This window comes from Salminus brasiliensis, chromosome 8 (genome assembly GCF_030463535.1).
Source record: "Salminus brasiliensis chromosome 8, fSalBra1.hap2, whole genome shotgun sequence".
In the NCBI taxonomy this organism is placed as follows: Eukaryota; Metazoa; Chordata; class Actinopteri; order Characiformes; family Bryconidae; genus Salminus; species Salminus brasiliensis.
Genome location: NC_132885.1, coordinates 18,650,470 through 18,878,628, shown reverse-complemented (window position 1 = coordinate 18,878,628; position 228,159 = coordinate 18,650,470). Strand labels below are relative to the sequence as shown.

General features: G+C 41.3%; 4 protein-coding genes across 18 annotated transcripts; 3 read left to right on the top strand and 1 right to left on the bottom strand.

The window, feature by feature from the left end:
- Positions 1-17,573: 17,573 nt before the first annotated feature.
- vwa8 (von Willebrand factor A domain containing 8) lies at positions 17,574-99,775 on the bottom strand. Of its 2 annotated transcripts, none has more exons than XM_072685966.1 (45): positions 99,433-99,775; positions 96,837-96,914; positions 95,273-95,403; positions 95,004-95,114; positions 91,820-91,987; positions 91,463-91,627; positions 91,319-91,368; positions 91,018-91,126; positions 90,796-90,900; positions 89,678-89,809; positions 89,221-89,355; positions 88,856-88,933; positions 83,818-83,978; positions 83,615-83,728; positions 78,419-78,587; positions 77,999-78,076; positions 77,606-77,721; positions 76,692-76,795; positions 76,201-76,307; positions 73,896-73,967; positions 72,809-72,885; positions 70,894-70,969; positions 69,508-69,643; positions 69,301-69,420; positions 68,302-68,507; positions 65,631-65,782; positions 63,883-63,991; positions 63,470-63,608; positions 62,814-63,001; positions 60,580-60,702; positions 60,303-60,367; positions 60,093-60,218; positions 59,853-59,962; positions 57,242-57,396; positions 55,725-55,917; positions 55,556-55,637; positions 55,066-55,270; positions 35,084-35,192; positions 34,815-34,971; positions 30,433-30,541; positions 25,621-25,746; positions 23,344-23,502; positions 20,489-20,587; positions 18,907-19,145; positions 17,574-18,022 (listed from the first exon to the last, which is right to left on the bottom strand). In XM_072685966.1, exons 1-45 carry the CDS (start codon positions 99,569-99,571, stop codon positions 17,914-17,916), a joined length of 5,691 nt encoding a protein of 1,896 aa, XP_072542067.1. In that variant the 5' UTR covers positions 99,572-99,775; the 3' UTR covers positions 17,574-17,913. The 2 variants fall into 2 exon arrangements, with proteins under 2 accessions (XP_072542067.1, XP_072542068.1); XM_072685967.1 differs by having other exon boundaries at positions 69,508-69,628.
- Positions 99,776-101,316: 1,541 nt separating this feature from the next.
- On the top strand, positions 101,317-167,856 carry dgkh (diacylglycerol kinase, eta). Of its 11 annotated transcripts, XM_072685956.1 has the most exons (31): positions 101,317-101,521; positions 102,993-103,136; positions 118,191-118,301; positions 119,260-119,406; positions 122,231-122,311; positions 132,999-133,103; positions 134,130-134,262; positions 139,989-140,095; positions 140,214-140,339; positions 140,879-140,981; positions 145,016-145,178; positions 145,425-145,533; positions 147,275-147,414; positions 149,272-149,353; positions 149,524-149,615; positions 149,714-149,813; positions 151,450-151,750; positions 153,123-153,254; positions 154,376-154,510; positions 154,665-154,782; positions 154,869-154,979; positions 155,083-155,179; positions 155,518-155,625; positions 157,385-157,498; positions 158,327-158,461; positions 158,559-158,834; positions 160,462-160,554; positions 160,759-160,878; positions 161,020-161,125; positions 162,550-162,680; positions 164,503-167,856. In XM_072685956.1, exons 1-31 carry the CDS (start codon positions 101,474-101,476, stop codon positions 164,587-164,589), a joined length of 3,855 nt encoding a protein of 1,284 aa, XP_072542057.1. In that variant the 5' UTR covers positions 101,317-101,473; the 3' UTR covers positions 164,590-167,856. The 11 variants fall into 11 exon arrangements, with proteins under 11 accessions (XP_072542057.1, XP_072542055.1, XP_072542061.1 ...); XM_072685954.1 differs by lacking the exon at positions 101,317-101,521 and having other exon boundaries at positions 102,242-103,136; XM_072685955.1 differs by lacking the exon at positions 101,317-101,521 and having other exon boundaries at positions 102,244-103,136; positions 158,559-158,825.
- Positions 167,857-170,871: 3,015 nt separating this feature from the next.
- On the top strand, positions 170,872-192,855 carry akap11 (A kinase (PRKA) anchor protein 11). Of its 4 annotated transcripts, XM_072685951.1 has the most exons (13): positions 170,887-170,974; positions 174,056-174,107; positions 175,056-175,150; positions 175,828-175,938; positions 176,441-176,494; positions 177,305-177,436; positions 177,834-178,071; positions 181,801-186,106; positions 186,546-186,701; positions 187,865-187,951; positions 188,890-188,984; positions 189,300-189,481; positions 190,871-192,855. In XM_072685951.1, the coding sequence occupies exons 3-13, from the start codon at positions 175,091-175,093 to the stop codon at positions 191,036-191,038; spliced, it is 5,589 nt and encodes a 1,862-aa protein (XP_072542052.1). In that variant the 5' UTR covers positions 170,887-170,974; positions 174,056-174,107; positions 175,056-175,090; the 3' UTR covers positions 191,039-192,855. The 4 variants fall into 4 exon arrangements, with proteins under 4 accessions (XP_072542053.1, XP_072542054.1, XP_072542051.1 ...); XM_072685952.1 differs by lacking the exon at positions 174,056-174,107 and having other exon boundaries at positions 170,872-170,974; positions 187,868-187,951; XM_072685953.1 differs by lacking the exon at positions 174,056-174,107 and having other exon boundaries at positions 170,872-170,974; positions 188,890-188,936.
- Positions 192,856-203,876: 11,021 nt separating this feature from the next.
- tnfsf11 (TNF superfamily member 11) lies at positions 203,877-209,912 on the top strand. Its single transcript, XM_072685141.1, has 4 exons — positions 203,877-204,082; positions 205,893-205,922; positions 207,865-207,991; positions 208,080-209,912. The coding sequence occupies exons 1-4, from the start codon at positions 203,897-203,899 to the stop codon at positions 208,499-208,501; spliced, it is 765 nt and encodes a 254-aa protein (XP_072541242.1). The 5' UTR covers positions 203,877-203,896; the 3' UTR covers positions 208,502-209,912.
- Positions 209,913-228,159: the final 18,247 nt, after the last annotated feature.

The window sequence follows — 228,159 nt, the reverse complement described above, 5'->3', positions numbered from 1 at the left end:
CTGAGTAGACTGATAAATCAATGTGCTGATGAGTTCTTTATCTCAGTGTTTCAGCAGTACAGTAGTATTTACATTGAGACCTAAATATTTAAATGTTAAGACTCACTGAATTACAATGATTAACTAAAAAAAAGGAAAAATGAGAATCCAGTCAGAGGGACCACATGCCTAGAAAAGTTTCCTTAATAAATGATTGAATAGGAAAGATTTTATGGATGGAGTAATTAGAATGCTTTCTTATGCATATAACACATACACAGTTACAGCCATGTGTGTAAGGGAGAGAGGAAAAAGAACATTTGAAATATAAGAAAGTTAAAACTAAATCAATGCGACTGAAGCGTGTGCTGCCCTTTGTTCGTCTAGCAAGTACAACAGAGAAGGCACAAGAGTAAACATGGGATCTTAAGAAGAAGTAAATCTTCAAGATAACAATCTAGACTGGACTGAAGGTGGTCATGCTCTTAATTACCAACAGAGTCCACCCTGTTTGTGATCCTGATAATGATCCTGATAAGAATCCACTGTCTAGGTTGTGGATTTGCATCAAGGACAATGGTAAAACTGAATGCACAGCATTCAGAACGACTGCTGCTGTGCTGATAATGCGAGAGAAAGAGCTCCACAGTGAAAGGGAATGACAAGGAGAGTGGGGCAGAGACTGTGAACTCAGCCCTGACCATAATCCACAGTGCTAAACAATTTGTCCTCATTCACTCCTCAATGCATCTCTCAGCACAGCTCACTTATCTGCTTGCAGCAGGCCAGTGTTTGCCAGCAGAGGAAAGAAAGACCACTTTCAGAGTTCATGAATGAGAATGAGGCAGGGGTCTGCCAGTGACACAGAGGGGCTCATTTTAGCAGGCCTTGAGAACAGTCATGAAAGACGAGCTGTCTTCTGCAAATGCCTTTTAAATTGAGTACAATTCCATCCTACATGGAGCAAAAAATAGCTGCTCATTAATTATCATAAATCACACTGAACAGCCCTTTAGAAGGTTAAATAATATTACAAACCCATGCCTTGTCTTCAGTGATCAAAGCACGATGCAGAAGTGAACAGAGAGGTACTTAATGCTTCTTATTTCCTGGCAGGTATCTGGAGAAAGTGAATCTGATGAGTTTTAAACTGTATTACACCATTATGTGAGATTTTTACTTCAGCTTATGGTATGATTGATTATCTTGCCCCTGTAACTTAACTTAGTAACTTAAAAGGAGGAGGAGAAATTATCTTAAAGTTAACGTAATGTAATCAGAGTTTATTTCCTGTCATTTTAGAACATTTCTAATAAACCAATAAGCTGCAAGAGGCCTTGCCTTACTGTCAACATCACAGTAACACACAGCCTTAAGTGTCTCAAGGGCTTCTATTCTCCTCTGGTCAAAAGCACTTAATAAAATAATATTAATTAAAAGTCACAGTACCATCCCACAGGACTGCTGTTATATGCTCAGGTGTGAGGCTATAGTAACAGTAGTGGTGGCAAGAGTGAAAGAGTGAAAGTAATGATGATGGTTAATGGTAATAATAATGATAATAATAATAATGATGGTAATAAAATCACAGATTTTAGAAGATAATAGCTAGAGTTCATGTAAACTTCAATGCAGTTGGTAATGGGGGGTGGACAACTAGTCCAAGACAGGTAGCAACCTTAAAACCTTAAAAGCAACCTTGAAACACCTTGAACTGATAAAAAAAGAAAAAAGGTTCTTTAAACCTTAAACTCAACATGTGGTTCCTCTAGGGAATCGCTCAAAGAACCCTTTGTTGCATTTTAAGAGCATTTTAAAAAGGCCTTGGTGCTTTTTATTATCATTCATGAAATGATTACACAAGTTCCTTTTTAAAATGGTGTAAAAATGATATAAATGAGAGATATGAGAACATAAGAAAAAAATATACTTGACTTCGCCATGACTACCATAAATCATGAGGGGGTCGAATGGACCTTGAACAATCCACACCGGTTTCCAGATGGTGATCAAAATTACTATGTGCAATTATTTCCTCAGAGGCTCAAAAACAAAAAAGAATGACCACTAAGTACTCCCTTACACCTCCCCGTCTGCCCCAAGCCCTCTTCCCTTCAGGCCGGGTCAGGGATGTGGGCGGGTGACTGCTTAATTTGGCATCACAGCCCTCTTATTTAGTTTAGCTAGGTTTAAATGACTTTCCCCTGCACCTGGAGGCTAAGGGCTGAGAAGGTATCTGTTTACCTTGGCCACACCTTCCCTGGGGCAGATGGGGGTTCTCTGTAAACCAATTAGACACTTCTGGTGTTACCACCAGCAACTTTCTATTTCATTTAATCAAAAATGGAGCAGCGTAATCGAGAGAAAAGCATTTCACACTGCAGATCATCATCATGTGCCTTTTGTGAACTGCTCTCAGGTCCACTGGTCTGTTAATTGTAGTTCGCAACCCACTCCACTAGCAGGATTAATGGGGGGCTGGGTGGGGTGCTTAGCTGAAGTGGTCAGCTACAGCAGTGCTCCACACAGCCTCAGGGTTGAGTTCAGCCCAAGCCCTCTTAATTATTTTCTGTCAATACCTACTCATCAGAGCAACCAGCGCAAGTGACCTGCACAAGCTCGCTCAGCATGAGCCGTAGCTGCCAACAAACGTTTAAAGCTCTGCGTGGCTCACACACTCATCACATAGTTGTGGCTTACCAATCTGTAATGGATGCTACACAAATGCCAGCTCCATTTACCTATTAGCTGAAATGGCAGACGCAATAAGTATTGATTTATTTACTTTTCATTTGACGTTTTCTTTTAAAGAGGTTTCACTGAATAGCATAAACAGAGAGCCAGGCGAACTCCAACCTTAAAGTCTACTTTATTATCATTCCTTCTCACCACAGGAGTGTTGAGCAAGAAATGAAATATACAGCCATCCGGCAGATCTGTTTAGGAGTCTGACTGCCTGGGGGAAGGAACTATTCATGAGTCTGGAGTTTTGGGGCCAATATCGATCACAGATCTCCTTTCAGTACGATCGGGCAATACCAATCGAGGGCAGGGACAGATGCTAAAAACATTATCACTTTGGACATGATTCTTTTATCTTTTGGACAGTTACTTTTGTACTTTTCTTGTACTGCTGGCTTTAGGATAATTGGAGAAATATTGACAAATTGCATTTTTTGGCAAAATAACGCCCAATACTGATTAATATCGATACATAGACAACTGATTTTTTCATCTCTGGCTTTGAGGGCCTGGCCCAAATGCTCTGCTGTCTACATCCACATGGGAGAGATGTAAACAGTCCATGTAAAGAGTGAGCGAGACCCTTCTAGATGCTGCTGGCCTTTCTTATTCACCTTGTGGTATAGATATCTTTGAAAGCAGGAAAACCTGACCCAGTAATGCGCTTCCCCTCCTACTGCTGGAACAGTCTGGAACAGACAGAACAGTTTCCATACCAGACAGTGATGCTAGAGGTCAAAATGCTCTCTATGATGGTCTAGGACACGTCTTCTTCAGTCTCCTCAAAAAGAAGAGCAGCTGGTGAGCCTTCTTCCCTGAGGAGGGGGTGTTTAGAGATCAGGAGAGGTTGAGGGCAGAGGGCCCAGTACACAACCCTGGGGGACTCTGGTGTTCAGGGTGATGAAGCATGAGCCTCTGTTTTGAATCCTGTCTTTTTCAGAAAGTCTAGAATCAAGTTTCATAGTGACAAGCCTGGTCCAAGTTGAAGCTCTGGGTGAGGTGATTCCTCCTCCTGTGGTCAATGGCAGATTGAATACCCTGACAAGTGTCAAGGGTCACTGCTTGTGAAATGTTCTTTTCTAATGTGGCCTTAAATTTCCACCATGGAGTTTGCTCACTTCTTCCTGGATTTGCTTACTCAACCTCAGCCCGAGGCAAGAGCCCTAAGGGGCTTCATCATCTGCAGGTCAGTAACGTTGGTGTGAAATTACCCTCTCTAATTGTAGTCTATATCCACGGAGCAACAATATGCAAAGTGATAGCTGCTCTCAAACAAAAGAGACTGCTCTTTACATCTCAAGAGCCATATGTAGGCTGAATATATGGGTTACACTTAAGCCAGCACATTTACATGCAATAAAACCTTCAAAAAGATTTTGGCAATGATTCTTCTATTGCGTTTACATGGACTTCTCATCTGATATTGAGAAAACCCCACCTGAACACATAAATAATCAGATTGCTGTTTACCTACATGACATATGGATCTTTAAAGTTAGATTAACCCTTTACTGCATGAATTCCAAAAACGTCAGGAAAGAATATCACAATCAAAATTATTGGTGCAGAGAGGGCTGCAGGATTATTGAATTTTGTTGCCATAGGGCAACGATATGCAACAATGGAACTGCAATCTGCAATGCAAACAAAGAGAGTAAACCAGTGTTATAGAATACAACAAGATATATTAATAACTATTCAGACAAAATCAATGTGTAGAAAGTTACATATAACAGCTATAGAAAAATAAACTTAGCACAAAAAGTGAAAAGGAAATTTGTGTTTGGTAGGTTTATCTTTGTTGTAACAATGCTCCTTGGCAATAAATCTTATGTGGTTGGAAAGGCGGTTCATTTTATTTTTGAATGGTGCCACATTTGTAAGGAACATGCATACATGCCTGTTTGTGCTGGTGTCGGCAACCTGAACGTTATGTTAAGCGATGAGTCCAGATTCTGCCTACGGCAACTGGATCATAGGGTCAAAGTATGGAGAAGATGCAGAGAATGCTATGCTGATTGGTGGAGGAACATGCAGAACCATTTATGCATGTGTTTTTAGATTATATCAAAATGTTAATGTAATTATAGAATCAAATCAACTTAAATCAACTTGATTATAAAAAAGCAGTGTCCAGTGTATCGAATAGCAGCTGCCGTTATGCTATATCATCATTATATAAAAAATCCCATGCAAAGTTTTTATATATTTTTTTAAATGTAATTCGTGCTTAAACTTTAGGATAATTGTTTGATGTGAGCATTTGAATAACCTGGAAACACCTGAAAACAATGAATAACTGTTTTATTAATATCCTTGTAAAAACTCCCACTGATTAAAACAGAGAGAGCAGACAGCTGAGGTGAGTCTCTGGCTCAGTGACAGAGGAATGTCTTCTGAAGGCTCTGACGTCTCTACTATAAAGAGATCTTCATCTTCAGGCATCTGCCAGGTGTTGAAACCACGTCTGTGTTCAATGTCGTTACCTGTGGAACAGATGTATTACGTAGGACTGGAACCAAAAGACCAAAGGGGTTTGGGTTAGCATCCTGTGATCCGTAAACACTGCTCGGTGCACTGAGACGACTGTGAATCATGTGACATGCAGCTTAAGATGCTACATTTAGCGGTGTTGTTTTTGGGATGGGAGCTGCAGTCATCATTTTAAGATGATATATCAGGGAGTGTATCATCACATGATGCTGTGATCTGCGGAACATGACCTTTAGGCATTCGTTCCAGTCCAGATTTCACGTGGGCCCAGTGGTTGTGGTCGAGCTCCAAATGGTTCTCCAAAATGCTTTAGGGTTACTCTCAGAAGACATGGCTTAAAAGCCTTGTGGAAACATGTACCACTGAAGTCGCTGAGAAGCTTAGAAGTCTAGAAAAACAGAGATGCAGAACTGAGCCAAGTTTTAAGCTCCTATCACATTACCTATAATGCTAACAGCAGTAAATCAGCCCATACATTTCCCCCCCTCCAGGATGGTTTACATGCCAACAATTCCAAGTCATGCTCTGTACCAACAACTATACGAAATGTCTGTACAAATACATGCAAATATATGGTTAAAGGGAAATTCCAATGCTTTTTTGTACCCCTAGTTCCCATCACCACTTCTATGCAGAAACCAGAGTCTGATAGTTTCTATTCATTTAACACCAAACCACTCTAAATGATTAGTTTACATGTCATAGGCTGAAAAATGCAGGTCTTGTGCCCTCATGTGGCATTTCCTAATCTCTCTGATCATTAAAATGTGGAGTTCTGCACAGCATCAAACTACTTAATCATACTGTCATTTATAATCTGACAGTAACACTCACACATCAGACGCAGAGCAGGCGGGGAATGTTCTAGACTGCAGGTATATGCGTAATTACGTCTAACCAACAGACCCACACAGTGTATTCAGACCTGTTACAGCTATTGCAGTATGCAAAACACACACACACACATACGCATGAAAGGCTTCTTTTCACCACTCTCTCCAGCGCTGCTAGTGATAAACGGAAAAAGTGTGTCTGCCCTCAGTTTCCAGCCAAGCAGCTCAGCAAAAAGATTCATGGACTATTAAGCAAAAGTAGTCATGTCATATAGGCCATCGCAGGGGCAATGCATATGGTACCTATTAATGAAACCAGGGCAGTCCGCTTCAGCAGAAAGAGGAGAAGAGAGAAAAGCTTTAGAGGTAATATATATGCAACACTTTGGAAATATGTGTGTGCACACACATTTGGATAGCTGGCGTGCCTACAAACACACAACCTCTGAAAGAAGACAAATCTGTCAGTTTGTTGCGAGCTGCCAAAAAACAGAGCATTCAACATGTCGTTCACATTTGGCTCGGCTTCCTAAGGTCACAAGCCATTTTATTAGAATTCTACTGCTCATCTGAGGAGCTCCACCCACTACCTTTGCGAAGGTGAAGGAGTTTCTAAAGGCAGACGTAGGTTAAAACATTCTAGGTAACGGGACAGTAAGAGAGACAGAGAGATGTGTGTGTGTGTTTATGTGTGTGTGTACGATGTGGGAGACTGAGCGAGTGAGCAAGCAAGAGATGTGAACTCAAGGTGGAGTAAATCTTAGCTAGCTAGTGCAAATAGAGACAAATGAGAACTAAGCTGAAGGTAAAGTTTAAGAATTTGTGTAGCCAGGGAGAGGAGTAAGAGGGAAGAGCATTGGCCAATTATCATTTAAAGAAACAGGCCCTCAAACGGACGGTTCTGAACATGGGTTGATTAGATGTTACAGGTATTTTATTAAGACCACAGGGAACTGTGTTAACGTGCGGAAAAAATGCTGTTGAATATGTTGAACATTAAAGCATGGCGAGTCTAGTGTTTCATCAGTTTCTAATGTTGAGAGAATTGCAGTAAAATGAAACAGAAACACAGGGAGTGTGTGAGTGTGAGATGTTTGAGATGATGGAAAGATACGCATTAACCATATCTACCACAAACCTACTACAAAAGCCTTCTCTGCCATTTCAGGTGAACCCTAAAATGCCAGTTCTTTCAAAATTTCAAAATGATCCGCCTTTCAAGAGCAGGATGATAATTTGTATAAAAATAATCTAAATAATACTGGAAAAGAATGAAAAGGTTTATGGCTCAAGATCAACACAACTAGAATGTCAATACATTACAGCACCATAATGTCTGTATATCAAGTTTTGTCTACTGCAATAATTATGTTTGCATATAACTGGCTAATAGAAAGCTTTTATAGATCAATTTTTGATGCATGCAATTCTTAATGTGGACGACTGTCCCTGAAGAACATGTGTATGTGAACCCTTGGCGGCTCCCACTCCCACTGAAATGAAGGAAGGGGCAGTGATGATTCATTTGCATTGGCCAGCAGAATCCTGCAGTGAAAGGCTGGAATGCAGCTGTGGACAGAGCCTGGGACTCCGGGCTGGGAAAGTGAGAGGAGCTCTATGACTAAGCCAGCTGGATGCAGGGGTGTGAGAAGACACACACACACACACACACACACACACACACACACACACACATGTGCGCTCCTGTTTTTATACAATGTAAGAACATGTGCACATTTGTCCAAAAGTTTGCTCATACGATATTTCCTCCAACATCAAGGGAGTTTGTCCCAACTGTGTGGCAGTAACAGTCTCTACACCTGCGGGAAGGCTTTACGTTGCTGTGAGGAACATTAGTGAGGTCAGGTACTGGTGTTGAATGATTAGTTCTGGATCATAATCACCACTCCAACTCATGGTAAAGATATTAAAAGCTCTATCACACACAGAATGTAGTTCCACAGTTCAAACCTTTAGGCCATCATCTGGCATTTGGCAAGCTGACTATTCTGTTAGTAATCCATTTGTATGTAGATTAAACAAGCTGTGTGCATGCAGCTGAACAGCTGTGTCAGTAATTGACACATGTTAAGTGGTGAATTCACAAACTAGAAGGTATGCCCCCTAGGCACACAGTCTTACAGTCTCCTCACCAAGACATTTGGGTTTGAGATCACAGTCTCATTTTAAGATAATAATTTCAGCATTTTGTCTCTAATATTTACACCTAGATGTGGTATAAATCTCAGACTCAGACAAATCGGACTATGTGACTGACAGCAGTGCCTTGTTAGCCAGGTGTGCCATGTTAGATTTGCTGTTTAAACATATATAAGTTCTTGGTTTAAGCCCAAGTGTTGCCTGTGAAGACTGCACAACATTCCAGTATTCCAGTAAAAATACAGTGATGAGCCACAAAAGCTGTGTAGCAAAGTTCTAGAGACTGATGAGACCAACACTAACCTGTCCCAAAGTGATGGAAAGGCCAATCATGACATCAACATGAGCCCGAAGGTACAAGCTCACTGCACAAGCATGGTGGAGGTAGTGTCATGCCTTGGGCATGCATAGCTGTTTCTGGAACAGGCTCACTAAATCTCACTTATAATGTAACAGAATGACAGAAGCACCAGTTTGGTGATGTCAGTGGCTTTCCAGCTTAATGAAATTAATGTAAGTGAGGGATATGCATCCAATTTTAAAGCATTACCTTAATTGTGTGAGTATATACACATTAAAATCTAATAATAAATGTTTAAACCGAACTTAACTTGGTAACCAATAAAGTATTGTTCCTAAGTTTTTGGGTTACTCCCTGTTTTTCTCTAAACAGGATGCTACTTAGATCATTTATAAACAACAAACAAACAAACAAACACAAAACAAAGATATTTACAGTATTTACAGTACACATATTTAGTTATTTATCTGACAAGCACCAAACAAGTTAGAAGACATCCAATCCAGATTTATTGCTTTCTTTTAGTTTAAAAAACGTGCCAGTGCCTGTGACTAACTAGCCTGTTAGCTAGCTAGCAAACATTTACATTCATCAGAGGGCGTAGCTCTGCACTTCACGCCTATATATCAATTTTTCTACTGATAAAATATTTAAATGTCTGAGACAATGTGGCACTTGCCAACGAAGAACAGATGTCATCAAGACAAAGACAAATAAGTAAATGGCAAATGTTAACTTAGCTAGGGGTTAAGCTAGCGAGCTTTTTTAAGATGACCCCTGGTTTTCCTGTTTTTTTTTTAACAAAGTCAGGATAACTGTTGTATGTCATGTGACTGTCCTGTACAGAACTGTACAGAACTGAACACGCATTGCACACACACTAAACTAATCCGTGTCTCCTCAGTACTGAGCCAAAGATGTCACACCCAGACTGGAAGAGTCCAGCGTTTATAAAAATGCACCACATGGACTCTAAATGAAAGCAGAAGGATAATCATTAGTGAAATTAGAAAGTGATGCCAAAATTCCCCAAATTCTGGAAGAGTTCAATCCCACAGTGCCAATTGTAGTGCACACCAGTGAATAGGCTGATGCAACAGCTAGAGCGAGAATTTGGAAACACAAAACAAGTCATTCCAAGACATCTGGACTCGGTATCACTGCAAGGCCTCATGCTAGACACTACATGAGTGTGTAAGCCAGCAGCAGCAGCAGCAGGGACAGATCTGTTCAGAGTGTGAAACTGAGAATCTGTCACTAGCACAGTTTCCCCCTCAGCCCCTCTCCTCTGTGCTGTGGCAGCCTGGGAAACACTTAACCCCGTCACTGGTGAAGCTTCTGGACTCCACAAGAGGTGGAAATCACTAGAGGCCCTATATGATATTATCACAATGCAGGAGGAAATATACACGAAATGTACAAACATATTCCATTCATCGTTTCATCAAAAATCAAAGGTGTTTAAAAAAAAAGATTAAAACAAAGAAGTTTATTCTGTCTTTGTTGGAACTGTACAGTCCAGGGAAGGCTTTCTACTAGTTTTTAGAGCACTGCTGTGAGGATTTGATTGCATTCAGCAACGCGACCAATAATGAGGTCAGGATGTTAGTCAATCACCACTCCACCTCATTCTCAACTCCAGAGAACACAATTCCACTGCTCCACAGCTCAATGCTGGGGCTTTATACCCCTTCAGCTCATTGAGGGGTCTGTGGCTAACTACCTATATATGACCAGATTATTAGCAAACATGTACAAACACAATATTTTTACAGTACACATATATAGTTTTTTTTTTTACCTAACATTAAGTTGGAAGTCTATAATTAAAATATTTCTTGCTTTAAAATCATGCCAGTGTGCAGTTATAACTTGCCTGTTACAGAGACGTAACTAGACACTGTCTAAACACTGTCTATATATGTCTATTTAATTGATAAAATATTAACATTTCTAAGACATGGTGGAACGGGCCAAAGGTATAAATTTAGCAACATAAAATTTCAGCCAAAATTGTAAAAGCCAAAAAGCTAGTTAGCCTTTCAGCTAACTTTACAGCTAGTTTTAGAATATTAATCTTTAGGTAATATTTCTGAATAATTACATGCAACACTGGTCTATTATTGCAAGTCTGATGGGTCTGAGCTGTGGGGTAAACAGTAAATACTGTGGAGAGCTCAAACAGAAAGATCTACAAAAGAATATCCAGTAAAAAGACAGGTATTTGTTTACAGTCTACCTAACACACATCTACCTGACATCTACTTCTGGTTTCTGCTCCTATGCACTGAGAACACACACGTTTACTTGTGGTCCTCCTGTATTTAGATTTAGCAGATGTGCCCCTCCAATAGTAAGTGAAAGTACATTTTAGGTTCATCCCAGGGATTCTTACTAGTATAGCAATAGCGTTCCTTCCAGTTTCAGCACTGACCGACGTCTCGTAAGATTCATAATCTTACTGATCTACCAATGGGATACAAATATGAATAATTACATAATAAACCTGCTTGGGTGGGCCTCCCAAAAACAACATACTCCTGCATTTCACCAGTTATGACCAAACTCAGAGAATGAGAGAATGCGTGTCGGTGCACTAGTTCATCCTGTTATGATTTAATCAGTATTTACCATGTGCTGATCTTTTGTCCCAGATGACTTTGTTTTTAATCTGATGATCAGACGTCACTTACTGATTGGTTGGGACTGTTAAGATTACAGGTCTTTTTAACGACAGTGATTCAGCATAAAGCTAAACCCAATCTCCAGTCTGCTCTCAGCTAATGTTCATAACTGTGACAATTCATAACAAATACATGATTTAGAAACTGCTCTCTATTAAAATGGACAAACATATGTGCAGTATATGTCAAGTCTGAGACCAGGGACACGTAGAGTCAAGTCACAACCAAGACTTAGTAGTAGCTGAGTCCATGATTATGACAAGGTATAGGAAACACCAAGACACAGCCAATACCACATTAACATTATTTAATATTGTCTAAATTAGAGAAGACACAGCAGTCATAAATATCCTGTTTCTGCTCATCTGTACAGAGAATATACTCTTGTGTTTTCTCCCATTAGCAGTTGCTGAGAGTAGTAGTTAAGTAAATGCAATGTTAACATTAGAGCGGTAATGTACTTGCAGATCCTTCCCATAAGTATGTGTGTTCAGATGTAGTTTGTGCAGGCAGAGTAGGTTGACTCATTGGTAAAGCTCTACAGCTGCTTTAGGGCAGATTAATTAGCGAGTAATGACAGCTCTAGATACAAGCTCCTCCCAGTGGGATCACAACACCACACACAGCGACGTAATGCTGTGCTGCTGCCGCATTCCACTCCCACAACCACCTGGTTCCTCAACATGTTATTGTAAGAGTCAATGCAAAATAATAATAATAAAATATAAACCCTGCACTACACATGACTGCGGATGACTATAATATCCTATTAGCTGATGCATCTAAAGTATCACACTTAGTAGACTTAGTAGATTTTAAAAGGTGATTAGAAATCTTGGTTAATCTGCAACTTATTAACATGAAGAACTCTGCAGAGGTGTGCAAGTTTCACCTTGGTGGTTTAATCAGTAATCTGCTGCATTCAGGTTGACGCACACCTCACAGGTTTGGGAACATTGGGAACACTTTGTCAGGTTGCAGTAACTTAACCAGGTCTGCTCTATATTTGGGGGGGTGTTAGGATGATTCTAAGGGCCTGCGTCTGACAGCGGCCCTAAAAAAAAGCATTAATTGATTTTGGCAGAACTGTTAGAGTTGTGGTGCTCAGTGTAATATTTTTGAATGGTGCCAAAAATCCCTGGCAGCGAACCCTACATACAGGACAACATACAGGAAAGAGAAAACAACGTTGGGTTTGACCACAAATAAAAATGCTTAAAAACCAAACATCAACCACTACACATTAAATTCTAGTTAGCTATGTTTCTACAGGTTTTATTTATCTACATTTTTGTAACTGAGTGTCTTGCTATCCCTTTCTGCTGTGACACTGAGAATTTCCCCACTGTGGGACTAATAAAGGATTATCTTATCTTATCTTAGGTTTCTATTTTCCCATTAATATTTATATTTAAAAAAATGTGACAGTTTATCAATGTAATCCACATGTGTCTGTCTATGTATATCTATTTAAGATTCATTTTAAGTCCCAAAGTTCACAGAGATAGAGGTGAGGCCTAGGTGTCTTGGTTTGAACGGTAGGTTTGTGTGTTATTTGGATGCAGCTTCTCTAGAAACCTCAGTGCCTACTCTCAGGCCCATCAGTAAACCAGTGTTCACAGGTAGGACTATATGAAGGGCCTGTGACTGACAGGGGCCCTAAAAATTTATTGAGAATTTGAACAGAATTGTTAGTTGTGGATCCCAGGGGCCCCAAATCCCTGCCTACATGTATACCCTGTCATGTTCCTAATCTTACAGTTACCATGTTTCCAAACAGAACATTGCCAAACAGCCTATCTTTATATAGAAACACAGAGTGCAAGCTAAGGTCACATTCTTCCAAGCGTTAGAGACTGGTGATGAGTTTGACTGTACAGTAACAACAGATCATTACATAACAGTCACGATAGAGTCACATTCTCCCAGTGTTAGACCGAATGACTGTGGATCATGTGGATCAATCTCTCATTACTGAGGAAAAGAGAAGCCGGGGAGAAAACACAGCCCCCAATCAAACAGCCCACAAACACAGGTCATCTATATGTTGTCAGAGGAAGCGGCTTTGTAATTGTGTCAATGGTTGGGTTCCTCTGGTAAAATGACAGAACCGCAGCATGGTATTACCTGTGCTTATAGGCATTAAAGCAGTACTCTTAGTCATTTGTAGCCTCCGCACAGGTACTTGGGCAACTGTAACGAGGCCCTGACACATACGAGAGGAAATCTCTGCAGGCTGCTGCTTGAACAAAGGCATCAAGTACCTGCTGGAAGCAGAGAGAATACACAGTTGTGAGCTTGTGAAAATAAACATTTGCTCTTGGTTGTCATGTCCTAGAAGTCTAGACAATTGAAGTTGCTCGACATAGAGCACAGAGGTGTATAAATAGCATTAACAGGTGTGCTGAAAGAGAATTAGTCACCTGTAGTCATGCAGTCATGACACAACAGAGTCCAAACACATCAGTCAATGGATCAGAAGCATGCAACGCAACTCTGGAAAAAACTACACAGAAACGGACACTGTCCTACCATATACCGTATTTTTTAACAGGGTCAACAAAATACATGTGGACTTATCTGGACAGTGAGCGTGTTTTTGTAAAAGTAATATGTAACATTACAGTAAATACATAGACAGTGGAAATTGCAAGATGTAGGTGCTCTGATTTCTTTTTATAGCCTTTGTCTGCTTTGTTGGCATCCATTAGCTTCATTTTTAGACCCTCAGCCAGGTGTGCCAAGGAGCTCATCATTGCTGAGGTAGAGCACAACGATAGTGGAGTCAGAGAATTATTAAGTAACTAAAATATCCTAATGACAACTAAAACATCCTAATGACAATTACTGACCTGCCTAACCAGTCCTATGGACTCAGCTCAGACCTTACACATTAACTATGGGTATGTTTTTGATAAGGTTGTGATGTTGTGTTCCTTTAACTTTAAAGATTCTCAAAATGTGTAATTTGATCATTAGTGCTCAAATGTTGCATTAAACTGTATCTGAGATTCGAAGAACAAAGGTTTGCTTGCTGTCTTCTTTGTATGCTCCAGCCACTGTATGGATCTGTTCAGGTCCACCAGCAGCTCATCTGATTTACTTTAATGAAGGACTGATCAGAGAAACAGAAAATGTGTAGTACATTACACTCAATAAGAGTTTTTGAGCAAGACTTCTAACACTACATTCTTTTACTTGTGTTACATAATGCAGATGTAAGTCACTCTGGATAAGAGCGTCAGCCATACACTGTACATCTGAAAGTAAAGAAGTGCATAATGAATAGTAACTGTGAATACTGGACTTCCTCAAAGGGAGGATCACAAATGAATAAGCTAACACAAACAAACTCTCCGTTTACTGTTTTATACAATACATATATTGCCTGGTTTTGTATTTATTCTAACATCATTCCTAAAAAAATGCTTACTGACTAAATACAGTGCCTTTAAAAAGTATTCACCCCTTTGAATGTTTGTCTCTTTTGTGGCTTCGATAACTGAAAGCATGGTCAGTATAATTGGGCTTTTTGACAAGAATGTCTAATTCTTTGTAAATTCTTGCATGTTTACTCAGTTTGTGAGGACGACCTGCTCTAGGCGCATTTACACGTCACAAGAATTGTTCTTGCGGAGTAAAATGCTGACACTTAGCCACGATTATCAGGACTGACCTTGACTGGCAAACTTGAGTTGAGTAAATAATTAGCAGCAAACCCTGTATTTCACCTCTATGGCAAGCAACCACTCAAGTCCTTCAGAGCAGGCCAAATGTGTGCTGTCAGCGATACAGTTGAAGCCAATTATAAAAGGCAATTATATAGCAAACGCTAGCTCAGGATAAAGCGCACTAAATTCCGCTTATCTGGACAAATGATCAACCCTTTTTCCAGACACCATACACTGCAGTGGCTTAACACTGGGATGGCAAAACCATGAAGCCTTGGGAGGACAGGGAGATGAAAGAGGGAAGAAAGTGAAGAAATAAAGGGTGTATATTTTCAGATCCTGGCCTCAGAGCGAATGGAGAAGTGTGCATTAACAGTGCACTATGTAATTATAATCCTAACCATCCTGGAGGTAGATGTAATGGAATAGTCTTTGGGCAGGACAGTTAAAGGCAGTAGACAGTCCTAGTGATCCTTCATTTTGTTCCTAAGCGGATGGAAAAAGTGACCCAAAAGAGGCAAAACTGCCTGCCTCCTCCACTAGCAGTGAAAAGGCTCATGCTACTGCAGGCACAGTGAAGAGAAAAAGGTATAGAATACAGTTCTAGCCATGTTTTCCTTTTAAATCCCAGAGGTCACGTAAATACAACAGTGTTTATTGTGAAGCTTTATTTGATCTTTTTCTGAAATTCTCAGTCGACAGTTGATTTAAGATCTAGGAACAGACCATTTGACAATCACAGGAAATGACAGAGTACGTAAACACATCACACATTGATTAAATAATCTCCAAACACGTCTAATGTATATTAGACATTATAACGCATTTCACTGCTGTGTACAGTTAAATCAATAGATGCCGTTACAGCTATTAACAACGCTCATCTCAGTACAACGACTAACGGCTTGGCAAGTGCAGTGGCTACTCCACAGATGTTTTTAGGCTCCTGCAGACTGCAGCTAATATACACACACAAGCTTTCACACATACTAACAAACATTTCCCTCTTTCTCTTTGGGGTTTTGCCCTTAAATGCACTGTAGAGCTGCTCCATTCAACACAACCCAGTGTTTTGTGTGAAAACACACGTGACCAACAGCCAAATCCAAGAGGGCCGGCTCTGTCCTGGGGTGCTTCTTAGACCCAGTGCAGGTGGTGGGAGACAGGAGGATGACAACCAAGCTGGCATCCATGCGGAAGAACAGCTCCCACCCCATGCATGAGACTCTGGCAGCACTGGGCAGCTCCTTTAGCGACAGGCTGCTTCACCCCAAGTGTGTGAAGGAGCGGTATCGCAGGTCCTTCCTTCCTGCTGCCGTCAGACTGCACAACCAACACTGCTCCCAACGGACCACATACACACACACTTAACTACACACACATGTTCATGTTCAGGGAATACTATGTGCAATATCCCATCCCCATGTGCAATTAAGAGTCTTTTACTGTAAATAATATTGTTTATTGCTTTTTTAATTCTTATTTATATTGTGTGTATATAGTGTAAATTATTTATCCAAATTTTTTGTAACTGAGTGTCCTGCTATCCCTTTCTGCTGCTACACTGTGAATTTCCCCACTGCGGGACTAATAAAGGATTATCTTATCTTATCTTATCTTATCTTATCTTCCCTCCATCACACACACACACTCCCTGTTTCTACCACCTGCTGTCTCTCCACAGAGGCTAGTCGGCCAGCACCTATAAATTACAATTCCACTTTCTCCCCAGCAACACCCAGTCGCTGGGGCGCAACCGGAGCCTGGGGTTTGAAATCCTGTGGCCCTCCTGGAGAAGAAGTGTGGGGAGGCCAGGCTGGGGCGTCAGAACGTCCAGTGGTACAGGAAGGAAAAGGGCCGCTCTGTTGACATACACGGAACACAGGAAAACACACACACGCATCCCGAAAGAGCTGAGGATGGGAAGGAGGGGACTGCAGGACCTACGCAAGCGGCAGTGAAGGAGCACATGCAGTCATGTGGGGAATGCAGAGGGTCAGGGTGGCAACATTCCAATCAGCGCTGCTACTGCCGCCTGCTAAAGCCAACAGGTCAAAGGAGACAGGAAGTGGAGTAAAATTAAACCTCACTCAAGTTCATTTAACAACAACAAAAAAAAAAACAGGACATGCAGAAGGCTATAATCCAGAGAGGTAAAAATACCCTCAGCTTTGTCTGCCAAAACAACACACTTTATCTGGCTACTAATGTGAGCTGCTGTTTTTCCCTTTAAAGCAAGCTGCTTCCAATCTCGCTCCGATGCCAGGCAAGCATTCATGGCGGGCTGAAAGTGTTGGCCTTGGCAGATATCAGCCTTTTGCTGTCAGTCACTTTCTCTTGGTGTGAAAGTTGATGCTAGAGCGAAGCTTGCGTGTTGGTGCTGGGGGTGGCTAAAGAACGTGGTGTAAAATTGCACTTGAGGTTCTTGTTTCTCCAGATGAGGAGAGCTTTATGGGACAGAGGGGTGGGATGTTTTCTGCCTTCCTCAGCCTCTCCCTCACAGGATGTGTCCACTCTGCAATCACGAGGTGAGAAGAGAATCCTGGGAAAGCCCAGATAAACACCAGGCCTTGCGCAACACTGCTCTCATTTAACAGGGTGCAGAGGTTACAGTCGGACATGCTGTGTGTCAAATTTACATTCATAACAATTAGAAGAATTAAAACCATTCAAATTAAATTTATGTACAGTAAATGAACAGCAACAACAGTAAACACATCTCCAGTTTTAATGTCATTAAATTATTTAACCCTTGGATAGTGGGTTCAGCGCACATCATGTCATAGTTACTAATACATTTATAGTGTTGCTGGACAAAAAAACCCTAAAGTTAGCAGAAGTAAAAGGCTACAGTTTACGAAATGCCAGTTCAGATTAAAAATGTGTCCTGATACAACACATGCAAGCACTTCACAGTGCCTCCTCTGCAGATACCAAAGTTGTGTGGGAGGACTTGGAACCTGTAGCGCTGGAGAGACCTTGAAGTCAGGACAGGAGCACACCCACCCAGGTCCAGAGTGGAGTACGGGTGGCACTTCAGCTTGTGCTGCTCAAGCATTGGACAGCATGGTGGAGGTGAAGATCTGTTGTAGGATTTGAGGGATCTGCTTGGTGTCCATGGCGACGAAAGAACGTCCTGCCGGCAGGGTTCTCTGGAGCCTGGGTGTCGGACATAGAGAAAAGACCCCCCCAAGACCCCAAACCAACCCCCCAGAAAAAAAACATTACCAATGCAAATGTGCTTTCGCTTGCAATCAAAGTGAGCTCCTACTCCTCAATGGGTTGACAATGGCTGTCATTCACACAGGCTCTTTTGTAAGAGGCAGGGGCTTGGGAAAAAGCCTGTTGGGGGGGGGAAGGGGGCTGAAAGTGGAGTGACGCCCTACTCCTTTCACCCTCCTGTCCTCTTTTTTCTATTTCACTGACCATTCATTACTGTCATTCTGTCCCTTGAGAAGGACACATGTTCTGAAAGGCCTGCCCTTTACATCATGGTGGGCCTCAAATGAGAGGAGTCAGTGCGGGCCCAGATTAAGGCCATGCGGAATGTGCTCTGGCCACCGCAGTGGCATCACACTCGTGTCGGCATATTCCTCCCATGTGCTTTTGCTGCCATGCAAAACAAAAGAAAGCCATTTACACGAGTCTATAAGCTACACTCTTTCATTGGGCCGGTAAGCCTTAGGAGCATTTTAACCACACAGACCACAACAAAGTGATAAAATGCCTGCAGAAAAGGACTTTATAATTACATTACAAAGCACTCTTTTATTGTTCTTAAAAGATCAGTCCTTGGACTGTAATTACCAATATAATTCAACATTTGTATTTTTACACCCAAGGCCATGTCACTGCTTGGCTCTGTCCTGGTACGACACACTCAGCCTTAATTTAGGCTTAAAATGTAGTCAAGCACACTTGACAGTAAGTGTTATCATTGACTAATGATGATTAATTATGGGTTATATAAAAAAAATACTAAAACATATTTTCAGTGCATGTGTGAGTGTTGCTGTGTGTGGGAGAATGGGCTATGATCTCACCTCTCTGCCTGATCTCCAAGAGAGCCGATGAAGATTGCGAAGGCGTGGACCTGTGGGTTGCTGGTGAGTGTGCGGGCAAAGCGGTCAGGGCTGATGCCGTAGCGCTCCAGGTTAGCATCACTAAGCACAATCACAAAGTGCTCATCTGCCTCCTCACGTGCCAGCTCCTTCACAGCATGCTCCGTGCCCTCTAGTGTGTAATCCCCACTCATACAGAACTGAGAGTGAGCGTGCATGGTCTGGGGACAAGACAGAGACAGAAAGTGACAAGCTTTTCTTAATTTTATTTCCAATTAATATTAATTTCTGCAATTCTGCAAATTCTTTGAAAATGTGCTATAACATGAGCTGACTTATTTACAATTAATAAAAAAAAACTATATATATATATATATCTAAAAATACATACAGCGTACAACCATTTGACCATGATTGTATATGGTACACAATATACCAACATACATTTTAAAACTATACACTAAAAGCTGTTTCTATCATTATGTGAAGTATTTTGGGAGCAAAAAGTAAGTGCTAGGCTAATTGCAATGCAACTGAATTGCAAATGGCAATCAACTGAAATGCAATTTAAATGTGTCTGTTTAGGAAAAACACAAATGTTTAAAGCTTGCAAAAGACTGCATGTTTGATCTGAAGTTTGTTACAGACATTAACACACACAACAGCTTGTATGTAACAGTTTACCATTGTCTGTTTCAGTAATGAGTCCTGACATGAAGCTATCGCCACTGTTTTCCATTTTTAACATCTGACTGAATCTCGGACTACCGCTCATATTCACAGTCAGTGATATATGTAGGGTTTCCAGAAGGATAAGAGTTCCTTTTGTTGGATAAAATTGATCACCAACACCCCTTTAAACACTGAATGTGACTAGCCAACTGACTCTGTCAGTTCCTGATGTTGGTGGTAAATCTGACGCTTTAGGCTTTAAATTCTACCAGGGAATTCCAAACCCATGAGAGAGTTTTTTTTAGAGTGATTTAGATGTATCTACATAGAAAGACTACAAAAAATATATAAACTTCCACAATACTCACATATTAAAATAGTTATACATACTGTATATCTGCAAATATATTTATAAAATAATATAAAAAATATATTATATCAAAATTGAGAATGTTTGCAAATTTCGAGTGACATGTCTGCACAAACAGTTTCTCTGAACTACAACAGAGACAACTGTACTATTTAAGTCATTCAGAGCAGAACTGCACAGCATCGGTGATGTCACCAAAACAGTCGGCTTGCACTGCCAGGTGTGTTTATGAAGTGTGGATTACTCACGCTGTACTTAGTCTCCATCAGACCATATTAAAGCCCTGACTGAAGAACAGAACAGGTTGTGACTGTGGACTGCAGAGTATTTGGGGGCGTTTCGCTATATGTGAATAAGGCATCATTGCAGGGTCATCTGTTATGATTTGAAACATGTCTGTCTGCATTCACCCTGATGATCAGAAGAATGGCTTCATCCAAAAAGGGTTTGTCAGGAAGTAGATTTCCAAACAAAGGGAGAGAACATGAGGGAACGCACGCAGTGCACGGGCAGGCTACATACCTTTAAAACTTTTAGCCTCTGCTTGTTGTTCTTGGGCACTTTGTCACATTTCACCAGTTCTATATCAAAGCCATCTCCGGAGTGGCCAACAATGTCATACTATAGGGGAAAGAAAAACAGGAAAGGGGGAAGAGGTGATCTTTGTGTACAAGGGAAGAACACACACATACAAACAACTACAAGTTCCATCCTGAGAATGACAACTATATAGAGACGTTTACTTTATGTTTAAGCCCTTTTCCACTTTTTGTTTAAAGAACTGTTAAATACAGCATGCTGACATGGAGGATACAGAAAAAGAAGCAGAAGTTACACAAATATGTGATTACTTAACAGATCTTAAACTGAAGAATGAACCAGTAGAAGTTATTTTTGCCATTTTCTTTTTTAAAACACACCCACAGTATTTCATAACCAGTTTCATAAGGATATTTTGTGTTAGATAACGTAGAAGTGTCAGCTCTGCCGGCACAGCTTCTACTTCACTGAAATTCATGGGCAACATTATTCCAATATTTAAAGGCAGAAAAGATGCAACTAATGTTTTCTATCTTCATTTCTGCTCATTTCTACATCAAATCTGACATAGTGTCAAAATTCCAGCATGAACAGACTAACAGAAATCAACTGAATTCAATAAGAAGGGGAGATTCTGTATAATGTGAAATAAACAATAAATTAAATTGGAATCTTTATTTTTTTTTTATTCATTGGATGCATGAGGGGAACATGAGAGAAAATGTAGAATAGCAGGATAAAGTCAAAAATCCAGACATTTGCATAAACCGAACTGTGACCTGTGAGGTGTCTAGAGCATCTGCATGTTATGTATTTGTGTGTCTGTCTATGGTTTTGTGTAAAACTGACTAATGGACGCTCAGAAACTCAGAGCCTCACAGTCGTTTATAAACTATTTTATTCATACATTCCACTGCTTCGGTAAGACTCTTCGGTAAGCTAAGACTCTGCTTAACTCCAAGCACTAAAACAATTTGTCCACATGGGTGAAGCTATGATGCTAAGCAACTTCTAGAACCAGACTTAATTTTTCAGGTTTAGGGACAAGTCCTCATAAAACATTTTCAAATAACATTTTTAAATATTATCTTCTATGCAAGTGCCTTTAAAGGTAAAAAGGTAAAAAGGTAAAGGTGCACGTATTTGTCATTGTACAGTGTGCACTGTACAGCGAAATGGGTCCTCCGCATTTAACCCATCTGTGGTAGTGAACACACACTCACACACACACCAGTGAGCTAGGGGCAGTGAGTACACACACACACCCAGAGCGGTGGGCAGCCAACTCCAGCGCCCGGGGAGCAGAGAGGGTAAAGGGCCTTGCTCAAGGGCCCAACAGTGGCAGCTTGCCAAGCCCGGGAATCGAACCCACAACCCTGTTATCGATATCCTGGCGCTCTAACCGCTGAGCCACCACTGCCCCACAAAGGCTCTTCACATTGTGTCATAATGTTGAGATGAATGGACCAATAGAAATGAAATAGAAATTCTTTTATTATAATATTGACGTTTTTTTCCTCTTCCTGTAAAATTGTCATTTTAGAGATACACATTTTTTGCATGACAGCAATCATATTCAAAAGCAAGTTCTTAAACTGAAGGTTTCTGAGGATGAAACAAATGACATTAGCTATTTACTATCTAACATGTCAGTGTGAACATTGCCTGCCTGCCAGATAAGAAATATAACACGTAAGAGCTCCCCTGCTCTCCTGCGGGTAACTTATGAGACATCTTCACAGGTATGCGAAGTGGGTCAAAGAGTAAGTGTCAGCTGACATATGTCTGCATGAGCGGCACCCGTGTCAGTGGAAAACACAAGCAGATGAGCTTTATATAATGTGTCTTACATAAGTGGCACTGAAAGACAGATACATGAAAGGGCAGCTGGATGCATATATAAGACAGTAAGGGCATGCATGGGGCCGTAATGTCTGGTACACCCCCCCGACACACACAAGCACAGAGAGCATGGATACTGCCGTCTCATATATCTATCTTCCCTTTGCCTCATTTGTCTAAGTCCCAGTTAACCTCGACTCCTGTTGAATTAGATCTTCTGTAAGCGCAGTAACGGAACATGTCTCTGTGCTGATGTGCATTTATTCACAGTGACATAATACTGTCCTCTGAGACCCCCGCCAGACCTTCCACATTACTACTCCTACTGACTCGCAAAGATGGAAATAAAAGGAGAGACAACAGATCGGCTTTGTGCTGCTGTCGCTACACAGGGGAGCAGCTTCCAGTAACACTGTGATTCACTGCCTCCTGCACACTGGCCAACAGCTGGACACGCTTCAGAGAGAGAGAGAAAAAGAGAGAGAAAGAGAGAGAGAGAGAGAGAGAGAAAGAAAGAAAACAAAAAGTGAGAGAGCGGGACAGAGGGAGGGGAGAGACAGAGCAAGGAAGGCAGGAACAGAGAGAGAGAGAGAGAGAGAGAGAGAGAGAGAGAGACAAACCACTGAAGCTTGACCCCAAATATCTGTTGCCATAGACACAGCGCTGACTAAAACGTGGGTCAGTTTCTGAGGCTATGTTCAGCTCCATCGGTTCTGTTACCATAGCAACCTCCATCACAATGTGTCAGCTGCTGGGGATAGCCCCATTAGGCAGCAGCGCAAGGCCAGCACACTTAGAGGAAGTAAACACAGCCGCTGTTTCCTTGGTGCGTTGGCATGGAAACAGTGTACTGGAAATAAGAAAACAACTTTCACTTCTGACAATTTCCTACTTTTGTAACTGCACTGAATGAGTGGGTGCTACATATTACAGTCACTTCATACACTGTCTTTTCATTATGCGTGTCCAGCTCTTCCAAAAATAACTCAACCCACCTTAAACTTGTGCTCGTAGCTCTCCAGAGCCTCCATCACCATGCACACGGCTTCCATTGAGCGCTCCAGCCTCCCATCCACTCCGTTAAAGCGGTACATGCTGCCCGACACGTCGGCTAGCAGACGCAAACGCTTGGGCTTCTGCTGAGGAGTGCCCAACTACAGACAGAGGACACACTGCAGTTAACACACAGCACACAGTCAATGAAAACAAAACACTCTTATTTTAGTAGAGCTTAGCAGAGTTAGCTCAGGCTCCTCTTCTGAAAGGCATAATACGCCATGAGGTTTCTAATAGATTTTACAGGAGTCACTTTCATAATCCATTAGGGCACCTTTTTAATTCCTTATCCAGTTCATTTATAAAACAGACGCTGCGGGCACAGTGGAGCATCTGAGTGTTTTAAGATGTCTGAGATTTAACTGTCGTGCAAAGTAAATGTCAACAAAGGGAAGTAAAAGAATCTGACATATCTGAGGAAACACAGACAAAAGCAGTAAAACTTAAGCACAGAACAGTTAACATAAACATTCCTGAGAGGCTGGCACAATCCCCACCTTAACCATAAACACAACAGCTAGCCAACCATTTTACTTCATCAAGTTGTTTTAGTCACATTTCCGTTAAAAGTCTTAGATTTGTTATTTCTTCTTTTCTCTCTGCGTATTTTAGCTCATACACCCAGCCTATTTCAGTCCAATGTTTCCACTGAGTTTTGTTTTGAATCCCAATTTAATTCAATAAGCTTCACTGACATGAACTTATTGTCAATGTCACGCAAACACTTCATACCTGCAAAATCACGACTTTACAGCAGAAGGAAAAAAATACCTTTCAATGAAAGCCAAAGTAAAAAGAGTTTATTTTAAGTCATTTTGGGTTTCTTTTTTTTACTGGCCCATTCATCATGAACATTTAACACAATAAACAACAATAAAAAAACACTGCTAGAGTCAGAGCGACCATATGTTAGGTAGTGTATTGCTGAAGTAAAAAACGAATATCTGTTTGCGTCACAATAGAAATTTAGGAAGTTAGAGATTGGTCTTCAGAAGAGCAAAAGGGCCTGTCCCTAAATTTTACTCAAGATTTTGAGACCCTGGGGTCTGCATTCATGTGGTTTATGATACATTTTTAAGTGTGCAGTTTTCCTTAAATAAGCAAAATTACAAAGTAATTCCCCCCTTGATGGTATACTGCACTATAGCGGTATCGGGCTAAGCGTGTATCTCACAGGTCAATGCATTGATAATGTTCTAGCACACAGTTTTGGAAATGTCAAAGAAGTACAGTAAGATTGCAAGAATGTTGCAACGGTCTGTTACATAAAAAAACATCTATCTGCAACAGCAGCCTCAACAAGCACTTACACACTTTTGATCAAATCAAAAATGTGTCGCATTAAGTAAAAAAACACAAACTGCAAATGTGGACTTTGAGACAGGCTCTAAAGTTATGCACCAAATTTTACAGCACTTTAAAACAGTTCATGACCAAGAGTGGATTCCCATGATCTCTCGAGCAAATTAAAGACTAGAAAGTTTCTCAAATCAAACTTTTATTAAGTCACGTGAAACCATGCATGATGGTTACATTATCCAAAAAAAATGACTTCCATAAACATTCTGTGAGCTAACACAGCACTGCTCTCTCCCACTAGTCTTTGCTGTGTTTTAATATGTCGCAAAATGTAACAGAATGTGAATACAGTATAGTCCTGCTCAATAAATACATCTGGAGTAGGTTTTGCTGAGCCTGACATTTTTTTATGTTTTATTTTAGACTTAAAAACACATGTGCTTCAACAGAAAACCCATGAAATATGATGAACATACACATGTAAACCTAGCTTGTGACAAATGCTACTCTGTCACATGCAAAATACCGGCTAATAACGGCTTTTACAGTATCTACTGAATTTGCTTGCCAAGAAGTGAAATGGGTCAGTTCGACCTTAGAGAGTGAATGGGATAGAGAGATAACAGTGTTTACTTTGTGTGTAGACCTCTGTGGGTGTGACGTAAACCATTCACTGTCTAACTTGATATATGAGTCATAATCAAAGCAGTGAGGAGAGTGCCCTGGAGACCAAAGTGATGGCTAAAGTGTGAATGTCAGCACATATATGAATGACGGCATGCTTAGAAGCAATGATGAATGTGTAAAGCCTTTGAAATTTCAATCAGTGGGAACTACTTTGTCTGAATGAAGCTCCCATGGGCTCCACTGCTCTCAGAGCTACCAAAAAGACAATGCCCCACCCCATTGTTTCTCACCTCTGGCTCCAGTTCTCCTCTGCGCTTATAAATGGCTTTCTCTCCAGTCAGGCCATCAATGATCTTGGCATCATCCAGCTCCCCCAGTGCTTGGTTCTTCAGCCACTGCCTCTCCTTCCCTTTAGCCTGTGAGAGAAACAGTAGAGCCATATCTCACATGATCATGTTAGAATGTCTTCTGAAAGGACTGTACATTGGATGTTAAAACACTGCTGTGGACAACTAAGGATTTGATTGTATTCAGTAAAAAAGCATCAGTTGAGGTCAAGTATGGGTATTAGATGATCAGTTCGGGATTACCCAATGGTACTCCATCACTCCAGAAAAGTTAGAACTAGGGTAGAACTGAGGTCCACAGCCCAAGATTGGGAGCTTTATACCCATGTTAGCTGATGCTTGGTGACCTACTTGTTGTCCCATTTTATTGGCAATAAAAGAATACCTTTCTATTGAGATGAGTGTAAACAAGCTGAATTTGCTTATTAGGAATGGTGCTGGGATACTTTTGGAACATGTAGAGTAGTCAAAAAACAGGCTAAATAGGTCCTCTGCATAGCCCAGCAATGTAGTATAAATGCCACTCTAAAGCATCAGGATTAACAGATGTGATAACAGCCTCAACAGCTCATTAACCTCCGCAGCCACAGACAATGAGCAGAACATCAACAAACACCTAGGAAGGCATTTCCACATGTGCTTCCCATTTAGATCATGATCCCTCTGGAGCTCCCTGACCTCCATCATCCTACGCACTGTCCTCGTGCGTCACCCCGCCATTCACTCGTAGATAACACAGAACAAAGAGTTACAGACACAATGATGTGGCGATTCTGGTGAGCCGGGGGTATATTATCAGCAAGCGGTTGTAATTCTCCACAGACATTTACTACACTACAAAGCTCCCCTGAATAGATGAGATCATCAGGGCTATTCTAGGTTGTTTCTCACAGCTAGGAAAATACCTAGAGGATCATCAATGGAACAATATGATGAGGTTGAAAGTTTAGACTCTGATCCAGGTGCAAAAAAAGTATTACCCTACGCAGTGCCGTTATACAATGTATATTACTGTACAATGTTAGTTAATATTGCTTTAATGCCTTTTCACATTAGTGATATTTTAAAAAGCTAAGATACAAACTCAACATGCAAATAAACTTTTATTATTTACCTTTTTTTATTTATTAACTATTTATTTGTAAAAAAAAAAAAAAAAAAAGACCAAGAAATTACCTAATATGAATTTAATTGAAAAAGGCATATGGACATTTAAGGAACTGCAGGCCTTGCTTGCCTTAGATAAGGCCAGCTGTCATAATGCCACATTACAAAGAGACAGGGAAAAAGAGGGACCCATGAAAGAGCTGCAATCTAACTATCACTGCTAACCAAATGAAGATAAAGACTAAGGGCATGTAAACAACTCAAAATCCGAACCAAAGTCTGAGCCAAGGTTCATGGTTTTCTTACACTGTACATTTACATTTACGGCATTTAGCAGACGCTCTTATCCAGAGCGACATACAAGGTTATTCATATTACAGAGGTGGGCCAATGTAGTGTTAGGAGTCTCGCCCAAGGACTCTTATTGGTGTAGCCCAGCATAGTCACCCAGACCGGGAATCGAACCCTGGTCTCCCACATGGTGTTGTAACTCAGTGGCAGGTAGTGGTGTTATCTGTTGTGCCACACCAACCACGGTCCAGTCACACATTCGGTCCAGTTAGTTTCAGTTTCTCACTGCAATTCAGTGAGCGCAGACCTTCGCTATGTTCTGTCACCATCACTTACATGGGCTGCACCTCCCTATACATTGATTGATTTGTAGAAGGGCGTGCATCTGATGTTGCCCCTCTACAACGTGATTCGGTTAGTTGCCTTTTCAGGTGTTGTGCCAAATTCTGACTCCCTGCTAGAATCCGACTCCCTTAGAGTGCACATGTTTCAAGCAGCAGAATGACTGTAACAGATTACCCTCAGATTCCTTATTTCTGATGATTAACAAGTGTAAATCTATAGTTATAGTAGATTACAGGAATCACAACAGTAATATGGACTGGTGTGACGTGTGTGCATGCAAAGGAGAGTTAGATTTCAGCACAAATCTTGGTCCTTTGGGCCAGACCGCGGTCTGCAGAACTTTTCACTACTACCTTTCCTGCTATTTTGGTTTGGACCAAACTGGGTAGGTGTGAAAACACCCATCATTCACATTTGCCAAAAAATATCGAAGCTTTTGGAAATGGTGTTCTGTGTCTCGATGAGTCTGAGGTAGAACTTTTATGCAAAGCTAACACAATAAGAACATCATAGCAACAATCAAACGTGCGGTTTGGGGATGCTTTGCTGCTTCAAAGTGTCTTGCAAAAACTGATGGAACAACGAATTCTGTTTTCTACCAGAAAATCCTGCAGGAGAATGTGCGGTCTGTCATCCAAGTTGCTTTGCCCAGTAAATAAGACAATGACTCACAGGGAAACAAAAAAAGATTTTGGAACGGCCTAATTTTGGAGTTCTGTCTTAAACCCCATTGAGATAATGTGGTTGCACATTAAATGGGTTAAAAGTCCCCCAATGTGCCTGGATTAAAGCAATTATGCAAGGAAGAGTGGGTCTGTTAGGAGTGTTATAGGTGTTATTTGTCCTTTAATAAAATTATATTTAAAGCTGTTTTGTGTGTTCCTCATGCTCCTCTTGTCTTTTAATACATCTAGCATGAAGATAAAGGAGGTTGATGGAGAGGTGGCCATTTTTTTATTTTTCATTTATTGCATAAGACAGCGCTAGGGTACTAGCTTTCAGGAGCTCTGTGACTTACTTTTCTGAACATTCTCATTAGAAATGGAGAAGGAAGGAGAAATAACACATGGCCTACATGTGGCCCTATAAAAGGTCTTAGCTGGCTGTTATACACCATGTCGACATAAAACAGTGTTAACTTCAGGAGTGTGTTGCTCATTAACATGCAGTGTCATTTTTTGAGAGTGTATTTTAAGAAGGATGCTCCCACATAACTAAATATGAGATGTATGAGCTGTCTGTATGGCGTGGGAGAATGACGGGTGGAAAAACATATGCCAACTTGTGCACTGATTACAGAGCAACAGCACGCAAGCAAACATGCAGTTTGGTTCTCCTGCTTTACAGTTTTCCAGGCATTCCTCCGAACGCAGTGCAGTTTTGTGTTTTTTTCCCCTCGTCAGTCCTTTGCAAAATCAAAAGGCTCTCTCACATACCACACTGACACTCAGGTGTGTACATGTGTACCACAGTCTTAACAAACTGATTAAAGCAATGGTTCTATATAAACTGTGATGATGTTTTTTTTTTATAGAATATTAAAAAAAGAAAAACAACATACAGCACCAGAAAGAGTTCCAGTGTTGTTAAATACCCCCTTTTTGGGATTATGGACACCTTTAGAGAGAGAAGTTGGTCTGTTGCATTGGGGTAGCATGTAGCATACTGCTTAAAAATAACCTTGGTCAGACATTCAAAGTCATAAAGTGATAAAGTGAAGTAATGAAGTGGGATAAATCAAATATACAGTACTGTGCAAAGGTGTATGGTCCCTTAAGCTCCTTATCAGGACAGTAAGTGTTTATTTGCTCATTAAAACACTAATATTAAAATAAATACAATTAACATTAATACAAAGTAGAAGGTTCATCTCCGGGTCCATTCATACATGTTTATAACTATCATCCAACACCCAACAATAATGTAAAATCAGGTAAGCTGGTGATGCAATTGAACAAATCCGTTTAATTAATGTGTTTAGGTGCCTAAAACCTGCCTAAAAACATGCCTAAAAACAGCACTTTCTAAATCCTTTCTAAAGGTAACAGTAGTGCATACAGTGACAGAAACCACATATGCTATTTAAGTCTCTTTGAGGCAAGCCTTTCATCATTTAGGCATGCAGGCAATTCAATGATGCTGATTGGTGGCTACACTGTTTAAAGTATAAGTTCTAAAGTAAGGAACTTTTGGAGGTTCTTCAATTTGAAACGGTGGAAGAACCCTTTTAAGGTGCTTTGAGGTTTTTAGAAAAAATTGGTTCCCAAGTTCACTTTTAACAGTGCCCATTGGCATTGTGGCTTCAGTGCAAACGTCAAACAAACAGTACACTGGAATAGACCTGGGTAGAGAACAGTAAATGAATGCAGACAGGTGAGGTGTAGTCTTGGAAATAGAGGGTAACTCCAAAAATGTAGGACTGCCCTGTCTGGACAAGATGGACTGGCACTGAGCGGTGCCAAAATGCCCCGACTAGACCACACATACACAGTACAGCTGCCAACTCTTTATCACAGTTATGTGTAGTTACGTGAAATTAGATATCACTCTTCCAAAGAGGAGGAGACCATATTGAAAGAGGTCATGAATGTGCATGTGTGTGTATGGGAAAGTGGAAGAAAGGGAGGGGAAAAACAGGGGGAGTGTGTGGTGAGGTGGGAATCCCTGTCACAGTGTTTTCTCATAAACATGTCTAGAGTTGGAGCATAGTTTGTGTGTGAAGCTGCCAGAGAGGAACCTGAGCCGGCTGCCTCTGACTGCACAGGGGAACCCCAGGAGTAATCATGAATGATGGCCAAGAAGCTGCTCTCTTTCTGCTTCAGCACACCATTGTGGCCCACACTACCGGACGTCCACTTCAGGAGGTCACTAAGGGCAGCAACACTACCCCTTGGGTTTACCCGGGTCAGAGGTATATTGTTGTATGATAACTCCTTGTAGGTGAGGTCTTACTTAGACAATAAAGCCCGTTCTGATTCTGATTCTTTGTGGAGGCAGATATGCAGTGCTTACCTGTAAGCTGTCCAGAATGATGCGAAGGGACTGGACCTGGCGGCGGACCGATTTAGAGAAGTGCTCGTAGGTCGCAGCATCATACTCACTCATCTCTATCTCCTTCAGCCTGAAACACATAACATTGGCCATGAACTGCAGATGGTTTCCACCAACATCATTAGACTCAAGAACTACATTAAGAGCATTTTAGAAGATCACAAGTATTCTGTATTAAAGGGTACAATGGGCCCAGTATTTCAAATGGATAAGTTTGATCACAGGAGGCTCTGTAATGTAATTTGTAAGAGATCTGATTGTCTGATTAATTTTAGAAATGTTCTGCATTCAGTAAGCCCAACAAAGTAACCAGGGCAGTGAAGAATGAAACACAAAACTCACAAACAGTGTAAAGTAGGCATGTAAAAAAATCTTTTGGAAAAATCTTTTGACTGTCATGTATCTTACCATTTTAATGTCACATACAGTTTCACACGCAGCAGTTTCCTGCTGGTCCAGATGATCAAATCAGCAACCTTCTTGGGCCCATGCCCGCTTTCCTAACCTTTAGGCCTTGGCTGGCTGCCCCATTCATTCACCTCTACACTCATCTCTTATGTTGTTTTTTTGTGCCAGACCGATGGGCTGGGTTGTTGTTTGTTTGTTTTTCTGAGTCTAATTCAAACAGGACTACTTTTACTGTACTTTCCTCAAGAATTATGGCTTGTCAGACATGCATAGACATTGTAGATTCATACTGGATTACATTTGTGGATCTTGTCAGTAGTGGCCGCTTAAATTACAGTACCACACCAGTTAGAACTAATCCTTGAATAAAGGTTGTGAACTATTTCCCATACAGGTTCAAACATCTCCACAGTGCACAGTGAATGCTGCTGCTCTATAGCGGATGTCAGGTGACACTGCATGAATATAGCCTCTTAAGGCAACACAGCCATCCATCAGTGAGAACAATAGGGAGCACTTAAGAGTGGGAGGCTCCCAATAAGCACTTGTGTGTGTGTGTGTGACATGCCCCGACGGCCCTGCTGGCAGCACACCCACCACGCTGCTCCGCCCACCGTCATCCTGGATCAGTGCTTCACTGGGGGTGTGAGCCGTGGGTGTTTGGAGCTGGGCCAGGCCCCGATGGCTGCATTGTTTGACTGACAGCTCTGTGTGTATCTCTCAGCAGGCGTGAGCGGCTGTCCAGGTGAGGCACGCTGCAGTTGAAGCCAGTAATCCGCACAGGCTCATGCTAATCCCACAGCACTCTGATCCTGGGAGAGTAGGGCTACAAGGGCAATTCAGTGTGTGTCTCAGAGGGGGAGGGGTGCACCCGAGAACTCTTTGGAGCTCTTTGGAGTCATGGAGGGGAGGCAGAGCGTAATGTATGTAGACCGCAGTGCATATGAGTGTGTATGATCTCAGGTGTGCACTCGGGTTCTTCCAGGCGTGAGATCACAGGAGGGTCTGTCTGATCTTGTCACACTGCTACACACTGTTTCGTGTCAAAAGAAATGACCCACCTTCATCTCCCGCAGCCATCTGGAGCAGATGCGCAAAGAAAGCCCACCCGCAACTTTGACAGCCACTGTGGGTCAGGGTTAGGGACTGATAACCTTCCTGGCATGAAACAGTAGCAACCTCCATGCTTTCGCTGTGAACACACCTTTTAATCGACGTTCTGTCTTTCTATCTGTCCCTCGCTCTCTCTCACTCATACAAACACATTTAGAGTTGTGCATGGCTGTGGGTTTCCTGACTGGCCTCAGAAGCTCACATTCTTTGTGTAGTGTTATTGGAGAAGGGACAGGCCACGCTGCTATTTTCTCCTAAATTCCAGGCCTGTCCACAGACCGGAGAGAAGAGGCCTGTGTGTGAGAGTCCGACAGAGGGGGGGAAAAATGGCAAAGAGAACGATAGAAAGAAAGATTGGGAGAGAGAGTAGGGTGAGGTAGAAGTAGAGAGAGAAAGGGATAGGGTAGAGGTTGGGTACAGAAAAAGAAAAGAGAGAGAGAGAGAGAGAGAGAAAGACAAAGTCAGGAAGAGACAGAAGAGAAAACAAAGAGCTAGAGAGAGAAACAAATAAATCGTTGCTGTCACACAAAATCCTCGTATCTCCAATTTTCAATATAATAGTCTGGACCATTTGAAATGCTGCAATATGGCATGAAGATTTTTTTACCTTGATTTCCATTAAAAGATTAGAAGGGTTTTAACTTTTTTTGGCATTTGGAGAAACAAGATTTTTGTGTGACAACAATGGCGCAGTTTGGTGAGGTAGAGGTAGAGAAAGAAAGGGATGGGGTAGCGGTTGAGGTACAGAAAGAGAAAAGAGTGTGTGTTGTGTGTAAATGTGTGACACAATGGGAGAAAGAAAGAAAAATAGAGAAACATGCATACAGTAGATTTATGGAAGGATAGAAATAGAGATAGACAGAGACAGAAAGGAGGCAGAGAAGTGTGTCTATGTTGCACCATGATCCTGGAAGAACGTTATTTCGTTTCACTGTGTACTCTGTATGTAGTTGAAATGACAATAAAAACCCACTTGACTTGACTTGACTTGACTTGAGAAGGTAGCTTCCTTAATCTGAAGGCCACCTTTAGAAATAGGAGGAGAGAAAGGCTAAGGAAGGCTCAGCAGGTCATCAGTGCTCTCCCTTAGAGGCTGGTTCATTCAGTGTGCCTGTTGCTGGTTTCTGCAATTCTATGCGTTGCCGATAAACACAAAAGCTAGATAACAGCCCACTTCCTGTGAAAACTCCCCATCACACCACACTTTAACTGAGATTTGGTCACTGAGAACGTGACAAGAAACACAAAGAACTACAGAAACCATAGCTTTCACACAATGCAGACTCAGGAGTAGGACATCACATAAGAGGACTCAAAACAGCAAACGCATGAAGGTGCAGCCATGACATCAGCCAAATTGAGAAACAGAACATTAAAACATGTGTTACTGTTTTTAGCAGCTTTTCAGATGTTCCAGGAGCAAGCAACAATTGCATTCCATCAGTTTGAAATAATAGGATTATATGGATTATATTTAGGGCTGTGATAATCATAATCATCATGCCTACCTACCGAGGTGCACTATTGGTAGGGTGGAAACACGCCCACCCTAGTTTAGCAATGTCAAGTTCAAATGATGGGGAAAGAAAGCAAAACTGAATGACCCAGTATGCAAAAACACCCCTAAGACTGACTAATCACTCGATTTGTGTGCTCAGATATGAGGTTTTATCTTCTAAACGTGTGTTTTGAGCCTCGGTTAGCTGGTACACTGTCTGTACAGTGGTGTTTACCTTGTTAGCTAGCTAACTTCCCTAAACCTACGGGTCCAAACACAACATAACACAACACATTACGCCTTTCTGTCACTTCAACACCAGTCACTCAAGTTTTTATAGTCCATATCCGTGTGAATTAGGCAAAAGCAGCTGCACTGGGCTGTCTGATGCTTGATGGAAATGTTGTCGAGCTAGCTCAGTGCTAAGTGAACTGACTTAGCAAGTTGGCTACAGAACCAACCTCAGGGGAAAAAAAAAATAATTTCCTTTCAACAGAAGTCACTGAATCTGAGTCATTCTCATCTAAACGCTTATAAGTGGTCTTTCAGTCAGCCAAACTTGAGCATTTCCTATGGTGCACAGAACGTTATCATATACCGTGTTAATATTTCAGTATGACAGTATGAAAAACATGGATTCCACCCAACCCTAATTTCATTACCAGCTGACTACACGAAGGACCTGTTGCACTTACAGATTGATTGTTTATGGGCCTCTAATGCTACCACCTATTAATACCTGAGATTTTATTTTTAGTTGAACCTGTTTCGCTGAAACATCAGGTGTAAAGGCTGTGGTCTTGTGTGAAGTTGTTTTGCATGTGAAGCTTGGGTGTGGACACAACAAGCATGAAGGAGCTAAAGGGCTCAAACAGAAGCTTCCTTCATGACCAGGCCCTCTCACACTGCTCTGTGTGGCTCTCTTGCTCTTTTTCAGCCTCATGAATCGCAGCATTCACGGTGTGCATATTTGGGATAGCTGGCTCTGGTGGAGCATTCTGTGGGTTCTGAGGCAGTCAGTTGGAAAGTCTTCTGCAGTCTCACATTCGGATGAGCCCTTCTCCTGTGTTATTATGTACATGCACACATTATATATATATATAACACACCCAAACACACATACTGTATGTTCTCATGCTAATCAGAAACATTACTAACTAAAGACTGGACACACTTTAACAGGTCTCAACTTCATGTGTGGTTCAAAACCGAGACACGTGGACGTGAGGCAAGGTTATATTTAGCATTTTAGTAAAGGTTCTCTGAGTGTCTTATGACTGGAAGAGAAGTGGTAGATGATTTGTGTGGGGAGGAGTAAGTGTACCTCTCTTTGAAGGCTTTCTCTCCCATCTCTCGAGCAGCCCTCTTCACTTCATCCGGTACAGCGTCTTTCTCTGCCTGGGAGACCTGGTACACTTTGTGGCCAGCGTCCAGACGGTAGGGGCCTCCTTTCCCCCCAAGCCCTGCTGTGTCTCTGCCCCCTAGAGTGCAATATAGATGCTAAATGACTTCACAATTAACCTCAGAAGTTGTAATTGTTAAAGACCTGAAGCCCAATACCATGGTAACTCCAAGACTGGAACTGGAACTTACCTGTGCCTCCTGCCCACTGATTACCCCCTACATGGGGTGCATTGTTGGGGTCAACCTTGCCATGCTTTGGGGAGCTGACATCTAGACCACTGTCTCGCTGAATGGTGATCTGACAACAAGACAAAACACAAGAATGTATGCTCTCATAAATATGCACCCTTTATTCTTTATTTAGCCTCTACATTACCACTGGTTCTCAGAATCTGCTTGGATGGAATCATAAATACTGTCAAACTGGCACACTGGCTTGTTTGTTCACTTATTGCTTTCTTTCATGCAAAGCATTGCAAGATACTAATATTCTCTATAATACCATTTAAGGACATCCTTTTAGACCTCAGACCAACTTCTTACTCAATCTATCCGCTCCATGTAAATGGCGACGCTGTTAAAGTAACTGCTGTATCATTTAAGGGGATGAAAGATAAATAAGATGGCACAAGCTTAGCTAAGCTAGTAGTAATATCTATTTATTCTGGATGCATCATTTGGGATATTTCTGGAAGCATCAGCAGATTATTAATAACACACACATACTAATCATGTCTGAGTTGGAGCTTCATTTTGGACAAAAAAGTAGTTAATTAGCTGAAAATATTCTATATTTTATAAGCTATAACTAAGCACAATGTTTATCTATTGTATATATTGTAATCGATTGTAATTCGTGACATAACCATAGAAAACCATTAATTATCATGATATTAGTTATCAGCCAAAGACTGACATATATTGTTCAGTACAAAGCTATCAGAATCTTGCCAGTTGTTGACACTGGTTATTCACATTGTCATGTTTACGCATTTACTGCAGTGGTTCTTATCAATCCAATGGGAAACAAACTTTGCAGGTAAAGCAGTTGCAAGTAAACAATATATTCTCTGTAAGCCATTATTTACAATTTAGTTTCAAGCAGTTCTGTTTTTGTTGTAGTACCATTAACGGTCACCTTCCCCTACACACTCAAAAACAACATTCTGCGTTTGACGGTTTTGCATGGAACTGAAACAGTTCCTTCCTGAAGGCAGTTTTTTAGCAGCTTTAGTGACGAAACCTGTCAGACTCTCTGGAGACTTCATAACAAATGGCCCAAACAAGAGTTAACCACAGAGTAAAGGCAAATGATCTCGCAGTGCTTTGTGCACACGTTCCCTCTGTATGCCTGCCTGTGTGAGTTCTAAGCACACATGGAGAGCCTCCATGCTTCAGGAAACCCCTCATCTCCACTCAGTCCTGACCTGGAACGAAGAAGTTTTCTGTATGAGGCCAATTTTCCTCATGCAGAACCATTCTCTCTATCCTCTCTGATCTCCCTTTACACAGACCATTAAAAGCATCAGCCACTGGGCGGCTCTTTGAAGCACACACGCACACGTCTAAAAGACTGGGACTTTCTCATGACCTTCACACGCTCCTCTACAGTGCATGCTGGGTAAAAAAAAAAAGAAAAAAAGAAAAAAGCACTGCTATAGCATAGCATGAATGGCTTAATTCTGGGACGCATATCTGCCCCCAGCCAATTTAAGGGGTCCCCAATCAGAGAACAAAGGCCATCAGTGCTACAGCATGTGCTTTTTCATGAGATTAAGATAGTAATCACTACTACTACACAACTCTCACGCAAGGTTCTATCAGGGCTGACAGCCTGATATCACTGAGTCACATGTAAGCTGTGTACAGTGCCTAAACACAAACATGACTAGGCCATGAAGCCATATAAAGTCATGACAAGGAATGTAGTAAACAGCAGACACAAACTGTCCAGACCATTTTTTTTTTGTTTTGCTGAGTCATATTGAGAAGGACACTTATAACAGTCCTGTGCAATCTAACAGGAACAGTTGTCTCAAGGCCCACCCGGTTTGTCTCGATGACCGATATCAGATGTGCTGAGCTGTGCAGAGTGGACTGCTTTCACACACCATCAACACACTTTCACATGAACTCTCCACAGCCCCTGACTCCCCTCCAAACACTCACCTCTATCAAACCCTCCGCCTGAATTAGTGGTACCTTCTATACAGTACCAAAAAGGTTTCTGACTTGCCATAGTAGTTGGATCCACATTGAAACATAAAGGGTACTCAACTACGGTAATAAAGACATTTAACCATCCAAATAGTCATTTAAGCATTCACATTGGTTCTCTGAGTTGTCCTTAGGGGTGTTGCGATATACTCAGGTCCCAATCCGATTTGATTCACTAAACTAGGTTCACAATTCAATATCAAAATATGATCAGTGATGATTGTTTACAAAGCATTGTTACTTCCCTAGTTGTCATTCTTCACATTCTTAAAAGAAACTGACATATTATTCAGCATTTTTTATATAACACACATTACCTAATATAAAACTACACTTTGTCAGTTATATAAAAGTAAAAGTTTTAAGCAAATTAAATACATGGATTTCTGAACGGATCTTCATACTCACTGACTTGCAGATTGCTATAAATATGTCGCAAAAGCCTGTACACAAACAGTTGATGTTACACCCCACAATAAACGTACTAGCCACATCTGAGGGTCACAAAAGGAAACTGTGAGCTATTGCTCTGTTGGCCAACTATAAATGTCAATCACATGACCAAATCAACATAAATATAGTTATATATAAATTATATATATAACTATATATTAGTTATATATAGTTATATATAAAGTTAATTCATATTTTTGACTAGTCTGGTTTACAGAGCTGGGATCTACTGTTACTTAATAACTTATAATGATGGCTTTATTCTACACAGACGCTGTGTAAGACTCTTCAAGCCCTCTGGTCCTTCTGAGGAGAAAGATGTGTGTGGATTATTGCTCTGTAGGTCAGCTGGTTGTGTGTTAATCATATATGTCTAAAACACAAAGACAAAAAAATCACACAATAAACATACAAAAACATTCAAATCAATATTTCTATACTAGTCTGAATTATATATGATTTGCAACAAATCTGCTTGCAACAAATAGATTTACCTTATATCTGATCTTTATATCTGAAATGTGAGCCGCTGTACAGGACACAGTAGAAAGAAGGGTTAAATGTGCCGTATATCAGCATCTTGGTCAACCAGCTCATTTTAATTCATAGCTCTTTCACTGAATCACACCGGAGGCAAAGAAGTTCTTAAGGACAGCTTAAATCAAAGCAGATCTTCAACTGGATCTCCTATGAGTGCCGTGTCTGAGAGCTGTGTGTATGGCCGCTGCTTCAGGGTTGTGTGGATTGGACACAGGTGTGGCCGCAGACAGATCAGATGGCCACTATGCAGTACTGGAGCTGCTATGCAAAGGGCATGAGAGGTCTCTTCTAGAGCTTGCAGTCTGCTTACACTGCAGCACGCAGGGGCTGCAGCAGGACACACACATAGTGGTCACTCCCTTTTTTTTCAGCACACCTGTGGCCTTACTGGTGGTCCCCAGACTGAATGTCATGGCTGTATTGGATTTGATTGATCCTCAAAATGGCAAATTTATTGGATGCTCAATAACTGCACAAATTTTGCCATTCCCATTTGTCCACTCATCATAAAACTCCTCCAAAGATGTTTTATGAGGTTTACAACAGCAGAACACCAAGTCAGGTTCCGCTTCTTTCAGCCAAGAACAGAAAACTGAGGCTGCAGTGGTCACAGACTAACCAAAAGTGGACAGCTGAGCAATGGAAAAATGTAGCCTGGTCTGATGATTCTAAGTTTGGTGGATCATCAAGCTGCATGAAGGTGCTTGTGAAAAGTCTCCATGAACTGCATTACATAATCATACCACATGACATCTTCCAACATCTTGTGGAATCCATGCCATGAAGGATTAAAGCGGTTTTAAGAGCAAAGGGAGACCCTACACAGTTTTTACCAATGCCGTTATCCACAAAAAGCCGTCTTTTACAGCTAAGTTGTCTTAAATGAAGACTATCCGCAACATATTATTTGAAACATCTGAATTTCCTTCATACATGTGTGTATGTGTCTTTGTAACAGGCTGCACACAGATGCTCAGGACAGGCTTAAAGATTACCAGTTCTCTCGCTGATCAGATGGACAGAAGTGCCTCGACAGCAAGACGATTCTTAAGACGCATGACAGATAGAACCTCTACTGATGCCGACTGTTTACTGTGCTGTGAGTTTCCTCATAATAAAGCCAAGCACACCGCTTCATTCAGATTCTGTTGCTGCACTTCTACATCCTTTTGTCTAGAGGTCGAGCTGCAGAAGGACAGTAAGGTTGTGAGGGGACACACATGCTTCTTATTTCCCTAGAGGATCAGGGAGAGATGGCTTCAGGAGGAGGTGGTGTGAGATGTGTGCATGTGTGTTTGTGACGTGGCGTTGAATCAGCCAGGATTTCACCCTATAAATATTAAGTCGCTTTATCTCTCTCTATCTCCAACACATGGATGAGTAATCACACACTAACTGCATTAACTAGACCAAGGAGTCACCTTCAGAACAGATTTGTTTAGACTGCAGTATTATTGTTTTATATTTAGTGTAGATGTCAGCTAATTGTTATCATCTATAAAAGAAAATCATTATATATTCATATCAGAATAATATGACGAGTCCTGGAATAAACTTGGCCTGGGATGTTACAGGTACCCTGTGACAGGGTTTGCTGCATGGATAAATAAGTGAACACATCAGACAGTTGCAGTTGAGTGTAAAATGATTGTCATGGACAATGGATGTGATTTGACTGATGTCCAAAAGGCTGCAATAATAGGGTACCGGGCAAGGGCAGGGGTAGCATCTAGGTAACTTTGTTGGTTATTCTAGAGCTGCTGTAGTGAAGGTGTACAGAGAATTAACTTCTTGCACACTGAGTGCCTCTCAACAGAATCGTGGTGCCCCACCGGCCATTGATGGTGGAGGGGAAGGAGGACTCCATAATGAAAACCTTCCAACCAACTAATACAGTCCATGCCACAACATCTTGCTAGTGTCATTCAAGCCCAGGGTGGTTACTCCCATTATTAGGGAGGTGTCATAATATTCTGATATGACAGTGCATAGATGCTAGGACTGTCAAAATACAATAAATACATAAATAAATAAGTATGTTCTTTAATCAATCCAATGTAGGAAATAGTAATTCTAAAAAAAGTCCAGTTAGTCCTATGTGCATGGCTACCAAATGGACAGAACCATACATTCAGGTTTAACTAGGTATTTAAATGGACTATTTTTTGGACTTTCAATCAAACATCTGAAAGCTTGTTAGTAACTCAGCTACACTGAATTAAGTTTCTTTTAAATAATAACAGACAAAATAAGCTTTCTGCTTCAGAGAGAGACCTTCTCCTCACAAGCCAGTCCTCAAATGCAGAGCTCTGCAGCACAGTAAGCTAAAAATCACTTAATGTTTCTACACACTTAAGCTACTGGTTTAATACAGAAAGGCACACTCCAGCCAGTCGCCTCAGCACCGCTACAGCCTGCAGGCAGATGATCAAAACATTTTCTTTGCCACAACCTTTTTAAACAACTGTCTTGCGTCTACAGGCTAACAACTGTACAGTCACATACAGGGGAAAGCACTTTACACAAGCAGGTAGCAACTTAGGGCCCCCTTAAGCCCTAAGGGTTTCATAAGAATACAGATTGTTGATGTGCTGTATGTGTTGATGCTAAATATCCTGTTATGAAATATGTATGCATTTTAAAAATAGCCCTTATTGAGCAGTATCCTAGCGTGAAGAGGTTACATTTGCTACGTTTTTCTGGCTATTAATGTTAGCACTAAATGTCCGAAACCTATAATAATATTTCTTATGATTACATTCCTGATAATGATGCTAATGCTATGCTATTGATGAAGATGACAAAAATGACCAGACTACCCAAACGCAAGCGAGCTTCTAAGCAACACCACTCATTTTTCAAAACTCTTCAAGCTAAAAGCAGAATCTTGCATTGTGTAATAATGCACATTTATTAAACAACTATCTCACGTTGGCTTTTGTCTTCGTCAATCCTAAATGAGATCAGTACATATAAATAAGATGACAGAACAGTTTCCAATAACTAGAATGCAATACTTACCTGTGGACAATGAATAAATGATCCAGTTTCTCATTGCCTCTCACATGAAACATGAAATGTGAACTGATTTTTCAAAGTTCATGGTTATTGGTGCTGGTACAGACCACAATATTAAGTATTAATTACTGGTTACTGTATTGAATCAGCAATGCCATTAGTGCAACACTTCATAGAACAGAAACATTTCACATTTTCACAAAGTTGTGATGGACAGTGGAAGTGTAGGAGATATCAGCACTGGATGTGTGGTTGCATGAATCATCAACTAACATCACACTTTTGCTATCTGTCTACACACTCGCAGAGGAGGCAGTGGGTGAAAATTAGCCAGGTGTGTCTAACCACAACAACTGTCAAGAGCTGCTGCTGTTGAGATGCAGTTGGATGAGTGCTCAAAGATAAAGCCTGGCTCTCCAGCAGTGCCTCAAGGCAGGGAGAGAAAGAGAGAGTGAGAGAGAGAAGAGAAAGAGAGAACAAAGAAAGAGAGAGAGAGAGAAAGAGATGGTGAAAAAATCCCTCGCAGGCTTAGATTAGGACTGGACAAACACAGAGACATACCAGCATTCTAAGCAGCCTAAAATAAGTCTCTCTCGGTCTCTTACTCCCTTTCTCTCTCTCTCTCTCTCTCTCTCTCTCTCACATCCCTTTGTCTTTATCACACTATTATGATTTACATTTACATTTACAGCATTTAGCAGACGCTCTTATCCAGAGCGACTTACAAAGTGCTTTGCTATTTACCCAAGAAAAGCCTTAGCTAGTTAGAATAGACTAATAATACAAAAGATACCTCCAAGCTTAGACATTACTAAACACAATACAATAAGGCGACCATAGAACTATTCGTCCAAGTACTCTCTGAAGAGGTGGGTCTTCAGTCTGCGTTTGATCACAGCATGACATACCACATTGGACCAACACACACAAATCATTGCTATCACACACAAACCTTGTATCTCCAAAATGGACACTTTCCAGGAGAAGCAAAGAAATCTCTTTTCACTTTATTTATTTATTTATTCCACATAATTGTGGAGCATTTCTATTGGTCCATTCATCATGATATTATGATTAAGAACAACTGTCAATTATGTCAAATAGTGAAAAACGGCAAAAATGGACTGGAAGATTTGGTATCACTTTACCTTTACTTTACTTCACCTGACATTCAACTAACATCTATTGAATGTAACCCTACACCTAAGTCTAACTATACCCTTGAATCAAACCTTGCATCCTAAACCTAACTCTATAGGACCTAAACCTAAAGGATTTAGGACTACACAAGTAAAGTGTAACTTAAGGTTTTTGGTGTGACAATGGCGATATATAAGAAACCGGGTCATTTCATTCTCACAAACCCTCATAATGTCAAATAAGGAGTGTGCAACCATTTTTATATATCCTTTAAGCAGGTCACCCTGACAAATGCCAACAAGAGACATCTAAAAGTGGGCCATTATTCTAAATTAAGCTCTTCATCCCACTTAATGTACATTTTCAGAGCGCTCGCAGTCAGTAATGAGTTACAGCATTCATAATGGCAATAAAGAAAGGAACAGACGTACGCATGTGCGCACACACACTCACACATGTTCCATACTATAAAATCTTTATGATGAATGTAATTTCTTCTACAGTCTATTTGCCTCATTAAAGTTTCCCTTAAGCCACTCAGTTTCTCGCTCAGTTAAAACAGCATCCTGCTGCCGGCCTGATCAAAAACATCATCTGGAGAAAATAAGGAGAGGCACAGAGGATACCTGGAGGGCTTGAGGTTTTTTTTTTAACTGCGGATTCCACAAGCACTTCATTATCACAGCCAAATTAGCTTTAAGTATTGAGGTTTTAACTAGGAAGGCAGCATGTTCTGGTCTGCTGCCTGAGGTGGCTTCAGTGCTGCATCAGAGACGGCTCTATTGGGGGTTTGTTTCAATATCCAGTATCAGTAGAGCAGCTGAGAGCTGAGGCCTCGCTGTGTTTGCTGACACAGAGACGCCTGACTGCACTCAGATGTAAAGATGTGAAGAACACACAGCAGTAAAATATGAGTTCTCAGAATTTCCTGATTCTCACACAGCACCTCTAAATCAGCAGGGGACCAAGTTCAGCAGCTTCTGATCTAAGGGCACACAGTCCGTCAAACGTTTTGGGACACCCTGGCATGTTTAATTAAAGTGATGTTGAATTTTTGCTGTTACTTTCTCAGTTTAGTGAGAAAAATGCCTGCCTGTGTTCCCTTTTCTTTAGTTTTCTTTTCCAGACTATGCTTTCAGCAACAAATATACTATATAGTACTGAAAAAAGAGTTTGTTAACTTTTAACATAAGTGAAACTCGTTCATTGGTACTCCAAAAGAAAAGAATCATAATGTAAAGAATCATGACAGCTTTTCCTGCAGTTTTGCAAAGAAAAATGGCAAGAATAGAATACCTACTCATCAAAGATATACATGTTGAAAAGTTAAGTGTCCCCAAACCTTTGAAGGGCAGTGTGCATATTCTACAAACTTCAGTGGAAGCTGAAAAAACCCTCCTAAATCTTTCCAAGCACTTTTGTATTACTCCTTCAACCTTCAATAGAATACATTTGGTCCACAAAGTATCTCCTGAGAGTGACCTGCAAGCTGCAGCAGGGCCATACAGTCCAGCAGGCACAGCAGCAGCCTGGGCCGGAATCTGAGGAATGCCTTCCTTGGAGCCTGCTTCTCCATAAGGAAGACTAGTGGCATGGTCATTGGGAGGCCAAGACGTCCAGCACGGAACCCACACACAGAGCAGCACAATACAGATGGACCAGCCACTGACCACAGGAGGCCCACAGGGGCCCTTAATTATATCATGGCTAAGTTTTCCCTTTCCCTTATCCATTTACTCACTAATGCCACAGGCGAGGCTCGCATTACACAACAGTGACAGCCAACAGCCCTGCAATAACAAACACTGGGAACATTATTTTTAGATGATGCTCCACCATAGCCTATCCGGCCTGAAGATTTAAAGATTAGATTTGTAACATAATAAAGAACAGCTTGACAGAAACACTTCAACTGAGTGTCATGAAAATGTCTAGCTGTGATTCATTTACCAACTGGCATGAAACCCACATGCCATCAAATCATCACTTTAACACTGATGGAAAGAATATTGTGGAAGTCTGGCTTTACTAATATTCTGCCTCTGAATACAGTGTTAAAAACATATGCAGCACTTACTAAGGACACCTGCGAAGCTATCCAAGCCATCTACACGAGTAAAGCATTCATGCCTCTAAGGACAGACTTCAAAACTCTGATTGAGCAGGGAGAAAAGTAAAGATCACTTTAGTGATTTTAACATGAAAATTCTGCATTATAAGCATTGTACTTGCTTTATAGTGCATTATAAGACTACTGGTGTAGAATTATTTACTTCATTGAGGTTAACAACTATGCAAGTCAGGTCCAGAAATCCATTATAATTAGAGGCTCGTCTAAATAAACACTGCTTATCATTTGTGCTCAGCTGAGTCTATAATGGCACTTGGACCCAGAGGATTGCCACTTGCGGTGACATAGTGCATAGAAATCAAAATCTCATCAAAATCTTTAAACACCTAAATATTTGCCTGGTTGTTTTGGTTGAAAACAATAATCATTTACGCACATGTATCCTTTTCACCCACCATCAGATATCCACTAAAGACAGAAAAATGTGACTAACCAACAGAAAATATAACTGACGTTCCTGCAAACAAAACTTAACCCACACACAGTATTCAACATCATACGACACACTCCAGGCTTTCAGCTCTTTAGTAGGTTCTGCAACATCAAGGATATAGCCGTCATTTTATTTCATTAAAATTTGCCTCACAATTATTTAGGAATATCGGATCATAAAACAAATACTAAGAATCGACACTATATGCCCAAATGTTTGTGGACACCCGTTCCAAGTAATGCATGTAGCTAATTAGTTGCACCATTGCTGACACAGATATGCAAATGCACACATTAGTCCCCATTTGCACCATGCCTAATGCCAGGCATAGGACACAGGGGCATAAAGCCCCCAGCTATTGGTTCCGTAAAGACCCATACGTTCTGTGGGTTCCGTGTCATGTAAGAGGAAACTCAGTTGTTGGCCTGCACCAAGCATAGGTTAATGGAACCAAAAATGGTTCTTCTATGGCATTGTTCAAAGACCCATTTGAACCCCCAGCTGTTTAAGACTGTACCTAGCACTTCTCTTTTGCTGGCGCTCGTAACACTCGGATAAAAGGAGCCCTAGATTCTGGGTTAAGCGCAGTTAGAAGTAAACATGTGGGGGCCAGGGTGATGATGACACTGACCATTTCACAGACTAGAGAGCATTAGGACAGTGGTCACCCTAGCATTGGCATGCGTCTGCGTCAAGCACCCGGAGCCCCATGACTCCGGCTCCTCTTACACACCCGCACTTACACAAACAGACACACACACACACCTGCTCCCTACATGGAGAACGTCTATAGAGTACACAGCCTAATCTGAGGCACTGATCTGCCGGCAGCAGACGGAATGTCCTAGAGGTTAAAGGGAAACTGTTGCCACCTACACACCCCCTACTCCATTTCTTAAAGACGGTTTGATAATCATCTACAAAGTCCCCATGTAACCACAAACGCCATTAGCTGTCTTTTCTCCTCGCCTACGTCCCTGTCTGATGTCATAATGTGTGACATGTTTGGCTGAGGTACAGTACTGTGGACAAACTTTACTCACCTGTGACAATTAGAATTCAAAGCTGCTTATCTGGGCAGTAAGTATTCATTTACGTGGTAAAACACGAATATTAGAATAAATACAATTAATATTCATTCAGAAAGGAGTGGTTTTACGTTACTATGGGAACTAAAACATCACCCAAAGCTCTCTTCATAGGAGTTGAGTACTGTTTATGGTTATCAGCCAATGACTGGTTTGGTAAGATAAAAAAATCAGGTGAGCTGATGATGGAATTAAACAAATCCATGTGCTGGCTGGGGGCGTCCAGGAGAAATCTGAATCCAAGCTTTCTTCTTTTAACTAGGTCACAAGATCTCAGTTACTTTCTTTAAAATAAGACATTTCTTTTTCCTTTATTCGCTGTATTTATGTTTACTTGCATCTGTTTTAACATGAGATGGTTTTTACAAGTGAAACACTCTTGTTGCAGAGATAAATGGTAAAAAAAAAATGGTGCTTAGGTGCCCTATAAACCTCTGCACAGCACTACAGCTCAATTAAAAATGAAGAAAAAAGCTCCTGATATTAAATAGCATTCAACATATCATTGTTTACTAAGCATGTAATATTCAATACAATGCAAGGTGAAATGCAAACTACCACAAATGACAAATCATCATGTAATAATCATATATGAATAGTTCATATTTGCCCCTCATCCAAATAGAAAAGTCAAGCTTGACAGAATAATTCTTTAAAATCTGTTTATCTAATTTTCCATTTTTTTGTGCTCCCCCCTAGCTCTAGCAGTGCTCCCAACACTAGAAGGGTATGCCCTAAACGCGTCTCCTTCGCTACATGCAAAGCCAGGTACCGCCGCTTTTCAAATTGCTGCCAATGCCACATTGCCCGGCCGTGGACAAGCTTGTAAGCCAACAGCGCTTAAAAGTGGTGAGGAGAGAGTCACCATGTAGAGAGCACAGCCAATTGTGCCCTTTTAGACTGCAGCCGCTGATGGCAAAGCGACATGGCTCGGGATTTGAACTCGCAACCCCCGGGCCAACAGAGTTAAGTTACAGCTGTGGTTGGCAACAGCAATCACTGTAATAAGTTGATAGAATCGGTCATTCTGTCCGATTCTAAACATTCACTTACGCTTGTACACAGAATAATATTTACGGAGGTATTATTTTTTGTGAGCATTTAGGCCTTTGCAACATCTTCATCAATTCTTGACACTAAAGCAAGTCATAATAAAGAGTCATAATGGCAGGCTTAAACCTGTCTATACAGATTACAAATCATTGCGTAATCATACTTGAATATTTTAACCAAACAACAGTAATAACTCTCAGCAAAGCCAGGATATGGCACTGGATTAAGTACATTCACAAGTGCTTTCATAATCGCTGCAGTCATTATAAGCCTACTCTTCTTGCTTCACACAGCATTTATCAGTTATCTGATACCATCATGACTGTGTCTCCACTTTAAGGCTGACTGCTGGTCAAAGGTGAGTCAGTGTCCACTCACTTCCCTTCAGACACTTACACACAGAGTCTCAGCTTACACCTGAATGACTGACTTTCTGACTCTCTCTTTCTCTGGTTGCTGATTTTAAACTGTAGGAAAGTATGTGTGAAAGCTCTGTCTCACAGCAGAACATATATGGCTGGTCTAGCGAGAGGCAAAAACGTCAGAGCCTGAATAGCAGGAATATGCATACCCCACAAGGCTCCCCTGAGGCCAAACACCTCCTCACTACTGTGTTTGGAAGCTATGGCTTGTACACAGCGATGTTAGTCCATTCCACAGGCGATAAAGACCTCTATTACATGCCTATGAAATTTCCAATAACTGAGAAGTCTCAGTCATTACTCATCTACTTGTTTATCCTTGCCTAAATTACTGTAAACAGAGGTGTACGTTTGTAACCTCACAACAAACATCTGATTATTATTCAACATATCATTGAACCTCTTTGCTTGATTAGCTCGCAGGAACTGGGTCTCATTCACCAACATCTTTCTAAAATTTAAGAAGTAAGTCCATACAAACAAACAAGTCCATATAAAAAGTCTAGTTTTTAAACCTCAGAATTGTTCATAGCTATGCTCTATTGCTGCTTTGCTATCAGCAGCCACAGTCAGAGATAGGGCAATTGCCCTTCCTTTATCAGTAATGCGTTGATGGCACTTCCTCCCCACATCACTCCTGGTGTGATGTCAGGTCGGAGACTGGGAGCCGTGCTTTTCACTGAGCATGCTGGCTACCTATCGATGCTACATCAGCGGCAGTTCTAAAAGAGGTGGTGGCTGGCTTCACATGTATCTTCACCCTTGTAGTGTTGGGGGCAGTTCTAGCGATAGGGGAGTTCACATGACTAGAGATGGTAATTGGCCTTCCAAATTGGGTAATAAAAGGGGTAAAAAAAAAAAAAAGAAAGAAAAAAAAGAAAAAAGTTATTTAAAAAAAGCTATGCTCTCAAAATGATGTAGCGAATGTCAGAATCTTTGTGAAAGAAGTGGGTTACTTCTTATAAACATTTGGTGAATAAAGCTCACTGTAAATAAAATGTAATGCATATTTTACTGAAAATTAATATAAACAATTTACCACCATATTCCAACATTTGTTCAAGTAGTTGAGTTGTTCTTTTTACTAAATACTAAAAGGGTCAAACGGAACAGTTTTCTTCAAAAAAACTCCAACCATTGCATCAACTGCCTCAAAGAACAATATGAGTGTAGAAACAAAGGCAGACATTCCACAGGCCTGACATCAGTGTGCGTGTGGGGGTGTGCGCTCTAATAACGTGGCTTTAATTAGAGAGAGGAGTGAAGCTCTCTCCATAGATAGTGGAGAGAGAGGGGACTGATGGACCTCTATGAGCTCATTATGGAATCCTTCATGGAATCAGGTCGACTGGGCAGATTACGACCTCTTCCCAAAAAGGCCCATTACTACTAATTATAGAAGTATTGATTACATTTGTAATTATTTGGATGAATATTTGAATAATCAGACTCAAAATAACTAAACTGAACAATAACATCAAAGTATAGCTTTTAAAATATCCTGAAAAAATTGATAAAAGTAAAATTCTAAAAAGAGTCAATCAGGATCTTTTTCCTGATATAAGATACAGCCATCAACAGACCCATCAGTGCTAAATTATCAATTGAGTCACTCTGTCTCACAGTGGGACTATACAAGGTGAGGAAATGCTGAAAATAGACTAAACTATTGCTCCATACGTCAAGCCTGGACAGGCAGCCACATATTCTTCACCTGACAAACAGTGCTACAGTTAATCAAACAGTCTTATACTACAAATGAGATGGATGTCTTCTTAATTTTCTCCCCAATTTAGTCATTTCCAATCCCTACCGATGACTTGTCCTACAACACAATGCAATCAGTGCTGGGAGAGTGAAGGCAAGTACATGTTCTTCCAAAACACATGAAGCCAGCCAACTGTTACTTCTCGAACTGTGGCTGACACAACATCCCTGGACAGCTGAACATGCTTGAAGAAGAACTGACCGTCTCCTGATGAGGTGGTCAAAGCTGATGAGGGAGACAGCAATACCACTCCATAGGCCTTTCCTAGCCTTTTCAAATGCTTCATTTTGGTAAGCTGTGCCTTCTTTTAAATGAATCAGATGTTCGAATTTGCCTATGCTTATGGAATACAGCCAGAACACTGAACCTAATGTATGCAAGCTCATTCCCCACCATAGAAACTATCTTAAAGTGTGTGTGGGCGTCACTAAGAGCCACAGCATTGCTGGCGTTTCTCATTAGCTATCCACCATGCAGTGTTTGAACGCATGACGGCGGCCACATCAGCGAGTGTGGGGCTGATTCACTCTGTCTCGGGGCCATCTCATAAATCCACACCAGGCGGGTCCAGCCAGGGAGAATGGAGGGAGATTTACAGGCTCATTAATCCGAGAAGGCCCCAGACAGAGAGAAGAGAAGGGGAAAACTCCTCCGGTTGCTGGAATGCCCTGCTGCAGTCTCCAACAGTGGTGCCATTCACAAGAATGCCATAGTGGAACAGAGTGTGAAAATATGGGGAGTCGTGTAGTGGGTGAAAGTGAGCGAGACAGAGACAGAAAGTCGAGAGACGGGAAATAAAAACCGGACACGTGACATCAGTGGAGGGGGGCAGCGCGGGGAGATCAGTTTTAGAGCTGAGGAATGAAGCCATGGTGGCAGAGATCCCAGCCAGAGCCCGAGAGAGTCGCTCTCTCTTTGCTGGAGTCCACTGCAGGAATGTCTCCATCACTCTCTCCAGTAACTCCTTTAACAGAGAGATCTGAGGAGCACGGGCCAGAACGGCAACATGCAAGAGTTATTCCAATGCTGAGAGATTTCCAGAGCTGATAGAGGAACGATATCTGGAGAGAAGAACCCCAGCAGATGTTCACAGTGTGAGGAACACCTTTAATGTAATATCAGCAGTAAATGCCAGGGTGAAAATGAACACTGGTTGATAGCTTTGTTAACCTGCAATGCTAATAAAGATTCCTAAATTGTTCTTGGCTTCTAGGATCTAGGAAACATTTAATTGGCTATAGAACCTGTACAGTATGTTGAGGTGGTTTTAAAAGGGTCTTCATACACAAAATGGCCCATCCAGAAAAACTTGAGGTTCTTTAGATGTTAACAGTGAGCCAATTGTGGCTTTTCTAGTGTTTCTCTTTATTTTTAAGAGAGTATTTTCATTTTGCAGTGGTTCATAGTCAATATTACCATCAAACCAGCATGAATGGTCAGAACAGGCATTTCCCATAAGTATGCGCTGAGGCCATACACTGTGAGACCATGCCCCTTATGTACTGGTCTTTGTCTACCTCTTCATTCACTTCGAACTGATTGTAAAACATTGCAAACCCAGGCTCAGATTGACCCCTTGATTGTGTGTACGTTTCATCTACAGAAACTGACTGCAGTTCAACTGAACCACCAGCATGAAAACCCATACAGAATTGATAACTCTGTTATTCCACATCCTTTTTTGCAACATTTTGGAATCGGATGGCTTGGACCCCCCCACTGCCTACTTAACCACAATCACTCAGCCAACATCTGACAGACAGCAGTGAGCTCAAACACACAGCGACACTGAAGCCCAGCAAAACAGGCCGAAGCCAAGAGCAAACGCTGTGAGGCAGAGGCCCATCTTCGGAGTGTGTTGAGGTCAACACCGTTTCTCTAATCCAGGATGTCCAGCTCCTCCAATCCCACTGTGGGCCACTCAAACGGTGTAGCTGAGCACACCCACAGAGTTCAGTCCAGCTGGCCCAACATAGCCAGCACTGTGTGTGAGCGTGTGTGTGTAGACGGGGGAGGGAAGGATTAGGCACAGTGTGGGGGGCTTTGTGGAAGTTCCTTAGACCCTGGAAGTTTCAACCTACATTGCTTAAGCTGTTGCATCTGTGGCGCATAGTCAATTATTTGCATTTATATGTATGGCATTTAGCAGCTGAGCTTCACCAGAAGTGCATGGCTGCCCTCTCAGTGTGAATACACTGGCAAACAGTAAGAAACAGTACCCAGCTAGATACATACACAACACTATACCTGAATAAAAGAGACAGCAATGTATGCATGTAAGTGCAAGATCAGTGGTCAATGAGGTGCTCTGGAAAGAGATGGGCCTTGTAGTCAGCGTATGAAGACAGCAAGCAAATGTTCGGACACCCAGGGGAAATTCTTGCCTTGGCATCTTGGTCTAGATGCTTGGCTTAAAGGGAGGCGGGTCAAGTCAAGTCATTCTTGGATCTTGGTTTGAGGTTTGACCACTGCCATCAGGTAAGGAGTGGTTGCTTCTTGTGTGGCACTGTTGGCCAGCATCAGAGTTTTGAAGCCAGTGATGAGAATGCAGTAAAAGAGCTGGACATTCTGAATGCTGGAGAAGCAGCGCTGACCTTAACACACATGGTTGAAGGAAAATTAATGATGCACGCTCTGGATCAACTTCAGATTGCAAGGGTCTGATGGCATGCCTAGGAAAACCAGCCAGAAGGGGGTAGGAAGCAGTCACCCCTTGAGGTGACAAGGGACTAAATGACCCCCTGGGTGGTTCTAACTCTCCAGCTTGCGGTGTGAGTCGAGAATGATGACAACTATGGCAAGGCTATGTGTTTCTGCAGCTGGAGTGACCAGGGAGTTCTGGAAAGAGATGGTAACACAGTGAGGACCTGATCATCACAGACAATGACGCCTCTGTATTTATACATGTGTTGTCTGTATAAATACAGACAACACATTGACTTGCATCACACTTATAACACAGGGCAACGGGCAGATCCTAAAGTATGAATCTTCTAAATCTTCTAAGTCCATATAATAAAAATGCCACAGAAAAATTAGGTTTAAAAGAAGCCAGTGGTGTTCCTTTAGCATATCCTCAGTTTAGAGGCATGAAGATCCAGTCTCAGGCCTCCTGATGAACCCTGATCTCAAAAAAAGGGAATGTGACAGGGCTGTCAAATTTAGCAGTTTTCTCCGTCGCGCTGTCTTACACAACCTGTGTGAACACACACAAAACATACCATACATCTGCGCTACCTACACAACATAACCTTGCTATTATGCCAAGAGAACAGTGCTCAAAGATGTTTGCTCAACAGCAGTGAGGGCAGTGAGATCTGGGCAAATATTTAATGGAAGAAGGAAAAAAAAGGTGAGTTGAGCTGCTGTCTGCTTGCAAAATGCTATCAAAGGAGACCCCTGTGCTTGGGCTCCTGAGATGATGTGAGAGAACGTGAAGCTCAAGAGCAAGGGTGTGTATAACAACCTAGACGAACTCAGCCCTCAGACAATGAAATTCATATCTGTTGGCAGGTATGTGCCCCGGTACATGGCACTCGATTGACTGTAAGAGTGCTCTACACTTGATGCTGCCCCTTCTAAGCATCAGATGAATGTAATCTTCAGTAATGCTCCTCTGGTCCTCGCTGGCATTAAGACTTTCAGATGAGATACATTTCACTCTGTAAACAGGCTGCAGTTAATTGACCAGGGCGCTCCACTGTATGTCCTTGACTTTGCTCTTCTAATACATGGAACAACCCAATTACAACAGACCAGCCATTATCTCAGAATCACACAGGCCAGCACTGGAGCACTGCCATGAAAAGCCACATATCTGGCAGCTTCAGGAGGGAATGCAGTAGGGACGTTTTAGCCATGAAACCATCCTGACAAGCCTTTTCTCACATAGCAAAGCAATGTGTGCTAATGTTACATAAAGACAATGAATAAATGAGGGAATTATAAACTAGTGCAGAGAATAATACCTTTAAAAGTTTCAATTAGTTCAAACAATATGGATACTCTGTCTGGAAGTGGTTAAGAGCTGCTGGAGAAGAAAGGGCTAAACAGCATTAAATGCAAATGTGAAAAGATCACAGCAAACAAGACATTTAAATCCTGTGCTTTAAATCAGCGGCCATCAGTTCTGGTTCTGGAGGCTCAGAGTCCAGCACGGTTCAGTGACTTCTCAGCTCAAACATAACTAATTCAACTCATCTGTTACCAGGATTTGGTGTGTCTAAGCATGAAAATCACCAGACAGATTTAAACCAGCCCTGATCAAAAAAGACATCAAACTAAAGAAATAAAGAAAGAGCAGATGTATATTTGCATTTTAAATATACTGTTGTGGTCACAGATTGCCAGTATTGCAACTTTACAGGGAAAAAAACTTTTAATGGAAGATTCTGGGCTATTTTTCACTATTTCCCTATTTTTCCATTCATCATGAACTTGTGAATCACGGCTTCTAAGTTCAGCCATGCCACTCCACTGCTGCATTCTCTTCACTGGCTTCCTGTAGCTGCCGACCGCATCAGATTCAAAACCCTGACTCTGGCCTGCAAAGCCAAGAAAGGACCAGCCCCTCCATACATGATGGCAATGGTCAAAAGCCGATCCGCACCAAGAGCCCTTCAAGTTTCAAGGTCGGCTCGGCTTGACCCGCCATCCCTTTAGATCCACGAAAAACAAGCGTCCAGGCTTTTTTCTGTCCTGGCACCAAAGTGGTGGAACGAACTTCTCCTGGGTGTCCAAACAGCAGAGTCGCTCGCTGTCTTCAAACACTGACTGAAAAATCCTTGGGCGAATAGTAGAGTATTATGGTCTCCATACTGACTTGTGTTTAGTAGTATCTAATCTTAGAGGTATCTTTGAATTTGAACAAACTAGCTAAGCTTTTATTCTTGAGTAAATAGCAAAGCATTTTTATAAGTCACTCTGGATAAATGCTAAATGCCGTAAATGTAAATATAAGGAACAACTGCCAGTTTTATAATATATCAAAAATTTAAAAATTGCAAAAATAGAGGGGAAAATGGGGAAAATTTTTATTTTTTGCATGACAACTATTTATTTATAACTATATATATAAAAACTGACTGCTGTAGAGGAAAACAAAACACACTGTTCTAGTAATTACAGTCTTCCAAAAAACACATTTTTAAAGCAAGACTGCCACCACATGGCATACTGATGTACTGCAGTGGCGTGAATGAGGAGTACAAATGTGCTTCAGCATTATAGTTTTTAGTTTAGTGATGAAAGCAAATTCTCATCTCATAAGTAACCATGTGAAAACATTATTGATGACATTTTGGCACACACACAGACAGATATTAGATATATTTTGAATATGAGATGTATCAATAACTGCACATTGGCATGCACCCCTCATCATAAGGTTAAAGGTTAAACATGTCCTTAATATTTCAAGTAAGATTCCTTTTTACTTCTTAGTTTCAAATAACAAAAAAGGTAAAGGACCCAAAGCAAAAGTTTGAGCACCCTGCATAGTCAGTACGAAGTAACACCCACTCTGGCAGGTATTACAGCCTGGGGGATTTTCACTCATTCTTCCTTGCAAAAGGCTTCTAGTTCTGTAAGATGCTTGGGTCGTCTTGTTTTTTTGTTTTTTTTTGGTACGTCCATATATTTTTGATTATGTTTAGGTCCATTTTGCATGGTGCTCCCTTTCCTTTTTTTAACTCTAAAATGATTGTTTAAAAATCTAAAAGAATGTGTCATCTTTAACTTAATACCTTTTGGAGATCAATTCATCTTCTACTCACATAAGTATGAGTATGAGAAATTAGTAAGAGAAAACAATTTTGAACAGAGGTGCCCAAACTTATGCATGCCACTGTATCTATGAAAGCATTTATATGTAAAGAAAATCATTCAACTTCATAACTGATCTTCTTACCTGCACAGGTCGACCGTCCTCAGAGCCGATCATGTTCCTCCATTCCAGCAGAGAGCGCTGCAATGTATCTGATCCTGTCTCCCACAGTCTCACATAGCCACCCATGTCTACAGTCACTACCCCACCTGTGCTCAGGGGTGCTAACAGCACATCAGTGTCTGACACCTTAGAGATCCATGCAGTGTAGGGAGAGTTAGATGAAGCCCTAAAAATGTGAAGATATTAAGAAAATTCCATTCATTGTCAGACAATTTTCTGCACAGCAAGGGAATCTTAAAATTCTAATTTGCAGTTTTATCAGGCCATTTTAGGGTCAATTCTACAACTAATAATATTTAAAATGTTAAATACTTAAAATGTCTTACGCTCTTAATCCATCTTTTCAGATGAACAGATGGTGGAGCTGCAGCCTTATGAGCTGTAGTCTAAGGAACTCCCCCACACACACACGGGGAGAAAAAAACAACAAAAAAAAAACACTGGCGTTTACCTCGGTACTGGAATATACTTGAGCTTTTTGGAGTTCAGGTCAGCCACTTCCAGGTAGGCAGCAGTCATAGGTGGAGTGACATCTGTGAAGCAATATCAGCTAATATGAAAGTTTCTAGTAAGTATACACAGCCAATACATGCTGATCTACTGACATTGTATTCTCTTACCTTTTGGGTAAATTTCAGCTAGAGGAACTTGTGTCGGGGGTAGTGCTCGTATCACCTGATTGGCTTCTACCAGAGTGACACAGTTGACCCTCTTTGCAGGCCCTGTTCGACGGCTTGACCCAAAAAACATGTCAGGACCTCTGCCCTCTGTAAGAGGTGAAGTCCTCTTAAAGCTGTAAACCTCATTTGGAGACTTAAAGAAAAGAATGAACAATAACATAAATCAGAAATGTGTGTGTGAATTGGTAAAGGCCTGTGTCATGAGCTGAACTCTTCAGGGCCGAGTTCCCCAAGTTTCTCACTTGACCATTTACATGTCTGTGCTAAGGTGTTTTTGGGACATCTAGTCCTAAACTAGTTATGTATGGCAATGGTGTGGTTACTAATATATGGATATATCTAATCAGTCATTCTAATCAGTCTTTTACTTTAGGACATCAGGTGAGATGCTGGTGGAACTGAACAAATCCATACAGTGGCTGGACTTCACAGAGAAAATCACCAATCAAACCTGTGTTCTTCTGACTGTATTATTCTATACATATGACATATAACATGTAACTAATAATATACATATAATTACTGACAACAAGTAATTCTGAAAATGTTTTATGCTTATTTGCATTTATTACATTCATTTGTATATTTAATTTTTTTACTTTTTTTTTTTACTTTTTATTGAAGGATGTTTTGTCGAGTTTTATAATTTATGAATTGTTAAGATTCATTTGTGTTCATGGTTGACAGCCTCTTTTCACAAATCACTTTTGTTTAGATGCAGATGTGTTTATGTATTTAAATTGGAAAGCTCATCTGGTTCATATAACATATTAATAATAACAAGAAGCCTGAGAATAATACAAATATTTGTATTATTCATATAGTGACAAATACAATCATGAATCACAGAAAAACAATAACATGGAAGTAACTGAACTTTTCTGGGACTGCTACAACTAGCCTAGCACTTACTGTAATGTTTGCACACGCTTACGGATTGCATATTGGGCTGGAAACAAGATTTATGCTTTCATTTGTAGCAGATGTGCAGATGCATTGTATAAAAATGCTATTAATATATATGAATATTATTCATTTATGAATCATGCTCACATACTTAAAATAGGTTGGTAAAAAAACAGTGTTGTGCCCCACCCTCCTTTACTGTATGTTGTTGACATAGTTATAAACAATCAGTAGTAGTACAACGGCAGATACCCTATATTTATTTACATTTTTTGGCATAATGATAATGTCAACATGAATGGACCAACAGAAATGCTCCAAAATTACTTGAGACATCTCTACACATTGACAATTGTTTTGTTCTCCTGTCAAGTTGCCAATTAGGCTCTAATTGATGTAAATTACAAAATATATATTAAACATTTTGCTCATTAAGATAATGACAGGTAATGTTTATACCATCCCCTCCCTAGTTGCAAATTTAGGACTACTGGGGGAACATGTCCACAGGGACAAAGATCAGTGATTGGCATGTTTTGACAGTTACTTACCAAGAGGTCTGGGAAGCCCACTATGACATTGGCGTAGGTGCTGGTGTCACAGACGAGGCGGTTAGGCGAGACAACCTTCTGTCCCAGAGCTCTGCTTAGGTTCTCATTGGGCAGCTGCTCTCTGGACACGTCCTGAGGGGCAGCAGGCTCCATCCCTTAGACACAACAAAGAATCTCAAGTAAATCATCAACACTGAGCATTAGCCGCCACAGGCGTGCCCATAACTCTGCTGCCTGACGTAAAGGCCTCCAGAGAGTTTGAAGTATTCCTCTGTTCTGCAGCTGTTGACTGATGACATCTAACCACTTTCCTCTTAATGGGCTGTAATTTGGCCGCTTTTCATGACAGCCTGTCAGACTCTAGATTAAGACCTGTCTGGTGATGACTGAAGAAAAGTTTGATGTCATCAAGAATGTGCTCGTTTTTCAAAGCAAAGGTCAAGCCCTGTGCTGCTCTGAGGGTCTGTGCACTGCACTAAGCAAAGACATTAGTCTTTCTCTATGACACCGACATTCGTCATCATAACTGCTACTGCACTGTAATTAGGCATGTGAGGCAATGATACTTATTAAGCCATATAAAGTGATGCACAGGACTGTAGAGCGAGCTGCAGTCTTTCAGCCAAGGGCCGACTGACAAGTAGCTGTTCACCAGAGGACACAACTATCGAGATATTCATCTTCTACAAACAACATTCCAGGAGGAGATAAACAACAGGCCAGCAATTTATTTCACCTGCTATTTCAGACCTTAAAAATAAACAGAGGTTATTTTCCATTAAATGGGGCATAAAGCCTTCAAATCACTGCCATCATTCTTCAGGCCACAAAGTTAATGCCTTGCTGAGACCAATCCTATAATAGGACCAATCCTATCATAATAAGGCAATGGATGAGCGTCACACTACACAGAAACAGACAGATTGCTGTATAAAATCATTCATTAAGTGAGAAGAATGAAGACAGATGTGTGTAAGCATGAGTCTAAAAGACTTGAAGTGTCCCTGTACTTTAGCCAAACATGCACACAAGCAAACAATTCACACATTTCAACCCTAGTCACAATGATTGCATCTAATTTAGTAGCCAAGCCAATTAAGGATATTCCTGCAGAGTCCTGGCTGACTCCTGAGATGTAAGCAGATGTGGAGTAGACGTCATTGCCGGATGAAAAGAGATGGGCCTAGATGGTTGGTTGTGTTTACAAGTGTAAATGACCTAGTGTGGCTTTGAGAGTGGCCTTGAATTAGAGGACATGTGAATTCCCCAAACTGATTGTGCCACCTTTAGCATCGACCAAACACTTAATATGACTGGAAAACACATCAAACATGTCTTTCATAGCGCTGTGGAGGAATTATGCCTCACACTTCTTTGCAGAAGGGCTGTAATTCAGCATCAATTTAGAGCTTTCTACAAACTGTCTGTTTAAAGTCCTGACATCTCACAGAGGTCTAGTTAGGAATTTGACCAGGTCACTTAACTGTGTTGTTTTTTAATCACAGGTGGACTTGCCTGACTGTTGTCTTGCTGCATAGCCCAACTAAATTTGAGCTTTGGATCAAGAACCAATTACTGGACATCTCCTGAAGAATTCATGTTTCCATCAGCATCCCCACACTATTACACTACCAACAACATGTTTGACTGTTGGTATGCCGCTGTTATTGAGCCTTTACAATGATTTAGGATGGACAGGCCCAGGCCACACAGATGACTTTTATCAGGTTTTTTTTTAGTTTTTTGGGTTTTTTTTTTCTAACTGTGCATTAAAATTAGCTGATTTGTTTAATGTTTAATTAGTTACAGATGCTGTGTTTACTACTTCTCAGTTCACTAGTTCACTATTGTTTTTTTTGTCAGTTTTTATTCTTGTTGTTCTGTGCTATCTAGTGTCGACCAGAGGAGGATGGGTTCCAGTCTTGAGTTGAGGTGACACAACGATACAAAACATGTATCGCATTGTACAGACATCAGTTTTTGATGAGGTTTTGAAAAGCAAACCTCTTCACGGGTTCCCTTTGGTTAAAATCTTGTAATTTGTGACCCATGTCATTGATCAGTGATTTAGTGTGCAAACCACGATGACTAAAAGATTCCTAATTCCAAGACAACAGGTTGTGTAGTGCGAAGAGTACAGCAATCTGACAACTCATGTAGTGTGTACATCGTTAAATCCAGATAATTACATCAACAGTATATTAGTAAGGTCTCTATGACACTTATCTGAAACAGTGCCTCTAAAATAAATCAATAACAACTCCTGCCATAACTGTCAAATAAATGGAATTTGTCATAATATTCCTCTGACACATTCAGTCACCTTAAACATACTGCATTTGTTTAACAAGCTCTAAAATTGTATTCATAAATCTTGGCTATTATTAATAATATTTACTTCCTGGCAGAAAGCTTGACACCACTGCCAGCAGAAAAGCTGTAGAACACTCATCCTCCCCTGTCTCTTTGCTAGAACATTGCGAACACACTCTAACTGCTCTGAGCCTCAAACACTCTGAACATCTGAACAAGTACCCTGACAGTGCTAGTGGCCTAAGGAGCTGACACACGAGTTTCACTAATATGATGCATTTCCAGAGAGCTGCTCTACCTGAACTGGTGCCAAAGCCAGTGCTGACCCCCTCTTCACTGATGGCGTGCAGCTGACACACACCTGACTCCTCTGCACCCATTTGCATGGGCTTGGTCAACAGGAACTTCCTGCACATATAGAAGGATAAACACATTTGCTGCGAGAGTAAATGAATGGCATTAACTGAGTGAACGCAAACACTCAATGCTACACTTTACTTGCATGCTATTGTCATGCAGAGGGATGGAGAGGAAGCACCTGTCAGTTTTGCTTTCAATAAGCAGCCAGCGGTCCTCGGCCACCAGGAACACAGACTTAAGGTTGATAGGGAGAGAAATGGTGTGGACTTGACCCTCTAGCACATCCAGAACGTCCAGCTGATTCCTGTCAATGCAAGGTAGAGAATATGTCACTAAGCCAGGCCCACAGCAGTGGATGTGAAACAGAGGGGTGGAGCAAAGAGCTTACCCATCAGCCTTGTAGAAGAGAAGCCAGTTCTTGTGTGCAAACTCCCGGCACATCTTGTATCCTGTCTGTAGAAGTTAACCAAAATGTTTTAGGCATCAACAGTATGATTATTATGAATAACGTCATGCTTTTCTCAATAACATACTTTCTTGCTAATCCTTCCTCATCCATCGCAAGCAATGACTAATCCCGCACTAATCACCAAAACCATTACACTTTTCCCAATCCTAAACTCTGCCAACCGGCCATGACCTGGCATGGTGTTGCAGCCTCTCACCTGACTGTCCTTGCTGTTCCACCAGTTGGAGCCTTTGCGCACAGGTTCATCCTCTTTACCAGGAGATAGGACCAGTCTTCTTACTGCTCCTGTTACCAGGTCCAAGTGCAGTACTGTATTACTCTACAGAAAAGGTACAGCAAATGTATGTAAAACAATGTCTGTCTGTCAGAGGTGTAACTGCAAAAACATTTGATCACACTACATCACTATAATTATAGACAATGGGGCCTAGGGGCATTCCAAAAACTTTAGAGCAGGTAGTACATGGTGATTTTGAGGTCTATTTAGAATAGTTATCCTTTTGTAGAAGCTATCCTCTTTTCAGTTTTCATGACATGCAGTTGCTAGTAATGCACTCATTACTTGGTCCAAGTTTAGCACAGAAGTGTAACAAGCATTCAAGAGATGAATGACCATCAAGAAGCATGACCAGTGGGCTATACAGTTATAGGTCAGTGTACAAGAAGTATAGTATTTTGGGGCTCTGAAAAACAATGGTGAGAGTAGCACCGGAGGCTGGAAGGGGAACATGAGGATAACAGGGCCAGAGAAGGTTAGAACGGCACACTCCAGATTTATGAGAGAAAATTGAGTAAGTAGGTCTTATCGCTCTAACGAGCTTCATATCTAACTACAGAGCAGAAGCACAGGCCTGTGGTATTCTTACAGGCAGCCAGGCCTTTGTAACTTTTAACTTCTTGCAGATGAAACTTGCGATCTGGACGCTGTTGCTGGTCGAGATGAAGATACGGCACAACCGCTTGGCTAGGCCAACCTTCATTCATGACGCATCTGCTTAATCTTCAATTTACTTTTATGGGAAAGGCAAGTGAGGCAGCTTAGGCCTTGCCTCCCTGCATTCGGGCCCTAATGGGTTCCTTATGGCCTGCTTGACATACAGTGCACACTGTCTGAGCTAAGAATAGCAGGCTTGCGTCAGGGCTAGATAAATGGCGGATTTGGCAAAGGAGAGCTGTCAGAACTACAGGCCGAACTGTTCCATTCAGGCTTTGTTTTTGCTCCGCTGGGAGAGCCACAACCCCTGGATGACCCCCTCGTGATGTCTGGAATCCCATATTTTTGGGCAAAAGTTATAAGTAGCCCATCTCTCTCTCTCTTCTCTCTCTCTCTTCTGCAGACATACTTTTTTTTGCAAATATGTATTTTTAGAGGTCCCCCTTTCCCTATGTTAATACGCAGCAGCTGCGAATGAGAATGTAAATCAGATTTTATTTGTTTCCTTTGTGCTCTTCAGCTCTGGGGTATTATTAGGCATGTAAAAGTGCAGTGAGGCTCTATTGAACACCTGCAAGGGATATGAGATCATTTTACAAAAGGAGTAAACAAAAAGAAAATGACAATGACTCAATTCAACTAGTCAAATAGTAAAGCATTGGTACAATGTCTAGTCATTTATCTAGTCTAATCATCTAGTCATCAAATATTAATTAATACTACCTTATACACTGTATGGAGAAAAGTATTGGGACACTTGCACGTTTATTGTTTCTTCTAAAATCAAGCCTATTAAAAAGAGTTTATCCTGTTCTCATTGAAGTAACTGTCTCTACTGTCCAGGGAAGGCTTTCTACTAGATTTTGGAGCTGTGAGGATTTGCATCCAGCGACGAGAGTGTTAGTGAGGTTAGGATGTTGGATGATCACCACCTCACCTCATGCCAAAAGTACTGGATGGAGCACCATCATTCCAGAGGGCTCAGTTCCACTACTGCACAGCTCAATGCTGGGGGTGGGGCTTTATTCCCCTCTAGTACACGCCTGGTTTTAGACACGGTGCCAACAGGTTCATGTACTCTACAGGGACTAGACAAGCTCTGTGTACGTATGCATTTGTACATCTGTGTCAGCAATGGGTGAAACTGTAGCTGAATGGTCTCCACAAATATATGGGCATATAGTGTATAGCTAAACAGACCATTATAGGACCAATAAAACTGGGTTTTGGTTTATAACATAACACAAGGATTGACACAACCTCTACAGTTCTGTTTAACTCTCCTTCAAATTTAAAGAAGTCCTGATGAAGGAACACATACACTGATCATCTGCTGGCCTCACACAGAGGTAACAGCAGAGGCATAATAACAGGCACATTCATTCTGCAGGAGAAGAGCTATAAATGGGGCAGTGTTGCCAGCTGGTGGAATTATTTCTGTAATGTTTACGTTATATGTGTATATGTGTTCTGTGGAAGGACCCATGCACACAGACCTGTTCCTCATGAAGAACCACCTGGCCCTGGAGCGGGCTGCCCAGTGCAGCCACAGTGATGAATGGCTGCCACACTCCACTGATGGTGCGAGGGAAGACATCATACAGCTCAATGCAGTGCACCGTGTCTGTTTTCTCGCGCATGGAATACAGCGTCACTGGGTTACAGGTGGCCACGTAAATCAGATCTGCAACCCAAAACAAGAGGTTAACAGCCTGGACATTCTGGTCCATTAAGATAGAACTGCATGCCACCCCCCTGCTCTATAGAGTTCACTGCATGGATGGGTTAAAGGCGATTTTTACTTTTTTTACTAATGTAATCTAACAGCTGTTCTTGACATTGTCAAAATTTCATGATGAATTAACCAATAGAAATACTCCTTCACATTGTCTTCCATTAAAACTTGGAAAGGTGCCAAGCTTTTTGTGTGACAATGAAAACAATAATCATAATCAAATTTAATTATTGTAAAATTTACACCACTAGCAGGCAAAGACATTTAAAGACGTTTAAAACATTGTTTTAAGATTAACTGTTTTAAATTATTTTGGCCAACAAATCAATTTTCAATTGAATTGAATTCAATCAAAAATTGTTCCACTGAATTCACTTTTTTTGTTTGTTTGTATTTTAAAATGTCTCTTTCACCTACCGCCAGCAGTGGTGATGTCACAGATGATGTTGACCTCGTTCATGGGGATTTGCCAGTGGGCGTGCTCCTCCGTGAAGCTCATAGCTCTGGCCTCGTGTCTCTCCAGTGGGAAACCCTGCACTCGTAAAAACACCGGGCCCTGGAGAGCACGGAGCATCACTGTCACATTAACTCAGTTCTCAACCTTGCTCCTGGATTGCCCCTGCTCTGAGTGTTTTCCTGCTCTGACAGATCCACTCAGCCTAACTCAGACAGGCTTTGTTCCTCAGCTGATGGCTTGGAACAAGTGTGTTAAAGCAGGAAAAACACCAAAATGTGTATTGCAGGGATATTCCAGGTCCAGAGCTGGGAGCTAGAGCACTACATGATAACTGGACTGCATAGCTGGGTGTATGTGTATATGTGAGAGATACCTTGATATCTATACGATGTGACTCAGTAGGACATAGCAGCTTTCGGCGTACATTGCCACCCTGGTTGATGGTCCAATAGCCAGACATTTTACAATCAGGCATTGGCAACCTTGAAGAGGAAGAATATGACTTCAGCAGACAGTTGGAAGCTCAGCAGTTGAAAGCTGTTTATTCTTTAGAGGCATATTTGCAGGCTAGCTGTCCCATGAACTCCTGTTTAAACAAGAGTGTCCCCACCTTTTTCCCAACCCCATAGTTAACTAAAGCATGCTTCAGTCACTACTGCTGCTATCCAGCGACTAGCAGAGGATGGGTGTAAATAAAACAGTCCGTTAATGAAAGGGGTGCAGAAGTACCCAATAGCACAATGGCTTCAGTTTAATGAGGTGTTTTTCATTTCCTATCCTCCGTGCAAGGAGACAGCACTCAACAAGCTGTTTCTGGGCTCCCGCTCGGCTGATTCTGTCTGCACATCTGTTCACATGCTACTCGCTTTTCCCCAGAAAGCATTACACTGCCATGCTTGAGTTCATGCAGATGGGATGGAATGCCATTCCCATCAGACCCAAATAATGAAGGTCATAAATTATAATACTAAACTTGATCATTTGTTGAAGAACATCTTTTAACCATTTATCTTCCACCAAAGACAAAAAACGATTTCACCTTTAAGAAAGAAAATACTTGTTTCTTCACTATTTTGGTAAAGATGTCTAAGGAATTATTTGAGTTTGCTAAATTCCCAAATTAAAAAAATCAAAATAAGACAAGAATGAGACAGAAGAAACAAATATTCTCCTTTATTAAAAGCAAAATATGTACACTAAGAAGCAAGTCATGACTGAAATGATCTCAGTTTTGAGGGGGAAATGCATTATTAGTCATGTCAATGGTGAGGTAATTCATTTCATAGATATTGTTATTCAGAGGTACAGAAAATGCAGATGATTGACAGAACGTTTATATTTGCGGTTGCTAATATTTTGTCATGAATGTGTCAAACATAAGGTCAAAAGTCCATTTTAAAACGTATTAACTCACTTATGAGCCTTTCAAGTAGCTTATGATCAAGATCAGATAACACATTATACAATATATGGACAAAAGTATTGGGACACCTGCTCATCCATCACTTCTTCCGATAACAAGGGTATTTAAGGAGGAGTTTATCCTGCTTTTGTCGATGTAACTATCTCTACTGTCCAGGGAAGTTTTTCTAATAGACTTTAAAGCACTGCTGTGGGGGTTTGATTGCACCCAGCGAAAAGCGTTTTAGTGAGGTCAGAATGTTGGATGATCACCACCCACCTTGCCTCTGCCCTGGGGGGATTTATACCCATCCAGCCCACGTCTGCCATTCGGCATGGTGCCAATAGATTAATGTTAATCTGCTCCAGAGAGTCCTATTCAATTGGCAGTTCTTCTCTACTGTGAATTTCCACATCTATGTCAGCAATGGGTACAACTTAGTACAAGGTACAAGTAGTTGAATGCATTCATTATAAAGGCGTGTCCACAAACATTTGGACATATAGTGTATTTCAGTACTTCTTTTGTGTACCAGACAGCAGTAAGCTGAACTGTTTTTCAAGTATGAGTGTCGGGCACTGAAGAGCACATGATAGCTCCTAAGTAGAGTTATCAACTGCAGAACACAAGTTGCTAATGGAAGGTAGTGTGCTGCACATGGCTGTGGCTTTCAGTGAGGACCTGTTCACAGCAAATTAAGGAGAAGCGGAGGCTCTTACTCCTTGGCCAGGTGAACGCTGGTGGGTTTTGCTCCGATGGGAATGCCATGCTTGTGCAGAGCTGCAATAAGAACCTCCCTCGTGTCCTTGTTGTAAGAGTCAAAGTCAAACACGTTCCTCACCACATTAGCCAGGCCCTCTTCTGGAAATTTCTACAAAGAAACACAAGAAGAGCACAGTTAACACATTCAAAATGTGTCAAATTTATTATTAAACACTTTCTCTGACACATTATTTTTTCTTTTCAACTTGGTTAAAGAAAAAGCCCAACCTTAAAGCTCTCAGACACCAGTGTTTGCATAATCATATATAATCAGAGACTGACTTAAGACAATATAAAGGGAATTTAAACATTCTCAGGAGTTGTGTGTCGGGTCCAGGAGCCTAATGAGGGAACCCCCGGTGAGACAGAGCTGAGGAAGAGGAGCTGCTGCTGTCAATACTGCCTCTGTTCACTCAAAAGCTGATTTATGTCCCTCTCTGTTACCATGGTGACAGACTCAACTTGTTCACACACAAACTATTATCAATTCTCGCCTAGAAAATAATTGCCCAAATACATCATTAAACTTAAAATAGGCCACACACTATAGGCAGGCATGTAACGCCGTGCTGGACGCTGATAAATGTTTTGGCTCATCCCCAAAAGGTCATCCTCAACACCCACGATCAATCGATCTCCACTGAATACGTGACACACGACTTAAGCATGTAATCAACATGTTTGCAGGGAATCTATAGGAGAGATTACTGCAACTCAGGCAAAGAAAATCTATACACTTTCAATTGGCAGAACCCATGCAGCCGAATCACTAATTCCAATCTCAGTAAAGAAGGCTAGATGTGCTACTAGAGATTTAACTGGCTCAGTGATAGGAGATGGAAAACTGTTGGACATTTTTTACAAGGCACTGCAGGAGGTTTTCTGCGTTCCTTTGCTTGCAGTTACCAGCTAGTATGCACTGCACCAGATCGATAAGTGGCGAGACTCTTTTTCAGGGTCTTACACTTATTGATCTTGGGTTAAGTGACCTGTGCTGAGCTATCATAAGGCTCTGAGAAGAAGCAGCAACATGGTGAGAAACCATCATAGCTGCTCAAATCTAGAGTGCAACAGATTTCAGCAGATAAACACACAGTCTCGGTCCTCAAACACAATATGATTCATATGGAAAGTTAAGTCTTAATGCATACCACTCAAGTAAGGTGTGAGGAGATGATGATAAGCTCTGTATGCATAAGTGAATGGCATTAGATCGGTCAAAACACTTCACTTCAGATCCCCTCTGCATGTTGGACAAATCTCAACATATCTTGTGCCTATGGTTTGTTACTTCTTAAAGGAAAACATTCATACTCTATTCTACACCCTATAGACAAAAACACCTGCTCATTAAGTGTTTCTTCTGAAATCAATGGTTTATCTTGTTTTTTTGGTTAACTGTAGCTACAGTCCAGGGAAGCCAGATTTTCGGACAGATTTTGGAGCATTGGAATCGCTTGCATTCAGCGACAAGAGCATTAGTGAGGACAGGATGTTCAATGATCGCCATCCCACCCTGATATCTTCCAGTCAATCATTCCAGAGGACACAGTTCCACTGCTCTACGAATCAATCCTTGGGCGGGCTTTATAACCCTCTAGCCCACCCTGGCATGGTGCCAATCTGTTCAAGTTTATCTGATCCAGAGGGTCTTATTCTATTGGCAATACCTCTCTACAGGGATCAGACAAGCTGTGTGTGCACATTTGCTCATCTGTGACAGCAATGGGTGCAACTTAAAATAGATACCAGATTGTTGCACTATGCCTTTTAAATACCCTTTATTCACAAATGTATGTGTGTGAGCATATTTACAGGTAAAGATGTGTGTGGAAATGAGTCGCTTGTCCAGTCATAAGTAAACATGAAAACAACAACAATAAAACCTTGATATACATGATTTAGAACAGGGACTGGTTTAACTGCCTATCTCTGTCACCCTGGAAGCTAGAAGGAGGAGAAGTGGTGTGTGTGTTTTAATCCCAGATCCAGGAGGCCCGGAATGGCAGCGTGGCCTCTATGTGTCAGCTCAGTGAGTGAGTGGGCTGGATGAGGAGTCACAGCCTGGAGTTCTCCACAGCATCATCTCCCTCTAGCCGCTTCCAGCAGCCTGGTGCTCTGCTCTCACACAAACACACACGCCCTCTCACCCCTCATACATAATACATCAACCCATTCATTTTTAAATGGAGACACCCACAGCGTCTGCAAACTACTTAAAGTAGGAAACCCCCAGCTGCCAGAGTTGAGTTCAACCTAAGATCATTACAAAACTTATGAAGTCAATCTTAAAATGGTACTTTGGTTAAAAATTTGTTTTTTTTGTTTAGTTTTTTTACACCAATTGTAGTCAATTAGCCCCCTCATGTGTGGCTACAACATTAGTTTTTTTAGTATTGTACTGGAACTGGAATTATCTATAATTATCTAACACATGCTTGCATATGTGGTTTAGCAGCAATGCAGAAGCCTGTCCTCAGTACAGTTGTAGTTCAATGAAAAACGGTGGCAAGTAACTATTTGGTTATCAACTACAGTCCTGGGAAAAACTGTCTAAATTATTATTTTTTTTCTTGAACTACTGATTTAGACAGAAAGTGTATGTTGTTTATAGTAATCAATGTGTACCTGTAAATGTCTGACGATGTTGACCACCTCACGAGTAGAGTAAGGGTAGGTGATGGTCCCCTGATCTGCCATGGCACGCAGCTCTCCGAAAGCTGCCACCAGTTTTTGAAGCACAGCATCGGGAACGTCAGGCCCATACTGCTTCAGCATTGCAAACTCTGCTTGAGGTTTGGGGTTGTCCACTGCATGACAACTGAAGATGTCCCCTGGCACAAACCCAACATAAAAAAATATATTTTAGAGAACATACAGGCATTATTTAAATGAGCAGCTATTGGCTACTTTAAGCCTGGTCCAGAGTCGACTTCTGTTTTAGGCGCTGTATTTTAAAATGTACTTGTCTTTCAGACATAGGTATGTAAAATGTAATTGTGTAGTTTTCAATTACTGCTAGGATCAATACAGTTGTCTAATAATACTATTGCCAATATAATAGAACTCCCTGGAGCAGAGAAACATGAATCTATGCCAGGTGTGGGTGAGTGGGGTATAAAGCCCACCAGCATTGAGCTGTGGAGCTGTGGAACTGCGTTCTCTGAAACAATGGTGTTCCATTCAATTTTTTTGGGATGAGTTGGGGAGTTGAACATCCCAAGCTCATTAATGCTCTTGTCGCTAAATGCAATCAAATCCTCACAGCAGTGCTTCAAAATCTAGTAAAAAGCCTTCCCTGGACAGTACAGACAGTTACTTCAACAAAAGCAGGACAAACTGAGCAGGAGTTACAAGATTTGTATACTAATTGGTACTGATATTCATTGTTAACGTACCAAAGATTGGATCATGGAGCAAAAAAATGGATCAGGGTTTGCCTAAATTATATATTTTATCTGATTACATCTGATTAGAGTTATCAAGGAATATGCTTCACAACAGTGCAAGTCAGGTCTTTGAGGAGCAAGATATATAGGTATAGTTTATAAATAATGAATACAAAATAAATAATGGCATCATCAGACAGTAAAATTGACAGTAAAATGACAGTTTAAGATATCTCACCAAGAGCTCCGAAGAAGTCATTTCCTAAGAATGGAAAGCCTGGTCGATTAGCTAAAACGAGCATGCGAAAGTCTGGATGCATGGCTATCGTGTTAGGTCTTCCAGCTGCTTCCAAAGTGTCTGCAGAGGAAAGAAAGAATTATTTATTTCCTATTTAATAAAATAAAAATAGATATTGCAAAAAAACTCTGCTTCCTATTTTATCACCTGAAACAATTCTTCTGCCATCAGCCAGGATCATCTCCCCACTCTCTACCAGAGTCTTCAGGATGCAGGTGACGTTCGTGGGGGCTTTATCGGCCTCATCTATTACCAAGATATGTCCCATCTTAACAGCTTTCACCTTCACACCAGCACAAAAGGACAAGCACATATAAAAGATTTGAATTTTCACAGCACTAACACTCCATTACGACATCCCGGCTTGGTGGCTATATTTCAGCTATTAATCTCTAGCGAAGAACAATGTCCCATATTTCACTCTAAAGCCACATCAAGTTGACAGTAATGGCAGAGAACACACAGAAACTAGGGCAGTTTAAAAGTAGAAGGATAGTTCTAAAAAAGGGCTTATAATGTGCTTATCATGCGTGGGATGCTCAGACAAGACCCTACTTACATAAACCCAATTTGTTCTGAGGCTCATTCAGGTGATGTTTAGCACCTTTCACACTCAGCTTCTTTCATTTATGCCTTTTATACAACATTGAAATAATTCAGTGTATTAGGGCTACTTCAAAGCTGACTCTATTAATATACAGTGAGCTGCCTTGGGTGCTAATTGAGGGGCCAAACTCACAGCCACATGCTTCTTTTCATGTTCCTCAACCCTGTATTGAGCAGAGGCATCATTAAAACCCATTTGAAAAGGACACCCACAGCCTCAGTTCACAAACAGTACATCTAAATGCCACCATCTCACACTAACAAGACAGCACTTAGAGCATGGGAACTAGCAGGCTGGTGCATTAGAACACACTGTCCACCGGCTCACTCATGAATCTTTTAACACCATTTCCCTCTGCTGGATTAGAGAATCCATGAAGGGGGGGCTGGCAACATGTTTGCACATGCTCAAGCTTTGGCAAAGACCAACTGGTAATAATGTCACTAGATTTTTTTAAAAAACTCATCTGTGACAAAACGTGCAGGGGATGAACAGGTCAATAAAAGATCTTCAAGATGGGTCGCTGCTGTAGCTCCAAAGTGTGCAACACTGCAAAAAACGCCCTGGATCTCAAAGACTGAATATGGATGTAAATTCTTAAATAATAGTTGTTTAAGAAAAGTTTTGACAGAGTTTGTAATTCTGCGTTGGACTGAGGTTTTGACATAGCTTGCTTGACAGTCCTCTGGTTGGCAGCAGCTGCTGCTACAGAGGAACACTGAGCAAAGATAGGCGTCAAATAGGGATGTCCCGAAGAAATGGTGCTTTGGATTGAAGCCATACAACAGTTGATGTTTAGTTCTTTAAAGGACCTTGTTTTTTTTTTGGTAAAATTACATTTTAGGTATATTTCTTTAGTGCGCTCTCATTTGTCTTGGCTTCAGCAGACAATAGTGACAACAGTGTTAGAACATGACCACACTGACCAAAGGGGAGTCCTCATACACGATGATCCCATCCCTCACAGATGGCTGAAGAGTCAGCGTCTGAACCGTGGTGTCTCTGTAGAAGTCGAGAGTAGAGAGTTAGGCACCACACAATATGCATAGTACCTGCAACTCTACAGTATTGATCCTAGAGACGAGTAACAGGAATGACACAGCCAATAAATTCTCCTCAGGGATGTGAAGTTGCAAAGCCCCCCCACCCCATGCTCTCATTATAATTATAAAACAAAGTGACCCAAATCCTTAATGGACACAGAGCGCTCTCGTCTCTGTAGGTTTCAGATGTGAAGCATATCTCAGCAGACTTACAGGCAGGGAGAATCCCTGAAGTGATTACTTTGGTCTAATATTAGAGTCCTGTAGTAGCTAACCAGGCCATAAGAACATGATTGACTTTCAAATAACTTTGAGAAGACTGCTTAATTAATTAATTCATTTAAAACAGCTATTCAGAAATAAGAGAAATAAGATTAGCAGAGAGTGAAAATGGTTGAGAAATGAGAAAGGGAGTATTTTTCGCCTATCCTACAGCACACAGCTGGGCCACACCGAGAAACCATCTGCTAAATTCAGACCGCTGCAGCCGGCCCAACATAATCCACTTACGCTGAAAATCTAATTTGGTAGATTTTTGAGACATTTATATCTTAAAGGAATAGTTCAACAGGATGCATGCAGTTTGGGGATCGCAACGTCAGTGAAATATCGTCAAGACAGGACGCTGCTTTATCTCTGCTCCAAAGTGCTGAACACTGCACGAAAGCTCTGGATCTCAACGTCTGAATACGGACGCAAAGCTTTGGCAAAAAAAGTTGCCATTTACTTCACAGCTTCTGAGTTGGATGGAAGCTTTGACATCGCTTGACAGTCAACTGATGGCAGCAACTGCTGCAACAGAGGTCCACTGAGGGATGTCAAATAGGAATGTCCCAATCAAGTTTTTTTGGCCCTGACCTGTCAACCAATTCTGATCCAATCTATAAATAATTAAGCCCCACAACATAGGGAAGAAGTGCTGTTAAAGTAACACTAGTAGAACACAAGTTCAGTTTCTTCTACTCCTGTAAAGTAAAGCTTCAATTCAAAATCTAATTCATAACGTGACATTCTGTTCTTCTGCTCAGTAAACTACTCACACCTTGTCTGCTATGGTAAGAAGGCTTTGCCAATGTCTGACTCCCACATACATGCTGTTTTTCTGTCTATTAATACAAGTTCTTCAAAGGCAACAGTGTAGCTTAAGAGCTACGAGTCTCTCTGTCCCTCAGACAGGTGTCCTAATTTATGAGGGACAAAAATAATTCACTCTGCCATTGGAAAGAGGAACCTTCTTTCAGGCCAGCTCTGAGCAAGAGCGCGTGAGAAGACTCACAGGCTAATGGAAAAACCTCTTTTGATTAATCATAATAACCTGACGTTGTACCCTAGCTCAAAGGCTTAGGAACAGATGGACGTATGCTATTGAGGAACTTTACTTTACCTGCATGATAGAAATGTGAATGTCATATGACTAAGTTGGCACTACAGGTCAAAGGTTTTAGAACACTACATCCAGAACATCCAGGGACCTCAATTTGTACTAAGCTACAATTTGTTTCTGTTACTATAAGCCATTAAAGTCTCCTGGAAACTGAAGAGGTCTGGTACAGGAAGATTTCTGACAGGCTCAAATCAAATTGACACCTTGTAGCAAAGCTCAACACTGGATTAAGTTTCAACAGTGAAGAGAAGACTTTGAGCTGCAGGTTTGAAAGGGGAGCGGCAATACCAGTAGACTACTGGAAAATTGACCGTGTGTACAGCCGATGTCACTCATATGTAAATATGGGCCATCCTTTATTTAGGAATTTTTGGACATTTTTTGGACACATATTTGGAAACGTGTGAATTTTACCTGTGAAGCTGCAAGTATTCTCTGGGTCTGTTCAATAGATGAAGGAATCTGTCAACAATTTTGTTTTTCCCCACACCCTGTTAACAAATGAGAGAAGACTCTGTTACACATGTGCAGTACTGTGACCCTTTCATTCACTTTACAGTGGAGCTCTAAATTTAATGGTTGAAATATGTACACATTTTTCTACGCTATCTATTTCAAACATTTGTTATATGTATCTGCAGAACAAAACCCACTCCAACAATCAAACGTCTGCATTTCAAACGTATCAGACTTTTTATAAAGCGCGTCAGTCTATGTGGCATGTCCGCTGTGAGCACGCCTACTCCTTCCATCCTGAGTCTCTGTGCTCCCTCAAGGGACGGGGGAGTTAACTATAGCAGGGAGTGGGCGAATGTCCAGTCACTGTGGGGCATGTCGAGTTCCAGCACACGCAGTCTTTATTCTTCTGCTCTACACTTAACAACTACAACACTGTCTCATGACTCAAGGTCATTCTGGCCCGTGCCTGTGAGGTCAAACTCAAAAAAGAAAACGGCAGTAGTACAGAGAGCCCATGCTAAAGTTGTAGAGGTCACAGAACTGGTAAGGAAGGTATGGGATGGGAGAGCACTGGAGGAGCCCTGACATATTTGGCACCCCAGGCTAAAATGTGTCAAGAGTTTAACAAGTGCTACAAAGATGCCCAGGCTGAAAAACTAACAAAAAATAAAGAACACAGTCCTAAACTCATGAACGTGTGACAGTCATGCAAGTCACTGCAGAGCAGTGTTTAATACAGTAACCTTTAAATTCACTGCACAAGTAACTTTTGTTTACTTAATACAATTATGGCTACAATGATTATGATCACTTCTGGTTAACATAAATCCTATTTGTCTTTTAAATGGTGAGGGAACATTAAAATACATCAGCCATTATGTATGTGACAGAATGTAGAAAAAGGAAAAGAGAGAAAGGAGACAAGCAGAACCAATAAAGAAGTTTTTTTTTAAAGTGGCAGGCCCACATTAAAGGTGTAAAAGGACAGCACTGGCCTCAATGGGACAAAGGGCCACTTCGTGTTCAGTGATCTCTTATTTACCTGGTTGCCCACAAGTAGTAGATGTTCCCCCAAAAGGAAGTCCTTTAGCATGTCCTCCATAACTGCCATGTGCTGTAGAGAGACACAAAAACACAAAATAAAAACATTTGAAAAGCCACCGCCTTTCAATATCTAGATCAGCGATTGGCAACTCAAGGGAGGGCCCAGCACAGTTAGCTAATATCCTTGCTCTTACACACCAACCAATCCTGGAAATGAACCGATGACCAGACCAGAGTCGCCCACCCCAGTTCAGATATTTTAACCTATTTTTTTCTCAGTCACAGCCGATTCACATCTCCCTTAATACCTGAAGAGTAGAGTGCACTTCATTTATTCATTTCTGGATAAAATAACTGGGCCGGCCAATCGCGTCATTTCTCTTCAGACTGGGTGTTTAAAGATAAACAAGTGAAGAGGAGTAAATGGACAGAAAGAGGACACGGTCACAGCAAGCTGCACAAAGTGCAGTTTGTTTTTCAGATTATATTAGAGCATAGCATGCTTCCAATGAACCTACAAACTACTCCAAGTACAACACTGCTAGAAGAGTGTAAACATGTGGACAAAGCAGCCTGCTATATCTAAGAGCTGCGTCCTCGTTTATGCCTCAGTGGCGCGCTCTACTTCTTTCCTGGGTATGCTCGAAAGACAAAAAGCAGGTCATTCGGAAGTGGGACAGGGAGGAACTTTTTCTCCTCCGCCTCATCTGCCTTTTTCTCGTCCTCTAACGGCACAGCAGGGGAGAGGTGTCAGAGAGGGAGGTGTATCTGGGTCATCCTTCGCTCCTTTTCCTCATGAGGACAGAAACATCTCGATGCGGCTGCTGAAGCAGCCTGGCTGGCACACTCTTCAGGGTGGCATTATCAAAGAGCGAAAGCAGACATACTACACACAATGCCAAATTCCAGCCTGTATATAAACCAGGGGGTGGTCTTGTATAATTTAGCACAGACTTATTTTAATACAGTCTGATGGCAAGAGTAGCCTAGACTTTACTGAACGTCAAATGCTGGATGAGTAAGTTTTATGAATGAATGATCCTGTCAGGGCTTCACCGTTATATCATTAAGTTTGATAGATCATCTGCTTGTACCTCTTTATTATCAGTCACAAAGGGTGGTTTTACCCTAAGGAACACCTAACATATTGGTTGTTGAGATCCCACCCAGTTATCAGTATCTGAGAAATTAAAGGTGAGCAAAATAAAAACAGTTAGAAGGTCACTGCCAAGACTGTATGGATCAGAGGAGGGCCAAAGCAGTGCAGATAAAGCACTGGAACTTAACAAACATCAGAAAATGGAGTGATAGGGTTTTTGCTCACATGCCAGTCTGTCATAGTAATACATAGTGTTAACTGCAATCATAGTTAAAGTATTATTATTATTATTATTATTTAATATAGACTTGAAAAAGAACATAGAATGTATAATGAAGTTTGACAATACACAAACCTATAACATAGAAATAGAAAATATATAAGTATATTGGCTAATATTATCAATGATCATATTGCGATGCTGTGGCATCACCAGGGATCAAGCCAGCGACCTTCTAATGATGGGGCCAGCACTTGCCCCATCACTTAGATGGCTGCACCTCTTGGGAGCTCCTTGGTCCAGAATTTTAGACTATTAAAAGAGAACCATGACACTTATGAACTGAATGCCTTAAAAGTGTGTACATGTCCATTTTTAGTAAAATATGACATAAATACAAGGTTTTCTCTTGGGTAACATCTTGCTGAAGCTGGAACAACTGAACATAACATTCCTCTCAGACAGCAAGCATATTTTGTTGCATCACAAATGGCAAGTACACCAAACTGAGGTTTACATATCCTAACAGTCAGGGTTCTCTTTTAAATCTATGCTGGTTAAAAGATTCAGATAGGTAATGCCCTGCAATAGACAGAGGACGCACTGTAAAAACACAGTGGGAGCAATCAGCTGTCTAAAAGAACTTAAAGATAATCAGAGGGAGCGGCAGAAATCCTCCCTCACTAGATTAAGACGCAATTCTTCAAATTACATCATAATCATGAGTAGTCCTACTTTTTCTAAAGTGACCATGCATGTAGGTGCAATCGCTCAGCAGCAGAATGAACAGAGGCGTTTTTTGACTTGATTGCAGCACTGCAGCGTCAATCATGGCAACCAGTTAATCATTTCAGCACTTGGATTTTAATAGCATATAATAATGAGAAGAGCCCTCGCTCAGTCTGGGGCCTGCTGCTTGAGCTGCTGAGCTGAAGCAGAAGAGGATAATGCTGTGTGCTGGTAATGGCCTGCTGATGAGCTCACCTGAGCGTTTTCATAAAAGAGCACATCGGGCACCTTCATCTTCTCATCAGGATTATACACAGGAGCAGAGACCTTGCCTATGGTGAGAACTCCATCTCGTACTATGCCTGGTGTGAAAGAAGATAAAGATAGATCGAGTGATAGAGGTGGAAGAGGGGAAGGAAGGTAGAGAGAGAGAGTGTGAGAAATAGCACAATGGGGTAAGAGAGGGGAAAAAAAAGACTGGCCATTCAGCCACTGCGATGACCTTTCAGATAGGCACTTTGAAATGTAGCCTCTTTTCGACACACACACACACACAAAAAATCTATTTCCACCATCTATTCTTCTCAGACAGCACAGCACAGCTATAATCGAATATCCTGAACCAATTTCTTGTAGACGGAATGAAAAAAGGGGGCTACAAGGTTGCGAGCAACACTAAAATTGGTCACACTAAAAAGTGACCCATGTTCATCTGCCCATTGTGTGCAATGTGTACTGCAACTCACAGGTGTGGTCTTGTTTTGGCTCTGCTGCTGGGCCAGCCTGCTCCTGTATTGAACAATCAGCCAGGTTTTTATGTAGAGAAGAGCGAGCCAGGCTGGGGAGGAATCTACACAACAGACAAGCTTCAGCCTATGGAAGTGCTCACCAGTTCCAATTAGTACAGTGTCTCTTCAAAATTCAATTAGAATTAACTAATGGTCTGCTCTATACAGTATTGAATGTATTGACTCTACATTACAAATCTGAAATGACCAATCTCTGTATGAATTTTCTGTTCTTTAGTCACAACTTAACTGATATTCGAAGGGATCAATCCTACATTTTCGTTTGTATTATTTTTAATACTTAATCTTTTACAGGTTTGTTGTTGTTGTTGTTGTGTCTTTAAGATTGATCCTGTATATTTAAATAACTGATTAGGAGTGAAGGAGTCATTAAGAAACTACCCGAAAAAAGGTAGATTTTACCAATTAACCAGGCACTGTATTTTGGGTACTTATTAAATACTTTACTAAAAAATTATTTATTAAATGATAAAAAATCTATATTAACAATGGTGAGAATCTTATAAAAGTATACAATCAGCATTGGAATTTAACTACTTTTTTTTAATATTCTTTACAACATTCACAATGCTGTACAATGCTACTTATTATTTTGGAGTAACCTACACATCTGTATTTAATGTAAAATACGAGTTTATTCCAAGTAACTTTGAGTATTTCTATTGGTCTATTCATCCAGAATTATTTACACAGGATACAGAAGCAGCTACAGGGTTCAAACGATGGAGAAAACTCAAAATCTTCATTGTAAAAATTGTATTATGTTATTAAATACATTTCATCTCAAGTTTTAAATTGTAATCCTGTGTATATGGCAGTGTCTGAGAGTGGGTGAGATGTATGTAAGTAACCTGGACAGGCAGGCTTTGTTTACAGCATGAGCAACGTTTTCTTCAGGATATTGAGACAAACGTCGACAGATTCTCAGCAGTTGCCTGGTGGACAATGAGGACGCCAAAGACTGAGCCTAGACAGAACACACAAAGAGAGACAGAGACACACACACACACACGCGCACACACAGTTTTCTATTACAGTGAGCCATTTTACCAACCAAACAAAAACAAGCATTACAAAACAAGCATTATGCACCATGTATGATTAATCGTTCACCCACTACACTTCCTAAACATGAACGCTAACCTTATTTCTACAGCAGTAAATGGCATGAAGTTGTGCTGTGTAAGAGGTCACAGTAAATTCTTAATAACGTTACAGGAAGACACACTGTGTTTGATACCTACTGTCGGGTCGATGGTTTTTCTTAGACTGTGGGTGAGATGTAGCAACTGCTCCACTGCTTCTGTAGGAACATTTGGAGTCTGCAGGAAATACAGCAAGCACAGGTCAGTGTATGAGTGTGTGCATGTAGCAGATGAAAGCTTAGGCAAGGGGGCAACGCAAGGTCAAGCCAATCCTCTCCTGTCAACACTGACAAACCCTGAAGGTCATCTACACAGCCCTTTATTTACTTCTTGCAATATCACACAGCTGAATGGTTGAGTGAAGAGACCAGAGAGAAAGAAAAAGGAGAGCCAGAGTGAGAGTAAAAATATAGTAACCATCAGAAAATAACATGCCTTTGGAGCTCTCCTCTGTATTCAAACACAAAACAACACTCGTCATTACACTGAACAGGAAAGCCAGGGTTGTTATGGACTGACCATGCCGTGGATGACCGCAGCCTCTTCAGCCTTGGTGAGAGGTTTGATGGTGTGGAAAAAAAACATGGTGAGAAGCTCAGGGCCTAGCCACTGCTGAGAGCTGCTGCCTGACACTGGGGGCTCAGCCAGTGCAATCACCCGAAATGATGGATGGATGGGGAAGATTGACCTGGGAAGAGAGAAAAGCTTTGTGAAGTAATTGTGTGAGTTTAAACTCTCCTTAGTTTTGCACTGGATCTACATAGGTAATGCAGTTCAGTGTGTCCAGTCCTGGGGACCCGCAACTCTGCAGACCCCCTCTACCCCAACACACCTGGTCCAGCTCATCTGTTAACTGTCTTTCCGCAATAACAGATGTGCAGGTGGCACACGTACAGGTATTAATTCAGTCGCGGCAATTCTCAAGCTTTGTCGCCTCAACTACAAGGTGTTAGACCAGCGTAACTATAAGCAGCTGAAGGGTGATGTCCACGTGGGCCCACGGAAAACTCGGCCAGTTCACTGATCTGTCACACGCAATTGGATATGACCATGTCAAGCTGGACCATCTTTGTCACAGTTGAGTGTGTACAGCTGACAATAGCTCCTGGTGGCATTTCCACCTAATCACACTGGACAGCTCCAGCTATTTATACACAATAGACAATCTTGCATGAAATCCATAGAAACACCTACTGACAGAAAGGGAGGGTGGGCTGATAAGAGGGCGAGACACAAAACTCTTCACTATTATACCAACCTCATCCGATCAACCACCTCCTGTTGCCTAGCAACACCATACTAGCCCTCATCCCTGCTTGCAAAAAGACTGGTCCTGACTGTATTTCCTTACTTCACCACACACACAGCTGTGGAAACACCAGCACACGGACACAACATGAACACTGCTGATGAAGAAGTACTGAGCATCAGTTTACTCTAGGACTCCATACTTCATCTATACAGGCTATTTAAATATACAGGATTAGCAGGTCTTTGTAGATGCACGATACATACAACAATTGTAAGAAATATTTGTCTAGAAACACTTAAGGCAACAAATAGGCGAATAGTCAGTAAGACCAGACTTCTGTCAACTAATTTCACGATCGAAATGACATTTTTATGAGATTCACAACAAATAAATTCTGCATGCAAAGCTTCCTGTGGTGTTTAACGTAGTTTAACTTTGCCGGCAGAAATCTGCGGCCATGGCCAACAGCGCACCATATTGTCCAAATAGAGCCAAAGGTAGCCAGAAATGCTAGCGTAATGTTTTTGTTTAAGCACAACCATCTCTTCCACAAAGGCTCTAAATAAACTAGTGATCGAACACACACACGTGCTCGGAGCAGTGGGCAGCCATGGCTCCAAGGTGAGCGGGTGAAGGGCCTTGCTCAAGGGCCCAACAGTGGCAGCTGGCCGAGCCAGGGTATTGAGCCCACGACCCTGTAATCAAAAGGCATAAAGTTGTAATAAACTGTATTAACTGATTAGAGCTAACTGATGTTAAAATCTGATGTGTAAAATGCTTGCTCTGATCAGGTGTTGGCAGAAAAAGATTATTGTATAGAGAGTATTATATTTTATCTTCAAATACAACAGCAAATCCTCTACAGGGAGAAAAATAAATCTGGTATATTTCTGCATTTTTATGCACAATTACTGTATTTGCTTGACAGCAAAAAAGGTATTACAATACATTTCTGTTTGTTGCCAATAGAAGATGCATTAAGATGCAATAATCTTTTTCTTCAGAAAAAAAAAATCAACAACTTTAATTAGTAAACCTAACCGTCAGCCCATGCTGGATGGGCGACACTACTAGCGCAGCCCAGGAGCTGGGACAGCCCAGTCTGTCTTTTCAATCTGGGCCACTCCAAGAGGTCAGTCTCCTCTCTGACCTCCTTCTGGCTTGTGTGATGGGTTCATTCATTAACTGGGTGGTAAGGTGAGAAGTGTGTGACTATGTGTGTGTGTGTGTGTATGTGCACGCGCGCATGTGGTTAATTAGGAGCAGCACTGGAACCACATGAAGTGAAGTCTGGGACGCTGGCTGGAAAGGCAGGAAGAGGAAGAGGCTTTATTTCAGCCTCAGACACGCCACCACAAACATCCTTCCTGCCTGTCTAGGTGGAATTCCAGGAGCAGGACATGCCCAGCACTGATTCTGAAGCTGAAAGTTCATGCGCCATCTCTTTGATAACATGCAGATCTGCTCTTACTACGTAACTATTTATTTCCCCTGATAGAAGGATGAAGATTAGCTCTTCCAAATAGCCAGCAGACAACTCAAATAAACACTGTGAAATGTTTGTTATGGTGTTTTCTGTCCATATTTTAATTCACTCCACTCTAACTGTCTAACACAAAACACCTGCTTGGTGTTTGTGAGGTGTAAAACTAATGAAAGCAGTCTGGTCAAAAGACTGGCCTAACTTGGATTTCTCAGAAGTATCCTGGCACAAAGCTCATTTCCTAGATGGTAAAGTGACAGGTTGAATCCTTGGCGATGCCACAGTCATCCGTGGCCAGAAGTCCTAGAGAGCATATTTAGTCTCGTTTTCCGGGTAGGTAGGATGCCTCTCCCCCCACCATCCATCACATAGAATGATGCTAGCCAGCGTGGGCATCTGTTAGCTGACGTAACAGAATTGGAAGTCAGTGCTGTCCTTCCAGAGCATTCAGCTGGCCAATTCCTTGGAATTACAAAAGTAACTTCATGTGACTCGGAGGAAGCACATGTTTGCATTCTTCTACCCGGAGCTTGTAGCATTATGTGATAGGAATCCTAGTCCTAGCTGGTGGGGATTGGAAGTGATTTTTGGGAATCTGGGATAAGAATGTTTTTATGTAATAGCATAAAACTACAATGGAAAAAATTAGTTCACTTTGCCCTGGACATTAACAGCTTACAGATTTTTGTATTATTATTATTTTTGCTATGCATAAACGTTTAAACAGTAGCACTTCAATAGCTGCTGATTAACTCTATTGCGTTGGGTGATTTCCCATAAAAAACATGTCCTGAGCCACAATATCTCAGAAAGTTTTTTTTTTTTTTTATTGTACATCTGAAGGCAAGTGAGGACAGACAGAAATAAACAGTGAGCGTTAACTTGCCAACCAAGACAAACCTCATAAACTCAACCTCCAGAATAAAATGAGCTTGCCTTTCTGGTGGGCAGCTTCCTGTTATTGTGGCGAGAGATAAAAGAGTCCATTGTCATGGGCTGAAATGCATCTCATTGCAAGTCAGCGTTTCCCCCCCAGACATAGACATGGAGTACTGACTTTAATTCATAGTCCAGTCTCTCTGCCTGAGAGCGGCGTTTTAACACAGCAACGTGTGCTTAATTGCTGGTCCGAGACGCTGCCTCTATAAGGAGGTGATTTAACTGAGAGTTAATCAACACTTCAGACATGACTCTGTCTTTTCAGACAGTTCTGAGCGGTCAACACACTCTGAGATGAGCTACTCCACATGCACTGAGCATTAGAGTGAAAAAGGAAATGAACTAATAACACTCAATCATTTACTGGGCGACAATGGCTATTTCTAGGTCATATATCATAAATGACTGGGAATAGAATGTATCTGAATTTGTGCCTTCAATTGAATGAAGGGCAGCTATGATGCACCTCTCATGAGAAGATGGGCACATTCACAGGTGTTGATTAGTGAGAGCTTTCACCAGCCAATTAACAAGCTTGAACCAAATACTCCATGCCAAAAACATTTCCTCATCTGTTCACACATCACCCTGCTGCAGACGTAATTACAACCACTCACACTAGCCGTTTCCACTGGGAGTAACGGGACTTTCCTCATGAGAGAGGACTGTGTTGAGCCATTTCCAACAAAGGTAAAAGGTAAAGGTGCACGAATTTGTCCGAAATGTGTCCTCCGCATTTAACCCATCTGTGGTAGTGAACACACACTCACACACACTAGTGAACTAGGGGCAGTGAGTACACACACACACAGAGTGGTGGGCAGCCAACTCCAGCGCCCGGGGAGCAGAGAGGGTAAAGGGCCTTGCTCAAGGGCCCAACAGTGGCAGCTTGCCCAGCCCGGGTATCGAACCCACAACACTGTTATCGATAGCTCGGCGCTCTAACCGTTGAGCCACCACTACCTCTGCCACTGCCCCTGCTACCACTGTTAATGTTAGGAAAGTAACAAACCTATGTATCCATGGTACAAAAATACCTCTTTGGTGTTATTGCACTTAGTAATACAGAACACTCAGATTCAACACAGTATTAATGGATTTCACTGCACAAAATGGCACACATCAATCACACAAATCATCTTAAAGCTATTCAGTATAGGGCTGGGCAATATGGTAAAAATGTTATATCACAACATTTAGTATTATTTTCATAATATACAATATTTATTGTGGTATTTTGAAATAGAAAAAGCATAGAAAGCATGAGAAAAACTGCTCTTCAAATACTAATATTTAAATTCTAAATATGCTGCACTGCAACCACTTAAACAGGACTAATTACACTCTCTGGAATAAAACGTGCAGTGTTCTTTATATCCACAATATACTTATAAAAGCATACTTATAACATAATATATTGCCAATTGTCACATTCCCAACCCATAATTCATTACATGTAATATTCCTTGAAATATTGCTTAATGATTGATTACTACTTGATTACTTAAATAATAATTATTACTATTCTCATTAAATGTGCAAATAATTTAAATTAGAAATATCTAGAATTTGTAAGATGAGGTCACTTACTAGGTTAATTTATTTGCAGTGCAATTACAAATTACTTTATTTGTGCTATTATTTGCTTAGTACACGCTGTGGAATCACACTAAACTCAGAATGACAGATTTGATGTCCATGGGTTCCAGACTACAAGCATTGATTGCAATAAATTATTAAATATAAAATAATCATTCTATTTATTTTAGTTGGTCCAATTACTTTTAAGCCTGTAAAAAATGGATTCAATATTTTTGCTAGACCCCTTTGCACTAAAGCTAAAAGTCTACACTTCAATCACATCTTATCATTGTCCAAACCCTTGTGGACCTGTATGTGCTGCAAGTGTGATCATTTCTGACCAATCACAAAACCTTGCCTCTTCAGATTGCCTTGACAGATCAGTTTTCATGAAGTCTGGCAAATTATCAAAAATTGTAACTGATTATTATGCTTTGATTATAAAATGAATTAGGAGTACCTGTTTTGCAGTTCACTGTCAGTCAGCTGAAGCTGCTCTTTCATGTTCTGGTAGCGGTCCCACCTCAGCAGCCGAGTGCCATCATACAGGGCCAGCTCCCGATCATGCAGAAGCCTGTGTAGAGATCACACCCACCCGTTTCAGTGAGGGCACAACATAAGGCTACATATTCTTTCCTTTAAGTAATTCTCATGAGGGCTTACCTGGATAGCACTGCCAAGGTCCCAAGGTTAACACGGTGGATTCCATCTAACACTACCAGCTTGCCCTCCTGAGCAGCAGTGACCAAGGGAGAGGCTCTCCAGGCCGTGTCCCCGTTCGGCAGGGTGTACCTCTGCTGTAGCAGGTCCCGTGCGGTCATATCCTACCACACATATAAATGCAAAAACATCTCGTAAACTACATTCATTTGGGTATTGTGAGAGAGATGGTGTGTGAACAGACTAGAGGCACAAAACAGGATGATGAAGAATTAACTAATTAAATAAAATAATTAAATAAAATTGTGTGCCTGGATAAAGGCACAGTGAGGTGCTGATGTATTTAATTCATGGTTGAAATCAAATCTTGATGCTGAAATGATGACTGTATTAATGTTAATTATATAAAACTATAAAAGTTAAGTTAAGGCGGCTTGATATCAAGCATGTATGTGTAGATATTTAATAGTGCCCGAAATTTCCATTCAAGTACAAGCTTTCCAAGCAATTCTAAAAAAAATTCTATTGGCACGTTCATCATGAAATTTTGGCCTACAGGTTAAAATTTTGTCAAAAAGTAAAAAAAATAAATAAATAAAAAAAAATGCAGTGAGAAAATGTACCACACTGCTATCTGGTGTTCAGGGCTTTAACAGAACACAAAATCAACCACTGTCTGCCATTAATCTTTGCATGTTTATAATTATTACAATTATTATAATTACAATTCGATACTGTATGTTTGAGAATCAATACAGTATTGCAAAATATCAATACTTTGACATATTGATATTTTCTCACAATCCCTCACCTGTTAAACATTTAGTTTTAAACACAGAATATGTTAACTTACAACATATTGAACATGACAGTAAAAAGCCAGATTCATTATCAATAAACTGCCTTTTGACTGAATTAACTCTACTAAATTATTAAATCAATTCCACCAAATTAATTTAAATTTTCTGTGCTCCCCTGTTCTCCCAGACATGGACCTCGTGGGATAGAAAATGTAAAATGGAACAAAAAAGTAATGAAAAAAGTAGGAGAACATGGTTAGAATCTGTTCCAAGTGAGAGGCTTGTGTGAAATTTGAAATTAAAACAATGCTATGTAGCTTTATTACCATAAAATAACAGCTTTAAAATCATTGCACTTCCAACTTGTAAACAAGAAGATAGCTAACTGCAGTATGTTACTATATGAGAAGCTTACTTCCAAAAGAACTGCGTATCACTGCTTAACCTCAATCATATTTATGTAAAATCCGGTAATATAACACTTTCAGGCACAGGCCTGTATCTCTCAGCTCATCCAGAAAAACGTATCCTTTAGTGGTGGCTCAAAGTGCAAACTGCACTTCTCAACCATAGGTGGAGCCCAGGAGCAAGAAATGACAATTTGCCAGTCCATGGTGTTGCTTTAACCCGAGCCAGAGACGTTTTGGAATTGATGCCCAATCCTGGCTTTACCTGCCGTGAGTTTGTGCACCTTGTGAAGTCCAGACAAATATTTCAAGCTTTGTTGTGTGGGTTACGTTGACTGCAACCTTTGACCTTCAAACAATACAGCTGCATTCATTAGCATAATTAACAGAACACAGCTGGGTCATAGTGGACCAAGGTCACAACAGCAATCGCTTGTCATAGGTGACTCATGATTCGGGTACATTCAGACTGGCCTAACACTGCATGGTTGCGTTAGACTGATTCCCCTTTACTTTTAAAAAGGACCCATTTGTTAATAATAAGATCAGCCTACTCCTCGACCATCTGTTGAAAGGAAAACCTCACCAGTGCAGGAAATAATAAAAAGCTCTGTTACGTAACTCCATTTATCTCGCAGTGAATCTACCAGGCAAGCATAAAGAGAAGTTTGAAAGAAGCCCCGCAAGGCAAAAACTGCACCTGGCTATGCGCGCGTTACCTCGTTTTAGCTTCACAGCGTGGGCCTTTTCCACAATAACACCGCAAATAAAACAACATCATATTAGTGACGGCAGATGTGCCATGGAAACGAAAAAATAAGATTCAGTGGGCTGATGTGATGAATTACGCCACAAAATTCCTTCTTTCCCCCCCGGGCTCTGGGACCCCTGACCTGCTCTGGCTAAAAATATCCACAGCGTGATGCACAGGCAGCTTCCTTTTCCTGCCTGCTTCAGACTGAGCCGAGAGCATTCCCGGCATTCCAAGGCTTATACACACACGTGCACACAAACACTCAAACACCATCACACACACACACACACACACACACACACACACACACACACACACACACACACACACACACACACACACACACACACACACACACACACACACACACACACACGCCAGGATTTTTACTACCTGCACGTCTTGTGTTTACCCTTCTCTCTAAGCAGCTCCTCACAGGGTGTTTGAAGGATTTCAAAACAAGACAGCACTCTGATGAGTCCAGCATGCTCACAGGGCCCTCAGAGAGAGTGGTTTTGAGTGTGTGTGTGTATGGGTGGAGTGTTCAAACAGTCTTCACATAACAGACTCACAGAGTCACTGACCTTATCACATAGCATCTTTCTGAACAGACTGTAGTAATCTCAGACCTGGCAGGTCTAGTCCAGAGTGTTAAACAGCCTTCAGAGCTTTTATGGGAGATTTGAAGGTGGAAGGTCCTCAAAAACAACTGTCATTCAGTCAGCAGATGCTTCACGATATAAGCCTTCCATTCCGTAGCAGTAGAGTTTGGGAGTGACCTCTTATGTAAGACATAAAAAAGTGCCTCAATGAGGTAACTACTGCGACTGCAGAAGAAGGGAAGCATTGTTGCTAGAGGACACTGTGAGGAGATAATGGACAGTACATGATTCCGATCCCAAAATAGAAAAGACCTTTGATCTGATAAAGAGGCTGCTATTTAAGGATGTTTTCACATCTGAAAATACCCGTTTTCTCAGAAATCAGGTCTGTGGGGATGACGAAAAATTGGATCCAGCCTATCAGAGGGTGGCTTTGTCCCTGCGCCTGCTTGATTAGTGGAGGGCTCTGGAAGAATGAGATATATGACCTCAAAATGCACAACCTCTAGCATGACTCTGCCGAGCTTCAGTGTGCTGCACCCTGAGCCAGCGATTTGGTTTCTCCAGCATATACAAACATTTCTCTGTAAACAGCACTGTCTGCAGCTGCAGCTCATGTGCCAGCAACACAAATATCCATCCATAAAACGCTGAGGATTACAGGCTATACATACCAACGTAGCCTGAGGAGGAAAGAACATTTTCCATCTGACCTTTAAAGCTTACAATCTTACCATTCTCAAAGTGCTGTGCTCTTTCCTATTCGCTAAATTTCCCATACCACATAAATGTTGTCCTTTATTTTCTTAAACAGGACATTCAGAGTCTTACAATGTCATCACTTTAAGAACATAACCTCACATCTTAAAATGGTAAGTTTACAGGAGATGAATAAGCATTTGTGCTGTGTAATTGAAGTTAGTGTAACACAACATTTTCCTAATATAGTACTGGAGCATTTATGTTGGTTTATTTACCAATAAACTGAAAAACAACGCAAAAACAAAAACATCCACTGTTCCAACGCCATCATCAAGTTTGCCGACAACACAGCTCCTTGCAGAGTGGTGCGCTGACAACAACCTCTTCCTTAACGTCAGCAAAACCAAGGAACTGACTGATGACTTTAGGGGGGGGTGCAGAGTGCACATGCCCCTGAGCACTGAGGAGGCGGCGAGAGTGGAGAGAGTAAGCAGCTGCACGTTACTCGGTGTCCACATGTCTAAGGATCTCACCTGGTCACTCAACACATCACACGTCATCAGGAAGGCCCAGCAGCGCCTCCACTTCGTTTGACAGCTGAGAAGAGTCAACCTGCTATGACAGCTGTGGAGAGCATCCTGACCAGCTGCATCATGGTCTGACATGGCAGTGCCACTGCTGCTGAACACAAGGCCCTGCAGAGAGTGGTGAAAACTGCCCAGTACATCACTGCAGCTGCCCTCCCACCCAATACAGGACCTCTACAACAAAAGATGTCAGAGGAAAGCCATCAACATCTCCTCTGACCCCACTCACCCCAGCCACTTCCTGTTTCAACCCCTGCCATCTGGAAAGAGGCATAGGAACATCAGAGCCAGAAGCACCAGATTCAAGAACAGTTTCTTCCCACTTGCTGTTAAACTGGTCTCACCAGCAAAACCAACCACAACCTGAACACACGCAGACTGCTACTAAACTCTGATCCTTCCAGTTTACACTTCTTACCCACTCTGAGCTCCACTAGTTTAGGGACTGCATGCACTTTGCATTTGTACTGGAAATCTGAACCTCTCTGTACGCAAGCTGTGTACTCTTTTCTCTACTTTACACTAGCTGCTATAATCATTACTGCACTACACCTTGTTTACAGTGGTGCTGCAATAATACCAGACTGGCCTACCTCAGCATACACTCCTGAACTCTCTGTTCTACTCTTCTATTTTCACGCACAACATATTGCTGATCTACACATTTATTCCGTTTTGCTATTAGTAAACTTAATCACCCAGCCTCTATGCACACATTTGTACATATATTGTACGTTTCTGTACCTTTTCTGTCTTTGTATGAATTGTCTATGCACCCTGTCTCATGTCTTGTCTTTGCACCTTTGTGTCATGTCCTACCTGTTCTGCACCGGAGACTTAGCCTAACAGTGTTTCGTTGTACTGTAATATGTGCTTTACATGCTTTACACATGCGTTTCTGGACAAGCAGGGAGATACACTGTCACTGAAAGTGAAAGAAGCACATGGACTGAGGCTGTAGAATAAGGGTTGTACAGGATTGTACACGAATATGCCTGTGTTGTCTTGCCCACTTTCCAGTGTAGTAAGCAGCATGTTGAGTCCGGAGTAGCAACGGTAGCAGTGCTACTCTGCTTATTACAGATATTATTCGCTTATTACAGTTATTTTATGGTAAAGATGCTACAGAATAGTGCTTTAACCACCATGCATATAATATCATTTTCCAGGTGAAGTGGTTCCACTATACCTGATAGAGCATGATTGGTTCAATGCTATAGCCTAGCATCTCAGCAAATTCTCTGGCAATTACAGATTTGCCATAACCCTGGAAAGACACAAAAGACAAAATAACTGTTAATATGGCAGTCAGATATTTTATATACACTCTTTATATTACACTCCTCACAGTTAGCCATTGCAGCAAGTGAACACTCTTAAATAAAAACAGGGATTAAACTCAGGGACTGATAGTCTTTCCTCATTACCTTAAGAGGCAGCTAAGACAGTTCTCTTTGTTGTTCTTACAGTAGAACACATGCCAGCTTTGTGGTTAAGAGCTCCACTGATGTGTCTAACTTTCCCTGCCATGGGTTCAGGATGTTGCCTGTGTACCTTGGCTCCAATGAGACACATGTCTTTGACGAGGTGCGACTGCATCATCTCGGCCAGCAGGCGAGCGTGGGTGGGGGTGCTGATGAAGGTGGGACTGCTGTTGGGTGGTCGGGGCGGTCGCAGCCCAGCTGGAACCTGCGGGGAAGAAGATGAAGCAGCATTTCCATTAGAGGGAAAAAAATTTCCAGAGCACAGACATATCAGCAACTGGCTTTAAGATGAATGGTCTATTTTATTGGATATATTTCATCCTGTCCACAAGTTTCCATGCTCTTTCTTCCTACTTAGGGGCCTGAAAGACGTTCAAACATAACATTATCTTCAAAGTGCACTTGTGACGTTACTGCTAGACCAAGTGCCTAGCAGCACAGTGCAGCGTCAAGCCAAATTCCTTCCCCGTCTTCTTAATTATGGATCATGTAGTGAAATGCACAGAGAGGAGCTGCTGCCTCCTGACCTGGAAGGTGATGTTCTTGTCTGCAATACTGAGAGTGACTGCCGCCTGTCTTGGGTGAGCATCATGAGCCGGTTCCACTTGCACCACAGCACGGGGAGACGGCTGTCTATTCCCATCCAGCAGCTCAAAGCGCTGCAGAGAGCGAGAGAATGTCAGAGAGAGAGAGAGTCTAAGTCTTAATCAACATTTACATTTACATTTACATTTATGGCATTTAGCTGACGCTCTTATCCAGAGCGACTTACAAGGTGACTTGTATTACACAGGTGGGCCAATGTAGTGTTAGGAGTCTTGCCCAGGGACTCTTATTGGTGTAGCGCAGTATACTGTCACCCAGACTGGGAATCGAACCCTGGTCTCCCACATGGTGTAATAGCTCACTGGCAGCTAGTGGTTTTATCTGTTGCGCCACACCAACCACCAAACTTAAACCTGGTGTTATCTTATATACAGCAGATAAAGTCTATTTTCCTTCCTTATTTATTTAAGAACACGCACTGTATATCCAAATGTTTGTGGACACCCCTTTCTAATAAATGCATTCAGCTACTTTAAGTTGCATCCTTTTTCCGGACACAGAGCTGCAAAGGTACACACACAGCTTGTCTAGTCCCTGTAATGAAGTAAATGCTCCAAAATCTAGTAGAAAGCCATCTCTGGACAGTAGAGAGAGTTACCCCAACAAAGGCAGTTTTGATGAACGATATACACTTTTTTTACTCATTCTTCAGTCCATCCAGTTCATATATGGAAGCTAAGCTATAAAAGAGTCCATTATAAATGTACTGCATTTGTCTTTTGTAATGAAAACCAACACAATCATACAGATATCCACCTATATAGCCTACAGCAGTCTCACTCTGCCCATTCAGTATTGTCAGCCTTGGCTTTTTGAATGAGACATGTACAGAACAGGGCTTATTTACATACATCATAGTACATATATCTTAAAGACACAAGGCCTGTTTAATTTTAAGGAACAAAGCGAGTTAGAAATATTGCAGTGTTAAAAGGAATTACAACTGTTTTTGATGCATAAAAAGAATGAAAAAAGGAAAGAAGACAGAAAGAGAGAGACACTAACAGAGAGCAAGAAAGAGCAGGCCAGAGACTCTTACACTAAGCACACCCTCCACAGCACTACGACCTTCCTTGTTTAGCATGACCTCATATGGATAGAGCCTTTGGATGAGCTGCTGAGCAGACAGCATAGGGAACAAGTCCTGCAACAGTGACAACAGATGCTCAGTCATTACTTTTAATGAATGGCCTAAACGTTTATGTTTGTGTTTTAATCATTCTTTCCATTCATTCAGGGCAAATGCACATGTTTAACCCACCAACACTTTGACAGCAGGTGGTAGATTGTCCACGGGGAAGTCTGGAAGACCCAGGGTAGTGGATTCTTGAGAGCAGAGAGTAGTAGCACATGACAAGAGCTGGGACACCCTGAGAGAAAAGAATAGGGAGTTCATTCATTTTTACATTTCACAGCTTTTCGCATCCTAAGAATCTCTTCTTAATATTAGATATTACATGGAATGGATATTACGGGGGTAAACTGGCTGATTTAGTATTACGTTATTGGAGTGAGGTAGTTCCATGGAGTTACGATTTAAGTGATCCTTAATTTCTTTATACCTTTCAGCTGGCACGTTTTGTCCAGTGTTATACAGAAGATCGAGCTGGTCCTAAGAAAAAGAAACGTAAAGGAAGTGTCCAGTTCAGTGACTTTAATGTGAAACAACTTCAGGTAGTAACTCATTAAATGTGTGACCTTAGTACCTTGAAGGGTAGGTAATAGATGTCTCGAGCCTGGAAGCGGGATCGCAAGGGTGGGTCTAACGGGTTACCCTTGTATCGTGGGACAGGCAGGCCTAGAGCAATGACCCGGAAATCCTCACTCACACGGACAATCTTCCACATGTCCAGTTCTTCTTTAGTGTGCTCCTAGGTTAGGTTTTACATTGCACATATTAACACCTTTATTAATTCCTGGTAATCATGCCTACCAATAAGCATTACATCAGTTATTGAACGACTTATAGTAGCTTCCGAAAAGTGTGATTTAATATGAATAAGACACACAAACTATAAGCAAATGTGTTTAGGAACATATGAATGTAGTGAACGTGTCATCACCTGCAGTAATTTGTCATAGCGCTGGGCGGACATGAGGAAGCGGCCGTCCTCCAGCTGCATCTCACGGTTTTCCAGCAAGTTGTTGAGCACGGGCAGCACGTTCCGTTCGGCCTTCTCCAGACCTTCCAGAACCAGAATTCTGCCCTCCGTCGCCGCTCGTACTGCACACTGCACATTACATCTGTAGCTCAGCACAGTAATCTGCCGTTTCAAACCTACATTCCCCCTGCTTTTCATGTTTCAGACTCAGCGCAAGTGTCTTGGTTTTGTGGTTTCGTGACTTTTTCTTCTATAATTAGCACACAAGAACCACCCGCGCACGGAGCTTGCCATGCAACCTTAACTACTTAATTGGCTGAAATGAGTCATCTTGAAAGTTGAGATTCCTGAAGGCAGAAATAAACAATCTGTAAATCACTGCTACAATTATTTTAATAGGACAGTTGATTTGATGCTGTGATCTGAAAAATCTAGAACAAAAAATAAACTGGTTGGGGATCCTCTGTAGCAACAATCTTTGCGTTACTTTCACCTACCGCTCAGCTTTTCTAAAAATAAAAATAAAAATCTGACCAAATGTGGGCAGAGCCACCAGATCTCTTGAATTATAAAGATGCAAACATGCAAGCATATGCGTGCAAGAATGAAACAGTCTTGACGTCAAAGGCAGGAAATTCTAGGCTACTCTGCTGACCACAAAACAAGTTGCCATATAATTAGGTTAACATATAAATATATGCCTGATTGTGTGGGAATAGGGTCTATAAAAGTGCAGACAGATGCTCCAAATTTAACTTTGGACCCAGCGCCATCACGGACACTGTAATCCCATAATGACTAGAAATGGTAGTGACGCAGGACGCAGAGGCGAGCTAAAGCCACATACCAGCCATGCACTGTTTGTCAATGAAAAAGCAAATCAGATATAACCCCAGCAAAATTCCCCTAAGCCTGCTTTCCGTTTACGAGAGACCAACAACTTTGAGCTTCATGCCTTTTAACGGCGAGCGCAGTAAAAAGACGAGTGGCTAAGGTGGAAAGTGTGACCTCATCAGAAGTAACTTTTCCTAGAATTCCTGCACCCAAACAGCCTGCGATGGAATAACTATGGGCTGACTACATGACGTCACCTCTGTAAATACACCAAGTGCATCGCTGCTCCTGAGCAGCTGACTTCTGTTGCCATCCAACACAGCTCTGCTTCAGAACACAGCAAACTGAACGTCTATTAACTAAAAACAGTCTTCTAATTCTAAATGTCTTCCTGTTGGTTTTGGGCTGCTCTTTTGGTAGTTTAGTACTTCACGTCTGACTGATTAGATCACACACATGCACACAGGCGCACACACACACACACACACACACACACACACACACACACACACACACTTGTGTTTAAAATGCACTCTCTCTTCCACTAAACATTAAAGCTTAAATCAGTCTGGTGGGTCACTGAGTCCACTCAACTCGCTGCAAATTCAGTCTGTTCTAAAAGGGTAACCTCTGGCTGAATCATTTAACTCTTAAAGTAAATACTTAACACCAATGTTTCCGTTTTCAATTGAAACACATTTTCTATTCATACAGAACTAGTCTACTGAAGTCCGTTTTTATACACAGTGCTTGGAATATGGGTCTGAAAAAGAGCACAGAACCCCTGAGAGCAGTCCGATGCTCCAGTTAACACTCACTCCCACCATCCTACATATATACACATATACTCACAGCCCAGCCAGTTAAACACTCCTGTTTCTTCCTCAGTGTAGTTAGTCCATCCATTGAACATTGTTTTAAACACTAACATTATGCCCAGAAGATATAAACGACAACTTAAGCCACCCCATTCATGGGGCAAAACAAGCAGCTCATGTTTCTGTAATTACAACCAACATCCATCAATAAGCCAAAATCTATATGCTGGCCACAGGATGTTTGCCTATATTACTCCTGAATTTATAGGACCAGGAACTTTACCTAAAACATATCATCACTGCCACGTAAAAATCTCCAAAATGTGAACTTTACAGAAGAAGGACAAAAACCTCCTCATAACTTCTCATGTACAAAAAGTCAATGTGAACAGAATTTCATTTTACATTATTTTGGAACATTTCTATATAAAATAACAGAATAAATGGAGATAACGAGGTACCATTAGTAAACAAAATAATTATTCAACACAAGCAATTAGTTAGGACTCAGAGGAACACCCCAACTTTTATGAGCTATCAAGAGAACAACAGCAATAATACTTCAATGCCTATGAAACACTTGATGGTGTATACCCTAAAATTCGGATTAACCCCCTAGACCCTGTAGCCCTTTCATAGCTACATTATTCAGTTTCATAGATCCTAAAACAGAACCCAGTGGGACACAAAATATACTTAATCAGACTGTTCCAAAAAACCCACAATAGTTGCTGCATAAGTATTAATAACTGAATAACAGAGCTAGGGTTAATGGGTTAACGGACCAATAAAAAATGGTCCAATGCTCATACTCTTAAATTTGATTTACCAACTAACTGTAAAGCATGATGGCGTGAGTATTATGGTATAGGATTGCGTTGCTGCAGAAGCTTTAAAGCTATGCAAAACAGTAGCAAATTGTCAGTGTGTCTGTGATCTAAAAAGACAAGCACCCAAAAAATAGTGAGGTCTGCCCACAAAAACAATCTGTATTTTGGAGTGACTATTATGGTCACAACTTCAGTTCCACTGAAAGGCTGTAGCGTGATTTGAATCGGCCACTTTAAGCAAGAACTGAGAAAGTCTTATACAGAGAAAAGATGCCTCTGAATACTTTTCATAGGAGTGCGTGGGCAAGACTAACATTAGTCTACCTATGTAGCATAAATCCAACTGTTAGTTGTTCTGGATAAGAGTGTCAGGCAAATTCCATAAACATAAACATTCTAGGAGTCTGAACATTTGCTATTTCCAGTAATACATTAGCAGTTTGTACACACTGTATAATACACTCTTGCTCTGCACACCTTTAAAGTGTTCTACATTTCCTTGCAGGGTGAAGAACAGCAAGATTACAGGGTTGCACTGGGTTGGATAGATAATGAATGCTTTATCATGGGCAACAGCTATAATTACATGCTCAAACCTTGACTACAAGTGTAAGCACAGCTGAAGACTGTGGACTAATGTAGATGCTGTAACTTCCTACTTGCCTGATCTATAAAGAAGGCAGTGCCAGAGCGGATCTCTCTGCGCTGTTTAAGATCAGTCTCTGTGGTGTCTCTGGATAAGGCCACATACTCAACCTCCCGCTTGGTCAGCTCCTGCAGTTGATGATCAACACAAAATGTGTAAAGTAGGTCTGCATTTCAACCATTTGTATTTGAAAAAATAATGTTACAAATAGCATGAATCAGGTCAAAGTCAACTTTTTTCCTTCTCACTGGGACTATATGCAATGAATGCTGTTAAATGAAATTACCAGATACTGCATGGCAATGGACCGGCGCAGTGGACCAGGGGGACCAATGAGAAACACATCCTGCCCAAGCAGGTCCTTCTGCATGATCCACCGAAGATGTTGAGCAACTATCTGTGGCATTGACTCTGGCACTACAGAAAACACGGCACTTTACTGCAATAATCATTTACTACAACATAACAGTGTATAAAGCCAAGAAGACATAAGGTCCTTATTAAAATCATCATAAGACCATATTTCAAATTTAGGCAGAATTTCCTAAACAGTAAATCACAAAGTTAAAAGCTTATTCTCCAAAGCAAAAGTGTGATGTATAGCATGCCAGCATTTTTGTGAAAATTACAAAGGTGCCATAACACACTGCAAATAAACAATACAGGTAGATATGGAATTGATTATAGCTTTATAGTTGCATGTTGGCTGAGGGGTAATAATGTTGATCTGAAAGTTTAAAAGTTAAGTTTTATTTACGGGATTAAAAATCGCTCTACCTCACCCACTTCAATTGCCCTGCAATGACAAGTCAGTACACATTACTCTCATGAGTAAAAGGAATGTCTAAATTGCCTTCCATAATTATACAAATGTAGACCATATTTCACTTACACATAAATCTTACACATACACTTCATGTTCAAAAGTATCCAGACACCCTTTATTTCCTATCGATGTCTTAAAGTGGTGACTCTGACCCTGAACAAATCATTTTACATCAGTATCTGTGCTCAAATTCTCTTAGTAAATGTACCACCATGGAGTATAAGGCCTTTCCAGAAGAGTAAAGGCTATCACTGTAACAAAGGTGAGACAAATGTTCTATATACATCAAAGAACTAATAAATACAACAGATTTAGTGTTTCCACATTTCCTGGGAAGGTGTTGCATAAAAAAATGTAAAAAGCCACATAACAGGGGATTCACTAACCAAAGAATCAAGCTTTTGAAGTCAACAACTGCTTCTTCTGACAAACAAAACTGAAAAGCTGTGAAATGAACTGCAAAGGAGATTCCACAAGACCTGGAATAAAGACCCTAAGTCTGCATGGATGAAATTTCTGATAAGTCTTCTCCCACTTCATCTATGATTATAATAAAAACACTGCTGGTCTATCCTCTACTAGTGCAATATTGCCAAAGCCACTAGCAACAACACAACCCTATGGTATGATAGATTCAGCCTCTTATGTTTCACAGTTGGCTGGACATTAACTAGAGTTCCTTTTTCCTCCAAACACACCTTTGCAGATATTAGTGTTTTTGTCTGCATTTTGGCCATCTGTCTACACAAAAACACAACTTTCGGTCACTGAAACTAAGATTTTCAAAAATGCTAACGCATACATGTTTCTGACTGAATCACAAATATCTCTTTACTCTCTATATCTCATATTATTTACTCTTTACTATATAATGAACTAATAAGTCATAACATTTTACATGCAGTTAGCACTTCAGTTTAGATTTTCCACATATGAATAAATGTAAATATTGTTGTTTTACAAATATATAATGCTGTATTCAGATTTATAATCCATATAGATTTAGAATCCAAACAGCACATACTGTGATTTACTGGCACAAATTCAGGGTTTCTGGGTGTTTTGAGCTGGTATGAGATGTCTCCTATCTTCACAGTATCACCTGTGAATCAAAGGGTAAAACAAACAAAAATTACAATATATAGTACATAAACTAGTCACAAAGACAAAGTACTGGAAATTACACCAAAATAACAATAACAGGTTTTACCATACAAAACCTAAGCCCATTTGCCACACTAGGACAATTATCAAAACTATGTTTTTAGATGGCAGAAGGCAGATGAAAGAAGCGTGGATGAAGACTGGCTAAAACTGTCAAATCCTGTTTAATTGAGAATTAAACTCAGTGCAACTGTTTCCAATCCATGCAACTGACCTGAGGCTGTGTTTCCAATCCGTGCAACTGACCTGAGGCTGTGTTTCCAATCCGTGCAACTGACCTGAGGCTGTGTTTCCAATCCGTGCAACTGACCTGAGGCTGTGTTTACAACAGTGCAACTGACCTGAGGCTGTGTTTCCAATCCATGCAACTGACCTGAGGCTGTGTTTCCAATCCATGCAACTGACCTGAGGCTGTGTTTACAACAGTGCAATTGACCTGAGGCTACGTTTACAACAGTGCAACTGACCTGAGGCTACGTTTACAACAGTGCAACTGACCTGAGGCTGTGTTACCAATCTATGTAACTGAACTTGAGGTTGTGTTACCAATCTATGTAACTGAACTTGAGGTTGTGTTTACAAAAGTGTTACTTCCATGAAGCTGTGTTTTAGGAGTGTTACTTATGAGTTGTCAGCAGCATAACAGACCTGAGGCTGTGTTACTAATCCCTGTAACTGACCTGAGGCTGTGTTTTCAACAGAATAAATGATGTGTGTTTTAAGAGTATAAATGATCGGAGACTTTTTCCAACAGTATTTTCAGCAGTGTAAGTGAGACAAGACTACGTTTAACAACAGTGTTATTGGCATGGAACTGTGTTTTCAGCAGCATAACTGACCTGTAGCTGTGCTTTCAGCAGCATAACTGACCTAACCTGAAGCTGTGCTTTCAGCAGTGTAACTGACCTGACCTGAAGCTGTTCTTTCAGCAGCGTAACTGACCTGTAGCTGAGATTTCAGCAGGGTAACTGACCTGTGGCTTTGCTTTCAGCAGTGTAACTGACCTGTAGCTGTGCTTTCAGCAGCGTAACTGACCTGTAGCTGTGCTTTCAGCAGCATAACTGACCTAACCTGAAGCTGTGCTTTCAGCAGTGTAACTGACCTGACCTGAAGATGTTCTTTCAGCAGCGTAACTGACCTGTAGCTGAGATTTCAGCAGGGTAACTGACCTAAAGCTGAGATTTCAGCAGCATACCTGACCTGAAGCCGAGATTTCAGCAGCATACCTGACCTGAAGCCGAGATTTCAGCAGCGTAACTGACCTGTGGCTTTGCTGTCAGCAGCGTAACTGACCTGTGGCTTTGATTTCAGCAGCGTAACTGACCTGTAGCTTTGCTTTCAGCAGCGTAACTGACCTGTAGCTTTGCTTTCAGCAGCGTAACTGACCTGAAACTGTGCTTTCAGCAGCGTAACTGACCTGAAACTGTGCTTTCAGCAGCGTAACTGACCTGAAGCTGTGCTTTCAGCAGCATAACTGACCTGAAGCTGTGCTTTCAGCAGTGTAACTGACCTGACCTGAAGCTGTTCTTTCAGCAGCGTAACTGACCTGACCTGAAGCTGTTCTTTCAGCAGCGTAACTGACCTGAAGCTGTGCTTTCAGCAGCGTAACTGACCTGAAGCTGTGATTTCAGCAGCGTAACTGACCTGAAGCTGTGATTTCAGCAGCGTAACTGACCTGAAGCTGTGCTTTCAGCAGCGTAACTGACCTGTAGCTGTGCTTTCAGCAGCGTAACTGACCTGAAGCTGTGCTTTCAGCAGTGTAACTGACCTGACCTGAAGCTGTTCTTTCAGCAGCGTAATTGACCTGAAGCTGTGCTTTCAGCAGTGTAACTGACCTGACCTGAAGCTGTTCTTTCAGCAGCGTAACTGACCTGACCTGAAGCTGTTCTTTCAGCAGCGTAACTGACCTGAAGCTGTGCTTTCAGCAGCGTAACTGACCTGAAGCTGTGCTTTCAGCAGTGTAACTGACCTGACCTGAAGCTGTTCTTTCAGCAGCGTAACTGACCTGAAGCTGTGCTTTCAGCAGTGTAACTGACCTGACCTGAAGCTGTTCTTTCAGCAGCGTAACTGACCTGTAGCTTTGCTTTCAGCAGCGTAACTGACCTGTAGCTGAGCTTTCAGCAGCGTAACTGACCTGTAGCTGTGCTTTCAGCAGCGTAACTGACCTGAAGCTGTGCTTTCAGCAGTGTAACTGACCTGTAGCTTTGCTTTCATCAGAATAACTGACCTGTAGCTTTGCTTTCAGCAGTGTTATTGACCTGAAGCTGTTCTTTCATCAGAATAACTGACCTGTAGCTTTGCTTTCATCAGAATAACTGACCTGTAGCTTTGCTTTCAGCAGTGTTATTGACCTAAAGCTGTGTTATTTACAGTGTTAGTGTAACTGACCTGTAGCTTTGCTTTCAGCAGTGTTATTGACCTAAAGCTGTGTTATTTACAGTGTTAGTGTAACTGACCTGAAGCAGTGTTCAGTAGTTTGACCTCGCGCGCGCTGTACTTCCAGCCCTCCTTGGCAGTGACAGACCCCAGAATGTTACGGATCCTCCTCGCAGCCACAGCTGCGGCTGTGCCCTTCAACAGAATACGCGAATGCATGGTAATGCCCTGTGAGTACCGCTGTTTAAAGAGTCAACGAAGAAAATCGGCTATTTTATTTGGGTTTCCTCATGTTCACCCTCTAAATGCCGACACGGCGGAAGAAAATAGTTGCAGAACAGAAGTCGTCCGCCGCATAATCTTTCCGTGCACAACGCGGAGCTTTCCTGTCTGTGGTTCCATGCGTGATCATAAAACCTCCGACCTGCAGACACAACCCAGCACAGACCGCCAGTTAACATAAAACCTCCGACCTGCAGACACAACCCAGCACAGACCGCCAGTTAACATAAAACCTCCGACCTGCAGACACAACCCAGCACAGACCGCCAGTTAACATAAAACCTCCGACCTGCAGACACAACCCAGCACAGACCGCCGGTTAACACACGATCATCCTCTTTCTGCATTTACTAAGATTTCAGTTTCTACATAGCTCTGGTCTATAGTTACTACACAGTTATTTAAAATGTGACCAAAGTAAATGATGTTAGTTTAGACTTTGATTGTGAGAGCTTAACAAAATTACATGTACAACAACAACAACAACAACAACAATAATAATAATAATAATAATAATAATGATAATAATAACAATAACCATAAATAAATAATAATAACCATAAGGCCTTCTTCTTCTTCTTCGTCATCATCATCATCATCATCATCATCTTCTTATAATTATTATTATTATTATTATTATTATCATTAGTGGTAGTAGTAGTAATAATAATAATAATAATAATAATAATAACCGTAAGGCCTTCTTCTTCATCATCATCATCATCTTATAATTATTATTATTATTATTATTATTAGTAGTAGTAGTAGTAGTAGTAGTACCTTTAGTAGTAGTAGTAGTAATAATAATAATAATAATAATAATAATACTGAGTAAGTTCAGGTGATGCCATGGGCAACACAGTCACCAGAATTAACAGCATTGAGAGCTTTTGGGACTGTGTTGGGAAATGTTGAGATGTGTGGGACAGAACTTAAGAATGTGAGGGAAGTGATTCGGTTAGATAATAATGATAATGAGTATTATTGTTATTATTATTATTATTATTATTATTAATATAATATTATTATTAGTAGTTGCTGCTGCTGTATTGGTAGTAGCAGCTATAATAAACTATGATAATGATGATGATGGTTGTTGTTGTTGTTCTTCTTCTTCTTCTTATTATTATTGTTGTTGTTGTTGTTGTTGTTGTTGTTGTTGTATAGACTATGGGCAAAAATCTTACATATATGAAATAAACCGGTGTTCAGCAAGCCTGTTTAAAAAAAGACTGAGAAGGCTATTGAAAACTATTCTAGTGTCTTAGGCTTAACCTCGGACTCAATATAATAATTAATGCTGGGATCAATATTATGGCTTAAATTAAAGCCACTAAGGCACTTTCATCTTCTGTGTCTTTCATCAGGTCATCTCTGGAGCCTCTGTGTTCTCCAGCTCAGCAGAAGAAGCTGCTGTGGTCACTGCTGCTCTCTTAAACCGCGCATATACTGTAAACTGTCTTTTGACTAAACGGGTCCACGAGGATCAGACCACCACTGGCGAAGGTTTGTGAAACTTCATCACCAGAACTGACGAGCTCATGAAGCTCATCACCACTGCAGCTCCTTTTACGGCTTGACATTTATCACGTGGCCAGAAGGCTCAGCCCTTGGAAGCCCCTGGCAGAGGAGGAGGAGGAGGAGGAGGAGGAGGGGGAGAAGGAGGAGGAGAAGGAAGGAGGTGATAAGTGGAGGAGTGTGAAAGGCGTAATAACAACAGCCAGCTGAAGAATCCACCCGTATGCCCTCCTACACGATCACAAAGCCGCCCTGACATTTGCTAAAAAGCGTGTGTAGTACACGTCCTTCGAGGCAGAAGGGCAGAAAGGAATTAGGACTATGGAAGATGAGTACCAGTACTCCCGCAGCCCTGCCTGGGAAGAGCTGGTGAGTATCTTTACATTTAATACTAGAAGAAGTAAAGAGGTGGGCATAGTGATCGGTCCTCAGAAAAACTTCAGCGGAAAATCAACGGTGTGGTGTTTTAGCCGCGCGCTAACGTCCCTGCTAGAGGAGCGGAAAGGGGGTTGCTTCTTTCCTGTGTTTGTGGAGTTCGTCCCGGAGGATGAGATTCAGAAATAGAGGACAGCCCAGCGGTCTCTTGTGCTAGCAGTTCAGCCGACTAGAGGAATGCTGTACTTTGATAAAAAGCCAGGTATTTGGAGTTCACCGTGCGTAAGTGTGTTAGGCAGCTCCACGGGGGGCGTTGAACAGATGCATCTGAATGCAGCCGGAGTTTACAGCGCTGGAGAGATGCGAGTAACGTCCATGCCTGTAGTATCGTGCCGGACTGGTCAAGGTCCAGCAGTGGTTTGGTGGGAAAAAATGAAGGAAAAAAGACAGAACAGGCGATAAAGAAAGAAAGGCATTAGGTAAAAGTATATAATGGGCTTGTTTAGCGAGTGTTAGAAATCCTCTGCAGTGTAGCTAGCTAAGTAAATCTGCCCTGAAAGGTGGACAGGGGGTTTAGGTGCTGTACAGGTCCATTTCTGTCCTTTTTAATAATGCAAACGATACTATTATATATATATATATATATATGTAATCAACCGTCCTCTTGCATAGCCATATAGCTGCGTCTGAAGGGTACAGGGTTCCTTAAGCAAACTGAAGAAGTGCCTGAGGGAGCACCGCAGTGAAAGCACTGCACAGGTCAGTTCTTTATTGAAGGGACTGCTGAAGCGCTACAGCACTGTCCTGTGTCAGTGAAGTGGACACTATACAGAATACAGAATAGGTCTACACAAGGTCTATTCTAGTGTAATATAACGTAAAAACCCTGCAGTAGCTGAAAACGTGTGTGGCAGTGAAAGTGCCAGCTTGCTGGTTGGACCTGGATGGTGCTGATCGTCAGCAGCCCTGCTCGAAAGTGGTCCTACAGGACGGCCTCAGGACAGAAAGGACATGTGTTGCAGTCCTGGCAGCAGTTGGAGTTTCCTCAGAGATCAGCCACCGCTAGGGTCTGCTACAGAGATTTCCTCTCTGGCTCCATGTAGGCAGAGCCTGTGGTTATACATAGCCTTCAGAGAGCGCGGCGGAGTGGAGAGGAGTGTTGAGGGAAAAATGCCCGCTGCTCGGACACGGTAGCTCGTCCACGTGCTCGTTTGAGGGTGGCGGAGTGAGTTAGAGGCCGTTCGCCCGGGTTTTGGGAGGGGAGTGAGAAACACAGGGCGAGGGAGAGGGTGTGTGTGTGTGTGTGTAAGAGAGAGAGAGAGAGAAAGAGGGAGAAAGAGGGAGGCAGATGACGGCGAAGAGAGGCTCATTTCAGCCGCTGTGCAGCAGCTCCCGCCTGGCGGAGAGGAAGGGAGCGGCACTCGGCGGAGCTAACGCGGAGCTCCGCGCCTCCTCTCCCCCTCAGCAGGAGCCCAGAGGAGCCGCAGCGCCGCCGGGAGCCGTTGGGGGAGCAGGGCCGGCGGACGAGTCCTCCGACAGCGAGGGAGAGCAAGAAGGGCCGCAGAAACTCATCAGGAAAGTCTCCACGTCTGGGCAGATCCGAAGCAAGGTAAGAAAAGCCGCATGAACGTGTTGCAAATTTGGGTTGTGTCTGACGAGGGTTTGACATTTGCATGGATGCTGCAGCAGCCTGAAGCGACGGTTCTCCATTAACGGCAATGTGGCGAGTTGAGGCACGACACTGATTCTGTATGGCGAGCATCCACAGGTTGTGTTAGCTTACAGCTTATCTACAGCGACAAAAACAAGCCATTTACCTTCTCCCTTTGCTCACCACTGACACACCATTCACTTCGTGTGGACTGTGCTAATAAACACAGAGGCCTTCCACTTTTAAGTGTTTCAGACCTGTTGCTGGGCCACTTGTTGAAATGGAGGGGGGGGGGGGTAGTGCAGATTCAGGTATAATAAGATATACAGTGAGAGCTCTTATATAACCCCAGATCATTTTCTGTTATTTCTATTATATTAAAGTAACCTTATGAATCAAACTTCCAAAACAAAAAAAAAGCAAACGCAAGTCTTGTCTTGTGTAAATCTGATTTTTGGTGGGAGCTGCCCTTTTTATTGTCAGGCCATACGTGTTCTATGTTACTACATTAACACATGATCCTATAATAGCAGGATCTATGCTGATTTAATTTAAGTCTGTACTTTGTTTAGCCTTGCAGGTTTTACATTTACTTGAGTGATTAAACGTCTACATCAGCTCTATTTTTTTTAGCCTGTACACATTTAGAAAATGTTCAGTCACATTTTCACATTCACTGAAAAAAAATGGTGCCGTAAATGTATAGGATTAAAATGTGTCACCTGGTTCCGGATAAAATAAAATATAACGCGAACACAGTTCTTGCTGAAAAAGAGCAGACTTACAGATCATTTGTTAGCGTGCAGCCACTTGACACACTTTAATCATGAGCTCTTTTTTTTAATGCGCTCGGTGGATGTGTAGCCTACTTTTACTGACCTCTCAAATGCTCCCAAAGCTCAAAATAAAACGTACTTATACCAGTGCTATCACTTACAAGGAAATGAGGTACTTGTTGCTCCTTGATCTCACCTTGCAATATAATTTAGGAGCAATTAGTCAAAACGTATGTGTGCGCTTAAAAAAAAAAGTTTCCTTTTTTGACCTGGACGAGATCCCCTCAATTATTGACTGCTGCTCTCCAGCCTCACTACATTATTTATGAAGGCTATATTTAGAGGCTTGCTGCTCTGGATCGTGAACTGATGCTGAGAAGGCCTATCTTTTGACATGTTAATTAAGAGTCCATTTAAACCACACCAGATGGGTAAAGAGGGACTGTTTACAGGATGTTAACAGGAACGCGAGTCCACTTGAAATGCCGTTTCAGGTCTCGTATTAACATTTCTGCGTTAGAATCCAGTACAGTACGACAGTACAGTCACTGACCGTTTCTCAAGCATAGTCAGTAAAAACATGATATGAATGCAACACTTGTACTATGCTCTTTGGATATTGCACAAGCCTTTACGTGGCATCTGATAAGATTACCTTTCTTGTGGCTTTATGTATCTTTAAGATGATTTCTAACTTCACGTAGATTTCTTAATCTTCTCATTTTAATAATACTTTTCACTATTAAAAATATTAGAAGAACATTAGGTGCCATTGCTGGAGTTATCAGCTCTGTGCCATGCGGAGTAACTTCCTTCTCTGTGATAATGTTAGAGAGATCAGCTCGCTTTTACTGTCATCAAGAGTGGCCTAACCAGGCCATCTGCATCCCCAGTATGGGCCACAAGCACACATGGCCCAGAGCCATGGTAGGTTTGGCTGTTATGTGACTACAGATATAAGTGAATGAGAGCTTGTATTTAAATGCTTTTGCATACGAGAAGGAGAGAGGCCTTGTAGGCATATACAAGACCATCATTAAGTGTGGTTAGAGAGGATAGCTCTTTTTATTTTAGGAGAACACGGCTCTGCTCTCTTGTGTTTAAATCCGACTTCTCTGGAGGCTGGTAGGCTGCGCACTGGGCTGTGATATGCGAGATTAGTGGTAATGGAGCACGCAGGCTCTGAGTGCTGTTTCACCTCATTGTTTGCTCAACTTGGCTCATCATAGAGACTGTCTGTAGCTTCCTGCCTGTGCCTTGGCCACCGACACACACACACACACACACATACATACATACGCACACACAAACACAGCTGTCCAGATGCTGTGGATCTCTTACTGCGGGGGTGCAATGACAGTTTTTCACCCTGATTTGCTGATGCCATGGCAACCAACAGGTATATCTTCATCAGCCTAATGTGTAGGAGCACAGGAGCAGAAAGCTGCAAGCAGCACTGTTACAAAGAGCCTCAATGGCTTTCAATAACAGCTAAGCTGGAGAACATAAGCCTCAGAAGTTTATATCAAACATGAAAACAAAACAAACGGAATAAAGAAAGGGCTGTTCCAGTTCTTTTTTTGTCTGGTGATTTGTAGATTTAGTTTCCGTAGCAACATCACTCTCCGTGTTTATTCAGTAGGTTTCCCACGCGACAGTCCCGTCTATTTGTGAAGCCAGTTTACAGGTTTTCGACAACAGTGGGCTGCATACAGCATGGTATGAGGGATTAGCATTTACACCTTACACCTTTGACCCTGATTCTTTATATTTTTTTTATCTAATACACAATACTTGTTTTAAAAAGTAGAATTATTCACTATGCCTTTGATGATTCCTGTAGGTGTATTATTTGTGTATAATTTGCCAAAGTTGAAGTTGCACATAATTAGCTGTAATTCCAGCAACTAATGTCAGTCTTTAGCTTTTGAGCTAGTGTCTTAGAGCAATGCTAATCCTAAACATTATTTATATTGAAGGAATTTAGTGACTTACAATTCAGTATGTGCTTAAACTAAATCCAGCTTGTCCAGAAAATAGGTCATTTAAGAGATATTATCAGAACAGACTGAGGATGAACAATCATTTATTTTTATCATGATATGTTAAAATATAGGTTTCTGAGCTTATTGTGGATATCATCAGTATTTAAACACTGGATAAATGGAATTATCATTCATGGAGAGGTGTTTTGGTAAATATATCATATCACAATATGTAATGACATTTTCCCTGAAAATGATTAATTATTGCATTTTTATTACACCAGTAGTAGCAGATTTATTTAGAATATTATCTCATACGTTTATTTCATATTTGCACACACTAATTACACTGTTTGAAACAGTAGTGGTATCCATTATATGCTCAGATAAAGTATATGTTGTATAACAATTGCAACATTTATTGCTATTGGCAGGCTTAATTTTTTGTAATCTTTTTGTACAATTGAATTTATCTTCTTATTCACTTCTTCCTGGTCAGGGTTGCACGGAGCCTGTCCAGAATGATTAGACACAAGGCAGGAATAGCCCCTGCATAGGATATTCTTTTAGATTATTATACTTAATTTTTGTAAAAATGTAATATATCAACATTGGTAATTAGTCCATTCCAACTACTCAAACCTTAGGAAAACAAATTATTGTTATAGTGTAATAATATTTATTAATATTAATTCATATTACTCAATCCTGCAGACATGGTGCTCTCTTCACACCTGATTGAAGCCAGTTGAGGGTCATGAATAGGAGGACAGTTTAAAGTCTTGTTGCAGCACTGATGCCCCCTGTCCAGGGATATTAGGTGACAATATTATGACTGTGTTGACTGTGTATTGGCAAGAACCTGATGTTGCAAGACATATCACGATACAGGGGTTATGATTCAATATATTGCAGTAACCTAAACAAGGCAATGTTTTTTTTTTTTACTCACATATTAGGGAAATGTTGTGCAGTCAGAACAGTGGAATCTGAAGACAGAGTACTGCACTGCCATCTAGCATTTTGGGGTTTAAACACAACACAAAATCAACCAGTGTCTGCCATGAATCTTTACCTAAAAACTATTAAGCAGAAATTGATACGGGGTTTTGGAAATCGACACAGTGCAATGCAAAATATAATATATACCCCAAAACATTATAGATTATATGGACAAAAGTATCGGGACACCCACACATTACACCTACAGGAACTTATATGACATCCCATTCTAAATCCATAGGCATTAATATGCAGTTTATCTCTGCAGTTATTGATCACAGAGCGCTTATGTCTTTGAGATTCTTATAAATAACACATTTGCTTTGCACTTTATCTTTGAATGGAGGTGAATACTGATTGTCTAAGTATTTCAAATTAGCTTAAGCAAACAGCACGACTGTCTTTATTTCCTAATGAAAACCAGCCCCCTGTACTGTTAATGCACTGGAAGTCTAGGGTTACCCTGTTGTCCCCCTGCTTCATCTGCAGTGATGTGATTAACTGTGGAATAGGAGAATTTGATAGCACAATTAGAACTTGGAGTGCACCACAGATATTGTGTTTAGGACTCAATGATGTCAGGCTAGACAATGCCCTACACAGCCTATCACAGTCTCATTGATCACAAATCACATTAGTGTTAAGCAGGAGAATGACACAAATGAAACAGGAAGCTGGAGACAGATTGAAATGATAACTCTGTGAAATATCAGACAGGGTTTACATTTACTCTGCTCGGACCTTTGCCTGGATCGTTTGCCATTAAAATGACAAAAGAAGGAAGGAAAGGGAGCATTAAACTTAGAAAGAGCTGCAGTTGATACGTCCTCTTATTAAGCTGGTTGATCCTCTCTGTGGGGTTTAGCCAGGTCTGGTCAGGTTGTCCTGTGCTCTGAAGCATGATTGGAGAAAACGCTGATAAGATAGTGGAGGTGGAACAGATATGGAGCATATGTACTAAGTCCTGACCAATACATTGATGCAGCCTGTCTTGTTACCCCTTTAAGCTGGGCATTATTTCTGCTGTTAAATCTGCTGTTCTTCTTTAATAATGGGGTTTCTGAGAGCCATAGTTACAGTTATTTTAGATATTAAGAACAACTGAATTAGAACTATTCTGTCTGTACACAGTATAGATTTTAGAACTGGAACTGTTTATTTTGTCAACTGTAATGGACCTCTGATGTGAAGAAAAAACATTCGCTTCTGAGGATCAGAAGGTTTCCTGACAGTCTTTGCATACTCTGCTCTGCTGAGTAACAATATTTTACAGCATGCATCCCAACCCACACTCAAAATAAATGGATTCTCAAGGGTTCTGTAGTAGGTTTTTGAGACAGCTCAAACAACGATTTGTGATGGCTAGACACTTCTCCAAAACAGCAGCTCTTGTGGGGTATCCCAGTTCAGTGGTCAATACCTACCAAAAGTGGCCTAAGGATGATCCTGTGTCATGGGCACCCAAGGCTCATTATTGCAATCCATAGGGGTCCCACCTAACAACTTACAGGACTTAAAGGATCTGCTCCTAATGTCTTGGCACAGGATACCACAGAACAGCTTCAGAGGTCTTGTGGAGTCTATGCCAGAGCTGTTTTGGTGGAACTGCCTTATGTTCCAGTATATTATGGGCTACATATGACGATCTTTGGAGCAGAGTATAAGACCTGAGCTGAGGACCCAAAGCCATCCATGGAGCCTTGAAATTCTAGAGTGTCATTACTGGGTTATTGTCTGAGACACAAGATTAGACAAAGCCATTCTATTCAGATTGTGATTCCCTTGTCTTTCTCAAGGGGTCTGTAAATGCAGCATTATAGAGTAAATTGCCTTCGGAGGAGGCTGAAGACAAACACTGTGTTTCCCTCATTGTGTCATTTTCATTTTCATCCTAATTGGGCCTGGTTGATATATTTCCTGCGTCACATGATTGTGCTTTCCAATGATTGACTGATTGTTTTTAAACCCTTTATAACCCACTGTCCTTAAATGCCATACATACAGCTTTTCAGTGCAGCGGGGAAACTGTGGATGGTTGTGGCATGACTGTTGGTATTTAGAGGCACCACGTCCGTCTGAAGGGAACAACAGTGCATTCACAGTCTGAGCTGACTCAAACGCGAGGCAGTATATGTATGTATTGTGTGTGTATGTTGGGGTAGGGGTGGCTGGACAGAGCTGGCTTCTTTGTTCGGCGGTTTTAACGGCTGTTCTCCTCCCCCCTCCCCTGTTGACTGTATAGCAGCGGTTCAGTGGCTGTCATTCGTTCCTCCTCCCCACGCCTGAGTGTCCTGACCAGTGTAATTGTTACCTTGCGCTCTGCTTCACGCTGTACACAATGGCTCTGTGTCGGTGGAGATGGGAAAATTATGTGCCGACATTTGACAAGGTGTAATTGCTGGGCCAGTTTAAACCATGCTGCAAAGTTTCAGTGAAAGTGGTATTTTTAACTTGCAGGGCGGGAGCGGGGTGTTTGTGTTAATGTGGGGCTCTGATCATGCTCTGCTAGCACGAAGCCAGAACAGTGATCACTAGGGAGGCGACATGTCCCTGCTGTCGTCTTTTTTCTTTAATTCCGTTTGTCTCATGAAACCTGAGAGAGCCTTGTGTTTTCTCTGTTTGGTGGTGAAAATGTGTGAGTCTAATGCATCTGCAGCACCACAGTTCATCACCATCCAAACTTTGAGATAACTCACACCAAAGTGGGCCACATTATTGAGATTTATAGGGCAAGATAGCCCAAGACGTTTTTTAAACGTTTCTCATATCATTCCTAAAATACATCTGGCGTACACAAGCTTAAAGCAGAACCATCTGTCACCACTGAGATGTAGATCATGTCATTGGTCTAGTCTGTGCACAGACTGCCTCTTTAGGCCACTCACAGCCTTCCAATGAGAATAGGAAGGCCAGTGAATTATACATATGTGTTTAGTCTGGTTTCTAACCACAAAATCTGTCTTCCGAGTCCAATATTGACCCAAACATGAAAACTCTAGATCATGCTTCAGAATCTATCAAAGGCTTGTTTTAGAGAAAACAGTTTCCTATTTTCTTGGGAATAAGCAATTCCAGTGGTAGCTTCCAATTAGACCCAAAGCCATTTGTGGCAGCAGTAGTTTAGCATGATGTCTACGTCTTCAGCGTGGCTGGGAAGCTTGATGGGGGGTGGGTTTGATGTGCTGGCCATTAGGAGTAGCCTGTGGGTAATTACCAACAGAGAAAAGCTGCGTCCTTTCAACTCCCTGGCACAGCAGTCCATGTGGTGCCTTTGCCACAGAACCCCCCACAGGCCCAATATTCCAGATAAAAAGATCACCACAGTACACAAAAGCAGACTTGCATGTACAGGACCAATCACCAGGCACCAACTAAACCTCTAAAAATAGCCTAGATCGCTTTCCTTTATTTATTTATTTATAACCTCATGTTCCACATCCATTCTGGACGGAGACAAATTTTGAAAAGCATATATTCATTTCATTGAAATGATCACTGAATATTGTAATGTATGTATTTAACATTATCTTTACAGTATTCTGTTGAATTTTATATATATATATATATATATATACTATTATATAAGGTGTTTATTTTATATACTATATACTATTTATATAAGGTGTTCAAATAAAACATTAAATTAGTCAACACATCTTATTGTTATCATATTATTCATATGTCAATTTATGTACAAGGACAAGTTCCAGCTGAAATTAATATAGGGTGCATTTTTACAGAACATTTTTTAAATTACTAAAAATGAAAAAATAAAATAAAATAAAGTTAATAACATTGTACTTACAATTACTCATACATGTAAGAGTATTGTGACCCATTCGTAACTCACAAAGTACTTCCTAACTTGAAGTTCACATGCAGTTCTACCTCAAATGATAGAGGCCGCTAATTTTCCATTCAAAATTTCACTGATGAGCTGGTTTTACGCACAACAGCACCTTTGTGTATAAAAACATGAATTCATAAAAAAGTTGTAACTTATTTTTGAAAAAGCAATTGCCATCATTTTACTCCAGAGTTTAAATCATATAATTCAGTAAAAAAAAAAGTGTGATACTTATGGTATAATAATGAAGAAATGTATAGAAATCGATTGGATCAGTTGTGGACTGGCGGTGCCTTTTTTAGCACAGATGGAGAATCAGAGTCAACAAAGAACTACTTAAAGCTTGTCTCGTCACTTTCATGAGCTTCCATGATCTAGGTTTTAAAACAGTGAAGGGGAGTGAATGTGGGCATGAATCTGGCCTTTAAAAGTTGAGGGTGGAGTAAAGTACACATGTTGCTGCATCTGAAGAGAACATGCCTTCAGCAGCATGCCAGAGGTCTAGTCCAAACACAGTCCACCTGTAGAAAAGGCTCAGAGGTGAGAAGAACACAGTGTTGGGTAAAAGTCTCAGAAATGAAATCATGTCATTTTTACTCAAACGAACAAACAAAAAATGTTTAACTCTGAACGTTGAATTAATGTGTGAAAATGATTCCCTCTTCCACTGATTACGCTTAATTAACAGTGTTTTATTTATTTAATTGAATTAATAAGATGACTATATAAGGAGTTGCACTCACATTTTATTTGCAGTCTGTGTCGACAGGATTTCCATTAGTGCCAAAAAAAAGGATTCTTTCCATTAAACAAGCTAATATTGGGAACAATAGGCCTCAGTCACTAATATCTTCCTACGGATATTCGCATTAACTTTTCAAGAAATTTAGGAACCATAAAAAACGTCTCGCATTTGACTGAATTGTTATCTGACTGTTTCAGTAAGTTGTGAGCTGTGAGCAGTAATCAGGGTACACCGTGCTCTTGTTATTGTTGGAGATAACAGCAACTTCAAAGTCTTCCACAAGTGAAAGGTCTTCCCTTACTTCAGATAAGCGCAATCCCCCTGTAAATGAGTACGTTATATAATCACACAGGAGCTGAATGTACTGCGTGAGTCACCCATATGGACACTAGACACATCCTGTGTGCGTGTGTGCATGTATATGTGTGTGTGGGTGGTACAGGCCCTGCAAGCGTGTGCCAGTGAGTGAGATACTGAGGCTGGATATCCTCAGGGACAGGATGGAAGCCTGTTTTCTTCATTCACTTTCTTAGGAACTCCTGCTTTGTGCTCTTATCCCCCCAACACAGCTGCTGCCCTCGTTGGCGCCTTTGTCTATTGTGTGTGCGTGTGTGTGTGTGTTATTTTTGCGTGTCAGTGTCGCAAGGATTGAGATATTGGGTTACACACTGAGTTGTGTGTGCAAGTTGAGTTACTGAGGTGTGTGTGTGTGTGTGTGTACAGTATGGCACAGTGGGGTTACTCAGTTTTGTCTGGCACAGAGCTGTTCTCCCTCTCACAGTTTAGTGAAGAAACTATTAATAGATTGCTTCTTGTCCTACTTGGCAACAAGAAAGGAACTGAAGACAAGAAAAGGAACCATGGAGACCAAAAATGAACAAATAAATGCAGCATTAAAGTAGATCGTTAATGTTTCTTTTTCAAAACAAGCGTTAGCCTTTTGTCTTCACAGTAGTTTAGAACTGCAGGAATTACACTAATAATAGTTTCTAACAGTGTAAAGTTAAAGTAGTTAAAGTTAAAGTCAAAAATTAAAGTATCACTTTTATGACCCACGTGGCATAGCATTGCAATTAGTGTTGTAACGGATCACAGATAATACATACGGACCACCTCCCATTATTCGCGACCCCCGTCAACCGCAGAAAAATCGTTTAACCATAACAGTGTGGAATACAGTTTTACTGCCATTGTTACTTTTTACACTAATAATTCTCTTAATCTGGAAGCAGAGCGTACAGACTGACTGAACAGAGCATGCAGATAAAACCGTCACGCTTTGTAAACATGTTGTAAACAGCAGATTTAGCCACAAATTAAGCACAGCCACAAATCTGCAGCGACATCCTTCTGATGTGTGAGTGGAGAGCAGAGTTTTATTAGTGTGAGGCGTGGAAGTCTTATATGGACACAGGCTGACTGTAAAATTGAGAAATCTTTAAGTAAGGCAATAAAAGTCACTAATACAAATAATACTAATGCTATGAAATCTAAAATTAGTGTCTTACGTTTGTCTGCCTTATTTCTTTTATGGTGATCCGACAAATGACTCGTTCCTTGACTCAAAATAAAGCCCTCTCGTTGTCCTCTTTGTGCAGTGTGGTTAGCCGGTCAGCTGGGTTAGCTTTTGGCCTAGCACCTGCCTAACATCCACTTGCTTCCGTGGATTTGGCATCCTTGCGCAGCAACTTCTGATATGTGGTGTAGTTGATGATAATCCAATTTGTTGTTGAGATGGCTGGTCAGCTAGGGATTTAGCCTAGCACGGATACCTTCTTACTTTCTCAGCTTTATCCCATAGTGGACACTGGCCCAGGAAAAGCAGCTAGTAGAAACACAATGTTTCTACTAGCTCCTTTGCAGAAACATTGTGTTCCCCTAAAATTAGAGACCGTGCCACAATTAGAGACCGTTGTCAAAAGTAAGCACTTTCACAAGTGGGCTGAGCGTCCTGTCCGGATTTTGGGAGTGTAAATAACAATGAATCAAGAGTTTTGGAGAGATTTTCTACAGCTCTGTTTTAGTTATACAGGAGATTCTTTTAACAGTGTTTAAGGCTCACGGTATGCCATGTACCGAACTCTCATTATTCAACACTTCTAAGGAAAATAAAGTTTTGAGGTTTCCACTCAAGGCACCTTTAAAGTCCATATCTCATATGGTATTCTCAATGTCCTCCAGCCACAAAGCTGCCAGAAACACACAGTCACATTGCAGAGAGAGAGAGAGAGGGAGAGAACAGTGTACAGTCATGCGGCTTTCATGAAGCCTCTCGGTTCTTTGGTGCTGAAATTGGATTAAGCAAATTGCTTGGTGATTGCACCTCTCATCCATCTGCAGTCCAAGGCATTGCCTGACCTTTTTCACTGAGAAATGTTGGGCTACTAGCCACGAACAGACAATAATAGTCAGCTTATGAGTGAGCGACCGCAGTATGTAATATACCAAGCTAAATGCTACAGGTATTCTAACTCTGATGAAGAATCTGTTTTTTATTAGCTGGTTTTGGACTTAAGTCTGGAATCTGAAGCTTTCTGCATCACATCCTCGATGTTTATCTCATTGAACACAGTCTTTATAAAGAAGAGACAGTCACCTTAATGAGTTGCAGGAATTTGGTTGTGCAACAGCTCTAAGTAAAGGAGAGTACTTGTGTTTGAAGTATGTACAGAATAGATCGAGTCACCACTCTAAACTTCTGTGAATTGTTTCCCACTTGCCTGTGGTGTTTCACAAAGTTTAGTGCTCACCACCTGTCAAGCTAGGTGTAAAAATGAAGAAGTGGCTTAGACTACGTATTGAGTTTGTTTGACTAAAAGGTAAACCTCAGCTCGTCCTGAAGCACGTGCTCAACTGTCACAGTAAGAGGCAACTAGGGACAACACTTTATGCCTGAAATGCCTATAGGACTTTAAGAATTCACAGTATACTGTATTTTACACAGGGGTGATTAAGGAGTTCCAGTGGCTGACAGCTGGGCTCATCGCAGAAAATGCATTTGAGCTCACTGTAAAAAGGCCACGTTATTTGGCTACGACCACTTCTTTGGTTTTGTCCTTGATTAGTTTAAACTTTGTTTTTAAGCCTTTTATATTCCTTTGACGTTGTAGTCATACCCCAAATAATTTCATACCCCTCTAACCCACACCTGACATAAGGCATGGTGCCAATAGGTTCATTGCCGGCAGCACTGAGGAGCATTCTCAGAAGGTAAACAGAGGAGTTTAGAGTCTGCAGTGTGAAACTATTTTACAGGGGAGCAGGAAAACAGAACATCTGAAACGTTATAAAACTGTCGTTGAAGCGCTCTGTTTTACCAGCGGGAGAACCGCACTCCTTCCTTTGTTTTTAAACCAGCACTAAAGCACTAAAGCACCCAAAATCAGAGCACAATCCCCCCATACCTGACATGGTGCCAATAGGTTCATGTTCATCTGCTCCAGAAAGTCCTATTCTTTAGGCAATACTTCTCTCCAGGGCCTAGACAAGCTGTGTGTGTGCATTTGCACATCTGTGTCAGCAATGAATGCAACTTAAAGTAGCGCATTGCTTTCATTAGAAGGGGTGTCCACAAACATTTGGACAAATAGTGTGGACAAACATTTGTTACAATGTGGTTTTAGTGAAGAATGAAGATGTGCTTGTTTGGAAAGGCGTAAAGAGTTCAGCGGTGTTATTGTGTATTGGAGATGGGGGCTTTAATGGTCGTGCATTGCCAGTGAATGTGCCGGTGGACTGACTTGCTGTTTAAGTTGACACAGCTGTGCACCAGGATGTCAAATCGAAGCCTGCGCCTCTGTTTGCAATTCTCCCCACAGAGAGCATATTTCCTCTGCTATAAATAGCCTCCCTCCCCTATATGTCTGTGGATTCCTGTTTTTTTTTCTCTCTTCCATGTTCCAGCTATATTTGTAGATGAATGGACGGGAAGAAGCATGACTGCTTCCAGGTCTGTAACTCTTGTTCATTGTTGGTGAGAAGTGCTATAATGTGATACTGCAAAACAGCTCTACTAAAATCAACTGGCTGACACGGTGACCCACTCTGTCCATTCGCCTTTACTTTCTCTTCATCTATTCCCCACACACACACACTTTTGTACCGCTACACCGATACCCGTGCTTCACCGTTCAGTGGAGGGCAGGAGATGTGAAACCTTTGGATTTGAAGGTCACTTTCAAAAGAAGGTGAATTACATGTAATGTTACAGAGAGGTGTAACATCATAAAAAGGGCTGATCTGAACTGTATTTTTTCAGGTTGGTATTTCATTTGTAGATTCATCATTAAAAAAAAAAGGACGGTTTACATCAGGTATATTTTTAAAGTGTTTTTAGCCGACTGTCTGGCGCAACAGATGCACTTTCCAACTGACTCCCACACTAGTGATTTGTTAGCCTCAGTTGCTGTGTGGAAAGCAGTTTATTGCGCTCTGGGATGAGCTGATGTGGAAGCCTGCCATGAATTTATGATGCATTTAACTAAACAAGATATAATTTATTTCCCGTTCATTACCCATATATTAACTATTACAACTTTTCTATCTAAAGGCATTGCTGATGAAATTCAATGTAGTTTAGGTTACAGTTTATTATTATATTAATGCCAACATTTTTGTTTGATTTTAAAAAGGCTATGAAAAACGATGAATGTTAAACGTTGTCGTAACTAAATCATCATTAATGAGTGATTTGAGAAAAAAACTAAAGGTCAGAAACAATAAATAGGTTAAAATAAATTACTAAATTGAATGATAATTGGAATCAGATGCTTGTTACTAGGGACGTTGGTTCATGACCGATCCAGGTCTATACAGGATTGGATATCAGCTATTGTAGTTCTAGTCCAGTTCCAGTCCAGAGTCTTTGTTGGCCTCAAGATGGTGATAAAGGACATTATTGCCCAGCCGCCAGCACTGAGGAGCGTTCTCAGAAGGTAAACAAAGGAGTTTAGAGATCTGCAGTATGAAACAGTGGAGCATGAAAACAGAACATCTGAAATGTTATAAATCTGTTGCTGAAGTGCTCTGTTTTACCAGCGGGAGAACCGCACTTCTTCCTTTGTTTTTAAACCAGCACTAAAGAGAGCATTCAGAAACAAGCGTATTCAGAGGCTCACGTTAATGCTAATACACATACCCTTTAGACCCAAAATCAGAGCACAATCCCCCCCATATAAAACTGGTGTTTCACATCAGTAGTCAACCAACCACAACAGAGATAAGTCTGGGAGGCTGGGAGCTGAATGGTCAGAGAAGTGAGTCAGACTGGATTATTATTAAGATATTAAACACATTGTAAAACACACTTTAAAAAAATGAATCAGTCCAGAATGTCTCGTTATTGAACTGTTACTAAAAACAAAGTGTTTATTTCCACCACGTGTGTAATATGTATACAAACACAAAGATCCTGAACGAGACATCCCCACTTACAGTTACAGTTGCTAGCGTTTCTACAGTTACTCTGTTGACAGTTGCAGTTACTGTCGTTGTTGCTGTGGGTGGGGAGGGTTGTTTAATTGGTCTACAAATATCCTTTTATGATACATGCTGGTGTTCAGTGTCCTAGAATTGAATTATACCCACAACATATTCAGAAAATCATATTGTGATGCTGTTCATTTCACACATTCATGTCATATTGCCCATACCTAACATGAAGTACTTTCCATCTCTGTCAGGCTCCTGAATGGCCATTGTAGTTGGCATCTGCTTTTCAAGGCCTATAGGTTCAGGCCACGTTTTCTGATTGTGTATGAGGAGAGCAGAGTAGAACTACTTCAGTTCGGATAGATAGCCATGATTAGCCATTCCTCTCTCACGTGAGGTAGTATAGGGGGATCTATATGGCTATAAAAAATACATTACTGATTTTGTGAACCTCATCCAGTCCTTCAGGGTCCTTTAGTGTGATTGCATGTTTGCTGATTGGGATGCAGCAGCACTCTGCAGAGAACTGTTTATGCCACTCAGACTGCTTGGATCTTTTGAGTAATGGGGTTTCCTTTCTTGCCTCCCATTGCCTTGTCTTTCTACTCTCAAGCGTGAAATTGTTGGTGGAGCACACTTGATCTTGGCCAGGCTTCCTGGAGATAAATACAGAGGCATGGTCACTAGCCAGAGGCTCAGACACTCACATGGTCCCATGAGACAACTCAAAAAGCTGGATTCACTTTCAACATCTGCTTCATTTTAGCATGTTGACAGCTTCATGCTCCGCTTTACAACTCTGTTAGTCAAACCATGGTGCACACTTGCTATTATCGTGGACCGGCTGATAGTGGTTAGCTGTGTGTATAAGGTATATAAAAACAGGTACCGGTGCTAGTTCGGTGCCAGTGTCTCTTGAGTCCGACATTTGGTTAACAAACAAAGCATTTGTTAAACAACTCTTATTTGGTTAGTGTGAGCAAATCCATGTGAAACATGAGAAACCCTCTCACTGTGACCAGAGAGAGGCAAAATGGCATTTACTTACAAAGGTTGACAAGCACTGACATTTAAAAACATAGACATGCTCTTGTTGAAATGAAAACAGCATAGCTTTGGACTATCATTGTGTCAATGAAATGAACCCATTTGTGTACATATACCATCTTATACATCGGTTTGGCTGTGGACAGGTTGTGCTCATCTTGCTTTTCTGTCCCTCTGTAGACAAGTGTGAAGGAAGGCCTGCTCCTGAAACAGACCAGCTCCTTCCAGCGCTGGAAAAAACGCTACTTCAAACTCCGCGGCCGGACACTTTACTACGCCAAGGACGCCAAGGTAAGGTTGTAGGCTACTTAGACAGGTTGTAAGTCATGTCTTTGTAAAGCCCAAACAGTAATTTCACAAAGATATAGTTTGATTATTGTCTAGGCAACACATTATTACATATATACAGATATACTAAAACACACATTTGAGGAAAGATTAATTAGTACTAGAATATGAAACAGTTGAATAACCCACTTTTTCCAATTTAGTCATTGCCAGTTCTTCAGGCAGCAGCATAGTATTCCCCCTCATATGGTTTGATGTATTGCAATTTACTACTAATCATTTTACACCCCTAATAAGTGCAAATAACACACTCCCCACTTCCCATACCGCATACAGTTTTATACCTCTCAGACCTAGTACTATTCTAGGACCCTCAGCATAACTACACAAAATGGACACAGCAGCCATTACCCACTGTTGAACTACCCCTCAAGTCCATGAGGTAGATGAGTATGATGAAAGTGTGATCTAGCTAGATGAACGTTAACACCTGCTGTGCACTGATTCCTCTCAGCTCTATCTGAGTGTTGTTCTCAGGACAACATTAAACTGGAGCGTTACTGTCTGGAAAAGCTGCCTCTTGGCAAGTGTGTGCCTGCGCTGTTCTTAAAGGGTTCATGTAATAAAAAAAATGCTTGACCTAGTTTTAAAAGAGTTCAAGGTACTGTGTTGACGTAAAGCTTTAAAATGTAATATTCATTTAGAAAACATTGAGATGTGCTGTGGAGGGTGGAGGGAATACTCCAGAACCAGGGTTGGGAAGCACCAAAGTGTAAAGAGAGGTTAGAAGATGGCCATGTATACATAAAAGAATCTTTTCAATACACAGAACCACACACATGTTCCTTTAAGAAACCAAAAGTCAACCAGTCTTAGAAAGTTGTAGCATATGGCCCCTTTAACACCGTTGTGTATGTATGTATGTATTTGTGTATGTGTGTGTGTGATTGCCCTGAGGCAGACGGGTGGTGTGCTGGCCCGCTGGCAGTACCGGGTCTCGCGTAGCCGCGTGTGCTGGAGGGTGCTCTCCGTCTGCTGGTCCGGTGCACGCCGCCCTCCGCCCTCTCTGGGTGCCAGCGGATCCGAGGAAGGTTTGGTGGCGATTCGGGTTAGCAGCAACAGCAGCAGCAGGAGCTACATCCCTCTGGCAGTGGATGCCCACCTCTATCTTACCCTCATCCCTAAGATATTACTGACTGCCATTGGCTGCATTCATTTGGCTGGACCCTTCACTCTGGCATTACTTAAAGATGCCTGTTCTCCCCATTGTGCCTGAGCTGGGAAGTCCTGCCCTGCAATGGTTGAGAACACCATGGCTGCGTTGTGGCTGCAGAAACATCATATCATCACTGTCTGCTCGTCTTATAGGCAATAGAAGAGAAGTGTTGTGGAGCCGGGCCGTGTATGTCAGTGTTCTGTGTCTGAGAGGAGAGACTGTTTTCAAGTCTGCATCCATGAAGAGACTAAAGAAAGCCAGCCATTCAGTGTGCCATTACCGTCTCTCCCACATGTGTCGTTCATGTAGCAACATCAGCTCTCTGCTCTGACCTGTGGGTTAAGGATGGCATTCAAACACCGTCTCCCATGGAACATCTGAACATGGAAGAGAGGAGAATTTCAGATCCTTCAGAAAGAATGACCTGTAAGGGCTTTGTGTCTCAGCTGTAGCGGAGCTTCTGTAGGGGCTGCAGTGTGCTCGCCATCATATATGTAGAAAAGCCTCTATACTATAGTAGCATTATTTTTAAAAAGGAATGTGCTATGATATCAGAATCATATCCATATTAGCAGATAATTAATATTTAACAAAAGGACTTGGACACTGGGCACCTGTTTAGATTGGACTGATATTTGAGATAATGTTTGAAGACTCAATCATTAAATTATACATTTACATAAATGAATAAATTCTCATCTGTTTTACTCAGAGCAGAGTGTTTATGCAACACTGAACACTAAAATATCTGCAATGTATGTATTTTGCTGCATTTTTAGAGAAAACCTTCAGAAATCATTGGCTGTGTCCCAATTGCGTATTACACACTAATATTATAAGGTATAGACTATACACTAATATTAATAATGCACCTTTGGCAGGTTAGTACACAAAATATTACTGCACTAACCCGTTTTGTACTACCAGGAAGTGATGAAGCGATGCCATGCCACTGCACTTGCATTGTTAGCCACCATTTTTTGCTCAAGCTATAAGCTAAGGGTCTGGTGCGTCATAACTGAGTTTAGATCACAGTAACATTGTTTAATGCTATACTTCTGTCAATGATACTCATTTGTTTAAATTACGTCTAGGCCTGATGCAATTTTTCTGATCCCCTCAAATTTGAACTGTGCCTAAATGTACAGTTTTGTGTATTTGGTCACTGCAAGCTTTATCCACTTTCTGCCTAACCCAGGCCTTTTGCTTTGCACCATTACACTGAAAAAAGGCCCAGGTTTCAGTTGTGACTAGTATGCCTTTCCTTTAAAACTCCCAGATTACATTAGAAGGGAGTTTTTCTGTTTGTGTGGGAAAGAGAACGAGAGAGAGAGAGAGAGAGAGAGAGAGAGAGAGAGAGAGAGCGAGTTCTGACAGTGACCTCACAAGCAGAAACGAGGTGGCTAGGCGTCCGGGTGTGCTGACATGGGGGGAAGGGGTGCGTGTACGCGTCTGGGGGACTCTGTTTGTGTTGGCATGGCACCCTGCTCTCTGACAGATACTGCAGGCCTGGTGCAGTCCAGCCAGCCAAGCAGCCAGCACAGAGTCTGCTCTCTCCGTGCTGCAGGCCAGCCAAGCCTGCAGATCATATCATAAACAGGATGTCACAGTGCTTACACTGCCCAAGTACACAAGTCATCATTTACTCAAATATCTGCCAATCAGCACTCGAACACAGATTAGGGGCCGTAACGTGATCGGGCCTTAATCACAAGCCTTCCATTGGCCTGGAGCGTGTCTCTGAGAAGTGCCCGGAGCAGCTTGCACTCTGTTTTCATACTTTCGACTGTCTGAGCGTTACATATGGTCAATCTTCAAAAGTTGCTAAAGCAGTTTGTCATGTCAAGGAACTTTTTGCAACACTGCTTTAACACGCTGCAGGAGAACTGTTAGAGAGGCACTGAAGGTTGTGTGAATGTCCACATGTCCCATGCCTCTCCGTCAGTGCTTCAGTCATTCACAGCTATTAGAAACAAGATCATAATGAATGAACCCACCTGGTGAAATGAAGTACATGCATGCCCATATAGAGGATTAAAAAGCAATGCCTTTAGGGTGTGTGTAAGACAGGTTGGTTTACCTGATTAAAATACAGTACTGTGCGGAAATCTTAGACAATCATAGACATTATTTTTTTTTGTTTTTTTAATTGCTAATATGCACTACTGTCAATCAGAAGCCCTAATCTTATTTGTTTATCTATAGTACTTTTACTTTCTGATGAGATTTGAATCTGGCAGTTGTTCTTTACATCGTCTCAAATGTTTGTGATGAATAGTCCAATAGAAATGCTCCAGAATGACTTATTAATTAAATGAATGAATGAATGAAATTTCTCTGCATTGACTTCCATTAAAAGTTAGAAGTTCATCTTCTCAGATGTCTAGGATTTGTACACAGTACTGTACATTACATCAACACAGTTATTGCCAGAAGTAAGTAACCTGGAGCACAAACCTGTGTTAATGTAATATGCCATATCCATTTGGAAATACGCTCCCTACACTTTCCGTCTAGAGTGTTTCCTCTTCGCGGTAAAGCTACAACTCTCAAGAGAAGCACATGTCTCTTGTTAGCTCGATCTAACAGCTGAAATTCCTCTCAGCTCCCCCCCCCCTTCACTTTTCTAAATTGAAAGGTTAGAGGTCAAGCTGTCTGCTGTAATCATCTGCTGTAATCATCTGTGTTTACCATTCCTCTGTTCTGCTGTCCACAGTCCCTCATCTTCGACGAGGTGGATCTCTCGGATGCCAGTGTTGCTGAATCAAGCACAAAGAATGTCAACAACAGTTTCACGGTAGGCGGCCATTTTGGTGCATTACATCAACACAGCAGGGACGTGGAAACTGAGGCTTGTAGTCACTCACTACTCTTCTCTGCACAAGCCTTTGCACTGCATGTCCTACAGTCGAGTCCGATGGGAAATTAGTGGTGGGGAATATTTTGATATATTGAAATTGTGGCATCATAACAAAGGAAACGGCTATCTGAAAATAGAGGAGGGGGATATGAAGATGTATTATTTTTATTGTGGTAGATTACGCCACTATATGGTTTTCTAAAGGGTGTTGAGAGAAGGGAGAACAGATGAATGTAAGAACGACATAATTAAATATTAGTAATAGAGAGGCTATAAAAACGTGTTATTTGGGTAAAATTGCAAGTTGATGCGCTCTCCGTCGTATGAATGTGCACCAGTGGGCGTCAGGGTGTGGGATCGCAAACAAGCAGCGGCTGTCAGCGAACATCAAACCTCCCGAGGAGCGGCGAGGGTGGCTGTGTCCTTCTAAAAATTGCTCCTTTCCCCAGGCATGCGTATAAAAAGACATGGAGGAGGACTAAGAAAGCTCCAAGGAGGACGAGGAGTTATTCATAGCAGCAGAGCCGTTAGTGCTCCACTGAGCGTGTTTCGGATGGCTTGACTGCAGGCGTATTGTTTAATGATGGTGTGGGTTCGTACTCATGTGGACGTGTGTGTTTAACACGTGCTCCAGGCTGCTTCGCGTGCTTGCCGTCATTCAGCAAACCTTTTTTTTTCTTTTGATCTCCAGAAGAAATCTTCTTCTGTGACTTCATGTGTTATGCAACAATATGGTTTTTTTGAACATGAAGGCAATCATTCAGACTAACTCAGGCCATTAAGAAGCATCTTTTAAGGAGGACGTATATTTTGCAAGCTCTTAGAATTAGATGGTGTTTCAGTGTTCGCTAGTCCTCTTAAATAATGTAGACCTACTTTTTCCCTCAGTATAAACAGTGGTTTTGCTATTACGGAATCGATTTACAAGGGCTCTTAGTTGCTGTTTTATTGGAGGGCCTTTCAGCTAAATGCTTCTCTCTGTGCTTATCTGAATAAAGAGCTTACTCTTGGATATATTTTCACTGTCAAGTAAAAAGCTTGTAACTTTTTTGGTTAGATCGGAAATGCCAGTTCCCCTTTATAAGGTAACATAAGGGTTCAGTGGATGAGTGGACCGATAGAAGTGGTTCAGTGAGTACCTGGACCAATTGAAATAGTTCAGGTAATGAATGGACCAATAGCAATGGTTCAGTGAATGACCAAAGCAGTAGAACTGGTAAAGAGAAATAATGTTTCATTGTTGTTCATTTTTCCTGTTTGCTTTTTATTGTGCTATCCAGTGGCGACCAGAAGAGGATGGGTTCCCTTCTTGAGTCTTGGTTCATGTCAAGGTTTCTTCCTCTCAATCTGAGGGAGTTTTTCCTTGCCACTGTTGCCACTGGCCTGCTCAATAGAGGCTCAGACACAGATCTCTGTAAAGCTGTTTTGTGACATTTGTTGTAAAAAGCACTATATAAATACATTTTAAATGAATTGAATTTAATTTAATGGAATGATCCAATAGAAATGGTTCAGTGGACGAATGAACCAATAGAAAAAGTTGAATACATGAACCTATAGAAAAGGTTCAGTGGATAAACAAAGCAATAGAAATGTTACAGAGAAATAATACATGGACCAATAAAAATACAAAGCACAATAGCAATGCACAAAGCAATAGCAATGGTTCAGTAAATGAATGGACTAATAGAAATAGCTGTGAATAAGTTCTAATCAGATCTTGTTAAACAGTCGTACATTAAAGAGACCTGCGTCTAGTTTGTAGCAGTGATGATCGTCACTTTGAGTATTATACTGTAGTTCCATTGGGGTGGCTATCTGCTTCTTTGTAGCCAGGCTATTTTCTGTATCTAAAAATAGCACAGTGCAGAGAGAGAGAGAGAGAGAGAGAGAGAGAGAGAGACGGGTTTGCAGGGAGAAGTCTGCACTGGGAACAAAAGGAAATCCTCAGCATGACGTCAGCGAGGGCACGCCTCTGTGGTGGGAGCAGCGCTGTGAGTGGAGGGCTCAGGCAGGAGAGAGAGCGATGGATACAAGAGGAAACCGGAGTAGGAGGAGGGAGAGAGAGTGAGAGAGAGAGAGAGAGAGGGATGGAGTGACTGAAGGGCAATAGGTGAGTGAGTCCATGCTTTCCTCCCGTTTGATCTGACTCGTTTTAATGCCGCTTCACTTGGCCGCTGGTCCAGAGTGGTGACAGAGCAGAGCGCTCTGCTCGGGGCATAGAGAGAAAGCATGAAGCTCAGCCTCAGTGAAGCATGCGAACAGCGTATGTGTGGGTCTGCGCGTGTTCACTAATGAGGCTGGTGTCTCTTTAAGATGCTCCAATAAGGTAGTCTACATAATTCCTGTATTTCTGGAAGGCTTGTGTGAATTTGGTGTGTGTGCGCATGTGTATGTGTATGCGTGTGTGTCGAGTTAGAGCAGTAGAGGGGGCTGGAGCAGTCAGGCAGGCAGGGAAGGACAGAGTAAGACACGGAGAGAGCTGCGGCTTACACACACACGTACACACTTACAGATGCGCGCAGGGGACACAGCATATTCGCAGATGAGGCGGCGCTGCAATTAAAAACAGACTGCTGGTGAGTGCATTGCTTGGAGATTTACATGCACATATACGCACATACATAAATGAGGATGTTGGGGGGGGGGGGCAGCAGCTTGAACACGGCGTCCCGTTCCCTGTAGACGGGTGTCTCGTCAGCCGTTGGTTGTAATGGAAACTTGCCTTTAGCTTATAGATGATCTCCATGTCTGGATTGGTTCCTTAACTGCCTGTGAGTTTGTGTCTGTTTTGCTGTACTGTGTGCACATATGTGTGTGTGTGTGTGTGTGTGCTTTTGGGAGGGGGGCTGTTCTGAATCAACGATGGCGAGCCGAGCGGAGCACCTTGAGGTACACGTGAGTGAGGCAAGCTGTGAATTCCAGCAAGTGCTGTTTAGCTGCCGCTCCTGACAACACACAAGAGATTCCATTATTCACGCTCGGCTCTTTGGGCGCTAGGCAGAGCTTTTAGCTGATTTTAGGGAAATGGATCTACTTTTTTTTTTTTGCTTTCACATTTACAGACCGTGAGATCACAGCACCAACTAACATATTTTACAGCGAGGGCAGCAAGACAAAAGCAGAAATATGAGCATTATGAGCATGCAAGCCGCATGGGTAAGTTGGACCCAGTCACAATGGCTTAAAATAAATGGACAGGGACGCTCCCGGTGTGGATAACACTGGTGGTACATTGCCACTTAGCTGTAAAGGAAAGCAACGTGATCAGATTCTCTTCTCCATAGGCCACACACTTATTCACATACTAATTCAGAGTTTCGCAACACAGGGTTAAGAAGGGTCCAATCCATAAATAGACGAGACTATATCTAATGAAACAATAATCAGTTTTGCCCAGAGGAAATACTGCAGCTACGCTAATATGAAATAATGCAGGCTCAGAGAGGTGCAGTGAGGCTGTTCTAATTATACACAGTAGGCTTTACTTTGTATTGTTGCTGTAGAAAAATGTCTTGATTTTTGACTTTATTTAAATGAATAATGGACAAATATAAAAGCTCCTTACTTGCTTAGCATAAAATCTCTTTACATGAACATTTGCCTCCTCTTAAAAAATGAAGTGTTTTAGAAATACAGCGGTGGGAGAATCACTCATCATGGACATGAATGTCTCGGCAATCTGGCAAAGACTGGCAAATATTTTAATGATTTCTTTAAACCTGTTCTGGCAGAATGAGTGTACAACATGCAACTCAACACAGGGCCAAAATTATACATTTGGGGTTGTAAAAATATACATATACCATATTTAATATTCAGTTAAGTGTCCCTAAGCAAGTTGCAACTTGGCAAGTTGCTTGCGTTAGCCATTAACACGCGTCTGGCAGAATTCTCATTGGATATTTAACCACTCTTTTTTCAGTTTTTCAGTTAAATGTGTTGTTTTTTGTTGGGTTGAGGTCAGAACTTTAAAAAAAAGGCCACTTTAAAAGCTTTATGCTGGGCTATTCTGTCCGTTCCATAACTATGTTTAATGTGTGTTTAGGATCATTTTCTGTTGGAACACCCGATTGTGTACAAGTCAGGGTTCTTTCTGACCATCAGAAGCAGTTTTCTATTACCTAAGGGTAACAGTTTGGATCTTTTTCCAGACCTTGGAAAAGTGGCTGAACCTTCCAATAACTTGTACATACGAACTGTTGTTTGAACTGATTTTGTGGCCTGAATTCTTGTATTTTGTTTCTACTAAAGATGTACAGTATGTTGTACACTCATCCTGTCCCAGGGAAAAAAACATTTAAAGAAATCCCAGTATTATCATGACATTCATGGTATTACAATGACTTTATAAACACAACTATACATCTATTGTTTTTGGACAGTGTCAGATTATTTGCCAGTATCATAACAAATAAAACCATTCAATCAGATCTGTCTCATCCATCACTCTAAAGCTACAGTGTAATCCATGTAGTCATGAATTGTTTTGTAATCATTTTGTTTGGACTCCATTTTCCATATGTCATTAATCATCATAGCCACGGGTTGCTGTTCAAAATGAAGTGTTATAATAAAAATATTGTTTTTGTGTTGTTTTGCTTTTATACTAATTAAATCTATTGACCTTTTGGCTATAAACATATTACAGTGTGGTTAAGCAATTAAAACATCAAAAGACAACTACATTTGAAATCAAATTGGATAGGAAGTGCACAGAGTACCAATTAACCACACTGCTTATTGCATTTTATTGTGTCACATACAAGGAATTAGTTATTACACGGTTGACATTGCCATTAGAGAGTGGCTACTGACACTATATTTTATGTTTTTCTGATTATTGATGACGGGAAAAGTAATCACTTTTCATTTTTCAAGCATTTGCTAAGAAGTGCATCACAGTGTGTGAAAAAAGACTAAAGACTAAAACTATTTTCCTAAAACCTGGTAATTCATTTTACTATAAATGTTATTAATTTAAAACCGGAATACTAGAAGGATCTGTTGATTTGTAACTATATGTTAACAAAATGTAGCTTAATAAGAGAAGGAAATGCAATGCTAATGGCAGCTGGCGTTTTCAAATTGTGTAAAATAATAATAAATAAATAATGAACTTATTCATATATGATGGTGACACATTTCTGGTGCTGAATTTATTAATGTGCATCTGTAAGGGTTTATGCCATATCAGTGGTTAGAATCCTACCCTGTCCAGTTTTGACTACATTGTCATTTGTTGCACATGGCCCCTCTCTGTGACTGCGACTCTTTACTGTTTATTAAAGGAAGCGCTGGTCTTTCCCCTGACACCAGTCATCAGACCCTTTCTCTCACTCTGCGCTCTGCCACTACCTTCCCATGCGTCTCCCTCCAATGCTGCTGATTTAGAGCTGTGGGATTTGAATGGTTTCCTCTTTGTCCCAAACACACTGCCCACTCCTGCTTTCTCAGTGGCTGTATAAATAAAAAAAAAGAACTCAGCCCCCGTCCTGCTTCAACCTCTAGCGCACAGGCAGCGTCCTCATCCTGCCTGCCTGGCTGCCCCTCTGAACCCCATTTTAATGTAATCACGAGTTGCAGCAGTGGAGAACAAGAAAAATCACTCCGTGTCTTTGACTAGAGTGTTTGAAGAAGCTTTTAGAGTAAGTGGATGTCTGTGGCGTGATGCTTTGGGAGTTGTTCGTGATTGTGTAACAGCGGAGAGATGAATGCTAATGTGATTGCTGCATCAGGGCAAGAATGGAAATTGATAGGGACGGTCTGTGCCTGTTGTGGTGAAAGACCGTGCCAGGGCTTTTTCTGTAGTGGGAGAAAAGAAACTCCCTTGAAAACATTTGAGTGATAATCTCAGAGCATTGTAATGCAGTGGTTAGGAGACAGATTTGTAGTTCGTACTGTAGGAGACGCATTGCAACAGTGCGGTTCCGTCCGCAGTACAGTAGCATTCGCTGTGGGGCTTGTTGTGGAGGGTTGCAGTATCTATGGAGAGTGTATAAATAAACATTAGAGCAGTGTGTGGGCTTGCCGCTAACCTCCTCCACACGCCCGGCGCTAAACGACACTTCACATCTCCTAAGTCCCGCTAAACACTCATATGTCAAAGACCTCTTGTCATTTACAAGGTCGTAAACAGCGACTGATCCCATACATAGCAGGAGTTCTTTACACTGGTGCTGGCCGGTATTTACAAAGAAGGCTTTTTTAGATTCTGACATCTTGCTAAAGCGATCTGTCAGAGACCCGGCAAAGGCTCACTGGACACTTGCCAGAGGAACACTGCCCCTGCTGAAAAGATCTTATCTCCCACTCAGCAAAGGGGTCATTTATAAGGAAGCCACTGAGATCATGCTTCTTATAATCATAAGAAAAAGAGGGTTGATAGTCTACTCTGTCCTAGTTTCAATTAAACTTGCAAAATTAAAACCATTATGGTGGAGGTTCACCATAAAAACAGGGTTCTTCAAAGCATGTGGTTCTCCAACTAGTCCATATGGACCTCCTAAACAATTGTCATTGGTTTAAAACTGGTCATTGGTTCTTTAGCACAATCCTCATGGACCCCCTGACGGTCTAGTTTTTTGTGTAGTGAGTTAGGTTGAAGCAAAGGTTGGGTTGACTGCTTGGGCAGTCCACAATTTGAGCATCTCTACACTAAAGAAGCATCCTTTAAAAAGTTCTGTAGTGTATTGGTTCTCAACCAATCTTTGGAGACCCCTTGACAGTCTAGATATTTGCTTTACGGGTTCAGGACTGGTTTAAGAGCCACTGTGCTAAAGAACCATCATTTGACAGGTTCTTTTGTGCACTGGTCCTTAAACTGGATCTTAGGGAGTCCCAGACAGTCCCAGTAAACCGTTCTTTGTAGAAACATCCTTGCATATCTTTGTGTTTCTTATATGTAGAACCATGTTAATGGACACAGAACCATTTAAGCATTCCACTGATTCTTTGAGTTGTGATTGTGCTATATAGAACCACAACCTTTACTACAGAAACCTTAAAGAACCCATTTTCTAAGGTTGTAGGGATAGATTTGGGTGATCTGGGGGTCCTTAATGTAATCCTAGGCCAATATGATTTATCATCACTTCATTGTGTATTCTGTAGTTACAGTATTGGCATGGCATGTAGCAGAGGTTATGACCGGAGTTTGAAGCTCCTCCGTCCTAAAGCTTTGCATCAACAAGTAATGAAGTAATTGAATTGAACTGATGTAAGAGTTGGTGCATGCCTGCTTGTCTCTTTTCCCTGGCCAAGTTCTGTGTTGCTAATTCTTTTGCTCTAATGACTCTGCTGTCAAATAGCCAAGCGCAGTCGTAGCCTGTGGAGGCGGTAGGGAGCAGGCAGTAATGACTTAAGTGAGCACATCTCTGGGAGCATGGTCACGGCTTTCAGCACTGCACGGCGGCAGCAGCAGCCCAGAGAAACGAGGAATAACAAGTCCAGAAACACAGCTAGCTGCTCCCACAGTGGCCAAACGCCTCCATACTACATACAGCTCTCGTGCTGACACTCATGCATGTGATTGTATGCATTGCACACCTGTTTTGCATCTTTGTGCTCCAACCGGCTGTGACAAAACATCAGGGTTAGTGAGTAAAACACATTTTAGCTTGAAAATAAGCATTTGCAAATTGCGGTGTGTAGTGTCATGCTTTAGTGTATCCCAGCTTGCTAATGTCCAGTGTTATAGATTGTGTTATAGAGGCTCTGCTTTTTGGTATGTTTTGGTGTAGATAGTCATAGTAGTACTACTACTGTTAGTAGATAACTAAGTTAAATAAAAGTTAGGGTAACTGGTACTGAACTACTGTTGTTATAGATTGTGTTATAGAGACTCTGCAATTTTGGTATAGATTATGTTATATAGACACTGCTGATTTGGTATACGAGTACTTCTGCTTTGTTATAGATCGAGTTAATGGAGGCACTGATTGATATAGAAGTGCTGTTGTGTTATAAAGGCTCTGTGGTTTTGGTATAGATTTTGTTATATAGTCGCTGCTTATTCAGTGCAGATTGGTATAGAAGTACTACTTTTTGTTATAGATTGTGTTATAGAGATTCTGCTTTTTGGTGTGTACTGGTATAGACAGTCATAGGAGCACTACTGTTTGGTTAGTAGACTATGTGACTGGCACTGGTATTGTGTCACGGATGCACTGCGATTTTGTTATAGATTATGTCATATAGACACTGCTGATTTTGCCTGATTTTGTTAGTAGACTATTTTGGTACAGATTATGTTATATAGACACTAAAGTACTACACCTTTGTTATAGATCGGGTTATAGAGACACTGTTATAGAAGTGCTACTGTGCTATACAGGCACTGCAGTTTTGTATAGATGATGTTACATAGACAAATATAGATTTAGTAGAAATTGTTATTGGTGTTGTTATAGAGGCATTAATTGTTATAATTATTGTTGCTGTTGCTGGTTTTTATAATAATTGTTATGAAAGTACAACTGTTGTACTATAGATTATGTTATAGAAGCATTGCTGTGTCTGTGATTCTTGACTCCTTATCTTCTGCACTCCTCCTCGCACTCCTCCTCACATTTCTATCTAGTCTGCCTAATGAACCACATACTGAGGGCAATGCAAAAGTGCACACACAAATCAGTAACAGTAATGGGAGATTTCATGTGCTAGAGAGAATGCATTTGTTTAGGTTATGTAACATTTGAGGTTCAGTGTGTTCATAAATGCACCACTCTTCTAACCAGTGTCACATGCAGGGCCACAACAGTAATAAGCCATTTGTTTCCTCGTTGTGCCAGATGGTTATGGCTGATGGTTTATTTTAGGAAAACACATGAAGCTTTTTCTTACGCTTGTGATTGAGACACATCTAATGTGAGCAGATGGGTTTTATCAGTTATGTACTGTTTTAATTATTGCTGTTATATATAACAACCCTTGGATACAACCCTTATCCACCCCAGCTGATGGAACTAATTACTACTCAAAAGTCCTTGATTGGCTGAATGGGGTGGATCAGATTTGGGCTGGAGTTGAAACCTACAGGATGGTAGGTCTCAAGAGGGAGGGTTGGAGAGCACTGCTCTAGACGTTGTTCAGGTTTTGAATCTGTAATGCAGGCTGTTGAGTCTGAATAAAGCTTGTGTCAAAATCAATACAGGGATGAGCTTTAATAAAAAAAACACTAGTTAACTAACTGTAAATATTAAATATTGCTATAAACTGAGTGAATGTTTGGTGTGGGTTGAGAGAACATATGGATTTTATTCCAGTGCACAGTGGAATGCAGCTGTAGTGTAGTTCATATTCCAGAGGTAATCCTATAGTGATTGATATTATACATGTGTAAGACTGTAGACATTCATAATTTTATAGAAGGATTGCAGTCATGTCATAGATTATATTCTGTTATTATTAATAAATATCAATACCGATTGTGTTGTGGTACAGATTATGTGATAGACATACTGCAGTTGTGGTATAGATTATGTTGTAGATACACTGCTGTTGTGGTACAGATTGTGATAGACACACTGCTGTTGTGGTATAGATTATGTTATAGGGGCACTGCTGTTATGGTGTAGATCATGTAATAGACACACTGCCATTGTTTTATAGATTATGTTATAGAGGCACTGCTGTTGTGGTATAGATTGTGATAGACACTGCAGTTGTGGTATAGATTATGTTATAGATGCACTGCAGTTGTGGTATAGATTGTGATAGACACTGCAGTTGTGGTATAGATTATGTTATAGATGCACTGCAGTTGTGTTATCGATTGTGTTAAAGATGCACTGCTGTTGTGTTATTGATTTTGTTAAAGATGCACTGCTGTTGTGGTATAGATTGTGATAGACACTGCAGTTGTGGTATAGATTATGTTATAGATGCACTGCAGTTGTGTTATGGATTGTGTTAAAGATGCACTGCTGTTGTGTTATTGATTGTGTTAAAGATACACTGCTGTTGTGGCATAGATTATGCAATAGACACACTGCAGTTGTTTTATAGATTATGTTATAGAGGCACTGCTGTTGTGGTATAGGCTGTGTTCTGTAGTAAATGTTTTTTGTGGTGTAGGGAATGTTCTGTAACTCTGAGACCAGCGTCTAATCGTCTCTCATGCGTGGTCCTCGTGTGCTGGGTGTGTAAGCACACACTGGCAAGCCTGGAGTCTGGCGTGCTGCTCCTCGGCTGCCTGTAAGTGGAAGGGGATGCTGAAGATGCGTGTGATCAATAAATAATACTTGTATTAAAAGCACAGGGGTAGTCTGCTCCTGGAGCGTTAGTGCGGAGGCTGCTTCTGTTATGAAACAGGCTTTTAGCATTTTCCGAGGCGCTCCGCCTGTCAGCCTAGATCTCACTCAAGCTGGGCTAGCTGAGCGGCTCTGAGGAGAGGGAGATCGGGGTTGGAGGAAAGGCGAGGGGAGGTGGAGGAAGGGGAGGGGGGGTTGAAAGAGGAAGGGGGCGTGGAGGGGGTGTCCTGACTCTCAGCTTTAAGAAGAGGGAACTCATTCTCAGCCTCACTCTGAGACAGGAAGCCAGGCAGCCAGGTTCATCTCCCTGGATCTCTCTCTCTCCCTCTCTCTCTTATTCTCTCTCCTTTTCTCTCTCTCATTACTCGTAGGTAATTACTCCGTTCCGAAGGCTCATCCTGTGTGCAGAGAACAGAAAAGAGATGGAGGACTGGATCAGTTCTTTGAAATCGGTTCAGTCTAGAGAGCATTACGAGGTAAGGCACGCGTCTCTCTTTACTACACATGTCACGCTTTCTCTCATATGCTGGAGTTGATCTTGAGCTGCTGTAAGTCGTGAACTTGGATACATAGTTAAGAGCGGCAAGGCTATTCAAATGCTGTACTGTACATTACTGTGCATGCACGTGTGATGTGTTATTGGTGTGTTGCTGAGTGCATGTTTTTGATGTGTATTGCATAATAATGCATACGTATTTGTTCAATGAACGCCAGTAGGTTTGATAATGTTCGTTTAGATTTTTCTCCCCCTTTTCTTTGCTTCCAAAATGATAGAAACAATCCGTTAGTTCTAGCAGTGGACATGATAATGAGGTACAGAATTGGAACAAATTGTTCTGATATGGTTAATTATGTAGCTGTGGATATGAATTTACCAACATAATGCAAAAGCATGCCTTTATCATGATTTCTTTTGAAATTGTTGGGATATGTAGCCTGTCGATACATGGACATTAGTGTCTGTTGACGCTGTGTAGCAATAAAAGTTATTTTGCCTTTAAAATGAAGGGGAGGGAAAAGATTACATAAGCCCTGATGCTCTGCAATACCACACCCTGAGCCCCCGCTCAGCCAGCACCCCGCATCCACACATCTGCACCCACACAAGTGGGGCACAAGCTGTTCTCTCATTTAGAGTGATAATTAAGTCACACATCACAACTCATGATCTCCTCCAATTAAGCTCTGGAGTGCTTCAGCCTCACCTGTGGAAGATCATGGATCTAAGCTGATTTGACTGTGCCTGATTGGCAGATTTTACTGTGAAGTGTGTGGGGGGCATGGCACAGCGAACGAGCGTACGGTGTGGTACTGCACTGCATGGAGCGCTGCACCTCACACTGATGAGGCTGCCGGGTGTGTTCCAGCACGCAGATTGCATGCGGCTGCTGGAAGAATGCCCTAGACTGCAAACCGTTAGCTCACCTTCATGTTATAAAGTGCCTTTCTTTCCAGGGGCTCCGAAAAAGTCTGCCAATTTGTCTTAACTTCTCCTTTGCTAGACGGCACAGTTTAATGTGGAACATTTCTCAGGGATGCACAACTGGTATGCCTGCTCCCACGCTCGCCCCACCTTCTGCAATGTCTGCCGGGACAGCCTCTCAGGGGTCACTTCTCATGGCCTCTCGTGTGAAGGTAGGTGCCATTAATTCCTCCTGTACTGTACCTGTCTCTCTCTCGCTCTCTCTCTCTCTCTCTCTCTCTCTCTCGTGCTCTTCTCTTTCCTTTTCTCATATCTCCCTCGGCACTCTGTATGCTAATACCTGATTAATTATGGATGCCATATTTCACTCATGCCTCCCTGCTGTGGTTTAGTACTCACTGTACCTCATGAGCCGAGTGCTGGTTTTCAGTTCGGGCACATAAGCTGCAGACACAGATCCGCAGTTGAGCTCAGTGTGAGAGAAGAAGATGCGGTAGAGGCTGGGGGTAGGAGGTATACCGCTGGAAAGGGGGATAGTACAGTATGTCATTGTTGTAGGATATGAATTGTTCTGCTATGTAGAAACTGGGATAAACCCACAAACATTAAACAACTCCAGAAGAAAGCTCCACCTCTAGAAGAAAGTAAACATCAACAGGAACAATTTGCATAAATTATTTATTTATGTATTTATTTATTTTTTTATAAAGTTCATATATAATTCAAACTGGATTTACATTATTGAATTGGCCTTATTTGTTTTTTCCCCTCGCATATCTAATCCAGGGTTTTCTGCTGATATCCGCTGATACCAATAACCATCTATATTAATGGTTATATGTCTTATGTATGTACAGATGGATTTATTATTTATTGATATGCTGTGATGTCATATCTTTATTGGCTGAAAATCAGAAAATGTTATAATGTAAATTTGAGTTTAAATTGCCCACTCCTAGTAGAGATATATACAGTATACAACAAGGGGTGGGCAATTCTGGTCCTGGAGGGCCAGATTTCTACACAGTTTGTTGCTTTTCCTGCTCAAGCACACCTGATTCAACTCACCTGTTATTTGGCAGGTTAAGTAGGTCTGTTAGAGCAGGATGGCTCCCATTGCCCACCCCTGGTATACAGTCATATACAAGCATTTGGATACTCAAGTACCCCAGGAAACAAACTTAAATACAGTTACACACTTTGGAGCAGTATTTACCTATGAAATGTGACATAACATTTAAACATTGCAATGGTTCCACAATTTGCTATTTAAAGATGTATGATCTTTATTTTTTCATAGAAAATCAACAGAATATCTTATTTCAGCAGAGGTGCCCAGACTTTTGCAAACGACTGAGAGAAAAGAACACTATAGGCAGTAAAAACAGGGAATAGAAAGGTGATCGTTAGCAGTGGCAAAGTCTTGCTGTTTGTGTGTGTGTGTGTGTGTGTGTGTGTGCACGTGTGAGACTGTTATCTGTGCCTGTGTGTATTATTTTGATGCACAGATCCCAAAGAAGCTGCTGGCAGGTTTAAGCACTCACCCTAAAAATACCCTCTCCTGTATCATGCATTATGTTAATGTGCTGAACTCATGTGGAAAGATAGTGCTAATTAGTCTCTGAGATATGCAGATGGTACATATTAAACACCTCAGCTTGTCAGCGGTTCTTGCAAAACCAGGAATAGCATCACGCTCATTCTCTGTGACCAATAATCAACAGGGTTTCATTCCAGCTAGAGTCTATTTATGCTCATGTGGAAACGTACAGCGTTCATTAGACACTGGGTAAAAGCCTGTTTAAACACTGCTTCCAACGTCGAAGCACATAAACATTCGGACCTCGTTATTACCACGCCAGTGGGAAATTTACAGGTTTTCCGTGCGTCTTGAACACGCAGCATTCTAAACCGTTCGGCTCAGAACTTTTCTGTTGCTGTTGTGTTTGTGCCAAAAAAGGACTTTCAGTAAATGCCTGATTAGGATGGTGCTGTTGATTCCTGATAAAAGCATCTAGTGGCACTTTGTAGAACAACCATAATTCAGCACTAATGAGCCATTCTTAATTAACACGGAGAAAAATGGAGATTGGTGTGGACTGGGCTGGCCACTGTGTCTCAGTGGTCTGCAGAATGGTAATTAAGGGCCACTCTGCAGCGCTTCTCTGTGTGTGCCTCACACAGCAAGTCCTCAAGAGGATTAATTATACCTCAGTGTGAGGAGATGATCTTATTTCAGTTGTTGGACCATCTCGTTAATATCACAACAGATGAACGCTGCTTTTTAGGGTCAGTTTGGAGATGCCATTACACTGCTGTTTGAAGGGCTCTGCAGAAAGCTCTGAATTCTGCACCAAGGAAAGTGATGCATTGCGTGCTTTTTATTCAGCCATGTTAATATTAATGTATGTATATGTATTAATATATAGGAGTCTTTTAACGGTTGTTGTTTGCACACTATATGACTGATCAGCAACATGGGGTTACAAATTTACCTACAATATCTTTCACCAGTCTGGCTACAATCCAAATACTTGTTTTTGTTATGAAAACAGACACGAGAACTGATGCGATGCCACATACGAGAATCCATTTCTTTCTTTCAGAATGGATGTCTGCAAGAAACGAGCAAAACAAGGTGCCTGTGAGCTGATTTACAGCAAAATTACACAGAAGATAAAGTAAAGAATATGGGAGAGAAAATGACAAACATATAACATATAACTTCACCCCCAACGTTCTCCTCACCATGTGTGTTGCACTCTTATTGGCTGTATCTGGTTGCTGCATTAACCTCCAGTCACAACACTTCTCACACTACCTGATTAAAAGTTGGCGACAGGTCCAGATATTAAACCTGCTAGATATTTGTCAGAGGCTTGCGGGGCATTGGCAGTCACTCTGCAAGCTCTCGGCTCGCATCTTTCAGCAGGTCACGCATAGTGACCGAGCCAGCCCTGAACGAACGCAGATTTGCCTCCAACCTGAGGCTTTTGGCGGCAATCTCATAAAACAGTCGCGACTTCAGAGTCAGGGCTACAGTTGTGTAGTGTGAACCTGGCATAAACTGAAAGGCAAAATTATGACAAAGGTGATTTCAGAGAGGATGCACGCATTTGTAAGTTAGGGGCATTTTTTACTTGTACTGTCACTCGCACACAAAAACCTTGTATCTATTTTTGCCGTTTCGCACTTTTTTGCAATAAGTCGAATCGGGCAGTGCATCACATTGTGATGAATTCATGATGAATTGACCAATAGAAATGCTCCAAAATTGACATTGTCTTTCATTGAAAGTTAATAAGTTTTTTTCTCCTTCTCCTGTTGCCATTTTGGAGATACAAGGTTTTTGCATTGATATACATTTGCTTTTCTACTCAAGTGTGCAGGTCAGCTTAGGTTTTTTGTGGGTTTTTTTGTGTATAGCTTATGAATGATTGCAGTGTAACTTTCACCACAGTAGCAGAACCTCGTGTTCACTGTTTCCAGACTGAATGTTCTGTAGCAAAGTATTTGTGTAGCAGGCTGTCCGCTGACCTTAAGGAGTGCAAGGAAGAGTCTTTGAAGCGGTGTGAGAAAGGCCAGTGCGCAGGACGCTCTGAGTGGCTGGAGAGGCTGGAGAGTTTAGAGCGATAATTGCTGCTTATATTTCCCTTCGATTTCCTGCACCAGCCGATCAATAAGGATTGATGTGCGACCTGGGCCCCAACAAAAGAGGCAGACTCGATATTTCTCACTCTCTAATTTGACAGAGACATCCTGTCCATTAGCTGCGCATTGCGTACAGTCTTGCGTTCACTCAACATTACGGAATGGTCCGTAAATGGTTTGCTAACAGCTTCGAGAATGACATTAGTCTTATCGATTGGAGCGTTGTTTTCTGAGCCATGGAGAATATTTGGGGAGAGAATCAGCTCAGATTGCAGTGGAAGTGCAGAGTAGCAGAGAGATGAAACATTGGTTATGGCTCACGTGGCTTTGCTAAGAGAGCTTTTTGTGGCTTCGCATCTGAAACTGCAGTTTCAATGGATGTGCCTCATTTATTATTGAGATGCCGAGCAGACAGAGAAATCTCTTGGCACACACAGCGTGTTCCACGCGGCGTGCTCACTTTTCCGCAAACACTCCCGCTCACCTGTCCTGCTTCGGGCTTTCATCAGTCCGTAAGAAAACAAGGAGACACTCCTCTGTGGTGGAGCTGTGCTCAGACTGACAGGGCAAGGTTACCGCGAGAGCATGATTAGCAGTGTCATCACAAATCCAGCTGATCCAGCAGGTCATGGGGAGGACCATCAACATGTTGATCCAGCAACAAGTTTATCTAATATACAAAAATGAGAATCCAATTAAATCTAATTTACTATTAGAACCATATACTATTCATTATGCATGTTGTCAGAGTTCAGTGGGGACTGTTATTCACAGTAAACGCATAAAATCACATTGTGACATATTGTGATGTAATATTTCATAATCGTTATAAAGATCTTCATATCTATTAGCCAAAGTTCAGGACAGCTTGTGTGATGAATGGAAATAGTACTGAGATATTGGAAACCTGAGTTAGCCTAATGTTTGTTTGTTTGTTTGTTTTATTTATTTATTTTTGGTTTAAAACCATCATGTGAATCAAACTGTGACTTTTGTGAAACGATACACCCCTAATATATGTATCAAACCTCTGTGGATAACACTGTGCTCCCCCCTTTCTCGACCAGCTTTAGATAACTGAGCAGAGTGGCGACCAGTCAGATACACTTATATGTCCAAATGTTTGTGGACACCCCTTTTACTGAATGCATTCAGCTACTTTAGGTTGTGCCCAATGCTGACACAGATGTGCCTAGTCCCTGCAGAGAAGTACTGCCAATAGAATAGGACCCTCTGGAGCAGATAAACATGAACCTATTGGCACCATGCCTAATGCCAGGCGTGGGTTAGAGGGCTAAAAAGCCCCCCAGCATTGAGCTGGGGAGCAGTGGATTCTGTGGAATGATGGTGCTCCATCAAAACTTTTGGGATGAGGTTGGTGATCATCCAACATCCTGACCTCTCTAACACTTTTATCGCTGAATGCAATCAAATCCTCACAGGGATGCTCCAAAGTCTAGTAAAAAGCCTAGAGACAGTCCTCCACCAAAAAGCAGAATTGCAATTTTTAACACTCATTTTTTCCCCATATTTTGTTTTGTTGTCTATTTTGCATGACCATTTTTGCTGATTAATTTCTGTTAAATTAAGTATATTAAATCAAGATGTTTAATTACCAAAAGTAAGTATTTTATTCATGTATAAAGGCAGTTTAATGCATTTTTTTTTATCTCAGTGCTGTATGACCATGGCCCCTGCACTCAGCCTCACTTCTTTCCTTAATGCTTAGTCAGTCAGGTACTAAAACCAGAATGCAGTTGCTGGTTAGCAGGCATTAGAGATATCTGCATTGATTACAAGGCGTGTATTCTGGAAAGCAGCTTACTGTGCAGTTTGCATGTGTGGGTATTGAACTAACGGTGATACCGTGGAGGATGCCAGCCAATCAATCAGCCACTTAATTCTCATTGTGGACACAGCCAGATGAACATTCTTAATCTGATTAAACCCGCAATGCAATTTAGTGAAGGAAATCTGCAAAGCGCTGCCAGCCATTAGCTTATTGGACCTCACCCACACCAGTGGTGTGGGCAGCGGAACAGAGTGTGCATTTGAGCGTGTGTGTGTGTGTGTGTGTGTGCGTAGAATGTAATTGCTCGGACTGTCGTCTGTCGCCACAGTTTATGATAATTGACTTTTACACTTCTACTTGACTTTTATCCAGGTCAGGGCAGCATTGATTACTCTGATCTGGTTTCTCTCTATATTTAAATCAAGACTTTGGGCTCTGTTCAGCTATTCAAAGCTATTCAGGGGGACTTACGAGTGTTTTCTTCTTTCTTCACAGTGTGCAAATTTAAAGCCCACAAAAGGTGTGCCGTCAGGGCCACTAACAACTGTAAATGGACCACTCTAGCCTCTATTGGGAAGGACATCATAGAAGATGAAGACGGAGTGAGTAACACCTCAAAGCCTTTTTATCAAAGCGGGACGAGAAAGGAGAGAATATTATAAAGAGAGCAGTCAGAAGGAACACTAATACATCCACTACTATGCTGTGTTTGTTCCATAGATTGCGATGCCTCACCAGTGGCTGGAAGGCAACCTGCCAGTCAGTGCCAAGTGTGCTGTGTGTGACAAAACGTGTGGCAGCGTGCTGCGCCTGCAAGACTGGCGCTGTCTATGGTGCAAAGCTATGGTAAGGACTTAATTTCCCAGAAATCCTTCTGTGACAGGACAAACCAGTTTTTTTAATCTTTAGATGTCAGAGAGTTATAGCTTTATATAAAAGTTATGATATAAGTATGATGTTTTCTGCTTAATTTAATGATATAATAACTAAGATGAAGAATAGTGGATTAATGTGGCACAAGATGGAGGACATCATACACAACTCTCTCTCTCTCTCTCTTATATATATACATGTTATTCTGTTGAATAGCACATTTCAACGTGCTTTTGTAATCCCTGCCCAACCTTAGCTACCAAAAGATCATGCAGATACTGTTCTGCCTTTTAACTCATTCAGATGTTCTATCGGAGTAGTTCAAGTGCATGTGTGACCGTGATGGGCAAATTGAATGTGAAATTGGAGCTGGTTCAGTTAAAGTGTGTTAAAGATAATGCTTTTATTGTTGGATGAACCAGAGCCGACATTAGAGCCAGCAGCCAACAATGGTATTTGAGTGAGACGTCTAGGCTGTTATTGAAGCTCAGAGTGTGTCTCTGCTTGAACAGGTGCACACAGCCTGCATGGATATCTACCCCCGCAAGTGTCCTCTGGGCCAGTGCAAAGTGTCCATCATCCCCCCCACCGCCCTCAACAGTATCGACTCAGACGGTAGGCCTTTAATGACTATTCTGTTGCATAAATTAAATGCTATACACACTATATATATATATATATATATATATATATATATATATATATATATATATATATATATATACTATAAATAATAGAAGTTAAACACAGTAACTTACAACCACTATTTCTGTACATATGTTATTTGTATGTATTATAATGTTAGCGTTTCACTAAGCAAACAAACACTTAGTGCTTGAGACTTTTGCCTAGTACTGCATTAATTTAAAGATAAAACAGCAACAATAGTTTCCATCACAGAAACATGTGGTAATGTCTCTAATCTACTTTCACTCCAGCTCCCATATACATGAATCTGTACTCACTATTTTGGAAATAATAATAAATAAGCATGTATTATTGGCACACCTACAACTGAACCCCTCATTGAGGACACTGTGGTCTACTAGCATCACTGATTTACTGTTGGGTGCGCTCGGGCTCCTGTGTGTTTTGTGTATGGAGGAGATGGGGCTCATTTGGTTTGCTAATCCTTGTCTACTACTACTGAAAGCGTAATGTCTGTGCTCCTGCCTTTCTGACCTGTTGAGATCTGATGGTGGAGGTGGAGGATGAGTCACAGTCGCACGTGCTGCATGGTGATGTCCCTTTATGTTGCCCCTGAGTGAGCATTCATGTGCCTCGTGGAAAGTCACTTTTCCTCGGAGCGACTCGTCCTCTGCGCATGTAAACATAACAGCCCCGGCCGACCATAAGCACGGAAAATTCAAGATGAAAGCAAACAGTGGCATTTTCCCTCCTCTCTCTCTCTCTCTCTCTCTCTCTCTGTCTGTCTCTCTCCCTCTCTGTCTCACCTCTCTTTTTATTACACACTCTCTCTGTCTCTCTTTCTTTCTATCTGTCCTATCACCCATCTTCCTCTTCTCATCTTTCTCTCTCGTTCTCTTCTTCTCTCTGTGTCTGTCTGGTTTTCTTGATTTTCCTCCTGTCTCTGTCTCTGTACTTGTCTTTCTCTCTATCTTTCAGGGTTTTTTTCTCTCTGTATGTGTCCGTCTATATCTTTCTCTCTCTTCTTTCTCTTTTTCTTGCTATATCTACACTGCATTTGTAGACATATATTTGTAGACATAACGCATGAATGATGGTGCTCCATCCAATACTTTTGGGATGAATTGGGATGAGGTGGGGTGATGATCATCCAACATCTTTCCCTGGAGAGTAGAGACTTACTCCAGTTACTCCAACAAAAACAGTATAAACTCTTTTTTCAATATCCTTGATTTCAGAAGAAACAATGAATGAGCAATTGTCCCAATACTTTTGTCCATGTAGTGTATCTTGCTCTCTCTCTCTGTGTTTCTCTCTTTCTGTCCCTTGCCCTTTTTCTGTCTGTCTTTTGATCTCTCTTTCTCTATACCTTTCACTCACTCACTCACTCACTCACTCACTCACTCTCTCTCTCTCACCCTCTCACTCTCTCTGCATTATTAACCTGCTGTGGTCCGTCCCCAGACTGTTTGCTCAACCGGCTCATCTTAGCACATGTGTTAGTGAAGGTGTGTTTTCCAGGAAATTGCGCGTGGCTCTTTATTGATGGCTAAATAAAACAGCTATTTGGAGGATATTGACTGGCAGTGCATACTGTGAAGGTCTATTAATAGCTCAGCACGCTGTGAGGTTGGCATGGGTGCTTCCACTTTAGCATGTGTGTGCAGTCAGACCTTTGCGATCGCTAAGTCCGTCTTCTATAGATCCGGCCTTCGAGCTTGGGTTTGCAGAGCCTCTCGCTGTAATTGGAGGTGCGTAAATCGGAAGTAAAGATCGGTTGCAGCGCAGACGCAGATGCAGTGGAAATCAATAGCTGCGATGTAACAGTCTGATAACTATATTATTGGATTGCTTTGCAGCTCCAGTAATTGGCTGTTTCAATTAGAAGAATGAAAGCTACACTGGTAGCACTGAGTAATGTTGAGATTGCAAGCAGAATACATGCTGAGTGTGTGTGCGCGTGCACGTGTGTGTGTGCATGTGTGAGTAAATGCAGTGTGTAAAGCAGGAGATTCCTCCAGCAGCCTCGCCTCTGTCCTCAATGCCTCCCGTGCAAGGGAACCCCCACCTCAGAGCTGCATCCTAATTGGCTGCGGGCTGCCTTTGGCACGTGCAGCAGCGTCGTGACTCAATCTCCTTCAGCTGAGAGGAGAGACAGAAAGGGAGGAGAGAGAGAGAGAAAAGAGATGGTGGAGGGAAAGAGTTACAGAGGAAAAGGAAAAAGGGAGGAAAAGAGGCAGAAGCAGAGTGTGTGTGGGGGGGGGGGTGGACTAAACCCCCAAGGGTCCACTGTCACCCCCGCAGAAGGCCAGGTCACATCCATCCATCCACCCACTCATGTCTGCCCGAACCATCAGTATGTTCACATGCATGTGCACACACACACACACACACACCTACGCCTTCAAACACACAGTCATGCGCACTGAGCGAAAAGGAGACGATGACAGGCCTGTGATGAATGTCATAAACACACAGGGCAGTTGCCTGCAGTTGCTGGCCTGCTCAGATGCTGCGTTAGTGCACATGCTGCTGGCATGTGATCACTCTGAAAGAGTCTGAAACCACACACACAACACACACAGCTCTACCACACACACACACACTCTGGAGTAACTGTAAATCATGCCCTTAATAATTAATGCAAGTCTGCTGAGTGACAGAAGTTGTATAACCATATATTACAACAATAGTAGAACCTAGTGCTGTGTGGTCTGTGTTTCCTATATACCATAAAACCATTTTGCATAAAAAAGGCACAGAACAAAGTTTTCCACTGCTTAATTTAGACGGATCACAAACAGCTTGCACTAGTGTGTCGCTAGTTACAGTACACTTGAGCTGAGTCTGAAACTGTGCCCTATTCACTAAACAGTGCACTACTGTGGGGTTCCATTATTTTAGTGCTGTATTGTAACAATCACACAATGCACTGTAAGATGTAGTGTACAAACTATGTATGGTAGTGGACATGAAATACCCATAATTCATCACGTTGTTTGGTTTAAAGATTCACACACAGTTTCTTAGATTCTGTACAGAACCATGACAACTCACACAATCATTTGGAGTCTTAAACAGTTTTGACTGGTTAACTGTTCTTTGGATTGGTGGAAGAACGTGGGCAGTGATTGACTAAATAGCACTACTAATTTAAACATTTAAATATTTACTGTGATGAGGAGCAGTTGCATATGACAGCGAATGAAGACGAGTATCAAGTCTGTTGTTTACTGTCTTGAGTGTCCTGTGTCTGGCTAGCAGTCTTCAATGATCTCTGTCCTGCTTAACTTGCCCCAGGTAATCATTAAAGTTGACCCAGGCTTGTGCAGACATACTTGACCAATAAAAACTGGATCTGACTCTGAAATTCCACACAGTGTTTTAGATTGACAGAGGATTCCAAAATTTTCATTTTTTAATCTTGCTTTTTTATAGCTGCCACGCAATGAACTCAGGTTTGATCATCTGTAATGACCTCATTAGATTCACTGTTACACTCTTAAACACTCACACACTTATGTACATGGTTCTTTATGAAACCAAAAGTGGGTCCTCTATGGCATTGCTTAAATAACCCTTGGTGGCACCTTTATTAAGAGTTATTAAGAGTGTATTGTGTGTGTGTGTGTGTGTGTGTGTGTGTGTGTGTGTGTGTGTGTGTGTGTGTGTGTGTGTGTGAGGGATATGGTAGCTGAAAGTGTGCAGGCTGTGTCCTTGCACAGTGTCCTGCCTGCACCTAACATTAGAGCTGTGGAAGGGAAATGTTAATGAGCGTTCACACGTGCTCTCAGTGAAGTGACTCAGAGAAGATGCTGTTAGTCACTGCAGTTGTGTAACTCCTAATTCCCTTCTTCAAAGTGTAAGTGTAAAAAAAGCTCCTGCAGTGATTCATACTTGTGAAAATATTTCAGTGTTTCCAAGCAACAGAAGGAAAAAACGGAACCTTCTGGTTTGGAGGTGTAAACTCATTAGTCTACTTTTCCTCTATTTTCGGACAGGCTTTTGGAAGGCCACCTGCCCCCCATCGTGTGCCAGCCCTCTCCTAGTGTTTGTCAATTCCAAAAGCGGAGACAACCAAGGAGTGAAATTCCTGCGCCGCTTCAAACAGCTGCTCAACCCGGCTCAGGTCTTTGACCTCGTCAACGGTGGACCTCATTTAGGGTAGGTCACACCGAAGCTTATTGACATTGAGATATACAGTATGTGTATGATAGGTAAAAATCATCCTACTGTTATTAGACCCTAACCTGCTCACGTAGCTCTGTTGTGGAGATTCTGGATTGGGACCAATGACTATTGTTTTTCTACAGTCATTGATTGGGACTAACTGTTTTTAGGGGGGTTGTTGTCTAAAGTCACGTGACACTTCATTTGATTCCTTCATTCATGCTTGTCTGCGTTTTACAGGCTTCGCTTATTTCAGAAGTTTGATAACTTCCGAATCCTCGTGTGTGGTGGAGACGGCAGCGTCGGCTGGGTCCTGTCCGAAATTGACAAACTCAATCTTCACAAACAGGTACTCAGTAACCTTAGTAAGATTCTTAACCGTCACAGGCCCAGGGGTTTTGGTATCACTGTAGTATTTTCTCTGCATTAGGATTAGAATTAGAATCCAGGTGTGATCACAATCGTTGGTCCATGTATGACAAAGGTCTTCAAATCTGGACCTTGAATCTAGTTCCCAGTCCTGGACTTTGTAATCCTTGGTAGGTGCAACACAGTTACATTAACTGTCCCCGAGAACAGAGTCCAGGACTCAAGGTCCAGATTTGATAGCTCTGGATCTACGATAATAAAAAAGAGTATAGGGCTGCACAATATCTACAGCTTCTAGATACATTGCTGTTGCTGTTGGACTTAATGCCATTCATTAAGATACATTGCTGTTGCTGTTGGACTTAATGCCATTCAATGCCTGGAATAGAATTGCTGCCATACATAGAGATGCAAATTGAAAAAAAAAGTGCTAAATTTTTTTTCCAAAGCTGTATATATATTGCTTCATCATAGACAAACACATTGCAGGAAGTGCAATTACATGTAAGGCAAAATACATATTTTATACAAAAGGAAAATCTGCACTGATCTCATTTTCCATTACCGATCGACCAGAGACAAATTATACCTGCCAAATGTCTGTATTATTTATTTGATCATTTTGGATACAGAGTGCATTCTTCATATCATGCTATGTTGGATCATTGACTTCTAGTGACCTTTGGTGAAAAAGGATTTTGTAAAATATATATATATATATATATATAAAATGTACTCAGTGTGTGTGGACACTAATGGACCATAAATAGACTGATGTCTGGCATTGCTCTTTTTTAAAGTCTCAGCGTTGGGGTTGAAATGCCTGACAGAGTGTAGTAGATCATTATAGTGTTAGTCTAGGTTTAGTCTTAATTTGTGTATGAGAAATTTAAAATCATCAGATCGAACACAGAAAAAAAATCATTTTTTAAGGTTTAGCTCACATTGTTTTCTCACCATGTTTCTAATGTTGTCTCTCTGTCTCAATCCTACATAAATTGAAAGTTTTGAGAATGTTAGAGTATTAAATTGTATATTGACAAATTATTGCGTAGTTGGGGGTGTGATTTTACCTTTCCATTTCTTAGTTTTCCCAAACTCTTGCTATGCACTGCCCTTTAGTTGGGAGATGTAATTAAATAATTCATCATAAATATATTTAGGTTTGATTTCCTTTTGTGTCATCAAATTTATTCGACTTAACACATGACTGAAATGTAAAGACTGTGTGTTTTTTATGTTTTTAAAACCACTTAATCAAATTCAAAGAATAATTAAATGGCCATCTAGCTGTTGGCTCTGTCATTGCCAGATGGTAGGTTAGATCTCTGGTGATGCCTCAGCCCTTTCCTCTATCACTCAGAGGAGTGTAATGCTAGTCAATCGCAGGTATCTGTTAGCTGGTGTTACTGAACACGCAGTTAGCATTGTCCAGTGACTGTGAGTTAGCGGCCGTTTAAAAAGATGTGGTCATTTACCTTGGAAAAACACATGCTAACTTTCACACTCCAAGCACTGGTGGCATTTTGGGATGGATTGTTCTACTAAGCTGCTGAGTGGGAATCAGAAATTTGCAAACTTGGGTTTGTTTTGAATACACAGTGACAGTGTGCTAGTGATTTTGCTAGTGATGACTGCAACTCTGTAACAAAGGGTTTAAGTGAAAGGTGTAACTAGCCTGTGTACAAGGGTGTATTGAGAGTGTGTGATGTCCTTGGCAGTGTCAGCTGGGCGTGCTACCTCTGGGCACGGGGAATGATCTGGCGCGGGTGCTTGGCTGGGGACCATCGTGCGATGACGACACACAGCTCCCTCAGATACTGGCCAAACTGGAGCGAGCCAGCACCAAAATGCTGGACAGGTAAGGAAGCCTTCCTTCTCTTAAAGCCTGCAGAAATAAAGCCGACCTGAAGCTCTTCCTGGAGTGTCTTGAGGTTAATCTGTGCTCTGTGATAGTCGTAGATAAACAAGGTAGAACACAGTAGAGATGTCACGGCAGAGGATTTGCAGGTAAAATAGCACTTCATTGAGCAGGCCTTTATCTGATACAGGAATGTGGGCCATAACACACAGCTCATTTATCTTCTGCGATTCTCTGCTCAGGGCTGCATTCTGCCTGTCAAAAGTGTGGGGACGCTCAGCTTTTCTAATTTGGTTTTGATTTAAATGAACAACTTTTTATTCAATCAAAATCTGATTAAAAATGTCATACAAAACTGAAGGGAAACCAACTAAAGTACTAACATTGGAGTAATGCAAGAACCTCCAGTTTGTGTCAGCACTCCTCAACACTCGGTATGGGCCTAACCAGTGAAATTATCATGGCTGATACAGATACTGATTTTAAGCTGCTAAGTATTTTAATAACCAGGAATACTGGCAGATATTCAATTGTATTTGACATTTTAATGGTTAACATTTTAATTAGTTAAACAGTGCTGTAATGACTGATATGGTTGTTGGTTTAATTATAAAACCTCTTCAAATGAAATTAATAGAAACAACTCTTAAATATTTACTTAAATATTTTTGAATGGCTGTACTGGAGGTTCTACTTCTTATTTGTCTCAAAAAGAAGCAGTGGATCCATTTTATAGCTAAATGTTTCGGATACATTTTACACAACTATGGTGGTATGTGGGTTCAGATTCATTAGTTCAGCTTACATTGGTGTGTTATATTTGAATAGTGAGGTTTACTCATATTGGGTTCCTTAGTGGTGCAGCTGTCTAAGGCACAGGTCTGAAAAAATCTTGATCTGGAAGATCTTGAAGCCAGTTTCCAGTCCTAGATTTGAGTTCTTTTGACTATGTATGGCTGCCTAGTCTCATTCCTATCAGTAAAAACAAAATTCTAAAAACTGAACTCTTCTTTTGGTTTTGCTCAATGGGGAATGGCCCCAAAAAAAGTCAATAATTATTTGTACACAATCATTCACCAGCATTAATAACAGTGTGGGTTGTTGTTATTGGCTGATATAATAAAAGCATTTAAACCAGTCAGATTTTTTTTAAGAAAATGATTATTGTCTAATTGTTCAAAAATAATGTATATCTTGAGTATTATAAAATGGCACTTCTATGTGGTGGAGCCGACTAAGCTCTCAGGTTCGATACACAGTGAAGCTCTCTCCATCACTCAGCATGTTGCTAGTGTTCTCCTCCAAGTGTGTTGAACTGTCCAGTGATGTTGCATTATTGGCAGTTCAGAACGATGCAGTCAGCTGGCTTCACGTGTCTCGGAGGTAGTCTTCACCCTCTGAGCACTGGTGGCATTGCGTAGAGGAGACCTAGCCAGTAAGTGGAAAATTGGCAATGGCTAAATTTTGTAGAAAATTAAAAGAATGTTTCCAGATATTTTTCCTACTGTAATTGTAACAGTGAAAATCAAACATTTTACAGCAGGCAAGGTGTCCTCATGCTTTAAAAAGGCAGTGTCTCAGTGGTTTTAGAGCTGGTTTAGATATTTAATGGTGTTATCAGACGTGATCTGTGTTAAAAACCACACTGGGACTGTGACATTTTATCTGACACACCACCCAATTACACAGCGCAGATTTAAGTCCCGGCAGATACTTGTTGTTGCAAACCCAAATGAAATGTTTGCAGAAAAATTCAATTGAGCGAACAGGTTGCTGGGATGCCTCCACATAGATGTTCTGTCATGCATGTTTTTATCAGCTCTGGCTGAGTGAGCAGCTGCTCTCTGCTTTTCACAGGTGGAGTATAATGACGTATGAGATTAAAATACCTCCCAAACACAGCTGCCCTGCCACACCTGAGGAGGCAGAGGACTGCCAGGTACATGCTCCCAACAACCAGAACACACCGTCATCTACACACAGCATCCAATGACTCTTACCAGGTTTTTCTGTAAACATCATTTACTCAGTCATTCAGAACAGTCAGTGTTCACATTAACTGTACCCTGTAGACTATAATGTGCCTGTAATGCTGCTACGTGTCTTTAGTTTCAGATAACGGATTATGAGGATTCAGTCGCTGCTCATCTCACAAAAATCCTCAACTCGGATCAGAACTCGGTGGTCATATCCTCTGCAAAGTGAGTCTACCTGTGTTGTACAGGGATGATCCGGTGCATATGTTCAGCTTCATGGTAAAAAAAGAGTGGAAATGAACCTTTCTCTCCACTCTCTTTAGGATTCTGTGTGAAACAGTGAAAGACTTTGTAGCCAAAGTGGGGAAGTCCTATGAGAAGAGCATGGAAAACACAGAGGAGGCTGAAAGCATGTCCCTGAAGGTAAGGTCACCGTATTGCACAAGCGCTGCTACATGCCCTCACTCCTACATGAGTGTAGGTGGCCTCGTGTTTGCTTTTTTGACATTGGTATGATTGAACTGTCCAGTGATGTTGTGTCTATGGTTTTAAGGCTGGTTGAGATATTTAATGTTGTTATCAGACGTGATCTGTGTTTAAAACCAATGCTTTAAATGCATTTCAAATGAATAGCGTAAAATACATTTGAGTTAAAGATATATTACCTATAATCTATAATATCATTTAACTTTACATTTAACAATTTCATTTAATGTGATTGAGGAACTTATTATTGAATTGTTCGATTTCCCAACACTGGTTTTACTTGATCATTTTGTTATGATTCATAAATATTTGCAAACTACTTAAATTTACCAAGGTTATTTAATCATTTGTTTGTTTGAAAATTGCATAAGGACAATATCTTGTTATAAAATTGATTAATATTATTATGTATTTATGTATCTGTTTCACAGCCTTAAGACTGTGAGTATTTTCATGCAATCTCAGTTTTGTGGCAGGGGTATTGTAAATGGACTGAGGTGTGAGGATATTTTTCTCCCATTTTCGTCCAGTTGCCCAATGGTGCGCTAAAAATGAACATGCCTGTGCCAACATGAGTACAGTGATTAAACATGGGCTTTTAGAACGTTCAAAATCCACTGCCTCATTTCTATTTTAAGCCGCCTTTGATCCAAAATTACATTTAGACTACAGCCTTCCCAAAACCCCCAACTCTTTGCACAAGCACAAACACTAAATTTTATGTTACTGATTTCAAGTACAGACACAAAAGCTTGTGCCTATTCTTATACCATGAACATACAGTATTTATATCACCACATCAATATAAATAGGCAACTGAATTATTTATAATAGAAGGGATGGAATACATCTGTTTTCTACTAAGGCAGCTGTACCTCTGCCATGTACATCCGGCTGTTAAAATAGAGAGGGGCTCCCGAGTTTTGCAGCCAATTGATGGTGATGCCACAACATTCTTGCCCAGGAGTTGCAGGGAGCCCAACTGCCTTCACTTTTTTGGGGCGCACAGGCTGGTTCTGCATCTCACCGCACAGAGCTACTTAGTACTGGCAGTTAGTGTTTTCCTCAAAGCATGTTTGACTTTTCTTCCCAGTGACGCCAATTTAGCTGCAATTTCAAAAGATGTGGTGGCTTAGAGCCTTTCACTGGGTCACTTTCGCAACTGGGTGGGAATTGGGTTACAAAAATAGGAAGAAGCCTTGATTTGCTTAAAGACCACTGTAGCACTCCTATCAACATCTGCTTATAATGTATTCATTCTAACTCTACTCATGTTTTTGTTATGCCACTCTGCACCAACTATCATAAAAACACCAAAAATATATCTGCCACACCCACATGTCAGCTCTGACGTTGTGCATTATTTTTGTACTTGCGAAACGGCCGTGAAAACAGTGGCATTCATTTTGCTTGCAGCAACTTCCTCTCAGAGGATTTTCCTGGGCAGTGACTCACTTGTCATTCCCAGCTTCCTATTACAAAATGAGCTACTTCTGAAATAAAAAAAAAGGTTTGCTGTACACTCTGAGCTTTTGATTTACCTGCATGCTGGCACTTGTCTTTTCTCTCACAGTGTGGTATCCTAAATGAAAAGCTGGACCTGCTGCTGCAGACGCTGAACACAGAGGCCCAGGCCATGAGGCCCCCTTCTCTCACCACTCCACCTATCGTAGAGGAGGAGCTGGAGGAGGAGGAGCTGCAGGAAGAGGAGGACCTGAGTGAGGAGTCCCTGACGGAACTGAAGGAGAAGCTGGAGGAGAATGTGACGGAAAAGGACTCTCCACACAAGCTCTTTAGGCCAAGGGAGCAGCTCATGCTCCGTGCAAACAGCCTGAAGAAAGCAGTGCGGCAGATCATCGAACAGGCCGAGAAAAGTAAGAAGAGCAAGTGAAGAGAGTGGTGAAGTGTAGGCACACATGGAGATTGTCACTGGCAATGTTGGCTGAAAAAATGACCAAATGTAACAAGAATGAGAACAGTGAGATTTTTGATTTGTGAAACCTATTTTATTGATTAGTCGATTAATCTAAACATGAATCTTTTTCTCCAAAAAGTTAAATTGACCAAATTAAACAAAACTTGTATATGTGACCTAGTGTATTTATGCCATTTCAGACACAAAGAAATGTGCTTCAAATAATGGCAGAAATAAAATAATTAGATGTGGTTTATATCTGATCAAGCTTAAACACCAACACACACCCCGAAATCAATCAACGTAAAACTCAGATTCTAGCCTTAAATTTTCTTAGATGATTCTTAGTCACGTATTCACTGGAAAGTCTAGGAAAGTCTAGCATTTAGCTCCTACAGGAACAACAGATTTAAAATTCGCTACTAATGATTAATAAGCATGAATAGACAACAATTATGGTGGTTTCACTGTTTCTGCCGGTCCGTCATGCAAAATAGTGTGAAAAATGTGTTTTCTCCTCAGGGGATTGCCCTAGGGCTGCTGTGGTATGCCATCAAAACTTTGCCCAAAATGCAAAAAAATGTTTGTTCCATGTAATTTCTAGTAAACCAATACTTTTATTAAAAGCATCATAACTTTCTTAAAAAAAAAGTTTTAGAGCGTTTCTATTGGTGTTACAGTGTGTGGAGTGTGGAGGCAGAGGTAGACGCAGGTATTTATTAAAAAGGAAAACAAAACAGAACAAACAGGCTACAAACTGAGGAACAAACCAAACGCTCAGACAGACAGACAGACAGACAGACAGACAGACAGACAGACAGAGTGTTAACATGCACAACACCAGACAAGGGAATGCTCAAACAAAGGGGTACTTATACAGAGAAACAACAAGGAACACCTGGGAGTAACGAGGGGCGTGGCTACAGATAAGGCACAGGTGGGAACACTAATGAATAGGAGGGGCTTAGGTCAGACAAGACACAAACAGAGCTATGTGCTGAAGAGCACATGGTTACACAAAACAGGCAGGCAAGACAGAACGGGGCAGCCCTTTTTTGACACAATGTCAAGTAAAACGGCCAGTTTCAATTCAGTTTATGTCAAAATGTAAAACAGAAATGCGTGACAGTGACAAAAACACAATAAATGGATTTATTTTATACAGTGGTACAAAAAGGGCAAACCAAGTAGTAATTTAGCAGTATCAGCAAATCATTTTGTTTTCATGTTCAGTTCTTAGAGCAGAGATTTTGTACCATTACTTTGTCATTCACTCTCAGCTAGAGGTTGGAGGAAGTGCTGAGTGTGTATGTGCTGTTTCTGTCTTCTAGTGGTGGATGAACAGAATGCCCATACAGATGAGCAAGATCTGCAGTCTCCTACAGACTTCAAAAAGGACACAGAGGATGAAAACAAGGACAACGAGAAGGACGAGGACACTAAAGAACTGGAGGCTCTGCCCTGTGAGTTCACCCTCTCAACAAGTCACCAGTTCATTGCCTGACACTATCAAATGCCGCTAACCCACAGGCTTATCAGTACATAGCAGTACATATCAGTACATATCAGACTGAGAGTTTCACGTCAGAGAAATAATCCCCAGTTAAAACAATTCTACTGAAAGGATAGTGATGCTGCCCTCTAGTGTATACAGCCCGTTATGACCATTATACCTTGACATTATCAGTAGTGTGTATGAAGAAGTGTTTTGAGCATAGTAGATTTACGTTCATTCCTTTTTTTCCTTTCCCTAAACTGCAGATTTAATACAAATGTAAAATCACTTCCTGACCTTTAAAGAAATTCCTTAGTGAAGTTGCTTTTCCCTAAGTGAGCTTTTTCCCTCAGAGCTAAAGTGATCTGTTTACAGGCTTTAGGCAGGAGTGTTTATGGACTGAGTGTGTGTGTGTGTGTGTGTGTGTGTGTGTGTGTATCCCAGAGGCTATGTGCGATATTTGTCTCTATAGGGAGCTTGTCATTGTGTGCTGGACAGTGGCACTTCCTGTTTATACAAAGGTCAGCTTCCTGCTTGAACGTGTCCAGTAGACAATGAAAGGCTGCGCGTATTCTCCTGACCGCTGTCAGTCCCCCAGGGGTTCCTGGCTGATCCTCCAGCACACAGCTGTTGTGCTGTTGTTAGGAGCCTTTGATGTGTTAGTGTTTGTTAATGTTTATACTGTACCTTTTTGCTTTTGGACGTCCTGTGAATAGTTCATAATCCAATTGCTATGATTGCAATTATGTGATTTAGGCTAGTTTTGATGCTTTGCAGTAAGGCTCTGTAAGGCAAAAGCAAGGCTTCCTTCATGACTAAGCATCCGTGAAGCTGTGCCTTGGAAGAGCACTTTTGCCAGTAACAATGTTCAAGAGTTCAAGAGTCTCTTTTCTGTGTCTTGTTGTTTGTCTCGGAAAACACTCCAGTTCTCCCATGACTCTCCAGTGTGTTGCCTTCGGTTGTGTGTGAGAGAGCAGTGGCATGCAATTTTTATAATTTTTTGTTTATTGCGTGATAAATTATTCAGTGACTGCCCATTCCCCGCAGGTGTGCCTTAGATGTTAAAACCATGCTCCTTTGTTCCTGCAGTGGCTAAGTCGCCCTGTTCGCCTACAGAGAGGCGTGTAAGTCGCAGCACACAGTCCTGTGGCTCCTTCTCCATCCCTCCATTCACCACAAGCAAGGAGAACCTGCCTGTCCTAAACACACGCATTATCTGCCCAGGTATGAGAACACTAATCAATGCTGAATTATTATTGAAAGAATTTACTGTTCCGTCATGTATTGATTTAAAGGTTTGAATATAGTTAAACAGCATGGCCCATTGCCGTACTTTACTAAACTGTCTCTGCAACACTGTTGGTCTGTGGGTCTTCAGGCTTGCGTGCAGGCCTTGCCGCATCCATAGCTGGAAGCTCGATCATAAGTAAGATGTTGCTTGCCAATATCGACCCATTTGGAGCCACGCCTTTCATTGACCCTGATTTGGATCCATTGTAAGAGTCTTTAACTCATCTCTTTATTTTCACATATTATGTCCTGTAGTGAAAAACACCAAGCTGAGTCTTGCCTTTTCCTGTAGGGAGGGGTATTTGGAGAAGTGTGTCATGAACAACTACTTTGGGATCGGCTTGGACGCCAAGATCTCCCTGGAGTTCAACAACAAGCGTGAGGAGCATCCTGAAAAATGCAGGTCAGGCAGTCAGACCTACACTCACCTGGGATATTTGAATAAGATTTAATAGCCATTTCTCGATCTTCATGTTTACATTGTTCCCTTGGGTTATATTTGGTAGGAGCCGGACCAAGAACATGATGTGGTATGGAGTCTTGGGCACCAAGGAGCTTCTGCAGAGGACCTACAAGAATCTGGAGCAGAAAGTCCAGTTAGAGGTAAGGCATCCAGGATATCAGTTAGCAGTGCAAACTCAGAAAGTGCATAGGTATGTAAATTACCATTACAGTACATATGATCACGTCCTCTGGAAAATATTTGAAGTCATTATTTGCCTAATTTATTAGTAATTATAATGATTATACCATAAATCACAATTAGTCACACTTCAGTACCCTCATAACTTATTTGTCACCTTTAGTGCAGTTGTTTTTGTGCTCCTTATGGTCCAGATGAGAACCATTAGGGGTCAGTTGCTCATGTTCATGGCTTACTGCCCATTTCCACTTTGAAGAGAAGAGCGGAGTTCCTCATTGTTGTGTGATGGGTTTTGCAGTGTGACGGACAGTACATCCCGCTCCCCAGTCTCCAGGGGATCGCTGTGCTGAATATCCCCAGCTATGCCGGAGGAACCAACTTCTGGGGCGGCACTAAAGAGGATGATGTAAGTGACCCTATTAACTCTACTTCTTTCCGTTTACTGTTTAATTTTCTCTTTCATACAAGTAATCCTGATTCAATTCGTGGAATGTTTCGGATCTGGAAGCATTTCTAGTAAATTCATCCCAGTGAATCTTCGTATCTGGAAAAGATATGAGTGCAGAGTAACAGACATTGAGAGCTAGTGGCTTATTTTCCATTGACAACATGCTGGCAGACAAGTGTTATTTAGAACTGGCATCTCATTTCACTGAAAAAAAGTCTCAATAATGCCCTTCAAGCAGCAACATGTCAGTTTCTGTGGTTATATTTCATATAGTTAATTTTGAAGATATTCGTAAGCAGTGTAAAGAACTGAGCAAGGAAATCAAATGAGCAGCTGTTCAAAATCTTTTAAACTTGATGACATTTGGCCATCTGCAACTCTGCATAGGCTGCATTGTCTTGGATGTATAGTTTTCCAAATGCGAATACACGGAAAGCTGAAAGCTGAAAAGCGGAATATCTTTGAGACTTTATGTACAAATGTTTGTGGACACCCCTTCTAATGAACAAATTCAGCTACTTTAAGATGCACCCATTGCTGACACAGATGTGCAAAAGCACATGCACAGCTTGTTTAGTCCCTGTGAGGAAGTATTGCCCATAGAACAGGACACTCTGAAGCAGAGAACCATCAACCTATCGGCACCATGCCTAATGCCAGGCTTGGGCTGGAGGAGTATAGTTTAGGTCTGTGGAGTGATGGAACTGTGCTTCTCTGGAATGATGGATGGTGCTCCATCCAGTACGTTTGGGATAAGTTGGGGAATTGAAGATGTGTTAGGGTGGCGGTCATCCAACATCCTGACCTCACTTTTGTTCTTGTCGCTGAATGCAATCAAATCATCACAGCAATGCTCCAAAATCTAGTAGTAACCCTTCACTGGACAGTGGAGACAGATACTTCAGCCAAAGCAATACCATTGATTTCGGAAGAAACAATGAATAAGCAGATGTCCAAATACTTTTGTATATATAATGTGTTTGCGAGTGGTTGGGTCAGAGAGATTTTTGACAGGGAATTTGCTTCCCTTCGTGCCTGTTTTTGGTTTCTATAGTTTGTCCTGTAAATTCAAACTCTGCTAATTTTGTACCTGTACATGAAAACACTGTAAGCTCCAAGTGGCACCATGATTTCATAAAGAATTAAAGTGCAATCTTCTAGTTATTTATTTGGTGATCTGCAATGGCATGGAGAACACAACTGTCTCAGAGGAACCTTGTAAACCTGCTCTGGTATTTAGCTTTTGTGTGCGGCTCACAAGCTTCTCATGGCTGGTTTATTAGCTGGCTGTGGAATGAAAGGCCTCCCCTGTGTCCAGCCCCAGCATGAGGGGTTACACTGGACTCTGGCAGGACTCTGCAAGGCTCGGTTACATAAGCAGGCCGGAGCAAAAGAGCACTGACATGCCTGTGATCTTGAACAGGACATCCAGTGGATCTGCTCCAAAAACGTCATCTGTTGAGCCAGTGTCAATGCTGGACGTGTAGGTTATTTTCGTATGAAGTGCACTAACTGCTGGGACAGAGGCAGCAGAACTGTCAGTGATAATTGCTTTAGTCCCTTATGGTATTTAACTAGTGTTTGTGAATGGCCTTCTGGTGGTAGTCAAGGAAATCTGTACAGAAAAAATGGAAACAAAAATGCATGTGAGTGGGTCTTACAGACATTATGCATGGATTCATTCAATTCATTCTTATTTTTTTTTCTTATGTACTAGATATTCTGTGCTCCATCATTTGATGATAAAATCTTGGAAGTGGTTGCTGTGTTTGGAAGTATGCAAATGGCGGTGTCTAGAGTGATCAAGCTCCAGCATCATCGCATAGCCCAGGTGAGCCTTACAGTGCTTATAATTGTCACTCCATCACGTATAATGTTCAGTACTCTCTCTCTCTGTGTTTGTGTGTGTGTGTAGCTGTCATGCAAAACCTCTGTATCTTTGTTTTTGAGGTTTTTGACATTACGTGAGTTTGTCCCTCACATTTACATTTGCACATTTAAGGCATTTAGCAGATGCTCTTATCCAGAGCGGCTTACAAAAGTGCTTCACTATCCTTAGTTTTTATCGGCTAGTATCCAAAAGATACCTCAGACGCTACTAAATAGAAAAGTCAGTATGGAGACCACAATACTCAACTGCACTACACTCTGCTGAAGTACACCTTGAAACAGACACCCAGGGGAAGTTCGTTCCACCACTTTGGTGCCAGGACAGAAGTAAGCCTGGACGCTTGTCTTCCGTGGATGCTAAAGGATGGCGGGTCAAGCCGAGCTGTACTTGAAGCTCAAAGGGCTCTTGGTATAGATCAGCTTTTGACTACTGCCATCAAGTACGGAAGGGGCTGGTCCAGGGTCAGGGCTTTGAATCTGATACAGGCAGCAGGTCTGAGATCGCAGCAGGGGAGTTACATGACTGAACATAAAAACATTGAAGACAACCCATGCTGCTGCATTCTACATCAATTACAAGTGCCGGTGTCAGAACTTTAGGATGAATAGACCAATAGAAATGCCAGTAGAAATAGAAATTATTTCCATTTTCTGTGAAGCCATTTTGAAGACACAAGGTTTTTGTGTGATAGCCACTGTATACTGCAACACTCAGATTTTTCCTATAGTGACATACTACCCTTTTCTCCAACTCCTCTTAATGCCTTAGTGTCGCACAGTAAAGATTACAATCCTGGGAGATGAAGGAGTGCCTATTCAAGTGGATGGAGAAGCCTGGATCCAGCCTCCTGGAGTCATCAAGATCCAACACAAGAACCGGGCCCAGATGCTGACCAGAGACAGGGTGGGTGTTAGTTTATATGCGCATGAATACCTTTCACAGTACATTGTACTCAACCCTTGTGCATCTTTATCACTGAAGCTTTCTGCCCTCGTCACAGGCATTTGAGAACACGTTGAAGTCATGGGAGGACAAGCTGAAGTATGACAAGCCTCCTCTGCGGCCGCACCTGTACCCTCAGCACTCCGTGGACCTGGCGACTGAGGAGGAGGCCACGCTCATCCAGATGTGTGCCCGTGCCGCTGAGGAACTCATCACCAGGATCTGTGAGGCTGCCAAGACCAACGGGCTTCTGGAGCAAGAGCTAGCTCACGCTGTTAATGCTGCATCGCACGCCATCAACAAAACTCACCCCAAGTTCCCTGAGGTAAGTCAGGTCTGTAGTACAGTGTTTAATCACCATTTGAATGTCCGCATTTAAAACGTAGTATTCAGATATCTAAAAAGAGTGTAATTATGTATTTGATATTCTTATGATAGCAGAATAGTGCAGTATATCTATTTAGTGATTAATCTCTGTTATCACAGACTGTCAGCTGACCCGAATAGTAATTAAGACAGTTCAGGCACTATACACTGTGCATGTTTGTCAACATTGTGCTTTTTTTAAGATGAGACAAGAACAGCGGCTTAACATTTCTGTGGGTCTATGCCAGATACTTAGTCAAAAGCTTCATTAAAAATGACCAGATAATATTCCAAATTCTGTGTCCCTTATTTCAGTACTTTAGTGAGTAAATGGAAATGTTGATTTGCTGGAGTTATTGAGGTAAACTAGACAGAAGTGTGCTCTTGTGAGGAGAAAGGAGGTTTTTATTGAAAGGATATTGACAGATCACCATTTGGTCAGAAGCAGGAAAAGAACCAGATTAAATGGCGTGTCTCCAAAATCTTCAAGATTATTTAAACAGGTGAAAAAAAAGTACAGAAACACTCTGGAGAAAGCGGACTTACAGATATATATATATATATATATATATGATAATAATTGATGATAAAATGATAAAAATTAACCCGTATAATATACCCTAACAACATCCAACAGATACTATAGTTGAGATTCCAGTTTGAATATCATGATCAAAAATATATGCCCATCTTGAACCTAATTACCACTTGAAGCAACAGTGAAATTACAAACATGGCTTGGTGGAAAATGAAAGTTGAAAAGAAAATTACAGTCAGTAGTAATTGTGGTGAAAATCTTCTGTTTACAAGTTAACAAATAATCCAGAGTCGAAAACTGGGACCACAAATAGGAAAATATAATTCTTAGACTTGAGAGAAATAACAACCAAGACTTTGTAAGGAACAGAGGCAAACACAGTCCTTAAAAAGCTTTCCAACGACCCTGACTCGAAACAAGCGTTTAACACGTAGCGATTACTTGCACAATAGCGACCTCCAGTGACAAGGGGGAGAGTTTGTGGTAGCAGACACGGCACACATTACAGCATTCACATAATACAATGGAAGATGTGTGGAGGTGTTCCAGAGCAGCATGATGGACTAACTGTTAAGTCTATAAACAGAAGCTTGAGAGTTTGAACCCCAGTGATATTTAGTCATATTTATTTTCATGTAACTATGTTCATTTTTAACAGCTACATTTGAGCATAGATTCAACTGCGGTCATGCGGTTTTAAGTGCTGATGAAGTGTGCACTGGATTATCAACCCTTCTTGAGTTGAATCCGATGTGCTAAGCAGCATTTATTGTTGGCCATTCTGACAGTGGCAAGACTGGACTGTTCAATTTCCCAGGGCAACAAACCACCCATCAGATAAAATCCAATCACTCCAAATAGATGCAGCTGATTACTGTATGATTCAAGAGATCCTTAAATACAGAAAAAAGATTTTTATTTTATATTCTACAGTGAGAAATATGACTAAAATATCATACCATCATTGACTGTGCACTTAAGGGTAGCTCAAAGACTGGACTTTGGAAACACAGATGTTCCGTTGGAGTGTTTTAATCAGATGGTCTTCTTTTTTCAGAGCCTGACCAGGAACACAGCTATTGAAGTGGCAAGCACAGTGAAGGCCCTGCACAATGAGACTGAGTCCCTCCTAGTAGGACGGGTGTCATTGGTAAGGGCGTTTCAAAAGTTGTGTTAACTTTTAGCTTCTTACAGCAGAGCCTCTTTTTTAAAGAATTGCCCCCCTGACTGTCACTGTGCATGATTGAAATGATGAAGATTTCCACCATTTACCTTGGCATGCTGGTTGTAGTCTATGGCTACGCTATGTGTGATTTTTGGCAAAGGCTCACGTTGTGGGCTTTGTATCCTACAGCAACTGGACCCCCCTGAGGAGGAGCTGCTGTCCAGCGCTCTGCAGAGTGTGGAGGTGGAGCTGGGCAAGCTGGCTGAGATTCCTTGGCTCTACCACATCCTGCAGCCCAACGACGAGGAGGTGAGATCAAGCGGACTATTGTGGAGTCAGCTTTTAGCCATGTATTTAACACCAGCTCTTGGCCGAGTGTGTGACCGTGAAGGTGCTGGCTTCAGATGTTACCACTGTAAAGAGTGAAAAGGTCTCTGTCGTGTGTGATAGGACCACTCCCTGGAGTACGGCAAGAGAAACAGCCGCAGCGGCATGTTCCGCATCGTGCCAAAGTTCAAGAAGGAGAAGGCCCTGAAGAAGTCCAGTCCACAGTCAGGTAAGAGTTGCGTGGGTGTTCTGACGTTGGACAGAACGCAAACATTTTTCATGGATGGCGTGTTGCATTCATGGAGTGCCGTGTGTTGTGTTCCCACATCATGTTTTGAAATAGACAAGAATGCCATATTGCTGAGTCTTGCCAGAACAAAAACTGAATCCTGAGCATTTTTTATTTTGTAAGTGTTTCTGGGTAACACAGCATCCCAGTGCTCTGTTAAAGGATGACGTGTCTGACCTCCTTCGGCCATTATGGCAATGCTGTGTGGCCTGTCTGCTGACACAGAGCTCCACGTAGCATCTACACCCCCCACCCCCAAGAGTTCTCTGTGTTCTGTGATGTCCTCAGTTCTACCCAACCATCCATGAGCATCCTGCACTTTCCTCTGTTCATGGTGTCGTCCTGTGAGTCAGATACAGTCCCATGTGTCCACACATGAACAGTAGGCACAAACCAAGGCTCAGCTCACAGAAGGGAAACCACTATATTGCATATACAGATATATCAGCAGGTCTTTCTTATTTGTATGTGGGGACACATTTTAGGAGATTTGATGCTGAAACCATTGGACTTATTGGAACCACTGGAAATGTACATGGCAGTAATTTAATAGCTAGTTCAGTCGGATAGATATTGTTGCTGTTGTAGCAAAAGAACACGCATCCCAGTTTTATTGTTACTGTTACCCTGTATGAAAGAGCCAACTGTCCTTTAAGTGGTGTAAATGCACATCATGAGGATTGGACCAATAGAAATGCGACAATATATTCTTTACAGGTGAGCAAACCATTCACTGCTACAGGTGCATAGGAAATGCACGTAACTGTTTTTACATGTGCTTCTGTGTTTCGGGGTACATTAAGCTTTAGTTGATATTGATAAGGTATCTCTGAAGCGTGGCATCCTGCTCGTGGATGAGCCAGCATATGGCTTTCTCGGACAGGACATTTCGAATCATGGTGCAAAGGCCAGATGTACAGCATTTAGGGTGCACAGGCTTCAGCCTCCCGTCCTCCTTTCTCCCGTCCTCCTTTCTCTCTCTAGCTCTCTCTCTCATTTTTCCTCTCTCTTCCTCTATCTCCTGTCTCCTGTGTCTGCTCTGAATGCGGTGGTGGATGTCCCACTGTGATAACCTGCATGCCAGAAAAAAAGAAACAGTCCTCTGGGTGTGCCAGTGACCAGAGACCTTTACCGAGAGCGAACCTGTTTAACCCTCTCTTTGCCAGCTGCCGCTGCCACTCCTTTCTGTGTTTCTTCTCTTTCTGTTTTGATCCCCCCTCTTCCCTCTTTTGTGGTTGTTGTTGTTGTTTTTTTTTTTTCATTTCCAACCCATTTTGGCCTTGACCCTGTTCTGCTTGTGTCCTGCGCGTGTGTGCGGGGGTTTTCGGAGACTGAAGGGGGCTTCTCGCTCTTGACTTGTGTAGTTCAGAGGTGGGGCACTGAGGAGGTGGGCGCCTGGCTGGAGCAGCTCAGCTTGGGGGAGTACAAAGACACCTTCATCCGGCACGACATCCGCGGCTCAGAGCTCCTACACCTGGAGAGGAGGGACCTGAAGGTATACACACACCCCCCCCGTCCCGCCCTTTACGTGCCTCACAATGTCCCTAAGAACAAATCAGAACCTTCTCTCTATCTCTCTCTTTCTCTCTTTCTCTCTCTGTATCTTTTCTGTCTTTTTTGACCTGACCCCTGTTTGCTATTATGTGCTGCACTGCTCTGCTTGGCTTCCTCTGTGCAAGTGTCGTTTGAGACTTGAACCTACTTACATAACTAACCGTTTGTGGCCCTGACATGCTTACAGGCTTTGGAAGCGCTGAGATGTAGACTAGTCAAATAGTGAAAGGGGATAAAAAAAAGTGGTGAGGGGGAAAGCTAAAAAAAAAAAAGAAGTGTGACTGCACCTGCAGCATGGTGTGACACATGTGCATCAACTACTGTTGTGTGGCGGACAACTCCACTGGTGTGAAGAGCTCAGCTGTGAACCAGCATGCTTCTGTTTGTGTTATTTCATTTTATTTATTTTTTTTTTGAGTACAGTGAGAAAAGTGTGTGTGCGCCTGTGTTTTCTCACACGATGAGGCAAAATGACACTAGCAGGAACAAGCAAAGCTTAGATGAACTTACATAACAAGTGCAAACCCGTAGCTGGAATGAACTCAAGTATGGTGTAATTGGTAATAGAACCCTTTAATGATTGAATGAATGCTAAAAGCAGTCATTGGAGACATCACGGATCACACACGCACCAGTAAGACAGTGCACCCGATTTACAACTCCATTGTCAACATGACCTGAGCATTCTTCAGAGTTATTAATGTGGAGTTGAATGATTATATGTTGTCATCTGTTACTTGTGGTAAATATGTTATATGATAATTCTACAATGGTGATGTATCATATATACATTAGAAGTAAAAGGACAGAACAAGTGTTCCTTGGACTGTGCCATTTTTATTCTTTGTTGTACCCCCCACCCCCTCATTTCAGATGTCCCTATCATTTATATGGAAGAACCCCCATGTTGTCTATTGGGCTGTCCTGGTGGATATTGGGAAAATGAGTATATTTAATAAATGTATTCCAATCTTTTAATGTGCAATATATTGAAATTGTTCAACTGATCTTGGCAAAATGTACTATTGATTGATTGATTGGTAAGATTCTAGTTCAGTAATACAGTTTTTAAACATGGGGAAATTATGAGGATGTAGCTTTGTTAGATGAGTTATATCTAACAAAGCTACATCCCTATGTTTTCAGCATGGTTAAAAACTGTAACTGTAAAATATGTATGGCATTTAGGAGATCCTTACAGTCAGTCATTCTCTCAGAATATCCTCAGCTAGTGTCCCTTTTGATTCTTTTGAAATACTACAAGAGCACTGAATACCCCTAAAGCAACACTTTGCAAGCAATACACCATTAGTAGAACCTAAATGTAGAAATGACTAAACTGTGCGAGGAACAAGCTTTAATTGATATTAGTGCTTTATTAAGATACACACACATATATAATCAATATATATATATATATATAATCTCTATATATAATCAATTTATATATATATAGAATCATCAATTACAATGTATAACATCTTGAATTCATATATCAAGTCCGAGACTACATGGAGAATCTCCTTTCAGAATGCTTTGTAGTCCAAGACTAGGGCTTAATCCTTGTCCAGTAAACCACCCCATCAGTAATTTAACAGATTTAATATTTAATCCTCATTTTTACTTGGTTCAAATTACTCTGATCATGTAGCAGATTTCGGGTTTTTTTCTCAGAGCACAAAAATTGTACATTGTACATATAACTGATGCCTGATGACTAAATATATCCTTTTCAGCAAATGTTTGTGTGGTCGTTTCAACAGGATCTGGGGATCTCGAAGGTGGGTCATATGAAGAGAATTCTCCAGGGAACTAAGGACCTGGCTAAGAGCGCCATGGTGGACCTGTGAGGCTTGAGCACGCACGTGTTCCTTTCATCAGGAGCGGATGTTTCACTGAGCTCCATTGTCTGGATGAGCTCAGTATCGAGAGGTTTCTCCCGTTGTTTAAGCATAGCTTTAGAGAACCTGAGAATGTGTTGTTTTAGAGCGAGTGCTGGTGCCAAAAGAGACAGTAGCGGTAGAATGATGTAGACCGTGGTAGATTTACAGACAAACAAACAAACAAACAAAAAAAGCCATTTTTTACATTCTGCATTAATGGCACAATCAGGTATGCAACTCTCATTGTAGAGGCAACTTCTGGCATCTTTAAAAGAGTCAAGAGTAGCAAAACAGGACTTCCATAAAGTGTTCACTGTGGGTGAAGTAAGGCCTTGTAATAGCTCACTGGCTCTTTGCCTTGCGGTAGATGGCTACAAAAGGATGGGGAGAGATGATGTGTCAGCAATATTCTTCTTTCGACAGCACTGTTTACATTTTAAGGAGACAGGAAAACGGCTGCTGAAGCATTGCAATCAAAGGGCAATCATAGCGAAGTAGTTTGCAGTCCAGGAAAAAAGGTTTAAAAAGGGGGTTCCTAAAACAGTGACATTCTGATGCATGTTATTTATGCTTGATTCCGGTATCTATTTCACTGCATGATTAGTGTCTTGTTTTTTATTGTACAAACTAACACTTGAACAAGTTTTCTATGACTTTAGTATGATGCCATTTGTTACTACTGAAAAATCCCTGTGGTCTTAATAATAGACTACTGTTTTATTTCTATTTATTTGTTTGCATGAAACCTCTGTGTCAAAGAGCAGTGTCATGTGCCATATTTATTGTAAAATGTGCTTTATTGGTAGGAAGCCTATGATTTAGATCTGATTAGCACATTAAATAAGGCAAATATCAGTTTGTTGTAAAAACAGTACCAAAGTGAATGTGGCCAAAACATTTTGTTGATTTAAAAAAATGATTTTTCTGCTTAAGATTTCCCACAAACTCCGTATTGTGTAGTATTTTTAAGTCTCTTTAGCCCCAACCTCAGTATCGTGTAGTACTTTTAAGTCTCATTAGCCCCAAACTCAGTATCGTGTAGTACTGTTAAGTCTCATTAGCCCCAAATACAGTAGGTTACTAGGTTACAGTTAACATTTAACAGTCCTTTGACATATAATTTCCCCCAGGTTCAGTAGAAATTAGCATTTACCTGTGCTTTAACAGTTAACGCTCAACAGTACGTTTAGGTATCATTTCCCCCAAATTTCGTAGAATTTTTTACATTTAGTACTGATTGTAAGGATCCGAATATTAGGGTGGAAATTCTCAGTAGATCTGAAAAATGGAGTCGCCTCTGCACTACTGACTCTGAATCTACATTTCAGCATTTATCTATTTTACTCAGAATAGGAGACTTATTTTCTGCATTAGATATTGCAGTTGATCTGCAACTATGCGTAGGTTTCTCATGACTGTCGCTCCTTAAATTGCATTTAGGGATAAAATGTAAGTTTGATAGGATACCCAGAACTAAAGTTTGTTAAGTGGATGGCATTACAGGGTATACTAGTATAAGTGAAGTTTTGTTTGTTAATATATATGCACTGTACATATCTTGGAACTGTTTGTATAGATAAATGGTTTGTATAGATTAATGCTAACCTGATATATTGAGCTTACACATTTGATTGTGTATAGTGCACCATGATAACGATGTGAACTATTCTGATGTTTAGTAATCACATTTATATGTTAAGTGCTGTTGTAATCTTTTGAAGGTGCAATATTGTATTTATTTTGATACATTTTCTTCTCGACGAAGTTTTATTATGTGACGTTTTTCCATGGAAAACAAAAACCAGTTCATGCACTCCTTTTTCGATTCTCGTGGACAGACTTACCACACCATAACTCTTTCCAAATTCATCAAATCTTCCATAGGCAAATTGTCAGACATATCTACTAAACTGTGCTTCCAGGATAATTTGCTAGACAACTGGATGTTCTCACTATGAAACGGGCAGAACTGCCTGCTGTGCCTCTTTTATTGTCATTGCAGTGGAGATTTTTCACCCATTAGCTTTGATCAAGTCCTGTAAATCAAGAGATCACGAGCACATGTAGGTTTCCCCATGGGTTTATAATGGTCTTATCATAATCTCCCCCTAGAGGGTGTCAGATCACACCTGTCCCAGCCACGTTCTAACTGACACATTCTTTTCCACCTGCATTGAATCTTCATCAAGTAACAAAGACTCAGAAAATCAGAGCAAACCGGAAATGAGAACCACTGACACATTACCAAGTAAACAAAGGGGGCGCAGATGTCCTAAAGAGGGGCTGCAGCAGGTTTTCCATTCAAAACTGGCTCTAGATTTGGGTGTTCTTTATCTCCTTAACTCCACAAGAACGACTGGAGTGTGTAAACGTGCCTAGATGTGTTTACAACTGGCCGTTGACCAAATGATTCAGGAGGAATGGGAGTTGGAATGGCCCACTCTAAATATCTTAACCAACTAGGTCCATTTCTGGAGAATATCAGTCTTCACTCTTAACATGCATGCTTTGCCATTAAAAACTGAATGTAGTGTTTTTATTTGCTTTGGTTTTTCCACGTAAACAGATATGCATTGCCTTTGAAAGGAGTCAAAGACTGTATTTTTCCAGTGAGAAAATGAATCTCCCCAGTTGGCTAGAGTCATTACCAAAGATACCAGTACAAAATGTCAGTTGACTCTACAAGTCATTTCACTCTGGAAACCTGCACCACAAGTTTCAGTGTTAACAAGGCATAGTGCCATAGATGCTGTTAGATGTGAAGTGAAAAGCCAGTAATAGTTTTTCAGGAAGGGTGACTTCTGCGCATCGCGCCGCAAAAGATTTAAGGATAGCTTCACGTCATAACCCCTGAAGATCTGGCCTTACAGTGTTACCATTTATAAACTGTAGCAGGTTGACTGACCTCAATATAACGGTGCCTCTGTGTGGTGTCTTTTTTTTTCTTCTTTTTTTTTGCTCTCATTTTGCTCAGATCCCCAAGTGCAGTCTTCCTCTCATGCTGCAGCGAATTCATCTGCACACCTTCTGCGTGTATCTGTCTCTGAACGAGCTCTCTAGAGTGTACCCACCAGAACAGGAGTGTTTTTTTATGATAAGGCATCAGGCAAAAGCAAGAAGCTTGGGCTTATCTTTAGATGGTGTACATAAAGCTGTATACTGCCTGATTTTTCAAATCCAATTCACATGAGAAATTTGTAGAGCAGGATTGCATATTGCTGACATGATCCTATTAAGAGATGTGCGATGTGAGTTTCCTTTGTTTACATTGTGTTTACAATGGCACAGTTTCATTTTTAAATACTACGTGTATAGCTATATACAGCATTTGCATATTTATTAAGGTTAAACAACTGATGTGTATGTGTTTTCACCATTGGGATATAATGTTACAGTAGTCACTTGTATTGATATCTGGATGATTTTTGGTAAAGTAGTTGGTAATTTTTATGACTACTAAGTGACTGTTTTCTGTGCCTTCTTATCGTAGATGCATGGTTAACTATTTATTACAATATGGAAGTCACTGAGATGTGTATTTTTGTATCCTGATTGAAGAAATAAATGTTGCAATTTTGTTGTACATTTTGAAGTGGTAAAATGGTACCACTTGATATCTTACTTCTTCAATAAATCTGAAAGCATACACAGCGTACCATGTCCTTTGTTCTGATTCCTTCTTGTGGTCATTTCTGGTGGATAGTTGATTCCTATAGAACAGCAGTGCAGTGATGTTAGCACTATATACATAAACTACAGCCACTCTGTACTGTGAGTGCAACCTAACTGTAGGGATAGACCACGTTACAGCAGAAATGAGAGCATTAATATATAAATACTGGTTTTGGCTCTTCAGATTTACACCGTTTGACATCAAGATTTCTTCCAAATATACCATGATAGTTCTGTTTCAGCTTAGCTTTGCAGTGTTCAGCTTATTGAGAGTGTGCTTCCTCAATTCTGGTACTGTGTGCTAATAATGCTCTACAAAAAACAACAACAAGGAAATGACAGCACTCAACTGTAAATGTTAACCTGACAGGAAGGGAATTATGTATTTATATAGTTTTATGCTGGATGTGTCTACAGTGAAGAACTGCATTATGTGCTGGGCGGTAAATTACATATTTTAGTCCACCTGCCTGCACTCAGAGTTTGTTCTCACTGAATCTACAAATACTACTAGTATTCACAGTACTATTAGTGAAAGTAGTAATAGTAAGAGACAACACCTCCAGGCTGCCCTCCTAAACACTACTTGGCAGCAGGTTTACTGGAATATAATATTGATATAATGCTCATTATTTCAGTGATTTCTTTGACCTGTTCTTTTTCTGTGGCAGAGTAATTGCGAGTGTAGGACATACATCTTTAACAGGAACAAAACTTTTTTATTTTTTTATTATTAAAACCTTTACATTTTCATTTTTTTTTCCAAAGTCAACACAGAGTCAGAAATACATAGCACACTTAACATTCGGTTAAATGTCCTTACGCAACTTCCGTCTTGACCAGATGCTTTTAGTAGACATCAATAAGCTTCTGGCAGAATTCTGGTTGGATATTTGACCACTTTTCCGAAAATTCAAGAATTTCAATCGGTAGAGTTCAGTTAAACACCAATTTAGCACTGTCCACATATTTTTAGTAAAATAGAGATCAAGACTTTTAAAAATGCAACGTTAGCCTGCTTTATCTATTTAACAACCACCTTTGATGTGTGCTTGGGGTTATCGTCCTGTCGGAACACCCATATGACCAAATTTTAACCGTATAGCTGATGGTTTGAGGGTATGATGAAATATCATTATTCCATCAATTTGATGCAATATACCAGTTCTGCTGGCAGCAGAGCATGATGCTACCACCACCATGCTTAACAGTTGGTACAGTGTTCTTGTTCTCCTCTAAACAAACCTTGCTGTGGTCGTTGTGGCCAAGGAACTCTTGGCTTGTCTTAGCTTGATTTGACCATCGAACTTTGCTTCTAAAGGCTTTCTTTTTTTGTACAAACATCTTTCTTCAGACTTTTCCAAACCAATGGGTGCTGCCAAACAAACCCTTCTTAACGTCTCAACCAGTTGTGGTGATCACCAACAGGAAGTTGAAAAGCTTTAGAAAGTTAAGCGACATTTTGTTGCTTTTATCATCAATGAATAAATAATCTAAAAAAATAAAAGTGTGTATGTATTAAAAATGTTTGCTGTACACTCGTTCTGCCCCTGAAAAAGAACATTGTTCATTGAAAGACCAATATTGCCCTGATATCCATGTCCACGATGAGTCTGTGTGTAAACTACAGACCACAACTGTAGCAATACACCTAAAACTAAAAATGATCTGATGGTATGATAAGAGTGTAGATGATATATCACCCAGCACTACACATATGCATAGTCATAAGCCACCACAGCTTGACATGACAGAAATGACCCTTAAGTAGTATCACCACTTTGTCCAACTCCATATTCAGATCTGTTCTATTTTTTTTTTAAATAATTAGGGTTGATATTATTATTGTTATTATTGGTAATAATGATTACTACTGATTATTGGAAATAATAATAGTAACGGTGAAGATCGTGGTTACTATGATTATTATTATTATTATTATTATTATTACGACACTGTCACACACACACACACACACACACAAACACACACAAAGGCGCTCAGATCTCTCTCTCTCTCTCTCTCTCTCTCTCTATGACACATGTAATAACACAAGATGTGCCCAAACGGTTAAACGAGACTGTATAGGCTAGCAGTGGGCAATATGGTAAAAATATTATATCGCAATATTTAAATATGTATTTATCACGATACACGTGATCACAGACAAAATGCTTCAGTAGCGACAGATTCTTAAAAACTACTATTTAAATTCTCTCCCATATTTCAAAACTTCATCCAGTTTAACCAGACTAATTTCACCTGTTTGTAAAGACACGTGCAGCTGATCACTGTTTTAAACACTGGTGAGATCCTCAATATTCTTAGAAAAGCTGATTGTCTCACAACAGCAAAATCGATCTCAGTATCATACAGTATTGTCATATTGCCCAGCAGCTAGTATACGCCATTTCTTATTATAAGTGTTTCCTGCAAAAGTTAAAGTTTGTTATCTAAATAATGCTGTAAACTTCACACTGTTAGAAATCACTGCGATTTCACTGTGAAAATCGAGAGAACCGAGAGCTGCTCTACACCTCCTGTCTTCTCCATCGTCGACTCTGGGCTCTGTGCTGTCAGAGCCGCTGTTTGGGACTCGACTGCTCTGGCCTGCTCGGCTTGTTTTCATGAGCAGAAGGGCTACAGCTAACGTCTCACTGCAGGGGTCTGCCAACAAAAGGTGAGGGGCGGTTAAGGCGGTGGAGGTTTGTGATGACAGTGTCTGTGATACACTGGCAACAGGGCATATTTACCGGCAGTGGGTTTACAGTCGAGCTCATGTAGCTATGCGGACACTGACAGGTTCGCTCGGTGTCGTTAGCTGACGCGTCGCGCTGCTGCAGAGCTAGCTGGAGGTTCAGGTACAGTCTGCGTCGAAATAACATCTGGAGGAACTAACCGAGACCGCACGCACTGCACGGCTTTTCATCAGCCGAGGTTTAATGATCATTTATGTGGATTTTAGAGAGCGTGGCGCCACGTTTTTGATTGGTAAAACAACAAACGTAGTTTGCTAACCTGGCTAACATTGCTGTTCCTGTCAGTGTCAGGCCTGAGTCGCGGAACAGCGGCGTGCTGGCTCGCGGGAAGTAAACACAACAATCACGAGGCGCAGTTCACTAACTCTCTAAACAAGAGGAGCGTCTCCCTCTCCTGCTCCTCCTGCTCCTCCTGCGAGGAGACCTGCAGCACTGCCGTGTTTTAGGAACGTTAGCTAGCTCTGTAGCGGTTTGTGGCGAGGCTGTCACTCCTGTCTAGAGGCCTGTAGTGGGAGAATGGACGGGCCCAGCAGGGTTTATGAGATGGACTGTAATGGATGTGAAAGTGAAGGATGTCTGACTCGTGCCTCCACACAAAGACGGGTAGAAACTACGGGGCCGGAACAGTACTAGAGTAGACCAATGATATTTAAAGCCCGGCGATAAAAACCTGATCGTTCTCCTGATTTAATAAATCTTTCCCCCCCGGTTTAACTAAAGCGCCCTCCTCCAAACTGAGGGAACGAATTACTCAGGGGAGACGATCCTCTATGAACATGAGGAAACTGAGTGAGAAATTAAGGAGGAACGATTTATTAAAATGAAGAAAGCATTTATGAAATTATTTAAATTAAATTGAAGTAACTGATTGTAACATGAATGGGGAATGTTTTATTAAATTGAGGGAATTATTAAATTATTTAAATTAAATTGAAGTAACTGTTTTTAAAATAAAATGGGGAACGTTTTATTAAATTGAGGGAATTATTAAATTATTTAAATTAAATTGAAGTAACTGTTTTTAAAATAAAATGGGGAACGTTTTATTAAATTGAGGGAATTATTAAATTATTTAAATTAAATAGAAGTAACTGTTTTTAAAATAAATGGGGAATGTTTTATTAAATTGAGGGAATTATTAAATTATTTAAATTAAATTGAACTGAAATTAGGTGGAGTGATTTGAGGTAATGATTTTTGAAATCTTGGAAACTGATTTGAATTAAGTGGGAACGATTTATTAAATTCAGGGAATTATTTTTTAAATTATTTAAAATAAAATGAGGAGACTGAAATTAAGAGGCAGCGATTTAATAAATTGAGGGAATGATTTCTAAAATTGATGAAGCTGATTGTGAAATAAGGGGGAACCATTTATTAAAGTAAAGAAAAGATTTATTAAATTATTTAAATGAAATTAAATTGAGGGAACGGATTGCTTATTTTAGGGAAAGACTAATTAAATTGTGAGAACCCATTGGAAAATTGAATTATTTATTTATTTATTTTAACTGAGGGAACGATTTATTAATACAAACTTTAGGGGCTGCAGATGCTTCCAGACACTGTCTGTCCTACCGTGCATAAAAGTATTATGAGGGCCAAGTTCACTTGTTATTGGGACATGGATGGCAGGTGCATTAGTCATAAAGACTAAATCTGCCCAGTGTTTCAACAGGAACAGTGATTAAAGTGACCTCTGCATTTAGATCTATTGGAAACACATAAGAAAATTGGGTGGTTACACCTTGCTAAGACACTCTATATGTATATGTGTATGTGGGGCATTTATGGGGGCTTGCCACACCCCTTTTTTGTTTTAGAAGTTTCCAATCAGTCCCACCCACAGAACCTGAAAAAGTGTGTCAAGCCTGGATTGGTTTTCTGGTACAGTGATTTCATTCTGTTCACAAGTTCAGACCCATGATCTATGTGTCTTATCTTTAATTTATGCTTGGGCCGCAGCTGCCCACTGACATTATTACAATTAGCAAGCTGTCACTCAGCCCCCTCCCTTTCTAAAGGAGAATGTGCTCTTAGTGCACTTTAAATGCTAAAATAAAGTTTCCCCATCTCTTTATCTGTTTTTGTGGGTTTCTTTTTGCTGTCTGTCTTTACCCACCCACCCACACACCTTCAGACTGAACGGCATCGGTCTGACCCATTTTTGACCAAAGTGCTTATGAAATTGTTAACAGTGCAGTGTTACCAGTGCAAAGTGCGTTCAGCAAACTCGTCACTAGTCTTGCCTGTAAATTTTCCCGTACCTTTGGACCAAGTTTGCATGATCATATGCATGATGAAAATGAAATGTAAAGCTATTCATATGTCTTTGTTTGGTCTAAACAGCACTAACTGTTATAAATACAGATTGATACATTGTGATCTGATGTATAAGAGTGTGTTAGCTTATCCGTTTTCAGGCCAGTATTTAGTTCAGTTACCATTTAAGATCTAGTTTATCTAATCAGTCCTTCATTAAAGTAAATCATATGAGCTGCTGAAGGCTCGGAACATATCCATGAAGTAGATGCATACACACGTACACATACAGAAAGGGGTATGTTTTCAAAGTGTGCAAGATGCTTTTAGGGTGTCAGAGCATCGATAATATAGGCTGATTTTCCCAAAACCTCTCCTAGACCAGTGATGTAGTGTTATCATTGCAAGCTCAAGGTGGCTGTGTGGGTGAAGTCTCAGGCAGTGTAGCATTGTTTTATTGTCTGCGCTGCAAAGTTTGCACTTTCCAGAAAAAAAACAAACATCCGATTGCTGTGAAGGCCGGAATATGCAAATTTGCTTGTTGCACTGCAATTTGTACTCTTTTTCATTTGTACTGGGAAGAGTCTTGGTTGTCGAATAGGTCTTAGAGACGGATGCGTTTACACTGCTATAATGTGGCTCAATTGCGTCTCAGACCCCCTCCTGAAGTGTTTTAAGTGATCGACTTTGTATCTGGTTCAAAAGCATTTACACTAACATTTTTATGTGGCCTTATCCAGATATAATCCTGATACTCAAAACTTATGAAGTGACCAGACCAGACCAAACAAGGTCAGTGAGAAATGCAGCCCCCCAAATAAAGGCCTAGAACATTATGTTATTTTGTTTTGTTGTCATCAAAATTTGTACATTTATTTTTAGAACAGACACTTCCTCATTGCTGTATGCATGCTATAGACTTTTGAACTGATCTTTGCCTTTAGGTATTAACCTGCTGGATTGTTCCAACAGAAGTGTGATCTGTATCATGATTTGTGGTCTTGACCTGCATTTACTGCTGTATTTTCAGGTTTCAGAGATCAGCTAAGTCAGCTCTTTGTCTATTCTTCATAAGTTGCATAGGCCTTCTCGTTTGCAGTGCACAGATAAGATCTTGTATCAGGCTTCTGCAGAATAGTATGGGGTTTAAAGTTATGTAAGAATGTGATCTGCTTAGTTCAGGCCAACGCACTCCTACACTGCAACCCTGTAGGTCTTAGCTTATAAAGATGTTTAGCTGTAGCCTACTTCTTCAAAATTATATTTTGTGTGGTGGTGTTTTATTAACACTCTGGATTTCACTTTAAACCTTAATCCAGTATCCATTGTTACTGAATATTGTGTGGATTATTTTTGCTTTGCAATTTCAGCCATCTTTGACATTTCTAGTGTTCCCCTTTTCAGTTTCACACCGATCAGACATAACATTAGCACCTAATATTGAGTAACTGACCATTTGAGGCCTGGACTCCACAAGATCTCTGAAAGTGTCCTGTGGTATCTGGTCGTGTGTGTTGTGAGGTGGAGCCCCCAATAGATCGCTCCTGGATTTTTATGTACAATACTTAAGATTTAAAGAATTGTCATGCTCAGAGATTCTGACTACTTTTACCTCTTTACCGAGAAATGTAATATAAGTTTTCTGTAGGGTTATAAAAGCAGAAAATGAATAAAATATAGTATTATTACTTATCCCTTCTGTCTCAGTCATTTATTGCCCTATTTTCTGTTCACTCTTAGGTGAGGCTAGCCTCCCAACCCTGCCCTGCATTGCTATGGATGCCTGTGCCAGGATCAAAGGTGTTCCACTCAAAAACCGTGCCATCAGGAAAGAGGTAACCTAATTATTAATTATACTAATACTATTTTTAATAAAACTAATTATGTATGTATTGTGTAGGGATGTGACCAAATACATTATTCAGAATAAACGAATACAAATATGAATCCTTGGTTTCTGCAGCTCATGGGCTCATGGGTATAATGTTTTTGTAATAAAGAAAATAGCATATTTTTTAAATCGATGTAAATTTGTAAATGTTAGTCATTCTTGTTCAAAATTATATTGTACAAATGCAAGCTAAGTATGCTACATAGGTGGGCAATGTGACTTTTACTGTATCATGAAATCTCAATTCACTGCCTAAGGAACACAGACCAACTGCATGTTTTATTGCAAGAGTGTAATTAGTCCAGTATAATTGGATGGGGTTCAGCAACATTAAAAGGAAAATCAGCATACCAAGTATGATACAGTATTTGTAAAGCAGTTTATCATAATGCACGTTTAGAATATTGTGATGTCTTTTGATTTTCTTCATATTTTGCCCACTGCCTACGCTACAGTTCCAAATAGAAGTTGAGCAATGACTCAGTCACACAACAAAATTTAATTGTTTGTAATTGCTATAATATTACAGAATACAGTTCAGTTGTTTTAGTAAGATTTTAAACCTTAGCATAAAGAACTAACCATTGTAATTGTATTTATTTTTGTTTGTTTTTTGACTAGACTGTACATGAGAACTCAGCTCTGTCCTTAAGGAGCCTTTTGAAGAACAGAAGGGAGCTGAGCAATGTGGTGCCAGAGCTGCACACTAGAGAATCACAGTGTCTGCCAGAGGTGAGGTGCATGCATGCTAATAGACATGATTAAAGCATGCATGTTTGCATTGGTGCATGTAATTGGTGCATATAAATGGTGCACACACACACCAATTTCAAGGTCAAAATATATAGATTCATAATCAACACCATACGCAACAACCTTGCATCTGCAAAATGCCAACTTACAAATAAATATCACTGTAAACAACTGGTGAAGTTTGGAGCACTTCTATTGGTCCATTCTTCATGAAAATTTAATGATTGAATATAACAACCGTAAGATTCACATTCTAAAACAATTATCTCATTCTGTCTCTATCGCATAAAGTCTCTGTCACATTTTATCACGAATACAGATGCAAAGTGCATTTAGAATGGTTCAGATTTCATTAGAAATTAGAAATATATCTTTGCAAATCATTTTGATTTAGTTTGTGCCTTTCCCACCTTTCCCTAGTATTAGATAGTCTTATTAATTATAGTTGCATGAAATGTAATGACCTTTTTCTCCCTTTTAGATACATTTTGTATACCTACCTAGTCATGCTGAGGGTGAGGATTTTACACTACAGGTAACTACCACTGTATAATACTTTTAAATGTTGACTTATAAGTTTAACCACTGATATGCAGAAAACATAAGCATTTGTGTGTACAGCTGCACTCAAAATGATTCAGCCCCTATTGCAAATTATGTTTATTAGCAAAATCTACAAACGCTGGGCAGTGACCTCCAGTTCCACATATATTCTCGCCTTCTTCAAATCCCACCAATCATTTTCTATGGGGTTCAAGTCACGCGACTCTGACAGCCACTCCAGGATCTTCAGGGACTGCAAACCAGCAGCATGTGCAGGACAAGGGGGATTCAATCAAGTATCAGGAAATGATCAAACCTTCTGTGAAGAAGCTGAAGCTTGACCAAGAGGACAATTATCCCAAGCATATCTCAAAGTCCACCACGACTTGGTTTCAGAAGATTTCAGAGTGGCCGTTGCAGTTGCCTGACTTGAACCCCATAGAACATCTTTAGTGAGATTTGAAGAAGGCAGTGAATAGGCCATGAATAGGAGAGCTGCTAGAAGATGGTGCCTAGCTATACATCGTGTTTGCAGCAGGTCATAACCGCAAAAGTGTGCTCTACTAAGTACTTAACACGCTGGTCATGAAGGGGTTGAATAATTCTGAGACTGCAGTAGTCATCAGAAGTGACGTCATGTGTTGCATTTGGAGAACATGTGTTGCATTTGGAGAACTACTTATTGGTAGTTGTGTTGAGCTATGTAAATAGTTCTTATTTGATTGGTTTATTGCAAACAGCTAAACGTTTATACATTTTAGTCCCTGAAATCACTTTTTTTTTTTTTTTGGAATGCTTTCAGGCTTTGACCTCCCTTTCTGCTGAGTTGATGGAGCTGCTTAGATCACTACATGTACACACACTAAAAGATGAAGAAGTGCTGCTCCTCAAAGACCCCAAACGGCCCTCTGAAAGGAAAGAAGGCATTGCACCGGTACAGCATTGAGCACACAGTGTTTGAAATACACATACTGTGATTTTTATGTGTTCTGGGGTATGTTTCGTGTGTGACAGCAAATCTAGCGTGACATTTATTTATTATATTTACATTAGGCGCTCTAGAAAACCACAAACACACTGCAAACTGTATATGCATACTTAAATGTGTTCCATTGGAAAAGAATCCTGAGAAATGCAAAAGCACATCTTTTTTCTCAGAATGGGCCACTTCCAGACAGTTTTCAGTCTGTGTGAATTATGAGTGTTTTTCTTTTCCTTCACAATAATATAGGTTTACTATTTACTCACTGAAACCACTCCTGCGTACATGTATGACATGTATGAGATGCATGATATGCTGCTGAAAGCATGACGTCTTTCTCTAATTGCAGGCTGGCTTATCCAGAGCCATGTGTATACTGAGACATGGTGGCTCTCCACAAATCAGCACAATGCTGGGGCTACTGACACGCTATACAGCAGGAATCAGATATGCCCTGGAGCTACAGTCTCTGCAGAGGGGTATATCGGAGGCGTGTCAAGCTGAGGATGATGACACTAACCAGTCTGTCTCGTCTATTGAAGAGGACTTTGTTACAGCTTTTGAACATCTTGAAGAAGATGAGACCGGTAATCACTCCAGTCATAGAATTTTCTATGTGTTTATGTTAACATCCAGCGCAGTGCATGAGTCAGGAATCAATCAGTGGTCATGAATGTGGGGTGTAAGTTGTACACGTTAAATATAGTAGTATAGTAGTATATAAGTTCTCTTTCAGTAACCTGTTTTCTGTCTCACTATGAGAATGCCTCTCTGAGTAATGTTCAGAGGCCCTTGTTTCAATATGCCAGCCTCTGTTGGTTTTGATGCTGGAACATGAATGTCAGGAAGAAGCCGTCCCTTCTCTGTACTTAATGGCTGACATCACACAGGTATTCAGATATCTCTTCACTCGATAAGACTGTTTTACCCCTAGGCTTACTGAGATCATCTGTCACCATACAGCAAACCTGCTTCTATGTTATCCCCAAACAGTATCATCTAGATAGCCAAGTTAGCTGGCCTGCATTGAGCTTTATCTGGGTCAGAAACTATGAGCTATTTTGGCCTGTATAATATTGCTTTCTAATTCTGTTCAATATTATTGTCATTATACTAATAAAGGGTTGTGCAGTACCACAAAGCACAGTTAGGCAAAGCCTCTGGTTCAGGTAAGGACATGGTACTATAGTACAAAGACAATAGAGAAAACATGAGGCAGGGTGCACAGGCAATAAGTCCAAAGACAATAAATACAAGAATATACAGATATGTCCTGGCTGATTAATGTGCCAACTAAGTAAACATCCAGGTGTGAATGCTATAAAGACCAGTCCTATGGTACATACATCACATATGTAAACCAGGTGTAGTGCAGTAATAAGTATAGCAGCTAGTGTTAAGTACAGAGAACGCTATATAGCTTATGTACAGAGGGGGAGTTCCAGGAAAAATGCAAAGGGCATACAGTCCCTGAGCTAGTAGAGCTCAGAGTGACTATGAAGAGTGAACTGGAATGATCAGAGTGATTAGTAGCTGTGTGTGTGTGTGTGTGTGTGTGTGTGTGTGTGTGTGTGTGTGTGTGTGTGCGCGCGTGCGTGCGTGCATGCGTGCGTGCTGTATTCAGGCCGTGGTTGGTGTTGCTGGTGAGACCAGTTTAACAGCATGTCGGAACAGTTGGAACAGTATAAGTGGCTCTTGTTGTGGAGGTATTGGAGGGCAGCAGCAGTGATGTACTGGGCAGTTTTCACCACTCCCTGCAGGGCCTTGTGCAGCAGTAGTCAGGATGCTCTCCACAGTGGACCTGTAGAAGTTTCAGGTTAACTCTCTTTAGACTTCGGAGGAAGTGGAGGCGTTGCTGGGCCTTACATTCGATACACTAGCTTCCTGTTTTCTACAGAATTGACAAATTTTCTCCTCATAAGGGAATTCACCTAATTACTTTGAAGAACTTCTTAAAGCCTGTTATCCCAGTTGTAATCTCCAGCCAACACATACCACCTCCTCCGCCATCCAGGACTAAACTGCACACAACGTCTTTGGAACACCTTGCCTAATGTCTTGAGGGTTTTTATTTAGAAAGGGTGTTTTCCTGATGTAGATGGATGGTATTGTACATAATTCTGTAGAAATACTGTCCTGCATCAGTCCACATTCCTCTTGTACTTCAGATGCAGGTTTTGTCCAGAAAAGCATGTGAAAGGCATTGTATTGCCCGTATTGCTGGCTCACAATGTAAACTACACATCTTGACCATAGGTGGAGCCCAGGAGCAAGAAATACCATTTCTTGCATAATACTGCTCTAGATGAAAGGTGCAGTAAAAATAAAAAGGATTATTATTACAATTATTAACATTATTTTTACCTGCTGATGCACTGCAGAGGTAGGCAAGCATCCTGGAAAGCCAAACACTGGTTTCTCCATTTTTATAAAGTTAAGTCATATATAAGTTCCTCAGCCAGTTCAGGCATGTAGAGCTCATACTCACAATACAGCCCACCAAAGAAAGAGAGACAGTGCTCAGGTGTAGTGCTACCCTTAAGCCTCAAAAGCACACACCAATGTTCTTAAAAAAAAGAAAAATAAAGTGTCCCCCATAGCGCATCCCGGTTCAGAGCTGGGGGCACTGCCACGTATGATGCAGACAGTTTCAGAACACGCTACTCGTATCATCTTGCCAAGCATTCCAGATATGGTGTTGAAAGATATACCAGCTTGCATGAAAGGTCTCAAGGTCAATTTAAGATCTGCAAGTTCAGAATGTTGGCACATTGCACATTGCTTTTTGGACATGATCAATTCCTCTCGGCTAACTTCACAATTTTTTTCCGTCACATTTCCCAGTCTTCCAGAGAATGTTTCTGACATTCACCTTTCAGTGTGTGATCTACGAATATCTCCTTCTTCTGTTTGTGTTTTCTCTGAGCCTGTAGTTTTGTTGTATATCGAAGCAACATTCGTCTGGCCTCGCACAGTTCCAGACTGTATTTTGTATTTTTTCTTTATGAGAAAAAATAAACAGATACAAGCTGCTTGTTTAAGTATTAAACCCCTTTACACTAGTGTTAGGTAGAACTAATGTCTGCTGCAATAGTCTGTTAGAGCAAGTTTTCAAGCAGTTGGGATCACTGTTTAGGAGTCATCTCTGTCCAATTTGTTCCAGGTTGTTTGGTTGTATGGATGATGCTTGTGGGATGCCTTTTTTAATATATAGGAAATTCTAGCGTCTGAACTAGATTAAATGCACTTTGACCTGGCCATTATAGAACATTCACTTTTTCATTTTTGTTGTTCAACCACTCCTGTGTTGCTTTGCGCTTGGGGAACATTGTACTGCTGAAAGGTAAAGTTTTCCCTAGACCTTAGATTTTTTGTTTGTCAGTTTTTCTTTGTTGTTTTTTAGCAGACTGAATCAGGCATTTCCCTGCATTTTGCACCATTCATCTGTTCTTCAGTTTTAAAATGACGATGCCTGGTTCCTACTGAGAAACGGCATTCCCACAACATAATGCTGCCACCCCCTTACTTCCCTGTGGGTATGATGTTTGTTAAAGAATGGGCAGTGTTCGGTTTGTGCCACACATAGTGTTTAGAATTGTGCCCAAAAAGCTCAGATGAAACAAAAAAGCTTTGTTTCATCTGTCCACAGATGTTTTTGGAGAACTCCAGATGTGCTTTAATGTGGGTCTTTTTTTCTGAGCAGAACACTGCAGATCACTGACTGGTGCACCTTCACTTTTTTTCCTCAGCCACTGAGCTCTGTAACACCTTCAAAGTAATTGTTGTCCTTTTTGTGGCTTACCTCACAAGTCTCCTTCTTGCTTTGATGCTGTGTTTTTGAGGGTCATCTTTGTCTAGGCAGTGCCTGGGTGGTACAATGAAATCTCCAAGTTTCACAGAATGGTCTTCAGTTTTCCAGCTTGCCTTCAGATTTCTGAAGGCAAGCAGTGGTGCTTAAATTAAATTAAATTAAGAGTTTTTTTATCTATAAATATTAATGATTAATGCATAGATGCTAATCTACTTGTTAGGGTAATATCTTACTGGTGTAAGCTTAGAGCTTCCACAGCACAGGAATTGAGTTCTTATGTAAACCACGTCGGGTATGGAATATCGAAAAAGGGCTTTCTTTGGACTGTACAAAGAGGCATGCCTATAGTGAGGAACACTGCTCATGCTACCAGAGGTTTAAATCCTAAAGTTGTTAATAAAACTAAAGTTGTTCATTTTCAGAACAGGATTTTAGAAAACTCAGAATGTAAAATATGATGTTTAATGTTGATTATCTAATTCTGATTATCTTTGTTATTCTGCAGCTTTATATAATAAGCGGAATCAGAGGGATGTGGCTTCTCAAACTCTTCCTCCCCATTTCAAAGATGTATCTGGATCTCGTGTCATCATCAGCTCCATCTCCAAGAAGTCAACGAATAAGGAAAGGCCTGCTGCTACTGTTTCAGGAACAATTCAGAAGGCACCAGCATCAATGTCTGAAGGTGCAGAGAGTCAATGGAGCCTGTTGACTCCAAGCAGCCCCCCAAAAGGACGTGTTACCTCTACATCTCTCACAGAATCTGAAGAGTCAGACTGCTCTAGTCCAAGCCCTATTATTTTTTTGGATGAAGTTGGTTATCAGAAGAGCCTGAAGGCAAAGCTTGACATTCCCAAAATCCCTGTTCTTAAAGACGGAGTAGAAGACTCAGACTCAGAGGTTAGTGAGTTTTTTGATAGTTTTGATCAGTTTGATGATCTGGATCAGCCTTTCAATTCCAGCATGAAGATCCCAAAAGAACAAGCCATATTTTCCCAGAAAAAGAAGCAGTCTGACAGCTCTGTTAGTAAATATACTTCAAAGGCTGGCTCAACAACGGCAATGAACCCTCACAAGTTCGACCACAGGACTCTCCCAGCCAATGTCAAGAAACCCACTCCACTGAAACCAGGGTCACCATACAGTTTACACTCTGATGCCCCAGATTCTCCACGGCCTGCAAGGACATCCTGTGAGGAAAGTGGGGGACTTTTCAGCCCAGTTCGCTCATCAGCTTTCAGTCCCCTGGGAGAAGGAGGAGCTTTGGAGTGTTTTTGGAAAGTAGATGGAGATGCTTTGGAGTTGCGCAAACCACAGGACCTCTGTTCACTGTATAAAACTTATTCAGACTTTGCAAATAATCTCTCAAAAGAAATTCTTGGAACTGTTTGTGGGTACTCCTCTCCCATTGACATTAACATCAATAAGAACTTAAGTTGTGTCTGTCATAAAGAGTTCAAAAACACTAATGGACATCTTATGAAGCTGTCAGATATTCAGGAGACCGTCACCATTGCCAAATCACAGTCACAGTCTTTAAAAGATGGAATCCAGAAGTTTGCCACAGACTTGGTTGAAATGAGCATTGGGAGTGCCTTACGAGATTTACAGAAAGGAGTGTCCTCCTGCACTACAACGCTTTGCCATTTAGCCGCTAGGCTAACCTCTTCAGTATTTCAGATGGCCTTCCAAGAGATTGGGATGCGCCATGCATATGTGCTCAAAGAGCGTGCCATAAACGGATTGGCCAGTTTCCTTGTTGGAGAAGCAGTATCTGGCGCTTTGAAAGAGTTTCTGTTTGTAAAAAAGCAGATCTTCAATAACACTGTAACACGGTTTGCAACTGATCTTGCAGAGGAACTAGTATTTGAGAGCATTATGGAGGTTTGCCAGTTTTCGCATCCTTCTACGCCACTTACCCCAAGAGACTGGTCTTTTGAGCAAGAAGAGGAAGTGGTTTGTTCATACGCATCAGACCTTTCAGAGTCAGTTCTCCAAGAGGCCTTCATAGAACTGTCTCAAGCTGACGTGACTTTCACAACACAGGCTGCCATAAGTGTGTCACTGGACAACATCTGCTACGTCAGTGCTGAAGACTCCTCATCCCAGACTGTGAAGATCTGCAATGCCCGAACAAGTTATCAGGAACCGCAGTCACTAGCACAGACTGGGACCCAGGAAGAAGATGGCTGCACTGTGAAGAAAGCTTTGTACTGTGTGTCTGGAATGGCCAGCTGTGTTCCAGTTCCGGCAGCTGGTAAAGCGATCTCCTACCTGCAAAATCCAGAGGAAACATGTCATTATAAGTCCAGCATTAGTCACACATGCCAGACCAGCCCCAAAAGAAGCATTTGTTCTCAAGGAAGGGTGATGACGTCCACTTCAGCCATTTCTACTGCAACACCATCTGAATCAGTGGCAGGCATTTCCAAAATTCGGAATGCCTGTGGTAACTGTGGAAATGTTCCATCTCCTGGAGCTGCTTCTGGGAAAACTCCATCTGAAAAAGGTTTTCACAATTTTTCAGGTGCTTTGGTTGACACAATCGTGGGTGACGCATTTGACATCATGACTACAAGCAAAATGAAGAAGAAAGTGGAGGATGCTGCTGATTTCTTGAGTAAAACAATAGGAGGTAGAATGGCCAATTCAGGTGGCGGTGTGGCAAAGTCACAAGACGTGGCATGTCAGAGTTCACCACCTTATGACTTATGCTTGCCTCAAAAGATTTTATCTTTTATTCCTAAAGGAAATGCGGCAGAGTCCTCATCCTTTTGTAGTCCTCAACCTTACTTGTCATTAGGATTAAAGAACACAGATAAAGCGAACTGTGAGTCGCTCTCGAGAAGTTTACGTCCAGCCAGCAAATTCCCCACAGAGATTCATTCTGTGGTTATAAAAGACACTTTGGAAGTGCCAAGTTTTGAAGTGACTGTCCGTGGGGGCCGAAAGGTTGTCTCGGAGGAGATGCTTAGTAGCAGCTCTGGAACAAAATCCAGCGGAACCCCAGGCACACCTCCATCCACTCCGCAGCAGCCATCGGACATCTCAAGTGAGAAACAGATCAAACAGTTCTCAAAGAAGCTCAAGGGTAAGCTTGCAAAGGAATTCTCCCCTGCAACACCCCCACCCACCCCACATTACCAGCCCGCTGCAGGCCCCAAAGAGGAGGGCTCTGATTCTGACAAAGCAGAGTTCATGCTGAAGCTCATGAGGTCCCTTTCTGAAGAAGCTGTCAATAATGAAGATGAGGATGAGGACCAGGACGATGGGCCGAACTCTGCAGATCCTAATGCCGAACAAGCTCCAAGTGCTGGAAACCGAATAATTGAGAGAGGAGCTCTACGTTACGCTGAGCGTTTGGCGTGCCATATTGTATCCATGGCAACTGAGATGGACACTATAAGCTTTGGTGATGGTGTACGGAAGCAAGAGAATGGTGGAGGCAAAGGCAGTGTTGCTTTGCACAGTGCACAGTTCTCAGAACAGACCTTGAATTCCTTGTGGACTTACGCTGGTGAAATTGCGGGGGAAGTCATTAATGACGTAAAGAGGATGGTGAGTTCCAGCCATTGTCGCCACAAAACAGCCAAAAGAGCATCTAGTAAGGCTGATAATCGTCAGGGTGGTGACCAAAAGGACTGTCGCTTGTCCAGCACAACTAATCAGTGGTCAAACGACCTCCTTGCACCAGTCCTCAACCCTCAAAGAGGCCCTTCGAGCGGCATGTCATCTGAGTACCCAAGCTGTGAAAGTGTTACGGATGAGTATGCAGGTTATGTTATCAAGGTACTTAAGAAAGAAGGGGGAAGCCGGGAACTTATCCTGGATCAGTATGCCAGTCGACTAGCGTATAGATCCATTAAATCAGGCCTGGCTCATGCTGCACGGAAGATAAAGCAGAGGTCTCCTTTAAGGCTTCACTCATCTCGCCGTTTACACAACGAGGGCAGCCACAACGTCTGTAGGATTCCACCGTCGGAGTCATCTCCTTCACTTCTTACCCAAGTAAAAGAAGGCTCTTCCAGTGAATCCATGCTGTGTGTTTGTCAAGACGGGGAAGACATGGGCAGGACTGAATATATGGAACTTGTGAACTTTGCAGAGTCCCTGGCGTACAATATTACATGTGATGTCACAAGAAAGTTACGGATGTCATCGGTTAGGCTTCCCAAATCTCTTACTGACTCATGTCTCTACAGGAAGTCAAATGTTGAAGACACAGCAGAAAAAGGAATAAAAACGACGTTTTCATGCTCACTGTTGCCATACACAGAGAAAAACAGACAGTACCACAGCACCGGCAGCTTAGATGATGGAAATTACAACAATGGCGTCATGCAAGTGATTGAGCATTACGCCAAGAAGATCGTTGACGACACTTTAGAGGTGACTCTGGGACATACAGGTCATCAGACAGCAGAAGAAAGGAGGACTTTAGAGCTAAATTCTTTTACGGAGAAGTTGACAGAAGCATATAGAGCTTGTCGGTACTGTCAAGCGAGAGATTGCCCGTTTTGCAGCAGAGATGGACATCTGAAATACCAAGGGTTACACAGGAGGATGCGACAAGACTCTGATGGAATGGCCGGTCTTGAAATTCCCAAAATTCACATCGATTTGGATAAGAGAGCAGTTTTTGCTGAGGAAATGGTGTCTGCTGCAATTGAGAAGGCCAAGAAGGAACTGAGTAGCACCAGCTTAAATGCAGACAGTGGGATTGGCCACGATGGTGCAAGCTTTGCAGAAAGTCTGACCACAGAGATTATGACGTCTGCATTGTCCAACGTCTGCCAAACCATCAACCTGAGGTAAAATAAAAATAATAATAAAAATCTGTAATTTGATAATGGAGTTTGTCAACTTCAATAAGTTGACAAACTGCAAAAAAGTTTGGATGTCTGATTTAAATGTTCAGTTGCTCAGTTTATGTAGGATTCTTAGTCATTACTATGTCCTGTTGTAATGTTATAGACGTACATATAGATATTTGCACTGAACAAATTTGAGTTAAGCGACATTTTCTATATTATAGAATTACATTGTTGTTTAACATGTCAGTCTTATTCTGCTTAGAAATTAGGTTTTGCATATTGAGTTGGATTATATGGAGTAGGATTTGAAATAAGAAGTTTTTGATGTCTGTTATGGATGTCCTGCATCTGCACAGTCCTGTTAGAAAAGGTAAGCTCTGATGTATTAAAAACTCCTGCCTTTTTTGCTGTGAATGTCTACTGTCAAATGTTCCAGTGCCCCTGGGAGAGAGAGTGTCAATGTGACCGAGTCAACGGTCAGTCAGCAGCTCAATCTGAGTGTGGGAGATGACAGTCTTGGCAGCTGGTCTAATTTGAGCTTTGAAGAAGACCATCCAGATGAAAGCAGTAGCTTCCACCATTTGAGTGACAGGTAAAATGAAATGTACAATTGCAAATGATGATGTTTGATTACTAACACCTCGCCCACATTGTTCAACACTGTATTTTCTCTCTTGTGCACCGTTCACATGTGCAGATCTAACCAAGACAGAATAGGATGTTGTAATGACAGAGCGTGGAATTGAATGAATGAAGGGACTAGGTAGAGAAGCTTCACAAGTTCTGTGCTTTATTCAGATGTCTAAATTAATTCATCAACTGCAGATGACGTTAGATGCTGACAAGTTTAGTATGTTCGGTGTCAGTTTTTACTCCTGCCCAGAACATTTTGTTGATATTATTTTGTTTGAGCTGAGATATTTTGTCTGAGCTGAACATGATTCTAGTTGTAGTGACCTGGTCTATAGCTCATGGCCCTCACATAACCCCTGTTTGTAGGAATCTATGATTCATTTTCACAGAGGAAGGGATTTCCCTTTTGTGTAAATACTGCACTCGCCCTTTGAAGACTGTTTGTTCCAGCTCCATCAAGAAAAAACTCAGTAGAACAACTAAAGACAAAGGGATGGATATTCTTTGGGGGATAAAAAATAATAAAAAAATCAAAAATAAATCAAAAGCAATCACTTTGGACAGTACCAACTCAATCATACAGTGTTTTATGTATCTATGTGTATAGTTAAATAGGGGTGAGTGTTTTTGCCAAGTCTCTGGCACAAGCCGTTATCTCTATGGAAGCGAACCTTAAGTAGATATTTTGGACAATGAAAGCACTGTGAAGGTTTCAAAATATTTTCGAAAGGCGTGGTTCTAAGCAGCAGTCATTCAGCTTGGGGCAGTGTTTCCAGAGAAACCCATTCTAGATTGTGGATCAGCCCTCATTCCAGAAATTTGTCTGTCTGCTGTTCTCATTTTTGTTTTTTTCGTAACTGCTTTTCTAATTTAAATAGCAAAGAAAGGTGAATGTAGCGTGAAGGAAGCTGCCTCACGTGCAGACTGATTCGAGCACACTATATGTGGCAAAGGGATTAATCATCAGGGATGGTTTTGATGATAGTGGAGTAGAAATTTAAATTGCCCCTACTATAATGTAGAGGACCTCCTGAAGGTGGGTATGGTAGACACGTAGTGATCTACATGGTACTGTAGTTTGTGTGCTTGCCCAGTGCTGAGTGCTCCTCTTCTTTCCCCCAGCAGTAATGGGAACAGCAGTAGCTGGAGCAGCCTGGGGTTAGAGGGCGAGGTTTATGAAGAGCATTTGTCCTTCTCGCCATCAGACAGGTTGGTCCAGAGCAGGATATGGGGTACAGTCAGCGTGGGCTTTCTCTAATTACTGCATGATGTCAGAGCTTTGATCAACAAGTGCTGAAAATGTGTCTGAGTGACTGCAACAGCTTTTACCTTTTAGAGGCAAACCCAGAAGCACAACAGCTCTTTGTTGCTGTACATTCTGTGGTTTGAGGAAATGGAATTAGTAAATTACACTGTATGTGTGTGTGTGTGTGTGTGTGTGTGTGTGTGTGTGTGTGTGTGTGTGGATATAGTGGTGGGTGTATAAAGGGTTGGGGAGTTCATTCATTCTGTCTTTTTTGTGAAATCTTGTCTCTGGCAACAGAGCAGTCAGTTTTGCTAGACGCTGCATGGCTGAGTGACTGGAGGATGTTCTGGCCCCTACTTTTCATACGGATACTGTTCCACTGGGAAAATTAGTTATTAAAATGGCAACAGAGATCACAATACAATACTTCATTTCACTGAACAAGAAAATGATATCTGAAGCTAGCACGATGTGACCGTTTAATGAGCTAAAGTATAATTGGATCTCCTGCCCCAGGGCTGCATTAACATTCTTTGAATTTAAAACCAACAGGGTAAAATACAGTATTGTTTACCCTTTGCCACATCACTGTGTGAATGTTGTGTCCTTTTTTCCATGAAAACCATTTGAGGAACTTGCATCTAGCAGTAAGAATTAATGATGTCAGGATAACTCAATTTCCCGCTTCAGGGGTTGGATGCTTAGGCTGTAGATCAATACTGGCTGTAAACTGTGGAACAGGTCAGGATGAAAAATGGGGCAGGCTGGAAACTGCTGCTTTTCTTCATCTCTTGGTTCTGAATGCATGTGGTTCTTTTGCATGTTGTTTTAGGTCTCCTCCAGGCCTGTCATTAATGGTGTCTTTCTGGTCTGATCTCTCACACGATTTCTCGTCCTATAGTGACTACACGGAGGAGAAGGAGATGGAGGCCAAGAACGACTTGGGTGGTAATGGATACATTCTTACTCTCAAGCCTGGTATCTTTATTAGTAAAGGTGAATTGTACTGTACCACATTTTTCACTCACAGAATGGTTGTATTTGGCAGCAGGATTGTTTCACTACTTTGTCAAATCTCCATTGCTGTTCTTTCATTATCCCTATGTGCCCTGACTGTCAAGCTCTGTGGGCCTGCAGATGATCTCAGACATGAGCCATCTGGCATTGTTTCCTAAACGACTGTGGGAAATGGGTTTATGCTATGGGCTTGCTGAAATAGGGGTTATCTGCTCTGATTGTGATGATGGTAGGTTTGCGTGTGTGCGTCCGTCTGTGGGTGTATAACAGGCCTTTGTGTGTTTCCTCTGGCAGGAGCGGTGCGAGTGGAGAGGGGCCTTGCTCAAGCGGAAAGGGCTGTGTTGGTGGTCAGTACAGATGTGTGGGGCCAGGCCCCAGATCCCCAGCTGAGAGCAGTGCTTCAGTGGATGGCAGCATCCATCGCTGATCTGCCAGTCATGCAGCTTAATCTACAATCAGAAGGAGAGCTGCAACAGGTTAGAGTTGTTGGTTATTCTGTGTGTGTGTGTGTGTGTGGGGGGGGGGGGGGGTACTGGTACTGTGATTGTGCTTATTAAAAGAATATTGCGCAACATTAGCAAATCAACCTTAAAACATCAGTTTACAAGTCATTTTGATGGTAAAGTGACTTGTAATAAGGAGGCGTTACCACTCTTGTCCAGAACGCTGGCTACTGCACTATGTAACTTTTCTGGAGCTTTACGAAACCCCTCGTGTGAGAACTACGTAATACAACTTAACCCAAGTCACATTTGTGTAAATCATGTACTATTGCTCTGCCACATCAGTTGACATGGCAGCTTTTCTGTTGGTCCATTCATAATGATTTGGATTTGTTGTTTTTTTTAAATAATATATATATATATATATATATATATATATATATATATATATATATATATATATATTAGTTTTAGTCACATTTAAGTAGTTTAGTAATTGTTAGTGTTAGTTTCAGTTTTTAGTTATATATAATATTCTATCTCATTTTAGTTATGAATTTTTAGGTTTTACTATTTTAGAGGTCATATTTATTGCTAAATTTCCTCAACAGTGTCTTAGCAATTATATTACATTTAATCACATGTTAACATCATTTTGCATTTATTTAACTTTAAAATGCTGGCAGTTTCACTCATATGACATGTAGCCCCATGTTTCCCCTTAGTTTCTGTGTTACCCTTCAGTTTTGTTATATTAATAATTCAGCACTATCTGAAATGCTATTACAGCTGTATGAACTGCTGTCTAACTGAACAGTTAAGCTAAGGATGATGGATTACACATAGGCCTACCTCTCATCAACACGAAACAACGCAAAAACTAAACATGCACACACAGCCTGCCTCCCTAAATCTGACGGCAACAGTAGCTTATCTGGTGTGTACTTATGTTTCTTCAGGTGTGTGTGTGTGTGTGTGTGTGTGTGTGTGTGTGTGTGTGTGTGTGTGTGTGTGTGTGTGTGTGTGTGTGTGTGTGTGTGTTGGTTTATTTTTAAGTGATTTGTATAGCTTATTTTTGAGCTCAGTTTGATATTGGGTATTCTGCATATTGGGTATTCATTGAGTTTCACCCCTTCGAGGTTTCAAGATTTAAAACACCAACAGGCTTCTTATCTCTGTCAATGTTTTACATGTTTGAACAGTGTTAAACAACCTGCTGCGGCTGCTTTTATTAAATGTACTCTGCGAAATGAGAAGCTCTAAAACACAGACAGGAGAATATCCCGTCATAAGAATTGAGTGTGGTAGGGCTAGTTTGATATGTGCAAAAAAATAGCTTTTATTTATTGACAAATAGTGGAAAACATTTCTGATTTCTTCGATTGTATATACGTTGTTTGCTGTGTTTCTGTTTTGCTGCAGTTCCTGACTGTAGTACAGAGGCTGAGAGAGAGAGAGTGGAGGGTTGGGGAGCTCCTACAGGCCCTGCTCAGGTACTACGAAGAGTGCCCATACCAGGAAGAACCAGGGGCTGTGGACTCCACGCATGGCCACAGGTCCCTTTTCCAGTGGCTTCTAGAACACGCATAGACCACAAACACCTGTTGCTTACACTAGCGGTCGACACTCCTATAGTGAGCGCTAACAGCACTGTTCTAAAGGTGAAGATTCCTGTCACTTCACAGTGATGTGTAATGTACCTGCCAAACGTAGAGGCCTATCCAGTTGAATGTGTCTATCTGTGTGTATTATGTATCGCTAGTGCACCCGTCACCACTCTGGGGGCACCACAGAAAAGGCTGGCGTAATCTCTGGGAGACCCCTGTGTGTGTATGTTGTGTGTATTGCATGCCGTGACTGAAGGTTTTTTTTTTTTTTCTTTTTTTTACCTTGTTTTTTTTCACTTGTCACTTTTCTTTAAAATATTAGACTGCATATCACACACGTAATATGCTATCATTTGCACCTTTCCTCAGTGTTTTGCTTTCATGCCCACACCAAAAACTGTTACAGCAGAGGGCTTTGTGGCTGTGCTGCTCTGTGTAAGGGAATCCCCATAGCTGCAGGGAAGACTAGGTCACTTTCATACCTTTCCTCTGAAGGATGTTTCCACATGTCACAGGGACCGGCCAAACAAACCACTTCTGCTCCCTTGTCAATATTCACGGCCACTGTGGACTTGCTCTGAGTGTCGACTGACAGCCAAATTAACTAGGAAGCACTATAGTGGTTTGCAATTACAGCCCAATTATTCAATTATAATAGTTAGCGGATTTTTGGCCACACAGCTTCAATACCAGTGTCTGTGGTTTTAAAATAGCTTTCTAGTGACATGCCTCATGGTAAATATTTTGGCAGGTTAAAAATAGACCCTGTTGAAAGAATCTCTCGACAGATCCTTTATTTCTATTTTCGTCCCACTCTGAACCCTCCCCTGTTTTGGCTTGTTATTTCAGGATGGCACTGAGTATATTAAAAGGCCCTGAAGCCTACCTGTTAAGGATAATGCAGCACATATGTAAATATATTTTTGTATGACTGAAGAGGTAAAAAAGTTGTTTACACCCTTAATGGTCCGCACCCTCTGAAGGATACTCCAAAACAGTTAAGGTGTATTTGAGTGTTCTTAGAATGTGTTTCATACACTGTTGCCAACGATTAAATTACTCAACACAAGTCATTATTTTTGAGCATCCGTCCAGGAAAAGTAAATCAGCAAAGTTTTAAATAGTAGATTCATGACGAACTGCAGAACAGGCGAACCTGCACAGTAGAACGAAGGAGACCTATACATTTCGGCAAAATTGAACTTCTGGCATCCAGCCAGTGGGGGATTCATTTCTATTTGACAGTTTTTATCTGTTAGTAAATACGGTGATGCACAGATCGTTATGAAGTAGATGTTTTGTATTATGAAGGTTTGAACTTGGTGACATCTAGGTCACACTCTGTGCTTCAGACCAATGGAAACTGAAATGCCATTGAAATTCCATCCATGATTTTCAGCGCTTTAAATAGATTCTTTTCTTCTACTGCGGTGATGTTTTGGTTTTTTTTTTTTTGTTTTGTTTTGTTTTGTTTTGTTATTAGATCAAAAATTGCAAAAGATTATTCATGTAACTTGGACGTAGATATACATACTTTGAGTTACATCTATGATGGTTTCAGTTCTGCACAGTACTACTTCAGAACCACAACTGAACCACAGCTGACAGTGTCTGCATAACTCAGCTGATAATCACACTCCAGCGGGAATCTGGCCACCAAAATCTTTCCCACACTACCCCAGTCCCCCACTGCCTGCACTTTAATGTGCACTGCCCATGGAGGTTGCACTTTACAGTGGAATGGCAAGGCAGGCCCTTCCCGGCGTATCCGTCAGAAGCTCAAAGTAGCGTATTTAAATATTAAAAGGGTGGGGGGGGGGGGGGGGGGGGTATGATGCCCGAGGGAAATTTGCACTGACGCTTGTATTACATACTGAGTATTTGAACATGTCTGTGTGGCTCATTACTCTAGGGACCAGTCATTCAGTAAAAGTACCCTTTTTGCCACACGGGTTAAATCAGTGTGTATTGCTCAGACGGTTGATGCAGTATGTTTAGGTTGATCTAATTGAAATATAGACAGTACGGAATTGATCTGAGCTGTAGAGAGGGTATTGTTTCACAGGAGCACTGTAATACGCATGCTGCGCTTTCCATTAATGCTTACATGTGTTACTATTTAAGTGTGTATGGATGTTCTGTTCATGGCATCATGTGCAGTGCTGATTCTTTCTCACGTGCATGGCCTAAAGCCCAGTCCTACAGCACACTGCTAGCTGTATGTGATTTGCTACAGTGGAACTCTGCAGATATACTTCTGTTATCCATGCTGCCAAATATACTTTGGACTGACACTAGTTGTGAAGGACCTGTGAAAGGGGCTGTTTTGTTTACATGATTGTGAATTGTATAAGAGAATCTGCCATAAACTTTGTACAATCCCTTAATGGTGACCATATAGTATGATCTGAATCAAAGTGGGAAGAAGGAAGGAGATGTGTATTTGAAAACGACGGCCGTGAAAGCGTTAGAGGATGAACGAACAGATACATTGAATTGAAGATGTACAGTGTTTGCAATTCTGCACCCTAACTTTCAGTGCTGCCTCTTTCACAATGGGATTGTACATGCATTTGTGCTCTTGCTGTAAGTGTAAGCAGACCTAGATGTGCTACCCTTGTGTACTGACTTTAATTTCTGTACATTCCTAAATTTCACGAACAATCTCTTGCTTTTTGTGTTATTTAAAGCTGAATGTGTACTGCAGAGTTGACAACATAGTTTAAAGAGAGATATTTTGTTACTTGTGCAGAATCATTTTCATTTCATTGTATAGTGGACAGATAACACACACTGACTTCTCTGTTTTTCCTGCTTATTTGTATAATCTTGAAAGATATTTAATAATTTATGTCAGTATAACTTATCATGGTGATTACACTATTTGTCCCCTAGTGAAGTTGCTGAATAGTTTACACATTAAAAAGCCTGAAGTAAGAGCACTATACCTGTTATTGTTAAAGCTGTGGTTAAGAATAAAGCTTTTTCATGTGAGCTGTGAAGTTTTCGTATTTTATTCATAAGCAGGAAATTCCCATTTCTACTGTGTTTATACTACATTATTTTAAGTGTTAGCTGTGGGTAAGGGATGGGACATTTCCATTTGTGTGTACAGCGTATACCAGGAACACTAACGTTATTGGAAGGCTACTTATGTAGGCACTTTGCAAAACGTTGCATGTCGTCACACAAAAACCTTGAAGTTCCAAAATGGCATGTTTGCATTTGGAGCATTTTTATTGGTCCATTCATCGTGAAATTTTGAAACAATGTAAAAAACGATTGCCAGATTCTCTATATGAAAACAAAAAGACAAAAAAAGAGATCTAAGGTTTTTATGTGAACAGGGTGATCAGTATTTTCATGTTTTCGTGTTTTCTTATATTCCTTCCTATCTATAATTACTTTTACTTTTAACTTTTGTCTCTTGACAAATCAGTTCTAATAAGATGTTTTGTTGCTTCTCTAAGTAAATTTGAGATTTCCTTCAGTGTTAAGAGTTCCTATTTACTTTCCTATTTATTTTCCATATTGCAGAAAGCATAAAACAATAAACGAATAATTCTTGGTGCACAAACATTTATTCATGGCTGTATTTACTGCTCAGCCACATCATTAATACCACTGACTGAAAGACTGGATATATGTATTAGACAGTAAGTGAATAGTCAGTTCCTTAAGGTGATGTGTTAAAAGCAGGAAAAATGGGTGGGCTTAAGTATCCATTTCGACAAGAGCCAAATTGTGATTGCCAGACAACTGGGTCAGAGCATCACCAAAACATCAGGCAGGTCTTGTGGGGTGTTCCCGGTTTGCAGTGGTTAAAGTACCTTCCAAAACTCCTTTTGGGAAGAACAGGCAGTGAATCAGTGCCAGGATCATGGCCAACCAAGGCTCATTAATGCAATTCATGGAGGCACCACCTTGCAGCTTGTCTTGTTGCCAGATACCACAAAACATATTCAGAAGTCCTGTGGAGTTCATGCCTCCATGGGTCAGAGCTGTTGTGTTTGCATGAAGTTGGTCTACACAATATTAGGCAGGTGATTTTAATGTTATGGCTGTTTGGTGCATATAGACAGAGGGCTTTACTGATTCTTACTTCTTTGCTGATATTTGCACACAATGAAAATGAACACTTGTTTGGACCTATTTGATCTATTTGGATCTATTTGAACATCTAGAGCCTATAAATAGTGCCGTTAATTAGGGTTCTGCCCTATTAGTTGTTGAGCTGTCCTGTAACTTCAGCATATGTTTTGCAATGTCATGTAAATTGTCAATACAATATCATGTACTTCTCAAAATATATAGCTTATTTGGCAAATACTAACATACGTTGCCAAATAAATCCTCATGTATTAGCCTTAAGTATGACATTCAGTGCTTGTGTAAGTGTCATGGATGAAGGTAGCCTTCAAATAACATAATCCACTACACTAACACTTGCTGATTCTTTATATGCCTGTGCTCTAATTGTATGCTAGCTCAAAATAGTGCTCATAACTATGCTGAAATTCTTACACCCTTACTAAGAGAAGGTGTGCATGAGATCCGGTCTTTGGTTTTGAATTTTGCTCACAGGCACAATTAGAGCCTGAAGCCCGGCAGCCCTCTGGTACGAGTCCAGTTTCCTGTGGTCCTCACCCAGAGTTCAACCTACAGCCTTCTGGCTGCTAAGTCAGTAGCTCCAACTTCGCCTCTGCCTCATGAATTATGTGATGATACAGTATAATCCTCTCTGTGTTTCTGCGCTGTACGTACAGCTCCTGTCAACTGACGGATCATAGAGCGGCTCGAGTCTGGAGGGGACTGTGAGATGTGAATAGAAAGCAGGAGTAATTGCAGGCTTAGCAGTGACACACGGATTGAAGAATGTGAAAGGGTGGCGAGTCTCAGAAAAGAGCACATTTAATACAGCACATCAAACACAAAGCTCATTACTGTGTTGATAATAGGGCCCGGCCCTCTCGGGCTGTTAAACAAGGTAGCGCTCTGCTCCGGGGAGACTGCACAAGCCGAGGCCCATTGACTTCATCATTCTGGCCTCACGTCCTGACTCGTGTGGTCTGACATCAGACAGGCTTGGTCTTGGACTGGAATCCCCCCCCAACCCCCACCCCCTGGGTCTGTCGTGATTCAGCCCAGACCATGATATCATTTCCCTCTCAACACCAACAAAACGCCAGTGTTGCTGGGTGAATCCGCTGCACTCAAAGCCTAAGCCTGAATCAGCGCCTTGGTATTCATGACATACAGCATGGTAAAGTTTTCATGTAAAGGGGGATCTCCACTTACATCCTTCACACTTTCTTTTTTTTATCTTTCTCCCATAAAAGATTTAATTAACGTCTTGCTGAAAAGACTCCTCACAATGCCCATGGTTAAGCTAAACAATAACACGTCATTTTCCTTAATAGGCTTTGACAGATCATTTTCTAAGAATGTATGCTGGTCTGCATTAATTAATCCAGTGCATAAGGCCAATGGTCAAGTTGTCATAAATTATCCAGTGAGTGTTTTTCCAAAATAAATTTCCTCCCTTCATAAATGTTCATAAAGAGCATAAACACACATAAACTCATAAACTTTCCTCTGGCATTCCACATTTCATTTCGATATAAATGAGCAACTGCCACAGAAAATCTCTTTAATAAGGCCTTTCACATCTTGGAGCTCTGAATCGCCTGTAATTGCCTATTCGTTTTTCATTACCGTCAAACGCCAGCTCTGACTATGTCATGCTGATATCTCCGACGCACAGCATTAACCACCAGATTCTCTTGAATCCTTCAGAGTGCGAACCTGTTGACATCTGACCGCTGCGCCACAGCCGTCACCGAACACCCTGCGGCGGCAGGCCCATTCAGCGCCCTGGCAAGGCGGGCGGCAGCTGACACACGAGAGCGACCGTGCCCATCCACGCTGAACACATGAGCTGTTTACTTCCATTCCACCATGGATCATTGTTTTACCTAACAGGGCAGAGTATCGAGTGGCTGTATCCAGGATATCTCAGACAACACGACGACGCACATGGCAGTGGTCTGTGTTGTGTTTGTGGGCTGGGCGGGCCGGGTGGAAATGAGCTTGCGCGGGTGGGTGGGTGAGTGGGTGGGCGGATGGCTTTAGGCTCTCCCGCAGCCCTGCGCCGGACCAGCCTGGCCATGTTTATCATGGAAAAGTCCCACCGTGGGAGAGCTGCAGCCTGGAGAGATCTGTAAGCTCCTTCACTCACTCAAGGAGCAGCTGAGTCATTTCAAAATATCAGTGTTTATTGAAAGAAACGAAGGTTTAACATGAGAAAGTGAGGACCTTACAGACATCAGAAAACAGCCTGAGAAAGGGAAACGCTCAGTCTTTCCCCTCCTGAAAATGTTTTGGCTAAGGCGATTGAAAACAGCCCGGGAGGATGAAGACTCTGGCACACCATGCTGCCCATGATGTGCTGAGAAAAACGTTAAGACTACAACCAAGTGATTGACAATGAGGTCCCACCTAGATTTTTACTGCCGTTGCCTCTTTGATCTATTTACATCTCCTGTTGTGATGAGGTTAGCTGCTCGTGAGCTCATATGCTTCATGTCATGTTGATAGTACAAACACTCCTTCATCTCCTTCCATGACATCAGTCCTGCCTCTGTCTCTTCAAGTCTTAATCCCTGAGTACAAGTACCTCCCTATTTACATGGATACAGTGGAGCGTAGGAAATAGAGATTAGATCTGGGGATTTGTGGATGAATCAGGAGGCTTTCCCTGGCCGCCTGTCGGAAACCTATCTCCAGTCCGTTTCCAGTCATGTTGTTGCAGTTTGTGGTGACTGTACTGTACGCAGTGGAGCAGTGAATGTACAGTATCACCTTCACAGCAGTTACAGAGCGGTCAGTAGGGCAGTCTTCTTCCCTAGCTGGAAAGCTGCAGCCTGTGCAGTTCACTCAGAGTTCCAAAAGGGGAAGGAGGGCTGGAGCCAGATTGAAAAGGGCAGCGGTGCGGCTTTTCTAATTAGGTCTTAACTGATGGAAAGACAAGCAGGAAGCTGTCTGCGGACAGCGGAGGAAGAACTGCTAAAGTGGTGACATATTGCATGTTTAGACCTTGTGGATAAGCGGCAGTCCATCGAGCAGAGTTGTGGATGTGGCTTTGCACACACTAAGAGGGGCAGCTACAGTTTCTGTATGGATAATTAGAGACTATCAGGCTTCCAACCAGTGTTTCAGCTGAAATGGTCTACCACTGCTCCTACTACGCATTGTTCATCTTGAAATCACACGACTGTAATGATACAACCAGGAGAGACTGTATCGGAGTGTGAAGTGGAGGGAAATCAGTAGCAAGGGAAGTCAGCTCCACGAGTATTCATGTTGTGAATCACTGAGAGGTCAATCAAAACACTGCGTATACTTTCAGTTTTAATGTGTGGCATTTATTGTCCAAAAAACGATCCAGTTTCACTCAAAAGTCCACTGGAAAGCATATTACGCACAGGACCGCTGTAATCCCAGACTGATCCTCGAGAGCCGATTAAAAGGCTTTTAGTGTGTTATACTTATTTCAGCCAATTGTTCACTCGATCTGTCTACTTCAGGCCATAAACAGATGGATCGCATATCAAAATAAGAGGTTATGCAGGGGACTCTGCTTGCAGTCTTCCTCTTTGACAGTCAAAAAGGCTGGTCTCTGGGCATGCTGGCACTAGTTGGTGTTTTGTAATACTTCTGTGATACTTGTGGCAACATCAGTTTAAAGCCTCTGCTTAAAAGTGCTGTGTTCTCTCATTCTACAAGTCATAGAGGTCTGCTCTATTATTTGACAATCTATACACTGTCCACAGTCAGAGTGGGTATAACCTCACCCTAATATATGTAATAGCCCGAATTTGCCTGATCTAACATGATCTCTGGAGTAACATGAATATGCACGATCTGTCCAAATTTGTACTTCGGTTAAAACCACAAACTCCCCCTTGTGTGCTGCATGAGCAATGTCTAAGCGGATGGGGATCGTAAACACGCGCGTTGCTATGCAAGTTGCTATGTCATGCGTTCACAAACAAGGTCTAAAGTGCAAAGGCCAGCACAAGGAGACAAAACAGTGCTCCACACACTCAAACGTGCTCTCCTCGAGCCCTCTCGTGTTTTGGTGAGTGAATGAAAGGAAAGTAGGAGGGAGGAAAGATGCAGAAGATCTTTTTTTTTTTTTTGCTGCTCTGGGATGGATGTACCACACAGGATGTGGGAGAGAGAGGAAAGACAACAGTGCGCTCTTTCATGTCCCTGTCTTGCTCACTAAACTGCAACGCTATTCCATTTGACCCTCATCGCTGGCTCCTAACGGGTGATAACCACCAGTGTTATTACATTGCCACTGAGCATGGTAGAGTGAAATCTAGAACCCCGCAACCCTAAAGCCGACACTGAAAACATATAAGCAATCTCCTTGGGCAGTATTACAACAGTCCCGCTCCCAGTATGAGGTTGAATTGCAGTCGGGGGGGGGGGGGGTGTTAATAATTCATGGCCGGCTTCCTGTCCAGCTCGAAGTGCTGAAATATCATGAAACTTATGCAAAGAAGGTGGTTGGCTTGAAATACTGTAGGACAGCCACATGGAGTCTAGAGGCAGGAAAAAAATCGCCCTCATGGTGACTCCACAGTCTGAGAAACATGCGGAGGATTCTGGCACTCGCGCTCTCTCATCCTGTGCGTACAGTACCCCGCTCGCAGGAGAGCAAATAGTAACCTCCAGGGGCCTGCTCAGCACACTGAAAGTGCCTGCTAGTGGTTTCGGCTGCTTTGCTCTGAACACTGTATGGTTTTGGCTGCCTGTCATATTGTGATGGAGCACTGGGTTCGGCTTGTTCAACTACCTCCTGGCTTGGGCAAGAACAGCTCACATGGCAAAACAAAGGGATATAAATACCTGTGTATAAATACCACCCAAACCTTCCTGCCGCAGCCCCAGTGCCTGTGCTCTGCGGAAAATAGCTGAAGGCACGAGAAACCCGCTGCAAAAAAAGTGGGTTCTCACGGTATATTAATGACTCCAGGGCGAATGTGGAGCACTGTAGGACAGCAGCGCCTGGCTGGCCAGCCGAGTTCAAAAGGTCGCAGAGATTGCTGTGATCTCTAGTGAAGTCCCTGTCCAGTCTTGTGCTTACTGCTGTAAAAGAATTCAGGTGGACTGATAGTCATCAACGGAGATCAGCTTTGCCAAAAGCAAATGCAATTACAAATGTAACATGACACAGTGAGTAACCAGAGAGCTATTTGTGGTTCTGAAAAAAAGCAATATAATGGTTATGCACTAAATGATTTCAGGGCAGTGAGGTTGCAGGATTTAGGTTAAAGGCACATAAGCCAAGATTTGCCCATGAACTCCTTTGACACCCAGTGATTTTCAGAGATTTCGCAAAACTTCAGTTTACTCTACTGTCACTACGGCTGCTTAAAATAATCTGTGTCAAACTGTTATTTTTCCACTTTTAGCATGAAAAAAAAAACACTTCTTGGAACAATAAGGCGTATTTGCCACACAATGCTCCAGCTCAGAAAGCCAAGACAGAAGCTCTCCCAGTGTGGGCTTGTAAACAACAGGAACTCAGTAAGTCACTCATGTACATGAACCAAATGCTCATCATCCAAAACTGAATGCCACTTAGAGATGAGCTTCTTTCCCATCCTTCACCATCTAACCCTAATCTGTTCATGTGTTCATATTTTGGATAAATGCATTTCCTGTGGAAAATCACTATAATGGACAAGACAAGTGCAGCACGGCATAGAACTTTTAGTTCCTTAGAAAGAATGCCAGAAGCAAAGACATGACATTACAGAGAAATGGCTAATCAAACTCCTTCCATAGTGAAGAGACAGAAACGGGACTTATATAGTACCAAGGCATCAATCAAGACACAATTACAAAAGCAGCCACAAAAGTGATATAAAGCAGGTTGAAGGGCAATCTGCGGTATGTTACAAGCAACATGAAGCAACTAAGAGACAAAAAGACCAGTAGGTGTCCAAATTGCAAGCACACTGGTCACAGAATTCTTCACTAACTGTCTCTTACATTGGGCTGCAATTTCACAATGAATGCACCAACAGAAAAGTTAAATGTTAATATATATGTTTTCCCCTTGGCAGCATGGTGGTGCATCACAGCTGCAGAGGCCTGAGGTTGTGGGATCAATCCTCACACTAGTCTCTGTCTGTGAGGAGCATGGTGTGTTCTCACCATGTGCATGTGGGTTTCCTTCCAGCTCCCAAAAACACACGATAGGTGAAATGGCTATGCTAAATTGCCCCTAGGTGTGAGTGAATGGGAGTATGTATTACCCTTTGATGGACTGGTGCAGGGGGTATTCCTGCCTTGCGCCCAATGACTCCAAGTAGGCTCTGACCAGGACAAAGTGGAAAAGGTGATGAATGCAAAGATGATGGATGATTTTCTTTTCCAGAAAAGTTGCCCTGTTGAAGATGCAAGGTTTAGTCCTGATAGTGATGATATGCCAAATATGGACACACAGCACTGGCGCAGTGCAACAGTGGTCACTTACTAATAGGGGTAACCAAAGCACAATAGCTGCCAAACAGCACAATAACTACAGCAAAGGAAACCTACCAGAGATTTGAATCAGCACCTCTGCAACCCAATTTCAATAAAAACTGCAAGTCTAAGTTTTAGTGTCAGAAAGCTGGCAAAGGCGTGTAACCAGGTGTAAGAAGCACAAATCTTGGACCTCTAAGTAATGGAAAAGGGATATGGACTGATGAATCATCTTTCCCCCTTTTTCCTAGATCTGGACATGGGGAATGCCAAGGGAGGCCTTTAACCCACAGTGACTTTCCATCTATTAAACATGGCAATGGGACCACAGTGGTTTCTAAGTGTCATCAGTCCAGGCAATTGCTCAGTATAGTACAATGCTGACCAAAGGACGAGAGGCCATTTTACAGAATTATGTGCACCCCGCTGTTTCCTCATGATCTTCCCATTTTCACAGAGTAAATGAGTCATCCATGGTTTTTCTATTAACCTACACATCACTTGTGCAGATCATGTAGATTTTCACTTTCTTCTTTCCTCGCTTCTTGGTCCAATATTTCACTACACTCAGCTCCGGACTTGTATGACAGCATTCTAAGAAAAAGTGAAACTGTTCAGTTGTCATGGTAATGATAGCTTAACATGAAAATGCTGTTAGGTAAGTTATTACTAAAACGGTTCACCCTTGTGCCTCATCGTCAACAAACGGCAACTGAATTGTTATGGGTATTGCGCCATAGCATCTGCTGCCAAAGTTGTACTATTTATGCAATATACGTAAAAAACAGTCACATCCTGCATGCCTCCAACCACCACCATGTGAGTCAACTCAGTGTTGTCTGTTAACCCAGTGCCTGCATCATCAAGACAGCATCACTCAGACACTTAGTGGTAGATGAGGTGTGTCCCATCCTTCTCCACCCGCACCCCTGCTCTACTGCACGCTCTCACATGTGTCTTTGAATTTATTATTAAATATGGTTATGCACTTTATTACTTTACATATTATTAATACTGTTCAGGTATTTATTATAGACTTTAAACCCTCAAAGCATTTTACGAAACTCTAGGGCTGGTTTCCCAGTGATTAAGCCCAGTCGTGGCCTGGGAAATCTCCATTCACAATGCTGTGTAGTTCAGCACTAGGCTTAATCCCTGCCTAATCTATATTACTATTTTTATTTTACATAACTATTACATGCTGTTAACCCATTAGTTACACATTTATTAGACAAGCCCCATAGTAATTTATGAGACTTCTCTTACACATCATTCCACCCGTATGGAAATGAGGGCCAATAAATACCTGCATCTTACTGTAATATAATATTGAACTCTCATGACTCTCTTAAACTCTCAATACTTTACAGTGGCACATTATCTAAATGCTTATACATTATCTATCTAGCCTGTCTGTCTGTCTATCTATCTATCTATCTATCTATCTATCTATCTATCTGTCTGTCTATCTGTCTGTCTATTTATCTGTCTGTCTGTCTATCGATCTATCTATCTATCAATAAATTCTCTTAGTAATTTCGCTGTGGTATATGTGACCTGGTTGGAGATGAGAGCCAAGAAATGTCTGAATCTTCATGTAATATAACACAAAACACTATTAAGCATTTTTAGGGAGTTTAAACTCTCAAAGCATCTTACGAAACGCCAAGAGGCACTTTCCTAGTCTATCAGTCTATATAGATCTATCTACCCATAAGGGCCAGATACATGTCTGGATTTCTACATAACATAACTATACATGCTATTAACCACTGTATTAAAGATTTATGAGTCTTGTAGTATTTTATGAACTTCTCTTATGCATGATCAAGCAGTGTGGTGCATGTGGTTTGGTTGGCTTGTTTGACAGCCCAGAAATGTCTTAATTTTACTAGCCATTCAATTGCATTCTCCAAAATGCTGATATTATAATGCATTCTCAAGCCCCGTATTTCATTGTTAGTTGCAAAAAATGTCCAGATCTTTATCCAATGAATTATCCATTGCTGTTAAACATTTACTAGGCGTTTTAAAGTCCCCGTGTGTTTTATGAATCGCTCAGATGCTTTATGAAGTGTTGTATTTCATTCAAGAGTCTCTGAAGCGTCCAACACATCTTCCCCGCTGTGCAGAGAGACCGAGGCTGCTGCTGTGCTGAACCTAGACGAACCCCTATTATCTGATTGGCTGTCTGAGCTCACAGGCAGCGCAGCTGCATTGCCCACCCACTGTTTATATGAATCCCCGTTCATTACGGACTTCCTGCCACTCAGAAGACTATTAGAAGCGAGCGCTCATGGCAGCTAATGACTATCGCGGTTACCTGCGGAACCATACGGCCATGGAGAACGGCGAGGCGCGGCTTCATTCGGCACACGGCACTCACCGACCGCTCATCTTCGGCACTCTGGCGGTTATGGGGCTGCTGCAGCTCGCTTCCAGTGTCACCGTCCTGCTGCACCTCACCGGCTATCTGCACGAGGTAAAGCCGCTCGCACGCGCCGGAGCTGCGGCTACAGCCTGCCGGGCAGCCCGCTGGAGGAGCGGTTGGGAGAGGGGGGGGAAGTTAGCTAACTGTGTGAACCGGGTTCACCTCAGGGTTTCGGTTTAGTTCAGCTAGTAGCTAAAAGTTTGGAAGAAAACGCACGGGGGGTTACGGTCGAAAGCAACGTTTTCTGAAGTGTTTTTAGCGGGTTTTGCTGCCTGTGTGTCGTTTCGCTTTTACCTACCCACCTAGCTACCTGGCCTCTGGAAGTCTGAGGGGACTGAGACACTGCGCGCTGCTCTGCGTGCTGGAAATGGCGGTTGGAGCTTATCTTGAACGCTACACTCAACCGCGTTTGATCTTTCTTCACAGTCAGAGATTGTGCAGCATTGCTTCACATGCCTGTAGCTCACTCGCTTGATTTTCCATCTCGATAAGTTGGCTGCACTTAGCTAACCTACTTCACTTCTTTAAGTCTTTTCAGACTTATCTTATCCCAGCCATCTGTGCGTTGTTTAAAAGGGGCTGTTTGTACTGCGCTGTTCTCGCCCCGCTGTCTCTTCATTGTTGAGTTAGTGCAGTGTGTTAGTGCTGAGGGATGCTAACCCACTGCACACGAGGCTGGTTTCCCCTGTTATGATGCGTTGTCACTGATCAGTTCCCCAAAATGGAAATGTAGAAAGTCTCATTTTTATCAGGACTTTGCCTTACAAAAACCAGACTTTCTGCATAAATCTCACAGGCAGTGCTTTGATAGGAAGCGCCTGAGTGCAAGTTGAGCTTTTCATCCTGTAAGAAAATGCAGCGTTCGCAAACACAGCACTTTAAGGGTCTTACCAGCTCCCAGCTGCTGATTTAGGGCTTTTTACTGAACTGAACATCTTCAGTGGAACAAGCCTGGGAAAAGATGTAGGCCTGTCAATACATGCACTCCAGGCTAATCAAACCCAGCTTTTCTTGTTTGAATGTTGTGAAGAATAATGGCATCTTGTTTTTTGAGGCTTTGGCGTAAATAGCAGTGTGCGTCTGAGGCTTTCTGTGTCCTGGGGGAGAGCCCGAGCAGCAGACGCAAGAGAGAAGAAAGACAGATTTCAGTTGTGTTTGGCACAAAGATCAGATCTGCTTCAGAAACAGATGCAGGGAGAAAATCTTCTAATGGATGAAACCTTAAAGCTGCAGATTTTACTCCTTTTTTGGATCTTTAGGGAGATTTTGGGAGTCGTGCACTTCATACCAGAGAGGAAATAACAAGAGAACATAAGAATAAGCTATTTCATTTACTCTCTCTCTCTCTCTCCCTCTCTCTCTCCCTCTCTCTGTCGCTTTCGCTCTCTCTCGCTTTCACTCTCTCTTTACAATGGCAGCTCCACCTGTAAGCACTTGAGAGTGAGTTGTGGATTTGATGCACATGTGTAGAGATTTTGGCTTTCCGACAGTTATTCGCCGCACTTTGCTGAGCGTGCCAGTTTGCACTCTTTTGAGTTTCCTTCTAAAAGTCAGACTAAAGGCATCATTTGACACAAAGCAACGCTGACTTCACTTTTTTACCTCCCACTTTTACAAGCCTGGCATCTCGTAAATCCATTAATACATGTTCAGATTACCGGTTCTTCAGGGACAGATGTTTCACAGTGTCATGCAAGTCTTCAAAGAGTTCACCCTGTGAACAAACCGTGTTTTTCATAACCTCATAAAAATGACAGAGTATGCAACTGCCCTGTATAGAGTCGTTAATGGCATTTTACTGGCAGCAGTTCGTCTTGATGAAACCCAGATGTGTGACTGGATGTTGTTTGTTGTTTTTCAGGTGAACCTGTCTTCGGCTGAGCCTGTTAAGGTGAGTGTGTGGTGCTTTAAGGTCTACTCTTCTTTTTTATGTCTCACTGATTCCTTTAGAAGACTTAGTGGTTACACCAGAGGTCTTCCTCACCTGATCTTAATTAGGAGCTACGCTGCTTTGACTGCGACGCTCCGGAATAGCAATTTAGTCAAAACTTGCTGAAACAAGACATTTTTCCTCATGAATACAAACCAGGAAATACTAATGTTTTACCTTGCTTGTAAAGGAAACATGGTCTTGAAATGGTGTGTGCTTGAGTAGTACTAATGTTCTTTTCTTTTTTCCGTTCCTTGTTATTGATAGCCAAGTTGCATTCTTGAGTATGTGCTTAGGGCCGCTGTTTTCTCATAATTTGTTTAAAGCAGAGGATAAACATTGTGCTGCATACCACAGCTGCTGTAAAACATTTCCTTAACCATGGTGGTTGGGCTGCGTGTATAAAGGTCAAGCCCAAGAACACGGGCCTGCTCTTTGTCAGGATAACCACTATGAGGATTTAACCTGCTTATCATCTGCCAAATCACTTGCATTTACAACAAGTGACATGTTTATGTAACCTACCGTTGATCTATGCCCTGAAAATATCAGCCGCTTGTTAACTCCTCTAATAATGATGAAGGAAGGATGGGAATGCTTGGGGGATGTTGGTATGTGGCCTCAACAGCACTAGAAGATAGCGTAACAGGGTGCATGCTAAATGGAAGAAAACCCTACACGGATAAAGAATGAGGTGTTATGAAATGCCAGATATTTTATATTTATATTTACTCCAAAAGGAGGTGTAATGAAACCCACACACACTGCCTTGTAAATGCCGTGTAATGAGTCCTTGGTGATGTTCTGCTCTCTATGAACTGTCAGGGTGACAGTTTGTATAGTTTGACAGTGATGAATATACTGTTTTTAGCATTTATTCCATGGAAAAGCTGAATCTAAACTTTAAAAAGCCAGTGTTTAAATCTGTCATGTCTCTTAGTTCTGTTTTTTATTGCTCAAGTGCCGTCCAATTGGAGAGGTTGTATATACTGGCCTGCACTTTGTTTGTGGTCAACCAAAACTCTTCTGGTCATAGCATGTGAACAGCATCCAGAACTCTGCACTGAAGTCAGCTAATCAGACTCTTTAATCAAGTTTGGAGAGTTACGATGTTTGCTGTGTGACGCTAGCCATAATATTTGGAATAGTTTGTGAAAACAGGGTTTCTTTAGTTAAATACCATACTTATATACTCTGATAGGGCATTCAAGACCAAAAAGGGGCTGGACTTGCTAGAAAGATATAATATAAATATTTGACATATTTGAATATTTCATCTAGTGTGGGACAAACAACTACAACACATTAAAGTGCTAGAAAGGCCAAATTCTGACTCTGAGTTAAGTTCTCTGGTCAGTTTTCAGTGCAGGTACAGGTGGATTTTCAGTAGTCACCTAATCAAAATTGACAGTTTACTGTATCCTAAATAATTGATAATGCAGTGGAAGAAACCATTCCTCATTCTGTACTTCATAAGTAGTATCTAACATGGGGAAATACAGATTTCACTCTAGATGTAAATGCCCAATCTGTACACAGAGCTAATCATGGGTCAGAAATTATTTCTGTAATTGGGGACTGCGGTCTTATCTTCTAATTTCTATATAAACCTGTTGATGTAAGACATAAAATGCTTGACCATGGGTAAAGAACAGGTAATTAATAGTTAATAAAGTCACTGATCTTCATAAAGTTAGTTATTCATGCTGGAAATATCTGAAGTTCCAACACATTTGTGGTGTGGAAGTTACTCGATCCCAAACAGGCTCAAAGTCTTGTCTGCCTTGTTTTCAGTTCGTGGTCAGTTATATTGTAATTATATATTATAATATATATATATATATAATATTTAAACCTGCAGTTTGCCTTTTAGTTTTACATGTGTTTTGTTCTCCTTTCTCAGGAAACCCATTCTGAACATATGATGGCTGATGCACTTAGAGACGAAAAGAAAAGGGACAAACACAGAAAAAAAGATCAGATCCCGAAAGCGCACCTTCCGGTCAAGGCCCCCATCGACTTCTCAAGCAGTAAGCCAATGCTATTGTTTAGCTCAGTTTGAACTTATCCTTCATAAATGAAGCTGTCTGCTAACACACTCTGTGATTCAATTTGCAGCTGATCCTAATATCATAACCACAGTCTACTGGGACGAGACTCGAGGCACTCGGAATAAAGTCCAGTACCGTGATGGGCGACTTCTAATACAGGAACAAGGATGGTATTATGTGTATGCCAAGACCTGTTTTCGCTATGCCCGTGACCACGCCACGAAGAAGCAGGATGTTAGCAACGTCCAGTTGATTCAGTATATCTACCATGAGATACACACCCAGCCCAAGTTCAAACCTGCTCTCCTTTCAAAGAGTGGAGGGACACTCCAGTGGGGTAACCAAAGCTACAACATGTACTGTGCGCAGCAAGGAAGAAGTGCTTTTTTGAATAAACACGATGGCATTTTCGTCAATGTATCCAATTCGTGGCTGTTGGATCCAGAACCCGAGGGGACTTATTTTGGTGCTTTTAAGATGAGCAACTGACGTCTGTTTTCTTTTTGCTACTGAACTCGTCTATGCACATTTTACAACCTTTTGAACATTTTCAAAATGACCAAGAACCACTGAGCACTTATTTTAGATCACTGACTTTTGACTTTTCTTCTTGTTCAACATTGAGTATACTGAACATCATTTAAGGGCACATCTGACTTCACTTGTAAGCACCAAGGTTTCAACTTGCTAATATTAGCTGCCATTGCAGGTTTTAAGAAGGCATTGCTAGTTTCAGATGCTCTCCAGTTCCACATTACAACCTCTTGCAAAAGTAGAAAACTGAAAGTTTAAAAACTTCAGCAAGGAAGTTCAGGCGTTTGACTGTTGTTTACATTTGGCCAACCTTTGGACAAACTTGTTAGTAACAAGCATGCCTAATCAGTAAACTAAGAGCCTTTAGACTTGTGTGGGATCTATGAGGATGCACTTGTGGACATCTAAGACACCTAAGAATCTATTGTGTTGAGTTAATACCCCAAACCTTGCTGTGGATGGCAGGTCAGGTGTTGGTACTGCAACAGAGATTTTCAAGAAACAGTGTTGATGTGCTTTCACTTTCTACAGCACTGCTTCTCAACCAGTTGGGGTAATCCATGTCAGTCCATGTCAATCCATGTAATCCAGATTCAGGTTCTTGGGTAATAAATAACCCCTCAGCTGAGTCAGGTGAGTTTGTACAAGACTGGGTTTGAGAAACATTTTTATAAGAGAACGATTTTTTGAATAATTAAAAAATACAGATTTCTCTGTTCGTAAACCCAAAGCTAGTCATAGAGTGAGGTTGGCACTGTTTCTGTCATATCTGCCTGCGATTTTTAATACAGGTTATAAAAGATTGACAGAAAAGCAGCTGTTGGGTTTCTGCAGCACCTGCATCACACAGCAGTTGGTTTAGAGTTCAAAACAAAAGATTCAGACAAAGGGAAATAAACTCAAGATAGCTGGACTGTCTTTTTGTCATTGTGAGAGCTGAAGTGATTGACAGAGGAATACATTGAACCAAACTGAGTTTGGGTAACTCTAATTTAAGAGTTCTTTTTCATTTGACTCCTTTTGGAGAAAATGAGAAAATGCACTAAATGTATTTATTTATTTTTTATGATGAACTGGATGGACCATTTGTAAAATGCTCCGTCTTATTGTAAAATTATGTACAGTGTGTTTGTCTGCCTGTGCTCCATTCTTTCCAGAGGTTTTGGATGACAGGCGTCGACTGTAGGTCAGTTGTAGAAGCGCTTTTTTGTTTGTCATTGGGAAGCACAGGGCTCCTTCTTAAAGCTTATTTTGAGTGGTTTCTCAGTAAAGAAACTTCATATTTATGTATCATTTATTTGACAATTCTGTTTGCAAAGGCTCATTCAAAGCAGAATTTATTGTTGTTCAACTTACAGTTTTAAATTTCAACCCTAAAGTTTAAGAATTTGTCATATCTCAGCAAATGTTTTGTCTACTTGTATGTTTATTTATATCATCTTAACTAATAAAAATACTTTTCTAAATATGCCTAAAACACTGTAGTTCTGTTTTTGCCTAGAGTAAGTAAAGGCCTTGTCGCTTTTTTCAGTAGTAATATGTGGAAGACTATGTGTATATGTATATATACATATATAACTAAATAAAAATAATATTAAATAAAATAATATTTTAACAGAATGTAAGATACCATTTATCTGTTAATTTTCTATTAGAGGTTTAACTCAAAATCATATTGTTTCTAAAGCAGCACTACTCTTAACCACACTATGCCTCTTTCCCCAGTTGGATAATGGGGATTAAGGATAATGGGTCTTATTGTCTGGAAGAAGTTATGCTAGCTTTGTGGATAAAGTAACTTTTATTGTTGTTTATTTTCCTTCTTCTTTCAATGTGTGTTTTTTTTCCTGGGAGAGAAACTAAAGTGACACTGGAAGTTACAATACGTAATGCAGTGATGAACTAGTTTACCACACCACTTTTTTCCCCCAAAAGTAACTTAATTCTGAAGCTTGACAGTATGCTGTTGTTTATTTTACAAAATGAACAAATATATGCTTTGGGGATTGCTCGTTTTCGTATGTTCATTTGAGACATTTGTATATTGCTCAACGCAGGCCTCTAGTCTAAGCACTGTGGTTTTTAAAGAAATCCAAAAGCCAGTGGGGCTAGCCGCATACAGGGCTAATTATCACCCATATTTGCCATGTGCATTGCTCATTGCCACCCATTTTTACCATAATGTTTGAGATATGCTGTTTAGGCTACATATCTGAAATGATATTTCACAACATGAGATATCTTGAAATAATCACACGACATTGTAAACACATCATTACTAACACCAGCTTTGTGTTTAAAAACAGAAATTCCACTGTTTATAAAAACAGTGATGTTATTTTATAGTTCTGACACCTACTTGTGGTATTGCTCTTTTTAGAGCTTACGTGAGTGTTTCACAAGGCAGAGTTGTTCAGAATGCAAACACAGCAAGCCTGTGCACTGTTCTTACACTTTTCGGAAGATATTTGATTTCGCAATACTTGGCACTGAGAGATAGGACTAGCAGATAATGTATGCAAACTGTGCAAATGCTGCCATGTTTACACACACATGCTTTCTTCACTTAAGACATTAAGGACATGCTTGATGGAGCCAAAGAGTTTTTTTGTACATCATTTACTGTTCATATGTCCAGAGGGATAACTATATCTCTCTGTTGGAATTCAGTGTTGAAAGCTGAGAGCTCTTCATATAGAATCACTAATTTATAGTTTGTATATATATATATATATAGGAGTGTGTCCAGGAGTTCCAAATAGTTGGTGGGCCTGGAGTAAAGTCATGTTTTGTAACCAAATGGTGCTTTTGTCAGCACATATTGAAGGCATTGATACATTATACGATTAGCGAACTCGGGGTGCCTAGTTTTATGGAATTCTGTGGTGAGAAGGAAATGGCTCCAAGGGTTAGATTTAGATTTATGAAGCAGCTGGGAGCTTTGTTATGCACATTAAGGTTACTATGCAGTTTGCATGCTCATGCATTCCTCCTTTCCTGTCTAAGCTGCACTAGTTATTTTACTGGGTAGCATGTAGATCTTTGAAAAGAGCTCAGACTGAAAGACCCATTCAGGTTTGACACTGGGGGAAAAGGGCCCCCCTGCTGACCTCTGCAAGGTCTCCCGTAGGCTTCAGGACCTTGGACAGCACAGTTCCAATCACTGTGATCCATCAAGGCTGAAATGTCCTTAACTAGTTCTGACTTGCTTGACTGTACTCATGGTCTCTTTGTAATTGACCATTTCTGTTCTCAACGGAGCTAAAACCCCCAATACCATTAACACTAGACAAAGTCCAGGAGAGGGTAGATCGTACCCCGTTTTGCAACCCCAGTTATCCTAGAACACACCACATTTAAATCTTTCTATTTTCTCAAGTAGTATTCCTAGTTTCTGGAAAACAGCACATGTAACTCCAGAAATGAGGAGATCCTAAGAACTATACACTCATCTCAACGTCACCATGCTTAGTTAAAGTCTGGGTAATTGGTAAACTCTGTTTTGTGAACCTACCAGTGTGGGTTCCGAGAAAAACAAAGTATCATTTCTGCTGCTACACTTGTTTTAAATGATCACCTTATGCATTGTGTAGTCCTTTTCACTGAAGTCGTTAATACAGTTGTACTGTTTCCTATTTTTAAGAAGTCTACTCATACACTAGCTGGATTAACTAATTAACTAATAAATGAGTGCCCAATCATGGGATTTACATCAAAATGTACATTTAAATCAGAGCTGCCACCAGTGATCAAGGGGGTTCCTCAAGGTTCGATCCTTAGGCCACCTCCATTGTTGATTGCAAAGTGCACCTCTATGCTGATGACACCATTCTGTGCAGTTTGGCTGACTCTATTGGAGTAGCAAGGAGAATTATACTAAGTTATCTTAATGTCTGCCTTTTACAACCGTAAACTAATCTCTTAAAATGAAAAAAAAAAGGTTTCATGCTGTTTTTCAGTGCCTCTAATATTCATCACTGGAGGAGTCACTGAATAGAAGTGCTCTGGTATATGGCTAGATGACAAATGTACTTTAGGTACTAAATAAATTAGCTTACACATAAACTGAGGCAAAAAACCTGCTTTCCTGTACCCTAACAAAACATGCTTCTCACAAAGAAAAAGTTTACTGAATCAACTTTACTGTCTATCCTGAATTATGGTGACCTGCAGGGGTGTTGCTGACCAGTTTTTGGAGTTGGCAGGGGGGATCTGCGATATACTGCATCAGTAAAAATTACGTCCAGTGACTAGATCACCAATCCCAGGTTTCACAGTTTTAACTTCACTCCAGTTTACCAGAGAGCTGAAATTTAAATACAGGACACTTGAAAATTCTGGCCAATACTTTAATGTTGTTAATATATACATATATATACAGTATATATTTAAATTTACACAGCTACACTGAAAATGAGGGCCACTCTCAATGTACCTTCACATTTAATTAAAGGTCAATTGATCGATTGACTTTTTGATTTTTTGATTGACTGACTCTTTAACTCTCTAAACAAAAAACTCATAATTAGATTATATAACATTATGTCCAAAAACACAGTGATGTAATGTAAAAATGTTTTAATGTAGTAAAGTAACAGGTGATACTTTGTCTATACTGGCATCTATACTATCTATACTACTATACTATACTAACTATATATTGCTTTTCAGGTAATAAACATTACAAATCAGTAATTTAATGGTAGTAAAACATCAGTGCCCCTGTTGTCAAGTTTTTTTAATGAATCTGTAAAGTGTAAATGTTTTTAAGGTTTGAACAGATGTAAAATATTGCTTTTGTTCACTTAAACAAAATACTTGATCCCACATGAAGTGATTTTTATGTTCAACATGACAACAGTGTTTTCTACAGCGCAGAGCCAGACAGTTAACTGTTTTAAATCAATGCAGGATCTTCCTTTCCTGATGAAGTGTTTTCTTCTTACAGTGCTGTGGAAGGTTCCCTTTGGTGAACAAAAACAAACATATCAGATTTGTAAGACAGTAAATAGCAGTGTTCAGAGTATTCAGGACAAAATCTGATGTCTAATGAACTTAATTAATACAATGTTAAATATCCCCCACAGCCCTAACTGCCAACAACAACGTCACCAAACACAAAAACATGTATTGATGTTCTGAGTACCTAATGTCCATGAGGGATGTTCAAGAGAAACTTCAATAATATTATTTCAGAAACAAACAGGACATGTTGTGGTTGTAGAGGGAATCCCCTGTTGAGTCATCCATGATGATGCTATCCTTTTGCAATCCAAAGATGAGGTGAGCTCCCAAGGTAGAGGGAATGAGATTAGAGCCTGGCTTATGTGTACATGATGTAATGACTTTATGGCGGAGCTTAACAGGATGGTATGCACTTGATGATATTCCTGAAACATTACCAATGTTCCTATTGATCTAATCACTGACACTTTGTCTTCAGATCATTAGAACTGAAATGAACAAACAGCTTCAGTAGGGCCTGGTGTTGTGCAACCTTTTAAACACACATACACACACACACACACACACCACTCAGCCATTACATTAGCATCTTGAAGGCATCTTGTGGTATCTGCCACTGGCACATGCCTGTCATTTTGGAGATGTTCGGACCCAGTCGACTAAGCCATCACAGTTTGGCTAGTGGCAAAGTGGCTCGGATTCTTATGCTTGCTCATTTTTCCTGCTTTTAACACATCATCACCTCCAGAACTGACTGTTCACTCGCTGCCGAACGTAGCCACCCTTCTGACAGATGCCACCGTAGACTGTTAAAAGTATATAATCCCTGAGGAACTTTTGGAGGTTCTTCAGTTCAGAACTTTGGAGGAAGGTGTTTTGAGGAACATCTAAACCTTTTTCTTCTAAAAAACTTTTCTTGAAGCGTCCTTAAAGCTCCTTAAGATGTGAACCACCAAAAGTCTCAAGTCCTCAAGGATTGTATACTTTAAACAGTGTAGATGAAATAATCAATGGTGTTCACTTCACCTCTGGTGCTGATGATATGGCTGACCAGTGTTTATCTATCTATCTATCTATCTATCTATCTATCTATCTATATATCTGTCTTTTTTTTGACAATATCATAGAGCACTTCATGAAAACAGATCTGTGCATTCTGATGTTATCTCTCTTGAGACTGTGGCAGAAAGCGAGCACACAGGGAATTAACGTCACTGGATTTTTTTTATTCTCTTGCAGTACCTTGCATATCATAAACAGCAATGTGCAAAGTCAGGCAGAACCTTTAACATATTCCATCTCTAGTCAAAACCACTGTTGACTGCAAGTTATTCTATAAAATGTGTCTACAGAGATTAGATAATCAAAGTAATCCAACACAAGAAACAAATGCTGAAAAGATACAGAGAAAACTGAACTCATAGCAACCGAATAAGACCTGGTGGGCTGCCAACATCATCTCGATCAGATACCCTGCACTTAAAGCTTTTATCTCTGAGAGAGAAGAGAAATAGAATTCCCCTTTTGCTTCAGCTCCTAATAAATCCACAAGTACTTCTGCTTATCCATCCTTCTGCTTAGAAGACGACTCGACACTGTGGGTCTGAAAGAACGTAGGACATGAATTCCTTTAGAAGCAAAATAAAGGATATTTGCACGTAAGACTGTTCTGAGTGGATTTGTAAAGATACTTCTTCCTGAGATCTGTTGTGTGTCATAAAATTAAAGGTATCAAAGAATGAATTTATTGAATTTTTAAGTTGTTTTTTGCTGATTCAGCTTTACATGCCTGATTACAACCCTGTTATTTTGTCTCAGAAAGAAGAAATGCAGAGTTTCGTTGGGCTTGTGAAATAATTATGATCTCTGCTTTTATTGGCTGGTTTATGTCACTGTGACTGTTTACCAGAGCTGCATAACACAGCATAGTCTAATCTTGCATTGTTCCTTTTATTGAACTGCTTTGTAATTATTGTTTTCAATTGTTAACAATATTTTTTTTACCAAATAGTGTTTGTGTTCTGTGGTGAGAGATGAAGAGATGACCTGATCGGATATCAGGCACCTGATCGTTTTATCAGATATCTGTGGCACTTTTCCCGAGGGACGTTTTCCACAGCTGTTGGCTGTGCTCCTCTGAACAGCGCTTCTCCTGGCAGTTGGCTGTGGTCCTCTGAATGGCGCTCTTCCTTGGATGTCACTGTGCTCCACTGAGGGGCACTTCCATGGCTGGGGTTCTCCAAACAACTCCTCAACAAGCTACAGTTAGCTTTAAGCCTGGCAACTGCTAGCTTCTCCGGCTTTAGCTTGTTGGTTTGCCGAATTGGGCTACACTTCTGCGAACACTGGTACGGGCAAAGTGGGGGTCACTAGCAGAGTCTGGTGGTGATATACACTCTGGGGAAAGATGAAGATGGGGAAGTCACACAATAAATAAATAAATCAATAAATAATGAAAACAGCATTTGCTCCCAAAGTTGCTCTTGCCTTTTTCTGTGTCGCAGCGTTGACTAGGCAGGTAAGCAGGGCTTTCAGTGTTGGGCTGGGTATGTACATTTTTGGGGGTGTGAATATAATGAATCAAGACTTTAATGAAACAGTTTGTTTTTTTTGTTTTTTTTTTAGAATTGGCCCATTTTACAGCGCTATTTTGATTATATCATTTTTTCTCTTTAATAAAGAACCAACCGTGTTTGAGGTTCACGGTATGTCACTACCATGCACCAAACTCTCATTATTCAGCTATGCTAGGATAAATGCAGTTGTCCATTCTAGGGCACCTTTAATGGTACAAGACCACACTTTCATTATTTTTCATTTCAGACTTTAACAGGTTATCTTAATTCATGTTTGCAACTTTAAAATGATTTTTGATGATTATTGGGGAAAATGTTGAAAACCTTTAAAATACCTTAGAGTCATTTTAAAAAGCACACATCCAAGATATGACCTATTTGGAAACCTTGGTTTCAAGAGTGTAGGAAACTCATTAGTAACCAATAACAGTCTCTTTGTCTACACTGGTCTTGAACATTGTCTGTTCTCCACATATAGTTCTGCTCCTTAAACTTGATATCATGTTAGGCCTCAGGGAGACATGGAAAATCAAGTAGTCAAGGATTTTGCTGGGATGTATCATATATAAACTTATGCCTGTTAAACCTCTAGACTTTCCAAACTGCCAGCAACAACACACCCAGGTTGAAGGTCACTGGGACTATTATTCATATGGTGCTGATTTCTCTCCACAGTACCATCATGTGTGGATAGGAATGGACTCAGAGACACAGCAATGAGTAAGACCTATTTTGTTACTTACTGACATAGCAGCCAACCGCAAGCTTAGCTTAGCTTACTTTTGGTTAAAGATTCCCAGAACCTTTGCGTACATCAGATCATTATGAGACTCCAAAATTGGTTAGATCTTGGCAGTTATGTGCATGAGGTTTGCTTACCAAGTGACAGGGAGTTTATCTATACCTGTATCAAATTAGGACAAGACAAGCAGTGGTGAGCCGAGCTCGCTATGGGGCTGATAGTATCTCTGTTTACTCGAGTGCACATAAGTATGTCAAGTAACACTGTAAATGTCAAAGGTTTACTTGGAAACCAGTTGTGGCAATGAAAGTTCCAAACACGTTATCATACATTTGAGCAGTGTCAGTCATGTATATATGTGAGACTGACTGAGCTTAAAGAAAGGGTTTGGCAAAAAATCCAATGTACACACTTTTCCACATAAGAGTAGTTGACCAGACATGATATGGTTGGTCTCCATAATTTGCTTCTTTATTTTTAAAATGAAAATACAAGGATAATATTGCTAACAATCACTGGAAGTCAAAAGTCAGCTACATTTTCCCAATAAATAAATAAATACCTCCACACTTCTCTCAATGTCTTAAAACCACATGTTTTTTTTTATTAAAGTTGTGCCAGATCACACATGACTTACCATGGCTTACCATAAATAATAAAAAACCTATTGCCATGGTTCTATACATTACTATTATCTCTACTAAAGAACCACCAAAGAACCCTGTTGTAAGGATTTTACTTATTTGCTGAGCTGTATGAGCCACTGTTTACTACTGTATATGCATTTGGACACAGCAGTAATATGGCTTTTAGTAAAGTAAGAGAAACTTTGGACCAATACAATAAATGATTGTAAGGTATATCAATATCCAAGCACATTACATCACTTTAAAAGCTTAAAAACTGTCATCCAAACAGCGGTACTGCATGCAGCTGAGATGCACTTACAATATGAAAGCTTGCATTTCAGATGAAATGAGATTCACTGAGAAAATGAATGCTTGCATTAAGAAGCCTGATCCTCATAGAGAATCACACATTTCCGTTCTCAGCCCACAAACCCAAGAAAAAACAGAAGTGAGGAGAAACCTGATGATGCCACAAGATCATTTGGAGTGATCACAGAGGAATCGGCATTGATGTGGTGCCTCACTGGTGCAGCCTTGTCTTCTCTGCCTGCATATGCCCAGGGACCAGCGTAGGGAAAATAATGTAAAGCTGCCATCCGTTTCAAAACAGCCATCACGAAACCACAGATGTCTCTAAGTAGCAGATTATTCCAGTATGTCATAAACAATGGAGTAATTCTTTGCCTTCAGTGAGGGAATATGAGTCAACCGGTTCCCACTGCAGTAAGTTTCAACTCCCAATTTGGGCTTTGGACTTTTCTGAAATGTGGACCATAATGTTATAATATAGGTGTGTGTATATATACATATATATATACTTTAAGCGTAAGCTTGGATATACATTACCAGATCTTATCTCTCATAATGTTGGTACATTACTGGCGAGACAGTCTATAAAACTCGTGGGCAACAGAACTACGGATTGTCTGAACATCTTGCCCAGAACTACCCAGACACTCCTTCTAGTGAATAAATTCAGCTCCTTTAAGGTGCACCCGTTCAATTATGCACATTCAGCTTCTATAATCGCAATAGAAAAGAATTGTCAATAGAACAGGATTAGTACCAGGCCTCACTAATGCTCTTCTGGCTTAACACAAACAAATCCACACTGTAGTATTCCAACATTTAGGATAAGCCTTCCGAGAAGAGGCTGTTACTGCAACAAAGGGAGACATACATCCTTTAAATGCCTTTGATTTCAGTAGAAGCACTGGATAAGCTGGAAAGTCTACAAGTTTTGGACATACAGTGTATCTACTATCCTATTTCCACCTACAGCATTAGGCTGAAACTGTTATCTAGAGCAACATCAATTTGAATCAACACACACAGACAGTTGAATGTCTTGCCCAAGGACTTTCATCACTGGTGTAGCTTGGTGTGATTGGCCAGCTGGAAAATCAAACCCTAGTCTGCTAAGAGAAGGGTGGTGTTGCTATCTACTATGCTACACCAGCCGCTACTGCCACTTATCTACCGCTTGTTTATCTACTAAAGAAAGGTGCCCAGAAAGGTTATTTGGATTGATGCCATTGAAGAGGCAGTTTCGATTCCCTAAAGAACATTTCAAAGCACAGTCCTTTAAACAAACTTATGTTTATTAATGAGAATAATTATGGAATATTTCTGAAGTTTAATCCCTGAAAACGTTACTTCACCAGAGAAGAGCCCCACTAGTTTCTACAGACGTCCCTGTAGTTACTGAGTAATATGCCTTAGTGTGTAATAAGCCTTGAAGTGTTAAGATTACATCCAAACAGTGTAAAGAGACATTTTGCATTTTAATAGTGTGTATAAAATCTTTTATTTATTTACACTTCCTGGGGTGTGTCTAATAAAGGCTGAGTTAAATTCTTTTAAAAAAGCTTTCATATTTACAGCATTTAGCTGACGCTCTTGTCCAGAGCGACTTACAAGGTTACTGGTATTACAGAGGCAGTCAATGTAGTGTTAGGAGTCTTGCCCAAGGACTCTTATTGGTGTAGCGCAGCATAGCCACCCATACCAGGAATCAAACCCCAGTCTCCCACATGGTATTGTAGCTCAGGGGCAGGTAGTGGTGTTATCTGTTGCGCTACACTAACCACAGTTTTATATGAATCCCAATCGCACATAGCATCACAGTCCTCGCCTGGAGACGCTTTCGCATGCAGCTCTCACATTTGCTTGCCGGCATTATCAAACTAAATCCAATTCTCACAGAGGAAGTCGAATATCTGAATAAGCTGCTGTGGTCAGCTGGAGCAGTATCAGCTTGGTATCATTGTGGTGTATGCTACAGCAGCAGACATGCACATCTGTTTGTTATTACAGAGGCTGGGTAATGAACTCCATGACAAGAGCTGCACTCATGCAACATCCAAACATGCAAACATTCAAAAAGCCCAGTCCGTCAAGGAACACTAGAGCTCGAGCACAGCGTTATGGTGCTTTAGTTTAACACTACTACCCATCTCCATCCAAATGAATGGAAAGGAAAACAACACATTTGCAGTTTATTGTTGGATATTAGGTTTAATAATCATCTTGGTGGTAAGAAAATGTGCTCTGTGGAAATCTCTAGCATTTGCTGGTGTCCGTAAGTCTACATCTACTGGTCAGGGTCTTTCATTCCTGTTGGGTGAAATTCATCCTGAAGCTAATCAGTTTCCCCACACTGGGACTTTGTGGGACATTTTTCTCAGATCTTTTCTCTTTGTATTGGATGGTTTGACAAACTAATATCGGCCTTGTGTGGAAACTCTAATGGAAAAACCATTCCTTGTTTTGAATTGTCCTAAATTACAAGTCTGGGCATTTTGAGAAGATGGAATGCGCTGGTCAGATGCAGCATAACTGTTCAGGACAGTGTTATTTTTATCTTCCTATATTATGTCTAAACACTTGTGATAGCGTGTGAGAAATACAACATTATGAAAAAGCAGAAAGAAAGAATAGTGCACTCTAATTTTTTCCTAAATCAATTTTCTTGAGCTTACACAAATGATTTAGAGAGATTGCCCTGACCAATTTGTCCTGCCCTAACTTAGATTATTTGTGCATTGTGTGTGTATTTTTGTATTTTCTTTGCATGTTTCAGTGTAATTAAGGTCAACACAAATACGCTTCTCAAGCCCTCTGACTAACCTCAACCAATTCAAGTCAATGTTTTTACTGATACATTAATAACAGATGTAGCACAGGCCATTTGTCACCATGATGAAAACACTGCAGTGGCCAATCACATCGACCCAGCCATGTAAGCATGTAGAGCAGCTCAGTAAACAGTACTGGGAATGTAGTGTGATTCAGAGACCACATAAATGAGTAGAGTCACTGCCCTGCACCTGCAGGCCACACTAACACACTCCATCCATAAACACATCATTGGCCTTTTCTCACTGTGTGAGCTGAACTTGGCGATCATGCAAGAATAGCCAAAGCACTTCAAAGCCAGCCACGTTTCCTGACAGGTTTTACATCACACACGGTGCCGACCACAACACAGGTTCTTGAAATTCAAGAACGAGCACCACGGAACTGCTTGTAATTGTAAGGTCATGGAAATGTCCCGTATTACACCTTTCCCAACCCCCCCCCCCCCCCCCCCCCTTACCCCAAACACACACACACACACACAATTACACAGGCAGTGCAGCAGCAGTGGTTTATTTAGCCACGTCAGGTTTCAGGTTTACTGGATGCACTTCTGGCTGTAATTCAACATGAGTGATGGGTAGCTGCAGTTCAGATGGCTTGGAAACTGTGCAGGCATGTTAGAATGTCATTAGGCAGCTGTTCAAATACCAGACACAACTTCATCTCAGCAGATGAGTGTTTTTAAGAGAGAAAAATGTGTTTCCTTCAAGTCAACGTGAAGAATTGAGCATTTTCCTTCATTCACATGTATATCTTTTGATGTATTTCTGAGTGAAGTGGGAGCTCTAAGGTAACTAAAAATGTGTGTAATTTTTAGGTTCTTTTTTTTTTTATTGGAATCATCAGGCTTGATGTATGTAAAGTGATTAGGTCTAGATTTAGGAAACAAGACACAACTGCTCTGTAGCAGTGATTTCCCATAAGATCCGCCTTTCATTATTGTAGCAAGCTACAAATGTTCATGGTTATCCTAGAACAACAAAAATGTTAAAGTCTGTCACTGTTAGCTTCAACAAACATAGTATTCAAAAGTAGTAGGGATAGCTAGCTGGAATTTGTCTCAACAAAGTTTTGAGCTTTATGGACCAACCTAAAAGCTTGTTTTACCATTGGGTATTAGTGAGAGTCTCTACGTTAGCTGAGCATTTTCTCCTGATAATAGGATGGGGATGGTGCAATGGGGGGATAAAAACATGATATTATTGGCTAATAAGATTCTTTTGGTGCATGATGACATAATTGGAAGTTATTACAATTTGATGGAAGAACTCAGTCAGAAAACTCTGACTTTGTGTTATATGGTGTCATGCTTAATATAAGCAGGGGACAACTAAATTTAAATAGCTAAAATTAAATAAAAAATCCATGCAGTCTCTCTCTGGGCTGTTTTTCTTCTAATGTGGTGTTGGAGTACAACTGGGTCTGCAATAAATATGGAATGCCGAAATGAACTTAATTAGGCCATTTCACATTGGGGTTACTTTGTCCTTTTACAAGATCGCCTGCACATTAAAACTTTAGTACTTTTGTAAGCTGGAATCTCTGGTGTAAAAAAAAGTAGTGGATCTCAGGCATCATACAACCTTTTCACCAGGTAATCACAAACAAACAAACAAACAAACAAGAAAAGATTTCAGTGCTGATTCTAGAGAGACTGCGACATGACCAGGGGCTTTCCAGAGGCACTGCTTACTGTGCATAAAGATGTTTAGACTGTAGATATATGGAGTGCTTGAGATACAGAGGCTAGACGAAACCACAGAGGCCACTTATCTGTGTCACCTCAAATATTCTGCTCTATATTTGTCAGACAGCTTAGCACATCAATCTGTTGTCACATTAGTCCTATACAAACTGTTGGGCTCTTGCACTGCCTTTTTCATGGAATATTTGCCCAAAAACAAGTGGAACCAGCCAGGCCTTTTGTGTTCTTATGAGTAGCTATGCATTACACGGGCACGCTCCAAAAAAACACAGTTATATTATTTCCTGGAAGTCTGAAGTCTTGCTGCTCGAAAATAAACAGGACTATAATGGTGAATGTGCACTGATAGCGTGAGAAGAATACAGTAATTTCATTCACACCGGTGGTCCTGTCCCTCTCCCTTGTGACTCAACAAATCACAGAGCGGAGAGCGTCCGGCTAAACACTGGTCAGGATTTGGTGCCTACTCCACCACACTGCGCTCCACATGCTGAATGACCGTGCTAGGTGAGCTGGCAGTTCTTCTGAAGCTCTGGGCAAGGTTGACTAAACTCTCTAATTGATCTTCGCCATCTTCTCATCTCTAGACAATGGTAATTTCACATGGCACCATGTAGCAGACAGCGAGGGGGCGGCTCTATTTATCTGAAGCACTGAAAGGCTTGAAACCTGTGGCTGGCTATGAACCTTGCTGCTTTTGATGTAGGCATAGTAGGCATTTGTTATGCACAAAAGCCATTTGAAGACCAGAGGTTATCACACTCCAGCTGATTGAGCAACCATGGCGGTCAATGTACACAAAGTTCAACAGATCACCTCAATGAAACATGGAAGCCTTCTCTCACCAGACTCACATAAGTACTGAGAAAGGGTAGAAGGGAGCACTTGAAAAATGGCTTCTGAGAAGAAACATTAATCTAATGATTTGCGTAATTACTTCAGCAATCAGAGAGCAGACTGTAAACACAGACATGACAACACTCTCACATTAGTCCAACGGCTGCTTACTTTCTAGGGAGTGGCCATCTCTGCTCCACAACAGTCACGACTGCTGTGAACAGTTACAAGAACTGGACGTCTGTCTGCCATGTGCCATAACATCACAAATAACACGTCAAAAGCTACAGTTCTCATGTGTTTCTGTCTCACAGATTTACTTCTCTTATTCCGTTCAAAGTCTACAAAGCCTTCTTCTGCCAAGTCCTAAGCTATCTGCACTCTGTCTCGTCCCAGCACATACAGGATGATAAGTACGGTAATAGGGCTTCCTCAAAGACATTTAATCTCAGAATACATGAAGCAGGAGACAGGATCTGTTGGCATTACACTTCTCCACCTAATTCATGTAATATTTGTTGCTACAGGGTAATGTTTAGGCACTGCTGTTTAAGTTAGCACAATCCGTACAGGGAGTCAGTGGAAAATAAAGTGCTTGACTTGACAGCTTGATCCTTGGTGGGTACTCGGTCTGTGGGTTGCTCTGCATGCCTGCTTGGAACAGCCCGACTTGTTTACGTGTGCTTATTATGGTCAGTACTCAGAGTTCAACACTTGCTCAAAAACGGTTACGATATATGACAGTAGCACATAAAGTGTATCAACACTGAACACTTACTGAGCACTTTATTAGGAACACTATTCTAATACTGAGTAGCACCTCCTTTTGCTCCAAAAAAAAAAAAAAGTTGGGATTCCACAAGATGCTGGAAACACTCCTTTGAGATTCTGGTCCATTTTGACATGATTGCATCATACACACAATTCCTGAAGTTTCTACTTCATCCCAAAGCTGCTCTATTGGATTCAGATCCCGCTGACTTGGAAGGCCACTGAAGAACACTGAACTCATTGTCATGTTCATAAAACCAGTTTAAGGAGGCTTTGGCTTTGTGATATGGTGCATTAGTAGAAGTAGTCGATGGTAAAGTAGAAGATGGTAAATTGTGGTCATGAAAGGATGCACATGGCCAACAACGATACACAAATGACTGAGGCATTCAAGTGATGACTGACTGGTATTAACAGGCTTAGATGTGCACCAAGAAAACATTCCGCACACCATTATACCGCCTCCACCAGCCTGCACTGTAGACACAAGACAAGTTGGGTCCATGGCCGTACTGTTGGCGGTATATTCTGACCCAACCACCCAACCATCTTTGTACCTCAGCAGAAATCGAGATTCATCAGAGTGGCCTATGTTTTTTGTAGCCCCTCTGCCCATCAACAAGGCTTTTCTGTCTACAGAACTCAGCAGATGTTTTGTTCCCTCTATTGTACAACTCTAGAGACTGTTGTGCTACAAACCCCAGGAGATCAGGACATCTCATCTGATCCCACCAATTATGCCACACTCACTGAACCCCCCCATTCTGATGGATGTTGCTCTGATGAACATTATCTGCAGTTGCTGGAGAGTACCTCCATGCTTTTATCCATTGCACTGCTGCCACGTGATTGGATGATTACATAACTGTAGGTGTACTGATGTTCCTAATAAAGTGCTCAGTAAGCGCACATGCATGACAAAAAGAATCTGCATTGAAAAGCTGAACAAACCTATTTTTTCAGTTTTAGCTGTTATTTTTTCTCCCTCGTTGCAAGCTTCTCGATATTCCTTTACCGCATGCATGAAACATCTACGGCATTTTCCTATATTTGATTTAGTTCAAATTAATGGAGGGTATCTGGTTAAATAAAAAAAAACTGCGTTTTCTTTGTACAGTACAGTTGGAGCGTTACGGTCTTCAGAGACCCACTTTGGTAGAATACCACAATTGCTTGAAATTGGACTTTACGCAATAACACTACAGTGGAATCAGTGTTGTGAAAGTGGCCCGACTGTCTGCTGGTCAAAGGCCTCCCCCAGGCTCCTGAACTGATTACGCTGTGAATAAAGTGGGACACTGTTGGGAGTTCAGATGCATCATTGAGGATATTACTGAGACAGAAGACCACAGCATGGTCAGGGCTTTTGTCCTGTGCAACTTCTAAATTAAGTCACTGAGTTTATTTGGTGGAATGTTTTTGTAAAACCGAACTGACCTCTGTTTTTGGGTTCACTGCAGTTGTTTGTATTATTCCTATTTTTCCTTTAACAATTTCCTACGTATGTCTTAGAGCAACAGGATTGCTTTTTGTTGCAGTTCGCAGACTGTGTAATGTTAGCTTTTGCAATTGAGAACAGAAATGCTAAAAAGGAAGGTTCTTCTGTTTTGGCAGCGACTTTCTGCTCCACGTTTGAAAGTAATCCGGCATCACTTATTTGTTTTGATGACAGATGACCATTTGGAAATTTTGCCATGAATCGTGAGCCCAAACAAAGCAAGTCATCGTGCAAACCTATCATCCAGCAATCCGAGACAGCCACTGACAGCGCGACTCTGCAGAGGAATGAGAAACTGTTGATGCTCGGTCTCCAGCACTGCCACGGCCTTTAATTAGCAGCAAGCAGCGTGCTCTGTCCGTCAGCCACAGAACTGAGCGTTAGACTAGTGGTTTCCAGCATGGGACACCCCCTCCCCCCAACTTCTACTCTTTGGGAGGGAGCTTAGGGTGTCATCTCCAAATGAACACCGGCAAGGGAGGTTGGTCGGGTTCAAGTGATGAGGAGACCCAGGGCAGAGGAAGTTCATTGGGGCTGACAGCTCCCGCTACCCGTGAGAATCCACACCAAGAGTCAGAATAGCAGTGTTTTCCAACAGAGGGCCGCTGGAGCACCAAAGTGTGGGTATTAGCAGAGAGTTTTCTAAGGGGGCAACTTTATTGCTTTTGCTATGGCCTTGGGTTTTGTGTTTGTGCCAGACCGGAGAAAGCAAATATTTTCCTTGTCTTGCAGCTGTGCAGGTTCCATGTAGAGCAACTTCAGGCTGGACCAAGGCCAGCCCTCGGTGGGGAAATGGTCAAGATAGACAAAAAATAAAAAACTTCCCAGCAAAATAAGATTAGTGGTAATTAGAGTGTTAAATCACGTGGGTTTTTGGTGTGGCGTCAGAGCCCTGCTCTATGCCTCTCTCTTCATGGCAGGGGGAGGTCCTGTAAGGACAGAGGGACAACGCTACATTTGCCCTGAGCTGAGGAAACTCATCACCTCTCCATCTTTCCTGCAACACTCTCTATGGCGAGCAGGCCAGGCTGGTGACAGATTTCCAACCAGTGTACTGTGTTTTGGTTTCACACCACCATGACAGCATAAGCATGTGGGATAGGATATGACATATCATCACTGCCGAAGCCTCTCTTCTCAGCTTTTTCCATGTTCCAAGTACTTTGCGGGGTGTATTTTGGAACACGCCAATGCCAAGTCACACACACGCACACACACACACAGATATATATATATAGATATATATATATATAGTCATATATGTACATACAGTATGTGATTTGGGAGCATAAAACATCATTTTGCACCAAAGACCATCTGCAGTTTATTGCAGCGTATGTAGACCATTTGTGCCACATATGAAGTGGAATTGATGAGTAATTCTCAGGAACGGGTCTTTGTTCTTTGTTTCTTTGCAAAAAAACGCTTTGATACCATGTAAGACAACACGGTTATGCCTAATGTTGCATACAAAACTTACATTACTGCCACATTACCAAGCTTGAGCAGATTTTTTGAGCAGTTTTGGATGGCCGCTTAGTACAATGCTGGGTTCCAGTGCTAGTAAACGATCCTTTTTTTCATAGCTGGTTTATTTGTTTTCTTGTGTGGCTGTTTGTGTGAGAGAGAGTGTGTTAGTGCAAAAGCTCAGCAGACTGTCAGCACTGTTCACCAACAGCCAAGGCGTGCCTCCATGGCCTCTCTTTCGTGGAGCCGATTTTCCCCAGGAAGCATCGTGACTCAGTTGTGGTCGAGTGCGGAGATTTCTGCGTGTTACGGCCCTGCGAATGGCATGCTTCTCCAGTTCACATTAAGGTCCTCCACTGGCCTGAAATATCCTTCCCTTTCAATAAGGCGAGATAGCTGCGAGGAAACAGAACGCCCAGTATGTAAAGTCTGAGTGGAAAAATGTCACAGTCTTCAGTAATAAAACTCTATCCTGTGCAGACATTAGGCTTTCAAAGCTGGGTAATCTTTTCAGTCCCATTTTGTTTTGCTGGAAGCCAGGGCTGTATTTCATTACCCGTTTTTTCTTTCTCTTCGATTCAGATGATTTTGAGGGAAATAAATACTGCAACAAACGTGTTACTCATAGTTCACGATTTGACCTTTTTCCCTGCTCCATGTTTGGATGGTGGTCAAACAAAAATCGAATGGAGTAGTTTATGGAGAATCAATATATTTTGTCTTTGACACCAAAGGATAATAGTCTCCAGATCTGCAGGGTGTATTCAGTGGTTTAGGACTGTCTGTAGTTTTTATTATTTTTCCCCAGAATTCTTCGGTGATATGGGTAATACTGTGACCTAATTCAGGGGAGGAACCACAGGAAATCCCCCTCGCTGCAGCTGAGCTAATCAGGGTCCTGTACGTTTCTGGGGGGAAGCAGAATGTGGGCTGCTGGGGTTTTGTACACTGTGACCCTTCAGAATGACTCGTAGATCGCCTCTCACTCTCACGAAGTGCTGTTTTGGCCTAGAAACATTTGTTGTCGTGTGTAAATACGTAAATGGCTTCATTCCTCAGAAATCACTCACTTATTTCCATTCTGTAGGTTCAAAACACCTTGGAAAGCCCCTCTTTTACACTCATTCCTTTCTAAAACCTCTCTTTCTCTCTCTCTCTCTCTCTCTCTCTCTCTCTTTCTCTCTCTCTCTCTCGGTTGCACACACACATCAAAAAGAAGGCAGGCTATCACAGGAAATGGCCTATTTAATAGGGGATACATTAACATAAGAAGTGCAAATTC

Bases quoted from the DNA above. Each gene is read 5' to 3' on its own strand.
- tnfsf11 (XM_072685141.1), top strand. From the start codon at position 203,897: ATGGCAGCTAATGACTATCGCGGTTACCTGCGGAACCATACGGCCATG. The intron at 204,083-205,892 runs GTAAAGCCGCTC...GTTGTTTTTCAG, and splicing joins TCACCGGCTATCTGCACGAG to GTGAACCTGTCTTCGGCTGA. The intron at 207,992-208,079 runs GTAAGCCAATGC...TTCAATTTGCAG, and splicing joins CCCCATCGACTTCTCAAGCA to CTGATCCTAATATCATAACC.
- vwa8 (XM_072685966.1), bottom strand. From the start codon at position 99,571: ATGCATTCGCGTATTCTGTTGAAGGGCACAGCCGCAGCTGTGGCTGCG. The intron at 90,901-91,017 runs GTGGGTTAAACA...TCACTGTTGCAG, and splicing joins CACCTGCTGTCAAAGTGTTG to GACTTGTTCCCTATGCTGTC. The intron at 55,638-55,724 runs GTAAGAGAATAC...ATTGCTTCACAG, and splicing joins AGCTGAAATTTACCCAAAAG to ATGTCACTCCACCTATGACT.
- dgkh (XM_072685954.1), top strand. From the start codon at position 102,876: ATGACGGCGAAGAGAGGCTCATTTCAGCCGCTGTGCAGCAGCTCCCGC. The intron at 133,104-134,129 runs GTAAGGCACGCG...CTCCTTTGCTAG, and splicing joins AGTCTAGAGAGCATTACGAG to ACGGCACAGTTTAATGTGGA. The intron at 158,835-160,461 runs GTCTGTAGTACA...TTCTTTTTTCAG, and splicing joins AGTTCCCTGAGGTAAGTCAG to AGCCTGACCAGGAACACAGC.
- akap11 (XM_072685950.1), top strand. From the start codon at position 175,091: ATGGATGCCTGTGCCAGGATCAAAGGTGTTCCACTCAAAAACCGTGCC. The intron at 176,495-177,304 runs GTAACTACCACT...GAATGCTTTCAG, and splicing joins GTGAGGATTTTACACTACAG to GCTTTGACCTCCCTTTCTGC. The intron at 186,702-187,864 runs GTAAAATGAAAT...TCTTTCCCCCAG, and splicing joins TTCCACCATTTGAGTGACAG to CAGTAATGGGAACAGCAGTA.